General features: G+C 39.5%; 4 protein-coding genes across 16 annotated transcripts in view; 2 read left to right on the forward strand and 2 right to left on the reverse strand.

The window, feature by feature from the left end:
* The window catches only part of LOC143027196 (pancreatic triacylglycerol lipase-like), a 95,471-nt gene extending 95,363 nt beyond the window's left edge, over positions 1-108 (reverse strand). For all 3 annotated transcript variants that reach the window (XM_076188378.1, XM_076188386.1, XM_076188370.1), the window contains exon 1: positions 1-108. This exon is cut by the window's left edge and continues 157 nt beyond it. The gene's annotated coding sequence lies outside the window, so the exon portion shown is untranslated.
* Positions 109-30,482: 30,374 nt separating this feature from the next.
* Positions 30,483-59,289, forward strand: mRpS35 (mitochondrial ribosomal protein S35). 2 transcript variants are annotated; one of them, XM_076188407.1, is made up of 7 exons: positions 30,483-30,654; positions 43,235-43,325; positions 44,446-44,660; positions 44,824-44,963; positions 54,672-54,851; positions 57,028-57,199; positions 57,474-57,505. In XM_076188407.1, the coding sequence occupies exons 1-7, from the start codon at positions 30,537-30,539 to the stop codon at positions 57,488-57,490; spliced, it is 933 nt and encodes a 310-aa protein (XP_076044522.1). In that variant the 5' UTR covers positions 30,483-30,536; the 3' UTR covers positions 57,491-57,505. The 2 variants fall into 2 exon arrangements, with proteins under 2 accessions (XP_076044522.1, XP_076044513.1); XM_076188398.1 differs by lacking the exon at positions 57,474-57,505 and adding an exon at positions 59,044-59,289 and having other exon boundaries at positions 30,484-30,654.
* Positions 59,290-88,202: 28,913 nt separating this feature from the next.
* c12.1 (spliceosome-associated protein CWC15) lies at positions 88,203-134,781 on the forward strand. Of its 3 annotated transcripts, XM_076188554.1 has the most exons (3): positions 88,332-88,458; positions 93,903-94,049; positions 131,954-134,781. In XM_076188554.1, exon 3 carries the CDS (start codon positions 132,038-132,040, stop codon positions 132,731-132,733), a length of 696 nt encoding a protein of 231 aa, XP_076044669.1. In that variant the 5' UTR covers positions 88,332-88,458; positions 93,903-94,049; positions 131,954-132,037; the 3' UTR covers positions 132,734-134,781. The 3 variants fall into 3 exon arrangements, with proteins under 3 accessions (XP_076044670.1, XP_076044668.1, XP_076044669.1); XM_076188555.1 differs by lacking the exons at positions 88,332-88,458; positions 93,903-94,049 and adding an exon at positions 88,203-88,318; XM_076188553.1 differs by lacking the exon at positions 93,903-94,049 and having other exon boundaries at positions 88,327-88,458.
* Positions 134,782-152,736: 17,955 nt separating this feature from the next.
* The window catches only part of Chi (LIM domain-binding protein 2 Chi), a 499,269-nt gene continuing 392,005 nt past the window's right edge, over positions 152,737-260,000 (reverse strand). For 3 of the 8 annotated variants that reach the window (XM_076188430.1, XM_076188478.1, XM_076188458.1), the window contains 2 exons: positions 220,957-221,084; positions 183,247-185,650 (listed from right to left, as the gene is read on the reverse strand). In XM_076188430.1, coding sequence (XP_076044545.1) covers positions 185,330-185,650; positions 220,957-221,084 — 449 coding nt within the window. In that variant the 3' untranslated portion in view covers positions 183,247-185,329. Of the gene's footprint in view, positions 152,887-183,246; positions 185,660-220,950; positions 221,085-260,000 lie in introns of those variants that run through there. The other 5 variants (XM_076188421.1, XM_076188468.1, XM_076188449.1 and 2 more) reach the window with 3 other exon arrangements.

Below are 260,000 nucleotides of genomic sequence, written 5' to 3' on the forward strand. Positions count from 1 at the left end.
CTTTTCCAGTGTCCATTATTCACACAATTTGCCAATCAACAACTCTTCCCCAGTTTGTTTACATCCTTTTCCCGGCACTGCTTCAACCTGACTGAGAGCGACAACGGCCCCAACGGGTTTCCAACCCACTTGGGAGCACACGTTCGTAACGGTAAGATACCTCCGAGTTAGTGTGTTCGTACGTGCATGTTCATGATTATGTTTGTTGCTGCATCGGTTAACCCACTGAGAACGATTAGGGTTATTCAACTGTTACTCTGTCTGCCGTTAAAAGGGAAAAATATTTCTGTAAGAATTTATCCGATAGGTACACCGATGCGAAGAAGGTATTCAGGACAACATGAAACACATAATATCTTTATTCTTCTGGTTCCCGGCAGGCTGTTTTATTCAGCTGAGGAAAATCCTTCCGCTGGCTACTTCGTACACCTTTCACAGCACGAAGGTATTATGTCAATTTCACTCAGATTAGTGACAGACGACTTTATTTACTTCAGAGGACGTGTTTAGACGGAAGCCGTTTAGAAGCGTTCATTAACCCCGTTCCTACTGGTGCGGGAGGACAGAGACAAAAGAATTCATTCATTCACACCTGTGTGCACACGCGCGCGCGCATACCGGTGTGAATCAACATAAGATTGGATGAAGTGTTGGACTCGTGATCGACATCTATAAACCTTCGGATGAGAGCTTTTATATGGCCCAATCTTAGTAATGCTGTAATCTTACACACACACACACACACACACACACACACACACACGACTCGATGGCGTAGTGGTAGTGATCGCGAATCCCGCCCAGGGCTGAAATTATTTCAGTATCGCTGCGCTGCGAGTCGTTAACCCAAATCTCGTGGGCGGGAAGTTGGGTTTGTGTGCGTGTAAGGTCACGGCATTACCCATAGATCGGTCATATATGAGCTCTGAGCTCTCTTCCGGGAGGATAGTAGCTGTCGATGACAAGTCCAACACGTGATCCAAGACCATGATGAATTGCACAATTCCTTGTCCATCAGGGTTGGAGCGCCGGTTCACAGAGAAGCAATGCTGACATTTTCAGCCCATGGAGAGACTCGAACTCGGATCGCTGAATTGCCGGTCGTGAACCTCTGTGTGTGTGTGTGTGTGTATAACTAGTTGTATTTTACGGGAAGGGGAGCTATGCTCGTAGTATCCCGTCTTCATATCTCGTTTTATCTAGACTGTTTTTAAATTCGTGTATCGTTTTTGCACACACCACATTTTCATCTAACTTGTTCCAAACGTCTATTACCCTGTGGGGAAAGCTGTTCTTTTTTCAGGTCTCTTCTATAATTGTCTTTCTTTATTTTCATTCCGTGTCCTCTTGTATCTCTACTATCCCATTTTATTATATCCTCTCTATCAATAGTTTCTATGCCTTTCATGATTCTATAAACAGTTATCGAGTCTTCTCTCTCTCTTCTTTGCTCTAATGTCTGTAGCTCAAGTTTAGCTAGTCTCTCCTCATATGATAGTTCTGAGAGTGTTGGTGCCAATTTCGTTGTTGCTCTTTGTATTCTTTCAAGTTTTGTTATATATATATATATATATATATATATATATATATATATATATATATATATATATATATATATTGCATACTCCAATCTTGGTCTTATCAAAGTGATTAGTATTTTCTTCACCATTCCTTCGCCCAGGTATGTAAATGCCACTTTGTTATTAAATTAGAAGTTTCTCAAAAAAAAAATTATATGTTTCTCAGGGGACATATTATTCATAATAATAACTCCCAGGTCCTTCTCATTTTCTACTTTTTTAATTTCTTCCTCTCCCAATTTATATGATCCCACTATTCGTTTTTTGCTTCTTCCAAATTCCATTATACTACACTTCTTGATATTGAATTCTATCTCCCACTTCCTACTTCATTCCCATACTTTATTGAGATCACTCTGTAGCGACTCACAATCTTCTACAGTGTTCACTTTTTCAACAATTTTGCATCGTCCACAAAGAAGCTCATATAACTTTCATTTTCTTTAACCATATCATTAATATATATAGCAAACATTATTGGGGCTAGAACTGTTCCTTGTGGAACTCCACTAATCACTTCATCCCAATTAGGATGTTTATATATACTCTCATTTTTCTTTCATGCAAGAAGTCTTCCATCCACTTCAGCAGTTTGCTCTGTATTCCTCCTGCAGTTTCTAATTTCTTTAGCAATTTCTTATGTGGCACCTTATCAAAAGCTTTTTTTAGGTCTAGAAATGCACAATCAGCCCATCCATCTCTTTCTGGTATTACATCTATTATCCTTGAATAGAAACACATCAAGTTGCTGACGTATGATTATCCTTGTCTAAATCCAAACTGCCTTGGATTTAGTACGCTGTTGTTGTTGTTTTTTCCAAATCCCTTACCCAACTAATTTTGATCATTCTTTCACAGATTTTTGCTACCGTACTTGTGAGAGAGACCGGTTTATAGTTAGTAGGGTCTTCCTTTTTTTTTTTTTTTTCCTTTATATATTGGTACTATATTTGCTCTTTTCCAATCTTTTGGAACTTTTACTTCTTTCAATGAACTGTTTATTATTATTATTTTGTCTGTTAGTTCGTTCCTGCATTCTCTCAAAATCCAGTTTGCCATTTCATCTGGTTCATACGATATTTTGACATCGAGATTACTCAAGTGATTCATTATTTCTTTCCTTGTTACTTCTATTTCATAGGGGGGACTTTCTCCTCCCACTCGACATCTCTAAACGGTATGTTCTCCCTCATAAACACTGATTTAAAATGCTTGTTCATAATTTCTGCCATTTCTATTTCCTCTGTGTATTCAACTCCTCCTTTTTGTAGTTTCTCTAATTCTTGTTTGTTTTCAGTTTGTTGTTTACAAATCTATAAAATAGTTTTGGTTGATCTTTACATTTTTCTATGACATCTTTTTCGTATTTTCTCATATTGATTTCTATAACTAGTATATATTTTCCATTTTTCAGGTCTTTTGTCTTTCTTCCATTTCATCCAAGCTTTATCCCTTTTGTCTTTTAACTCCCTACATATTTTGTTGTACCAACACTTTACATATCATTTCCCTTGTTTTTGTCTTGGAACATACTTTTCCACTTCTCTATAAATTTTTGTCAAACTATTCCATTTCTCTTCTATTGCTCTTTACTCCTTGTATATTCTTTCCTAGGCTTTTTTTTTTTTTTTTTTAAGAATTCTCTTATTTTATCTATTCTTTTTTCCATACATCAATCTTTCCTTTCTGTATTGTTCGTTTTTCATGTATTTCCTCATTCAGTTCCAGTTCAATCAATATGTGGTCACTTTTACTTATTGGTGTCTTATATTCAATCTTGTCCACTATTTCGGGTTCTGATGTGATTGTTAGGCCCAGTCTCGATGGTTCTTCCTCATTTCTATACCTAGTATTCTCTTGTATCCATTGCGTCATTGTATGTTCTATAATCATATCAAGTAGTACATTTCCCCATAGGTCGTCTCCACTCTTCGCCGTCATTTATTCCCAGCAGATTTCTTTACAATTAAAGTCATCCATTATAACTATTCTTCCTCCATCTTCCATTATCTTATTTAGTGTTATCCTTGTGTCTTCTAACATATTTTTGTGTTCTCTCTCTTCCCATGAAGCCATTTTAGGTTGCGCATAACTTACTACAAACTTCTTGCTCTTCCCATCCTTGTCCTCCACTTCCATTATAATCATCTCTACTGTATTCTTTCCATATGTGACATTCCTCACATTTATATCCTTCTTAGTCAGGAACGTAACTCCACCCCATTGTTTTATCTCTCTGTTTCTAATACAATAATTATATGCACCATGTCCTACACTGTTGGTGGTAGTGGGCCTTTCAATTTTGTCTCTACAATTCCCATTATGTCCGGTTCCTTTTCGTTCAGGTAATCATTCAGTTCATTCAAGCCTGTTATTAGGTCATCTGTATTTATGTAAGACACTTTTAAATTTCTGCTACTTCCATCGTGTTTTCTGTTTCCCTTCCGTTTTTCTCTGCTATGAACCATTTCCTCACTTTCATATCCATTACTCTCCAAAAGAATTCCTCTTTATCTGACTCTGTTCTGTTCTCGTTTTTTCCTTAGAATCTAGTCTTTTTGTTTTCTCATCCTCTCTTTCCGCTTTATTCGTCTCTCTTTTTATCCATACTTGTTTATACTGATCACTTCTTCCTAGTTTCCCTGTTTTTGCTAAGATATTCTCTGCTGTCATCTGTGACCTGAACTTAACCTTAATTGGTCTGGTCTTATATGTATTGTATTTCCCTAGTCTATATATTTCCTCAATTTCTTTCCCTGTTTCTGGTTCATCTTCTTGAACTACTTCTAATATCTTATTTACTTTTTCCTTCTCTTCCTTTACTCTTGTAGTCCTATTTGGATTATGCTTCTCTTCCATCCCTAATATGATTATACATTTCTTTTTATCCGCTAAGTCTCTTACTATATTCTCCTTCTCCCTCATCACTTTAATAACTGTGTCCTTAGTTTGTTCTTTCATCTGTTTTTTCACTTTATCTCTAAATTCAATTTTATTGTTCTCGTGTACTTTTTTTCCAACCACTTACCCCTTTTACTATTGACTCTTTATTCTCTTTATTATTTCTCTTCAGTTCCTCATTGTCATTCATTACTTCTCTTAACTGTCTTTTTAATTCTTCTATTTCTTTAGTTAGGTTTTCATTCTCCTTCTTTAGTTCTTCCAGTTTATCAGCTCTTTGTGTAACTAGTGTTAATTGGGTAAACCTAACCTCCCATGCTTCGTTCATTTTTTTTTTTTTTTTTTAAGTTTCTTCTCTAGATTTACTAGTTGGGGGAGGTTGTTATCTCCTTCCTCATTAAATCCATAAAAGCAGTTATCTTCTCTTTCCATTGAGCTGCTATTATCTATATTTCTGCTTTTGATACCTCTGCTCCCCTGTTCTACCCTGTTTGTGTGCTCTTCACACCTTTTGTTGACACCCCTCCTGACGTCCGGGGCCCGTTCGTCCCCTTCCTTATTTCCTTCCATTTTCCTCAATAATGTCTCCCCTTCTCCTTTTTCTTCGTCTGCCCACTACACCACAAGCTTTCTCCTTCCCTACTAATACAATACAGGTACTCCCTCGTCGCTGTAATTCACGAAAATTATGTTTCTTTCCGGAGTTCCAATCTTCGCTGTTAGTCCGACGTGTGTGTGTGTGTGTGTGTGTGTGTGTGTGTGTGTGTGTGTGTGTGTGTGTGTGTGTGTGTGTGTGTGTGTGTGTGTGTGTGTGTGTGTGTTTGTGTGTGTGTGTGTGTGTGTGTGCATTTACCTAGTTTTACCTAGTTGTATTTTACGGGAAGGGGAGCTATGCTCGTAGTATCCCGTCTTCATATCTCGTTGTATCTAGACTGTTTTTAAATTCATGTATCGTTTTTGCACACACCACATTTTCATCTAACTTATTCCAAACGTCTGTTACCCTGTGGGGAAAGCTGTTCTTTTTCAGGTCTCTTCTACAACTGTTTTTCTTTATTTTCTTTACGTGTCCTCTTGTATCTTTACCATCCCATTTTATTAGATCCTCTCTATCAATAGTTTCTATTCCTCTCATGATTCAATAAATAGTTATCAAGTCTCCTCTCTCTCTTCTTTGCTCTAATGTCTGTAGCTCAAGTTTTGCTAGTCTCTCCTCATATGATAGTTCTGAGAGTGTTGGTGCCAATTTTGTAACTGCTCTTTGTATTCTTTCAAGTTTTGTTATACATTTTTTTGTACTTGGTGACCACATCGTTGCTGCATATTCCAATCTTGGTCTTATCAGGGTGATTAGTATTTTCTTCACCATTTCTTCATCCAGGCATGTAAATGCCACTTTGGTTGTTCTTATTAAATTATAAGTTACTCCAAAAATCTTATTTATATGTTTCTCAGGTGACATATTATTCATAACTGACTCCCAGGTCCTTCTCATTTTCTACTTTTTTTATTCCTTCTTCTCCCAATTTATATGATCCTGTTATTCTGTTTTTGTTTTTCCAAATTCCATTATACTACACTTTTTAGTGTTGAACTACATCTCCCACTTCCTACTCCATTCCCATACTTTATTTAGATCACTCTGTAGTGACTCACAATCTTCTTCCGTGTTCACTTTTTTTAATAGTTTGCATCATCTGCATAGAAGCTCATATAACTTTCAATTTCTTCATCCATATCATTAATATATATAGCAAACATTATTGGGGCTAGAACTGTTCCTTGTGGAACAACCCTTATTACGTCATCCCATTTTGAGTGTTTGTCTCTTATCACTACTCTCATTTTTCTTTCTTGCAAGAAGTCTTCCATCCATTTAAGCAGTTTGCCCTGTATTCCTCCTTCAGTTTCTAGTTTCTTAAGCAACTTCTTATGTGGTACTTTGTCAAAAGCTTTTTTTAGGTGTAGAAATGCACAATCAGCCCATCCATCTCTTTCTGGTATTATATCTATTAGCCTTGAATAGAAACATATTAAATTAGTGACGCATGATCGTCCTTGTCTGAATCCAAATTGCCTTGGATTTAGCACGCTGTTTGTTTGTTTTGTTTTTCTAAATATTTTACCCATTTACTTTTGATAATTCTTTCACAAATTTTTGCTATTGTACTTATTAGAGAGACTGGTCTATAGTTGTTAGGGTCTTCTTTATTTCCCCCTTTATATATAGGTACTATATTTGCTTTTTTTTCAATCTTTTGGAACTTTTCCTTCTTTCAAGGAACTGTTTATTATACTATGTATTTTGTCTGCCAGTTCATTTCTGCATTCTTTCAAAATCCAGTTTGCTATTTCATCTGGTCCATGCGATTTTCTAACATGAAGATTACTCAAGTGTTTCATTATTTCATTCTTTGTTACTTCTTTTTCTTTCATAGAGGGGACTTTCTCTTTCCATTCGATCTCTTCCATCGTGTATATTCTCCCTTGTAAACACTGATTTAAAATGCTTGTTCATAATTTCCGTCATTTCTATTTCTTCTGTGTATTCAACTCCTCCTTGTCTTAATTTCTCCAAGTCTTGTTTGTTTTTCAGTTTGTTGTTTACAAATCTGTAAAATAATTTTGGTAGAACTTTACATTTTTCTATTACATCTTTTTCATATTTTCTCTTTTCCTCTCTGCACACTTGTACATATTCATTTCTATAACAAGTATATCTATACCTAGTGTTCTCTTGAATCCATTGTGTCATTGTGTGGTCAATAATCATCTCAAGTAGAACATTTCCCCATGAGTCTTCTCCACCCTTTACGGTCATCTCTTCCCAGCAGATTTCTTTGCAATTAAAGTCGCCCATCATAACTATTCTTCCTCCATCTTCCATTATCTTGTTTAATGTTATTCTTGTGTCTTCTAACATACTTTTATGTTCACTCTCTTCCCACGAGGCTGTTTTTGGGGGCACGTAGTTTATTACAAACTTTCTGCTCTTCTTATCTCTGTCTTCTACTTCTATCATAATCATCTCTACTGTATTCTTTCCATATGTGACACACCTCACGTTTATATCCTTCTTAGTCAGGAACATAACTCCACCCCCTTGTTTTATCTTTCTGTTTCTAATCCAATAATTATATGCATTGTGTCCTATGCTGTTGGGTGGTAGTGGACCTTTTAATTTTGTCTCTACAATTCCCATTATGTCCGGTTCTTTTTCCTTCAGATACTCGTTCAGTTCATTCAGTCCTGTTATTAATCCATCTATATTTGTGTAGGACACTCTTAATTTTCTGTTATTTCCATTGTATTCTCTGTTTCTTTTTTGTTTCTCTCTGTTATGGTCCATTTCCTCAATTTCATATTCACTACTCTCCAATAGAATTCTTCTTTTTCTGACTCCGTTTTGGTCTCGTTTTTTTCCTTAGCTTCTTGTCTTTTCCTTTTTTCTTCCTCCCTTTCCTCTTTATTCATTTCTCTTTTTATTCATACCTTTTTATATTGTTCACTTGCTGCTAGCTTCCCTGTTTTTGCTAAGATGTTCTCTGCTGTTGTTTGTGATCTGAATTTAATCTTAATTGGTCTGGTCTTATCTGTACTATATTTTCCAAGCCTAAACATCTCTTCGATTTGCTTCATTATTTCAGGTTCATCTTCCTGAACTAATTCTAGTAAACTGCTTACTTTTTCTTTTTCCTCACTGATTCTTGAAGTTCTATCTAGATTATGTTTCTCTTCCATTCCTAATATAATTATACATTTCTTTTTATCTGCTAAGCCTCTTACTATATTCTCCTTCTGTCTCATCACTTTGATAACTGAGTCTTCAGTTTGTTCTTTCATTTGCTGTTTAATTACATCAGTAAATGAAATTTACTGTATGTGTATTTACTTAGTTGTATTTACCTAGTTGTATTTTACGGGAAGGGGAGCTATGCTCGTAGGGTCCCGTCTTCATATCTCATTTTATCTAAACTATTTTTAAATTCATGTATTGTTTTTGCACACACCACTTTCTCATCTAACTTGTTCCAACTGTCTATTACTCTGTGAGGAAAGCTGTTCTATTTCAAGTCTCTTCTATAGCTGTCTTTATTTATTTTCTTTCCGTGTCCTCTTGTATTTCTGTCATCCCATTTTATCAGATTCTCTCTGTCAGTAATTTCTATGCCTTTCATGATTCTGTAAATAGCTATCAAATCTCATCTCTCTCTTCTTTGCTCTAGTGTCTGTAGTTCAAGTTTTTCTAGTCTCTCTTCATATGATAGTTTTGAGAGTGTTGGTGCCAGTTTTGTAATTGCTCTTTGTATTCTTTCAAGTTTTTTTTTATACATTTTTTTTGTACTTGGTGACCATATCGTTGCTGCATATTCCAATCTTGATCTTATCAGGGTGATTAGGATTTTCTTCACCATTTCTTCATCCAGGTATGTAAATGCAACTTTGATTGTTCTTATTAAATTATAAGTTTCTCCAAAAATCTTATTTATATGTTTCTCAGGTGACATATTATTCATAACAATGACTCCCAGGTCCTTCTCATTTTCTACTTTTCTTATTCCTTCTTCTCCCAATTTATATGCTCCTGTTATTCTGTTTTTGCTTTTTCCAAATTCCATTATACTACACTTTTTTGTATTGAACTCCATCTCCCACTTCCTACTCCATTCCTGTACTATATTTAGATCTCTCTGTAGTGATTCACAATCTTCTTCAGTTTTCACTCTTTTCAGTAGTTTTGCATCATCTGCAAAGAAGCTAATATAGCTTTCTATTCCTTTATCCATATCATTAATATATATAGCAAACATTATTGGGGCTAGAACTGTTCCCTGCGGAACACCGCTTATTACTTCATCCCATTTTGAGTGCTGGTTTCTTATCACTACTCTCATTTTTCTTTCTTGCAAAAAGTCTTCCATCCAATTTAGTAGTTTTCCCTGTATTCCTCCTTCAGTTTCTAATTTCTTAAGCAACTTCTTATGTGGTACTTTGTCAAAAGATTTCTTTAGGTCTAGAAATGCACAGTCCGCCCATCCATCTCCTTCTTGTATTATATCTATTAGCCTTGAATAGAAACATAATTGGTGACGCATGATCGTCCTTGTCTGAATCCAAATTGCCTTGGATTTAACACTTTGTTTTTTTTCTAAATATTTTACCCATCTACTTTTGATAATTCTTTCACAAATTTTTGCTATTGTACTTGTTAGAGAGACTGGTCTATAGTTGGTAGGTTCTTCTTTATTTCCTCCTTTATATATAGGTACTATATTTGCTTTTTTCCAATCTTCTGGAACTTTTCCTTCTTTCAAGGAACTGTTTAGTATGCTATGTATTTTGTCTGCCAGTTCATTCCTGCATTCTTTCAGAATCCAGTTTGCTATATCATCTGGTCCATGCGATTTTCTGACATCAAGATTACTCAAGTGTGTCAATATTTCATTCTTTGTTACTTCTATTTCTTCCATAGGGGGAACTTTCTCTTTCCATTCAATCTCTTCAGGTTGTATGTTCTCCCTTGTAAACACTGATTTAAAATGTTTGTTCATAATTTTCGCCATTTCTATTTCCTCAGTGTATTCAACTCCCTCTTGTCTTAATTTCTCCAAGTCTTGTTTGTTTTTCAGTTTGTTGTTTACAAATCTGTAGAATAGTTTTGGTTGATCTTTACACTTTTCTATGACATCTTTTTCATATTTTCTCTTTTCCTCTCTGCACGTTTGTACATATTCATTTCTATAACCGGTATATATTTTCCATTTTTCAGGTCTTCTGTCTTTTTTCCATCTGGTCCAGGCTTTGTCTCTTTTGTCTTTTAACTCCCTACAACTTTTGTTGTACCAGCATTTTACATATTCTTTTTCTTGTTTTTGTCTTGGGACATACTTTTCCACTCCTTTTTTGTAAATTTTTGTCAAAATATTCCATTTCTCTTCCACTGTTGTTTCTTCTTTGTATATTTCTTCCCAGTTTTCTTGTTGAAAGAATTCTCTTATTTTATCAAAGTTTGTTTTTTCATACATCATTCTTCCTTTTCTATATTCCTCATTTCTTTTCCTATATTTTTCTTCATTAAGTTCCAGTTCAATCAATATGTGGTCACTTTTACTTATTGGTGTTTTATATTCAATCTTGTCCACTATTCTAGGTTCAGATGTAATTATTAAGTCTAGTCTCGATGGTTCTTCTTCATTTCTATACCTAGTGTTCTCCTGTATCCATTGTGTCATTGTATGGTCAGTAATCATCTCAAGTAGAGCGTTTCCCCATGAGTCGTCTCCACCCTTTACTGTCATTTCTTCCCAGCAGATTTCTTTGCAAATAAAGTCGCCCATTATAACTACTCTTCCTCCATCTTCCATTATTTTATTTAATGTTATATTTGTGTCCTCTAACATACTTTTATGTTCACTCTCCTCCCATGAGGCTGTTTTCGGAGGCACATAATTTATCACAAATTTTCTGCTCTTCTTATCTCTGTCTTCCACTTCTATCATAATCATCTCTACTGTATTCTTTCCATATATGACACCCTTCACGTTTATATCCTTTTTAGTCAAGAACATAACTCCACCCCCTTGCTTTTTCTCTCTGTTTTTAATCCAATAATTATATGCATCATGTCCTACACTGTTGGGTGGTAGTGGGCCTTTTAATTTTGTTTCTACAATTCCCATTATGTCCGGTTCTTTTTCTTTCAAATAATCATTCAGCTCATTCAATCCTGTTATTAATCCATCTATATTTGTGTAAGACACTCTTAGTTTTCTGTCACTTCCATTGTGTTCTCTGTTTCCCTTTTGTTTTTCTCTTGTATGTCGAACTGCCTTAGTTTCATATTCACTACTCTCCAATAGAATCTCTCTTTCTCTGACTCCGTTCTGCTCTCGTTTTTTTTTTTCTTAGCTTCAAGTCTTTTCTGCTTTTCTTCCTCTCTTTCCTCTTTATTCATTTCCCTTTTTATCCATACCTTTTTATATTGTTCACTTGTTGCTAGTTTCCCTGTTTTTGCTAAGATATTCTCTGCCGTCGTTTGTGACCTGAATTTAATCTTAATTGGTCTGGTCTTATCTGTACTATACTTTCCGAGCCTGAATTTTTCCTCAATTTCCTTCATAATTTCTGGTTCATCTTCCTGAACTAGTTTTAGTAAACTGCTTACTTTTTCATTTTCCTCATTGGTTCTTGAGGTGCTATCTGGGTTATGTTTCTCTTCCATTCCTAATATAATTATACATTTCTTTTTATCAGCTAAGTCTCTTACTATATTCTCCTTCTGTCTCATCACTTTAATAACTGAGTCTTCAGATTGTTCTCTCATTTGCTGTTTAATTATATCAGTAAATGCAACTTTACTGTTTTCTTTTATCGACTTCCATCCCTCTCTGTTTTCTTTACTATTCCTCTTCAATTCCTCATTCCCCACCTTTACTTCTTTTAACTGTCTTTTTAGGTTTTCTATTCCATCAGTTAAGTTTTTGTTCGCCTTCTCTAGTTCTTCCAATTTTTCAACTCTTTGTAGAATGTTGTTAACTTGACCGAACCTACGCTCCAAGTCCTCGATCATCTTATCGACCTTCTCTTCTAGTCTTGTCAGTCGGAAAATATTCTCATCACTTTCTACTGTATTGCTCTTCTCTATACTTCTAATATTTACATTTTTATTAGACATTTCATCGTCGCTCAGCTGATCGGGGGGCCTTTTGTTTACCTTTCGCCTGTCTGCCTGGGCCAAGTCTACTCCTTCCACATTTCCTTCTATTTCCCTCAGCAATCCCTCCCCTTCTCCTCTTTCCCTACTTTCCTACTACCCCACGAGCAATTTCCCCCACCCTGTAAATACAATAGGCACTTCTCTTTGCGTTGGGATCCACAAAACTTCAATTTTCTTCAGAACGTCTTCTAAGCCGTCCGTTCGTTGAAGTGTGTGTGTCTGTGTGTGTGTGTGTGTGTGTGTGTGTGTGTGTGTGTGTGTGTGTGTGTGTGTGTGTGTGTGTGTGTGTGTGTGTGTGTGTGTGTGTGTGTATTTACCTAGTTGTATTTACCTAATTGTATTTTACGGGAAGGGGAGCTATGCTCGTGGGGTCCCGTCTTCATATCTCATTTTATCTAAACTATTTTTAAATTCATGCATTGTTTTTGCACACACTACTTTCTCAGCTAACTTGTTCCAACTGTCTATTACTCTGTGAGGAAAGCTGTTCTTTTTCACATCTCTTCTATAGCTGTCTTTCTTTATTTTCTTTCCATGTCCTCTTGTATTTCTATCATTCCATTTTATTAGATCCTCTCTATCAATAATTTCTATGCCTTTCATGATTCTGTAAATAGCTATCAAATCTCCTCTCTTCTTTGCTCTAGTGTCTGTAGCTCAAGTTTTGCTAGTCTCTCTTCATATGATAGTTCTGAGAGTGTTGGTGCCAATTTTGTAATTGCTCTTTATATTCTTTCAAGTTTTTTTTTATACATTTTTTTTGTACTTGGTGACCACATCGTTGCTGCATATTCCAATCTTGGTCTTATCAGAGTGATTAGTATTTTCTTCACCATTTCTTCATCCAGGCATGTAAATGCCACTTTGATTGTTCTTATTAAATTATAAGTTACACCAAAAATCTTATTTATATGTTTCTCAGGTGACATATTATTCATAACAATGACTCCCATGTCCTTCTCATTTTCTATTTTTTTTTATTCTTTCCTCTCCCAATTTATATGATCCTGTTATTCTGTTTTTGTTTTTCCAAATTCCATTATACTACACTTTTTAGTGTTGAACTCCATATCCCACTTCCTACTCCATTCCCATACTTTATTTAGATCACTCTGTAGTGACTCACAATCTTCTTCCGTGTTCACTTTTTTTAATAGTTTTGCATCATCTGCATAGAAGTTCATATAACATATCATTAATGTATATAGCAAACATTATTGGGGCCAAAACTGTTCCTTGTGGAACACCACTTATTACTTCATCCCAATTTGAGTTTTTGTCTCTTATCACTACTCTCATTTTTCTTTCTTGCAAAAAGTCTTCCATCTATTTAAGCAGTTTGCCCTGTATTCCTCCTTCAGTTTCTAGTTTCTTAAGCAACTTCTTATGTGGTACTTTGTCAAAAGCTTTTTGTAGGTGTAGAAATGCACAATCAGCCCATCCATCTCTTTCTGGTATTATATCTATTAGCCTTGAATTAAATTGGTGACGCATGATCGTTCTTGTCTGAATCCAAATTATCTTGGATTTAGCCAATGGTTTTTTTTTTTTTTTAATATTTTACCCATATAGTTTTGATAATTCTTTAACAAATTTTTGCTATTGTACTTGTTAGGACTTGTCTATAGTTGGTAGGGTCTTCTTTATTTCCCCCTTTATATATAGGTACTATATTTGCTTTTTTCCAATCTTTTGGAACTTTTCCTTCTTTCAAGGAACTGTTCATTATGATATGTATTTTGTCTGCCAGTTCATTTCTGCATTCTTTCAGAATCCAGTTTGCTATTTCATCTGGTCCATGCGATTTTCTAACATCAAGGTTACTCAAGTGTTTCATTATTTCATTTTTTGTTACTTCTATTTCTTTCATAGGGGGGACTTTCTCTTTCCATTCGATCTCTTCCGGTGTTATATTCTCCCTTGTAAACACTGATTTAAAATGCTTGTTCATAATTTCCGCCATTTCTATTTCCTCTGTGTATTCAACTCCTTGTCTTAATTTCTCCACATCTTGTTTGTTTTTCAGTTTGTTGTTTACAAATCTGTGAAATAAATTTGGTTGAATTTTACATTTTTCTATTACATCTTTTTCATATTTTCTCTTTTCCTCTCTGCACACTTGTACATATTCATTTCTATAACAGGTATATATTTTCCATTTTTCAGGTCTTTTGTCTTTTTTCCATCTGGTTCAAGCTTTATCTCTTTTGTCTTTTAACTCCCTACAACTTTTGTTGTACCAGCCCTTTACATATTCTTTTTCTTGTTTTTGTCTTGGGACATACTTTTCCACTCCTTTTTTTTTATATATATAAATTTTTGTCAAAATATTCCATTTCTCTTCCACTGTTGTTTCTTCTTTGTATATTCCTTCCCAGATTTCTTTTTGAAAGAATTCTCTTATTCTATCAAAGTTCATTTTTTCATATATCATTCTTCCTTTTCTATATTGTTCATTTCTTCTTCATGTATTTCTCCTCATTTAGTTCCAGTTCTATCAATATGTGGTCACTTTTACTTATTGGTGTTTTATATTCAATCTTTTCCACTATTCTGGGATCAGATGTGATTATTAGGTCTAGTCTCGATGGTTCTTCTTCATTTCTATACCTAGTGTTCTCCTGTATCCACTGTGTCATTGTATGTTCAATAATCATCTCGAGTAGAACATTTCCCCATGAGCCGTCTCCACCCTTTACTGTCATCTCTTCCCAGCAGACTTCTTTGCAATTAAAGTCGCCCATCATAACTATTCTTCCTCCATCTTCCATTATCTTATTTAATGTTATCCATGTGTCTTCTAACATACTTTTATGTTCACTCTCTTCCCACGAGGCTGTTTTTGGAGGCACATAATTCATCACAAATTTTCTGCTCTTCTTATCTCTGTCTTCCACTTCGATCATAATCATCTCTACTGTATTCTTTCCATATGTGACACACTTCACGTTTATCTCTTTCTTAGTCAGGAACATAACTCTACCCCCTTGTTTTATCTCTCTGTTTCTAATCCAATAATTATATGCATCATGTCCTACACTGTTGGGTGGTAGTGGACCTTTTAATTTCGTTTCTACAATTCCCATTATGTCCGGTTCTTTTTCCTTCAGATAATCATTCAGTTCATTCAATCCTGTTATCAATCCATCTGTATTTGTGTAAGACACTCTTAGTTTTCTGCCACTTCCATTGTATTCTCTGTTTCCCTTTTGTTTTTTCTCTAGTATGTCGTATTTCCTTACTTTCATATTCACTACTCTCCAATAGAATTTCTCTTTTTCTGACTTTGTTCTCTTCTCGTTTTTTTTTTCTTAACTTTATGTCTTTTCATTTTTTCCTCCTCTCTTTCCTCTTTATTCATTTCTCTTTTTATCCATACCTTTATATATTGTTCACTTGTTGCTAGTTTCCCTGTTTTTGCTAAGATATTCTCTGCCGTCGTTTGTGACCTGAATTTAATCTTAATTGGTCTGGTCTTATCTGTACTATACTTTCCGAGGCTATACATCTCTTCAATTTGTTTAATGATTTCAGGTTCATCTTCCTGAACTTTTTCTTTTTCCTCGTTGATTCTTGTTGTTCTATTTAGGTTATGTTTCTCTTCCATTCCCAATATAATTATACATTTCTTTTTATCTGCTAAGTCTCTTACTATATTCTCCTTCTGTCTCATCACTTTAATAACTGAGTCTTCAGTTTGTTTTTTCATTTGCTGTTTAATTATGTCAGTAAATGCAACTTTACTGTTTTCTTGGATTTTTTTCCAACCCTGTGCTTCTTTTCCTATGGCCTCTTTATTGTCTTTATTATTCCTTTTTAATTCTTCATTCTCATCTTTTACTTCTTTTAACTGTCTTTTTAATTCTTCTATTTCTTATTTCTTTAGTTAAGTTTTTGTTCACCTTCTCTAGTTCTTTCAATTTTTCAACTCTGCGCAATCTTTGCTATGTTACCGAACCTATTCTCCCAATGTTCGGTCATTTGTTCAAGTTTTTCCTCTAGTCTTGCTAATCGAGGCCGATTGGTATCCGCCCCCCCCCCCACTCATTAAATCCCTGGAAATTATTATCCTCACCTTCCGTTGTGCTGCTCTTATCTATATTTCTAATCTTAAACATTTTTGTTAATCCCTTCACCAAAATCATCGGTCTTTCTCTTGTTTACAAGACGCCTGGCCTCCTAGACCAACTCCTCCCCTTCCTCATTTCCTTCCATTTCCCTCAGTAATCCCTCCCCTTCTCCTTTTTCCTCATTTTCCCACTACACCACGAGCTTTCCCCTTCCCTTTTTCTTCAGAACTCCAATCTTCGCCATCCATCCGACGAAAGTGTGTGTGTGTGTGTGTGTGTGTGTGTGTGTGTGTGTGTGTGTGTGTGTGTGTGTGTGTGTGTGTGTGTGTGTGTGTGTGTGTGTGTTTACCTAACTTGTATATGGGAAAGGAGCAACACTCATTGGAGCCCGTCTCCTACACTCCAATCTATCATAAATATCCTCGGATTCATGTACAGTCCCAACTTAATCTATATCCTTGATTTTCAATTATCAATACTCAAGCGTTCCAGCTTGAGCTATATCACCTTCTAAGCTATTCTAAGTATTTGTGCATTTATACAGAAAACTGAATCTCTTCACATCTTATAGACATGTAGTTTTCGTTAATTTGTTATCTTCTGTCAATGTAGTCTATGCCCTTTAGTGACCTGAATACTGTGACCATATCACCTCTTTCTTTTCGATCTTTCAAGATTGGCAGACCCAGTGCTCTCAGTCTCTCCTCATGTGTTATATCTTCCAGGCTGGGGATCAGATAGGTTGCTGCCCTTTGTACCAGGGTTTCTATATATATATCTTTTTATCTCATCATCCATATAGTGAAAACCCATTTTAATAATCTGCAGCAGTCCGTACGTCTCTCCCACAATCCTGCTGATATGTCCGTCAGATGACAGGCTGTCTTTTATCAACACTCCCAAATCTTTTCCTTTATATATATATATATATATATATATATATATATATATATATATATATATATATATATATATATATATATATATATATATATATATATATATTCTGTCGAAAACGACAGCAAATTAATTAGAAATTAAGTTCTTTCGTAAGCTTCTAGCTTTCGGAAAGTAGATTTCTGAGAAAAAGAGAGGGGAAGAAGCAAATTTCCAATTGACATTGGGAACTTATATTAACACAGAAGTCTATGTTATACACAAAATAAATTAAAATAAACAAAACACAGTAAAATAAATCCAAGTCGTTTCGCAGATCGTTCTGCATCTTCAGTTGGAATGAAGGGAAATATGTCAATGGTGGGTATAAAAAGGAATAAAGACAAAACTTGGAGAGATCACTAATGACTCCCCTGCTAGCCTGGCGCTATTTGGTTGATTCCTCACCCGAGCCGATCGTCTAAGGCATGACATTATAACATTTTGTCCTCTGCGGGGTGCTTGTTTTGAACCTCTGTGGGTTGTCTGTGTGTGGGTGTTCTCCGATCCGGCGGCTCTATTTTTGTGAACAAATGTCTCCTACGTGTAGGTTTCATGCTGGGGAGGAGGGAGAAATCATTCGTTTGTAAATTAATAATGGGTTGTAAATCTCTTATAATTACAGCCTCCAAGATAGTCAGACGTTGAAGGTCCTTCTCCTCTGCGACGATTTCTGTATTATGTATCATGGTTTCCCTGTCGAGATGGCGTCTGTAGTGGGTCCAAAGGTGTTGTTTAGGTCCTCCTTGTTGTAGGTGAAGGGTGATTCTTCTGGACAGGGTGGTAGTTGTCCTTCCCACGTAGGTAGATAGGGGCGTACAGTCCTCCTCTGGGCAAGTGAATTTGTACACTACGTAGGATTGACGTATTCCATGAGGTTTTGGGGCGGTGTGCTTTCTCAGAATTAGAGAAGATGTTTTCTTGTTCCTGTAATAAATGATGACTGATATTTTGTCACGTTCTTTCGTGGGGGTCAAATTTCTTTTAATAATGTTTTTTATTATTTTCTCATCATCTTTATATTTATTGGACATGTGGGACTTATAGAATATGCGGTGTGTAGTTCCTTCATGTTCTGTGGCAGTGTGATGAGGTTCTTGGTACCAGGTGTCAATAACTCTTCTGAGTGTAGATTGGACTTCATTGTTGGAGTATCCATTATTGATTAGAAGTTGGTGGACTCTATCTCCTTCTGGGTATCTAACCAAGAAGAACAATGACTAAGAGCTCCTCTAAATATATATATATATATATATATATATATATATATATATATATATATATATATTTTTTTTTTTTTTTTTTTTTTTTTTTTTTTTCAGAAACCACCGGGAAATTGAAAAAGCAGATACCGAACGTTTTCGTCCATTTAGACATTTTCAAAGGTACAAAAAGCAATACAGAAAGAAACAATAAATACATAAAAAGACAAGGATACTCGGCAAGTGTCCAGTGGATTATTTGTCCACCAAAGGGATTATGGTCATAATATTGACTGGGGAAATTCTAAAATAATTACTTCTTGTAATAATATTATAGAAAGAAATATTATTGAATATTGTGTTATAAAAAGAAATTTTGTAAATAACATGAACTTGAGTTTGGGTTTATTTAAATTGGACAATTTTATTATTGACAAAATTGTGTGTGATAAAATGTAACATGGGACCTCTCCGAGTATCCTTGTCTTCTAATGTATTTGTTGTTTCTTTCTGTATTGCTTTTTTGTACCTTTGAAAATGTCAAAATAGACGAAAACGTTCGGTATCTGTTTTTTCAATTTCCCGGTGGTTTCTGCAAAAATAGTTTATCACGTGTGTTTTGTGATTTCTTTGCATATATATATATATATATATATATATATATATATATATATATATATATATATAAGATTGAAGGTGAAAGAAGTAGACGAGGAGTAATGGGAAAATTTCACGCCTTAACGTTTCGACCCGCAGGGTCTTGATCACAAAGCTAACAACTCAAACGTAACAGGATATTTTATACACGGACGGGTCATCTTATGGGACGCTTCGGAGAGCTTGTTATTTTATTTGCGTATTCTTTTATTATTAATAAGCTTGTGGCTTTTGCTAAACATATAAAGCCTTCTCTATGGTTAATGTTGTTATTAGTGTTGATATATGCTGCCTCAATTGTCTTCCTTAGTTTCTTGGATGATCCTTTATTTAATACGGTTGTGTTGTTCCAGTCTGGAAGGTGACCATGTTTATTACAAAGGATTACAAAGGCGGGGCATGCCGACAGGAGACCTTTTGATCCATATCTAGGTCGGATAAAAAAAAAATCATAATAATAATAAAATAATAAATAAAAATTATAATGATGTATATTAACAAATAAAATACATAAATAAATGCATAGGTATATTTAAAATAATAAACAAACAGGTAGATAGTAAATAATAATAAATTGACATATAACTAATAATAAATGAAAATCAGACAGACAAATTATAACAAAACAAAAACAAATAATATAACATAAATTATAATCATTACAGCATCTTACTTAGGTGTTTATCTAAATGATTCTTAAAGCTTCGAACTGAACTACATTGCACTACCTGTGCAGGAAGTTTATTCCATTCATTAACTACACGGTTGACAAAGTTGTTTCTACCTACTTCCAAATTGAATCTATTTCCGGACAGTTTGAGACCATTGTTTCTTGTCTGATTCTCATTCAATGTGAAAATTTTGTCACTTTTGATGTTGTCAATTCCCTTTAAAATCTTAAAGACCTGTATCAAGTCACCTCTGAGTCTACGCTTTTTTAGGGAAAACAGATTCATGTGCTTTAGTCGATTTTCGTATGATTTATTTTTGATATTTGGAATCAGTTTTGTGGCTCGCCGTTGTACTTTTTCCAGTCTGTCAATGTCTTTAATGAGATTCGGTGACCATACGGAAACAGCATATTCCAAATGTGGACGAACTAACGATTTATATAGCTTGTTAATGAGTGATGGACTTTTGAAATCAAAAGATCGCGCAATCAGTCCCAAAATTTTATTTGCTTTCTCAGAGGCTGAAATACACTGCTTGGATGATTTGAGGTCGTTACTGATAATTACGCCGAGATCTTTTTCACTATCCACTTGTGTTAACGAATTTCCAAATAACTTGTAATCGTACTTACTGTTATTTTTACCTATGTGCATTACCTTGCATTTACCTGTGTTAAATTTCATTAGCCACTTTTCAGACCATTGCTGTAATTGATCTAAATCTTCTTGAATATCTAATTGGTTTGAGTGATAATTTGCCACTCCGCACAGTTTTGTATCATCAGCAAATTTGGAAACAGTAGATTTTAGTCCATGGTCTATATCATTTATATATACTATGAATAGAAATGGCCCAAGAACGGAACCCTGAGGAACTCCACTTGCAACACTTTTCCATCCAGAAGTTTTTTCCATTTAAAACAACTCTCTGTTTTCGACCATTCAACCAATTACTGGTCCAACCTAATAGGCTACCACTTATTCCGCGTGAAGCTAATTTAGTAAGTAGTCTTTCGTGTGGGACGGTATCAAAAGCTTTTGCAAAGTCTAGATATATTAAATCTATATTGTTTCTTTTGTCATAATTCGAGATAACTGTGTTGTAGAATTCGAGTAAGTTAGTCACGCAAGAACGTTTCCGTCTGAAACCATGCTGGCTATCATTTATCAAACGGTTACTTTCTAAATGATGTTCGATAGCATCTCTGATGATAGTTTCCATTATTTTTCCTACGATTGAAGTCAAACTTATAGGCCTATAGTTATTTGGTTTCTTTTTGTCACCTTTTTTGAATATGGGAGTAACGTTAGCTAGCTTCCATTCTCTTGGGACATCTCCGGATATGATGGATTTCTTGAAAATAATTTCTAATGGAACAACAATCTCATTTTTAATTTCCTTTGAGATTCTTGGATGCCAACCGTCAGGCCCTGGTGTTTTATTAACTTTGAGTTTGTCTATACACCTTTTAATTTTTTCTTTTGTTATATTCACCGTAGTAAGTTTACCCCAGACTTTTCACAGGTTTCAGTTTGGAATTCACTTTGAGGTGTTTCGTTTACGAATACCGAGCTAAAATAATTGTTTAAGATATTACACATTCCTTCATTTGAATATTCAAGTTGACCGTCAGCAGATAATAGTGGACCAATGTGATTCCTAACAACCTTTTTATCTCTAATGTAACTATAGAATTCTTTGGGATTCTCTTTGGATTTATCAGCGATGTTCATTTCGTATTGTCGTTTTCTTTTTCTTATTGTCTTTTTTAAATCTCTCTGTATTGATACATAACTTTCATAGTCATTAGATGCACCCGAGCACTTATATTTCTTATAAGCCTGTCTCTTTTTAGCAATACTTTTTTCAGTTTCTTTGTCGAGCCACTTTGGGCGAGCCTGATTTGGGGGACGTCTGTCCTTAAAAGGAATGTAAGTTTGAATCATCTTAGTGAGCGTATTTTGAAATATTTCCCACATCTGATCTACAGGCCTTTCGTTTAATTTTGCCTCCCAATCTGTAAGTTGAAGCTCCTGTATTACTATGGAGTTAGATGTCCTATGGGCTTTTACGTCATTTTTATGTTCATTTATCCTTTTATTAAGTCCGCGACCAGATTCACCAAAATATGAAGAGGGACAGCTTTTACACGGGATTTTATAAACAACGCTGTTTTCGTTAGTGGGATTATTGTCGCTACGTGTTACCAATTCCTACTTTGCTACCTGACGTCCTGGCTATTTTGATGCCCGCTTTTAGGAGAAAAGTGTCTAGGTATGAATTAACATTAGAGTTTGGTACTGTGATATATCTGGTTTCATTATTACATTTATTATCATTCTTATTTTTATCTTTACTTTTGTTAATTATTTCTTTGGCTTTCTTTTTCAACCTACATAAGAGACCTTTTGGATATTTGAGTTTGATGAAGGTCTCAGTAATATGTTGTAATTCAGGATCTAGAAATTCTTTAGTGCATATACGAAATGCTCTGAGGAAGAAACCCATTATAATACCTGTTTTAGTTCTGCCATCATGTCCTGAGTAGAAGTGTATATAGTCTTCTCTATTGGTGGGTTTCCGGTATACCAAAAAGATTTCTCAATTTTTTAATTTGCCTAAATAAAGACAAAAATATTATTATCACAAGTGCAGATAAAGGAGGAGGCATAATAGTAATGAACCAACAAGACTACAATAATAAAATGTTAGATTTACTAAGTGACAGTGAAACTTACGAGAAAAAACATAATGGTTACGCAAAAAATGAAGGCGAAAATTTCACAACATAAGCGAGAAAAATATTTAAAAAATCAGAGAAAGGGAAAAAACTATTAAACTTACTTGAAGAAGCACCTATACCACCAAGAATGCACGGCCTGCCTAAGATCCACAAAACAGGAATTCCTATGCGCCCCATTACTTCAGGAATCAATAGTGCACCTCATAAGTTAGCCAAATGTTTAGCTAAACCTTTATCCAATACTTTAGGAACTATTAGTGATGCACATCTACGAAATTCTTCGGATCTAATTAACAGATTAAAAGTTTTAGATTTCAATAACGATGTCACCTCTTTGTATACTCGAGTATCAATAAAAGGCGCTCTAAATGCTGTTGAACGAGTAGTAAATAATTTGAAAAATTAAGATCTACCCGTACCCAAAAAAGATTACCTCGAATTAATTTCTCTTTGTGTAGGATTTGGCGCTTTCACTTTTAGTAATATTGAATACAGACAACATTCTGGCCTCGCCATGAGTAGTCCCCTTTCTGCAGTGTTAGCAAATTTATACATGGAAATACTCGAAACAGAAGAATACATGACTATAATGGGTAGGAATAGTAAATGGTTTAGGTATGTTGATGACATACTCGTAATTGTACCTAAGGATACAGACATTAACAACAAACTCAGGAGATTAAACAGTGTAAATGAAAATATACAATTTACTGCAGAAAATGAAAATAACGGAAAATTACCTTTCTTAGACACAATTATCCATATAATAGATAGAAATGTGAAATTTTCAGTATACCGGAAACCCACCAATAGAGAAGACTATATACACTTCTACTCAGGACATGATGGCAGAACTAAAACAGGTATTATAATGGGTTTCTTCCTCAGAGCATTTCGTATATGCACTAAAAAAATTCTAGATCCTGAATTACAACATATTACTGAGACCTTCATCAAACTCAAATATCCAAAAGGTCTCTTATGTAGGTTGAAAAAGAAAGCCAAAGAAATAATTAACAAAAGTAAAGATAAAAATAAGAATGATAATAAATGTAATAATGAAACCAGATATATCACAGTACCAAACTCTAATGTTAATTCATACCTAGACACTTTTCTCCTAAAAGCGGGCATCAAAATAGCCAGGACGTCAGGTAGCAAAGTAGGACATTTGGTAACACGTAGCGACAATAATCCCACTAACGAAAACAGCGTTGTTTATAAAATCCCGTGTAAAAGCTGTCCCTCTTCATATTTTGGTGAATCTGGTCGCGGACTTAATAAAAGGATAAATGAACATAAAAATGACGTAAAAGCCCATAGGACATCTAACTCCATAGTAATACATGTGGATAAACATGGTCACCTTCCAGACTGGAACAACACAACCGTATTAAATAAAGGATCATCCAAGAAACTAAGGAAGACAATTGAGGCAGCATATATCAACACTAATAACAACATTAACCATAGAAAAGGCTTTATATGTTTAGCAAAAGCCACAAGCTTATTGATAATAAAAGAATACGCAAATAAAATAACAAGCTCTCCGAAGCGTCCCATAAGATGACCCGCCCGTGTATAAAATATCCTGTTACGTTTGAGTTGTTAGCTTTGTGATCAAGACCCTGCGGGTCGAAACGTTAAGGCGTGAGATTTTCCCATTACTCCTCGTCTACTTCTTTCACCTTCAATCTTATATATATATATATGTAAATATATATATATATATATATATATATATATATGTATGTATATATGTATATAATGGATTCACTTTCCAGGAAACAGTTCAGATATGGCCTTTTTGCAACTATTGCCCATTTCCAGTACTTTTTTCTTTTATTGAAATTAATTTCCTGTTCTTGCCTCTGTAAGAAAATGGTGTCCATCTAGAACTTTTTGTAATAGCCTACATTCCTCATTTTTCACTCTTCGCATGACATGTTGGTATAGCTCGTTGTATTTTCCATCAAGTCGTTGATACTTGTATAGACAAGAAACCTTATTTGTGCGAGCACTGAATCTTGTGGAACTCCGCCGGTCACCGCTGTCCATCTTGACTATCCTTTACTATCTTCCCATCAAAAATATTTCATTCATTCGAGTAGTTTGCCTTTCAGTCCTCTAATATGCTCCAATTTCCGCATAAGACGAAATTGCCTTCTCTAGATCAAGGTACGTGCGTGTGTGTGCGTATTTATCATACCTGGCTACAAATTCACATATGGTTCGAACTTGCCTTACATATTGTTCTCCAATTATCATTCCTCTATTTAAAATTGTGTATTGTTCAGCTTCCAATATGGAAAAACGTGTTTCTTCACATCTTTCATTCATTTAGTCTTTTTGATTTCATGACCTACGTGATATAGCTGGTGGCGTAATCGGAAGTGTACTGGTCTTGCAATAATTTAGATATGAGTTCGAATCCCGCACTCCTCTCCGGTTCCCAGCAGTGACTGCTGAGTGCCCCAACAGTCAAAGGGCATAATAGAGCAACGGTGACTCCTTCGGCCGTAGCTACTCAGCGCCTCATGGTGTGTGATGCTCCTCACCTTCTTCACTTCAACCCTTCCCATTCCTAATCAAGACATTTCTTTTGTCATTTTAGTCTACCCACTTTAGTGAACTGAGCATTGTAATCAAGTCACTTCTGTCTCTTCGATCTTTCAATGCCGGCAGATCCAAAGATCTCTCTTCATATGAGCACTGCAATCGTTTCTTTCTTTTCGATTTTTCAATGTTGGTAGATCCAGTGTTTTTAGTTTCTCCTCGTATGTCTTATCTATCAGTCTGGGAACCAGATTGTTTACTACACTTTGCATCCTCTTTACATACATACATATACCAAGGCTTTTTCCTGCTTACAAGGGAGGTAGCCAAAAAGGAAAAGGCATAAAATCATTCCCACCCATTCCATCCCTGAATACACTCCACACCCCTCCACCCTCCCTCTTATCTTAGCACCTCCTGGATGACGGGTCATCCCTGCACCTTGTCCACTGCCCTGGGTCAGAAGCAGTGTCGCAAGACACAGCACATCCGCAGCAAGGCCGCTTCATTAAATCGGCGACCCCCCTCTCCCCCCGCCCATTCCACCTCATGCATCACAGCATCATCCATATACAACCATTCTCCATTCACCCCTGTCTTCTGTCCTCTCCCGTCCTTCCTCAACAGACATTCCCCTCTTCCCCAAAGCCCCCTTCACCCCATCCATCCACCTCATCCTAGGACGCCCCCTCATGTTCACTCCCTCCACATCTGCCTTCCATACCTCTTTTACTAGTCTTTCTTCACTCATTCTTTCCATGTGTCCAAACCATCCTAATACTCTTTCATCAACCCTATCTCCCAACTCCCTTTCCACCCCCGTTCTTCTCCTCACCTCCTCATTTCTCACTCTATCTAGCCTAGTAACCCACATCATACTTCTCAGACACCTCATTTCAAACACATTCAAACTCCTTCTCTCTTCCTCTCTTATGTTCCATGTTTCTGCCCCATACAGTTCTGTTGGCACAATCACTCCTTCATACAGTCTCCTCTTAGCATCCATTCCCAAATGTCTATTCCTCATTACACTTTTTAATCCAGCAAGGCATTTACTCGCTTCTCTCAATCTACATTCTACCTCCACCTTTTCCTGCCACATTTGCACCCATGTATCTAAAACTATCCACTTCATCCAGTCGCTCTCCCTTAATGCTCACTTCCAGTCTACTGCCACTTTCACCCCTTGTACATCTCATCACCTTACTTTTACCCACATTTATCTTTAGCTTTCTTCTATCACATACTCTCCCAAACTCTGTCACCAACTTCCTCAGTCCCTCCTCCGATCCTGCCACAAGCGCAGTGTCGTCAGCAAACAACAGCTGGCTCACCTCCCACTTTTCTCCATTTTCTTTAACCATCTCCAATCCCTGACCCACTACCATTGCATTTACCTCTCGCACTACCCCATCCATGTATAAGTTGAACAGCCAGGGCGACATACTTTGCTTATATTTTTCAGTCTGTAGAGGGACCACGCATTAGGGTTTCTATGATTTTTTCTAAGTTATTCCAGAGGTTGATGCATCTGTATGGAACTTTTGAGATGCTTTAGACGTGCAAGTGGCCTTTTCCAGTTTGTTCCCATGCCGTCGTGACTTTTTTGTTTCAAGGCAAGAGTTCTTTCTGTCATTTTTTTCTGTCCCTTGAAATGACCTGAGCACTACCAATAAGTTGCATGTATCTCTGATTCAGGTACGTTAGCAATGATGTGATAAGATTTGGTGGATGACCTGGTAATGTTAGCCAACGAAAACATAGATTCCAGTACCTCAAACCATTTACAAACTGAGGTTTCATCAAACGTTGGCGGTTTCACTGACCGCCGCTTTCACTGCCGAATCAAGATCCGACTTCTCAACATTGGCCTTGGTGATCGCTGCCGGACGGAATCTGTATGCCGGTTGGCTAAATCATGTCGCGCTGCTGGCTGGCTGGTTGGCTGCGTCACTGCAGCTGCCGTTTGGCTGAATCACGTTGAACTCCAGGGTCACCTGAATAAGGGCAATAAAATACGGAGACGTGCTGTTTGTTGTATTTACAACCGAAGCCCAAACACTTCGTGAGTGTTAACAGTGCACTGTCTCGGGTAGGAATTACAAGAAATGGCCAGAATTTACACTGGTTACTTATGCTGACTTGGTCGTTCGAATCCGGTGACGCAAATTCCTGGACAGTGGAAGAAGGTGGTTGATGAGGTGGTGTGGGTAACACGTACCTTAAGTGATTGATGAAGGGAGGGGGGAGATAGCTGCAGTTGGGGAACCGAAGTCCAGGCGATTTGTATCACATCTCGGGACCACTCGCCTTCCCTCCAAGGCAAGCGTGAGAGTAGATAAAAGAGGGGGGAGGGGTATGATGGGACAACTCATTAAGTGAACCGTCCTAGGCTAATGAAACCCAGAACTCCTATTGTGAGTTTTAATGAATTGAATAATCAAACACTAGAAATATGCTACTTGACATTAAATAAGGGTTATAACAGTTGGATTCACACATACATCCTATCTATCCTATCTCCCTGCGCGCCTATCTAGGGGTCCTATCTAGTAAATACTCTTTGTTACTTGCTATTATCCTTAGAGGGTCTCTGCTGGGTTAGGGGATGACTTCCATGGGGTACTGTTCCTCGTTCTGGCAGGATGCTTTTGCTATTGAAGGATATCGGTGTTGTTGATCACGGCGGGAACCCGGGTCATCCTTTGTGATTAGCCTCGTGGCGGGGGAGCGGGTTTGATCACGTAGGGGGCTTCTTGTATTCGCTATCCACTTCCTTTCATGTCAGTGTCCCGAGGTAAGGGGTACAGGTACGTACGTGACCCCTTGATACACGAATGATTTGATCACTGGAGGCTGGATGCCTCTAGACACTATTCACATCCCCATGATGGTCGGGATGTCACACACAGCGCTCCTCCTGATAAGTTTCGGAAGGGGATTTGTCCCGGAAACACTCGTCATATGTCTACAGTGCGTAAGCGCTCACTTAAGGATGAAAATCCTTAATAGCCACATGAGGGAGGAAAGGACACGATTGGACTTCCGAGAACGAGCGGTCCGACCTCCTTTGATGAACTCGATGCTTAGACTGCCTTGTGTCCTGCGGCAGGTCAGGTCAAAATGCCCGCTAGCCGGCTTCCGACGTTGCCAATAGTTCTACGTCTCCGACCCTAGTTGTGAAGGGTACTACGAATAATGTTCATGTGGGAGGTGACACAGTTCCAATTGTTCCATGAGGTAGACACTGTTCACGAGCGGGTTAGATACAATCCTAATTATTCAAATTGCCTAGCTTAAAACAAATATGTGGCAGGGGGTGTGTTTGGGCGCTTTGTTTGGGCGCGAAAACCGTTGAGCTTGGCTATGGGAACACGAATCTAAAGGGGGGGGGTGTTTCTAGATAATTAGAAGTCTCTCCCTTCGTTAAGGCACTGAAATTGATTGTCAAAAATGGCACGACAGTTGAAGAGGATAAAGAGGAGGAGAAAGGACAGGATGTAGCTACTAGAAGTCTTAAGGACTCTGGTAATTCCCCCGAGTATAGGGAATGAAGGGCCGAAACGGTGAGAAATCAGACGAGAAAATGGGAAGGGGAGACAGCGAGCCGGGTGTCACAATTTAAAAAATTGTGACATCCGGTTCAAAGGCCCACATACAAACAAATTATGAAATATCAAAGTTCAAATAATAATACACAAAATACCAACACATAAAGCACATCAAGTAATATACAAAACATCAAAATGTTAAACACACACAAAACAAGATCCAAAATACCACAATAGAGAGTACAAAAAATTTACCTAGGACAAGTGAATTTCCATAATACTAATGAATGACACTACAAAAAACCCATATTAATTTCTCATTCCGAATGATAATGCTCATTGACTGATATCTATATTGTCATGTTTTGCCTGTTGGTGATATATGGTGATAAAGAAATATCATCATGTGAGTATATAGAAAATATTGGAGGGGTCTTTATCCCAGTTCCTTTACATAAAATTATCGAAACAAAGAAATGTGTTTTCCCATGATTATGTATTTGTTTTCTGTACGTAGATTCATTTCTCGGCTCCATATCTCCTTCTATTAGCTAGAATTTAAGCACCATATGATAACTTTTCCTTGTGGGGTACCTGTATTTCAAGGCTCATTAAATGTCCAGTACCTGGGTTTGTATTTGAAGCGTGGCTGAAGTGTCTTCTCTTCTCACTATGGTCACGTACTGGGTCACTGCGTTTTTCATTGCTCTGTTTAGTCAAATACTACTCCAGGATCTTTTAATTTCTACTTCTTATTCCTCCTGTGGGATAGGATTCACTCTAAAGGTGCAGAGAACGGTGCCAGATCATTTACACGTGGAAAAAACTGAAGGGCCACCTCCCCAACATTGAAGTGACACTCAGCCAAGAAAGGACGACAGGGAGATCTTGCCATCTTGAAGGAATCGTCAGCAGAAACAGGAGCACCACAACACTCCGAGCAAACCCCTTCACCAAAGCGGCGCCCCCCACCCCCCCACCCCAAGCTCTTCAATGGTCTCCCCAACTACCTAAAGAACGCCACATCCTGCACAGTGGGAGCATTCAAGAGACGGCTGGATGCCTTCCCACAAGAAATAGAGGACACACCTCTCATCCTATAGTAACACGTGGCCCCACTACAACAAGCTGGTACATCTTATACCAGCAAAACGGCTAGGGAGGATGCAGAGGCAGTTCCTGTGGCTGAGGCGAGATCTTCACAAGGTGAGGTATAGAGAGCGTGACTGAAAGGCTGACACCGTCCGTGCAACCCGGTACCACCCAATATCCGGACAGGCGTGCTTAATCTCGCCCATCTCCGTGGGTCTGAAGCAATGCAGCAAGGCACAGCACATCCAAAGGAAGGCCACTTCATTTAATCGGCGACCCCACCCTCCTCTCTCTCTCTTCGCCCCCTCATGCAGAAACATTGAAGACGGGGAGAAATCCCTTCGGGCTGCGTCAAAATATCACACACATAACCATTTCCTACCCACCCCCATTCCCTTCCATGCATCACAGTTCCATCCATACATAGCCATTTTCCACTCACCGCTACCTTCTGCCCTATCCCTAGCTCAACAGACATCACCCTCATGCTCAACACCCCTTTCACACCATCCATTCATCTCATCCTTGCCCCCCCCTCATGTTCACTCTATCCACCTCTGCCTTCTACACTTCTCTTACTAATATTTCTTCACTCATTCTTCCCATGTATCCAAACCTAGAATTACAGTAATTAGAAAACAAAGTCTAAATAACGTGTCTATGAAAATATGACATTGAAATAAGAAGTGAAAGGATATTAAGGCCCAATATAGAAGGATACATATTCTTGTAGGATGACTGAAAATAAATACCAAGAAAGATTGGAAAAAATAATTGAATTGGGAGCCGTAAAAAAAAGGCTATACTGAGATCATCTGGACAGACGACGACATCGAGTGCAGTGTGTGGGGATGTAAACATGGCAAGATTAAATACGCGCCGGATCATTCGTGAATTGAATAATTTTTATGAAGTGGCCACTGGTGTGAGATGCCATAGTTCTGCATCTGGTTTGCAATTTGCAGAAGATACTAAAGGTTAGCCAAAATTTAGGTTCTATTTCGGAATCACGATAACCAATTTTTCACTTAAACCACTTTTTAGTTTAGTAACTAGTTTAATTAATTTAAATTTTCAGTTTGCAATCGGGCACAGATATAAATAGTATAATTTTTAGTTTGCAATCGGGCACAGATATAAATACAATGTATAAAATTGCGAGGCCGAGGATGACAAAAAACATTTGTTTGAAACTTATTTCCATTGTGTTCATTACGCATTTGCATTGAAGATTGTTTTCTGTGGAGTGGTTACCTTGTAACTTTACTTGCTTACTTACTTGGTTTACTTGTTGAATTTACTTGAAGTTCCGAGGTCCGTCCTCACAGCCGTAGACGTAGTGATTTACCGCTGCTGCCAGTCCTGCTGTCCCTCCTCACAAGGTCCAGTTGGTTTGTTATGGTGTTGGAGGACAACCTTATGATGGCGGTCTAACCTGGCACTGAGGGCACGTCTGGCACCATCCATAGAAATCTGTCCGTCCAGCACATGCTTGAAGCTGTCCACCGGGTAGGTGGTTCTCTCTCTCGCTTCTTTTGGAAGAGCGTTGAAAATTTTTGGCCCCTCGTGCCCTAGGCTGGATGCCAGTGAGGTCTTAACCCTCTCTGAAGCTCTTGGTGGGAGCGTTTGTCTCTCACACTTACGTCCATGCCTTACACTAGCTAGGTCAAGCACCACCAGAGGCGCCACCATCGATGACGAGCACAATAACGCGTCATATTAAGCGCACACCATTCAAACGGCCAAATTTATATACTGCGGGAAATTTCATTCATAAAAATGTTATGTGAGTGTAATTACTACGATCATAGTAAATTTCAAACAATCACATCATCAGTTACATGTCAGTACATAAAAACAAGATAAACATGGCAGACTGCATTCAGCAGTAAATCGAAAATTTGTTTATGTTTCAGTGTGAAAAATGAGCTAAAAAATCCAGTGTATTGGCAACAGACCAAAATGAATTTTATACTAGTCTCGCGGATTATTATAATACCAAAACAAAGGCATGGTGTTACGGAAGAGCTGAGAAATCGGTGGTACTAATTAGTTGTTTTTTTCTATCGGGTCGGATTATCGGATAACAACAACGTCAAACGCATTGCGACATTTCAACCACTGATGTAGACGTGTACTGGTACTCTAACCTACTGTAAGGTAGTATAATCCAGTTATATCTTGCTATCGAACATTGTGTGAGTAAATGTACTTGCTGATATGTCATTCCTGGGGCTGTATAGTGAGAAGTTAAAGTTTGGCATAAAGGATGCAAACTTCCTGAAAGATTGCAATTGGCTAAACATCAGCCATGTGAACAATGGTACTGCCCATGAGATGTTTAAGTTCTTAAAGAAACACAGACTTCCTTGGAAAGCTGTTTACTGTGCACTCAGCCATCAAATGCCAAGTCAGAATGAAGTAAGTGAGGTTAACCTCAGGCAATCATTCCACAGGGTGTCTGAGCAGAGAAGAAGGAAGCGTGGTGAGGTCCGGACAAAGTTTTTATCAAAATTGTATTGCCCACCCCAGAAATCTGCATCTGCAGCTCTGGCTACAACTGAGGCTGTGCATAGTGCAAGTAGCTCTGATGCAGATCAGATTCCTCAAATAACTGCAGATTTCAATAGTGTGGCAGAGAAGGAAGCATTAGGGAAATTAGCTGTAGAGTGTAGGGAACTGAGCAACCTTAAACTGAAGCTAGAGTGTGAGAACATAGACCTGTCTCATAAGCTGAATGAATGCAGGCAAGAGGTAATAGCTCTAAGGCAACTACACCCTAGTAGAGCAAGACAGGCCTTGAAAAGAAAAGATTCATCAGCAGCATCGCGGAAAGGAAAGTATACTGTGATGAAGAAACTCAAGAAAAATGCTCAAATGCACAATTTTATATAAAACTTTAGCCTATGGTTGCATTATTTGACCTATTTTCTTTAAAGCGTGTAATTTCCATGTAATTTGACCAAAGAGAAGTTACGTTTTTATCCTCTGCAAAATTACCGACCATAGCTACAAATACTGTCCAGCCCGCCATCTTATCTATGATCACTGGTGGTATGGATCAAACTGCACTCTATTAAGTTTCTTACTATTATTAGTGTAATAGACATATAGTTGAATTATTTGAACTATTTTTTTTTAAATGTGTGATTTTCATGTAATTTGATCTAAGAGAAGTTACGTTTTCATCCTCTGTAATATTACGGACCACAGCTACGATTTGTCCAGCCCACCATCTTTGATCACTGGTGGTATGGACCAACTACACTCTATTAAGTTTCTCACTATTGTGTTATTGTGTAGATCAGATCTTTGTGGTAAGACAAATATGTGAGAAAGCTATAGGAAAGGGGAAGGATGTTTTTTGGGCTTTTATGGATCTGGAAAAGGCTTATGATAGGGTAGACAGAAAGGCACTGTGTGAGGTTATGCAGATATATGAGATAGGAGGAAAGCTTCTAGGAGCTGTCAAGAGTTTTTATGAGAGTAGTAGAGCTTGTGTCAGGATTAGAAATGGAGAGAGTGAGTGGTTCGAGGTAAAGGTGGGACTTCATCAAGGATGTGTTATGTCGCCCTGGCTGTTCAACTTATACATGGACGGGGTAGTGCGAGAGGTAAATGCAAGGGTAGTGGGTCAGGGATTGGAGATGGTTAAAGAAAATGGTGAAAAGTGGGAGGTGAGCCAGCTGTTGTTTGCTGACGACACTGTGCTTGTGGCAGGATCAGAGGAAGAACTGAGGAAGTTGGTGACAGAGTTTGGGAGAGTATGTGATAGAAGAAAGCTAAAGATAAATGTGGGTAAAAGTAAGGTGATGAGATGTACAAGGGGTGAAAGTGGCAGTAGACTGGAAGTGAGCATTAAGGGAGAGCGACTGGAGGAAGTGGATAGTTTTAGATACTTGGGTGCAAATGTGGCAGGAAAAGGTGGAGTGAAGGTGGAGGTAGAATGTAGATTGAGAGAAGCGAGTAAATGCCTTGGTGGATTGAAGAGTGTAAAGAGGAATAGACATTTGGGAATGGATGCTAAGAGGAGACTGTATGAAGGAGTGATTGTGCCAACAGCACTGTATGGGGCAGAAACATGGAACATAAGAGAAGAAGAGAGAAGGAGTTTGAATGTGTTTGAAATGAGATGTCTGAGAAGTATGATGTGGGTTACTAGGCTAGATAGAGTGAGAAATGAGGAGGTGAGGAGAAGAACGGGGGTGGAAAGGGAGTTGGGAGATAGGGTTGATGAAAGAATATTAGGATGGTTTGGACACATGGAAAGAATGAGTGAAGAAAGACTAGTAAAAGAGGTATGGAAGGCAGATGTGGAGGGAGTGAACATAAGGGGACGTCCTAGGATGAGATGGGGAAGAGGGGAATGTCTGTTGAGGAAGGACAGGAGAGGACAGAAGACAGGGGTGAACAGAGAATGGTTGTATATGGATGATGTTGTGATGCATGAGGTTGGGGATGAGGTTGTATGTGTGAGCAAAATTTTACACAGCCCGAAGGGATTTCTCACCGTCTTCTCCTTTTATGCATTGGGGGGACGGAGAGGGAGGGTCGCCGATTTAATGAAGCGGCCTTGCTGTGGACGTGCTGTGTCTGGCAACACTGCTTCTGACCCAGGGCAGTGGACAAGGTGCAGGGATGACCCGTCATCCAGGAGGTGCTAAGATAAGAGGGAGGGTGGAGGGGTGTGGAGTGTATTCAGGGATGGAATGGGTGGGAATGATTTTATGCCTTTTCCTTTTTTGGCTACCTCCCTTGTAAGGGGGAAAAAGCCTTGGTATATGTATGTATGTATGTGTTATTAGTGTAATAGATTGCATATAGTTCAATTATTTCAACTATTTTCTTTAAAATGTGTGATTTTCTTGTAATTTGACGGTATTTGTAGCTGTGGTTGGTAATTTTGCAGAAGATAAAAACGTAACTTCTCTTTGATCAAATTAAATGAGAATCACACATTTTAAAGAAAATAGTTTAAAAAATGCAACCATATGCTAATTTTTTACAGTATTTGTAGCTGTGGTCGGTCATTTTGCAGAGGCTAAAACATAACTTCTCTTTGATCAAATTACATGAAAATCACACATTTAAAAGAAAATACTTCAAATAATTGAACTATATGCAATCTATTACACTAATAACACAATAGTAAGAAACTCAATAGAGTGAAGTTTGATCCATACCACTAGTGATCATAGATGGCGAGCTGGATGAATTGTAGCTGTTGTCCGTAATTTTGCTGAGGATAAAAACGTAATTTCTCTTTGATCAAATTACATGAAAATCACACATTTTAAAGAAAATAGGTCAAATAATGCAACTGTATGCTAATTTTTTATATAAAATCGTGCATTTCAGCAAAAACCATCCTTGTTCGGGTTTGGTCGGCTATTAGCAAGTCGGACAGTATTCGTAGCTGTGGTCAGTAATTTTGCAGAGGATAAAAATAACTTCTCTTTGATCAAATTACATGGAAATCACACATTATAAAGAAAATAGGTCAAATAATGCAACCATATGCTAATTTTTTATATAAAATTGTGCATTTCAGCAAAAACTGTTCTTGTTCGGGTTTGGTCGGCTAGTAGCGAGTTGGACGGTATTCGTAGTTGTGGTTGGTAATTTTGCAGAAGATAAAAACGTAACTTCTCTTTGGTCAAATTACATGGAAATCACACATTGTAAAGAAAATAGATCAAATAATGTAACCATATGCTAATTTTTTATATAAAATCATGCATTTCAGCAAAAACCTTTCCTGTTCGGGTTTGGTCGGTTATTAGCGAGTCGGACGGTATTCGTAGCTGTGGTTGGTAATTTTGCCGAGGATAAAACGTAACTTCTCTTTGATCAAATTACATGGAAATCATACATTGTAAAGAAAATAGGTTAAATAATGCAACCATATGCTAATTTTTTATATAAAATTGTCCATTTGAGTAAAAACAGTCATTGTTTGGGTTTGGTCGGCGATAAGTGAGACCGCACGTTTTGGCCCGATTTCCTGGGACAAAATAGGCCCGATTTAATACCCTTCAAAATGCAATATCTCGGGAACTAGGACAGCTAGATTGATAATTAAAATTTCATTGTACTCATAGCGACTTTCTGCATCCTATGAGAACTACTTCAGCTCAAATATAAGGAATTCCATCTTCATGTTGACCTAGCTACTTACACTGTAGTATGGCTTGATTGTTGAGGGCATGGGGTCAGGAACAAGGCCCTCCAGGATTTTCCATGTGTAGATGACCCTATACCTTTCTCTCCTTTGTTGGGAGTAGAGACCCAGTGTTTTCAAGTGATCCCAATAATTGAGATCCTTCATCCCTCTAATATGCCTGGTGTAATTTTGTTGGACAGCCTCAAACCTCTGGACGTCTCCTTGTTTATGTGGAGACCAAAGTTGGCTACAGTAGTACATGATAGGTTGGATTAGTGCCTTCCAAAGGGTTAGCATTACCTCTGTCTCTCTTGAGGAGAAAGTCTGTAATACCCAGCTGGCCATCCCCTGTGCCCTTTTCACGGTCTCCATGATGTGGTGCTGGAAAGTGGCATCATCCCCTAGATATATACCCAGACATTTTACATGTGCTTTGGGTGTGATTGTCATTCCTCTTTCTGTGTACAGTTCGGTATTGTCTTTAATTTCTTGGTACCATATCTCATGGCCTCAAACTTCTTCGTTGCACTGCATATTACAATCATTAGCCCAAGCATAGACCATATCAAGGTCGTCTTGTAGATGGCATACATCTTCACTCTCCAGCACTGCGCAACTGATGTGGGTGTCGTCGGCAAAAGACAGGAGGGTTAAGTCCACTCTCATATTTATGTCATTCATATGGATTAAGAATAGGAGGGGGCCAAGGACAGAGCCTTTGGTGCTCTACTTAATACTTTGGTTTTGCTGGACTTTTGGCCATCAACTGTGACTGTTAGGGTACGGTCTGTCAGGAAGTTGTGAAGCCATATTCCTAGCTTGCCTGTGATTCCTAGGTCCCTTGCTTTGTGAAGTAGGACTCCATGGTCTACCTTGTCGAAAGCTTTGGCAAAGTCTAGAAATACTACATCAGCATTCTTCTCCTCTGACAGGTTCCTTAGCAGCCAGTCGTAATGTGGCAATAGGTTTGAGAGACAGGACTGACCTTTTCTAAAACCATGCTGGCTTTTTTTATAAGGTTATTCTCTTCAAAGTATGCAAACAATTTTTCCCGTATGCATTTCTCAATTACTTTGATTATGTGGGACGTGAGGGCAACTGGATGATAATTCTTCGGCAAAGTCCTGTCTCCTCCTTTATATATTGGACTTATTATGGCTTGTTTCAGTAGTGCAGGGATCATACCTTTGTCCAGGGAAGAATGCCACAACATAAGGATTGGGACTGCTAAGACCTCACTGCATTTTAGAAGTAGGATCGCTGGAATACCGTCCTTTATTGCCTTTATTGCCTTTATGATGTCCTCAACTGTGACTTGAAGGTAGGTAAGTTGGTTTGGTTGATTGTCTCTTCATTGAAAAATGTCGCAGGGTCATGGATTTCTGCTTGCATCTTTGGTATGCTAAACACACTGTTGTACTGGTGCACCAGCATCTGGCAGGTTTCTTGGGGGTCATCTGTTGTAGTTCCTTGGTCGGTTACTAGGGGTCCAATCTGTGATTTGGTCTTCCAAGAATTTTTTGCAGTAACTGTAGAAGAATTTGGGATTGTGCTTTATATTTTCTATAGCTTGGTTCTCCTCAGTTCTCTGGTTCTCATGTGAGTGTTTAATTTTTTGTGCAAAGTCAGCTATTTTTGTAATGATTGAAAGCTTTTGGGTGTCATTGTTGCTTTTTCTTATGCCGGCCATACACTATCATGTACACCTGACAGGTACGCCTGAAAAGTTACGCCTGTCAGGTATGCCATGGATTCTCGAGAAGATGAGTTGTACTTTCTCTCCTTATTATCTCAGGTGACCTGACAACTGATCAAATTTTCATCAGTTGTCAGGTCGCCTGAATGGCACACAGCCAACCCTGAAACCTCATCTAGGTTCTGGTTCGGCAACCACCGTGATACCTATCCAAAGTCCTTCTCATACTCCTACATTCCCTTCCCGCACTGAGGGCTCTCAAGCATTCCAAGGGAATCAATTCAAGCCCTGTCTGTCTCCATTCCTGGGAACGGAACTAGGTGCCCTTCACAGTTTAGGGGAATGTATAAGGGTCTGGTCAACGTAGGTCTTAGCACACAATTTTTTTTTTTTTTTTTTCCTTACGGAGGTTTCCCAGGCTAGATAACTACTTCCTTCCCTCCTAAGTCCGAGTCTCCTTGGGTAAGGAGTACCGAAGAGTTTGTATTCTTCGGAACAAATGTACTGCGAAAATTAATTTTTCCCTGATACAAACCTGAGGTACTCCTTACCTCTAATGGCCCTCCTCAGCCACCCCTCTAATAGTTCCTTCTACCTGGCCTGTCAAACCTCGTGATTATTTTCATACCTGGCTCAGACAATGGTGCTTTAGCGGCCTATGCTTGTGGGGGAAGGGAGGGTCCCCCCTTGCCCCAGGAGGGCCCCTTACCGAGGATAATGGTTGCCCAGACCCACGGAGTGAGGTGTTTTTCAAACAACACACAGTGTTAGTGGTAGAAACTTTGGCTTACGCGAAGTAATCCTTGGGTAAGGAGTACCTCAGGTTTGTATCAGGGAAAAATTTATTTTCCTGCGAAAATTACATTTTTCCCGCCATACACTATCAGGTATACCTGACAGGCGTGACTGTTCAGGCATACCTGTCAGGTGTACATGATAGTGTATGGCCGGCCTTAGTTTATTGTTGAGGTTGGTACGTTTTCTCATAAGGATTTTTCTGTTGTGTGGGATAGTGCATCTGTTTTCTTTTCTCTTATTTTTTCTTGGCACATAGATAGTACACATCTCCAGCAATGCCCTCATCAGTATGTTTAACTTGGTATTAGGATCAGGTTCCTGTAGTACCAGGTTCCAGTCTACTTTCTTAAGCTTCCACTGCATTTGCACCCAGTCTGCCTTTTCACTGAAAAAGTTGAAGCTGGCAAAAGGAGACATTTCTGGTGGAGTCATGCATTCCTGAGGTGTCCTCTTCCTCCTGTATGTTGTTTACTAACATTATGTCGTGGTCAGAGGTGATTGTTTTCTCCATCCTGTAGTTGCTGACTGAATCATCATTATTGGTAAAGTAGAGGTCAGGAATGTTACTTTGTCTTGTTGGCTTCATTATTTGTTGGTTAAGAAACAATTTGTCAGCAGTCTCAAGAAGGAGTTTGGCTTGGGGTTGGTCTTGGAGAGTGCCCCTGCAGGTTCTACCTTCTGGCCAACATATAAAGGGGAAGTTGAAATCACCACACATTATAATATCTGTCATAGTGAGTGGAGTAGACTCCAGTACTTCGTTTAATCCATTCATTGCATTTGTAACGTTAAGTGATTAGAAGCAGTACATACAAGTTTCACATTAAGCATCCATTCAATATCTGGAATTTCACCAAAATATATATTCTACAATTTGGTTCTATTCCAGTATCACGCAAACACATATTTCGCTTTTCTTTTTTCCATTTGAAATATCTTTATTTTGTATGAAATGTTAAGGTTATGTCAGGAGCTATTGGACAATGTAAGTTTCATGTTAAATATCCATGTTCGCATGGGTAAATTTTTAGTTGTGCACACCTATGTGATATAGCAATAGAAAATTAATTATTAATTTTGTAAATTATAATACATCAAAGTAATGTGCAATTTTCTTGGTGGAAATTAATAACAAAAGTTGCTAAAACCAATTTACTAACGAATGAAGTCGTGGGGATTGAATGATACGCCATATTTGTTTTGATAGATGCCAAGGTCGAAGAAATGGAAGGATGATAAATTCATTGTATTCTAACCTAACCTAACCTATATTTAGTCATTTGGTACCTCAAATTCTAAAGTTCACTCAGTTCATCATCACGGATGCTGATGGCCTGATTATTTTCGTAGCTTGGGCAATTAACAGACAGTGGCAGAACCCTGTGTTCTCTCATAAAGTCCAAAGAAACCCTATTATCTTTATAATAGCACTTATTAACATCACCTGGAGTTGGAGAACACTCGGTCCACAACATGAAAGCCATCGTCTAACTGACAGTGACTGGACTGGATAGACAACTGCATGGCATCTGTACCGTATCCTAGCAGCTTCATTCGTTAATAGATTTGCTTGTAGCAGGGTGTTTTGTTATTTATTTCTGCCAAAAAATTGCATACCAAAATCATGTATTATAATTTACAAAATTTATATTCAATTTTCTAATGCTATATCGCGTAGGTGTGCACAACTAAAATAACACACTTGTGTGATTATAGAATTTTACCTACATTTCTCTGTCATAGCTACTACAATGAGAATTTTTTTTTATATATACAGTATAGTTTTTTCTATATATATAATTTTTTTTATATATATAGTTCCACTTTACAAGGGAAAAGGGGACAAGTGTCAGTGTAGTAGTTTCAGAGGGATTAGCTTGTTAAGTGTAGTTGGGAAGGCTTATGGGAGGATCTTGATTGAGAGGATTAAGAGAGGGAGTAATTGGTGAGGAACAGTGTGGATTTAGGACGGGTAGAGGTTGTGTAGATCAAATTTTTGTGGTAAGACAGATATGTGAGAAAGCTATAGGAAAGGGGAAGGATGTTTTTCTGGGCTTTTATGGATCTGGAAAAGGCTTATGACAGGGTAGACAGGAAGGCACTGTGGGAGGTTTTGCTGATATACGGGATAGGAGGAAAGCTTCTAGGAGCTGTCAAGAGTTTTTACGAGAGTAGTAGTCTAGCATGTGTCAGGATTAGAAATGGAGAGAGTGAGTGGTTCAAGGTAAAGGTGGGACCGCATCAAGGATGCATTATGTCTCCCTGGCTGTTCAACTTATACATGGATGGGGTAGTGCGAGAGGTAAATGCAAGGGTGGTGGGTCAGGGATTGGAGATGGTTAAAGAAAATGGAGAAAAGTGAGAGGTGAGCCAGCTGTTGTTTGCTGACGACACTGCGCTTGTGGCAGGATCAGGGGAGGGATTGAGGAAGTTGGTGACAGAGTTTGGTAGTGTGTGAAAGAAGAAAGCTGAAGATAAATCTGGGTAAAAGTAAGGTGATGAGATGTACAAGGGGTGAAAGTGGCAACAGACTGGAAGTGAGCATTAACCACTTCCATACGGTGACGCCTACTTAGGCGTCATGGGGAGCAAGTGGGTACGCGATGATGCCGACGTCGGCGTCTTGATTATATTTATTGTAGTCGTACCTACGTAACCTCCATTCTCTCTAAACTGGCTTCATCATATTTTCTATGGTTATCAAAATTCACGGGTGAAAGAGAAGGAACGATTGAGCACTGACTTTATTTTTTATAATGCGATTATTATGACGCAACATCGCACGTCGGGCAGCTAATGCTACCAGACGTGCGATGTGCCCCAGAGTAAAGAGGTTAAGGGAGAGCGACTGGAGGAAGTGGATAGTTTTAGATACTTGTGTGCAAACGTGGCAGGAAAAGGTGGAGTGGAGGTGGAGGTAGAATGTAGATTGAGAGAAGCGAGCAAATGCCTTGGTGGATTAAAAAGTGTAATGAGGAATAGACATTTGGGAATGGATGCTAAGAGGAGACTGTATGAAGGGGTGATTGTGCCAACAGAACTGTATGGGGCAGAAACATGGAACATAGGAGAGGAAGAGAGAAAGAGTTGAATGTATTTGAGATGAGGTGTCTGAGAAGTATGATAGGGGTTACTAGGCTGGATAGAGTGAGAAATGAGGTGAGGAGGAGAACAGGGGTGGAAAGGGAGTTGGGAAATAGGGTTGATGAAAGAATATTAGGATGGTTTGGACACATGGAAAGAATGAGTGAAGAAAGACTAGTAAAAGAGGTATGGAAGGCAGATGTGGAGGGAGTGAACATGAGGGGGCGTCCTAGGATGAGGTGGATGGATGGGGTGAAGGGGGCTTTACGGAAGAGGGGAATGTCTGTTGAGGAAGGATGGGAGAGGACAGAAGACAGGGGTGAATGGAGAATGGTTGCATGTGAATGATGTGATGCATGGTGGTGGAATGGGTGGAGGGATGGGGGGTGAGGTAGTATATGTGAGCAAAATTTGACGCAGCCCGAAGGGATTTCTCCCCGTCTTCTCCTTTTCTGCATTGGGGGGGGGGGGGGATGGAGAGGGGGGTCACCGATTTAATGAAGTGGCCTTGCTGTGGATGTGCTGTGCCTTGCGACACTGCCTCTGACCCAGGGCAGTGGACAGGGTGCAGGGATGACCCGTCATCTAGGAGGTGCTAAGATAAGAGGGAGGGTGGAGGGGAGTGGAATGTATTTAGGGATGGAATGAGTGGGAATAATTTTATGCCTTTTTCTTTTTGACTACCTCCCTTGTAAGGGGGAAAAATTCTTGGTATATGTATGTATGATTTTTTTAATGGTTTAATTACCATAGCCTCTTTTAAGTGTATTAGGTAAATATTAAATAGTCTTGAGGCACATTTCATATCCCATAATTTTATTTGATTGTCATTTAATCATTTGATGTTTATGTGATGCATTTTTCACATTGATAAAGAAGAACCCACAGAATGCCAACAATTTTATTTGGTATTATTTCTACAACAGTCTACTATATACCTTGTCATTTTTGTATTCAAGATCAACTCACCATGTCATTTACATAAATTTTTCTTAGATGAAAATCTTCCATAAATTAATAGTTTTTGTGAAAATTTTTCTTTGGTCACAGGATGTATTCCCAAATATCTTAAACATAATGTAGTCCATGTACGCTCTGTACACTCACAGCACATGATCCAGTGATGCCTCTGTTGTATTCCCTCATTTTAGGCCTGTTTTGGGCAGAAGTTCCTTCAAATTCACAGCTTTACTTCTATAGAACAGGCTTGATGTATCAATCCAAACAGTTAGAAATTATATGTCATTCTAAGTATCTTGTAGGAAATTTCTCGTAGATGCTTACTTGTATAGCAGTCATAGCAATTATACACATTTAGTATTCTAGTCCAATCAACTTTTATTGTTTGAGTTATCCCTAGTATAAAATATATTCTTACCTGTGACTTAATATATATTATTTATATTTGTTAATTAATTAATTTGTACTGAATATTGGCTTGAGTTGCTTGTAGAATTATTTTATACTGAAATAAATCAAATCAAATCAAATCACTCCCCTTTTGTCACCCAGAATGGTTATCCTCATAAATGATGGTGGAGATGTGAAGAAGGCATGTCATATGTTATTTTAGAAGTTAGATAGTAGCACTATTATTATTTACCTGTGACAATATTGTATTGAGAAGAATTTTCATATTGCATCTTTTTCACCTTGAAATTTGAGAGTACTCAGTACATTAGTTTAGTGTACCTAATGAAAGTGTGAACAATCATTTTTGAAGATAGAAGTTTTGAAATATGTGTTTGTTCTTTCAAGGATCGTACTTATTGCCATTACTTGTGAAAATAAATTTGGGACAAAAAAATCTTTGCAGATGAACAATTCCGTACACTGGATTTTGGTGCACAGAAGAGGCGAACACAATCTGTAAAGAAGAAGGTGACCAACAAAATTCTTCCCCCAAGGTGAGAAATTTGTAACATAGGTATATTATTCTACGGTATAATACATAAGTATAGTATACTACAATATTGTATTACCATAAATTTTGGCTTACAAGTCAAATTTCTAGATATAAAAAGAAAAATCTACAAAACTTGATCAATTTGTAGAACATGAATAAGATATAAAACTACAACAGAATGGCCAACCAGAGGAACAGTACTTGTAACATTTGTTGTACACCCTTTAACATAATTCAAGCATGCTGCCATAAATAGTGTCAACTATATTCATAAATAGATAAGATGAGAGTATCACTGCCACACACAGAACACATCATCCAGCTGCTATGACAAATTATGGCAAAGACCCTATGAGAACATTACACATTCAAGTGGCTTCCTCTATCCCTCCCTCCTTCCTTACACATGGCACTTTCTGATGTATGTTAATCTAACCATAGAAATTAACCCAACCTACTCGTATGAATGACACCTAATGAAAAAGCAAATGGGCAAAAATACTCAGAAGATATAGAGAAAGAGAATACTTTGGAAGATACCATTACCTCTTCCTGGATAAAGTAGTTAACAAAATAGTAACTACTATCCAGAAGACAAGTAAGAAACACATTGCCAGGGCTTAAAAAAAAATCCAACTACACAGGAGATGGCCTCCTTAAAGAAAAAGAGGAATACCCTGTAATTTAGGAAAAGAAATACAATTTGACAGGATGAGAATGAACATCTAAAGTAATTAAATAGAAACATCACTTATCTATTAAACAACAAACAAACAAAAAAATGACCTGCCAAATATAAAGAAATACTGCTAATAGCATAGCAAAATCTGAAGAGCTGTAAAAAAAAAAAATATATATATATATATATATATATATATATATATATATATATATATATATACATCTCAAAATTAACATCCCATCCACCCACCCTCCTGTGAAACAGTAGGTGTAACTCAGGATAAGGTACCATCACCAAAACAGTAATACAAGCACAAGGATAGGTTTGGGGTGGGTGAAGGGTGGCTGTGTACTTCAACTGAGCCACCCTTTCCTTTATAAGGGAGAAAGGGCATTTTGGTATATGTATGCATGTATTAATTGTTGGGCTTGTATTGCAGCTACAAAAGACAAAAAATTGATCAGAACTGGGGGAATGTCTGGCCTACAGCAAGAACCTTTCAACCTGCCACAGTCCCACTTCCAGTGCGCCAAGGCTACCCAGCAAAGAACCAGGCTGTTCCAGACAAATGGGGCAATGCAGAACTCATGAAAATTCCCAATTTTTTGCATTTGACACCACCAGTCATTGAACAACAGTGCAAAGCCTTAAAAAGTATGTTATTTTGCATAGCATTCTTGATGAAATTATGAAACTTACAGTATATATTTCAGATGAGATATGTGTTATATTATTGTGCATATTTCAAATATTTGTTCTATAAAAATTCCAGGTTTGTCCTATCCTTGTAAGTGAAAATGAACACTTAAAATTTCAGAGTTTTGTACTCCGTGGCCTGAGGGTTTAGAAACCAAAGAAGATGAAGAGCAGCATTTCCCACTTACTGTGATTACTTCCACATACCTTCATTCCTCACCCACCATTAGAGATCCAAGAGCGCGTATTGTAACATTTAAGGTAGTGATAACACTAGATTCAGAGTCTGGCATGTGTTGTTGTTGTTCCCTAGAGTGTCTGTCCAAGCAGTCCCGTCTCCCCAAGGAATGCCACAGCCGAAACGGAGTTTTCCCACAAATCTTTTATGGAGTTATGTTGTGTTGTTTGCATGCATGATTGTGTATAATGCAGTCTTCCATAATGTGTTGAATAGTATGGGGTGAAGTGTTATATCCTGGGCAGTTGTCTGCAATGCTGTCATCCAGTCTCTTCTGGTAGCTTAGAAGGGCTGGGTAGAGGCCGCATCACAGTCTGGCCAGGTGGACTCTGTCCTTTCGTGGGAGAGAGGATTCAGAGGGATGGATATCAGGGGGTCTGGCATGCAGCAATGTGTTGTCTTTTAGTGTGTTCATGGAGCAGTGAGCGATGTGATTATGAATATGCTTCCAGAGGCTGGTATTTGCTGGTTTTGGAGGAAGAGAAGATAGTATTTTTGTGTGATATAGATATTTGGGTGTTTTATTTTATATTTCTTGGTGGGTGCTCTGCTATGTAGTGTAGTGAGTGTGCTGTGTTTGTGGTGGCTGTAGCAAGTGTTTGTGTGCCTCTCATGTCAAGGTGATCTTTGACTTTGAGAACTTTTGTTTCATAGTATAGGTGGTCTGTAGGTGTTGTATATGTGCAGCCTTTAATTGTTTTTCATGCTTTGTTTTGTATGGTCTGAAGGGTGTTGAGGTGTGTCTCATTGAGATTAGGTGCCCATGCTGGACTTGCATAATATCCCTGAGTGTATGCATTGTTTGTATATTGTAGTATTAGTTTCTTTTGTCCAAATGTTGTTCCAGTGATTGATTAAGTGCATTGAGTCTAGGTGTGCATTTATTTTTTATGTTTGTGATGTGTTGTATATTACACCAAAAAATTTTGGAATGAGTTTGTGTAGTATTAGAGTGTTATTGATATAGAGTTGAGGAATGTATTTGTGTTCTTTTGTCCAGTTGGTGAGAAGTGTCGCTGTAGATTTGGCTAGGGCTATTTTGAGTCTGTAATGAACCATGTGTTGAGTGTATCAAGGTATGGCTGTATTATTTCTATGGCTTTGTCTGTGTTACAATATATACATATGACTGTTATGTCATCTGTGTAGGAAGAGATTTGTATTTCTGAGATGTCTGGTGTGGGTATATCATGCATGCATAGATTAAAGAGTGTAGGGGATAGAACAGAGCCCTGTGGTACTCCATTCTTAATGTTTCTGATGTGCGATGATTGGCCATTATATGACACATAAGCATTTCTACCTGCCAGATAATTGGCCAGCCATCTTTTGTTGTTATTGTGCATGTCTGTGTTATATATTTTGTTTGTTAGTTTAAAGCGGGGGATAGCATCAAAAGCTTTACTAATGTCTAATATTATAAGAAGTGTTCTGTGATGGGGCCTATCTGAATTGATGTCATCAAAAAAATTTTGCATGAGGTTTATCAGAAGAGAGTTTGTGGAGTGTAATGGCATAAAACCATGTTGTGATTCAGCAAGGGGAATATGTGGTGTGATGAGTTGTTGTTGTTGTTGTCGTTCCCTAGACTGTCTGTCCGAGCAGTCCCGTCTCCCCAAGGAAGGCCACAGCCGAAACTGGGTTTTCCCACAAATCCTTTATAGAGTGTATGTTGTGTTGTTTGCGTGCATGATTGTGTATAATGCAGTCTTCCATTATGTGTTGTATGGTATGGGGTGAAGTGTTACATCCTGGGCAGCTGTTCACAACACGGTCGTCCAGCCTCTTCTGGTAGCTTAGAAGTGCTGGGTGGTGACCGCATCGCAGTCTGGCCAAGTGGACTCTGTCCTTTCGTGGGAGAGAGGATTCAGAAGGGTGGATATCAGGGGGTCTGGCATGCAGCAGTGTGTTGTCTTTCAGTGTGTTAATATTGAAGTGGTTAATGGAGCGGTGAGTGATATGATTATGAATATGTTTCCGGAGGCTGGTATTTGGTGGTTGTGGAGGAAGAGAAGAGAGTATCTGTGCGTAATAAAGGTCTTTGGGTGTTGTTTTAATGTTTCTTGGTGTGTGTGGGTGTTCTGCTATGTAGTGTAGCGGGTGTGATGTGTTTGTGGTGGCTGCAGCAAGTGTTTGTGTGCCTCTCATGTCGAGGTGGTCCTTGACTTTGAGGACTTTTGTTTCATGGTGTAAATGGTCTGTAGGTGTTGTATTTGTGCAGCCTGTAATTGTTTTTAGGGCTTTGTTTTGTATGATTTGAAGGGTGTTGTGGTGTGTCTCACTGAGATTAGGAGCCCATGCAGGACTCGCATAATTCATCACTGAGCGTATGCATTGTTTGTATATTGTTATATTAGTTTCTTTGTTTTGTCCAAATGTTGTTCCAGTGATTGACTTAAGTGCGTGAAGTCTAGGTGTGCATTTGTTTTTTATGTTTGTGAGGTGTTGTTTGAAAGACATGGATGTATCGTATGTTACACCAAGAATTTTCGGTGTGTTTGTGTGTGGTATTAGAGTGTTGTTGATGTAGAGATGAGGTATGTATTTGTGTTCTTTTGTCTAGTTGGTGAGAAGTGTTGCTGTAGATTTGGTTGGAGCTATTTTGAGTCTGTTTGTGATGAACCATGTGTTGAGTGTGTCAAGGTAAGGCTGGATTATTTCTGCAGCTTTGTCTGTGTTACGATGTGTTACGATGTGTGCATGTGATTGTTATGTCATCTGCGTAGGAAGAGATTTGTATTTCTGAGGTGTCTGGTGTGGGTAAGTCATGCATGTATAGATTAAATAATGTGGGGGATAGAACTGAGCCCTGTGGTACTCCGTTCTTAATGTTTCTGATGTGCGATGATTGGCCATTATATGACACATGAGCATTCCTGCCTGCCAGATTTTTGGCCAGCCATCTTTTGGTGTTATTGTGCATGTCTGTGTTATATATTTTATTTGTTAGGTTGTGGCGGGGGATAGCATCAAAAGCTTTACTAATGTCCAATGTTATAAGAAGTGTTCTGTGGTGGGGCCTATCTGAATTGATGCCATCTAAAATTCTTTGTGTGAGGTTTGTCAGAAGAGTGTTTGTGGAGTGTAGTGGCCTAAAACCGTGTTGTGAGTCAGCAAGGGGAATATATGGTGTGACAAGTTTAAGTATTAGGCGTTCAATGACTTTAGAGGGGGTGCAGAGAAGTGTGATTGGGCGGTGCGATGTTGGGATTGTTGGGTCTTTGTTCGGTTTTGGAATGGTGATTATTTTACCATGCTTCCAGATGTCGGGTATAGTGTTGTGTGAATAGCTGTAGTTTGCAATGTTTGTGAGTGCGTGTATACCTTGTGGTCCAATGTGTTTTAGGTGGATGTTGCTTATGTTATCTGGGCCACAGGCAGATGAGTGCTTGAGATTATGCATTATGAGTTTTGTCTGACTGTCTATGAAGGGTGTATAGTCTGAGTCTGTGGGGAAGTCTTTCTTACGTCGAATGGTGCGTCGGTCGTCAGGGTGAGATGTAAGATGGCTCGTCTGTGCAAAATGACGTATGAGTGCGTTTGCTTGTTGTCTGTTTGAGGGTAGATTATCTGTTGTTGTGATTATTGCTGCGTGAGAGCGTGTAGTGTTAGTGTTGGATAGTGTGATGCTGTTGAGTGTTTTGTACAATTTGCTGGTGTTTGTTTTGTGATCAAGTGTATTGATAAAGTTTTGCCAATTTTTTTGTTTTTTGTTCATGTATTTTATTGGCAATCACAGTGTTTAGTGTTTGTATTTGGTCAGCTATGTTTTGAGGGATAGGTGTGGGGGTATCGTGTTTAAGTGTGTCACGTTGTCTGATGAGGCCTTGAATTTCTGGTGTGAAGTCGGGGTTGTGTGATTTTCTGTTGCCTCTAGGGATGTATCTCTTGTCTGCGTTTTGTATGATTGTATTAAAAGCGTGCACAGCATTGTTTATGTTTGTGATTGGTGTACTGTTAAGTGTTTCAAAATGTTGTTCTGTCTCTTCAGTAAAAGCTTCCCAGTTAGCTCTCTTGTAATTGGTGTAAGTGTGTCTGTGGCCAGCTGGGGTGCATCTTGTTTTGGTGGTGATGATGATTGGAAGGTGGTCAGAGCCAAGGGCTCCGACCACTCTCCATGATGTTGTTGGGGTTAGGCAGGGGGAGCAAAAGGTGATATCAGGAGAGGAGGGAGTGTAGAGGGCTTGGTATGGGATATGTGTATGATTATGCGTGTCGTTCATGATAGTCAATGAGTCGAATTGAGTCTGTATATCAAGCCCTCTGTCTGTGTCAGGGTTGTCGACATACCAGGCAGACGACTTGGCGTTGAAGTCACCACCCATGATCAGGTTGGGGATTGAGGTTAGTTGGCTAAGTTGAGGTCTGAAGGTGTTTGGAACTGTGGGGGATGATTGGGGGGGAATGTACATGTTAACTATTGTCAGTGTTGAATTGTTGCCTGTGCGGATTCGAATGGATTGGGTTTCTGTTGTGTTATCTGTGGTAGGGAAGAGAATTTTGGTTGTGGCACTTGTGTCCACAAAACAGATGGAGTGGTGGATCAGGGTGATGAGTCCACCGCCATTGCCGTCAGTCCGGTCTTGTCTGATGGTGGTGTAATTATGAAATGATGGTGTTTTGTGTGAGTGTCTTAGTTTTGTTTCTTGTAAAATTGCAATGTGTATGTGTATGTGTATGTTGTGTTGTAATATGTTGATGTTGTGTGTTTTGTATGTGTTGTATGTTGCCGTTTGGGGTTGAGGTTGGGGTGGTAGTGGGGAAGGTGTAGGATCTGGGTCAGAGGGGGGGAAAGGAGAGATCGGGGACAAAGGAAGGGGAGTACTAATTGGGGGTAAGGGCAAAGGGAAATTGGGAGTGGGTAAGGGTGTTGGCTGTGGTTGGGGAGGTGGGAGTGGGGTTACTGGAGGGCAGGTAGAACATGTCCAAGTGTTTGTGTATTGGTTTGTGTCAGCAAGTGTTGTACAAGTGAGGTGGTGTGATGAGTTGAACGTCTACGTTGGAGCTGCAACGTCTACATCGTGGGACCACCCCCCAACCCCAAGAGTTGGGGGCCAATCAGCAGCAACCACCCCTGGCCATCAGCTCTACGCAGATGGCACCGATCCCCAAGGAGGAGCTACGCCTACCTGGGGGAGTACCACAATCCTGGTGTGATGAGTTGAAGTATGAGGCGTTCAATGACTTTGGAGGGGGTGCAGAGAAGTGTGATTGGTCGGTGTGATGCTGGGATTGTTAGGTCTTTATTGGGTTTTGGGATTGTGATTATTTTCCCATGCTTCCAGATGTCAGGTATAGTGTTGTGTGAACAGCTGTAGTGTGCAATGTTTGTGAGTGCACATGTACTTTGTGGTCCAATGTGTTTTAGGTGGATATTACTTATGTTGTCAGGGCCACAGGCGGATGAGTGCTTGAGGTTATGTATTATGTGTTTTGTCTGACTGTCTATGAAGGCTGTTTAGTCGAATGGTGCGTCACTCGTCAGGGTGAGAAGTGAGATGGGATTGTTTTATGAGTGTGTTGGCTTGTTGTCTGAGGGTAAATTATCTGTTGTTGTGGTTATTGCTGCATGAGAGCATATTGTGTTACTGTTGGACAGTACAATATTGTTGAGTGTTTTGTACAATTTGCTGGTGTTTGTTTTGTGATCAAGTGTATTGACAAACTTTTGCCAATTTTATGTTTTTTGTTCATGTATTTTATTGATAATCTTTGTGTTTTGTGTTTGTATTTGGTCGATAGGGTAGACAGAAAGGCACTGGGAGGTTATGCAGATATATGGGATAGGAGGAAAGCTTCTAGGAGCTGTCAAGAGTTTTTATGAGAGTAGTATAGCTTGTGTCAGGATTAGAAATGGAGAGAGTGAGTGGTTCGAGAGAAGCGAGTAAATGCCTTGGTGGATTGAAAAGTGTAATGAGGAATAGACATTTGGGAATGGATACTAAGAGGAGACTGTATGAAGGAGTGAATGTGCCAACAGCACTGTATGGGGCAGAAACATGGAACATAAGAAAGGAAGAGAGAAGGAGTTTGAATGTGTTTGAGATGAGGTGTCTGAGAAGTATGATGTGGGTTACTAGGCTAGATAGAGTGAGAAATGAGAAGGTGAGGAGGAGAACAGGGGTGGAAAGGGAGTTGGGAGATAGGGTTGATGAAAGAGTATTAGGATGGTTTGGACACATGGAAAGAATGAGTGAAGAAAGACTAGTAAAAGAGGTATGGAAGGCAGATGTGGAGGGAGTGAACATGTGGGGACGTCATAGGATGAGATGGATGGATGGGGTGAAGGGGGCTTTGGGGAAGAGGGGAATGTCTGTTGAGGAAGGACGGGAGAGGACAGAAGACAGGGGTGAATGGAGAATGGTTGTATATGGATGATGTTGTGATGCATGAGGTGGAATGGGTGGGGGGATGGGGGGGTGAGGTAGTATGTGTGAGCAAAAATTGACGCAGCCGGAAGGGATTTCTCCCCGTCTTCTCCTTTTATGCATGGGGGGACGGAGAGTGGGGGTTGCCGATTTAATGAAGCGGCCTTGCTGTGGATGTGCTGTGTCTGGCGACACTGCCTCTGACCCAGGGCAGTGGACAAGGTGCAGGGATGACCCATCATCCAGGAGGTGCTAAGATAAGAGGGAGGGTGGAGGGGTGTGGAGTGTATTCAGGGATGGAATGGATGGGAATGATTTTAGGCCTTTTCCTTTTTGACTACCTCCCTTGTAAGGGGGAAAAGCCTTGGTATATGTATGTATGTATTTGGTCTGCTATGTTTTGGGGGGTAGGTGTGGGGGTATTGTGTGTAAGTTTATCTCATCTGATGAGGTCTTGGATTTCTGGTGTGAGGTTGTGGTTGTGTGATTGTCTTTTGCCTCTAGGATTTATTTCTTGTCTGCATTTTGTATGTATTAAGAGTGTGCACAGTTTGTGATTTGTGTACTGTTCTGTGTCTCGAAATGTTATTCTGTCTCTTCAGTAAAAGCATCCTAGTTTGCTCTCTTGTAATTGGTATTGTGTCTGTGGCCAACTGGGGTGCTTCATGTTTTGGTGATGATTGGAAGGTGGTCGGATCCAAAGGTTCTGACCATTTTCCATAAAATTGTTGGGGTTAGGCAGGGGGAGCAGAAGGTGATATTAGGAGAGGAGGGGGTGTAGAGGGCTTGGTGTGGGAAATGTTTATGATTGTGTGTTGTTCATGATGGTCAGTGAGTCAAGTTGAGTCTGCATATCAAACCCCCTGTCAGTGTCTGGGTTGTTGACACACCAGGCCGACAACTTGGCGTTGAAGTCGCCACCCATGATAAGGTTTGGGATTGTGGCTAGTTGATTGAGTTGAGGCCTGAAGTTGTTTGGAACTGTGGGAGATGATTGGGAGGGAATGTATATATTAACTATCATCAGTGTTGATTTGTTGCCTGTACAGATTAGGATAGATTGGATTTCTGAAGTGTTATCTGTGGTAGGGAGGAGGATTTTGGTTGTGGCGCTTGTGTCCACAAAACAGATGGATTGGTGGACCAGGGTGATGAGTCCACCGCCATTGCCGTTGGCCCGGTCTTGTCTAATGGTGGTGAAGTTGTGAAATGTTGGTGTTTTGTGTGAGTGTTTTCGTTTTGTTTCTTGTATGACGGCAATGTGTATGTTGTGTTATTTAAGGAAGTGTTTGAGTTTGTGTTTTTTTTTGTGTTGATGCCGTCAATGTTGTGTTGTAATATGTTGATGTTGTGTGTTCTGTATATGTTGTATGTTGCCTTCTGGGTTTGGGGTGTTGGGGTATAAGATCTGGGTTATAGGGAAGGAAAGGTGTGATTGGGGACAAAGGAGGGGGAGGACTGATTGAGGACAAGGGAAGGGGGAGACTGGGTGTGTGCAAGGGTGCAGGCTGTGGTTGGGAAGATGGGAGGGAGGTTATAGGAGGGCAGGTAGAACATGTCCAAGTGTTTGTGTATTCATTTGTGTTTGTAAGTGTCACACAAGGGAAGTGGGCCTAGTTTTTGCATATGTTGCATTGAATTGAGCCCTTTGTCTGTCTGCTCGAAGTGATGGGTTTGGAGCATGTTGGGCATGTGTATGTTGTGGTGGGCCCAGGATTGCTCTCTACATCTCCGGCTAATAGTAGAAGAAGAGGGGTGAGCACTGGAAAAGCACTCCTCAGTGCAGAAAAAATGTAACAGTGCATGTTGTAAAATGATTGTGGTACTCACGCAGGCAACTGGAACCCCTCCTGGGGATAGGTGCTACCTGTGTAGAGTGGTGGCTGGGGATGTTTGCCGCTGTTTGGCCCCCAACTCTTGGGGTTGGGGGTGGTCCCAGGATTCTGGCACATGTTGTTTTGGAGCCTGTAATATCAGTGAACAGTGACACTGATCACTCATTGCACATCTCACATCAACAACAGAACATGAAAAAAAAACATGCCAGCAGCATATTGCTCCAACCTGCCACACAAAACATCCACACAGAAACACATTTACCCCCAAATAATTAATCAAGCTCTTTAAGAAAGACCACCAAATTTAGCACTACAACACCCCACAGAGAAAACCATACTAAACCAAACAAGAATCACACTAGCATGAATGGACTGTAGATACCATCCATTATAAAACAATAACAACACAGAAAAGGCCTGGCTACAGATTCAAACTGTCCCAGAAGTAACTACCACACAAAAGACACCTTACACTACTGTGGCCCACACTAACAATCCCCAGACAACAATATAGCATACCTTTTCTGGGTGATTTATGGTCCTCACCAGAGGCTGTTGCCAGGTTCTTGGAGGCCATGGGTCTTCTGCAAGGGCAACAGATTGATTGATTTATCCCTCTCAGGCTCCAACCAGAGATCATCCACCCTAGATATGCTATGGTCTGGTCTCTATTTGTATAATTGTAATGTGCAAGGGGAAAAAAAACCACTTATGAGATCCCATATTTTTGTTTCCATTAATCAAACTTAACATAAATTCATTTGTTTAATGAGTGAAGTATTTTCTATGTAATTGACTGATTAATTTCTGCCTCAATCTTCACAAAGTGGAAAACCCACAACCCCACAGTGGCTGGCACTAGTCCTTGTGCCCTCCCATAGATCTCTCTGGGAAGATACTTTGGGTTGTTGTCCGTCTTGTATTAGTGTAAGACTTCCCATCTTACCAGCAGAAATTAGTAGAGGAATCAAAACAGTTGCTGGCTTTTAGCTCTTTGTATGTGAAAAAAATGGGAGAAATATAGTTATTAAAGTTAATAGAGATCTTGGGCCCAGCCCAGAGACCAAGTATCGGCCCCTTGGGGTTGCATCTCCTGATGAAGGTGAGGAGTATGACGGGTTTTGAAAATGGGTAGCTTCTCTGTCCATCTTGCATGACCACCACATGCAAGTACCTTTCATTGATTCCTTCCAATTATAAAATCTTGGGAAGTCCCACATAGGTTTCAAGAGGTGAATGTGTGAGGAGATTGCTACCAAAGGTGAACGAGTTGATAAAACATGTAGCACATGTTAAACAAAGATGGAATAAGAGATGAAACCAGTTTGATACAGTGAGTTGAAAGGAAATACAAAATCTCAAGCTTATCTGTGTGTTGCTTGTAGGCAGAATTAGTGGTACACAAGATCTTAAATACCAAAGTATTCAATCTGTCACCCCTTTCCATGATACCTCATTGTTTGCATAGTGTACCTGAGTTGATATTGATTAGCATTAGATTTTATTTAGCCCATATTTTCCACAGGTAAAATTATCCAGTCTTGATTTAAATGATCATGGTGTGGACAAGCTGCTCAGGCTTGTAGGGGACAGATATGATCCAGAAACGGACATGCTAACCCTTGTTACTGATCGCTGCCCACTTAGTCGACAGAACTATGATTATAGTCGATACCTCCTCAGTGTTCTGTATTCAGAAGCCAAGGTAAGTGAAGTTATATTTTGTTCAATATACATATGTACAAACTAAACAAACAGTAACAAACACCACAACAAAAATAATCTCAGTCCAAATACAAAGAAGACAACTTACAACCTTACAAATATTTATATGACACTTTCCACCACATTATCCCCCTGGGGTTACATCCCTCAACTCAAGCCTCTCATCTATCTTATATAAGGGAGGTAACCAGCCAGCCATCCTTAACCCTTCCAATATTTATTTGTTTTCCGTTTTATCTTAGCTCCTACTGGATAAAGGACCATCTCAGTCCCCCATCCATTGCTTGGAATAGAAGCAATGCAGCAAGACACAACATTTACACAGCAGAGCCCAGCAACCAAGCTGTGGAGGTGCTGTGTCTAATTACATTAAACTAGAAGGAAAAACATAACCTTTATAAAAGATAAGATTCATAAACTACTACATAGAACAGAGGGACAAGGAGGGAGAGTTGCCATGAAAGTGAAGCACCCTTGCTGTGTTGTGCTTCATTTCTTCTGACCTGGGCACTGGGCAGGAGACAGGGATGACTCTTGGTCCACAAGGAACTAAGATGAAATGGAAACAAATGTGTGGTGATTGAATGGGATTGGAAAGGTGGGGGTGGTATATACTGTAGGTAAACAAAAAAAATCAAACTAATCCCTCTGAATTTACTACATTTAGACTTATCTCCCCTTACACAGTAAGACATGTACACTTCTTCCTTCTCTAAAACACACAATAGATAACCTTATCAACCACTCCACTGTTACTATTTCATCCTTTGTCAGAAACTCCACAAGACATCCATCCAAGCCAGGTGCCTTTACAACTCTCAGTTCTTTTAGACTGCATATGCACAGCACCTCCTCTTTTGTGTCACACTTCTCATTCCTCTTACCCATTCTAGTCATTTCTCTGGGATCCACCACCTCCATCATAGGCTCCTAGTCCTCCACATTTAGTAATTCCCTGTAGTGAGATACTTGGGTGCAAATGTGGCAGGGAAAGGTGGAGTGAAAGTGGAGGTAGAATGTAGATTGAGAGAAGCAAGTAAATGCCTTGGTGGATTAAAGAGTGTAATGAGGAATAGATATTTGGGAATGGATGCTAAGAGGAGACTGTATGAAGGAGTGATTGTGCCAACAGCACTGTATGGGGCAGAAACATGGAACATAAGAGAAGAAGAGAGGAGGAGTTTGAATGTGTTTGAGATGAGGTGTCTGAGAAGTATGATGGGGGTTACTAGGCTAGATAGTGTGAGAAATGAGGAGGTGAGGAGGAGAACGGGGGTGGAAAGGGAGCTGGGAGATAGGGTTGATGAAAGAATATTAGGATGGTTTGGACACATGGAAAGAATGAGTGAAGAAAGACTAGTAAAAGAGGTGTGGAAGGCAAATGTGGAGGGAGTGAACATGAGGGGGCGTCCTAGGATGAGGTGGATGGATGGGGTGAAGGGGGCTTTGGGGAAGAGGGGAATGTCTGTTGAGGAAGGACGAGAGAGGACAGAAGACAGGGGTGAATGGAGAATGGTTGTATATGGATGATGTTGTGATAGCATGAGGTGGAATGGGCGGGTGGATGGGGGGTGAGGTAGTATGTGTGAGCAAAATTTGACACAGCCCGAAGGGATTTCTCCCCGTCCTCTCATTTTATGCAATGGGGGGGACGGAGAGGGGGGGTCGCCGATTTAATGAAGCGGCCTTGCTGTGGATGTGCTGTGTCTTGCGACACTGCTTCTGACCCAGGGCAGTGGACAAGGTGCAGGGATGACCCGTCATTCAGGAGGTGCTAAGATAAGAGGGAGGGTGGAGGGGTGTGGAGTGTATTCAGGGATGGAATGGGTGGGAATGATTTTATGCCTTTTTCTTTTTGACTACCCCCCTTGTAAGGGGGAAAAAGCCTTGGTATATGTATGTATGTATGCCTCTCCCTCTCATCATCAACCCTGCCATTAACAGCTACTCATCTACTTCCTCTCCTCTCTTTCTTCTTGGCTCCTCTCTTTGCTTAGTTTTCACTTCCTTGTTAAAATCAAAAGATGGGTATTGATGTCATAGTACTGTAAACTGTTTCTATCAGTTGTCATTTATGAGAGCTTTTATTGGAGCCATATTTTGTTTTAATTATCCAAATTTTTCAATGTAAGTGATATTGTTTTTTGTCTCTCCAGAAAATTGAACCATGGGAGCATGAGAAATCTCTAGAAGATCAAGAGAAGTACACATGGGAAGGGAGTCCATCTGAACAAAACCTGAATACCATCATAGAAGCCTCAAAAGAATCTGTGCCTCCACAGTATATCAACGAGTATTCTGATGTTGTTACTGCTATACATAATGAAGGTTTGTGGCTCTACATTTGCTGACAACAAATTTTCTGTTTTTATATAAAGATAGGTTTTGCTGTCAAACAACTTTTCACCAGAACATGTAATCTGTTTTTTAATTTGCCAGATATTCCTGCATTAGAAGTGTAGAACCTAGCTTAATCATCTACTTTCTAGTAGCTTGTCTACAAAATCTCCAATTATTCCAACATCCTCATCCATGTTACTTGTCCAGTTTTGTTGACATTATTTCTGCATTATCATCTGCTTCACAAATTATTTAACACCAGATCCAGAAGCATTCTAAAGCATTCTCATATGCAAATGACCTGATGATAACTGAGCATCTGTCTATATAGACCATTGGCTTCTTCCCCCCTATAAGAGAGGTAAGCCAAGTCAAAGGCACACATGCACCCACACCCATCCACCACCCTTGTTTCCCTCTTATTGTGGCTCCTTGTGGATGAAGGGTCATGCCTGTCTCCTGATTGGTTCAGAAGCAATGCAGCAAGACACAGCACATCCATTGTAGGGCTGCTTCACTTACACAGTGACACCCCCCCCCCCTTCCTGGTCCCATCATGCAGAAAATAGAGAAGATCCCTTGAGGATGCATCAAAATATCATCCATGCACAACCATCCTCTACTCACCCCTATCCCCTGCCATCTCCTTTCCTAGCTCAACAGATATTCCTCAACTGCAAAATAGATGCCAAGAACAAATATGTATATCTTGGGGCTGCCAAATTTCTTGTATCAGCTACCTAGAAGTAATTTATTGGTTAAAATAATTTGACATATTAGTCCTGGAGTAGTGTGCTGGTAAAATTGGCCTTTTTGAAGCTATGTTATTTTTGTGCTATGTTTGGCCGTTGCATAACGGACGTATTCATTGGGGGGACGGAGAGGGGGGGTCGCCGATTAATGAAGCGGCCTTGCTGTGGATGTACTGTGTCTTGCGACACTGCTTCTGACCCAGGGCAGTGGACAGGGTGCAGGGATGACCCGTCATTCAGGAGGTGCTAAGATAAGAGGGAGGGTGGAGGGGTGTGGAGTGTATTCAGGGATGGAATGGGTGGGAATGATTTTATGCCTTTTTCTTTTTGACTACCCCCCTTGTAAGGGGGAAAAAGCCTTGGTATATGTATGTATGTATGTTTGGCCATATTCTGAGCAAGACCATCTTCTCCAGTAATTTGGAGATGGTGGAGGAAAGAAGAGAGATATGTTTGTAAGATGTTGGTTGTTGTGGTGATGCATTTGATCTCAAAAATAGGTTTATGTGTACTCCATTTCAAGGGTGGGTATTTTGGTAGTACATACATATATACATACACCAATGGCTTTTCCCCCATACAAGGGAAGTAGCCAAAAACAAAGGCATAAAATCCACTCCCACCCATTCCATCCCCACGTACTCCACTTCCATTCACCCCCCTCCCTCCCTCTTACCTTGGCTCCTCTTGGATAACAGGTCATCCCTGCAAATTGCCCACTCCCCTGGGTCAGGAGCAATGTAGTAAGACACAGCACATCCACAGCAAGGCCGCTTCATTTAATCAGTGACCTACTTTCTGTAGCCCCAACAGGGGGGGGACAATCCAAAAATTGTCATCACTCATTATATAGTGTTTGGGTCCAAGTATCTCAGATAGTAGTTAGATATTTTGTCAGAGTCCAGTACACATGAGTTCTTTAGGCTTTTGATAGACCTCTGTATCCTCTAGAAAATTAGGAATTGACTTCAGTGCCATGATTACTAGTCATGTTCTCCGTTCTCATTTTGGAGAGTTGTTTATGTATTGTATTTTTGTTTGAGCAATTGTATTCTCATAAGTGATAATTCTATTTGGCAGGTGAAGATGACACCACTCTCAAGAAATATGAAGAAGCTGTTTTAAAAATTTTGTGCCTTCCCTCAAATGTGCACATGTGAAGCATTCCCAGTTGGGATAAGAGTCTTAGCAAATGAATAGGAATATAAAATGCCATGTATGTATATTGTACTTTTAAGATTAAGATGGCATATTTAAAGATGGTGAAAGAATATTACAATTGTAAATATAGTAATTGTGTTTTTAATAAATGTTGTTAATACTTGAGTATTATATTCACTAGAAAATAGGTATTGAAAGAAACATGAGTAATGGTTGGAGAATATAACAAAAGGGAGGATAGTGGAGTTTAACAGATATAGGAATGCAAACTGTAATGAGACTGGGACAGAAGGTACCTCAGTATTTTAACAAGAACAAGAAACTCTAAGAGGCAGATGAATGAAGTGGAAAAGCCAGAGGCAAAAAAAAAAAAAAAGTAGAATTAATGCTAAGAATGAAAAAAATTTAGCAAAGAAAGTTATAGTGCAATGAATACTTCCAAAAGACTGGTAAACAAATAAAGTTTTACATACACATACCAAGGCTTTTTCCCCCTTACAAGGGAGGTAGCCAAAAAGGAAAAGGCATAAAATCATTCCCACCCATTCCATCCCCGAATACAGTCCACACCCCTCCACCCTCCCTCTCATCTTAGCACCTCCCAGATGACGGGTCATCCCTGCACCTTGTCCACTGCCCTGGGTCAGAAGCAGTGTCGCAAGACACAGCACATCCACAGCAAGGCCGCTTCATTAAATCGGCGACCCCCCCTCTCCATCCCCCCATGCATGAAAGGAGAAGACAGGGAGAAATCCCTTCAGGCTGCATCAAATTTTGCTCACACATACTACCTCAACCCCCATCCCCCCGCCCATTCCACCTCATGCATCATTTCATCCATATACTATTCTCCATTCACCCCTGCCTTCTGTCCTCTCCCATCCTTCCTCAACAGACATTCCCCTCTTCCCCAAAGCCCCCTTCACCCCATCCATCCACCTCATCCTAGGATGTCCCCTCATGTTCACTCCCTCCACATCTGCCTTCCATACCTCTTTTACTAGTCTTCACTCATTCTTTCCATGTGTCCAAACCATCCTAATATTCTTTCATCAACCCTATCTCCCAACTCCCTTTCCACCCCTGTCCTCCTCACCTCCTCATTTCTCACTCTAGCCTAGTAACCCCTGTCATACTTCTCAGACACCTCATCTCAAATACATTCAAACTCCTCTCTTATGTTCCATGTTTCTGCCCCATACAGTGCTGTTAGCACAATCACTCCTTCATACAGTCTCCTCTTAGCATCCATTCCCAAATGTCTATTCCTCATTACACTTTTTGATCCACCAAGGCATTTACTCGCTTCTCAATCTAACATTCTACCTCCACCTCCACTCTGCCTTTTCCTGCCACATTTGCACCCAAGTATCTAAAACTATCCACTTCCTCCAGTCGCTCTCCCTTAATGCTCACTTCCAGTCTGCTGCCACTTTCACCCCTTGAACATCTCATCACCTTTTATCCACATTTATCTTCAGCTTTCTTCTATCACACACTCCCAAACTCTGTCACCAACTTCCTCAATCCCTCCTCCGATCCTGCCACTAGCGCAGTGTCGTCCGCAAACAACAGCTGGCTCACCTCCCACTTTTCTCCATTTTCTTTAACCATCTCCAATCCCTGACCCACCACCCTTGCATTTACCTCTCGCACTACCCCATCCATGTAAAAGTTGAACAGCCAGGGCGACATAACGCATCCCTGACGAAGTCCCACCTTTACCTCAAACCACTCCCTCTCTCCATTTCTAATCCTGACACAAGCTCTACTCTCATAAAAACTCTTGACAGCTAGAAGCTTTCCTCCTATCCCGAATATCCGCAAAACCTCCCACAGTGCCTTTCTGTCTACCCTGTCTTGAGCCTTTCCCAGGTCCATATAAGCCCAAAAAACATCCTTCCCCTCTCCTATAGCTTTCTCACATATCTGTCGTACAACAAAAATCTGATCTACACAACCTCTACCCGTCCTAAATCCACACTGTTCCTCACCAATTACTCCCTCTGTTCCAGTCTGGGGTATTGGCTGCATGTTATTGTGGCAAAGTCATGCAGTTGATACTTTAGGGTCTATATGGGGTGCCCCTATGGACCAGAACCACACATCATTTTGTCTGTGATAGAGGAAAACTCTGTTCATAGAGAAATGACACTTTTATACAATGACTGTCCCTCCGTTATGCTGTCCCCCAACCCCTTGTTGCTGTCCTGTACAATTTCTCTGAATATTCATTTCTTTTTTTTGCCTACTTACCCTGTGGTGGGGGAAAAGAATACTGCCACCAAGTATTTCCACTTGGATCATAAGAGGCGAGAAAAAAGGGACGGGGATTGGGACCAGGCATCCTTCTCCCTGTAGCCCCACAAGGGACATTCCTAAAAAAAGCAAAGGCATAAGAGGGTCTAGGAGTTTTCCGACCAGCACCCTAAGGTTTGGGTCTTTTAATGTGCGTGGATGTGATACAGATGAGAGTAAAAGGAAAGAGATAGGTAGTATGTTTGTGAGAAGAAAGATGGATGTGTTGGCTTTGAGTGAAACTAAGTTGAGTGTAAGTGGGAGGTTATCAGGAGTGAAGAGAAGGCAAGGGAGGGAAGGGGTGGCTATACTAGTAAGTGAAGAGATAGGTAAATGTGTAGTGGAGTGGAAGGAGGTTTCCTCAAGGATAATGTGGATGAAGGTGAAACTGGGAAAGGAGATGTGGGTTTTTGTAAGTGCATATGGGCATGGCAGTGAGAAGAGTGTAGAAGAAAGGGAGGCCTTTTGGATAGATTTAAATGAGTGCATAGAGGGATTAGGGAGAAAAGTCAATGTAATAGTACTGGGAGACCTTAATGCTAGGGTAGGAAATGATCCAATTGAGTGGTTGGGAAATGTGGAGTTCCAGGAAAGAATCGTAGTGGAGAGTTGATGGTGGAGATGTGTCTAGAAAGAGAGTTGATGATAGCAAATAGTGTTTCGGAAGAAAGTCAAGCATAAGTACACATGGGAGAGGGTGGTGGATGGAAGGGTGGTAGATAGAGTGTTAATGGACTATGTAGTGGTAGATAGGAGTATGATAGGAAGAGTTAAGGATGTACATGTGCTAAGGGGAGAGGGTGGGGGAATATCAGATCATTTTTTGGTGGAAAGTAAGTTGAGAATGGAGGATAGATGGAGAAAGAGGAAAGAGACAAAAGTAGGGAGGTGCTTAGAGTGAACTCTCTGAATGAAAAGGAGGAGTACAGGAAGAAGCTGAAGGAGGAGTGAAGGATAGAGTAGAGGTAGGTGTGGAGGAGGAATGGGGATGGTTCAAGGAGGGAGTCACAAAGTGTGCAAAGATGGTGTGTGGAACAAGAAGGACAGGAGGAAATAGAAGAAGGGTAGTGAATGGTGGGATGAGGAAACAAAGAAGGTTGTAGAAGAGAAGAAGCAGGCATTCACAGATTGGTTACAAAATAGGACGAGGGAGTCATATGAGAGGTACAAAAAAAAGAAAAGAGAAGTAAAGAAAAAGGTAAAGGAGGCAAAGAGGAGAGCAGATGTGAAATGGGGTAAGTGTATGACAGAAAATTTTGAGATGTTTTGGAAAGAAATTAAGATAGAAAGAGGAGGCGAATCAAGTAGAGAAGAAAAGGTAAAAGGTGCAGATGGAGAGATGATAATGGAAGAGAAGGCAGTAAGGGGAAAATGGGCAGAATATTTTAGGGTGTTACTAAATGTGAAGGAGGATAGAGAGGGAAAGATAGCTGTAGTGGTAAATGCTAAGAAAATGACCATGATAAGTGAGGAGAAATAAGGAAGGATGAAGTGAAGGCAGTTGTTAAGATGATGAAAGCCATGCAGAGTGTCTGAAAAAAAGGAGGTACAGTGATGGTGGACTGGCTGGTGAAGTTGTTTAATGTTTGTCTAAGAGGGTAGTGCCAGAGGATTGGAGGAGTGCCTGTATATTTCCACTTTACAAGGGAAAAGGGGATAAGTGTGAGTAGTAGTTTCAGAGGGATCAATTTGTTAAGTGTAGTTGGGAAGGCTTATGGGAGGATCTTGATTGAGAGGATTAACAGAGGAATAAAGTTTTGGAAGTTATAAAAAAAAAGTGACTGAAAAGTAAAGACACGGGAACTTTTAAAGGAAATTGATGGCAAAAATTAAATGAGAATGTAAAAAGTGAACATCATCTGCATTCATGCATGAACTATTCTAGACCACATGCAAGGTTGAGGCCAGCCCTGCAATTGGCAAAAAAAAAAAAAAAAGATAGAAAAGGAAGTTTTTCTGGAAGTACTCAACTAATTTTAGATACTTGGGTGCAAAGGTGGAGTGAAAGTGGAGGTAGAATGTAGATTGAGAGAAGCGAGTAAATGCCTTGGTGGATTAAAGAGTGTAATGAGGAATAGACATTTGGGAATGGATGCTAAGAGGAGACTGTATGAAGGAGTGATTGTGCCAACAGCACTGTATGGGGCAGAAACATGGAACATAAGAGAGAAGGAGTTTGAATGTGTTTGAGATGAGGTGTCTGAGAAGTATGATGGGGGTTACTAGGCTAGATAGTGTGAGAAATGAGGAGGTGAGGAGGAGAACAGGGGTGGAAAAGGAGCTGGGAGATAGGGTTGATGAAAGAATATTAGGATGGTTTGGACACATGGAAAGAATAAGTGAAGAAAGACTAGTAAAAGAGGTGTGGAAGGCAGATGTGGAGGGAGTGAACATGAGGGGACGTCCTAGGATGAGGTGGATGGATGGGGTGAAGGGGGCTTTGGGGAAGAGGGGAATGTCTGTTGAGGAAGGATGGGAGAGGACAGAAGACGGGTGAATGGAGAATGGTTGTATATGGATGATGTGATTGCATGAGGTGGAATGGGGGGTGAGGTAGTATGTGTGAGCAAAATTTGACGCAGCCCGAAGGGATTTCTCCCCGTCCTCTCCTTTTATGCAATGGGGGGACGGAGAGGGGGGGGTCGCCGATTTAATGAAGCGGCCTTGCTGTGGATGTGCTGTTTCTTGCGACACTGCTTCTGATCCAGGGTAGTGGACAAGGTGCTGGGATGACCCGTCTTTCAGGAGGGAGGGTGGAGGGGTGTGGAGTGTATTCAGGGATGGAATGGGTGGGAATGATTTTATGCCTATTTCTTTTTGGCTATCCCCCTTGTAAGGGGGAAAAAGCCTTGGTATATGTATGTAAATACTCAACTAGAGTGGGAGGACATGGTTTTAAGATGACAGGATGACCTTATAGAATAGGATACACTACAATAAAACTAAAAGTATCCTATACTAATGTAGAAGGTTACTATCAATCTTGTTGGAGATAAATGACTACTCGGTAAATGAATCTGATATTTTGTGCTTGGTAGAGAGCAAGCTCCCAAAAAATTATCATCTATAGCTGGGAATAATAGGTATGCAATCTGCAGAAAGAAAAAGAGAGAGAAAATAAAATGGATGATGAACATTGTGAAATATGTTAAGAAATATCAGGTAGTTCATATCTTTAAATATATATGAGAGGATCAGCAAATCCATTGGCCCTGGTCTCTATTGTAAAAAACCTGCATCCTCCAGGAAATTAGCCCATGAGCAGGATTGTAAGTTCAAAATGAGGTATAGTGTTGTCAGGAAATTGTGAATGTAGGGCAGAGTAATATGAAGTTTTCTGTGTTGGGGAACCTCAGCAATCTGAGATGACTACAGCAGCGGGTTTGGTACGATTGGTCTAACGACGATTGGTCCAAAGCCAATTGGTCTAATAGACCAATTCGTCTAAAACCGATTCGTCCAATATACTATTTGGTCTAATGACGATTAGTCTAAAATTGATGTAAAGACAATGATAGAAATACAAGAATTTAAATCAGAGACTTATTTAAGACACACATAAAAATATACTTTAAAGACAATGATAGAGACTTTTATTTAGGACACACATAAAAATATACTTTAAATTTTTTTAGTTTGTGCCAGCGCTCGTAGAAACTCTAACCTATCGTAATTGTCCTTCTCGCTAAAAACAGACAAGATTCTCTCTTCACGTTCAATATCTTTTCTCTTGAGTTTAGCGTTAGATTCTCCTCTAATAATGCATTCAATCTGTTCTTCCACATTTTTTGTTCCTTTTGTAGTTCGGTAATTAGCTAATATTCCAACATGTGCAGAGCCTACTAGTATCTCCAGCCGTCGATGCCATGCTTCCACTTTGTTCTGTGTCCTTGGAACACCAAGTTCCATCCTGTCATGTACGGACCATAATGAAAGGGGAAAAAGAGAAGGAGACCGCATTTCCTGACCTCGCAATACTCTACGAATTTTGCCCACAACATAATTTTCGTCGAAGTAATTAACAACCTGAATGCCCTCCTCTGGAATTGTGTCCTTGAGTTCCAGCCATGCAGCCTCGATATCACTAGCAGGTAAGAAGGCTAGTGCTGCCATCTGCCGGATTTTCAACGAAAAGTTTTCATCAGTGCCATACAAGGTTTTTAAACCAGATGAAATTATTTTTCTATAGATGCTCTGTCCTAAATGGAAAAAACAACCCTTGTTAGTTGTTCCAGGCATTTCGGATTTAACTGCATTTATAACACTAATTTCGAAGTCAGTGATTATCATCTGAGGAGAAAGGTAAATTTCGTTTTCCGCAGCATAATCTTGTAGATCACGGAATAACTGAATATAACATTCCGCGTTTTTTCGTGACATAAGTACATACACTAATGGCAACACTCGACTTCTGTCATGTGGTCCAATGGGAGCATGAATTGTATACATTTGCTTGAAAACCGTAGGAACGGTTTTAAATGTCCCGTCCATTATCCAAAATTGAGCATTTTCAAGTTTTTTCATATTAAAACAAGTAGTAAATATCAGTATTTTGTCGTCTCCAACACTTGATTCTTTTATTAGAAATGGCTCACCAGACAGTGTTTGTTGGTACTCAATTGGAATCGATATTTCATCCAAATCAGTTGGCTCTACTGGTCCCTCTTTACGCATTCTGCTTACTATTTTCTTGAGAGCCCCTTTCTTCCCAATATACGGTACAATAGAAGAATCAACTGAACTACACACGTCTTGAATTATTTGGCATGGTTTGTCACTGGTTTCAATAGCTCTTTGTTTTATTTTATTACGGCACTTCACTACATCGATTCGACTGGCTTCCGCAGATCCACAAGTATGATCACTTTGTTTTGTTACAATGTGACAATTATCTTCACAGTGAGTTACGGCAGATCCTTTACATGATCTTGTTTCGCATCGCCAGTAAAATGTTTCTTTACCACTTGTCTTTTGAACCCTTTTTGAGCGCAATGTAAACAGATAACCATCTGCAGCAAGCTTTTCCTTTCCTCTTTCGGATAGCACAATTTCACACACAGGAAACTCCATGCTAAGGGCTTAGGAGAATACTCCAAAATGCAAATACTCTAAAACAAAGTAAGAAAGAACTTCGACACAAACTATCTCTTAGTTAAATCGGTAGTTAGAATAAAGAAATTTTGCACAAACTATCCTTTAGGTGAAGCGGTAGTTAGCTATGGTAATTAGACGAATCGTATATTTGGTTTTAGACCAATTCGCTTTGGACCAGTCTTAGTTAAATCGGTAGTTAGAATAAAGAAATTTTGCACAAACTATCCTTTAGGTGAAGCGGTTGGTTTTAGACTAATCGTGTTGTTGGACCAATCGTACTATTGGACGAGATGGTTTTAGACCAATTGGAATTAGACCAATCGTCCGGGACCGACAGCAGCATCTAGATGAAAAAGGTCTATTGCTGGCTAGATAAATGTCAGTTTGCTCAATCATGGGTTTAATAATTAGGACATAATCTGTCATGAGAAGGGATAGCTAAAGAACCCAAGATCAATGCTGTCTTAAAGATGCCTACACCGACAGATATGTCTAGCTTGAAAGCATCCTTGGGGTTACTATAGTTTTACGTCGCTTCTTGCTAACTCAATTTTCTATTATTTTTTAACAAGTGTACCACCTGACAAAGAAGAAACTTCCTTAGAAATGGAGAGAATCCTCGTGAAAGGATTTTGAATGTCACAAGGAATTGCTGTCATCATATGACATCTTGGTTCATTATAATCCAAAAATGTCCATTGACATACCATGCGATAACTCAAATGTTGGAATTGGTGCCATCTTATTTCACCATCTTCCAGGTGGAAGCAGACTTCCAATTTGCAACCTGTCCATGATTCTTACTAAAATATAAGGAAATTAGAGCCAGAATCAGAAGAAAGCACTGGCCTGATGAAATTTTGTAGGTTGTGGTACTCTATATTTAGAATTGGTGGTGAAAGAAACTTGAGCAGAGTTCTTGGCTTTAATTCTGCAAGTTCGGATATAATTACAAAATACACAGCAAGACCCTAGGAAGGCTCGGAGGATTACCAAACACATATTATTTACATATGTACAGTTGCCATATCATAGTAAAGATTAACAAGGTTTCATTGCGTTGATTGAGATGTCAGCCAATAATGTGCAGGTGTTGACCCAAGATGCAGCTGGGCCCTTTGTCTAGTAGAGCTCTTGACCTGAGACACCAACAATCTATTGTTGTCAAGAAGGGGTTGGTGAGCTTAGTTACCAAACAATGAAAGTCCCTAGGGAAACGCTAGTCTCATCGTTGAAATCACATCTTGTAGCATATTGTGCATGCACGCTAGTCATCAAAGTGTTGCATACATTGAATATAACAATTTTACCAATGTAATGAGGAATAGACATTTTGGAATGGATGCTAAGAGGAGACTATCCGAACCAGTGATTGTGCCAACAGCACTGTATGGGGCAGAAACATGTAACATAAGAGAGGAAGAGAGAAGAGTTTGAATGTGTTTGAGATGAGGTGTCTGAGAAGTATGATGGGGTGGAAAGGGGGTTGGGAGATAGGGTTGATGAAAGAGTATTAGGATGGTTTGGACACATGGAAAGAATGAGTGAAGAAAGACTAGTAAAAGAGGTGTGGAAGGCAGATGTGGAGGGAGTGAACATGAGGGGACGTCCTAGGATGAGGTGGATGGATGGGGTGAAGGGGGCTTTGGGGAAGAGGGGAATGTCTGTTGAGGAAGGATGGGAGAGGACAGAAGACAGGGGTGAATGGAGAATGGTTGTATATGGATGATGTGATGCATGAGGTGGAATGGGCGGGGGGATAGGGGGTGAGGTAGTATGTGTGAGCAAAATTTGATGCAGCCCGAAGGGATTTCTCCCCATCTCCTCTATGCATGGGGGAGGGAGAGGGGGGGTTGCCAATTTAATGAAGCGGCCTTGCTGTGGATGTGCTGTGTTTTGCGACACTGCTTCTGACCCAGGGTAGTGGACAAGGTGCAGGGATGACCCGTCATCCATGAGGTGCTAAGATAAGAGGGAGGGTGGTGGGGTGTGGAGTGTATTCAGGGATGGAATGGGTGGGAATGATTTTATGCCTTTTCCTTTTTGGCTACCTCCCTTGTAAGGGGGAAAAAGCCTTGCTATATGTATGTATGTACCAATATGTCTATGGACGAAGATTTATTTTGGTTACAGATCACAGGCCATAAATTGCTATGTTTGGACCAGGAAAAACAAGCCTGGTATTGGCTGCCACCAGACTGGTACAATGGAGTCTCTAAGGTTGGTAGAATAATTGTAATTACTTAATTCAGCTAAAACATCAACAAATACTTTTCTGTATTTAAAGAGTATGCTTCCAAGAGGTGTTTGTTTATGTTTTAATAAGGAAGGCATTTTTTAAGATGGCCACCACCCTAACGGCCCCGTCATACCACGCGTCAAATCTTGGGGAGTTCACCCCGGCGGTCTCCGCAACACACTCAAATTGAGGCGCGCGAGGCACTTGGCGCGCGCCACTTTCTTCTGAACAGCGGTAGGTTGGTGAGGCGCGACAGAAGACCCACCAAACCGACTCACTCTTGTCACAGAAGTCTTCGTTTCAATGGCATCGTGAAGACGTTATTCAATTAATAGAACTGTACGAGGATAACGTGTTCCTGTGGCGTGTGAAACATCACCTATACTAAGCTGTGACAGCTATAGGCCACGTCACACTACGCATCTTTTGAGTCAAGGTGGCCTGGCGCGGGGGTGAAAGGCGCGCGCATTTTAAGCGCCTGTGTTCAAACGGTGAATCATTGCCGTGAGTGAGTGACGCGTGCAGCTCAGTTCATCAAAACTGTCACAACTTTGTACAAGTAATGTTTCACTTGCCACAGGTACATGTTGAGGCCCCGTCACACTGCGCGTCAAATCTTGGAGAATTCACCTCCAGCGGTCCCCGCAACACATTCAAAATGAGGCGCGCGGAGTACTAGTTTCGCACCCCTGCCCTCCCAGCAGTGGTGGATTGATGAGGCACGACAGAAGACCCACCAAACCACCTTACTCATCATGTCACAGAAGTCGCTGCTCTACTGGCGTCGTGAGGACGTTATTCAACGGTTGGAACTGTACAAGGATAAGGTGTGCCTGTGCAAGAGAAACATGACCTGTACAAAGCCAGAAATGCCCGGGATGAACTGAGTAGCGTGGGTCATTCACCCACGGTAATGAATCACCGTTTGAACACAGGACGGGTAAAAGACGCGCACCTTTCACCTCCGCGCCAAACCACCCTGACTCAAAAGACGCGTTATGTCACGTGGCTTTAAGTCATTTTTGTAGAGTTCTATTAGTTGAATAACGTCTTCATGACGCCAGTGGAGCTGAAACTTCTGTGACAAGAGGAGTGAGGCGGTTTGGTGGGTCTTCTGACGCGCCTCACCATCCTTTTAAGTTAGTTAAGTTTATTCAATAAAATACAATTCATACATACATATATACAAAATTTTTACAAAATTGCTTGTTGAAAAGGGAGAGCGTGAAGCAAAGCTTGTGGGGATTTGCTCTCCCTATGAAATAATTATTTTTATTTAGTTTATTTATTTTTTTTACATGTTAGTATGATACATATATATACACACACACACACACACACACACATATATATATATATATATATATATATATATATATATATATATATATATATATATACACATACATATACATATATACAGTACATCTATATATTTTTTTGCAATGAGATGCGACGCGACGCCCGTCTCCGACCTCACGTAGGAATCGGGGTCACGTGCGAGCAACGCATCTTGTGGGGGTCAGGTGAGAGGTGAGAGGTCAGGTCGATTGTTGACGGGACGGTAATTGCTTACTGCACGGATCCGGGTCACCGTCACCTGCAGGAACAAAGAAAAGAAAGAAGAAAAAAAAAAGAGAGCGGCAGACTTGGGCGGTACATGACAGTTTCTCCATGAATACAATCATGAAATGAACCTGAAATGTTCAATATACTAATACTTATAGATTAATGACTTTTTTAAATATCGTTTGAATGTTGATAAACATTTTGTCTTAGGTAATTCCTTTTCAAGTTTATTCCATGTGTTAACACCTATAATAGATAAGCATTGGCCTTTTTTGGTTGTTCTGTATTGAGTTTTAAAGAAGTCGTTTGTATGTCTAGTCGCATAGCGAGTTTCGTAAGTTGAGTAAAATTTCAATATATTTTTATTCATTTGTTTATTGTAGATTTGGTGCATAACAATGGCAGTTTTGTATTTTATTAAGTCCATGAATTTCAATAGATTTAGTTTTTTAAATAAATCATTTGTATGTTCTAAACGACCTACATTGCAGATTATACGCAGTGCCTTTTTTTTTTGTGAGGTGATTATGCGTTGAAGATTAGTTTGATGAGTATTACCCCAAATTTCTGAACAGTAGTTTAGGTATGGTAGTAGCAGAGGATATTTCTCATTTTATGCATTATTCCTAAAGGTTTAGACATCTTATTTATCACGTGATTTATATGATGTTTCCAATTAAGTTGATCGTCTAAATACACGCCTAGGAATTTACTGACGGACGCTTTTTCAATAATTTCGTTGTTTATTTTGATCGCCTTAGTGCTTTCATTATTTTTGTAGAAAAGCAGGTAGTTTTTGATACATTTAAGGATAGTTTATTGGCTGAAAACCAGTTAGATAGCTGATATAATCCTTCATTAATTGTCTTGATCAGTTTGTCGGAATTTATATCGGAGCATAGAATGGTGGTATCGTCGGCGAATAGAATAAATTTCATAAGGTTGGATACATTTGTAATGTCATTAATGTATAGTAAGAATAGTTTGGGTCCTAGAAATGAACCTTGAGGTACTCCGCATGTAACTGGTAGAATATGTGATCTTTCTTCCTCAATGGCTACATATTGTTTCCTGTTTTTTAGATAACTTTTTAACCAATTATAATTAACCTTACCTCTTAGCCCATAGTATTTGGCCTTTCGAATTAGGATTTCATGATTTACTGTGTCAAATGCCTTTTTTAGATCAATAAATATGCCGGCTGTCTTTTTCTTTTGTTCTATATTGTTAGTTATCTCTTCAGTTAATTCCATTACTGCTGTTGACGTTGAAATATTTCGTTGAAATCTATATTGGCTATGGTAAATGACGTCATTTTTTTTTTTTTTCTAATGAGTCAAGGCGAATTGTGAATAACTTCTCAAGAATTTTGGAAAACTGTGGTAATAGTGAAATTGGTCTATAGTTATTATAGCTTGATTTGTCGGCTGATTTGAATATCGGTATTACTTTTGCTATTTTCATTGCATCTGGAAATATTCCTTGTTCAAATGATTTATTGCATATTGTCAGAAAATGATTTTTGATGATAGGCATAATTTGTTTTACGAGGTTCATATTGATTCCTGTGCAATCGAGTGATTTCTTGTTCTGTATTGATTTTACTGTGTTCATAAGTTCGTTTTCCGTGACGGGTTTTAAGAACATAGTGTTATTTATTCGGTGTTTCAAAAAGGTCTCATAAGTTTGATGTGTTATCTTTATTTCGCGAGGTTAGGCCCTACATGGGAGAAAAATTAATTAAATTCGTTTGCCACTTTTTTTTTCCCGTTTTTAATAATGTCTATGAATTCATCGGTGTGTAACGTAATATTAGATATTACGTCATATGTGTAATTATGTTATAGAATTGTGTTCCTTTGTATTACATAACTATGTTCATATTTCTTGTCTATGTATGTATTGTAACAATGTTAAGCAGTAACGCCCGTCCACTATATGTAATCTTGCCTACGTGCGGAGAGAGGTGCGCACTCTTGTAGAACAAACAGACAAGCGAAATCCTGAATAGTTCGGAGCGCACAGATTTGACAGTTACTAAATAAGTAGATTGTTCAAGCGAGTCGAGGGTCCTAAAACTACCCATGTTGACGTGTGTTAACTTACCCTCCTCCCCTCCTTTCGCTCTCCCGAACACTCACCCGGAAGTATTCCGCTTCCGGTCCAATGGTATATAAGCGGTGGAAATCGCTCACTCCTCGTCATTTTCTCGCATATCTTATCTCTTGATAAAAACTGGAAGTTTAGACTCGTGAGACGATTGGTGTGAAGTGATCACCCTTTTTGCCTACATTACGTGTCTGATATACATTGCATTACTTTACTTATATTTGTACTTATTACTTATTTTGATGCATGTTCCTGATCTCTTTGTACTTAGATAGTACCATATTGTATACGTATCTTGTGTTTCTTATTTGAACGATAAATTTCCATATTCTTATAATCATGTAACGGTCCCATTGACCCTACTGCCCATTCTCTTTTGTGTTGATTGCCTGTAAATATTTTCCATATTAATAATTTCGTTTACTAGTTTTATCGCTAGTTTAATATTCCTTTCCTGGAATCTTCTTTGTTACCTTTACTTCTAGTCTTACGAATTATCTAGGCCCTGACCAGATAGTTCAGTCCTACAGTGGCTTCTAGAAGTGAGCTGGTTCTTAAGCACTTAGACGTTATACGTAACGTCTCTTCACATACCAGCCGGCCCGTAACAAAGTGGCGACCCTTGCCAAGGATATTGGATCAGGTATTTAACACATTCTTATAGAGATGGATGATATAATTAAAGAATTCGTTCAAAATCCCAAGGTAAGTTTCTTAAAGAAACAAACTAAAGACACTTTGATAGAAATAGGCAAGCACTTTGGAGTAGACATTGATACAAGTTTGCGAAAGAAAAAAATACTTCAGGAACTCGTTGAAAATCTGATCGAAGATGAGATCTTATCTCCAGAAGAGATTACAGCTATACAAATTCCTTCAAATAGGTTAGAAATAGAGGCACGACTAACCGAACTTAAGATTAAGGAGATTGAATTAAAGGTCAGGAGAGTAGAAATTGAGGAGGAAGCTAAACTGAAACAAATGCAAATTGAGGCAGAATTTAAAGCTAAAGAGGAGGAAACTAAACTAAAACAAATGCAAATTGAGGCAGAATTTAAAGCTAAAGAGGAGGAAACTAAACTGAAACAAATGCAAATTGAGGCAGAATTTAAAGCTAGAGAAGAGGAAGCTAAAGTGAAACAAGTAGCTAAAGAGGAGGAAACTAAACTGAAACAAATGCAAATTGAGGCAGAATTTAGAGCTAGAGAAGAGGAAGCTAAAGTGAAACAAATAGAAAGAGAGGACGAAACTAAAATCAAATTGGCAGAATTTAAAGCTAGAGAAGAGGAAGCTAAAGTGAAACAAGTAGAGTTAGAATTAAAGAAGACAGAAGTAGAAGCTAGGATTGTTGATAGACAACCCGTAGTTCAGGAAGGTCATATAGATATTTCCAAGTATGTAAAACTTTTACCCAAATTTTCAGAAGGAGAGCCAGAAATTTTCTTTCTTCAGTGGGAAAAATTGGCGCAACAGTTACAAATCCCTAAAGAAAATTGGTCATTAATCATTCAAACACAATTTAAGGGTAAGGCTCAGCAAATTTATACTTCTCTTTCAGAAGCAGAAAGCGAGTATGATAATATGAAAGCTTGTATTTTAAAAGCTTATGAACTAATACCAGAGGCCTATAGACAGAAATTCCGTAATTATAGGAAGACACCTCAGTTAACATACGTAGAATATGCGGCTCAACAAGAGAGGTTATTCAATAGGTGGTGTTTGGCTAGTGAAACGGACACCTTAGATAGACTTAAACAGTTGATTTTGTTGGAGCAGTTTAAGAATACCTTAGTGACAGATCTTAGGATTTTTATAGATGATCATGTTCCCGAAACTTTAACTAAAGCTGCTGTATTGGCTGATGAGTTCACACTAAATCATAAACCTAAGTCAAGACAAATGGAATCCCAAAAGTCAAAGTCATATATTCCAGATTCAACAAAATACTCTGATCCTTGGTCCCCAAAGAAAAACTTTGAAAATCAGTCTAGCCCATCACATTTCAGTTACAGGTCTGATTTCAATCAATATCCTCCAAACCAACCTTGGCAAAGAATGGAAAGGTTTAAGACTAATCCCCCTGTAACTTGTTCATATTGTAAACAGGTTGGCCATCACATTTCTAATTGCAGAAAGAGACTGACACCCTCATTCTCCAATAAGACACCAACTCTTGTAAGTAATATAAAATCAGATGATTCAAAATCCTCTATTCAGGATGAACTACCAAAGAAGCCGGTATTGTCAAGTAATGTAGTAATGTAGATCCTTGTTTCAAACCATTTGTATCTTCAGGAACTATATCTCATAGTAGTAGTTCACAACAATATCCTATTTCCATACTCCGAGACACAGGAGCAAAGCAAAGTCTGATTTTAAATTCTGTCTTGCAGAATCTGGGTGAGTCATATACAGGTTATGATATATTGATAGAAGGAGTTGGAGGAATTGTAAAATGTCCATTACATAATGTTTTCTTGCGGTCTGATTTAACAACCGGAATGGTTAAAGTAGCAGTAGTAGACTCTCTTCCCATAGTAGGAATATCCTTATTGTTGGCCAATGACATCGCTGGAAGCAAAGTCATTTCTCCCTTAATAACAAATAACCCTAAGACCTCAGTAGAACCTTCAGATAACTTACAGTTGTTTCCCGCTTGTGCTGTAACCAGATCTCAGTACAAGAAATCTGAAGAGGAGACCTATAATTTAGAATCCCTATTCTCCCAAACTGACCCATCTTCTTCTTCACCAGTTTCTCTATCTAGAGCAGAATTAATCAAAGAACAGAAGTCAGATCATTCTCTTAAAAATTTGTACGAGATTGTTTCTTCTCCAGAAGAAGTTGAAAATATGTCACGAGGTTTCTATATAGAAAACGGAGTCCTAATGCGAAAATGGAGAGCATCCACCGCAACCGCTGACCAGCCATGGCAAGTAAGGAATCAAATAGTCCTCCCTCTTGGTTTCAGGAATAATGTTCTAAGATTGGCTCATGATACTCCCTTAGCAGGTCACTTAGGGGTAAGAAAGACCTTGTTCAACATAACCCAACATTTCCATTGGCCCACGGTTGTCAAAGATGTTGCCCAATATTGTAAAACATGTCATACATGTCAACTTGTAGGTAAGCCCAACCAGAAAATTGTAGAAGCTCCACTCCATCCCATTCCTGTAATGGAAGAGCCATTTAAAAAAGTTCTTATTGACTGTGTAGGACCTTTACCTCCTTCAAGTAAAGGAAATCAGTACATTCTCACAATCATGTGTATGAGCACTCGTTTTCCAGAAGCAATTCCTTTGAAAAATATTAAAGCTCAAAACATAATCAGAGAAATGTTGAAATATTTCACTATGGTAGGATTTCCTAAGAACATTCAGAGTGATCAAGGAAGTAATTTTCTTTCCAACAAGTTTAGAGAAACTCTTGTAACACTAGGTATAAATCATGTAACTTCCTCCGCCTATCATCCTCAATCACAAGGTGCTCTAGAGCGCTTTCACCAAACGCTCAAGACAATGTTAAGAATCTTCTGTGCTGAGAACACTCGAAATTGGGAAGACGGACTCCCCTTTTTGTTGTTCGCCACCCGAACAACAATTCAAGAAAGCCTTGGATTCAGCCCGTCAGAATTAGTCTTCGGTCATGAAGTCCGTGGTCCCCTAAAGATACTTCATGAACAATGGATGAAAGAAGAACCACCTGTTCCTTCTTTGAAATATGTGTCCCAGGTCACGTAACAGGTCACGTAACAGCCGGCCCGTAACAGGTGTTATTATTTTTGGGCCTAGTTAAGTTGTTTATTACTTCCCATGTCTTTTTTATATTACCTTTATAATTTTCCAGCAGTGTGTCATAGTATTTTATCGGCTGAAAGAAACCTGCACAGCGAAGCTATAGCGATAATCCCATACCACACTCCTGGTCATATGACCATTTCCCGAAGGTTGAGTGTGGTTTGAATTTTCCGCCAAAATCATCGGAAATTTAAAATTCCCGGCTCTGTGCAGGCATGCGCATTGTCGACCCCACCTCCCCCTCCCTATCCCCTCCCTTCTTACCCGGCTAGCTCGAGCCGGGCGTCGCGTCACTTAGATCGCGGAAACGGGACGGAGTGGTTAACTCGCTGCCCACATGGGAGCAGGCGGTCCCGTTTCCTGCTGGTTAATCGTCTGTTAGTTTTATCGCTTTCCGCTTGGCTGCTGGTTTGTCCCATTCTTCGACTTTGATTTTATACGAGCACAATCCGTCCCCGTCTTCGAGCCGTCCCTGGTAAACAACCCGGGTCCTCTCGGAGGACAGGGGACGTGTCTTATGGTACGGAGTGTGGCGCCCCCCAGGGTCATCAGGCCTCTCGGCAGCCCCATACCTCTGACCATCATCGGTCCTCTATTGCCTCACGGTTTGTATCAGGCCCTAGGCGTAGACTTTGACCATATACGATCGCAATACGTCCCCGTCTTCAGGCCGTCCGTGGTAAGAACCCGGGCCTCTCGGAAGACAGGGGGACGTGTCTTATGGTACGGAGGGTGGCGCCCCCCAGGGTCATCAGGCCTCTCGGCAGCGCCATACCTCCGACCATCATCGGTCCTCTATTGCCTCACGGTTTGTTTCAGGCCCTAGGCGTAGACTTTGACCATATACGATCGCAATACGTCCGTCTCCAGGCCGTCCGTGGTAAGAACCCGGGCCTCTTTGAAGACGGGGGGACGTGTCTTATGGTACGGAGTGTGGCGCCCCCCAGGGTCATCGGGCCTCTCGGCAGCGCCATACCTCCGACCATCATCGGTCCTCTATTGCCTCACGGTTTGTTTCAGGCCCTAGGCGTAGACTTTGACCATATACGATCGCAATACGTCCCCGTCTCCAGGCCGTCCGTGGTAAGAACCCGGGCCTCTTTGAAGACGGGGGGACGTGTCTTATGGTACGGAGTGTGGCGCCCCCCAGGGTCATCAGGCCTCTCGGCAGCGCCATACCTCCGACCATCATCGGTCCTCTATTGCCTCACGGTTTGTATCAGGCCCTAGGCGTAGACTTTGACCATATACGATCGCAATACGTCCCCGTCTCCAGGCCGTCCGTGGTAAGAACCCGGGCCTCTTTGAAGACAGGGGGACGTGTCTTATGGTACGGAGTGTGGCGCCCCCCAGGGTCATCAGGCCTCTCGGCAGCCCCAAACCTCCGGTCATCAATGGTCCTCTAACAGCCTCATAGCTTGCTTCGTCAGGCCCTAGGCGTAGACTTTGACCTTATACGATCGTAATCCGTTCCCCATACGTCTTCGGGTCGTCCGCGGTAAGAACCCGGGCCTCTCGGAAGACAGGGGGACGTGTCCTATGATACGGAGGGTGACGCCCCGAGGGTCATCAGGCCTCGGCAGCCCCATACCTTCGACCAATAATGGTCCTTTAACGCCTTATAACTTTCTTTGTCAGGCCCTAGGCGTAGACTTTGACCTTTTCCACTCGTACTCCGTTCCCCATACGTCCTCAAGTCGTCCGTGGTAAGAACCCGGGCCTCTTGGAGGACAAGGGGACGTGTCTTATGATACGGAGGGTGGCTCCCCGAGGATCATCAGGCCTCGGCAGCCCCATACCTCCGAGCTTCAATGGTCTTCTAACGCCTCACGGCACCACCCTCCTTCCAGGTTTCTTAAGCAAAAAACCGCCCAGCCCTTCTCATGAGCCACAGCCAACCTCTTATCAACTTCACTTGGCTTGAGTTTAAAGATGACTTCCCTGATGTTCCACCCCCAAGTAAAATACAAAAGAACTTTAGACTTAGGGAGTCTAGTGTTAGTTAAAATGAGTATAAATTAGTTCAAAGAAACTACAATCATTTAGTGTAATGAGAAGAGGAAAATGTTTTAAATAGTACAGTTTCAGTTGGCGCAAAGTGCTAGGTATTACATAAATAAAATGCCTTGACCTTAAAAAAAAAAAAAAAACGCAGGTCGAAATGGACATGACTTCTATTCAACTTAAGCTAATATATAGTCATGATGGTCAAGAATTTTACCATGTTGAAATTAATTTCAACGCTCACTGTAACTCAGATCGAAATGACCATGACTTTTCCTATTCAACTTAAGCTAATCTACAGTCATGATGGTCGAGAATTTTACCATGTTAAAATTAATTTCGACGCGCACTGTGACTCAGGTCGAAATGGACATGACTTTTCCTATTCAACTTAAGCTAATCTATAGTCATGATGGTCAAGAACTTTACCATGTTAAAATTAATTTCAACGCTCACTGTGACTCAGGTCGAAATGACCATGACTTTTCCTATTCAACTTGAGCTAATCTACAGTCATGATGGTCGAGAATTTTCCCATGTTAAAATTAATTTCGACGCTCACCGTGACTCAGGTGGAAATGGACATGACTTTTCCTATTCAACTTGAGCTAATCTACAGTCATGATGGTCGAGAATTTTACCATGTTAAAATTGATTTCGACGCTCACTGTGACTTAGGTCGAAATGACCATGACTTTAACTATTCAACTTAAGCTAATCTGTAGTCATGATGGTCAAGAATTTTACCATGTTAAATTAATTCAACGCCCACTATGACTCAGGTCGACATGAACATGACTTTTCCTATTCAACTTAATTTAATCTACAGTCATGATGGTCGAGAATTTTACCATGTTAAAATTAATTTCGACGCTCACTGTGACTTAGGTCGAAATGAACATGACTTTTCCTATTCAACTTAAGCTAATCTGTAGTCATGATGGTCAAGAATTTTACCATGTTAAACTAATTCAACGCCCACTGTGACTCAGGTCAACATGAACATGACTTTTCCTATTCAACTTAATTTAATCTACAGTCATGATGGTCGAGAATTTTACCATGTTAAAATTAATTTCGACGCTCACTGTGACTTAGGTCGAAATGAACATGACTTTTCCTATTCAACTTAAGCTAATCTGTAGTCATGATGGTCAAGAATTTTACCATGTTAAACTAATTCAACGCCCACTGTGACTCAGGTCAACATGAACATGACTTTTCCTATTCAACTTAATTTAATCTACAGTCATGATGGTCGAGAATTTTACCATGTTAAAATTAATTTCGACGCTCACTGTGACTTAGGTCGAAATGAACATGACTTTTCCTATTCAACTTAATTTAATCTACAGTCATGATGGTCCAGAATTTTACCATGTCAAAATTTATTTCAACGCTCACTGTGACTCAGTGATGTCACGGTATGATAAGATGACGTCATTATGTGATAAATTGACGTCACCATGTAGTCATATGACGTCAATTTGTGTCCCTGTGACGTCACGAGACGATCCTATGGCGCCATGATCAATCCGGTGACGTCACAGTATAATCACATGATGTCACTAGGTATTAAACATATAGAAGTCCGCTTGTGGGTGATGAGACGTCACAAATTGCCATAGCACACTATTCGATGAAGACGCTCGCCACGGGCTTCGAGGACTTCCCGCGGGAAGACTTTGGGTGAGTTGGATACATACCGAGGGTCCAGGCCCGTCTTCGTGGGAGACGCTCAGGGAACGTCTTCACCCAGGACGAAGCCTCTTGACTAACGCCCACGGACGAGGTCGCTCGGAAACGAACTTGGCCTCGCATACTCCCTTTCGGTTTCTCGCTTACCCCGAGGATCTTCACGAAACTAGTGAGAGTGGTAGGCGTACGTTGGACGGAAGCAAGCGTCTCCACACTCATGTTCCTAGACGGCTAGTTGATGCATTTGCCCACCGGGGAGGGTGCATCGGCCGACATCTCAGTGGCTCTGAGTGTGTTGGCGGACGTGGAGTTCGGGGTGGACTGGGACGGGTCTGCCCTTGCTCCCACACAGAGACTTTATTGGCTCGGGATTGAGTGGGACACAGTCAGCGTCCTTCGGGTGCTCCCCTGCGCCAAAAGAGCGTGCTTCTCTCACACGTCCTCCCTCCTTCGTTGGCGGGGGGGGGGGGGGGTTGCCTCAACTTCGCGACCCCGGCCCTTCCACTGAGCCGCTTGGGGCGCCGACGGCTGGTACGGGAGGTCGACAGGAGCATACTGCTTCTCCCGCGTGACCTGCCCGGGCCGATACCCTCAGCACTCCACAGGTTGTTGCGTACCTGGCTTCGGTCGGGGGCCCTACGCCGGTCGCTCTATCCAGGTTTCAAGAGATCTACGTAGTGTAGCAACTACGCCCACAAGTGTTCGAGTCGTTCTCCCTCCGCTACGGCACCCCAGAGGTGGACCTGTTTGCCTCCCCAAACACGACCCAGCTCCCCCTTTACCTCACCTGCATCCAAAGGACACGCACAGGAGGCCCAGACGCCTTCACGGAGGACTGGAACAGCTGGAGGTACGTATTCATTTTCCTCCTCCAGCGACACTAGTCCTCCTGAAGGTGATGCAGACCCTCAGATCCTTCAAGGGTCAGGTCCTCCTGATAGCTCCCTACTGGCCAACCCAGCCGTGGTTCGGGGAGCTAATGAGATGGGGCCCTTCTCCCCTTCTACTGGGGTCAGCCTGCCTAGCCAACAGCCTTACCGCGCCTCTCCAAGCGTCACTCCAACTTGATAATTGGAGTTTCTACGGGGAGCTCTCAGCCAACTCTTCTCTACAGAGGCAGCAGACAAGATGCTCAGAGCTCACCTTCCGTCCTCAGTGCGGCAGTGTGGGTCCTGCTAACGGAGATTCCGGAACTGCCTTCGGAGACGCACGATGGTGACCATCTCCGCCAGTATGGTCACGGACTTCCTGACTTGGCTGGCTACCTCCACCAACAGGCCACCGGCGACTATCTTGCCTCACTATACAGCCCTCACTGATCCGCTACGCTTTGGCATGAACATCCGAGTGCCACAGAGGGCGTGAACCCTCCTAATGAAGGGGATCAGCGCCTCGAGAGAGCCGAGACATCAACCGGTCCTGGCCTGGTCCTTGCATCGTGTTCTGCAGTACCTGGCGTTCGAAAGGGCCATTATGGAGGAAGAACACTTCCCTCGACGCGTCGCCTTTCTGCTCGCCTTGACTACGGACTACAGGGCTTCACAGCTGGCGGCAATCACCCGCCACCCGTCCGTCTCCAAACTGGAGGAAGACAGCTCGGCCCTAACCCTCTCTCCATCACCAACATTCCTGGCCAGGAACGGCCGAGCGGACGACATGATCGGCCCTCTCAGAATACAATCCTTCCGGGAGGGAGGACGCCCACATCCACTGCGCCCGGTCCGTGCGTTCGAAGACTACGTGGACCACACGGAAGAGATTTCTGAGGATCATCTCTTCTACAACTCGAAATTTAGGATTCCCCTAACCCCGAGGTCCCGGGCGCACCTGCCCTTCCGCTTTTTGGGAGAGAGCCGACCCGGGCCATGCCCCGCACGCCCACAGTATCAGGGACTTTGTGGCATCGCTGGAGTTTCATGCATAGCTTCGCTGTGCAGGTTTCTTTCAGCCGATAATATTTCTTTGTCGCGGCTCGTGCCGCTTAAATTCTTCTTATCGGCTTAAGAAACCTGCACAGATTTAGGGTCCCTCCCTCCTCCCACAGGCGAAGCCTTCATTTCTCATTGAAGTGACGCGACGCCCGGCTCGAGCTAGCCGGGTAAGAAGGGAGGGGATAGGGAGGGGGAGGTGGGGTCGACAATGCGCATGCCTGCACAGAGCCGGGAATTTTAAATTTCCGATGATTTTGGCGGAAAATTCAAACCACACTCAACCTTCGGGAAATGGCCATATGCCCAGGAGTGTGGTATGGGATTATCGCTATAGCTTCGCTGTGCAGGTTTCTTAAGCCGATAAGAAGAATTTAAGCGGCACGAGCCGCGACAAAGAAATATTTTTTCGCAGTTGCGTAAAGTTGTTGTAAGTTTGTTTTTGTACGCTTTGTATTTGTTTTTGTCTGTCAGGAACTTGCTATTAATAGATTTCTTGTAAAGTTGGTTTTTCCTTCGACACGCGTTCTTAAGACCATTTGTAAACCATGGTTTTGAGTTTACTTTATATGGTTTTATTTCTACTCTTTCCGGGCAGCATTTGTTTACATTACTCATGATAATGCTTACAAATTCATTATATGATTGGCATTTTCTGACTCGTAATTTTCTTCTTTTAAGCATTGATTTAATTTTGCAATACTTTTTTCCGTCTATTTTACGTTTTAGTGCAATTCTGGGTTTTGTTATGCAGTGCATTTCTTTTGGATTGATAGTGAATACTGGTAAATGGTCACTTATGTCACTTGTCACAACTTTGGGTTGTGACACACGGCCTACTATTTCTTCTCATTTTCTTACGCCTCCTCTAAAACCACAGTTATCAAATACTTTTGCTCAAGGGCCTAGCCGACGCAAGCTCCACAGTTTTTTGTCTCCTTTCAGCCCTTTTCGACTATCAATTCCCTCTCCTCCTTGGAAACACCGGAACTCTTAAAAGGCCTTTAGCAACTACTTCTTGATATTTTCCCTTCTCCTTATCCTCATTAACTATTGTGCAAATTTGGCAATCAATTACAGTGCCTTAACGAATTTGAGAGAGACTTCTAATTGCTCAGGAAAACCCTCCCCCCTCCCTTTAGTTCCAGGGTCTACATATGCCTGCGAGCAAAAACACGAATGTTTAATATTAAGTGTGGGATTCCACAACCTCTCAAGTTTACTGTTCCTTCTTGCAGTTGTAAGTTGTTACTTTATGAATAGAATTAGTGTATTACATCCAAGAGTTACCGTTCGAATTGGTTCTAACAGTTCAGACCCCCCCCTGCGCGCTTGCCATTTATTGTTTAGGCTAGTTTTAATTAGACTAGTTAGGATCATATCTTCCACTCTCGTGAGTAGTGACTACCCTCAAGGAACAATTAGAACTGTTTCAACTTCCACATAAACATTGCACGGCGTCCCCTACGGAACTATTGAGTTGACATTGCGAAAAACGGCAACGGTGTATGCCATGCAGTATGGGAGGCAGTTGAGAGGTCAGTGCTTGACCGGCAGTGCGGCTTGGGTTCACACTGAGTGAAGTAGGACACACGTGTCCTCGGAAGGTCCAAATGTGCATCATTCTCTCGTAGAGTGGTCACTGCGAATTCCACTCATTAATACGAACTGTTTAATCACCGTCAATCATACACGGCTGATTAATTATAAGTGACTAGTGCCCTGAGAACTCGTGAATATCAGTGCTACGACATTCAGCGCCACCGTGACCAGGAACATGTCGGTGAAGAGTGTCGCCTTCAATGATTGCCCGACCTAATCGTTCTGCCGTATCGCCACTAGAAGGTGCATAAACGCCCCCTTTCGGGACATCCTGCCCGGAAAGGAACTGGCATAATTACAGAAAGACGCCTGCGTAACCGTTCCCAACTCCCGCCGTGAAGTGCTACCTCACGAGGTCAGTCAGTTCCCGCCGAGCTCAACCACAAAGGCATCCGCACCCCAGACGCATACTGCCGGAACGAGGGACCCGCGCCTATTGGAAGACATCCCCGCAAACAGCAGAAGATGCTAAGAGAAGTAAAGAAAATGTCGACCTAGTGGTAAAGTAGTAGTTAGATGTCATAGGCTTAGAGCAGGGGATTAGTTAGGATACATAAGTGAAATTAGGTTATCTGTTAAAATATCCTACTAAGTATTGGTGTATGGTTACTGTGTTTGATTGTAGAAATAATTTTAATAATTAAATTTCACAATAGGATGATCTGTTTGATTAGCCTAGGACGGTCTACTTAATGAGTTGTCATATACACGCGCGCCGAGAAGGGAGTGCGCGTGGTCCCGGTCGGTGACTCAAATCTCCTGGACTTTGGCTTCCCACTGCGGCTATCCTTCCCCCTTCATCTCTCACTCAAGGTATGTATGTCCCACGCCCCCACAACCACCACCTTCTCCTTCCACTATCCAGGGATTTGTGACATCATTAAGATACCACTATGAATCTCGGAGTTTACAATATTGGTGAAAATGTTATCTATCATTGTTTCACTTGTATTTGTTATTCGGGTTGGTTTATTTATCAAAGGATATATACCTAAAGAGAAAATCATATCTGTAAAGTGTCTTGTTTGTTCGTGAGTCTCGTACTTAAGTAAATATATGTTGAAGTCACCACAGAGATATAGGTTTTTATTTCTAGATGGAGTTATGATTTCTTCAAGCATATTTGTGAACTCATTGATGTTTGTGCCTGGCTTTCTGTAAATGTTATGACTTTTTTTTTTTTTTTTACTGAAAATCTCAACAGCTACGCAATCAGATAGGTTTTCATGCGAATTAGTGGATTGATTTATTAGTTTGCATGATTTTTTTTTTTTTTTTTTTTTATGAAGATAGACTCCACCGCCTTTTTGGATTAGGGAGTATAGTCTTGTAGGAAAATTACTAGACATCCTGGGTCAATCCATGTTTCGCTTATCACTATAACGTCAAAGCTTTTATTGAGTAACTTGAGATAACAGTCAATTTTCTGATAATTAATTAGCGTTTAGGCTCTTTGCATAAATGTGAATTAGTGTGAAACCAATATCACGAAATACTGTGTCAAATTGTGTATCACTATAGTAATCGCTGTCTTTTGTTAGTTTTGAGTAGAAATTTAATTCGGGGTCAATTTGGGTATTATTGTGATTAAATATCGAAAATTCCTTTTCTGATATTTTGTCTATTTCTTTATACTTCTTAATGGCGGTATATACATCCAGGTTTTTTGATGCGAGATTTGGCGCGGAAAACAAAAAATTAATTTCTGTGTTTGAGATGGCATGATAGGGAAATGTTTTTGAGCAGTCTGTGCAGAACCAGTTTTTGAAAATATTGGGGTTATTTTTGGCAGTATTTACGGGTATATTAGCACACATGAAATGATGTAAATGTTTGCATAATGTACATTTGAGGTGATTGGTAGGGACAAGGGTATGGCATGAAGAACAGTTTTTTGTTATTTTTGTTTTTGTGTTAGTTGTAGTGTTCATGGTTATGTTTGTGTTAGAAGATTAAGGAATGTGAACTATTGAAATTCAACTAATTGTTCAAGATTACTTACTTGATGTACTTTTTCATCCTTGCACTTGATATACACCTTGCAGTCTCTTGTCCATGTCGAGATGATCTTCCCTTGTTTCCTCATGTCGCGTGCTGGTTTGGCAATCTCTCCGTTTCGTTTCGTCAGGTGTTCATTCATGTAGATGCCCGTCCCCTTCAATTTCTTGGCGTTTTTCAGCATGTTCACCTTCGACTTTCTTGATACGAATCTCACGATTACATTTTGGGTACCGTCCTGTTTTCTTTTTCCCAGTGTATGGCAAGCTGATATCTCTGTGTCTCTGATCTGTATTCCCTTGTTACTTAGAGAATGGATCACGTGGCATCTTTTCAATCTCTAAGACCATGTGAGCATGAGCAATACATCGAAAACATTCTTGATCCCTTTTTGTTCGATAGCGAGTAGGAATATATAATTTGACATAGTAATATTTTTACATGTGTTTGTTGACGAATAAAGTCCTTTTTATAGATTTCATTATAATTAATGCTAATGATTACAATAGTAATTTAAAGATATTAGAGCTGGATGATGAATCAATTTCTAAGTACTGTACATCCAAAATTTTAGAAGGATAGCTTTTCACTCTGACAACGCCACTGTTGGAAAGAGAGTGGAGCTCGCCTCAATTTGAGTGTGTTGCGGAGACCGCCGGGGTGAGTTTGTATACCCGTTGCACTGAGAACTGGCCGTTAGGGCGGAGCACTGGGAGTTCCCCTGTGGTGCCACATCTAATTATTTCATAATTTTATTTTATTTTATAATTCTATTTTATGATTTTATTATGTTGCCACATATGATTATATCATAATTTTTTTCACCACTGAGGTAAAAATCAAAGCAATGTTTTCTATACAAAGGTTTCGTTTCTTCGAGTGTAGACATGGCATATGGAAAAGAGAGAGCGACGTTGCCGCTACATCTAATCTCTGGCCCCGCCCCCCTCACACTGCATTCAGAAAACATTGCATCCACACGCACGTTCTCGCCATGGATGCCCATGTGTGGCAACACCGGGAAATCTCCTAGCCCCGCCTTATCGGTCATTTCTCCTTGCGCTGACTATAGTAATATTTGGTTCGGAACAACGGCAGGATAAATGAAAATCAACAAAAACTATCTAATCTCTTTCTTTTGGTAAATAGCCACAAGGTGCGACACTATAAGTGTCACATGAGAAATATAGGTGAAGCTCGGACTAAGGCCACTGCTTAGTGGAGCTTGTGGTTGTAGCTGGACGAGGAGATGTTGTTGTGTGTGCTGGTAGTACTGTTCTGGTCATCTCGGCGAAACGCCGACCTTTTAAAGGAGGCTGGTGGGAACGTGAGGAGCTTTGCAAGTTCCTGGTTGGCTGGCCGCTGGCTGGTCGGGACGTCCTTGCGACTTACGCTTGCCAACTATGTGTGTGATGGGTCGTGGGATGCGTCACGTCACTACAAGCTCCCCACGATTTGATGCCTAGTGTGACGGGGCCTTTTTCCTACAAGTTAAATTCTATGACGCAAAGCGAAGTGAGGAAAATGAAGGTACGCAAAAGGCAAGGTGTTTATGGACTGATAGTCGAGTTGTGCAAGAAAGTGAATGAAAGCCAATATTTATTTTTGTCAAAGCTAAACAGATGGCATTGAATAAAATTTTGATACATTGATATGTTTTCTTACCTCATTTCAAAATCCAAGGTGGAGATGGAGTCTCGAATTTCTTTGCCATCATTTATGAAGCTAAATACATTGAAACACCAGAGATTAGGCTTGTCGTCTTCTTCAGGCTGCAGCACCAGATTTTGTTGGCTCCTTCATCAGTCTCAACTCGTGTCCCTGTTGAGATCCATGTGGATGTAGTTTGGTTTTCATGTCGAACCTTGTCAAGTATTCAATTAAGTACAGTATCCCTCGCATTTCTGTCTTTATACGACTGATGCTTGACTTGCCACAGTCACGTGTTATCCTTATAATTTTCTACTAATTCAGTTACGTCTTCACCAGAGCTGGGCGCATTCCTCGGTGCGTTCCGCTTTAGTTTGGCCGCGGTTAGCGCTCCCAAACAAAGTTTAAGAGACAGGTTCATACCGAAATAAAAGTCCGGTAGGCCACATACTGTACCAAAGTAAAATTTCGTAGGCCTCATCCAAAAGGTAGGCCACATACTTGTACGTACCGGCACCTATATTGCTTTAGTTTGGGGGCGATAACTGCGGCCAAACTAAAGCAGAACATACCAAGGAACGCGCCCAGCTCTGGTCTTCACGACACCAGAAGAGCTGTAACTTTAGTAAAATGAATGGAGCGGTTTGGTGGGTCTTCTGCCACGCGCCAAAATATCCATCTGCTGGGAGGTCAGTGGCGCGAGTTAGGGCGCTGCGTTCCTCAATTTGATTGTGTTGCGAGAACCGCTAGGGTCAGTTCCACATGATTTGATGCCTAGTGTGACGGGTCCTTTACTGATAGTTAACTATCGCCCATCAATGAAATCATTGTCGCTCCCTGAAGAAGCTGTTGAGCCGAAATCCGGATTGGAAATTATGAACGCCTGCGGACAAGTTCTGGAGTATAGACCCTTCACTTCGGGGAATAGAAACCATCTGCAAGAAAAAAATCAGCGCAGAGAGTAACACCACCTCCAATAATATTTTATATATATATATAAGAATTAAATTAGAAAAATATCTAAATTTCCAACAAAAACCGATCTCACGAAAACAGGTGGACCACGATTCATAGCTTTCATTTGCACCTTACATTACTGTGTTATGTTTCAACGAAAGCAGGAGTTGCCACCCGGCCATCACAAAATAACAACTTATATTTTATATGGTTTCTTTACCCTTGTGGGCATCAAGTGAGGATTAATAAAGGTATTTTTATTTCTTTCATAACAAGACGCTATTTTCTCTACAAGATTGTACTGTAAACTGGCGTCATTTTATCTCAGATTCGAGTTTGCCCTTGTTTATGTTTACCAACGTTTCAGGATGGCAGCGAAAACCGATTAGTGGTAAGTGTTTAAGCTTTAATTAGTTTTGCTTTATATAGGTTATTATCCAGTTCGTTTTTTAAGACGACAAGTGCCCAGTAACTTCATATTCTTATGAAATTAATGGTCACAGAAACGTGCCTATTGAAGTGTAAAAAATAGATTACTGTGACTAATCACTAGTCTATTATCTATATAGGCATAATTTAACTTTGTTTCTCCTGTAAAATTAAATGTGAATAACAATAAGATTAGTATGCTGTAATTTAGTCTTGTATATAAAGTACAATGTAAAGATTGATAATTCATTGAAGTCGTAATTGAGAAGGCAAATATTAACCTAAAAAAAACGTTGTGGAACTCGGTGATAGCCTACGGCTACGTAACTTATTTTATTATTATAATTATTATTATTATTATTTTTTTTTATCATCGGAGTTCGGACTTCGTGACGTGTATATACTTCTTAGGTGGGCTTTGTTAACTTGGTATTTCATTTTGCCACAATTCACTATCTTATCACAACTTATAGTCATTCACAATTTAAAGTTCATCATAATAATATCATGTAGGAATGCTTATTGATTGTTCAGTTTCTTTAGTATTTCATTTCAGCATAATATTAACAATTAGTGTTGGAATGCAATTCTTGCAGCTTGCAGAGTAATTTGTATATTTAAATATTAATACAAATCTAACAACTTTTCTTAGTAACATTTCTTGCAGAAATTAATGTTAAGGCTGGGGCGGCTATCCCCCCCCCCCTTAATGGGAAAATTGACGAAAATTTTGAAATAACGGAATTTTTGCGTTTCCATGCCACGCTCCAGTGCCACAAGCCATCTAGCGGTGCCTTACGGAACTTACAGCCAAAACAAAGATGACGACCGAGAGAAAATTCATTGGGAGTGTCAAATACTTTGCATCAAAATATCTCTGCAGAATTTGAATCAAACTGGTTCAAATTCTCCAAAATCATACTTTATACTATTTTGAATAGTTTGAGAGCATAAATCTTTGGTTTCAATTGATTGGTGCCGTTTGGGCACGGTTTAGTATCACCGCTGTGAGCAGGTGAGATGAAACTTCACAAATTCCCATTTTTCTGAGTCTATTGGGCAGGTCTCACTAATTACCGACCAAAACAACCAAACCCAACCAAGGACAGTTTTTGCTTAAATGCACAATATTATACAAAAAATTAGCATATGGTTACATTATTTGAACTGTTTTCTTTAAAATGTGTGATTTTCATGTAATTTGATCTAAGAGAAATTTATGTTTTTATATTCTGCAAAATTACCGACCACAGCTATGAATACCGTCCAGCCCGCCATCTATGATCACTGGTGTTATGGATCAAACTACACTATTAACCACTTCACTCCGGGCTTAAATCTCGCGGGCAGCAGCCAATGCCAGCCGTACGACGTGTCGTAATACTCGCATCATAAAATATAGCTTATATCGATCGTTCTCTCTTTCACCCGCAAATTTTGAAAACCACAGAGAATGGAATTCAGGGCACATTTGGGAGAATGTAAAAACACAGGGGCGACTACAATAAATATAATCAAGACGCCGATATGGCAGCGTCGCGAATCCACTTGCTCCTCATGACGCCTACGTAGGTGGCACCGTATGGAAGGGGTTAAGTTTCTTACTATTATGTTATTAGTGTAATAGATTGCATATAGTTGAATTATTTGAACTAATTTCTTTAAAATGTGTGATTTTCATGTAATTTGACCAAAGAGAAATTATGTTTTTAGCTTCTGCAAAATGACCGACCACAGCTATGAATACCATAAAAAATTAGCACATGGTTGCATTATTTGAACTATTTTCTCTTTGATCAAATTACATGAAAATCACACAATTTAAAGAAAATTGTTCAAATAATGCAACCATATGCTAATTTTTTTACATAAAATTGTGCATTTGAGCAAAAACCATCCTTGGTCAGGTTTGGTTGGTAAATTTGTAGCTGTGGTCGGTAATTTTGCAGAGGGTAAAAACAACTTCTCTTTGAAACAGCTGCCCAGGATGTAACACTTCACCCCATACCATACAACACATAATGGAAGACTGCATTATACACAATCATGCACGCAAACAACACAACATACACTCTATAAATGATTTGTGGGAAAACCCAGTTTCGGCTGTGGCATTCCTTGGGGAGACGGGACTGCTCGGACAGACAGACTAGGGAACGACAACAACAACTTCTCTTTGATCAAATTACATGAAAATCACACATTTTAAAGAAAATAGTTCAAATAATGCAACCATATGCTAATTTTTTATAGTATTCGTAGCTGTGGTTGGTCATTTTGCAGAAGCTAAAAACATAATTTCTCTTTGATCAAATTACATGAAAATCACCCATTTTAAAGAAAATAGTGCAAATAATTCAACTATATGCAATCTATTACACTAATAACATAATAGTAAGAAACTTAATAGAATGTAGTTTGATCCATACCACCAGTGATCATAGATAGTGGGCTGGATGGTATTCGTAGCTGTGGTTGGTAAATTAATCACACATTTTAAAGAAAATAGTTCAAATAATTGAACTATATGCAATCTATTACACTAATAATATAATAGTAAAAAACTTAATAGAGTGTAGTTTGATCATTGATGGCAGGCTGGACGGTATTCGTACCCATAGTCGGTAATTTTGCAGAGGATAAAAATATAACTTCTCTTTGATCAAATTACATGAAAATCACACATTTTAAAGCAAATAGGTCAAGTAATGCAACCATATGCTGGCTGGATGGTATTCGTAGCTGTGGTCGGTAATTTTGCAGAGGATAAAAATGTAACTTCTCTTTGATCAAATTACATGAAAATCACACGTTTTAAAGAAAATAGATCAAGTAATGCAACCATATTCTAATTTTTTATATAAAATTGTGCATTTGAGCAAAAACTGTCCTTGGTTGGGTTTGGTCAGTAATTAGCGAGACGGACAGTATTCGTAGCTGTGGTCAATATTATTGCAGAGGATAAAAACGTAACTTCTCTTTAATCAAATTACATGAAAATCACACATTTTTAAAGAAAATAGGTAAAGTAATGCAACCATATGCTAATTTTTAATATAAAATTGTGCATTTAAACAAAAACCATCCTCATTCAGGTTTGGTCGGTTTGGGTTGGTTTTGGTCGGTAATTAGTGAGACTGTATTGGAATGTTATTGAAACAATAGATGCTTGTGATGCATTATATCTTTTGATATATATATATATATATATATATGTATAAATGTATTTAAGGGTTTAAATGTATTTAGTTGGTTTTAGAAATGCAGTAAACCCCTGAAAGACCATGCTGGGAAAGATCTTACACTATATTCAAAAGCTCAAGTAAATACTATGATGAAAGTGTAAAATATTTATAGGGTTTTGAGCAGTAATTGGTCCTATCATTTCTTTATTTTTATCATAATAGAATTTAACTCAAACTGCATATATTAAACGTAACATTGGAAACTAATGTCAGTAGTGCTGTTTAATTTTCATTATTTTAAAATTTGTACATGAATCACCTGAGGGTGCCATGTTTGTCTTACTTCAAATTTTAAGTCAGTAATAATTTTTATTAAATGGCTTTTTTTATATTTTATTTGTTTTCTATAAGGAGTCTATAATTTTAAGATTAAAACACTGTCAAACATGCATTATTTTTCCCCATATAAAATATTTTATTTAACAAGTTTATCATTCTCATAAATGTCAATGTTTCCAAATGTCAAGAAATTTTCAAGATGGTTTTGTCGTGGTTACACTCGTGCATCTGATAAAATCATTGAGCATTGGCATATATATATATATATTTTTTTCTTCTTCTTGGAATGGGCGGGGGGATGGGGGGTGAGGTAGTATGTGTGAGCAAAATTTGACGCAGCCCGAAGGGATTTCTCCCCGTCTTCTCCTTTTATGCATGGGGGGACGGAGAGGGGGGGTCGCCGATTTAATGAAGTGGCCTTGCTGTGGATGTGCTGTGTCTTGCGACACTTAATGAAGTGCTTATTGATTGACCACTTTATCATTATCAATGTGGACAGTGGACAAGGTGCAGGGATGACCCGTCATCCAGGAGGTGCTAAGATAAGAGGGAGGGTGGAGGTGGTGTGGAGTGTATTCAGGGATGGAATGGGTGGGAATGATTTTATGCCTTTTCCTTTTTGGCTACCTCCCTTGTATGGGGGAAAAAGCCTTGGTATATGTATGTTCTTCTTTTTCTTTCTTTCTTGAAAGAATGAGTGAAGATTAGCAAAAGAGGTGTGGAAGGCAGAGGTGGATGGAGTGAACTCGAGGGGTCAACCAAGGATGAGATGGATTGATGGAGTGAAAGGGACAGTAAATAAGAGAGGAATGTCTGTTGATCAAGGTAGGGAGAATGCAGGATAGGGGTGAGTGGGGAATGGCTCTGTATAGATGATAGTGTAATGTACGGGGGTTAGGGAGTGGTTATGTGGGAATGATATTTTGGTGCAGTCCAAAAGGATTTCTCCCTATCATCTCTTTTTATGCATGAGAGGATGGAGAGGGGGTCATCAATGGGACCTTTCACAGTGAGCGATTTGATACCAGACACCGCCAGATTTTGTAAATCTTGCCGGAAAATAAATACTTTTTTGGGCAAGTTTTATAAGCTTACAGAGGTGTATTGTTGTACATTATTGTGTCTGAGATCTAAGTCAATTAATTTCATGATTGCAAACGGCATATAGCATTGTTTGAGCCTCTATTTATAATTACAGATTATATTCGTAAAACAGCCTATTATTGTATCAACCCAAGCAATTTGTCATTTTCTACCGACTTCAATGGACGTATACTGATATATACTTTCATTTGAATGCACCAAGCAATAGGCAAATCCATGTAATGTATCGAAAATATAATTTTGCATCAAAGACTTAATTTTTTCGGTATGGTTAACATTTGTCTTTCTTTTACTTTTCTTGAATCTGACGTGCAGTCTGCCACGGCACACGTAAAATTAGTTATATTTGTTTGAAAATAGCTCCCAGCAGATCTAAGAGGCTATTCTTTACATAAAACATCGTTCACTTCGTACGTCCGCCACCACTGTTGTTATTTTTTATCTCACTGATTATCTTCATATACAGGACGTGACAGTGATATCCATTATTTTTCAACACTCTCAGATAAAATGCACAAACCAAAATCAACATCCTCTTATTTTTGCTGCTCATACTTACTTCAGTAAAAATAATTACCTATTTTTAGTTTTACCTTATAATTAAATTAACAAAGCCTTATCACACACCAGTAAGTAAAAATCATAACATTAAGTCATATTTTTAATTTTAAATACATTTATGCAGCAATTTATGTCATATCTTTTTTTAAATATCAGTTTCCAAATTAGCTAAGTCACCCCTTTGCCTCGTGAAATCTGAGACAATTTAAAATTCTAGCACTAATAGGAATCTATGAGCCTGACTGCGAAAGGTCCCATTGAGTGAAGCAGCCTTGCTGTGGGTGTGCTGTGTCTTGCTGTATTGCTTCTGACCCAGGGCAATGGGCAGGAATCAGGGATGACTCATCATCCATGAGGAGCTAAGGTGAGAGAGAGGAAAGGGTGGTGGTGGGGGGGGGAGTGGAATGGGTGGGAAAGGAATGAGTGGTAGAGGGTATATGCCATTTGACTTGGCTACCTCCCTGGTAAGTAGAGGTGTATGTATATATATTAGGGGTTTGCTTTTTTTTTTTTTTTCTCTCTCTCTCTCTCTCTCTCTCTCTCTCTCTCTCTCTCTCTCTCTCTCTCTCTCTCTCTCTCTCTCTCTTCGATGCCATTACTGATTCCTTTTCACTTTCAGTTGCCGATGCCAATTCCACTTTATATAATTACAGTATATCAGTTTTTTATATAAAGTAATTAAACAATGATTTTTACTCGCTTTATAATCTATGTAAATTTATACATGCCTTTTGTCGAGCTGTTGGATACTAATGATTGAATGAACTTAATGAAGTGCTTATTGATTGACCACTTTATCATTATCAATGTATGATTGTATTATTTTCAATCGGTTGAAAAAGAGGTTAGAAATTACCTATTTCATAGATATTGATGTAACTACTAACTTTAGTAACTTGAATCATTTAATGCATGGTTTTAACCCCTTCCATACGGTGCCGCACACGTAGGCGTCATGGACTTAGATCTCGGTGGCAGCAACCAATGCCAGCCGTACGACGTGTCGTAATAATACTCGCATCATAAAATATAGTCACCGCTTATTTCGATCGTTCTCTCTTCACCCGTGAATTTTGATAACCATAGAAAATGCGATTACAAAAGAATTAGAAAGAATGTCATTATGGAGGGGCGACTACAATAAATATAATCAAGACGCCGATATGGCAGTCTCGCGAATACACTCGCTCCCCATGACGCCTACGTGTGCGGCACCGTATGGAAGGGGTTAATAAAACACATGTACGGAGTGTAAAATTTTAGGGATGTGCTGATTAATCAGCATCTGCAAGAATTGGCACTTTTTTGGTGAATTGGTATGGACAAGAATCAGTTTTATATATATATACAGTCGCCGCAAAATAAATCTATACACTTAAGGACGTTTGGACCATAAAACTCAAAAGTACAACTAACATGCGCTTTATTTCCATTTAAGAGTTACATTTAGTATTTTGTCATGTTCCCCTTGTTCTTGAGTACCATCTGGATCCTTTTGGGCATTGAAGAAGCGAGTTTGGTGAAGTAGGCGCTGTCCATAGTGACCCAGATCTTCTTCAGCACCTCCTTCAGGTCTGGAATACTGGTGGGTCGCGATTTCTCCAATTCGTTTTTCATCAGATTCCAGGCATTTTCTATTGGGTTCAAGTCTGGGGAATTGCCTGGCCACTCCATAACACTGATATTGTTGTCATTAAGGAACTTTATCACTTCCTTAGACCTATGGGCAGGGGCACCGTCATACATGAAATGATCACACTCATGGATGTCCCAAAATTCGAGCATGTGATCCCTCAAAACATTGATATAATTGCTCCCTTTCATGGTCACATTCTTGGGGAGGAAATATAGTCCACCCCTGCCCTTGTTACCACTAAAGGCACCCCACACCATCACACTGTCTGGGTGTTTCACTGTTTTAACTGTGTACCGCGGGTCGAATCTGGACACATCACTGGGGCGACGAACGATCTTGGAGCTGCCCCTGATCAGCCTGAAGGTACTTTCATCACTGAACATCACCTTCTGCCACTGCTCTGATGTCCAGTCCTTGTATTTCTTACAGAAATCAATCCGTTTCTTCTTCATGGCCTCTGTGAGCAGGGGCTTCTTGGCAGCACGTCGGGCTGTTACAGCAATGTTTTTAAGGAGAGCAGGATGTTTTTGCTTCAGACTAACAGCTGTTATACATGGATCTGACATCACTTCTCGTTTTAGGATCTTGTCAGTGCGAGTAGATGTCTTCTTTGGGGCTCCAGAGCCTGGCTTTCTTGGTGGTACCGTACCAGGAGGGTGTGTGGCGGCTGCTTTCTTCAGGCTGTAAATGACCATTCTTGTCACCTGCAGGTCTGCGGCAACACGTATCACAGACATTCCCTGCTCTAACAGAGCTAGGGCGCTGGCGTTTTCTTGCATTGAAAGCTTAGAACGACCCATTTTGATCACCAGAAGGAGAGTTAGAGGGCACCAAAGTCAGTGAAAAAATGAACAAAAGGGCACTAAAGAGCAGCATGCATAGACTCCTCTCTCATCTAGCACTGGCAGCGCACTGAAGCATGATGTGTTGGCGAACAGTGTAAAAAGGGGCACTCTACACACCATCGTCATCAGGTACTCCGCCCACTTTTTATTATGGTGGGAAATCAAGTGAAATCTATTCATAAAATCCCGTGTATAGATTTGTTTTTGCGGCAACTGTATAATAGAATTCTGCATTGGCATCAGCAATATTTTGCCGATGCCCATGCTATTAAAATAACAGCACAAGTCAGAGTAACTGTCAGAGCAAATTATATTGATTCTTAATTTTATTTTTACATTTCTTATATGAAATTAAACTAAAAATAATATATATACAGTAGAAGCCCGATTTAACAAACTAATTCAGCCAAGGTCCAGTCCGTTAAATTGAGCGAGTGAGCGTAGGTGTAACAGTGTTGCCAGAGCGGATTATAAAAATGATACGTACCTAAAAATTCCCTAGTGTACACACACACACATACAGTATATATATTATTGTAAGTGAATTATAGGCAGCACAATCGTGAATTGCAAACGAACAGCAACGTGCAGTAATTTGTTGCAAAATGTGTGTATTTACCTAGTTGTATTTACCTAGTTGTATTTTACGGGAAGGGGAGCTATGCTCGTGGGGTCCCGTCTTCATATCTCATTTTATCTAAACTATTTTTAAATTCATGTATTGTTTTTGCACACACCACTTTCTCATCTAACTTGTTCCAACTGTCTATTGCTCTGTGAGGAAAGCTGTTCTTTTTAAAATCTCTTCTATAGCTGTCTTTTTTTATTTTCTTTCCGTGTCCTCTTGTATTTCTGTCATCCCATTTTATCAGATTCTCTCTATCAGTAATTTCTATGCCTTTCATGATTCTGTAAATAGCTATCAAATCTCCTCTCTCTCTTCTTTGCTCTAGTGTCTGTAGTTTAAGTTTTTGTAGTCTCTCTTCATATGATAGTTTTGAGAGTGTTGGTGCCAATTTTGTAATTGCTCTTTGTATTCTTTCAAGTTTTTTTATACATTTTTTTGTACTTGGTGACCATATCGTTGCTGCATATTCCAATCTTGGTCTTATCAGGGTGATTAGGATTTTCCTCACCATTTCTTCATCCAGGTATGTAAATGCCACTTTGATTGTTCTTATTAAATTATAAGTTTCTCCAAAAATCTTATTTATATGTTTCTCAGGTGACATATTATTCATAACAATGACTCCCAGGTCCTTCTCATTTTCTACTTTTTTTATTCCTTCTTCTCCCAATTTATATGCTCCTGTTATTCTGTTTTTGCTTTTTCCAAATTCCATTATACTACACTTTTTTGTATTGAACTCCATCTCCCACTTCCTACTCCATTCCTGTACTTTATTTAGATCTCTCTGTAGTGATTCACAATCTTCTTCAGTTTCCACTCTTTTCAGTAGTTTTGCATCATCTGCAAAGAAGCTCATATAGCTTTCAATTCCTTCATCCATATCATTAATATATATAGCAAACATTATTGGGGCCAGAACTGTTCCCTGCGGAACACCGCTTATTACTTCATCCCATTTTGAGTGCTGGTTTCTTATCACTACTCTCATTTTTCTTAAATGTGTGTGTGTATTTACCTAGTTGTATTTACCTAGTTGTATTTTACGGGAAGGGGAGCTATGCTCGTGGGGTCCCGTCTTCATATCTCATTTTATCTAAACTATTTTTAAATTCATGTATTGATTTTGCACACACCACTTTCTCATCTAACTTGTTCCAACTGTCTATTGCTCTGTGAGGAAAGCTGTTCTTTTTAAAATCTCTTCTATAGCTGTCTTTTTTTATTTTCTTTCCGTGTCCTCTTGTATTTCTGTCATCCCATTTTATCAGATTCTCTCTATCAGTAATTTCTATGCCTTTCATGATTCTGTAAATAGCTATCAAATCTCCTCTCTCTCTTCTTTGCTCTAGTGTCTGTAGTTTAAGTTTTTGTAGTCTCTCTTCATATGATAGTTTTGAGAGTGTTGGTGCCAGTTTTGTAATTGCTCTTTGTATTCTTTCAAGTTTTTTTATACATTTTTTTGTACTTGGTGACCATATCGTTGCTGCATATTCCAATCTTGGTCTTATCAGGGTGATTAGGATTTTCCTCACCATTTCTTCATCCAGGTATGTAAATGCCACTTTGATTGTTCTTATTAAATTATAAGTTTCTCCAAAAATCTTATTTATATGTTTCTCAGGTGACATATTATTCATAACAATGACTCCCAGGTCCTTCTCATTTTCTACTTTTTTTATTCCTTCTTTTCCCAAATTATATGATCCTGTTATTCTGTTTTTGCTTTTTCCAAATTCCATTATACTACACTTTTTTGTATTGAACTCCATCTCCCACTTCCTACTCCATTCTTGTACTTTATTTAGATCTAGATCTCTCTGTAGTGATTCACAATCTTCTTCAGTTTTCACTCTTTTCAGTAATTTTGCATCATCTGCAAAGAAGCTCATATAGCTTTCAATTCCTTCATCCATATCATTAATATATATAGCAAACATTATTGGGGCCAGAACTGTTCCCTGCGGGACACCGCTTATTACTTCATTCCATTTTGAGTGCTGATCTCTTATCACTACTCTCATTTTTCTTTCTTGCAAAAAGTCTTCCATCCAATTTAGCAATTTACCTTGTATTCCTCCTTCATATTCTAATTTCTTAAGCAACTTCTTATGTGGTACTTTGTCAAAAGCTTTTTTTAGGTCTAGAAATGCACAATCAGCCCATCCATCTCTTTCTTGTATTATATCTATTAGCCTTGAATAGAAACATAATAAATTGGTGACGCATGATCGTCCTTGTCTGAATCCAAATTGCCTTGGATTTAGTACGTTGTTTTTTTCCAAGTATTTTACCCATCTACTTTTGATAATTCTTTCACATATTTTTGCTATTGTACTTGTTAGAGAGACTGGTCTATAGTTGGTAGGTTCTTCTTTATTTCCTCCTTTATATATAGGTACTATATTTGCTTTTTTCCAATCTTCTGGAACTTTTCCTTCTTTTAAGGAACTGCTTATTATGCTATGTATTTTGTCTGCCAGTTCATTCCTGCATTCTTTCAGAATCCAGTTTGCTATTTCATCTGGCCCATGCGATTTTCTGACATCAAAATTACCCAAGTGTGTCAATATTTCATTCTTTGTTACTTCTATTTCTTCCATAGGGGGGACTTTTTCCTTCCACTCAATCTCTTCAGGTTGTATATTTTCCCTTGTAAACACTGATTTAAAATGTTTGTTCATAATTTCTGCCATTTCCATTTCCTCAGTGTATTCAACTCCTCCTTGTCTTAATTTCTCTAAGTCTTGTTTGTTTTTCAGTTTATTGTTTACAAATCTGTAGAATAGTTTTGGTTGATCTTTACACTTTTCTATAACATCTTTTTCATATTTTCTTTTTTCCTCTCTGCACTTTTGTACATATTCATTTCTATAACCAGTATATATTTTCCATTTTTCAGGTCTTCTGTCTTTTTTCCATCTGTTCCAGGCTTTGTCTCTTTTGTCCTTTAACTCCCTACAACTTTTGTTGTACCAGCATTTTACATATTCTTTTTCTTGTTTTTGTCTTGGGACATACTTTTCCACTCCTTTTTTGTAAATTTTTGTCAAAATATTCCATTTCTCTTCCACTGTTGTTTCTTCTTTGTATATTTCTTCCCAGTTTTCTTGTTGGAAGAATTCTCTTATTTTATCAAAGTTTGTTTTTTCATACATCATTCTTCCTTTTCTATATTGTTCATTTCTTTTCATATATTTTTCTTCATTAAGTTCCAGTTCAATCAATATGTGGTCACTTTTACCTATTGGTGTTTTATATTCAATCTTGTCCACTATTCTAGGTTCAGATGTAATTATTAAGTCTAGCCTCGATGGTTCTTCTTCATTTCTATACCTAGTGTTCTCTTGTATCCATTGTGTCATTGGATGGTCAGTAATCATCTCAAGTAGAGCATTTCCCCATGAGTCATCACCACTCTTTACTGTCATTTCTTCCCAGCAGATTTCTTTGCAATTAAAGTCGCCCATCATAACTATTCTTCCTCCGTCTTCCATTATTTTAGTTAATGCTATCTTTGTGTCCTCTAACATACTTTTATGTTCACTCTCCTCCCATGAGGCTGTTTTCGGAGGCACATAATTGATCACAAATTTTCTGCTCTTCTTATCTCGGTCTTCCACTTCTATCATAATCATCTCTACTGTATTCTTTCCATATATGACACCTTTCACGTTTATATCCTTCTTAGTCAGGAACATAACTCCACCCCCTTGTTTTTTCTCTCTGTTTCTAATCCAATAATTGTATGTATCATGTCCTACACTGTTGGGTGGTAGTGGGCCTTTTAATTTTGTTTCTACAATTCCCATTATGTCCGGTTCTTTTTCTTTCAAATAATCATTCAGTTCATTCAATCCTGTTATCAATCCATCTATATTTGTGTAAGACACTCTTAGTTTTCTGCCACTTCCATTGTATTCTCTGTTTCCCTTATGTTTTTCTTTAGTATGTCGAACTGCTTTATTTTCATGTTCACTACTCTCCAATAGAATCTCTCTTTCTCTGACTCCGTTCTTTCCTCGTTTTTTGCCTTAGCTTCAATTCTTTTCTGCTTTTCTGCCTCTCTTTCCTCCTTATTCATTTCTCTTTTTATCCATACCTTTTTATATTGATCATTTGTTGCTAGTTTCCCTGTCTTGGATAGAATTTTCTCTGCTGTTGTTTGTGACCTGAATTTAATCTTAATTGGTCTGGTCTTATCTGTACTATATTTTCCGAGTCTGAATTTTTCCTCAATTTCCTTTATAATTTCTGGTTCATCTTCCTGGACTAATTTTAATAAACTGCTTACTCTTTCATTTTCCTCCTTGATTCTTGCAGTTCTATCTGGGTTATGTTTCTCTTCCATTCCTAATATAATTATACATTTCTTTTTGTCAGCTAATTCTCTTACTATATTCTCCTTCTGTCTCATCACTTTAATAACTGAGTCTTCATTATGTTCTTTCAATTGCTGTTTGACTATGTCAGTGAATGAAACCTTATTCCCTTCTTGAGTTATTCTCCAATTTTTAGCTTCTGTAGCTAGTTTCTCTCTGTTTTCATTACTATTCTTCTTCAATTTCTCATTCTCCTCCTTTACATTTCCTAACTGTCTTTTTAGGTCCTCTATTTCTTCAGTTAAGTTTCTGTTAGCCTTCTCTAGTTGTTCCAACCTTTCAATTCTTTGAAAAATGGAGTCTACGTTACCTAACTTACGCTCCAAGTCCTCGATCACCTTATCAACTCTCTCCTCTAGTCTTATCAGTCGGGGGGGGGGGGGGGGGTTGTGTCCCCCCCACCCTCTTTAAATCCCTGGAACATATTCTCGTCACTTTCTTCTGTATTGCTCCTCTCTATACTTCTAATCTTTACATTTTTATTAGACATTTGATCCTCGCTAAGTCTTTTGTTTACCTTCCGCTTGTCTGGCTGGTCAAAGTCTACTCCCTCCTCATTTCCTTCCATTTCCCTCAGTAATCCCTCCCCTTTTCCTCTTTCCCTACGTTCCCACTACTCCACGAGCAATTTCCCCCCCACCCTGCAAAAACACTAGGCACTTCTCTTTGCGTTGGGATCCACAGACTTCACTTTTCTTCAGAACGTCTTCTAAGCCGTCCATTCGTTGAAGTGTGTGTATTTACCTAGTTGTATTTACCTAGTTGTATTTTACGGGAAGGGGAGCTATGCTCGTGGGGTCCCGTCTTCATATCTCATTTTATCTAAACTATTTTTAAATTCATGTATTGTTTTTGCACACACCACTTTCTCATCTAACTTGTTCCAACTGTCTATTGCTCTGTGAGGAAAGCTGTTCTTTTTAAAATCTCTTCTATAGCTGTCTTTTTTTATTTTCTTTCCGTGTCCTCTTGTATTTCTGTCATCCCATTTTATCAGATTCTCTCTATCAGTAATTTCTATGCCTTTCATGATTCTGTAAATAGCTATCAAATCTCCTCTCTCTCTTCTTTGCTCTAGTGTCTGTAGTTTAAGTTTTTGTAGTCTCTCTTCATATGATAGTTTTGAGAGTGTTGGTGCCAGTTTTGTAATTGCTCTTTGTATCCTTTCAAGTTTTTTTATACATTTTTTTTGTACTTGGTGACCATATCGTTGCTGCATATTCCAATCTTGGTCTTATCAGGGTGATTAGGATTTTCCTCACCATTTCTTCATCCAGGTATGTAAATGCCACTTTGATTGTTCTTATTAAATTATAAGTTTCTCCAAAAATCTTATTTATATGTTTCTCAGGTGACATATTATTCATAACAATGACTCCCAGGTCCTTCTCATTTTCTACTTTTTTTATTCCTTCTTCTCCCAAATTATATGATCCTGTTATTCTGTTTTTGCTTTTTCCAAATTCCATTATACTACACTTTTTTGTATTGAACTCCATCTCCCACTTCCTACTCCATTCTTGTACTTTATTTAGATCCCTCTGTAGTGATTCACAATCTTCTTCAGTTTTCACTCTTTTCAGTAGTTTTGCATCATCTGCAAAGAAGCTCATATAGCTTTCAATTCCTTCATCCATATCATTAATATATATAGCAAACATTATTGGGGCCAGAACTGTTCCCTGCGGGACACCGCTTATTACTTCATTCCATTTTGAGTGCTGATCTCTTATCACTACTCTCATTTTTCTTTCTTGCAAAAAGTCTTCCATCCAATTTAGCAATTTACCTTGTATTCCTCCTTCATATTCTAATTTCTTAAGCAACTTCTTATGTGGTACTTTGTCAAAAGCTTTTTTTAGGTCTAGAAATGCACAATCAGCCCATCCATCTCTTTCTTGTATTATATCTATTAGCCTTGAATAGAAACATATTAAATTGGTGACGCATGACCGTCCTTGTCTGAATCCAAATTGCCTTGGATTTAGTACGTTGTTTTTTTCCAAGTATTTTACCCATCTACTTTTGATAATTCTTTCACAAATTTTTGCTATTGTACTTGTTAGAGAGACTGGTCTATAATTGGTAGGTTCTTCTTTATTTCCTCCTTTATATATAGGTACTATATTTGCTTTTTTCCAATCTTCTGGAACTTTTCCTTCTTTTAAGGAACTGCTTATTATGCTATGTATTTTGTCTGCCAGTTCATTCCTGCATTCTTTCAGAATCCAGTTTGCTATTTCATCTGGCCCATGCGATTTTCTGACATCAAAATTACCCAAGTGTGTCAATATTTCATTCTTTGTTACTTCTATTTCTTCCATAGGGGGGACTTTTTCTTTCCACTCAATCTCTTCAGGTTGTATATTTTCCCTTGTAAACACTGATTTAAAATGTTTGTTCATAATTTCTGCCATTTCCATTTCCTCAGTGTATTCAACTCCTCCTTGTCTCAATTTCTCCAAGTCTTGTTTGTTTTTCAGTTTATTGTTTACAAATCTGTAGAATAGTTTTGGTTGATCTTTACACTTTTCTATAACATCTTTTTCATATTTTCTTTTTTTCTCTCTGCACTTTTGTACATATTCATTTCTATAACCAGTATATATTTTCCATTTTTCAGGTCTTCTGTCTTTTTTCCATCTGGTCCAGGCTTTGTCTCTTTTGTCTTTTAACTCCCTACAACTTTTGTTGTACCAGCATTTTACATATTCTTTTTCTTGTTTTTGTCTTGGGACATACTTTTCCACTCCTTTTTTGTAAATTTTTGTCAAAATATTCCATTTCTCTTCCACTGATGTTTCTTCTTTGTATATTTCTTCCCAGTTTTCTTGTTGGAAGAATTCTCTTATTTTATCAAAGTTTGTTTTTTCATACATCATTCTTCCTTTTCTATATTGTTCATTTCTTTTCATATATTTTTCTTCATTAAGTTCCAGTTCAATCAATATGTGGTCACTTTTACCTATTGGTGTTTTATATTCAATCTTGTCCACTATTCTAGGTTCAGATGTAATTATTAAGTCTAGCCTCGATGGTTCTTCTTCATTTCTATACCTAGTGTTCTCTTGTATCCATTGTGTCATTGAATGGTCAGTAATCATCTCAAGTAGAGCATTTCCCCATGAGTCATCACCACTCTTTGCTGTCATTTCTTCCCAGCAGATTTCTTTGCAATTAAAGTCGCCCATCATAACTATTCTTCCTCCGTCTTCCATTATTTTAGTTAATGCTATCTTTGTGTCCTCTAACATACTTTTATATTCACTCTCCTCCCATGAGGCTGTTTTCGGAGGCACATAATTGATCACAAATTTTCTGCTCTTCTTATCTCTGTCTTCCACTTCTATCATAATCATCTCTACTGTATTCTTTCCATATATGACACCTTTCACGTTTATATCCTTCTTAGTCAGGAACATAACTCCACCCCCTTGTTTTTTCTCTCTGTTTCTAATCCAATAATTGTATGCATCATGTCCTACACTGTTGGGTGGTAGTGGGCCTTTTAATTTTGTTTCTACAATTCCCATTATGTCCGGTTCTTTTTCCTTCAAATAATCATTCAGCTCATTCAATCCTGTTATTAATCCATCTATATTTGTGTAAGACACTCTTAGTTTTCTGCCACTTCCATTGTGTTCTCTGTTTCCCTTATGTTTTTCTTTTGTATGTCGAACTTCCTTAGTTTCATGTTCACTACTCTCCAATAGAATCTCTCTTTCTCTGACTCCGTTCTGTTCTCGTTTTTTGTCTTAGCTTCCAGTCTTTTCTGCTTTTCTTCCTCTCTTTCCTCTTTATTCATTTCTCTTTTTATCCATATCTTTTTGTGTTGTTCACTTGTTGCTAGTTTCCCTGTTTTGGATAAGATATTCTCTGCCGTTGTTTGTGACTTGAATTTAATCTTAATTGGTCTGGTCTTGTCTGTGCTATACTTTCCGAGTCTAAATTTCTCTTCGATTTGTTTCATAATTCCTGGTTCATCTTCCTGAACTGATTCTAGTAATTGGCTTACTTTTTCATTTTCCTCTTTGATTCTTGTGGTTCTATCTGTGTTGTGTTTCTCTTCCATTCCTAATATAATTATACATTTCTTCTTGTCTGCTAAATCCCTTACTATATTCTCCTTTTGTCTCATCACTTTAATAACTGAGTCTTCAGTATGTTCTTTCAATTGCTGTTTGACTATGTCAGTGAATGAAATCTTATTTCCTTCTTGGGTTTGCTTCCAATTTTTACTTTCTTTAGCTATTGTTTCTCTGTTTTCTTTACTATTCTTCTTCAATTCCTCATTCTCCCCCTTTACCTCTCTTAACTGTCTTTTTAGTTCTTCTATTTCATCAGTTAAGTTTTTATTCGCCTTTTCCAGTTCTTCCAATCTTTCAACCCTTTTTAAAATGGTGTTCATATGACCTAACCTACTCTCCAAGTCCTCGATCACCTTGTCAACCTTCATCTCTAGTCTTGTCAGTCGGGGGGGGTTTGAGTCCCCCCCACTCTCTTTAAATCCCTTGAAAATATTCTCATCACTTTCTGCTATATTGCTCCTATCTATACCTCTAATCTTCACATTCCTATTAGACATGTTATCATCCAACTCGTCTTGGGGTCTTTTGTCTACCCGGCGGCCCGTCAGGGCCATTTCCTCCACCTCCTCATTACCTTCCATTTCCCCAGTAATCCCTCCCCCTCTCCTCTTTCCTTACTTTCCCACTACCTCACGAGCAATTCCCCCCCCCCTGCAAATACAAAAAGGCACTTCTCTTTGCGTTGGTATCCACAATCTGCACTTTTCTTCAGAGCGTTCGTCAAGCCGTCCGTTCGTTGAAAGTGTGTGTGTGTGTGTGTGTGTCATGTAACAATGATATGAGCTGTCTGTGAATTTCGGGGAATATTAGTCATAGCTTCGTGTTTGGTTCTATGTACATAATTCTAGCGATTAGGACTGGGCAGTTGGTTTTTGGATAGTGAGCGTTATTGTTGTGTTGTTGCAGAAAACGTAGTTCGTTGTTATACAAGTGTTTTTCATGGTGATTACTCTCGCGTTTTGATTTTGCATTTTCCCATCAACTTACTGTTTCATTATTTTGTTTTCCTATTACAGGTAGTCGTCGACTTACGACTGATCGACTTTACGACCACGAGATAGTGCAATAATATTTAACATTTAATAGAGTAATAGAATTGCTATGTTATGCCTGGCAGTGCAGTATAATTACTTTGCACGCCGCGAGACGCGAGTACGATAGTTTTGGCAGGTTACCGGCAGCGTCAGCTTCCCTCTCATTCAGGAGCATGTGGTATTTCTGACTTCATTCATGACAAGGATTATATCTTTAAATTTTTTGTGCTTCAAACCCCCATGAACATATCTAAAAGAAAATTATCTTTCGATATTTCCAAGCCTGCCAAGAAACAAAGAAAGGTTATTGATCTTGACACGAAAATGAATGTGATAAAACATTATGAAGGAGGGAAGAAAGTTAATGTGAACTTCAGTTATCACATTCTACAGTGTCGATAATTTTAAAAGACAAAGAGAGGATCTCAATTTTGCCTTGGATTTTATATTTTAACCACTTCACTCCGGACTTAAATCTCGCGGGCAGCAGCCAATGCCAGCCGTACGACGTGTCGTAATAATACTCGCATCATAAAATATAGTCACCGCTTATATCGATCGTTCTCTCTTTCACCCGCGAATTTTGAAAACCACAGAGAATGGGATTCAGGGCACATTTGGGAGAATGTAAAAACACAGGGGCGACTACAATAAATATAATCAAGACGCCGATATGGCAGCGTCGCGAATCCACTTGCTCCTCATGACGCCTACGTGTGCGGCACCGTATGGAAGGGGTTAATATGTTTTGCAATTAATAAAATGTAACAGTAAAATTTTTCATGCCTAGTCTGTTGTCGATAACAATATGTTCGGTACAGCATTTTGTATTTTTATGTTTTGCAATATTTTCGGTACAGTACGTAAACGAAAAGAATGTTTTGATTTTTTTTTTTTTTTTCCTAATTTTGCCTTGCATTATGTATTTTTATGTTTTGAAATTAATAAAATGTAACAGTAAACTTTGTTTAAGCATAGTCTGTTGTCGATAACAATATTTTCGGTACAGCACGTAAACGAAAAGAATGTGTTTTGAAATAATTTTTTTCCTAATTTTGCCTTGCATTTAGTATTTTTAATGTTTTGCAATTGATAAGATGTAAACTATACAGTACAATGATTTTAATTTAACCAACAAGAAAGTATTTGTAGGTTAAAGATGACAGGACTTTATTCAGTGCGTAGGCCTAGGCTACGTTTCCTAACGACAATTATAAAAAGAATATTGAATATTAAACAAAGCTCAAAGATGATAACATTTTATTCAGTATGCATACGTTTCCTAAAGAAAGTCTGATGATAGAATAATAAAAATGTTAAAAAATACAGTATTAAATATCATAGGTCAAAGATGATAGGATTTTATTCAGTATGCTACGTTTCTCAAAGAAAATCAGATAAAATTATAAAAAAGGTTTAAAAAATACTATACAACATAGTTCAAAGATGCTAAGATTATTTCAGTATGCTAAATATAATATAGAATATACATGTATACAGTAACAAAAATAATATTTAAAGGGTAATGTAAACTGTATATGAATAAAGTCTGACTTGCGTCCAGATCGACTTACGACCTGTTTGTCGGAACCGAACTCAGTCGTAAGTCGACGACTACCTGTATACCGTATATTTCTGCTACAATTATACTTTATACATATACTGAATTATATATTATTGGAGAAAAGTGGGAGGTGAGCCAGCTGTTGTTTGCGGACGACACTGCGCTTGTGGCAGGGTCAGAGGAGGGATTGAGGAAGCTGGTGGCAGAGTTTGGGAGAGTATGTGATAGAAGAAAGTTAAAGATAAATGTGGGTAAAAGTAAGGTGATGAGATGTACAAGGGGTGAAAGTGGCAGTAGACTGGAAGTGAACATTAAGGGAGAGCGACTGGAGGAAGTGGATAGTTTTAGATACATGGGTGCAAGTGTAGCAGGAAAAGGTGGAGTGAAAGTGGAGGTAGAATGTAGATTGAGAGAAGCGAGTAAATGCCTTGGTGGTTTAAAGAGTGTAATGAGGAATAGACATTTGGGAATGGATGCAAAGAGGAGACTGTATGAAGGAGTGATTGTGCCAACAGCACTGTATGGGGCAGAAACGTGGAACATAAGAGAAGAAGAGAGAAGGAGTTTGAATGTGTTTGAGATGAGGTGTCTGAGAAGTATGGTGGGAGTTACTAGGCTGGATAGAGTGAGAAATGAGGAGGTGAGGAGGAGAACAGGGGTGAAAAAGGATTTGGGAGATAGGGTTGATGAAAGAATATTAGGATGGTTTGGACACATGGAAAGAATGAGTGAAGAAAGACTAGTAAAAGAGGTATGGAAGGCAGATGTGGAGGGAGTGAACATGAGGGGACGTCCTAGGATGAGGTGGATGGATGGGATGAAGGGGGCTTTGGGGAAGAGGGGAATGTCTGTTGAGGAAGGAAGGGAGAGGACGGAAGACAGAGGTGAGTGGAGAATGGTTGTATATGGATGATGTTGTGACTGCATGAGGAGGAATGGGCTGGGGTGGCGGGGGGGGGGGGTAGTATGTGTGAGTAAATTTTGACGCAGCCCGAAGGGATTTCTCCCCGTCCTCGCCTTATATGCAAAGGGGGACGGAGAGGGGGGGTCGCCGATTAAATGAAGCGGCCTTGCTGTGGATGTACTGTGTCTTGCGACACTGCTTCTGACCCAGGGCGGTGGGCAGGGTGCAGGGATGACCCGTCATCCAGGAGGTGCTCAGATGAGAGGAAGGGTGGGAGGGGTGTGGAGTGTATTTAGGGATGAAATGGGTGGGAGTGTTTTTATGCCTTTCCCTTTTTGGCTACCTCCCTTGGAAGGGGGAAAAAGCCTTGGTATATGTATGTATTTATATACCTTCAAAGTACTAAATTATAAATTTTTCCTTGACTCCACCACCACAATCTGGTAACATTGGACTCTGAGACACGCATGTGGCCAGTTGACGGAAAATGCTCAACTTAGCTCATTGTTCCCGCTAAATTGAGCTATTTCCATAGACGCGCGTCTGACCAACTAGCGGAAAATGGTCAACTTAGCGGACCATTTCCGCTAAGTTGAGCATTTTCGTTATTGCTATTTGCAGTTTACTAATTTGAGCTTCCACTAAATTGAGATTCGTTAAATCGGGCTTCTACTGTATATGTATATATATATATATATATATTATATATATATATATATATATATATATATATATATATATTGAAATGACAAATTTTCTACAACAGAAATTAAGCAAGAAAGAAAAACAGGATGCATATGATAGTTTGTGGGTAGAATGGACAAAAAAATTAATATAGCTGTAATATAGGCCAAAAACATTATCATTAGCTGATGACAAACTGTTGTTTCAAGAACTGTCTAGTTTCTGCAATCAGGACCTTTTGATAATATGTGATTTCAATTTTACTGACATTGATTGGATGACACTTGAACATGGCCATATAGGTAGTCGATTTTCTTGTAAAAGAGCCCACAAGACATGGAAACTTACTTGATCTATTGATCACTAGCCATGAAAGCATGATAACTGATGTAGAAGTTGGTGAAACTATTGTAAATAGCGATCACAACTTAGATTCAAACTGCAAAAAAAAAAATTAGAGGATGTACTTGTGTAGTTGGGAAGGCTTATGGGAGGATCTTGATTGAGAGGATTAGGAGAGGAACTGAGGGAGTGATTGGTGAGGAACAGTGTGGATTTAGGACGGGTAGAGGTTGTGTAGATCAAATTTTTGTGGTAAGACAGATATGTGAGAAAGCTATAGGAAAAGGAAAGGATGTTTTTTTGGCTTTTATGGATTTGGAAAACGCTTAAGACAGGGTAGACAGGAAGGCACTGTAGGAGGTTTTGCAAATATACGGGGTAGGAGGAAAGCTTCTAGGAGTTGTCAAGAGTTTTTACGAGAGTAATAGAGCATATGTCAGCATTAGAAATGGAGAGAGTGGGTGGTTCGAAGTAAAGGTGGGACTTCGTCAGGGATGCGTTATGTTGAGTATTAAGGGAGAGCGACTGGAGGAAGTGGATAGTTTTAGAAACTTGGGTGCAAATGTGGCAGGAAAAGGTGGAGTGAAGGTGGAGGTAGAATTTAGATTGAGAGAAGTGAGTAAATGACTTGGTGGATTAAAAAGTGTAATGAGGAATAGACATTTGGGGATGGATGCTAAGAGGAGACTGTATGAAGGAGTGATTGTGCCAACAGCATTGTATGGGGCAGAAACATGGAACATAAGAGAGAAAGAGTTTGAGATGAGGTGTCTGAGAAGTATGATGGGGGTTACTAGGCTAGATAGAGTGAGAAATGAGGAGGTGAGGAGGAGAACAGGGGTGGAAAGGAAGTTGGGAAATAGGGTTGATGAAAGAATATTACGATGGTTTGGACACATGGAAAGAATAAGTGAAGAAAGACTAATAAAAGAGGTATGGAAGGCAGATGTGGAGGGAGTGAACATGAAGGGATGTCCTAGGAGGTGATGTATGGTTGGGGCAAAGGGGGCTTTGGGGATGAGGGGAATGTCTGTTGAGGAAGGATGGGAGAGGACAGAAGACAGGGGTGAATGGAGAAAGGTTTTATATGGATGAGGTTGTAATGCATGAGATGGAATGGGTGGGGGGATGGGGGGTGAGATAGTATGTGTGAGCAAAATTTGATGCAGCCCGAAGGGATTTCTCCCCGTCTTCTCCTTTTATATATGGGGAGACGGAGAGGGGGGTTGCCAATTTAATGAAGCAGCCTTACTGTGGATGTGCTGTGCCTTGCGACACTACCTCTGACCCAGGGCAGTGGACAAGGTGCAGGGATGACCCGTCATCCAGGAGGTGCTAAGATAAGAGGGAGGGTGGAGGGGAGTGGATTGTATTTAGGGATGGAATGGGTGGGAATGATTTTATGCCTTTTTTCTTTTTGGCTACCTCCCTTGTATGGGGGAAAATGCCTATGATATATGTATGTACTTGTGTATCTAAAATACCCGATATTAGTAAAGCTCAGTTCATAGAACTACGTCAGGAGCTTCAGCTTACAGATTGGGAGACAAAATTAAGCGAAAGACCTGCAGATCAGATGTGGGAAATATTTCAAAATATGCATACTAAGATGATTCATAATTACATCCTGTTTAATGACAGAAGCCCCCAAATCAGGCTCACCCAAAATGGCTCAACAAAAAAATTGAAAAAAGTACTGCTAAAAAGAAACAGGTTTATAAGAAATACAAGTGCTCGGGTGCACCTAATGACTATCAAAGTTATGTAATGATACATAGAGATATAAAAAATACAGAAAAAAAAGACATTAAGAAATGAATATCGCTGATAAATTTAAAGAGAATCCCAAAGAATTCTATAGTTACATTAGAGATAAAAAGGTTATTAGGAATCACATTGGCCCACTATTATCTGCTGACGGTCAACTTGGGTATTCAAACGAAGGAATGTGTAATATTTTAAACAACTGTTTTAGGACGGTATTCATAAACAAAACACCTCAAAGTGAACTCCAATCTGAAACCTGTGAAAAATCTAGAGAGAAGTTACTACGGTAAATACAACCAAAGAAAAAATTAAAAGGTGTATAGAGAAACTCAAAATTAATAAAACACCAGGGCCTGTTGGTTGGCATCCAAGAATTTTGAAGGAAATGAAAAATGAGGTTGTTGATCCATTAGAAATTAATTTCAAATAATCCATCATATCCAGAGATGACCTAAGAGAATGGAAGCTAGTTAATGTTACTCCCATATTAAAAAAATGACAAATTATGGAAGCTATCATCAGAGATGCTATCGAACATCATTTAGAAAGTAACTGTTTGATAAATGATAGCCAGCATGGATTTAGACAGAAACGTTCTTGCATGACTAACTCGAATTCTACAACACAGTCATCTCAAATTATGACAAAAACAATATAGATTTAATATATCTAGACTTAGCAAAAGCTCTTGATACTGTCCCCCATGAAAAGCTACTTACTAGATTAGCTTCACATGGAGTAAGTGGTAGCCTATTAAATTGGTTGAATGATTGAAAACAGAGTTGTTTTAACCCCTTCCATATGGTGATGCCCACGTAGGCGTCATGAGGAGCAAGTGGGTACACAAGGCTGCCATATAGACGTCTTGATTATATTTATTGTAGTTGTACCTGCGTGACCCCCATACTCTGTAAACTGGCTTCATCATATTTTCTATGGTTATCAAAATTCACAGGTGAAAGAGAATGAGCATTACAGGGGTTACTTTATTTTTTATAATGTGAGTATTATGACGCAACATTGCACGTCTGGCAGCTAATGCTGCCCGCCAGATTTTGGCCCGGAGTGAAGGGGTTAAATGGCAAAAATTCTTGATGGAAAATTTTTATGAGCAGAGTTCCTCAGGGTTCCATTCTTGGGCCACTTCTATTCATAGTACAGTCAACTCCCCGTTAATGCGAGGGTTACATTCCTGAAGATGTCATGTTAATGGAAATCATGTTAACAGAACATAATTTCTCCATAAGACATAACGGTAATAGTGGGGATTACGTTCCTAGGCAACGGGAAAGTCCATCTATTTTGGGATTTTATTACTAAAAATCCTAAACAAACACACTATTGATAAATTTGAAGGTTACAGAAACAATAGAAACACACATTCTTACCATATTGGTATTTATTGTGCGGTAAAATAAAAAGAATTATGCATGTAAACATTATGACGCATCATTACCATCACTGTCGCTTGCCATGCTCCCATCCCCAACCTCACTCCCCTCTCCTTCCTCACTCCCCTCTCCTTCCTCACCCAGCTCTGCCTCCTCACTCTGCTCTCCCTCTCCCTCCTCGCCTCGCCCTGCCTCCTCTTCCTTGACTGTCTTTTTTTGAAAATGGTGGTGTTTCGTCTGCGTCGTCTTTTTCTTCATTTGATCGGACGTCACTTTGTATCAGTTCAGCTCTGACATAACTTTTCTGGCCACTGTTGCACTTCTGTTAATATTTGGATCTTGGACTTCCAAGATATCCAGTCCTTCTCATATAAACAAGTGCTTTTAAAGATCACTTTTGGTCAAGACTCTCTCGGGCTCTGGGGTTTCTAATATAGGCCGAGATGCAGCTGCCTCCAACTCTGCATTCTGTATCGTCTCCATCTCTTACAGTTCTTCGTTAGTCAGCTCCACGGTGTGCAATTCTAGCAGTTCATCAATGTCCTTCTGCTCAAGTTGGTCAAACCCAGTTTCCCTGGCCTTGTCAAGACTTTCCTTGTTAGCTTTTGAGACATTTTCTTGAATGTCAAAGCCAACGAAATCATACACCAACTGAGGACATAGATGTTTCCAAACCCCGTTTAGGCATTTCCTTGGCACTTTCTCCCAAGATTCTTTAATGAAGTGGAGAGCATCTTTGATGGTAAACAGCTTCCAATATTCCTTCACGGTCATCTTGTCTTTTTGTGTCCTCTAAACCATGTCAGTCGGGGTCGATCGTAGATAATACGACTTGAAGGTTTTAATAATTCCTTGGTCACATGGCTGCAGAATGGGAGTGGTGTTGGGCGGCAAGAAAGCGAGCTGGATGTTGTTGGAGAGATTTTGTATTGATGGGGGATGGCTGGGAGCATTATCCAAGATCAGGAGAATCTTGAATGGAATCTCTTTCTTCTTGCAGTAAAGTTCTAACTCTTTTTCCAATTTCCCAAAGTAGTCCTTGAATATGCTCCCCGTCATCCATCCTTTTTTGTTGGATTACCAGTAGCAGGGTAGGAAGGTCTTGACGTAGCCCTGTGAAGACACAAGAACAAATAAAATTAGTTTAGTGTGCCGTGAATTGTGAGTTGGTGACACAATTTTCTTTTTTGTTTTGGTGCACAAAAAAAAGAAACGAGTGTTTACAATCTCGGTAAAAAATTTCAAAGCTTTCATGACTAATAATCAACATCCATACATACACCTGTCTCATCTATATTAAAAATCTGCTTGGAAGTGTAGCCACCTTCCTTGATGATGGTCTTGAGGGTAGCCAGATACGTTTTGGCTGCTTCCACATCGGCAGATGTAGCTTCCCCAGTCATTTTGAGATTGTGGAAGCCATATCGTTTCTTGAGCCTGGAGAACCACCCAGAACTGGCATTGAAGGTCTTGGCTTTGTCTTTGTCCTCCTCATTCTCGTCTTGCACATCCTGGTAGAGACTTAAAGCTTTAGCTTGTATGATGGCCATGCTGATAGGGGCATTATGCTTGTTTTGGTTTTGGATCCATTGTGCCAATAACTTCTCCATCCTCTCCATCTCCATGGATCTTGCTCGGTAACATTGTGAAGAGAAGGCTGATGTACCAGCAACAGAACTGGCTCTGATCTTGTCAGCATTCACCCTGATGGTCTGCAAAGTGCTTTCATTCAGTCTGGTAGCATGAACAATAACCTGAAGTTCTTTCACCCCGATCATAATGATCCAACACTTATAACTTCTTTTCTATGGTCACAAGTTTTCTTGACATCTTTGTTGCACTCTCCTTTGGGGTACCAGTACGCTTGGTTGCCATAGTACAACCACTCCTCGTTTAACGACGACAATTCGGACCAGCGTTGCTGTCGTTAACCGAATTGGTCGTTAAGCGAAAGTGTACAGACGCTCCTCAACTTACGTTTTAGTTACGTTCCGAACGGCCGAACGTAAGTTGAAAATGAACGTAAGTTGTTACTGTACTATACATCCGTAAATTCTATTACCGTATCTTATAAAACACCCCTAAATCATTAATTATACACATAACATTGTAAAATAATAACATTAATTTCAAATAAATTAAATTCAAGCAACATAAATTGAGATGGTGGAGGAGGAGGAGGCAAGGCATGTTCAGTTTGTCGCTTGTGCAATGTAAACAATGGACGCAGCGTCATGCGCAAGTATCGTTTGAACTATGGAGAGCGCACTAAACTAAAAAATTCACTTTTTTTTTTACAGTCAGTTCAAACGTAAAACGAATTAATGTAAGTAGAGGAGCGTCTGTATACATATACGTACATGTACTGTAAGTACAATGTCCAGCAATACATGTATCTTTATTTTTGTGTATTTTCTCTCTTTTATACAGTACATTAAAGCTTTATTTACTGTTTTGGTAGTACAGAAAACCCTCAAATAACGCGGTGGTTAGGTTCCTGAAATTACCGTGTATGACCAAATCCGCGTATGCTGACATTCTATATTAAATACCGGGGTATTTTTTTAGTTTTGACGATGGGCGCAATATAGCAATAGAAAATTAATTATTAATTTTGTAAATTAAAATGTATCAACGTAATATGCAATCTTGTGGGTGGAAATGAAAATAAAAAATACCTTGCTACAAGCAAATATGCTAATGAATGAAGTCGGTAGCATAGGATCGGGACGCTATCTTGTCGTCTGTCAATTGACGGCCTCGGTACTTCCGACAGTACCTCGCCAGGTACATTTTCTTGAAGGAATGTTATGAAGCAGAGATACATGCATTCCTTCAAGCTGCAAGAACTTTGTATACCCCACAAGCTGAGAGAGTGGTTGAAAAGCCCGCCAACGTCTCCCACGATGATGACAACGAGGATGAGTCGGATGACATTTAATTTGCAGGTAATGATTTATTAACCACTTCGGTACGGGACTTAAATCTCACGGGCAGCAGCCAATGCCAGCCGTATGACGTGTCGTAATAATACTCGCATCATAAAATATAGTCACCGCTTATATCGATCGTTCTCTCTTTCACCCACGAATTTTGAAAACCACAGAGAATGGGATTCAGGGCGCATTTGGGAGAATGTAAAAACACAGGGGCGACTACAATAAATATAATCAAGATGCCGATATGGCAGCGTCACGAATCCACTTGCTCCTCATGACGCCTACGTGTGCGGCACCGTATGGAAGGGGTTAAACACAGGTTAGGTTAGTTTAGGTTAGATGAATTTATCATCCTTTCGTTTCTTCGACGTCGGTATCTATCATAACAAACATGGCGTACCATTCATCCTACACGAGTTCGTTACTTACGAAATCTGTTTTAGCACCTTTTTTGTTTTTTTATTTCTGCTCACAAAATTGCATATTACGTTGATACATTATAATTTACAAAATTAAAAATTAATTTTCTATTGCTATATTGTGCCCATGGTCGAAACTAATACCGGTATATACTGTACCCCAGGTAGTTTTTGCAGGTTGCAGGATGGTAATGTAGACCTAAGCTTCAGAACACTTTACCTCACAGCTAATATCCACCGTACAAGTTCATTTATAATGTCATACAAATTTGCCTCAGCCAACTTATCGTACACGACATCGTAACTTCGGGAGATTTACGTTAAACGAATATTGGTCTGTCATAAAGCCCATCGTTACTCCATGTTGTCGTTAAACAAGGAGTGGTTGTACACGAATTTATGTAACACAAAACTTTGATAGAATTGTTTATGAGTTCCACACGCTGTGAGGGCTGGCTTCACACTGAGGACAAAAGGCAGAGAGCGGAAGCATGGGAGTCAGAGCATCTCTTCTGCATTCTGGCGGCGAGATATTCAACTACAGTAGGCGGGAAATTCAACTCGCATAACATCGGACATTTTGTGTTATCAGAATATATACAGGTCGTAAGTCGATCTGGACGCAAGTCGGTCTATATATATATATATATATTAGTGATGTACCGAAGCTTCGGTATCGGTAAATATCGGTTTATTTTCAAGCTATCGGTATCGGTAAAATAGAAGGTATCGGTATATCGGTATTGAAAAATGAATACCGATACCGATACCTTGAGAGAAAATTTAAGTTAGATTACTTTCATTCATGAAACAAATAAATAATTATATAAATATATAAAGTAAAGGGTGTCTTTCACGCCATGTGGTTGTGAATCATTTGCGTCTTATGTAAGAAGAGAAGAGAGCTAGCTGATGGCTATTATCCTATTACCCTTTTCGATCTCATTCTTAATATTTATTTATTGTAATTATTTATTTATATTTAATATTTGAACTTGCATTTTCCAGATAGTCAATATTGTGATAAATTTATTAAATTACAATTAGAATTGCCAGAATTAGCAATAATGCCTAAGTCAAAGCAAAGTGTTATATGGAATCTAGTGACAGTATGCAAAGATGGTTCTTCAAAAGTATCCTGTAATTTCTGTAATACAATATTAAGCAGAGGAGGAATAAACAGGCAAACCCAAACAACAACAAATATTAGAAAGCATCTTCAACATAAACATCCTGATGAGTTTGGAAATGCCGAATTGGAGCAGAAAAAAGCAGCTGAATCAAACCCAACACTTGCCTCATTCTTAAATGTTCCACCTACCAAAAAGCTAAAAATTTCAACTTCAACTTCTAGTCAAAGTCAAACAGGCTGTTCAAGTGCAAAACAGGTATCTCAACAGCCAACTCTTGAAGCTACTCTCCAGTACAAAAAGATTTGTGACATCAACAGTGCTCCAGCAAAAGAGGTACACAAATATATTGCTGAAATGATCACAATAGATTGTCAAACTATATCTATTGTAGAAGATCTGGGATTTGCTAGGCTCCTTAATCACTTAAAACCAAACTATAAGATCCCAAGCAGGAAATACATCTCTAACACAACTATCCCAGAGCTTTATGAAAAAGTGCACAATAAAGTACAAGGCATTGTGAGCAATGCGCAAAATATCGGTATCGGTAACCCATTAAATTCCTGTATCGGTATCGGTAAAATGCTAAAAAAAAATATCGGTATCGGTAAAAATTTTGGTTCTGGCACATCACTAATATATATACATATATTTATATAAAGTATATATTACCCTTTATATATATATATATATATATATATATATATATTGTATATTTAGCATACTGAAATAATCTTAGCATCTTTGAACTATGTTGTATAGTATTTTTAACCTTTTTATAATTTCATCTGATTTTCTTTGGGAAACGTAGCCTAGGCCTAAGCATATTGAATAAAATCCTATCATCTTTGACCTATGATATTTAATACTGTATTTGTTAACCTTTGTATTATTTTACCATCAGACTTTCTTTAGGAAACGTATGCATACTGAATAAAATCTTATTATCTTTGAGCTACGTTGTTTAATATTAATTAACTTTTTATAATTTTCATTAGGAAATGTAGCCTAGGCCTACACATACTGAATAAAGTCCTGTCATCTTTGACCTACAAATCCTTTTTTGTTGGTTACATTAAAATCATTGTAAAGCAAAATTAGGAAAAAATATTTCGAAACACATTCTTTTCGTTTACGTACTGTACCGAAAATATTGTTATCGACAACAGACTAGGCATAAACAAAGTTTACTGTTACATTTTATTAATCGCAAAACATAAAAATACAAAATGCTGTGCCGAACATTTTGTCATCGACAACAGACTAGGCATAAAAAAATACTGTTACATTTTATTAATTGCAAAACATAAAAATACAAAATGTAAGGCAAAATTAGGATTTTTTTTATTTCAACAAAACACATTCTTTTCGTTTAAGTACTGTACCGAACATATTGTTATCGACAACAAACTAGCCTAGGCATAAAAAGTTTGTTATATTTTATTAATTGCAAAACATACAAAATGCAATGCAAAATTAGGAAACATTTTACTTCAAACAAACAAAATGAAAGAATATTTAGCTGGCTGGGATGCTGACGCTGCCGGCAGCCTGCGAAAACTATCGTACTCGCGTCTCGCAGCGTGCGGAGTAATTGTTCTGCGCTGCCAGACATAACATTGCAATTCTATTACTCTATTAAATGTTAAATATTATTGCACTATCTCGTGGTCGTAAAGTCGATCAGTCGTAAGTCGACAACTACCTGTACAGGTAAACGTCGACTTACGATGGCCGCGACTTACGATTGTTCGACTTTACGATGACGACGACGATATGATAATTTAACCCCTTCCATACGGTGCCGCACACGTAAGCGTCATGAGGAGCAAGTGGATTCGCGATATCGGCGTCTTGATTATATTTATTGTAGTCGCCCCTGTGTTTTTACATTCTCTCAAATGATTCATTCTCTGTGGTTTTCAAAATTCGCGGGTGAAAGAGAGAACGATCGATATAAGCGGTGACTATATTTTATGATGCGAGTATTATTACGTCACGTCGTACGGCTGGCATTGGCTGCTGCCCGCGAGATTTAAGTTTCGTACTGAAAATACATATTATAGTGTTTGAATATGGTAAAAAGGATAAAAATAATTAAATAAACTACTGTACATGTTTAATAGGCTATATTCAGTATCTCTGGTGGTTAATATACAGGTAGGCTAGGTACAGTGACCACGGAACATAGTGGGGATCGACTTACGATGAGATCGTCTTACGATGGCTCTATCGAAACCTAATGCCATCGTAAGTCGACGTTTACCTGTATTGATAAATTTTAAGTCGTCTAAGATCGAAATCGTGTTAACAGAACTCATTTTAACGGGGAATTGACTGTATATATAGATGATATAGACCACGGACTAAAATCTATTGTCTCCAAATTTGCTGATATTCCAAAATTGTGCAGAATGGCAAATCAATTGGATATTCAAGAAGATTTAGATAAATTACAGCAATGGTCTGAAAAGTGGCTAATGAAATTTAACACAAGTAAATGCAAGGTTATGCATGTAGGTAAAATAACAGTAAGTGCAATTACAAGTTATTTGGATATTCGTTAACAAAAGTGGATAGTGAGAAGGATGTCGGGGTAATTATCAGTAATGATCTCAAATCATCTAAGCAGTGTATTTCTAAAGGGATTGACAACATTAAAAGTGAAAATTTTTACACTGAATGAGAATCCGACAAGAAATGATGGTCTCAAACTATCAAGAAATAGATTTAATTTGGAAGTGGGTAGACTGTGTAGTTAACAAGTGGAATAAACTCCCTGCAGAGGTAGTGCAATGTAGTTCAGTTGAAAGCTTTAAGATTTATTTAGTTAAACATCTAAGCAAGATGCTGTAATGCTGGCCATTTGATTTATATTGTTTGTTATTTGTCTATTATTTGCTTGATTTTCATTTATTATTATCTATTATTATTTACTATTTACCTGTTTGTTTAATATTTAACTATACCTATTCATCTATTTATTTTATTTATTGTTATTTATATTATTGTATTTTTTATTTTATTTGTATCATTATATTTTTTCACATCCGACCTAGTTATTAACCGAAAGGTCTCCTGTCAGCATGCTCTGCCTTTGTAATCCTTTATAATCTTTGGGTTTAAATTGCTGAACATCCGTGGACTTGGTTGATTTTACCTGCTTACAAGTACAAAAAATGGGTGGAAGGATTTACTCCCATTTACTCCGCAGCAGTTTATAGCCAAACTAATTGTTTATAAAAAAAAAAAAAATTATGTATTTTGACAAGGGAATATATAACAATATATCTTTATGCATTTTGGCTTAATAGTTCTCTGTTATTCAAAAATACAATTTTTGTAAGTAGACTTTAGAGGCTTAAAAATTGTTTAAAACATCAGGCATCTTTATAAATAGTATTACATGTATTTTATTAGTGTTTTTAAAGTTTATATTGTTTGTTTTTTCTAATAGGAAGTTGTTCATCAGCAGCAACATAATAAAAAGTATTATTTAAATTTTTTGTTTTATGCATTTATGTAATGTAGTAATTATGCACTATTGGCTAATAGAATAAAACCACTAATTAATTATGCTTAGTGATGCTGGTTTAAAAATATTTGTAAACAAGAACTTTTCATGGAAACAAGTACATAATAAAAAGTAGATACATAATAAAATAGCCAATAAGTAGCCCAAGATTATGAAGCAAGTAAAAATCATAGTTCAATTACTTTATATTAAAACTGATACACCATAATTATATAAAGTGGAATTGGCATTGGCAACTAAGAGTGAATTAGCATCAGTATCAGCAATTAATGGTAAATAGGCATTGGTATCGGCAAAAATATGAAATCGGCACACCCCTATAAAATTTATTAATACATGCATACATATACCAAGGCTTTTTCCCCCTTACTAGGGAGGTAGCCAAAAAGGAAAAGGCATAAAATCATTCCCACCCATTCCATCCCTGAAAACACTCCACACCCCTCCACCCTCCCTCCCATCTTAGCACCTCCTAGATGACGGGTCATCCCTGCACCCTGTCCACTGCCCTGGGTCAGAAGCAGTGTCGCAAGACACAGCACATCCACAGCAAGACCGCTTCATTAAATCGGCGACCCCCCCTCTCCGTCCCCCCATATAAAGGAGAGGACAGGGAGAAATCCCTTCGGGCTGTGTCAAAATTTTGCTCACACACACTACCTCACCCCGTCTTCTGTCCTCTCCCGTCCTTCCTCAACAGACATTCCCCTCTTCCCCAAAGCCCCCTTCACCCCATCCATCCATCTCATCCTAGGACGTCCCCTCATGTTCACTCCCTCCACATCTGCCTTCCATACCTCCTTTACTAGTCTTTCTTCACTCATTCTTTCCATGTGTCCAAACCATCCTAATACTCTTTCATCAACCCTATCTCCCAACTCCCTTTCCACCCCTGTTCTCCTCCTCACCTCCTCATTTCTCACTCTAGCCTAGTAACCCCCATCATACTTCTCAGACACTTCATCTCAAACACATTCAAGCTCCTTCTCTCTTCCTCTCTTATGTTCCATGTTTCTGCTCCATACAGTGCTGTTGGCACAATCACTCCTTCATACAGTCTCCTCTTAGCATACATTCCCAAAAGTCTATTCCTCATTACACTTTTTAATCCACCAAGGCATTTACTCGCTTCTCTCAATCTACATTCTACCTCCACCTTTACTCCACCTTTTCCTGCCACATTTGCACCCAAGTATCTAAAACTATCCACTTCCTCCAGTTGCTCTCCCTTAACCACTTCACTACGGGACTTAAATCTCGCGGGCAGCAGCCAATGCCAGCCGTACGACGTGTCGTAATAATACTCGCATCATAAAATATAGTCACGGCTTATATCAATCGTTCTCTCTTTCACCCATGAATTTTGAAAACCACAGAGAATGGGATTTAGAGCAGATTAGGGAGAATGTAAAAACACAGGGGCGACTACAATAAATATAATCAAGACGCCGATATGGCAGCGTCGCGAATCCACTTGCTCCTCATGACGCCTACGTGTGCAGCATCGTATGGAAGGGGTTAATGCTCACTTCCAGATTACTGCCACTTTCACCCCTTGTACATCTCATCACCTTACTTTTACCCACATTTATCTTCAGCTTTCTTCTATCACACACTCTCCCAAACTCTGTCACCAACTTCCTCAATCCCTCCTCCGATCCTGCCACAAGTGCAGTGTCGTCCGCAAACAACAGCTGGCTCACCTCCCACTTTTCTCCATTTTCTTTAACCATCTCCAATCCCTGACCCACTACCCTTGCATTTAGCTCTCGCACTACCCCATCCATGCATAAGTTGAACAGCCAGGGTGACATAACGCATCCTTGACGAAGTCCCACCTTTACCACCACTCACTCTCTCCATTTCTAATCTGACACAAGCTCTACTACTCTCATAAAAACTCTTGACAGCTCCGAGAAGCTTTCCTCCTATCCCGTATATCCGCATAACCTCCCACAGTGCCTTTCTGTCTACCCTGTCATAAGCCTTTTCCAGATCCATAAAGGCCCAAAAAACATCCTTCCCCTTTCCTATAGCCTTCTCACATATCTGTCTTACCACAAAAATTTGATCTACACAACCTCTACCTGTCCTAAATCCACACTGTTCCTCACCAATTACTCCTTCTGTTCCTCTCCTAATCCTCTCAATCAAGATCCTCCCATAAGCCTTCCAAACTACACTTAACAAGCTTATCCCTCTGAAACTACTACATTCACACTTGTCCCCCATTCCCTTGTAAAGTGGAACTATACAGGCACTCCTCCAGTCCTCCGGCACTACCTTCTCTCCAGCAAACATTAAATAACCTCACCAACCAGTCCACCATCACTGTACCTCCTTTTTTAAGACATTCTGCATGGCATCCATCCAGACCAGGTGCCTTACCTGCTTTCATCATCTTAACTGCTGCCTTCACTTCATCCTTCCTTATTTCTCCTCCATTTTCCTCACTCATCACGGTCATTTTCTTAGCATTTCCCACTGCAGCTATCTTTCCCTCCCTATCCTCCTTCACATTTAGCAACTCCCTAAAATATTCTGCCCATCTTCCCCTTACTGCCTTCTCCTCCATTATCATCTCTCTATCTGTACCTTTTATCTTTTCTTCTCTACTTGATTCGCCTCCTCTTCCTCTCTTAATTTCTTTCCAAAACATCTTTTTATTACTTTCAAAATTTTCTGTCATACTCTTACCCCATTTTACATCTGCTCTCCTCTTTGCCTCCTTTACCTTTTTCTTTACTTCTCTTTTCTTTTCTTTGTACATCTCATATGACTCCCTCATCCTATTTTGTAACCAATCTGTGTAAGCTCGCTTCTTCTCTTCTACAACCTTCTTCATTTCCTCATCCCACCATTCACTACCCTTCCTTCTATTTCCTCCTGTTCTTGTTCCACACACCATCTTTGCACACTTTGTGACTCCCTCCTTGAACCATCCCCATTCCTCATCCACACCTACCTCTACTCTATCCTTCACTCCCTCCCACTCCTCCTTCAGCTTCTTCTTGTACTCCTTCTCCTCTTCATTTAAAGAGTTCACTCTAAGCATCTCCCTACCTTTTGCCCCTTTCCTCTTTCTCCATCTGTCCTCCACTCTCAACTTACCTTCCACCAGAAAATGATCTGATATTCCCCCACCCTCTCCCCTTAGCACATGTACATCCTTAACTCTTCCTATCATAATCCTATTTACCACTACATAGTCCATTAAAGCTCTATCTACCACCCTTCCCTCCACCACCCTCTCCCATGTGTACTTATGCTTGACTTTCTTCCGAAACATTGTATTTGCTATCATCAACTCTCTAGACACATTTCCACCATCAACTCTCCACTATGATTTTTTCCTGGAACTCCACATTTCCCAACCACTCCATCAATTGGATCCTTTCCTACCCTAGCATTAAGGTCTCCCAGTACTATTACATTTACACTTCTCCCTAAACCCTCTATGCACTCATTTAAATCTATCCAAAAGGCCTCCCTTTCTTCTACACTCTTCTCACTGCCAGGCCCATATGCACTTACAAAAACCCACATCTCCTTTCCCAGTTTCCTTCATCCACATTATCCTTGAGGAAACCTCCTTCCACTCCACTACATGTTTACCTATCTCTTCACTTACTAGAATAGCCACCCCTTCCCTCCCTCACCCTCTATTCACTCCTGATAACCTCCCACTTACACTCCCAAACTTACACTACCCTTCCCTTTCAGCTTAGTTTCACCCAAAGCCAACACATCCATCTTTCTTCTCACAAACATACTACCTATCTCTTCCCTTTTACTCTCATCTGTACCACATCCATGCACATTAAAAGACCCAAACCTTAGGGTGCTGGTCGGAGAACTCCCAGACCCTCTTATGCCTTTGCTTTTACTTTTAGGAATGTCTCCTGTGGGGCTACAAGGAGAAGGATGCCTAGTCCCAATCCCCGTCCCTTTCTTCTTGCCTCTTACGATCCAAGCGGGAATACTTGGTGGCAGTATTCTTTTCCCCCACCACAGGGAATTCCCCCACCACAGAAAAAGAATACTCAGAGAAATGGTACAGGACAGCAACAAGGGGTTGGGGGACAGCATAACGGAGGGACAGTCATAGTATAAAAGTGTCATCATTTCTCTATGAACAGAGTTTTCCTCTATCATAGACAAAATGATGTGTGGCTCTGGTCCGTAGGGGCGCCCCATATAGACCCTAAAGTATCGACTGCATGCTACTTTTCCACAATAGTAAAACCTAAACCTAAAACAGTCTAGTAATATTTGACCCATGGAATGCAGGATTTCTCTCTCTCTCTCCCCCCAACAGCTGTGTCTGGGCATAAAATCCAAAAGAGAAACAAAAACTTGATTTTTTTTTTTTTTTTTTTTTTTTTTCTTTTGTGACATGCGGACTCACCGGAGTACTGCCACATTCCATGGGTTAATAGTCAAAGTTAAACATTTGTCAATTGCAATTGAAGTTCAGCAGGCAGCATTAATTTCTCCCCTGTTTCTGAAGTCAAGCAGTTATGGTGTGGGGTGTATACATTACCACCAATGCTGAAGAGGCGTTTACTTTCCACTGAAGATGGTGGAAAGCACAGCATTTTGTTGGCAACTTTTCCAAGTTCAGGATATGAGTTGTCTCTGCACCAATTCAAGGAATATGAGTCACATGGTTCTAGTGAGAGGGAGCAAAACTTATCAACTTTGCTTTGTAGTGTCAGAACAGATGAAGATAATCTTAATTTTTTTCTTTGAAGTTTCATTTTGTCCAAATTTGACCCATGTGATTGTGAATTTGACAGCAAATCATCTAAGCATGAGTGAGAGTCATAGCTGTCATTGTCAAAAAGCATAAAGATGTATTGTTATGTATTCACTTATCAAAATACATAAAAATATTTATACACAATTTGTTTGGCTAGAAGTTGCTGTGGAGTAAGTGGGAGTAAATCCGCCCGCCGATTTTTCGCACATATAAGCAGGTAAAATTGATCTAGTCCGTGGACACCCAGATGATTTACTCCCATATTACTCTCACTTAATTTCTGTTATAGAAACTTTGCTGTTTAAAAATATATATATATATATACAGTATATATATATATATATATATATAAAAAATGCAAAAATAAAATTAAAAATTAATATAATTTGCTCTGACATTTACTCCGACTTGTGCTGCTATTTTAAAAGTTTCTGTGATTATACATCCTTGTGTCTGCAGATTTTATCACCTCTGCATAAAATTTTCAAAATGTGTTTTATGGCACTAGATGGCAATGTAGGTTTACCACCACTGCAGTATATTCCTAGCCACCTCATTCCCTACAGTTGTGATGCTATTTGAAAATGAAATAAAGCAATGATTATTTGGTAGTGGTATCTCAAATAGCACATGCTGCATGGCCCAGTGCAACCACCAGAACAATGAAATAGGTGAATTACTGAATTGGCATCAGTAAAATGATAGACGAGATAAACACCATATGAGGACGGAGCCTTTATTTGTACGACGTTTCCCTTATTACAGCTTTTTCAGTAAAATAATACCAATATCAATTCTTGCTGCTGCCAATTAATTGGCAAACTCCTAATATATATACACATATGCACCCTTGGTATATAGATTTATATATATATATATATATACAGTATTGTGAAACACGTAGTTTAGCCTCAAATAGTTTGAGGGAGAGGTATTTGAAATTTCAGATCCAATTTCTACCCACTGCACTAAACTGGAAGCTGTAAATCAATTCCAAAATCATGCAAACATGGATATTCAACATGAAATTTAATATACTATTATTACTATATAACCTAACCTAACATAACCATTCCATATAGAAAATAGATCTTTAAAATAAAAAAATAAAAAAGAAGAATGTGTTTGCCTGATACTGGAATAGAACCAAGCTCTCTCTCTCTCTGCATTGTGTGCCCTCACAAAGAAGGTAGACAAGGAGGACAAAGATATTTCCCCAATCAACTCTTAACCCCTTCCATACGGTGCCGCACATGTAGGCGTCATGGGGAGCGAGTGTATTCACGAGGCTGCCATATCGGCGTCTTGATTATATTCGTTGTAGTCGCCCCTCCATAATGACATTCTTTCTAATTCTTTTGTAATCGCATTTTCTATGGTTATCAAAATTCACAGGTGAAGAGAGAACGATCGATATAAGCGGTGACTATATTTTATGATGCGAGTATTATTACGACACGTCGTACGGCTGGCATTGGCTGCCGCCACCGAAATCTAAGTCCATGACGCCTACGTGTGCGGCACCGTATGGAAGGGGTTAACATGCAGTCAACTCTCAACATTTGTGGATCACTTACAGATTTAATTATTCAAGGAGATGTGAATATGACCAGATTAGATTATTTGATTATGCAAATAGGCTGCTAATATTAAATTATGGTATTTCTGCTTAGGTCTACCTATGGTCTATTGCTTTTTGTATTCTAGATCAACTCACCATGTCAGTTAGCAGCATTTCTTAAAAAAAGACATATCATATATTAACCCTAGATTGGTGGAGCGGGGCCAATTGGATACACACTTTTCGCGCTTAAATTTTCGCGGGCTTTTTTGTCCACAATAATGCCTATGTGGTAACTTTTATTGTTTGAGTTATCAGTAATTATTATATTTTTTCTTTTAAGGGTGTTTTTACCCCATCTGGATACATAATATAGCCCCTATAAGGTAGTGTGTATCCGATTGGTCCAGTTCCTACCGGATATGCTACGCTTGTGGACGTCAGATGGGAAAAGTCAAATCATTATATATCTTCACATGGTAGCTTAGAAACAAAAATTTTGTATTGTATAGGTAGAAAAAAATACTATAATTGTATACACAACTCTATAATAGAGAAGGAATTGTCATTATATAGTTTTTTCAATTTCATTTTAGGTTGTCGAAACCAAAAATGAAACGTACTATATACTACACTGAAGATGAGTTAGCACAGCATGTAAACTCTCATGAGTTTCAACATGGTTGTGATAATACGTCGGTGACAATAAATGAAAGTAATAATATAACCATCGTGACTAAATGAGGGTTCTAGGACAGAGGGCCAAGGTGGCACAGTGCTCGCAATATCACCTATTTATATTTTTTGCGTCGCCAGAGACATTTATTGAATGCTTAGAAGGTCCTCATAGGGATTTGAGTGCTGTCATTACATCCTGTCTTCCCCTCCCCCTCTAAATTCCACATCCGGTTACCTCCTCTCCCTCAGTGCATAGGCCTACGCACCAATCCCCCCCTCCCCCTCTCACACTCCACTTCCGTCTCTATGTAAGTGCAATTTCATACAAAGAATATATGTTTCACATAGAAACACAATTTCATAAAAGAAAAATAAGTACATGCATTATTTTTACACATTACACATAAAAATTCATTTCCAAAATCACCCATATTCATTTAGTCATGACGAAGTTTTTTTTGTACAATTGAGGTTTTAAAGGTTTTGTATGAGATGAATGGACATATGTAGGTCATTGTTATAATGTTTTTTTTACCAAGTTCCTCTTATATTAGGCTCAGGAACACGTAATCTCAATCCTTTGATTTTCTGTCAAAGTTTTTTTCAATTGTTCATAGTTGTCATTTTTTATTTTGGAATTACGTTAATTTTGTATTAGCAGGACTCTACGAACCCTATATTTATATTATAGTAACTTTAAATGGACAAAAAACACACGCATATATTTTATTTTAATTTTTTATTCTGTGTATCTTTTTGGATACAGTGGTCACGGGAATCGCCAGCGCGCGCCACCTCCACCAATCTAGGGTTAATAATAACAACACTGTTTAGTGTATAAAATGGTATCTGACGCTCCTTAACTCTCCACCATCTCCCCATCTCAAACGCAGTTCAATCCCCTTGTCACCTAAGTTCCATGTAACTGCCTCTTCCCTAGCAAGGAGATATTGTGTATTCTCCTTGTAGAAATCCACATGCATGGACATTTTCATGATTCAGTATTTCATGAAGTATAAAATTTATATATATATATATATATATATATATATATATATATATATTATTATTATTATTATTTTTTTTTTTTTTTTTTTTTTTTTTTTTTTTTTTTTAACTACATTTGTACATACATTTTTACACATTTTCTTGATCTGAAATTGGCTGGATATTTTTCTCATTCTAATTATCCTTCTTTCATATTTTAATTTCATTCTAGTTAGATGCTTCTAGTTAGAGTAACCTCTTCAGTATGAGTCAAATACTTGTGTGCACATTAGGCAGCCAGATATATGATTATGCATCACAAAACACGCATTAAGAAATATAAAATTATAGCTGTAATAATTATTCTTTCACCCAGAATGTTTATAATCACAGAAAATGCAATCAAGCTGGTTCACACAATATGGGGGTTACTCAACTACAACTACAATACTAGCTCCTTGTATGCTCACTTGAGAGCCTCATGATGCCTACATAGGTGTCATCATATTTTAAGGGTTAAAATAGGTTAGGTTGCATACCCAAGTGTTAAGTTTGGTTGGTTGCCGATTTACCCACCCTGTACTGCCCACATGTTTCAGCACCATTACCATTTTCCCTCATTCATACTCTGACCACCATGGTCTTCTCACATTGTGTTTGCATTTACCTAATTGTAGTATACAGGAAAGAAGCAACAGTCATTGGGTCCTGTTTCCTACTCTCCAATTTATCATATGCCAACTTGGTATATCTGTATGTGTGCACAAGTGCATTTCAGGATATTGCTTTTATGGTTCTGTCAATGTTGGTTGTCACCATGGGGGTAAAAGATGTGTGTTAGAGGTAGTTTAATGGAATAGACTTCATAACCATGTACTGAGTGGTGAAACTATCAGTTGTTTTAAGAGAGGGTTAGACAACTTTCTGGATGGGGATGATACCATATGTTCAATAAGTAATGAGAAAATGTCAGGCGAGACATTAAATATATTTTAATCAAAATACTACTTCATGGTGAAGTACACATACATATATTCTATAAAATGATTAACTGGCAACTTTCTGTATTTGTAGGCCCGAGTGCAGCAGTGAATGTGGTGGAACCAGTCTGATTCAGTTTGCCAATCTGTGAACACTTGTCAAGATGCAAGGAAACATAGAGCAACATTACGCCATCAGATTTTGTGTTAAGCTTAACTACTTCACTCCAGGCCAAAATCTCGCGGGCAGCATTAGCTGCCAGACGTACGATGTTGCGTCATAATACTCGCATTATAAAAAATAAAGTCACCGCTGTATCGATCATTCTCTCTCACCTGTGAATTTTGATAACCATAGAAAATGTGATGAAGCCAGTTTACAGAGTATGGGGGTCACGCAGGCACAACTACAATAAATATAATCAAGACGCCAATATGGCAGCGTCGCGTATCCACTTGCTCCTCATGACGCCTACGTATGTGGCACCATATGGAAGGGGTTAAGAAAACCAAACAAGAAGCTTATGGAATGTTAAAGGAGGCCTATGGGGATGAACAGATGAGCCAAGCAAGTTTCTATCCATGGTTTAACAGATTTTCTGAAGGAAATGAACAGGTTGAGCATGAACCCAGATCTGGAGCACTGAAAAGTGTATGCAACATTGAAGAAGTGCAAAGGTTAGTGATGCAAGACTGTTGAATATCTGTGAGGATGATATCTGAAAATGTTGGTATTAGTATTGGCACAGTAGAGACAGTTCTGACCGAAGATCTGAAGCTCCACAAAGTCTGTGCCAAGTTCGTGCCTAAGATCCTCTCTGATGACCAGAGGCAGTTTCGTGTGGAATGTTGCACTGACATTCTCGAAATGATAGAGGCTGATTCAGGTTTCCTGAATAAGGTAGTGACTTGCGACGAGAGTTGGGTGTTCACCTACGACCCTGAGAGCAAATGTCAGAGTGCTCAGTGGAAGCACGCAACTTCCCCCAGACCCAAAAAGGCAAAGATGAGCAGGTCACAAGAGAAAGCCATGGTCATTCCTTTCTTTGACTCTCAGGGGCTTCTTCATGTTGAATAGGTTCCTCAGGGTCAAACCATCAATAAGGAATATTACCTTACTGTTCTGAAAAGGTTCAGGAAGAATATGAGAAAGAAAAGGCCTCAGCAGTGAAGGAGTGGTCAGTGGTGGTTCCACCAGGACAATGCCCCATGCCACAAGTCAACGCTGGTGACCACCTGGATGTCCGACAGGGGAATGAAAGTGGTACAGGAAGTCCTCATTATACGGTACATATGCGTGTCTGAAAACCTTACCGCAAATTGAAATTACCGTATACCGAACCCATTATAACATGTAATAATAGGATATGGCAGATGTACCTTCTCCCTGCTCTTTCCTCTCCAAAGTATCTAGCAGATACCATATCTGTGAATTTTTCTTACTGTAAATAGAATCGAGGGTAGTAATTACCAAATACCGTAACTGTGAATTTACCGGATAAAGAATTACCATATAAGGAGGACTCACTGTACAACACCCACCCTACATCCCAGACCTAGCCCCTTGCGATTTCTTTCTGTTCCCACGCATGAAAGACAGCCTCAGGGGAACCAGATTCCAGTCAACAGAGGAGCTGAAAGAGGAGTTGGAAAGTTACCTGAAGGGACTACTGAAAAAGGACTTTGGGGAGGTCTTCCAGGATTGGGAGAGGTGCATGCGTGTGTAGATGTGAGAGGCAATTATTTGGAAGGAGACAAAGTTTTGTAACCTTAAGTAAATAAATAGTGTCTCTCCTGACATTTTCTCATTACTTATTGATCGTAGTGGTAGGTGGTGATAGACATGGAACTGCCTAGTGTAGGCTTTATGGTTTCTTGCAGTTTCCTCCTTTCATATGTTCTTATAAAATCTTCACTTTCTTCTTTTCTTATTCTGGAATATATGGGGGTCAACTAGAGATTGTATTATTGTTGAAGAAGGCATTTTTTGACAGTTCTTTTTGTTGCAGGTGCATGTCAGCGAGCAGGAGTGGGAACTGGACCAGTGATAACAGGAGCAGCAGCAGCAGTGCCAATTTGACAGAAGGAGCAAAATGACAACAGCAGCACGTCCAACATTTGAACCCGCCAAGGGTGGGATGGGGCGTGGTGAACGAGATTTAGCTGCCCTGTCTAAGCAGTATTCATCTCGAGATTTGCCATCACACAACAAATTGAAGTACCGCGAGTATGGTCAGAACAGTGTTGATGAGGTACGCAACAGGGAATTCCGACGTGAGTTGGAGGACCGTGAGCGTGCTGCACGAGAAAAGAGGAGTGGAGGTAGTAGTAGTAGCAGCAGTGGATCCAGAGATGTTTCTTCTTCTTCATCATCATCATCCTCTAAAAAGCCCCGGCTAGACCAGATTACTCCTGCAAACCTAGATGCTGATGATCCTCAAGATGAAGATGATGATGACTCTGATAATGATGATTCAGAAGATGAAGCTGCCCTTTTTGCTGAGTTGGAGAAGATTCGTAAAGAGCGGGCTGCAGAAGAAGCACGGAAAGAGCAGGAGCGACAGGAACAGGAGGACCGGATACGTATGGAAAATATAATCAGTGGAAATCCTCTCCTCAATCTAAGTGGTAACATAAAGTCAGATTTGAAAGTTAAGCGACGTTGGGATGATGATGTAGTGTTCAAAAATTGTGCAGCATCAGAACCTGAAAAGAATGAAAAGAATTTTATCAACGACTCTTTGAGATCTGACTTCCATAAGCGTTTCATGGAGAAATATATAAAGTAGTGTACTTTTGATAACATTACTCAATTGGAAATTTTGGGTTTTTCCAATATAATTAAAGTTTCGTATATAATTCATCAGTGCATTCTAAGATGTACAAATTTCGTTAAATTAATTTTCTTGGACCTTGCTTTGCAACCACCACTTATTTTTACTATTGTATGAATGCTTATCAGGGTTTTCTTATAAAGTTTCTTATTGTTGTACAAACTCACTTAAATAGAATTGTTTTGCAAACAGCAGTAGTTACTCCTTTACCATTCATTTTAACAGATATACCAAAAGGTTTTTCCCGATATATTGAAGGGGTGGCCAAGTGTACACCCACCCATCCAAAAACTCACTCATTTTCCCATTGATCTTAACACATCAAGAATGAAGGGTCATCTGTCCCATTCCATATTTCTTGTGTCAGAGGCAATGTATCAAGACAACACTTCCACACCAGGGCCTGACACTCAGAGCTGATATACCCCCCCCCCCCCACTGCTGCATCATGTGGCAAACTCCTCCCACCCTTATCCACTTAAGAAATATATGGAGACAAGAAGATCCTTTCACACCATGTAATTCCCTTGTCCATTTATTACCACTCTCCATTGACTCCCAATTTTTTTCTCACTTCCTTGCTTAACAGACATTCCTCTTGTATCCAATGCTCCCTTCACCCCATCCATCCCCCTCATTCTTGATCTTCCCCACAAGTTCCCTCTGTCCACTTCTGCTTTTCCCCACTTTTTTGTTAGTCTTTTTTCATTCATTCTTTCTATGCCCAAACCATCCTAGCATTCTTTGGTAAATTTTGTCTACTAGCTCTCTTTCCACTCTTGCTCTGCTTCACCTCCAACACTTAAGCTCACATACTGTATGCTCAGGGTTTCCATTATTACCATCTTCAAATTCCAAGTCTCAGTTCCATACAGTGCCAAGGGCATAATCACTCATTATACACTGTATTTTTCACCTACTAAGAGTCGAGGCTTTTCATTTGTCTATCTATATACCAAGAGCTTTTTCTCCCATATAATGGAGGTAGGTAAGTCAGAGGTACGGATCTATTCCGACCCATTTCACTCCCCTCCACCACCCTTTCCACCCCTCCCATCTCAGCTTCTCATGGATGACAGGTCATCCCTGACCTGTTCATTTGTACCATGTAATGATAATTGCTGCTTTGAATTTCACTGATCCACAATCCCACAGTAGCACTGGTCCTTGGTCCCTCAGAGATCTGTATGGGAAGAAATTTGAATTGTTGCTTGTGTTGCATTAGTGTGGGATCTGTCACCAGTTTACAGTAGTTGGAAGAGGTTAGTAGCTTTTCTTATGTGAAAAGTTGGAGATGATAGAGACCATATGCCCATCCCAGAGACTGTGTCAGCCCCTCAAGAATGCACCCCACCCCCAGATGGAAGTGAGGGTGTGGGTAGGTTGTGAATTACAGTTGTTGTCTTGCATTTAACAGACTGGCAACCCCAAAGTTGCTGAGAGATCTGTATGAGATTGTGAGGACTGTTGCCAGCTACTGTGGGGCTGCAGCTTTTCCACTTTGTGGAACTAGAGGCAAAAATTGATTGTGATCAACCAAGGTTATGAAAATTTTTAACATAATGGCATTTTACTTACAACTATTTGTTATACTCTATAACATACTATTGTTTCAAATATTTTGAATGGAATTGTATTTTTTTTTTTTTTTTTTTTCATTCTTTCTTAATTGGAGGCTAATCTCTGCTCAAAAAAGAATGTTGATCACATGTCTCGGCTTCCTTTCTGGTACTGGTCTTGTATCTCTTCTTTACCACCTCTAAACTCCCATCTCAGCATGATTACATTGTCCCCAAGTGGTGGTTGTTGAGAGGGAAATACAATATAAGGTGAGCATTTCTTGTAAGAAAAAAAAAAAGAACATCCTTTAGGTTTGTTAAAGGGTTTTCAATTAACAAGTGGGGCTAACTATTGTTTAACATTAATTTTAATAATTTCATCAGTATTTTGGAATAAATGGTATACATTTTTATAGATGAATGTTAATAAATGTGTAGCATTAATTTTTGGTCTTGTATTGCCCTGTCCATCAGAGAAAATTTGCCTTGCTTGCTCTTTTCCTCCTTCATCACCCACTCTACTGCTACTCTCCTTTGAATTAATGTATTCATTTATTTAATTTGATTTTTTTTTTTTTTTTTTGGTGGGGGGTCCTCTTTCAAATATACAGTTTAGTAGTTAAGGTCTTAAAAGGATATTGAAAATAAAAGCCTGAATGTGATGGCAAAGTAGAATATATAAAGAAAAACATTCTTAGTTTATGTCAAGTGCCAGATTATAGTCTATCATTTGCTTGGAAGAAGTACTCTGATGGAGAGCTGGACTAAGAAACTATTTTCTAAACTTCAGCAGTGGAAAGAGAGAAATTACCACATGAATTAAATCTTGATCAAGAGATGTACAGAAAAAAAATCAATGCATCTGATATAATTGCGAAGAGGGTGGATTCCACATTTAACAAGCTATAAGGATTACACATTTGACAAGTGAGTAGTAGTTACCACAACAATAATAAGAGATTTGTCTTTAGTTATATATCTACATACCAAGGGCTTTTTTCCCCATATAAGGTAGGTAACCAAGTCAAAGGTACACGCCCACTCCCACCAATTCTCCACCCTTCTTTCCTATCTTGGCTCCTTGTGGAGAAAAGCAAGCAAATGTCTTGGGAGGGGAGGGGGGGAGAGTGTCATGAGAAATGTGCTTCTGGGAATGGATGCTAAGAGAAGATAATTTAAGAGAGGCAGAAAGTAGAATTTTAAATGTGCTTGAGATGAAGTCTGAGAAGTATGGTAGAGATTACAAGGTTGGATAGAGTGAGAAATAAGGAGAACAAGGTCAGGAAGGGAGCTACCAGATAAGGCTGGTGATAGATTATTGGAATGGTTAGGGCACATGGAAATAATGAGTGAAAAAATTATTAGCTAAAAAGGTGTGGAAAGCAGAGATGGATGGAGTAAACTTGAGGGTATGCCCAAGGATGAGATGAATGGATGGGATGAAAGGGGCTTCGAGCAAGAAGGAAATGTCTATTGAGGAAGGAAGGGAGAAGGCGGTGGATAGGGGTGAGTGGAGGATGGCTGTGCGTGGATGATATTTTGACACAGCCCAATGGGGATTTCTCCCTGTCCTCTATTTTCTGCATGAGGAGACAGAGAGGTGGGGTTGCTGTGTAAGTGAAGTAGATATGCTGTTGTGCTGGATTGGGTCTGATCTAGACAAGAGACAGGAATGACCCTTCATCTATGAGGAGCTGTATTTGTTCTGACACTTTTATCCTTATGGACAATCTCGCACTACTATTTCATGACCTCTTACATTTCATGTGTTGGTCTAGTTTGATTAGCGAACCATTGTATACATTGATGTAGGTACAGTCATGGATGCGTGTGTGGGGTTTTATTGCTTTATGGTAATTGGTTGGGTCTTGTTCCCAGATGCTTTGCCATACAATTAGCATTATGGATCAGGGTACTGGATAGTAGTCTGTTACTGGCAATGAAGTGGAGGCATTGAAAGGGAATAATGCCACCTCGTGATGTGCTTTGTCAGCTTGTTAACCTGAGGTAGTACAAAGGATTACAAAGGCGGAGCATGCCGACAGGAGACCTTTTGATCCATATCTAGGTTGGATGCGAAAAAAAATCATATTAATAATAAAAACTATAATAAAATAATAAATAAAAACTATAACAATGTAAATAACAAATAAAATACATAAATAAATGCATAGGTATAGTTAAATAATAAACAAACAGGTAAATAGTAAATAATAATAAATTGACATATAACTAATAATAAATGAAAATCAGACAGACAAATGACAACAAAACAAAGTACCCTACAAAAGGATATATATTGGAAGCAGGTGAAGATTTTGATGATCTAAGAATGGATTTTGTGGACCATTGGGTGGTGGGACTTCAAGGGTGAAATTGCTTGTAGGATACTTTGCAAGTCTGAGGTGATTATATAGGATTTAGGGAGGAGTGGTGGCTAATACACCGGGCAGCAAGGGCAATGAAGCTTGATATGATGGGAGGGAGGGAGAGATCCAGGTTTGGTGTCAGTTGGGAACTGTCAGTGAACAGCTGTTGAATGAGTGAATAGGTGGGGGGAGAGATTCCTGTTGGGTGACTTCAGTTGCCCTTAGATCTTTTGTAGGGTGGCTGAAGTGTGTGTGTGTGTGTGTGGGGGGGGGTATTGGAGGAAGAAGCCAGAAGGCATGGGTGGATGTTGTTATGGGAAGGACTTTCTCAGCTATTTCCAGTGTGGATAATAGGTCTCCCATTCACTTGTCACATGGATGGGCACTTGTGGGTATTTGTTAAATTCTTGATGGGTTGTAGAAGTTTTGATGTAGGACATTGGTTGCTCCTGATGCAGTAGAGATATCTTGGTGATATCAGGGATTGCTTGGTGCCCAGAGAGGGCACTTTCTGCATTCAAGTGTTTTGGTGGAGTCATCAGAACTAGTACCACGAGATGGCACTGTACGCTGCTTTAGAATGTGAATTACCAAATAACAAACATTTTTGTCAAAAAGTCCCTCATAAAAACACTTGGGATAAGATATTTTTTAAACATGGTTCTTGTGAAAATGAATAACCTTAAACAAAAAATGCAAATTTATACCAGAGCATGGTGATTACCCTGTATGACTGCTCTATGTTTATATGTTGCAATAAAGCCTTTAAAATGAAGACTATTCCATTTTATTTTCATGTTTAATTACAAAAATTTTGTTATTTGTTATTTTTTCCAATAAAGTGTGTGACTGAGGCAAGGATGCATTATAGCTATAATTATTATTATTTTTTTCTTTATGTGGAGTGCAGTGAAGAAATAAATGTTTTATCATTGGTTTCCAATGTCAGCCTGTTAGTTGTCAGTAAACTGCCATAATTCAGATTCATAAATGACATACGGGAACATCTGGAAATCTTGCTGGGTCACATGAAGAATTGTCACCCCAGAACGCCCACATAAACAATCGTCACCCCAGGAGATCCCACTTGAAGAATTGTCACCCCAGTACGCCAAATCAACAGTGGAATAAAGATTAGGTTAGGCTGAATGAGGGTTATGCTTACTGTCATCAACTTGTACAACCGAAGAATCGTAAATCCAGAATGGTAGTGAAACAACCAGATACCCATCAAAGTCTGTGGTGACAATTCTTCATGTGATCCCATTTAATTCTGAACTATGAGTTCCGTTTCCCCTACTAGGATTTTTTTATCTTTGCTCGGATCCGATTTGCTCCTAAACTTAATTTATTGGTTTAATAATGCTTAGAGCAAACCTTACATAACTTACTTGTAAGGCAGTTCATATACTTAATTCTTTGATGGTGAATCTGCCTTTTTGTTAGCCATCAAGAACGCTTTGAATCGCATGTCGAAAACGTAACCAAATCAGTTAAAGGAGCAGTTAGTCCCCAAAATTCATACCTTCAAGTTCTCTTCATACATTAGCAGGACAACACTGTAGCTCCGCACTGACTCTTGTTCCAAGGACGATTCCCACTAATTTTCTATTTATCTTACACAGAAACTAAAAGTTTCAACAAGCGTACTTCAATGGTTTCTGAACCTGTTAAATTTCCAACACTCAAATTTTCTTACCTTCCTATTATGATGCTTCCTCTTGTTCAACTTTTCAGTGTCTCTTGAGGTGAAACTCCTCTTCGGAACCGTTACCCTTGGTCAAGTTTATCATTTCACTTAAAATCTAATTCAAATTATTTAGATTATTTTATATTTCTGCTTAAAGTTTTATTATCAATTAAATTACCACAGTTGGTTAAATAGACAAATGTTGGTAGTTCGATTTGATTAGATTTATTTCAGTATAAAATAATTTTACAAGCAAATTGGGCCAAAAAACAAAACAAATGAAATAACCAATGTAAAGAATATACACTGAGTCATAGGTGCATACACATACAAAGATATACCAAGGGCTTTTTTTTTTTTCCTTACAAGGGAGGTAGCCAAAAAAAAAGACATAAATACCATTCCCACCCATTCCATCCCTATTACACTCCACTCCCCTCAACCCTCTACTCTCCCTCTTGGCACCTCCTGGATGACGGGTCATCCCTGCATCTTGTCCACTGCCCTGGGTCAGAAGCAGTGTCGCAAGACACAGCACTTCCACAGCAAGGCTGCTTCATTAAAATGGCGACCCCCCTCTCCGTCCCCCCATGCAGAAATGGAGAAGACTGGGAGAAATCCCTTCGAGCTGCGTCAAATTGTTCTCACATACTACCTAACCCCCATCCCCCCACCCATTCCACCTCATGCATCACCACATCATCCACACACAACCTTTTTCCATTCACCCCTGTCTTCTGTCCTCTCCCGTCCTTCCTCAACAGACATTCCCTTCTTCCCCAAAGCCCCTTTTACCTCATCCATCCATCTTATCCTAGGTTGCCCTCACATGTTCACTCCCTCCACATCTACCTTCCATACCTCTTTCACTAGTCTTTCTTCACTCATTCTTTCCTTGTGTCCAAACCACCCTATCTCCCAACTTCCTTATCACCCCTGTTCTCCTCCTCACCTCCTCATTTCTCACTCTATCTACTAGTAACCCCAATCATACTTCTCAGACACCTCATCTCAAACACATTCAAACTCCTCTCTTTCTTATGTTCCATGTTTCTGCCCCATGCAGTGCTGTTGGCACAATCACTCCACACAATCTCCTATTAGCATCCATTCCCAATTGTCTATTTCTCTTTACACTTTTTAATCCACCAAGGCATTTACTCGCTTCTCTCAATCTACATTCTACTTCCACCCCCATTCCTCCCTTTCCTGCCACATTCGCACTCAAGTATCTAAAACTATCCAGTTCCTCCAGTCTCTCTCACGTAATGCTCACTTCCAGCCTACTGTCACTCTCTCCCCTCGTACATCTCATCACCTTACTTTTACCTCCCACCCCTTGTACATCTCATCACCTTACTTGTAACCACAGTCAGGTAAGAATATAATAATAGACAAGGGGTGAAATGTTTTTTGTACAGAAATGAAAAAAAAACAAGAAACTGCTGGTGTCTGCACTTCAAAGCCATTCTGATTATGTTTGTAGCTTATGGTACAGTGGACTATCCAAAAGATATGTGTAAGCTGCAGGTGGCTCAAAATAAAATTGTACGATATAGACTTGCCGGTAATATTTGAGAAGTGCACAAGTAGCGATGCATTACTAATATATATACTGTATGTATATATATATATATGTGTGTGTGTGTATGTATATATATATTCATTCTGTGTAGGATGTACGATAGTTTAGGCAGCCTAGTGCTGCCCATATGTACTGTATGCACTATGCATTGCATAGTCCATACATTAGCAAGCAAGTAAGGGGAGTGCGCCGAAGCACGGCAATAAAGCACAAACTTTACATGATATTGTTTCATTCAACATCTACCATGGTGCAGTAATCACAGGATAGGACGTATGCCCTACAACCTCCAGGATGCCCTTGCCATGCTGCCCCACCTACACGCCCGCTTGACCACCCAGGGCCACCACCACCTGCGGGTTCAGACAATTGGCGGAAGCCATTCAGTCCTTGGCTTCATTGTTCGCCGAAGGCCATGGCTCATCAGCCACCAAGGTCCCGCCCTCCGCAACTAAGGAGAAATGTGAGGTGGGAATGGAGCCGGCATTATTCAGGACCTGGAGGAGATCCATGGGGTGCTGGTTATCCCTCTGTAGATTCAACCCACACGACGCAGTGTCCCATGTGAGGCTATACTGTACTCCGGCTTTACAACGCACGCTGGTACAAGAATGGGACTCCCTCACCCCGGATGCAGCTCTGGATACTATTGAGCAAATAGTGTTACACAAGTACAATCAGGCAGTGCTCTGGTCTGATTTCTTTAATGCATCACAGGAACCCAGTGAGTGTTAATGATTATTTCACGAAATGTTCACAAAAGGCTACAAACTGCGAGTTCAAATGACCCCAGTGCAACCACTCCCTAGCAGAATACATGTTATTGCCCAAATTGATAGTGGGGTTTAGGGATGATGCGCTCTGACGCCACGTTTTTCAACAATGTGACGATATCACGTGTGTCGAGACATAAGAACAAGGTCCGGTTCATTCGAAGCGTTGCAGAAAGATCAGCTAAGCTGTGCTGGCAGGAACCAGCTTGTGCGGCTGACAGCAGTGAGTGTTCAGACCTACAAGACAAAATGGCAGCAGCCGCGGGCAGACCCTCCGGCACCCCCCACCCAGAGGCGCGCACCTGTGGAAACTGTGGCGCACGTCAGTGACGTCACATGCACTCTGCCAATATGATGGGTGCCAGAAGCGTGGTCACTTTCAAAGGTGCTGCAGGAGCACCCCCCCCTCTTCTGAGCCCAGACCAAGAGTGATATCACCGGTGTCAGAGGCTATCAGGTGTGCCGTCAACCCAGTGTCAGTTATCATCTACGGGGCCACACCTCAGGCGATCACTGGACGCGGTGGTGGACACAGGGCCAGCACTCCTATCAGGGGTGGGGTTGCAACCTGCAAATCTATAAGCATGTGCTATCCTGCAAGACGTGGCTGACCTCCCATTGCAGTGCATGGGCATCGCAAAGTGCAGCATTGCCCTAGGGGGTCATACCACAGACCAAGACATCTACTTTGGGCAATCAGCCAAGGACCTCTTCCTATCTCTTGATGCCTGCAAGGAGCTACATCTGGTACCTGGGAGCTTCCCACATGTTTCCCCCAAAGCAGCACATGCCCAACCCACACCAGGGACAGGCCCACTCACCCAGCCACTGCCCAGACCATCCACAGTGTCTCTACTCCCGCTCAAGGAGTGGCTACTATAGCACTTTTCAGCACCTCAAGAGTACCGCTGCCGGTGATGTACGGGCCACCACATCGAATCCACCTGGCCCCCGTAGCCAACCCTTACACGAGTCACACGCCGACATCTATGCTGAAGCACTGGAAAGCAGAGGCAACTCGACGAAGATGTGAGGTGCAGGGTCATTGAGCCTGTTCCGGCTGGACTGCCCACCGAATGGTGCACCCGGATGGCAGTGGCCAACCCCGCAGCACTGTTGACTTTCAAAGGGTCAGCACAATCCCGCACCCTTCGACATGGTTTCCAACATTCCCAAGCACTCCTAGAAGTTGGTAGCGGATACACACTGGGTATACCACCAGGTGGAGCTCCACCCGGACAGCCACAACCTCACCATGTTCATCACACCATGGGGTAGGTACAGATATCGCCCCACCCCCATGGGCCACTGCTCTGCTGGTGATGCATACACAAAGCGGTTTGACAATGCCATACAAGGGATAGTAAGGAAGCACAAATGCATGGATACACCCTGTTGGGAGATAGGGTGGATGAAAGAGTATTGGGATGGTTTGGACATAAGGAAAGAATGAGTGAAGAAAGACCAGTATAGAAGGTAGATGTGGAGGGAGTGAACATGCCTTTTGACTTCCGCATTAAACCGGAGCGCTAAATGCCCTTTTTACCTGGTACTTTGGGTGGTACATTGGGTGATTCTTTGGGGATCTTATGTACCTATTTATCGTGTTATCAAATTTATTATACTTTTCATACCACTATTGTTGTTTCTGATTTATGCATGTGCATTTACTTTATAGAATATATATATATATATATATGTAGTAAACATAATTGTGTTTGCTTGTCTACTTCACAGCTATGCAAACTTCCTGGTACATGGGGGTAGATCTGGTGTTTCTTTTGGGGGACCCGATGTACCTATTTATCATGTTAGTATCAAATATATCATGGCTTATATATAGGCCAGTCATTTTATGGATATACCCACCACAAATTGCAATAGTAATAAAACTTGGCATTTTTGCTTCTTTTGACCCATGTAATAACATAGTAAAAATCAAGGAAATTCGAGGCATTGGAACACATTCATTTCGAGCAACCACTTTTTGAAAGTTATGCACGAAAATACGGTAATAGAAATGGCATAATATTTTTGTTATAATAGTGCTTTTGTTATTTCTTTCACATTTCTCAAAAGATGTCAAAAATTTGATTATTGAATAAATAAATTGAGATAATTAACGTCTAATAGCCTTTTGTTATTTTTTTTTCAGGTTAATCAGTAGCATGGGCGATTGCGTTTTCTGCAGCGAGTCTCTCGGCAACGGCGAACAAACCACGAAATTAGATGCCAAGGGGTGTGATGGAATAAGCAAGGCAAATGACCTATGGCAGGCTGATATCAGTGTCGCACCTGGACAAGTTGTATACACCAAATGCAGGAAGGACTTCTGCTCCCAACTGTCTATTGAGCGAGACATCAGAAAACGGGGATACGACTGTACTGGTGGTTTCAGCGGCACTGCGTGCGCGTCGATCTGCCAGTTCTGCGTTTAACTACAGCGAACACTGTTTGTTCTGTGGAACACCAGACAAGTACCAGGGCAGACAAAAAACGCATAAACTTGTACCAGTCCGAACAATGGACTTCCAGAGGAAGGTTACAGAGAGTTGTGTTGAACGCAATGATGCATGGTCAGAGACAGTAAAGGCTCGAGTAGAATTCGTCCAGGACTTGCATGCCGCTAACACAGTCTATCATAATATATGTAGCATACACTTCAGAACTGGGAAGCAGATTCCACGCCAGTTCCTTACAGTGCCAAGCAAGCGACCTAAGTATGGTAGACCGGCTGATGACACACGGAATGATGCATTCATAAAAGTCGTAGGGTACCTCAAAGCCAATGACGAGGAACAGACAACGATACCGGATCTCATAGAGAAAATGGGGGAATTTCTTCTTGGAACTGATTGCACACCTTATGGATTCACCTACATGAAGGAATGTATCCAAAAGCACTTTGGTCAGGATATCACCATCGCAGAAATAAATGGCAAAGAGAATGTTGTGACCTTTCGCCACAGGGCCTCTGCGATCATTCACGAATTCCATCAAAGGCCAAAGGAGACATCATCTGAAGCTGAGAAGATGAGACTGATTAAGACGGCAGCAAAACTGATCAAAAGTGATATGAAATCCGTACAACAGTCGATAGATATGTACCCATGTACAACTGAAATGTCCTCAACAGAAGAAGCCATGTCGTTCCTACCTGAATCACTAAAACTCCTTCTTCAAACACTGTGGGCCGAGATGCTGATAGAAAAGTCGGTTCTCTAGGGCAAGCTATCATGCAGGCAATTCGGCCCCAAGTGCTGCTGGCACCCTTACAGATAGGACTGGGTGTACAGATGCACCATCATTTTGCATCAAAGTTCTTGATCGACACCCTTCATGCCCATGGATATTGCAGTTCTTATCGTGAGATACAAAGGTATGAACGGAGTGCAGCAGTTGTACAAGGGACAGACATACCAAACTACCGGCCAGAGCAGGTCATCCAATATATGGCGGACAATGTCGATCACAACATCCGTACAACAGATGGCCTCAACACATTCCACGGGATGGGAATGATTGCGTCTGTCACTCCAGGTACCCAGACGTCAACAAGAGTGCCACGTGTGCCTGTGACACTGAAGGATGTTGTAGCTGTGGGCCGAATAAACATCCGACATCTGACATCACCTTGCGATGGGCTAGATATTCTGAGGTATGAGGTTCTACAAGATGAGATGGAAAAGGACAGATCTACCAACCTTGACCTCCTCTGGAAGCTGTCCCTCACATTGCGCTCACCACGACCAGCATGGTCTGGCATGATGCAAGCCGTGCACACTGGTGTACATCCAGGGAACAGCAGTGATCCAACTTGCATCTATTCAACATTGACATTTCTATCTGAGCACGCCAAACAGTACAACGCAAAGGTCATTATCACATTTGACCAACCACTTTGGTGGGGGGCGCTTACCATCATTGAAAGTCAATCGGAGGGCAGTGACTTGCGTAAGATTGTACTGCACATGAGGGGCTTCCACACGTTGATGAGCTTCTTGGGGAGTATTGGAAATATCATGTCAGGATCTGGACTGCGCTCTGTTCTGGAACTGGTGTATGCCGAGAACACTGTAACACACATGCTGTCTGGCAAGGCATATGACCGAGGTATCTGTGGGCATCTCTTGGTTGATGCAGCACTGAACACTCTCCTTGCAGAAAGAATACTTGGTACGCTAGTGCCTACTTGTTCGCAGGCTAAGGATGATGGTCCTCAGGGCACTGTAGGAGATGACGAACCAAGTGAAGACGAGATAATCCAAAGCATAGATGATGCACAGCCATGGATCCACATGATACCGAGTCAGGGTCGCAAAGTGTGGGAGCTGGACCAATTGACCTGTGTGAGCTGCGAGACCTGTATGATTCATTGATGAAGGGTGAGTGTTCCACTGAAGATATCCTTTCAGCTCCGGTTCTGGACTCTGTTCGTGACATCTTGAATGTTGCCCGACAATCGATGAAGGATCTGCATACTGCACAGCTATGGCTGCAATACATGGACATGATTGACATACTGAGGACATTCCTGAGGTCGGAACGCATTGGTGACTGGCGTCTGCACGTGCATGCTTTGCACGACATGTTGCCCTACCTGGCAGCTGCAGGCCACAATCTCTACACCAAATCTATTTACGCCTACCTGCAGCGACTGTCACAACTGTCTATTCAGCATCCCGAGGTCCACCAGAATGGATATCACGTAGTGCGGCGCTCAGATCGGTACTGGGCCAGCTTGTCCGCAGATCTTCTGATCGAGCAAGTGCTCATGAGAAGTGTGAAAACCACAGGGGGACTGACAAGGGGTCATGGCATGAGCAAGTCGCAAAGGATCACATGGCTGCTGTCCACCCCCATATGTGCAGAGGTCAACATGGCCTTGCAAGACTACACATCAGTGCAGTATGGGACCAGTGACCAGCACAAAGAACAAAGAGCAGCTCGACAAGCACGGGACACAGATGACACGCACAAACTCATTGGCTACCTGTCATCAAAGGATCCCTTTGGAAACGATCCAACTCTGCAAAGCATTGACACTGGCATCACAGCTGGAGATTCGGTCAATGCTGACCAAGCAGCGTCAGTGGGCAGGAAGATCTTAGATGGAATGGTTGGCAAAAAGGTTCTTGATCACACGTTCAAGAAAAAAAATCAAGTTGTGACTTTAGACACACGTTCATTAGTGAAAAGTGGCAAAGAATCTGTTCTGATAGATCCACAACTGTTGTTCCAACGTCTGAGTACGGCAGGATCACACTGTGATGACCTCACTGATGTCTTCAAGTACGAACTATGCAGTTACCCACCAGCACTGTTTCAGACCATTGATATCCTGCTTGAGGCCGACAAGCCAGCACTAGCCGAGGCCATTTGGAAACAACTCCCCCTTGCCGTTCGCAACACAGTGCTGCCACAGAATGTGCAATATGTTTTGGATGGTGGGGCACTGCTACACAGAATTCCTTGGAATTTTGGCGAGACCTATGAAGGAATCTCCAGTCACTACATACGATATGTTGGAGACAGGTATGGTAACGCTGTCATAGTGTTTGATGGATATGTGAGTACACCCTCCACCAAAGATGTAGTGCACAGCAGGCGCGTTCGATCTCACAGTAGTCCCCTTGTCAACTTCACAAAGGACATGGTATGTACTATGAAGAAAGATGACTTCCTTGCCAACCAAACAAATAAACAAAGCTTCATCAATCTACTGAGTGATGACCTTCAACGGCAGCACAACGATGTTCTTCATGCCAGGGCAGATGCAGATGTCCTCATAGTGGAGACAGCCATTGCATGTGCAAACACCAAGGACACCGTGGTAGTTGGCGATGACACCGATCTTCTTGTTCTCCTATGTAGTCGTGCAGGGCCCACATCACACAACCTGTTCTTCCGACCTGAGCCTAAGCTGACGTCAAGGAGGCAAGCAAGATGTTGGAATATCGAGCAAGTACAAAAGACACTTGGACGCCATGTGTGTGACAAGCTTCTTGTGGCACATGGACTCCTGGGTTGTGATACCACGTCAAGACTGTACTCAATTGGCAAATCAGCAGCTTTGAAGAAGCTGAACTCCAGTGCGTATTTCTCTGGGCTTTTGGCAACGTTCAACACTCCTGGAGCGTCGAAAGAGGATGTCATGACAGCTGGAGAGAATGCCCTGGTTTGCTTGTACAATGGCCAGCCCGGGGAAACACTGGACATACTGAGGCTTCAACGCTTCTGCACTGTCAGAGTTGAGCCTCGTACCCTGCCCCCTACATCAGCATCTGTAAAGCAACATTGCCTACGGGTGTATGTTCAGGTTCAGCAGTGGCAAGGAGTTGGCATGGATGCCAATCGTTGGGGATGGGCTATCCGTGACGAGAGAATGGTTCCCGATATGACCGAGATGAAGCCTGCTCCAGATTACCTGCTAGATGCCATCCACTGTGGCTGCAATACAGACTGCAGCACCCGACGATGCAGCTGTCGCAAGTACAACCTGGAATGCTCTTCCGCCTGCAGTGAATGCAAAGGACTTCACTGTTCTAATGTGACCTTGCCAGAACCAGAAAGTGATCCAGAAGAAGAATGCGCTCTTGCTGGTCCTGAAGATGAATAAACATTTGTCAATGTGGTCTGGTACATGGAGATGTCTTGGCAATATGATTAGACTTAACTCTCAGTTCATTCAACTCTTGATCCTTGGCCATGGTCATCTTAATTTAGCTAAGGTGAATGCCGGTGTCGTAATGTAACATGTATACAGTTGTTTGTCTAGAATATACACTGAAAATTTTATGCAGATTTTCTCTTAAAACCTCTTAAACGATTGCAAAATTTGGAAATGTTCCAATGCTTCGATTTTCCTTGATTTTTAGTATGTCATTCTCCACTAAATTTGACATTGAAAAATGCATGTTTCATTACTATTGCAATTTGTGGTGGGTTCGACCCAAAAATGGCGTAGAATGACTGGCCTAATACTTTTTTGCTGTTTCTGATTAATGAATATGTATTGACTTGATAAAATTTCAACATATGAATATATAGTAAACAAAATTATATAAGAAGTACAGGAGATCTGTATATTTCAACTGTCTGTAGTCCTCTTCTGCTGAAGCGGACTACAAATAGTGGTCAAAATATACAGATTCCTGTACTTCTGATATTATTTCTCCAATAGTGGGTTTAAAGTGTATATTTACAAATGTATTATAACATTACAGTTTCCCAAAATCAATTATATCATGGCTTGTACACTTTTGCTGCTGTTTCTGATTGATAGATATGTATTGACTATAAATTTTCAATGTATGAATATATAGTAAATAGAATTGTGATCGATCACAAATTTGCTAGTACTAAATCAGAGACTGGCTCCTTCTGTAAAAACAGCTTTTATCACACTAGTACTATACTATTAAATTTCAATTTAAGAGTTTATTCAACAAAATATTACACATTACATTTGCATGTTGAAGATGCACACATATATATAAACATTAATTTGTTGAAAAAGAGAGAGTGGAAACAAATGTTCTCCCTTAATTATAGTTTATATATATTTAAGTATTTACAATAGTTTTTCACAGAAAAGTCAATTTTATCACAAAGATGGTAATAGGTCTATGCAGATTTTATTTATCCAGTAGGAGCAGCCAATATTTACAATTTATATAGATATAAGGTGTAGATATACAATTTGGGTAGTGTTCACAAGAAGCTACACATTACTATAGGCCAGTATCACTAACAAGCACTATAGCCAAAATTTGTGAGAAAATCATCAACAATAGATGGTTAAAACATCTGGAAGGCAACAACATAATAAACCCAAGACAATTTGGGTTCAGACAAGGAAGATCATGCACCACCCCAGATTTAAGAAAAATTAAAAAAAAAAATTGTTTTATTGCATAAATACATAGTAGGGATCTTGCTCTAGATGCTGGTAAAGTGTTTTTATCGTACCAACATTTTTAAAGGGTTTAAAGGGCCTACCCTCCCTCCCCCCGGCAGCCAAATGCTGCGCACGACCATTGTTTACATACGTGTTGACCATATTTTACTCTATTTTTTTGCGTTTGATGCACTCAAAGTTTTCTCTTACGTCCAGCATGCACGTGAGTATGTGGTGTGAGGAAGTTCAGCCTGCACGACTGGCAGTGGCCTGAGCCTTACAAAGTATAGGACATGTACACGTTAGCTTGCCGCGTTCACTAATTTGCCGTGTGAAATTCGCATATATTTTTCAGTGAAGAGATATTTGAATATATTAGCCATGCCTAAGCTATCCAAACAAAAGGCACACTTGCAGAAGATAAGAACGTCTACATTAGCAACTCAAGGGGAGAAAGAAAGAACCCCAGCATCAACTTTGTTATCACCACCTCCGCCACCACCACTAGTACTCCCTCCAGCAGCTCTCTCCCTGCCATCTACATCCACATCCTCAGCACCTGATCCTCTGTCCTCTACACCTATATCAGACACGTTGTCTCTACGCAAACAACTGTTTGCTAACAAGTGGCTACAAGGATGCCTCCTTGTTGCAACACCTTGGGTTTAGAGTCTCAAACCTCACAGTGATGTCCCTGATGCAGCAAGAGCCTGTTCCAACACCAGAAAGGAAACCCAAGAAAAGAAAGAGAGCTGAATCCCAGCAATCAGACTACCTTGCTGGGTCATTCTAGACCAAGAACTCAAACTTTACGACAAAGAGTGAGGTGGCAGCTTATGAGACCCTCACTTTGAGTGAATAATATCCTACACTGTAGGAGGGTACAAAGTGCCTGAGTTACTTGAAAGATGCAAAATCATCATGAAAATACAATGGAACCTGTTTTCAATGGGTCTTAGGAGGTCCAATGTAAAATTTAGTCAAACTAAGAAAAAAAAAAACCCTTTAACACTCGTTTCTGAAAAATGTAAGTTTTTGATACACAAAGTCTATCTCCTCCCTCAATTTTCAACCGATTTTTGCATATGAGGTCTCTATTAATAGCTAGATAAATGACAAAAAATGAAATAGAGAGTTTTTTTGCATATGTTCAATAGAAATTTTTTAATAACGTGTCAAAGTCAAAATTTTGCTTTTTTTTCGATAATTTTTTTATATTTTTTTCCTCGGCGTTAAACAAAGATATTAAAAAAAAATTCTATTTTGTTTTTTTATATATGTAGAAGATTCTTTTGCTGTAAAATGGAAGACATCGAATAAAAATTATAAGAGGAGATAGGATTAATCAGCAAGATCCTTCAGAAAAAAATATTTTGGGCGGGAGGTCCCCTTAATATGGTTCTACTCAAGACTAATAGGCATAGTGCAAGAAAGAAATGGATGGGCAGATTGTGCCTTCCTAGACTTGCAAAAAGCTTTTGACAAAGTACCACACAGAAAATTACTAAAAAAAAACTGGAACACATAGGAGGAATACAAGGGAACCTACTAAAATGAATGGAGGACTTCCTGACTGGTAGAAAGATGAGAGTAGTGCTCAGAGAAAAATATTCAGATTGGAAAGAAGTGATCAGTGGAGTACTGCAAGGATCTGTATTGGCACCAATAATGTTTGCTATTCATGTGAATGACATGAATGGGGATGTGAAATGTTATATGAGCTTCTTTGCAGGCAATGCCAAACTGTTAAGGAAAGTAGAAGCTGATAAGGACTGTGAAGCACTGCAGGAAGACCTAAATAAGGTATGTAACTGGAGTCAGAAATGGGAAGTGGACTTTAATACTAAGAAGCATAGCATAATGGAGTTTGGAAAAAAAGCAAAAACAGAATATCAGGAAAATATACAACTGGAACCAAGGAGGTAAAGAAGGCAGGATCCGAAAAAGATTTGGGGGTAATTATCACAAACAACTTGTCCTATGATAAACAGATTAACAAAAATGTCGGAGAGGCTTACAACTTGCTAAGATCAATAAAAGTAGCATTTGCATACTTGGACGAAGACATGATAAAAAAAATATTGGTTATATTGATAGAGTATGCAGCGACATTGTGGTCACCCAGTACCAAAAAGAATATAAAGAAAATAGAAAGAATCCAGAGAGCAGCAACAAAAATGACACCTGCACTTGCAAACCTATCATATGAGGAGAGATTGGCTAAACTGGAGTTACCGACGCTGGAGCAAAGAAGAGAGAGAGGTGACCTACTGACCATCTACAGAATCATGAAAGGCATAGAGATACTCGATAGAGAGGACTTACTAAACTGGGACAAGAGAAACACAAGAGGACATGGAAAGAAAATAAAAAAAAAACATAGCTATAGAAGAGAACTGAAGAAAAACAGTTTTCCACATAGAGTAGTGGACACTTGGAACAAACTGGATAATGAAATAGTATGTGCAAAAGCCATTCATGAGTTTAAAAGTAAACTAGACACTGTGAGATACAAAGGCGAGACACCACGAGCATAGCTCCCCTTCCCGCAAAATAAAACTAGGTAAATACTTGATTTGCTTCTACTCAAGACTAATAGACATAATACAAGAGAGAGATGGGTGGGCAGACTGTGCCTTTCTGGACCTACAAAAGGCATTTGATAAGGTACCACACAAAAAACTAATAAAGAAGATTGAGTCAATAGGTGGCATCAGAGGAAAATTATTAGAATGGATGAAAGATTTCCTGATTGAGAAGAAAATGAGAGTAGTAATTAGAGATAAATTCTCAAACTGGAAAGAAGTGATAAGCAGTGTCCCGCAAGGATCAGTACTGGCCCCGATCATGTTTGTCTTATACATTAATGACATGGATGAAGGTGTAGTGTTATATGAATTTCTTTGCAGATGATGCAAAGATACTAAAGAAGGTAAAAACGGAAGAAGACTGCAACTCTTTGCAAAAAGATTTGGACAAAATCTGGAATTGGACTCAAAAGTGGGAAGTAAAATTCAATATAAAGAAATGTAGTGTAATGGAATTTGGAAAGAGTAAAAACAGAATATCGAAAGATTAAAAAATTAGTGAAGAGGTGAAAAAAGTCAACTCGGAGAAAGATCTCGGAGTGATGATCAGCAAGGACATGACACCGGATAAGCATATTGATAAAATATTCAGAGAAACCTATAATTTATTGAGGTCAGTTAAAGTGGCATTTGCTTATTTGGACGAGGAAATGATAAAAAAAAATTCTAACTACACTAATAAGACCAAAACTTGAGTACCCAGCAACACTATAGACACCCAGTATTAAAAAGAATATAAAAAAATTAGAAAGAATACAAAGAGCAACAACAAAACCAGCACCAACTCTTTCCGAACTGACATATGAGCAAAGACTGTCTAAACTAGAATGACCAACTTTGGAACAAAGAAGGGAAAGAGGAGACTTGCTGACTATCTATGGAATAATGAAAGGAATGGAAGTCTTTGAAAAGAATGACTTGTTAATATGGGATAATGGTAAAACAAGAGGACATGAAAAGAAGCTAAAAAAGGATAGTTACAGAAGAGATCTGAAAAGGAACAGCTTCCCACACAGAGTGATAGATACTTGGAACAAATTAGACAACGAAACAGTGTGTGCAAACACTATTTAAGATTTTAAGAAAAAACTTGATGCTGAAAGATACAAAGACGGGTCACCATGAGCCTCTCTTCCTGTAGAGGTTCTGAAGTTGTTCCATTGCCCCTTGGGGAGAGAGAAGAAGCCCTATATCATGTTGGCTAAATTATAAGGCCTCATATATCAGATTATATAAAATCTGTCTGTAAAATTCCAGAATCTCTCAAACACTGAAATTTAACATTAAATTTATATTGTCCAGTAGCTCTTAACCTTACCTAACCTATTACATGAAAAAAAAATTAAATGCAAAAGTGAAAGATTTGGAAAATATGTTTGCATGATTCAGGAACACTACCCATGTATCCCGCAACCACCACATGTGATATGTGCACTGCCTCCAAATTACAGTTTCCCCGGCCACATGCATAAATATACCAAGGGCTTTTCCCCCCTTACAAGTGAGGTAGCCAAAATATAAGAATAGATAGAAATATTTCATTACATACCACAATACAATATTCAATGTTAGGAGATACGTGGTGTGTAATGCTTAACATCTGTTGAGCAAATCAGCTACGGGTGTTTTGATTACCTCGGTCCCCTGCAAAAATTTAGATTATGTTATTCATAGACATTTAATGGAGCACTTTGATATGCAATAAGTAACTGAAAATCAGCACAAGTTTCGGCTTAAATGCTTATGGGAGACTATTACTAGAGATAATTTGTTACATATCCCAGTTACTCAACAACCCTAAAATTAGACAAATGGATGCCATAGTTTTGTACCAGCCAAGCCCTTTGAGAAAGTCTTTCACCAACAATGATTAGCTAAATTGAATTACTAGGGCATTTGAGAACTATTTCTTCACTGAATTAAGGATTTCTTGACATCTTGAGAATAGTGTGGTGTTCTCAAGATTGGCCAATCCTTAGTTCTTCCTGTAACTTCTGGGGTTCCCCAGGGCACTGTCTTGGGACCTCTTCTCTTCCTTTCTTACATTTAGGATCTACATCACTTTCCTCAACTACTAGACTCTTTGTGGACAAAGTACATGAACAGATAGGAAACTGAAATTATTGACTTCAAGATGACCTTTGCCCTTGAAGACTGGGAAGCCAATGGCAAATGGCACTTAGACCTGACAAATGTCACCACATCAGATTCACCTATACTAATCAACCCATCTAATTTACATATACACTTCACAATACAGATCTAGATAGTTCCCAACCACAAATACCACATTTCAATAGACAAGTAGTCCACACATGTGAGCAATGTCAGGGCCACAGCCAATAGGACCCTGGTATTCTTGCACAGGAACCTCAGGAGGTGCAATGCAGACATCAAAATTCTTGATTTTAAGACGCTCGCTTGGCCACACTTAGTATTGGAACACCATTTGGTATCTACACACTAACAAAGATGTATACAAGCAAGTCCACACAAAATAAAGCCACAAGATGGATCAGACATCATTACAGACACACTGTCAGTCATTAGGTTTTTAACCTAATGACTGACAGTGTGTCTGTAATGATGTCTGATCCATCTTGTGGCTTTATTTTGTGTGGACTTGCTTGTATACATCTTTATACATTAAACTTGAACCACTTGAAACAAGGTGAATACAGACAACTATGTATAAAATTACACAGTTTAGTTGATATAAACAAAGAAAATTACACCCAACAAATACACTAGAGGCAGTCACAACCTAAACTACCACATATACCAAACAAGCACAAAAATATTTAAGTGATCATTCTTACCCAGCATCATCCAAGAATGGAATCACCTCCCATCTTGTATAGTCAATAGCCCCACTCTCTATACTTTTAGAAATGTGGTCATACATGACTACCTCCCTCTCCTCAATCCTAATCCCAATTCTGACCCTAATTCTGATCTCACCCTTAACCCTTATCCTAACCCCATTCCTAGACCAAATCCTGTCCCTAACCCGTAATTCCATTGTTCAGTGCCTGCAAATTATGCCATCCATGAGCATTCCTCTGTGGGTTCCCATAAAGAAAGAAAATTTATATTTGCTAGAACTTAGCACAAGTTATACCACCCTACATCAAGATGGGAATGAAATGATAAACACAACCATAACTTAAACTATCAAATACAAAAACAACAAACTATGATTCACCTATACTAATCAACCCATTAGTAGAAAAGGTGGTAGAAAAATGTGGGTTGGAGTGGGAACACTATATTCCTGACATTTCGATTACAAGGCTTCTTCAGAAGAAGACTTGTAGTTGAAATGTCAGGAATATAGTGTTTTCACTCCAACCCGCATTTTTCTATCACCTTGTCCACTCATCTGTCTTACCTTCATAGCATATATATATATATATATATATATATATATATATATATATATATATATATATGGGAAGGGAGATATAGGTTTTTGTAAGTGTGTATGGGCCTGGTAGTGAGAAGAGCGTAGAGGAAAGGGAGGCATTTTGGATGGATTTCAATGAATGCATAGAGGGATTAGGGAGAAATGTCAGTGTAGTTGTATTGGGAGACCTTAGTGCTAGGGTAGGAAATGAACAGATAGACGGAGTGATTGGGAAGTACAGGTAAACGTCGACTTACGATGGCATTAGGTTTCGATAGAGCCATCGTAAGACGATTTCATCGTAAGTCGATCCCCAATTTGTGTATCACTGTTCCGTGGTCACTGTACCTAGCCTACCTGTATATTAACCACCAGAGATACTGAATATAGCCTATTAAACATGTACAGTAGTTTATTTAATTATTTTTATCCTTTTTACCATATTCAAACACTATAATATGTATTTTCAGTACGGAGCTTAAATCTCGCGGGCAGCAGCCAATGCCAGCCGTACGACGTGACGTAATAATACTCGCATCATAAAATATAGTCACCGCTTATATCGATCGTTCTCTCTTTCACCCGCGAATTTTGAAGACCACAGAGAATGGGATTTAGGACACATTTGAGAGAATGTAAAAACACAGGGGGGACTACAATAAATATAATCAAGACGCCGATATGGCAGCGTCGCGAATCCACTTGCTCCTCATGACGCCTACGTGTGCGGCACCGTATGGAAGGGGTTAAATTATCATATCGTCGTCGTCGTCGTCGTCATCGTAAAGTCGAACAATCGTAAGTCGCGGCCATCGTAAGTCGACGTTTACCTGTATGGAGTTCCAGGAAAAAATGGTAGAGATGTATCTCGAAAGGAAGTTGATGATAGCAAATACAGTTTAGGAAGAAAATCAAGCATAAGTACACATGGAAGAGGGTGGTGGATGGAAGGGTGGCAGATAGAGTGTTAATGGACTATTGTAAGAGGCCGGTAGTTGTACGAATGGAAATTAGGTTGAGAAATACATGGGTATTGAAATGCTGAGTCAACGCCTACTGTTTGATAACATTGAAGGCACCGTTCTGTCAGTATAAACACGGCCGACAGAGGTGACTGTTTTATAATCGCTGATGTAATCAATTCAATGTTAGCGGCAGACCATTTGCGCAATGACGTCACGCTCATGCTCTTGCTTTTGCTTATGCAGCAATATTTCTGGAAGGACTGTAACAGCCTCTCGGATTGGAGGTAAATGGGTATAAAAACAAATATTATTGGCCTAAAGGGAAAAAGACACGCCCTTAAGGTGTGTCACTTGTTTTGAGAAGTAAAAGACTATTGGACGAATAAAAAGTGACGTCTGAACGAAGGTGGTCTGGCGTGGAGGAAAGGATCTCGGACGAGTTGAGAGAGGGAGATCCTGAGTGTAACCAAGACAGTGTAATTATAGTAGAAGAAAACTAATCCAATTTCCTTAACCTCAGGACTGGTTAAAGTACATGACAATTACTAGGCATGGGGCCTACTGGTTAAGAAGAACTTGAAAAGTTATTGGAATTGACGTAACCAAGACAAGGGGCCTTGTGAGTGAAATTTACGAGACTACTAAAAGTGTAACGGTCGAGGACCGACAGTGGTGGTGACAGTGGTGACAAAGGAGGTGAAACTATATAGTGGTTACCAGGAGTATAGTAGGAAGAGTTAAGGATGTACATGTTCTAAGGGGAGAGAGTGGGGGAATATCAGATAATTTTCTGGTGGAAGGTAAGTTGAGAGTGGAGAAAGAGGAAAAGGGCAGAAGGTAGGGAGGTACTGAAAGTGAACTGCTTAAATGAGAAAGAAAAGAGGAAGGAGTACAAGAAGCTGAGAGAGGAGTGGGGAGTGAGTGAAGGATAGAGTAGAGCCAGGCGTGGAGGAGGAATGGGGATGGTTCAAGGAGGGAGTCATAAGGTGTGCAAATATGGCATGTGGAACAAGGAGGACATGAGGAAATAGAAGGAAGGGTAGTAAGTGGTGGGATGAGGAAGTGAAGAAGGATGTAGAAAAGAAGAAGTAGGCTTTCTTAGATTGGTTACAAATAAGGATGATGGAATCATATGAGAGGTACACAGTAAAGAGAAGAGAAGTAAAGCAAGCATAAGATAAAGGAGGCAAAGAGGAGAGCCGATGTAAAATGGGGTAAGAGTATGACAAAATTTTGAAAGTACAGACGCTCCTCAACTTACGTTTTAGTTACGTTCCGAACGGCCGAACGTAAGTTGTTACTGTACTATACATCCATAAATTCTATTACCGTATCTTATAAAACACCCCTAAATCATTAATTATACACATAACATTGTAAAATAATAACATTAATTTCAAATAAATTAAATTCAAGCAACATAAATTGAGATGGTGGAGGAGGAGGGGGAGGAGGAGGAGGAGGCAAGGCATGTTCAGTTTGTCGTTTGTGCAATGTAAACAATGGACGCAGCGTCATGCGCAAGTATCGTTTGAACTACGGAGAGCGCGCTAAACTAAAAAATTCACTCAATTTTTTTATTTTACAATTTTTTTTTACAGTCGGTTCAAACGTAAAATAAAAAAAAAACGTAAAACGAATGAACGTAAGTAGAGGAGTGTCTGTAATGAAATAATGTTTTGGAAAGAAATTAAAAGAGGAAGGGGAGGTGAATCAAGTAGAGAAGAAAAGGTAAAAGGTGCAGATGTAGAGATGATAATGGAAGAGAAGGTAGTTAGAGGAAGGTGGGCAGAGTATTTTAGGGAGTTGCTAAATGTGAAGGAGGAATGGGAGGGAAAGGTAATTGCAGTGAGAAGCGCTAAGAAAATTACCATGATGAGTGAGGAAAATGGAGGAGAAATAAGGAAAGATGAAATGAAAGCAGCTGTTAAGATGATGAGAGCAGATAAGGCACCTTTGGTTTATGGATGCCATGCAAAATGTCTGAAAAAAGGAGGTACAGTTATGGTGGATTGACTGGTGAGGTTATTTAATGTTTGTTTAAGAGACAGTAGAGTGCTGGAGGAGTGCCTGTATAGTTACACTTTACAAGAGAAAGGGGGGACAAGTGTGAGTGTTGTAGTTTGAAAGGAATTAGTTTGTTAAGTGTAGTTGGGAAGGTTTATGGGAAAGTGTTTATTGAGAGGATTACAAGAGGAACAGAGGGAGTAATTGGTGAGGAACAGTGTGGGTTTAGAACAGGTAGGTGTTGTGTAAATCAGATTTTTGTGATAAGACAGATATATGAGAAAGCTATAGGAAAAGGTAAGGATGTTTTTTGGGCTTTTATGGATCTGGAAAAGGCTTATGACAGGGTAGACAGGAAGGCACTGTGGGAGGTTCTGCAGATATATGGGATAAGGAGAAAGCTGTTAAGAGCAGTAAAAAGTTTTTACAAGAGTAGTAGAGCTTGTGTTAGGATTAGAAATGGAGAGAGTGAGTGGTTTGAGGTAAAGGTGGGACTTCGTCAGGGATGTATTATGTTGTCCTGGCTGTTCAATTTATACATGGATGGGGTGGTGCGAGAGGTGAGTGCAAAGATAGTGGGTTAGAGATTGGAGATGGTTAAAGAAAATGGAGAAAAGTGGGAGTTAAACTAGTTGTTGTTTGCTGACAACACTGTGCTTGTAGCAAGATCAGAGGAGGGATTGAGGAAGTTAGTGACTGAGTTTGGGAAAGTGTGTGAAAGAAGGAAGTTGAAGATAAATGTGGGTAAAAGTAAGGTGATGAGATATACAAGGGGAGGGAGTGGCAGCAGGCTGGAAGTAAGTATTATGGGAGAGAGATTGGAGGAAGTGGATAGTTTTAGATACTTGGGTGTGAATGTGGCAGGAAAGGGAGGAGTGGGGGGTGGAGGTAGAATGTAGATTGAGAGAAGCGAGTTAATGCCTTGGTGGATTAAAAAGTGTAATGAGAAATAGACATTTGGGAATGGATGCTAAGAGGAGATTGTATTTACCTAGTTGTATTGGCTGCTTGTTATTGTGGCAAAGTAGCATGTGGTTGATACTTTAGGGTCTATATGGGGTGCCCCTACGGACCAGAGCCACACATCATTTTGTCTATGATAGAGGAAAACTCTGTTCATAGAGAAATGATGACACTTTTATACTACGACTGTCCCTCCGTTATGCTGTCCCCCAACCCCTTGTTGCTGTCCTGTACCATTTCTCTGAGTATTCTTTTTCTGTGGTGGGGGAATTCCCTGTGATGGGGGAAAAGAATACTGCCACCAAGTATTTCCATTTGGATCGTAAGAGGCGAGAAGAAAGGGACGGGGATTGGGACTAGGCATCCTTCTCCTTGTAGCCCCACAGGGGACATTCCTAAAAGAAAAAGTAAAAGCATAAGAGGGTCTGGGAGTTTTCAGAACAGCACCCTAAGGTTTGGGTCTATTAATGTGCGTGTGTGGTACAGATGAGAGTAAAAGGGAAGAGATAGGTAGTATGTTTGTGAGAAGATGGATGTGTTGGCTTTGAGTGAAACTAAGTTGAAAGGGAAGGGTGAGTGTAAGTTTGGGAGTGTAAGTGGGAGGTTATCAGGAGTGAAGAGAGGGTGAGGGAGGGAAGGGCTGGCTATTCTAGTAAGTGAAGAGATAGGTAAATGTGTAGTGGAGTGGAAGGAGGTTTCCTCAAGGATAATGTGGATGAAGGTGAAACTGGAAAAGGAGATGTGGGTCTTTGTAAGTGCATATGGGCCTGGCAGTGGGAAGAGTGTAGAAGAAAGGGAGGCCTTTTGGATAGATTTAAATGAGTGCATAGAGGATTTAGGGAGAAATGTCAATGTAATAGTACTGGGAGACCTTAATGCTAGGGTAGGAAATTGTCCAATTGATGGAGTGGTTGGGAAATGTGGAGTTCCAGGAAAGAATCATAGTGGAGAGTTCATGGTGGAGATGTGTCTAGAAAGAGAGTTCATGATAGCAAATACAGTGTTTCGGAAGAAAGTCGAGCATAAGTACACATGGGAGAGGGTGGTGGAGGGAAGGGTGGTAGATAGAGCGTTAATGGATTATGTAGTGGTAAATAGGATTATGGTAGGAAGAGTTTAGGATGTACATGTGCTAAGGGGAATATCAGATAATTTTTTGGTGGAAGGTAAGTTGAGAGTGGAGGATAGATGGAGAAAGAGGAAAGGGACAAAAGGTAGGGAGGTGCTTAGAGTGAACTCTTTGAATGAAAAGGAGAAGGAGTACGAAAAGAAGCTGAGAGAGGAGTGGGAGGCAGTGAAGGATAGAGTAGAGCTAGGTGTGGAGGAGGAATGGGGATGGTTCAAGGAGGGAGTCATAAAGTGTGAAAGGATGGTGTGTGGAACAAGAAGGACAGGAGGAAATAGAAGGAAGGGTAGTGAATGGTGGGATGAGAAAACAAAGAAGGTTGTAGAAGAGAAGAAGCGAGCTTTCACAGATTGGTTACAAAATAGGATGAGGGAGTCATATGAGAGGTACAAAGAAAAGAAAAGAGAAGTAAAGCAAAAGGTAAAGGAAGCAAAGAGGAGAGCAGATGTGAAATGGGGTAAGAGTATGACAGAAAATTTTGAAAGTAATAAAAAGATGTCTTGGAAAGAAATAAAGAGAGGAAGAGGAGGCAAATCAAGTAGAGAAGAAAAGGTAAAAGGTGCAGATGGTGAGATGATAATGGAAGAGAAGACAGTAAGGGGAAGATGGGCTGAATATTTTAGGGAGTTGCTAAATGTGAAGGAGAATAGGGAGGGAAATGTAGCTGCAGTGGGAAATGCTAAGAAAATGACCATGACGAGTGAGGAGAATGGAGGAGAAATAAGGAAGGATGAGGTGAAGGCAGTTGTTAAGATGATGAAAGCAGGTGAGGCACCTGGTCTGGATGGATGCCATGCAGAATATCTGAAAAAGGGAGGTACAGTGATGGTGGACTGGCTGGTGAGGTTATTTAATGTTTGCTGGAGAGAGAGTAGAGTGCCATAGGACTGGAGGAGTGCCTGTATAGTTCCTCTTTACAAGGGAAAAGGGGACAAGTGTGAATGTAGTAGTTTCAGAGGGATTAGCTTGTTAAGTGTAGTTGGGAAGGCTTATGGGAGGATCTTGATTGAGAGGATTAAGAGAGGAACAGGAGTAATTGGTGAGGAACAGTGTGGATTTAGGACAGGTAGAGGTTGTGTAGATCAGATCTTTGTGGTAAGACAGATATATGAGAAAGCTATAGGAAAGGGGAAGGATGTTTTTTGGGCTTTTATGGATCTGGAAAAGGCTTATGATAGGGTAGACAGAAAGGCACTGTGGGAGGTTATGCAGATATATGGGATAGGAGGAAAGCTTCTGGGAGCTGTCAAGAGTTTTTATGATAGTAGAGCTTGTGTCAGGATTAGAAATGGAGAGAGTGAGTGGTTCGAGATAAAGGTGGGACTTCATCAAGGATGCGTTTTGTCGCCCTGGCTGTTCAACTTATACATGGATGGGGTAGTGTGAGAGGTAAATGCAAGGGTGGTGGGGTCAGGGATTGGAGATGGTTAAAGAAAATGGAGAAAAATGGGAGGTGAGCCAGCTGTTGTTTGCAGATGACACTGCGCTTGTGGCAGGATCGGAGGAGGGATTGAGGAAGTTGGTGACAGAGTTTGGGAGAGTATGTGATAGAAGAAAGCTAAAGATAAACGTGGGTAAAAGTTAGGTGATGAGATGTACAAGGGGTGAAAGTGGCAGCAGACTGGAAGTGAGCATTAAGGGAGAGCGACTGGAGGAAGTGGATAGTTTTAGATACTTGGGTGCAAATGTGGCAGGAAAAGGTGGAGTGAAGGTGGAGGTAGAATGTAGATTGAGAGAAGCGAGTAAATGCCTTGGTGGATTGAAGAGTGTAATGAGGAATAGACATTTGGGAATGGATGCTAAGAGGAGACTGTATGAAGGAGTGATTGTGCCAACAGCACTGTATGGGGCAGAAACATGGAACATAAGGGAAGAAGAGAGAAAGAGTTTGAATGTGTTTGAGATGAGGTGTCTTAGAAGTATGATGGGGGTTACTAGGCTAGATAGAGTGAGAAATGAGGAGGTGAGGAGGAGAACAGGGGTGGAAAGGGAGTTGGGAGATAGGGTTGATGAAAGAGTATTAGGATGGTTTGGACACATGGAAAGAATGAGTGAAGAAAGACTAGTAAAAGAGGTATGGAAGGCAGATGTGGAGGGAGTGAACATGAGGGGAAATGGAGAGGGGGGTCGCCGATTTAATGAAGCGGCCTTGCTGTGGATGTGCTGTGTCTTGCGACACTCTTTCTGATCCAGGGCAGTGGACAAGGTGTAGGGATGACCAGTCATCCAGGAGGTGCTAAGAGAAGAGGGAGGGTGGAGGGGTGTGGAGTGTATTTAGGGATGGAATGGGTGGAAATGGTTTTATGCCTTTTCCTTTTTGGCTACCTCCCTTGTAAGCTTGTAAGGGGGAAAAAGCCTTGGTATATGTATGTATGTATTTTGCGGGAAGGGAAGCTATGCTCGTGGTGTCTCGCCTTTGTATCTCGCAGTGTCTAGTTTGCTTTTAAACTCATGAATGGTTTTTGCGCATACTATTTCATTATCCAGTTTGTTCCAAGTGTCCACTACTCTATGTGGAAAACTGTTTTTCTTCAGCTCTCTTCTATAGCTATGTTTTTTATTTTCTTTCCATGTCCTCTTGTGTTTCTCTTGTCCCAGTTTAGTAAGTCCTCTCTATCAAGTATCTCTGTGCCTTTCATGATTCTGTAGATGGTCAGTAGGTCACCTCTCTCTCTTCTTTGCTCCAGCATCAGTAACTCCAGGTGCCATTTTTGTTGCTGCTCTCTGGATTCTTTCTATTTTCTTTATATTCATTTTGGTACTGGGTGACCACAATGTCGCCGCATACTAGTCTAGGCCTTATCAGTGTAACCAATATTTTTTTTATCATGTCTTCATCCAAGTATACAAATGCCACTTTTATTGATCTTAGCAAGTTGTAAGTCTCCCCGACAATTTTGTTAATCTGTTTATCATAGGACAAGTTGTTTGTGATAATTACCCCCAAATCTTTTTCGGATCCTACCTTCTTTACTTCCTTGGTTCCAATTGTAAATTTTCCTGATATTCTGCTTATGTTTTTTTCCAAACTCCATTATGCTAAACGTCTTAGTATTAAAGTCCACTTCCCATTTCTGACTCCAGTTCCATACCTTGTTCAGGTCTTCCTGCAGTGCTTCACAGAAACATGGAACATAAGAGAGGAAGAGAGAAGGAGTTTGAATGTGTTTGAGATGAAATGCCTGAGAAGTATGATAGGGGTTACTAGGTTGGATAGAGTGAAAAATGAGGAGGAGAATGGGGTAGGAAAGGGAGTCGGGAGATAGGTTTGATGAAAGAGTATTGGGATGGTTTGGACACATGGAAAGAATAAATGAAGAAAGATTAATAAAAGAGGTGTGGAAGGCAGAGGTGGAAGGAGTGAACATGAGGGGGCACCCTAGGATGAGATGGATGGATGGGGTAAAAGGGGAATGTCTGTTGAGGAAGGACAGGAGTGGACAGAAGATAAGGGTGAATGGAGAATGGTTGTGTATGGATGATACTCTGATGCATGAGGGGGAGTGGGTGGGGGATTGGGGGTGAGGGAGTATGTATGAAAAATAAATTGATGCAGCCTGAAGGGATTTCTCCCCATCTTCTCCTTTTCTGCATGAAGGGATGGAAGGGGGGGGGGGGGGTTGCTGAATTAATGAAGTGGCCTTGCTGTGGATGTGCTGTGTTTTGTGACACTGCTTCTGACCCAGAGCAGTGGACAAGATGCAGGGATGGCCTGTCATCCAGGAGGTGCCAAGATAAGAGGGAGGGTGAGAGGAGTGGAATATGTAGGGGATGGAATGGGTGGGAGTGGTTTCTATGCCTTGTCTTTTGGCTACCTCCTGTGTAAGGGGGAAAAAAGCTTTTGGCATATGTATGTATATATATGTATATATATATATATATATATATATATATATATATATATATAAAAAAGTACAAAAAATCCAGGTTCATGCATTGTTAGGACTGGTTATGAGAAAGATGAATTGTTTGATGTAACAACAGGAGTGAAACAAGTAAGTGTGCTGTCCCCATTATTATTCATAGCATACAGTATATGGATAGCATTATTAAAAAGTATAAAAAGAGAATAGGAGATCAAGGAGAAGGTGATGGAGATATACTATTGTATGCAGATGACATTGCCTGCTCGAGTAATGACAGATTACAGTTAGAAAGAGCTCTAAATTGTTGGAAAAGAAGATTTAATGAGGTGGGGCTAAACATTGATATTCAAAAGACCGAAATATTAACCATCACAAAAGAAATGATGACACTGCAGAAATAATGATTGAAAATGAATATGTTAAAGAACCACAGTGTGTTAGGTATCTGGGAAGCATGTTTACAAAAGATGGATGCAAGAATAGAGAAGAGATAACTGAAAGAATATCAAAGTACAGTAGAGGTGTCTGTGCCTCGTATCCTATCCTAAAAGATAAATGTGTTCCTACAGAGGCAAAGAAAACTATTTTTGAATCAGTTTTGGTACTTATTTTAATGTATGCTGCTGTATGCTGGACAACATTAAGAGACTGGAGCAGAATTCAGTCGGCAGAAATGAAAATGTTAAGGGCTATGGTAAATAAAACCAAATGAGATTGAATTAGAAATGATGAAATAAGAGAAATGATTGGAGTAACATCAATTAGAAGCAAAATAGAAAAGGCACAACTAAGGTGGCTTGGGCACGTGGAGAGAATGGATGAAGAGAGAATTGCAAAGAAAAGATGGAACTGGAGACCAGAAGGTAGAAGATCTAGAGGTAGACCGAAGAAAAGATGGAAAGATGGAGTTGAAGAAATCCTAGAGGCAAATGGATTAGGAAACAGAGGATTTGAGGGAAGAAGAAAGCTTTGAGAGGACAATCTGGAGAAGTGTGCTGGCCCAACTGACAGGCTGAAAGCCTACCTGGGAGCAGAAGTAAGAAGTAATATATATATATATATATATATATATATATTACAAACATGGCATTAGAATGTAAAAGAATATATGATAAGTATCCAAGAAAATGACAGGAAAACATAAACTAGCTGTCTGTATACCAAGGGCTTTTCCCCCCTTATATGGGAGGTAGCCAAATAAAAAGGCACACAACTACTCCCACCCATTCCATTCCCATCCACCATCCTTTCCCTCCTCTTATCTTAGCTCCTTGTTGATGAAGGGTCATCACTGTCTCCCACCCACTGTCCTAGGTCATAAGCAATGCAGCAAGATGTACATCCACAGCAACACTGCTTTAATTTATCAGCAACCCTCCCTTCTCTGTCTCCTCATGTGGAAAATAGAGATGTGGGAGAAATATCTTTGGTCTATGTCAAAATATCCACACACAACCACTCCCTAGCCTACTCCCCTCCCTTCCTTGCATCACAGCATCATCTCTACACACCCATTCTCCACTTACCCCTATCTCCTACCTTCTCCTTTCCTTGTTCAATGGACATCCCTCTCCTGCTCAATGCTCCTTTCACCCCATCCATCCATCTCATCCTCAGGAGTCCCCTCAAGTTCATCTATCAACCTCTGCCTTCCACACCTCTTTTACTAATATTTCTTCACTCATTCTCTCTGTGTCCTAACCATCCCAATACTCTTTCATTGGCCCTATCTCCCATCTCCTTTTCCAACCCCCACTCTCCTCACCTTGTTTCTCACTCTGTCTAACCATGTAACCCCTACCAAGCTTCTGACATTTCATCTCAAACACATTTAAACTTTTCTCTGCCTTTATTCAATTCCAAGTCTCTGCTACATACAGTCATCAGCACAATCATCCATTCATATCACCTCTTTGCATATATTCCCAGATGCCTATTTCTCATGATACTTTTTAATTTCCTAAGAGATTTACTTGCTTCTCAATCTACAGTTTACCTCCACCCCTACTCCTCCCTTTCCTGCCACATGCAACCCCAAATAACTAAAACTATCCACTTCCTCCAGCTTGCTGCCAGCCTCTCCCCTTGTACATCTCATCACCTTGCTTTTATCCACATTTATGTTCAACTTTCTCCTCTCACATAACTTCCCAAAGTCCGTCACTAAACTCCACCAGTAAATTCATGTGTAGACATTAGTAGTGTATCAGAAGTTACAAAGGAAGAAGTAGCATTTGCTTTAAGAAAAGTAAAAACAAGGAAAAGCACTAGGGGAAGATGACATATCGATAAATCTGGAAGCTGCTTGGAAAGAACTTCATTGCAAATTGGCTCAGTTATATACCCAGTGTTTGTGTTAGGAAAGCATGTTTGAATCATGGCTATAGCAAATTTACTTCATAAGAAAGGAGACCAGAAATACTTTGTCAACTACTGACTGATTAGCTTGTCATCAAAAGTATTCTCGGAGATCCTTATGAACAGACTAAGCAAAGTTTTAGATGGAGACCAGCAAAGAGAACAGGCAGGTTTTAGAAGTGGATACTCAATTGTAGACCATTTGTAGATGATGAATCAGTTAATCAAGAAAAATGACAGAGTACAGCATACATCTTTGTTTAGCTTTTGTAGATTGTGAGAAGGCCTTCAACTAGGTTGAACAAATACCAATACTTACTATGCTATCAGGGTGCAGATGAACACATTGTAAGGATTCTAAAAAACATATGTGCATAAGGTAGTGCTGTAATTTGACTACATAAAGATACAGAAAAGAGAGTATGGCAGGGTGATATAATTTTGCCTGAACTATTTACAGCTTGCCATGAAGATATTTTCAGAAAGTGGACTTGGGAAGAGAAAGGTTTGAAAATTAATAATGAATATTTTAATCACCTAAGACTTGCAGATGACATTATTCTCATTTCAGAAAGAACAGAAGACTTGCAAGATATCTGAACAAAGAAAATCTCAGAGCAGGTTTGATGATGAATAGGAGTAAAATTAAAGTACTATTCAATATGAAAAATAAGAAGTAAAAGTATTGTAATGATAACAAGAGTGTTTAAGTTGAAGAGTATAATTTAAGCCAGATGGTAAAAGTGACTAAATATCATTATGAAATAAAAAGGAGTATCACAAAATAATTGTTGGTTGTAAAATGTTTGGATATAAGATCATGAGAGGCTTTCTACCTCTGTATTTGAAATCCAATGTTTACAATTGGTGTATAATCCCAGCTCTGATCCACGGATGTTAGAATTGGAAACTGACAAAGGCGTTGGAGACAGAGCTAAGGAGTGCACAGAGGAGAATGGAGAGAGCAATGGTGGGAATAATGATGAGAGACAGAAAAAGAGCAGACTGGAGTGAAAGATATGGTGGAGACAGTAAAAGAGAGGAAGTGGAATTGGGCAGGTAAGTTAGCAGGAGAAAATTATGGGCAATAAAGCAGGTGTGTTACTGAGTGGACATTAAAAGATGGAAGACATGTAAGAGTGAGACTAGATAGAAGGTGGAGGGATGAGATAGAGAAGTTTGTAGGAGTGACATGAGAGAGGTTGGCAAATCGTGGAAGTCATGGATTGGTATGAGAGAGGACTTTGTTCAGCAGTGGACTTGAAATGGCTGATTGAGGGATTGTCTCAATTCATAATTTCCTCTTGGCAATACAATACCTTAACGTAACTACAAATTATTACACCAAGATCATCTTCCCTTTGGTTAACATTTGCTGAAACTTGTATTTACTTGTATGCATAATATTATCAAATGGTTTTGGATATGATTAATTAGGATTTCATTTAAATGGAATTCTGAATCATAAATGTTTTGAAATATTTCCATCACCTGATAAAGAGGTGGAACTTGTCAATGGCCAGTAAATGAACATTCAGGAAATCTGACATTATAGCTGTGATTTTGTATATGGAGTACCCATCACAAATATATATATATATATATATATATATATATATATATATATATATTGTGTGTGTATTTACCCAGTTTTACTTAGTTGTATTATATGGGAAGGGAGCTATGCTCGTGGTGACCCGTCTTTGTATCTCTCAGCATCAAGTTTTTTTGTGTATTTACCTATTTACCTAGTATTTTATGGGAAGGGGATCTACGCTCGTAGTGTCCCACCTTTTTATCTCACAGTGTCTAGTTTGCTCTTAAATTCATGAATGGTTTTTGCACACGCTATTTTTTCATCCAATTTGTTCCAAGTGTTCACCACTCTGTGTGGAAAAATGTTCTTCTTCAGATTTCTTCTATAACTGTGTTTTTTGAGTTTTTTTCCATGTCCTCTTGTGTTTCTCTTATCCCAATTTAACAAGTCCTCTCTATTGAGTATTTCTATGCCCTTCATGATTCTATAGATGGTCAGTAGGTCACCTCTCTCTCTCTTCTTTGCTCCAAAGTCGGTAACTCCAATTTAACCAGTCTCTCCTCACATGACAAGTTTGAAAGTGCTGGAGCCATTTTTGTGGTTGCTCTCTGGATTCTTTAAATTTTCTTTATATTCTTTTTGGTACTGGGTGACCACAATGTGCCTTATCAGTGTGACTAATATTTTTTTTAATAATTTCTTCATCCAAATATGCAAATGCCACTTTTATTGACCTTAGCAAGTTATAGGATTCTCCGACAATTTTGTTTATTTGCTTATCAGAGCACAAGTCATTTGAGATAATTACTCCCAGATCTTTTTCAGACCCCACTTTCTTTACCACCTTAGTTCCAATTTTATATTGTCCTGATATTCTATTTTTACTTTTTCCAAACTCCATTATGCTACACTTCTTAATGTTGAAGTCCACTTCCCATTTCTAACTCCACTTCCAAACCTTATTCAGGTCTTCCTGTAGTGATTCATAATCCATTTCGGTTTTTACTTTCCTTAACAATTCAGTGTTGTCTGCAAAGAAGCTCATGTAACATTCCACATCATCATTCATGTCATTCACATAAATAGCAAACATTACTGGAGCCAATACAGATGCTTCCACCATGTATATTTTTCTCTGAGTACTGCTCTCATCTTTCTACCATTCAGGAAGTCCTCCATCCAGCTTAGTAGGTTGCCTTGTATTCCTCCAATATTTTCCAATTTTTTAAAATAATTTTTGTGTGGTACCTTGTCAAAAGCTTTTTGTAAGTCCAAGAAAGCCCATCCAGTCCTTTCTTGTAATATATCTATTAGTCTTGAGTAAAAAACAGATTAAATTTGTGGTACATGATCTTTCCTGTCTGAACCCAAATTGTCTTGGGTTTATTATATTATTTTCTTCCAGGTGTTTTACCCATCTATTCTTGATCATTTTCTCACAAATTTTGGCTATACTGCTTGTTAGTGACATCGGTCTATAGTTAATTGATTCTTCCTTTTTTCCTCCTTTATATATTGGTACAATGTTAGCATTTTTCCAGTCTTTTGGTATTTCTCCTTCTTTAAGTGAGCAACTTATTTTTATATATTTTGTCCATTAGTTTTTCTTTGCATTCTTTTAGAATCCAATTTGCAATTCCATCCAGGCTGCACAATTTCCTAACATCAAGGTTTGTTAAATGTTCCATTGTTTCTTTTTGTGTTATTATTTCCCTTATGGGGGAGATCGCACTTCACTTTCTTCGTCCCAATACTGTGCCCTCTCTCCAGTGAAAACCGACTTGAAGTGATTGTTCATGACTTTGGCCATTTCCCTGACAGATGCAGAAACCCACAGTTTTTTAGGCTATTGGGTTGCCTCCCCACCTGGCCAGAGCTTTGGGAACCAATGGAGCAAGCCCACAGTGGGTTCCAGGAATTGAACTTATGACCACATGCTCATGAAGTCATGATGGTATTCAGTGTATGATGATGATATGGTTTAACATCACAAACTACCCCCTACCGGAAGGCTAGGACAGTGCCCCACAAGTCATGATGCCTTAACCTGCTCAGCCAGCGAGTCAGTGCATAGGAGTACAGTATTAAAGTTTGGATCAGTATCTTGAAGTTCAAATGCATTGTTGCTGAAGCCCACAACAGTTCTTTAAGTTGCATAAACTCCCTTTCTTGTGCAAGCTTTAACCTCTTCCAAACAATGATGCCCACAATTAAAGAAGGAAAAGTACCATTGGACTGGAAAAAAGCAAACATTGTACCAATTTATAAGGGAGGTGATAAGGAAGATCCATCTAACTACAGACCGGTCTCACTAACAAGCACAATAGCAAAAATTTGTGAAAGAGTGATCAAAAACAGATGGGTTAAGTACCTGGAAGAAAAATCTATACTGAACCCAAATCAATTTGGATTTAGACAAGGGAGATCCTGTACAACAAATCTGATTTGCTTTTACTCAAGATTAGTAGACATAATAGAAGAAAGAGATGGATGGGCAGACTGTGCTTTTCTGGACCTGCAAAAGGCATTCGATAAGGTACCTCATAGGAAACTAATAAATAAGATAGAGTCAAAAGGTGGCATCAGAGGAAAATTATTGGAATGGATGAAAGATTGGGAGGAAAATGAGTTGTAATTAGAGAAAAATTCTCCAACTGGGAAGAAGTAAAAAGCGGGGTCCCGCAAGGATCAGTACTGGCCCCGATCATGTTCGCTGTATACATTAATGACATGAATGAAGGCATGGAGTGCTATATAATTTTTTTTGCAGATGATGCAAAATTACTTAAGAAGGTAAAAACGGAAGAGGACTGCAACTCATTGCAACAAGATCTGGACACAATATGGAATTGGACTCAAAAATGGGAAGTAAAATTCAATATTAAGAAATGCAGCATAATGGAATTTGGAAAGAGCAAAAATAGAATATCAAAAGCTTACAGAATTGGGGAAGAAAAAATGAATAAAACAAACTATGAAAAAGATCTTGGAGTGATGATTGGAAAGGACATGAAACCAGATAAGCATATAAACAAGATGTTCGGAGAAACCTACAACTTATTGAGAGCAATCAAAGTGGCATTTACCTATATGGACGAAGAAATGATAAGGAAAATACTTACTACACTAATAAGACCAAAACTCGAATACGCAGCATCACTTTGGACACCCAGTACCAAAAAGAATATTAACCCATTCAACTCCGATGACAAGATGTCTTGTCATTTGGTCAAATAAAACAAAAAATCATAAAACACCAAAATGTTTGATCAAACACCAGAAAAATATGATGTCAGTCCTCGCTTCGCTGCGAGCGAAGCGAGGATTGACGTCATATTTTTCTGGTGTTTGATCAAACATTTTGGTGTTTTATGATTTGTTTTATTTGACCAAATGACAAGACATCTTGTCATCGGAGTTGAATGGGTTAAGAAACTAGAAAGATTACAAAGAGCGACAACAAAACTAGCACCGACACTCGCCGAACTAACATATGAGCAAAGACTATCCAAATTGAACCTACCAACTCTGGAACAAAGAAGAGAAAGAGGAGATTTGCTAACTATCTACAGAATAATGAAAGGAATGGAAGTTTTAGACAGGAACGACCTATTAATGTGGGACAACGGTAGAACAAGAGGACACGGAAAAAAATTGAAAAAGGATAGTTATAGAAAAAACCTGAAAAGGAACAGTTTCCCACACAGAGCGATAAATACATGGAACAAATTAGACAACAAAACAGTATGTGCTAACACTATACAAGATTTTAAGATAAAACTTGATGCGGAGAGATACAAAGACGGGTCACCATGAGCATAGCTCTCCTCCCGTATATTACAACTAGGTAAATACATAGGTGTCTTGAAGTGTGAGTGGGTATACGAGGATGCTAGTGTTGGCGTCTTGATTATATTTATTTTGTAGTTGTAGCTGAGTGACCCCTGAATTCTGTGAACTGGCTTGATCACATTTTCTGTGTTTATTATTACTCAGTGAAAGAGAATGAGTAATACAGCAGTGACTTTATATTTTATAATGTGAGTATTGTGATGCATCAATCATCATACCTCAGGCATCCGATGCTGCACACAAGAATTTGACTCATATTGAAGAGGTTAAGAGGTGATGAGAACATAGAAAAATTATATGTCTAAAAGATTTGAAGAAATAGTTTTCCATACAGATGCACAAATTCTTGGGATATCTTAGGTGATATAGCCCCAGCTGGAAAAAATGCAATAAATTTTGTAGCCAAAATATACAAAGGATGACTGTGTAATCTATTTGGATATGTGTATAATTTTCACATAAAGGACAGTGATACAAATAATCTAGACTACAAGAAAAAAAGTGGTCTACCAATAATCCTTGCAACTAGAAAACTCTAGCCATCCACGACCCATATTTATCCAACTCCTACTGTCGAAGGGTGAGGTGGGGGTACAGAAAAAAGCCCACCCAAAAGAAAAAGGGAAGAAAAAAATAATTATGTATCCCTTACACTTGTTAGATTTTTACTTGTTTACTTGTTAAATGTTTTTCTTTAATGAAGTTTACAGAAGTAAAAAACAAAAGAAAAATTATGTAATTAAACATAAATTTTCTCTTGGTTTTCTATAAACTTCATTAAAGAAAAATATTAAATGTGTATATGGGTCAGATTAAATTCTCTTATGAATAATATATATAATTATCAACATTGTATATTTTGTGGTGGGGGGCACTTCCCTGTCGTGGGGGCAAAAGAATACTGCCACCAAGTATTTCCACTTTGATCATAAGAAGCGAGAAAAAAGGGACGGGGATTGGGACCAGGCATCCCTCTCCCTGTAGCCCCATAGGGGACATTCCTAAAAAAAGTAAAGGCATAAGAGGGTCTTGGAGTTTTCCAACCAGCACCCTAAGATTTGGGTCTTTTAATGTGCGTGGATGTGGTACAGATGAAAGTAAAAGGGAAGAGATAGTATGTTTGTGAGAAGAAAGATGGATGTGTTGGCTTTGAGTGAAACTAAGTTGAGAAGGAAGGGTGAGTGTAAGTGGGAGGTTATCAGGAGTGAAGAGAGGGCAAGGGAGAGAAGGGGTGGCTAAACTAGTAAGTGAAGAAATAGGTAAATGTGTAGTGGAGTGGAAGGAGGTTTCCTCAAGGATAATGTGGATGAAGGTGAAACTGGGAAAGGAGATGTGGGTTTTTGTAAGTGCATATGGGCCTGGTAGTGAGAAGAGTGTAGAAGAAAGGGAGGCTTTTTGGATAGATTTAAATGAGTGCATAGAGGGATTAGGGAGAAATATCAATGTAGTGGTGTTGGGAGACCTTAATGCTAGGGTAGGAAATGAACCAATTGACGGAGTGGTTGGGAAATATGGAGTTCCAGGAAAGAATCGTAGTGGAGAGTTGATGGTGGAGATGTGTCTAGAAAGAGAGTTGATGATAGCAAATACAGTGTTTCGGAAGAAAGTCAAGCATAAGTACACATGGGAGAGGGTGGTGGATGGAAGGGTGGTAGATAGAGTGTTAATGGACTATGTAGTGGTAGATAGGAGTATAATAGGAAGAGTTAAAGATGTACATGTTCTAAGGGGAGAGAGTGGAGGAATATCAGATAATTTTTTGGTGGAAGGTAAGTTGAGAGTGGAGGATAGATGGAGAAAGAGGAAAAGGACAAAAGGTAGGGAGGTGCTTAGAGTGAACTCTTTAAATGAAAAGGAAAAGGAGAAGGAGTACGAAATGAAGCTGAGAGAGGAGTGGGAGGGAGTGAAGGATAGAGTATAGCTAGGAGTGGAGGAAGAATGGGGATGGTTCGGGGGGGGAGTCACAAAGTGTGCAAAGATGGTGTGTGGAACAAGAAGGACAGGAGGAAATAGAAGGAAGGGTAGTGCATGGTGGGATGAGGAAACAAAGAAGGTTGTAGAAGAGAAGAAGTGAGCTTTCACAGATTGGTTACAAAATAGGACGAGGGAGTCATATGAGAGGTACAAAGAAAAGAAAAGAGAAGTAAAGCAAAAGGTAAAGGAGGCAAAGAGGAGAGCAGATGTGAAATGGGGTAAGAGTATGACAGAAAATTTTGAAACTAATAAAAAGATGTTTTGGAAAGAAATTAAGAGAGGAAAAGGAGGCGAATCAAGTAGAGAAGAAAAGGTAGAAGGTGCAGATGGAGAGATGATAATGGAAGAGAAGGCAGTAAGGGGAAGATGGGCAGAATATTTTAGGGAGTTGCTAAATGTGAAGGAGGATAGGGAGGGAAAGATAGTTGCAGTGGGAAATGCTAAGAAAATGACCATGATGAGTGAGGAAAATGGAGGAGAAATAAGGAAGGATGAAGTGAAGGCAGTGATGAAAGCAGGTAAGGCACCTGGTCTGGATGGATGCCATGCAGAATGTCTAAAAAAAGGAGGTACAGTGATGGTGGACTGGCTGGTGAGGTTATTTAATGTTTGCTGGAGAGAGGATAGAGTGCCGGAGGACTGGAGGAATGCCTGTATAGTTCCACTTTACAAGGGAAAAGGGGACAAGTGTGAGTGTAGTAGTTTCAGAGGGATTAGCTTGTTAAGTGTAGTTGGGAAGACTTATGGGAGGATCTTGATTGAGAGGATTAGGAGAGGAACAGAGGGAGTAATTGTGTAGATCAGATCTTTGTGGTAAGACAGATATATGAGAAAACTATAGGAAAGGGGAAGGATGTTTTTTGGACTTTTATGGATCTGGAAAAGGCTTATGACAAGGTAGACAGGAAGGCACTGTGGGAGGTTTTGCGGATATATGGGATAGGAAAAAAGCTTCTAGGAGCTGTCAAGAGTTTTTACGAGAGTAGTAGAGCATGTGTCAGGATTAGAAATAGAGAGAGTGGTTTGAGGTAAAGGTGGGACTTCGTCAGGGATGCATTATGTCACCCTGGCTATTCGCTTGTACATGGATGGGGTGGTGTGAGAGGTAAATGCAAGGGTGGTGGGTCAGGGATTGGAGATGGTTAAAGAAAATGGAGAAAAGTGGGAGGTGAGCCAGCTGTTGTTTGCGGACGACACTGCACTTGTGGCAGGATCGGAGGAGGGATTGAGGAAGTTGGTGACAGTTTGAGAGAGTGTGTGAAAGAAGAAAGCTGAAGATAATTTTGGGTAAAAGTAAGGTGATGAGATGTACAAGGGGTGAAAGCGGCAGCTGACTGGAAGTGAGCATTAAGGGAGCGACTGGAGGAAGTGGATAGTTTTAGATACTTGGGTGCAAATGTGGCAGGAAAAGGTGGAGTGGAGGTGGAGGTAGAATGTAGATTGAGAGAAGCGAGTAAAAGCCTTGGTGGATTAAAAAGTGTAATAAGGAATAGACATTTGGGAATGGATGCTAAGAGGAGACTGTATGAACGAGTGATTGTGCCAACAGCACTGTATGGGGCAGAAACATGGAACATAAGAGAGGAAGAGAGGAGTTTGAATGTGTTTGAGATGAGGTGTCTGAGAAATATGATGGGGTTAGAGGGAGAAATAAGGTGAGGAGAACAGGGGTGGAAAGGGAGTTGGGAGATAGGGTTGATGAAAGAGTATTAGGATGGTTTGGACACATGGAAAGAATGAGTGAAGAAAGACTAGAAAAAGAGGTATGGAAGGCGGATGTGGAGGGAGTGAGCATGAGGGGACGTCCTAGGATGAGATGGATGGATGGGGTGAAGGGGGCTTTGGGGAAGAGGGGAATGTCTGTTGAGGAAGGACGGGAGAGGACAGAAGACAGGGGTGAATGGAGAATGGTTGTATATGGATGATGTTGTGATGCATGAGGTGGAATGGGTGGGGGGATGGGGGGTGAGGTAGTATGTGTGAGCAAAATTTGACGCAGCCTGAAGGGATTTCTCCCCATCTTCTCCTTTTATGCATGGGGGAATGGAGAGGGGGGGGGGATCACCGCTTTAATGAAGCAGCCTTGCTATGGATGTGCTGTGACTTGTGACACTGCCTCTGACCCAGGGCAGTGGACAAGGTGCAGGGATGACCCGTCATCCAGGAGGTGCTAAGATGGGAGGAAGGGTGGAGGGGAGTGGAGTGTATTTAGGGATGGAATGGGTGGGAATGATTTTATGCCTTTTTCTTTTTGGCTACCTCCCTTGGAAGGGGGAAAAAGCCTTGGTATATGTATGTACTGTATGTATATATATTTTGTTTTGAACTTTGCTTTATTGCACATACATGTGGCTAGCTTTTTTCTCTCTCTCTCTCTGATGGTTTCTTGTTCTATGCTAATTGAAGGCTCTTCACTGCTCACCATGAATCCAGGTAAAAAAACAGTCATGGAAAAAAGTCACAGGGAAATTAAATAGGACACTGTTTCTGCATCTTACTGCAACAGAAAAGGGTGGTGTTAAATATTGGAGCAGGGAGGGGGGGGGGATTTTCACCATGTAAAATAATTTGTGGAGATTTCTTTTGTAACCTCTTTAATACAAATCAAATTCTCATGGGCAGCATCATCTGCCTGATGTACAATGGTTCAGGTGCAGTCCCCCACTTGCCCACAGCCCCAACAACAGACAGGGCTGTTAGCACATCAATTTGCAGACCACTCCCTCACTGCCCAACTCCCCCTCCTAGTCAGGCAGGAACTGTACCTGATTAGTGTAGAGAGGATGTGGCCCACACTCCCATGGCACAAGTTGCCTTGAAGGATTATCGCTTCACACTTGAGGAGTTCTGTTGGGCTTATATGAAGAGTAAGGATAATCCTCTAGGTAGTGATGGTATTCCTTATTCCTTGAAGAAACTGGGGCCAACTGGGGAACTGACAGCACTGACACTCATCAATGTTTCTTGGGAGGCGGAGTGACTCCCTGAGGACTGGAAAAAGGAAGATTTGGTGCCATTTCTCAAGGACCCACACAGCTACAGGGCCATCTTCCTGCATTTGAAAGACCACTGAACGGATGGTCCCCAATTGCCTCCTGTGGTGGATAGGATCCTTCCATCACAATATGTATGACTTTATAAAGGGTGTGGCAGCAACCTGTTGTATGGTCACCTTTCTTGGCCTGGTCAGTAGTCACCATGCCACTGTGGTGTTTCTTGGATTTGGAAAAAGTATTCAAGTCAGTGAATGCTCTTGCCATTCTTGCGTCCTTGACTACCAAGGAGGTCCAAGGCAGACTCCTACCCAGGGTTTCAGAATACTTCATGGACAGTATGGTGAACTTCCAGTGATGCCTATCATCCTCAATCCTCATACGTCTATAGGAAGGAAAGTGAGACCCTACAGGTGTGCCTTTTTATTCCTAACCTCTTCAAACAATGTGCTTGTGGAGAAACTGATACTCCTCAAGCTCAGGGAAGATGTTTTCCTCCTGCCATGTGAATGATTTCTTACTGGTGGTCACTTGGGGCTGCTGCCTCCTTTAAAGGATTCACTGGGTATATTATCACTTCTAGGAATGCAAAAGGTCTCAACAGCCAAAACCAGAGCAATGAGTCTGAGGACATGGATACAATACCCCCTACTTATTCTCCAAGGCAATGTACTCATTAGGGTTCCTATCTATCAATGCTTGAACATCTGGATTGACCCCAGGCTCTTCTCTTTGGAGGCCAGGTACTTCTGTGAAGTCACAGACGAGACTAAATCTCAGGCTGTTGTTAGACAAAGTTAGGTTATGTTTGCTGAGGTTAGGCTAGTTTAGGTTAGTTGAGGCTGGTAGGTTAGATTAGCTGAGATTAGGGTAGGTAAGGTTAGGTTAGGCTGGATAAGATTGGGTTAGATTAGCTGAGATCACACCACAGCCACCATTAATGTGTACAGTCACATAGATGTTAAAAACTCAGGTCTACCTCTATACCATTTTGCAGCAATAAGGGTAATTAAATACAAGATTACTATGGAAATAATCTGTTAAACCACAACAGCAGTAGAACCTCCATTTGGGAGAATTGTCACCTATACACTGATCATCCTCACTTCTCGTGGGGATCCACTTGGTCAGAATGTTGACCTTCGTAGTCTTAGCACAGAGTTGCCAATGTTTGGCAGCAACATTCATAACATTTCAGTGAGACATGTACAAGGATGTGATTTCTATTCCTGGGTGAATTTTGTATATTGTCCATTGTGGGTGACACATGTATGATCTAATTGGTGAGATTGTCACTGGTGACATTATCATGGGACCAACATCAGGTGATCGTTAGTAAACAGTTGGTGACACCATGTCATATAATGGGTAGCTAATGGATAAAGGACAGTTTTAGATACCTAAAATGGGTGGCTACTAATATAAGGTTAGGAGGTTAGGTTATCTGGAGTTTGGTTAGGTTAGGTCTGGTAAGCTAAGGTAAGCAGAGTTTAGGTTAAGTTAGGTTGTTTGATTAGCTGAAGTTAGGGTATCTCAGTTAAGGTAAGCAGAGTTTAGGTTAGGTTAGCTAATGTTAGATTGGGTTAACCGAGGTTGATATATTTTTAGCTAAGTCGAGGTTAAGTTTAGTTAGGGTAGTGGAGGTTGTTCCCCTGTCCACATTTTTGTCACATTAGCTTGTTTGCTTTGTTTTGCAAGGCACTATATCCCCTCTTCCAAACCCATGCCTAAGCCTTTGCAGTCAGCCAAGTGAATGATGAAGATCCAACATAACTGACATACAGAGACCCACAAAGTTGCATTTCACATATGCTTCACTAACCTAACCAAACCTATCTTACCCTCAGCTTCCTTGCCAATGTCATTACTGATAGAACTGGGTAATGGCTAGTTACTGGCTGTGAAGTGGAGCTATCATATGGGATGGATACTGCCTTGTCTGATTTTTCATTGCTGGGAATACCTACATGAGATGGCACCCATCAAGATACAAGTCTGAAATGGGTAGAGATTTGGATGATCCATGAATAGATTTTGTGGACCAGTGGGTGATGAGATTTTAGGGGTGGAGATTACTTGTACAGCACTGCATGAATCTGAAGCACTTGTATAAGATGCTGGGGGTTGGGGAGGACTGTTGATAATATACACGACAGTGAGGACGACAGAGTTCAGCAGTGAAGATTGAGGCAATGTAAGTGGGGATCCAGATCTCATTTCACTTGGGGAGATTGTAGAATAACCCAATCCATGGTTTGAGTGGGAGCCATCAATGTATATGTTGATATTTGCTGAATGGGTAGATAGGTGGGAGTTGACATTCTTATTGGATGACTGCAGTAGCATTTGATCTTTTGTTGGAAAAGGTGAGTTTGTACAGGAGGTTCTTACACTATTTTATTCTAGTGGAAGAATTGTGGGTGAAGGGAGATGATGAATGAGTATATGGATGAGGGTTCTGGTGGACTGGAAGGAGTAGGGGGTTGTATATGAGTATTTTGTTCTTCAGATGGATTGAGAGAGGGGATGGGTTTCAGGTTTCTGGTGAAAGGGATGTAGAGATTTGTGCCCAGGGTCCTTGTATGGGTTGTCTCTCTTGGTGCAATTGTTTGAATGGAACTATTGGTGGGCAGGGGTATTTATCACACTAGTGCTTCTGTGTATGTGACCTATTCTAATTCTCCTGGAATGTACTATTTTTCTAGCTTCTCTCAGAAACTGGTGTGTTCAAGTCTGACATAGAGGTCCTTTTCATACTGGTATACTGTGCATTTCGAGATTAATTTGACTGGATATGAGCAATGTACATACGTACATATACCTAGGCTTTTTCCCCCTTACAAGGGAAGTAGTCAAAAAGGAAAAGGCATAAAATCATTCCCACTCATTCCATCCCTGAATACTTCCACACCCCTCCACCCTCCCTCTTATCTTAGCACCTCCTGGATGACGGGTCATCCCTGCACCTTGTCCACTGCCCTGGTTCAAAAGCAGTGTTGCAAGACACAGCAAGGCCGCTTCATTAAATCAGCGACCCCCCATGCAGAAAAGATGGGGAGAAATCCCTTCGGGTTGCGTCAAATTTTGCTCACACATACCACCTCACCCCCCATGCATCACATCATCATCCATATACAACCATTCTCCATTCACCCGTCTTCTGTCCTCTCCCGTCCTTCCTCAACCCAAAGCCCCCTTCACCCTATCCATCCACCTCATCCTAGGACATCCCCTCATGTTCACTCCCTCCACACCTCTTTTACTAGTCTTTCTTCACTCATTCTTTCCATGTGTCCAAACCATCCTAATATTCTTTCATCAACCCTATCTCCCAACTCCCTTTCCACCCCTGTTCTCCTCCTCACCTCCTCATTTCTCACTCTATCTAGCCTAGTAACCCCCATCATACTTCTCAGACACCTCATCTCAAACGCATTCAAACTCCTTCTCTCTTCCTCTCTTATGTTTCATGTTTCTGCCCCATACAGTGCTGTTGGCACAATCACTCCTTCGTACAGTCTCCTCTTAGCATCTATTCCCAAATGTCTATTCCTCATTACACTCTTTAATCCACCAAGGCATTTACTTGCTTCTCGCAATCTACATTCTACCTCCACCTTTTCCTGCCACATTTGCACCCAAGTATCGAAAACTATCCACTTCCTCCAGTTGTTCTCCCTTAATGCTCACTTCCAGTCTACTGCCACTTTCACCCCTTGTACATCTCATATTCTTACTTTTACCCACATTTATCTTTAGCTTTCTTCTATCCCATACTCTCCCAAACTCTGCCACCAACTTCCTCAATCCCTCCTCCAATCCTGCTACAAGCGCAGTGTCGTCCGCAAACAACAGCTGGCTCACCTCCCACTTTTCTCCATTTTCTTTCACCATCTCCAATCCCTGACCCACTACCCTTGCATTTACCTCTCGCACTACCCCATCCATGTATAAGTTATGAGCAATGTACTGTGACTAAATAATGTACACATAAGCCTTCTAAGCAGTGATATCATTGTAAAATGTCTTCAAGTACTGGCAGTTGAATCAACAACATGGATATAGTATTTCTCTAGTTATCTTAAATGCCTTACAATCAGGTAGGCTGGAAGCTGTGGTTGATTGAAGGTCACTATTATGTGTACTACAGTATGGTTTTCTTCTCCATTCACTTTTATTACTTTTGTCTCATTACTCTTCTCATTTCTTCTGTGTAGTAGTGTAGAGGTGGAATCTAGGCTACTCCCACACTACTGTTAAAAGTTCTATGTGGTGTTGCTTGAATTGCGGTTTCTGCCAAGGTTGCTAGGGATTTGATTTTGCCATATTGAACTGTTGATTCTAGTTTTATTGTTACGGTTTCTCATTATGGCTACATATGAGGAATCATTCATTGGTCTTCAAATTCATTGTGTACAATTGTGGGGCATTCTATTATTGATTAGTTGTTGGTAGACTTCTGCACCAAGAAGCTAGGGTAGTCCAAGTCAGAATCTATTTAATTTTGGGGAGTTAGTGATGATTAGCAAGACTATGTAGGCTAAGAAATGCAATATATCTTAGTGGGATATGTGTAGTAGATATTGACTATTGATTGGGTGTGTTGATAATGCCAACAGTGGTAAGTATTGTCCTCTGTGGAGGGAGTGGGTAGTTGCTCTGGTGTTACCAGTAATTTTTTTCTTTGACGGGAGGCTCTTTGTATTGTTCATTGGCAAGTGTTACAGGGTTGGGTCCGAGTGCAACTGAGGGAAACTTTGGTTTTAGTAAGGCTGTTACTCCCCTATTGTTGTTATTATCATTCATGTCACATTGAGAACACGTGCTGGGAGATGGCACCCCAGCCTGGTTAGGCTCAAGGAAGCTATGTTTAGGTCACCTTTCCTAGACCCTTCTCCTTGTAGGGTGAGCTGAGCAGATCCTGAATAGGACTGCTCAGTTGTCATTGTTCCCTAGACTGTCTGGCCAACCAGTCCTGTCTCTCTGAGGAAAACCACAACTGAAAGAGGGTTTTTCTTCAAATCCTTTCAGTATATTGTTGTGGGCATGCATGGTTGTGTACAGTGCAGTCTTCTATGTGTCGTATAGTATGGGGTTACACATTACATCCTGGGCAGTTATTTCTAAGGCAGTCATCCAGTCTCTTCCAGTAGCTTAGAAGGGCTGGATGGTGACTGCATTGTATTCTGGCTAGGTACACTCTGTCCTTTTGGTGGAGAAAGGAAAGATTCGGAGGGATAGATATCACAGGGTCTAGCATGCAGCAGTGTATTGTCTTTCAGCATACACTCAGTGATGAATTATGCAAGCCCTGCACGGGCCCCTAATCTCACTAAGACACACCACAACACACTTCAGACCATACAAAACAAAACCCTAATGACAATTATAGGCTGCACAAATACAACACCTTGACATGAAAGGCACACAACCACTTGCCACAGCCTCCACAAACACAGCACACCCACTACACAACATAGTAAAACACCCATACATGCCAAGAAACATCAAAACAACACACAAATACTCTCCTCTCTTCCTACACAACCATCAGACACCAGCCTCCAGAAGTATATCCATAATCATATCACTCACTGTTTCATCAACAAACTGAAAGGATTGCTCAGTTGTGTAGGCTGCTGAATTAACTGTGCTACACATCCTCGCACAGGAAGACCATTGGGTCTTCATCACCTGTCATGTAGCTTGTGATCAAGGGGTTTCAGTGATCACCACTTCCTGCCCCAACTAACATGTACCATCACTGAAGGACTTACAGTTACACATGCATACATATACCAAAGGCTTTTTCCCCCTTACAAGGATGGTTTGGACACATGGAAAGAATGAGTGAAGAAAGACTAGTAAAAGAGGTATGGAAGGCAGATGTGGAGGGAGTGAACATGAGGGGTTGTCCTAGGATGAGGTGGATGGATGGGGTGAAGGGGGCTTTGGGGAAGAGGGGAATGTCTGTTGAGGAAGGACAGGAGAGGACAGAAGATAGGGGTGAATGGAGAATGGTTGTATATGGATGATGTTGTGATTGCATGAGGTGGAATGGGCGGGGGATGGGGGGTGAGGTAGTATGTGTGAGCAAAATTTGACGCAGCCCAAAGGGATTTCTCCCCGTCCTCTCCTTTTATGCAAAGGGGGACGGAGAGGGGGGGTCGCCGATTTAATGAAGCGGCCTTGCTGTTGATGTGCTGTGTCTTGCAACACTGCTTCTGACCCAGAGCAGTGGACAAGGTACAGGGATGACCCGTCATTCAGGAGGTGCTGAGATAGGAGGGAGGGTGGAGGGGTGTGGAGTGTGTTCAGGGATGGAATGGGTGGAAATGATTTTATGCCTTTCCCTTTTTGGCTACCTCCCTTGTAAGGGGGAAAAAGCCTTGGTATATGTATGTACAAGGGAGTAGGAAAAATGAAATTATTGGTGGGAAAGATGGAGACTGAACATACTGGCACCATCATTTCCTCACTCCTGGTGTTATCCAGGAGCACCGCTTGGAGGTGGCAAGTATTGGTTGGTTTACCATCCCATTTTTGAATACCATTTTGAGATCTTGCTTCTCTCTTCTTTGGTAGAAAATAGGATGGAGAGGGCTCCAAGACCTTGAAACAGGATTCTTAGCTGGTAGGGAAAGTCCAATTGTAAGTGAGGGAAGTAATGCAATGACCAGGGAAGAGGTTAGGGGTGTACAGTTACATACCCTGCTCACAAATTTGTCTCTCTCTATCTGAGATAGAAATAGGATGGGAGACCTAAACAGAGAAAACATACCAATTGCAATTGTAACTTCAGCTAGTTTGGATGTGCTATGGGGCCAGATTTTACTGTAGTCTTGGCAATGTATTATTATTTTCTGCAACACTGCCTTTAGATCATAAAAACAAAAGCAAATTAATTTTAGTCATTTCATAACATGACTTATAAAGGAGTACAATAAAAATAGTGAATAGATTAAAAATATTTATTATCAATACCACACATGCTCAAAAACAGGGAAGAACAGATGTCTTCTTGAGAATACTCAAACCAGCAACCAATCAAAACCAGCACATTCAAAAACCACCAATCAGAGGTTATCTTACATACACCAGTCATAATGCAACATTCTCTTTTTACAGACACACAGTGAGATTTGTACACTTTACACGGAGACATAAAGCAACAGTCATCCTCTGGTCCAACAAAACCCTTGAAACAATATGTTTTTCGCAGTTGAGATAGACCATGTAGATGCGTTGAACCTCAAAGCTCCGAATGACCTTGCTAGGGTCAGACATTACCCTTATCTGTGCCAAAAGATATAAAACAACCAAAACACTGAAGAAAAATGTGTACGAAAATATTCAATTTGACTACAGCAACACTAATGAATGCACTGTTTCTCCAAACATATTCAGGGCCTCTGCCTACCCTGCACCACAGAGACAACCCCCCACTGGCTGCTACAGAGCCAATCAACTGTCAACTTGACATGTGGAATGGAAAAAAAATCAAACAGCCAGCAGTGCTTTGGCCATAGTCCATCCAAATGCACCCATTGCTGTTGCTCCACTGGCATTAAAGCAAACACTAAGGAACATCATTGTCAACACACTTTTATGCCCAGGAGTGTATTGTAGCTAAAACACAAGAAAACTTATCAGATTCTTTAGTTGGCTCCAGACTGCCTACTTTAATAATTACCAATAAAACATGGATCATAAGGACTGATTACGGCAGAGTAAGTAGTGCTGTTCATATAATCTTTGTTAAAATCAGTTAACAAATATATTTCAAGTAGTGGCATTTAATACTTTCTTTTTGGGGGCACTGAAATCTATTCTTAATTATATAAGTTCAGGGCAGCAGTCGGAGAAAGATGATGGACTAGAACCTTTTACGATCCTTTGAAAATAAGAAGCAGATTCTACTCCACGTTGGTTCTAGTACAGAAAAGTCAGCTCCCCTACAGAAAGCAATTTGAAAGCTACTATAATGATTTTTAAAAAGGTAATGAAACACAATTATTAAGATCTGCAAAAATAGGTGTCACCAGACCAGTAATAGTAATACTGAAGAAGGGGTAGAAGTATGTTAGAAAGAAAGGAAAAAGGACTTCAGCAATATAATCACTATTACATTGGTGCTATTCAAATAACTTTTGAAAGAAAACCACAATTTCATGGATAATCTGTTTTTAACAAAATAGGAAAAATACAAATGGATTTTTATCATGTAAAGTAATAAATTATACATTAAAAGTGAAAAATATATATATATATTAATTATTCTGGTTCACTGCTCCCCTACATCTACCACCTTCATAATTGTCTAATCATCACTGTATCCATAGCTTTCTAATTAAAAGTACCACTGTTCATATCTTGAGAAAACCAGGAGCCATTCAAAACCCAGTAGAAAATTCCTGAATAGTGTTATAGTGTGATCCATTGAACCATAAGAACAATAATAATCATAATTCTATAAACATCCACACACACAGCATCCACACAAACATACATGAGCAGGTTTACTCTTGCACACAAATGCATCCACTCGCAGGGTTGTCTACAATGATGAGAAAATCTATGTTGGGTATAAATACTTTACAAGATTCCATTTTCTTGTGTCTGTCCATTATGACAAGTGAGGGCCATAGTCTTGTGCCCAAGTCTAGCATCAGATGCTAAACACAATTCAAACCTGTTCCCTTAATTCTGATCTGTATTTTTTCTTTAATTTTCTTGCATTTTTAAAGCATCCTATCATCATTTCCTGCAGCCATATTAAAAAGGGTGCATGTTGGAAAACACCACCATTAGATCCTTTTATCTAAGCAGACCAAATATACAGACACAGGTAAGTTGCTGGCACCAAATTGCTGTAGCAGCTAATACTACACAGAATCTTTGCAGTTTGAACCTGTACTGATCCACTGGAAAGCTGCAGGTGAAGGTGAAGGCTGACTTGGGCAACAGTACTTTGCTGCACTACAGCACATGTCCAGTACACTATTGCACCAAAGCTCATTTTTGCTATGGTAACATATGCTTACTGGCTTATGGCTGGGGACTTTTTGTCTGCATCCTGGCCTGCAGGTCTTGATGGATCTTGAGGCCATGGACCACTCATTGGAGAATTGTTGAATGTTGTAGGTCCACTTGGACCCCCTGGAGGCCCACCAGGAGCACTGCCAGGACCACCTGGGCCAGGACCTGGTCCACCAGGCCCAGCCCCATGTGGTCCCCCAGCTCCCCCATCCTCTAAGGGTGTGCCATCATACTGCGAGTTCTCCAACCGTGTGATGAGCCGCTCGTCTTCATCCCCAAACTCGCCACCCATAAGGGACGGTTCGCCCACGACCATCACGTCCTGCAACGTCAACACGAGCACATGCGCATTGAAACACCCATAAACAAATACAGTGCATAATTATTGACATATATCATCAATGTATCATTGCCATATTCATCAACAAACAAAACTGGAGAGACAGACAGAGAGAGAGAGAGAGACTAAAAGATAGTTTAATATACTATACATTCCTTTATGAGGCATATGTACAATTAGTTATGCAATGCAAAGTACAGTACATTATGATCCACTGCATTCACACAGGGTATTAATATACACTGTAATAGAATACAGGCGGGTCCCAGACCTAAAAGCCAACCGGGAACATGAGGTCTGCTCATTGTGCATTCTTGTTTGAGTGAAGAACTTGTGAGAAAAATGGGTTGGGGATCAAGGCCTCTGTGCTACCTCCCAAAAACCACAAAAATTGACTTCATATTTTTAATTTGGAAGACAATGTGAAGACAACTTATGGTTCTTCCAGAATGGTAGGTCAAACAGAAAGAATTAGAAGTAAATTTAGAGGTGGAATGGATTATTATGGTGGCTGCACACTTACCATTAGAAAAGTATAATGTATACTAACAAGAAAGTGAATTGTCATTTTGTTTAAATTAACATGACATAAATGAGTGTGATAAAAAGGAATAATATACACCCATCCCTTCATGTAATGGACAAATGAGGGGAAACACCAGTCTGATAAATACAACACTATATTTTTACTGTAATTCATTATCAGAATTACTAAGTACTTTAAAGATGGGTTCTTCATATACTGTGATTGTATAGTTTATTCAGTCACTGTACTTTGTCCACAGCCTCTAAATTCTGTTAAATGGGGGGTCAGTTAAGCCAAGGGCTGTGCACACATACACAAACAAAAGGTCCTTTCTCCTTTGCAAGGGGTGTGGCCCATTCAAGGTACAGAATCACCCTTAACCTATCTTATAACCATCTAACATTCATTTGTTGTCCATTTTTTCTCAGCCTCCTTGTGGATGAATGGCCATCCCTATCAACCCTCCCCCCACCCATTGCTCAGGTTAGAAGCAATGCAGCAAGATAGCACATCCACAGCGGGACTTAACAGGTAGAATTGGTTTACCCCCACCATTTCATTACTTGGAAACCCTCCTCTTTCATCCATCCCAGAATTTAGAGAACAGACAAGAAAAAATTATTTCAGTCTATGTCAATTGATCCATTCACAACCATTCTCTACTCCCACCTATCACTTGTCTTCTCCCTTCTTTGTTCAACAAACCTTCCTCATGTGCCAAAGGCCTTAGCCCCACCCATACTATTCTCAGTCTTCCCCACCCCTCAAGTTCACTACATCTACCTCTGCCTTACACTCAATTTGCTAGTCTTTCTTCACTCATTTTTTCCATATGCCAAAACCATTCCAGTATTCTTTGATTAACCCTATCTGCCGGTACCACTCTCCACCTCACCTCTATATTTATCAATCTATCCATCTTCATAACTCTCACTATACTTCTTAAACACTTCATCTCCCAGTTAAGCTCCTTTAAATTCCTAGTCTCTGCCCCATACAGCATCATAGGCACACCCACCCCTATGTTTGTCTTTTGTTTGCATTCATCTCCAGATACCTATTTCTCATAACACTTTTCATTCCTCTAAGACATTTACTTGCTTCCTTTACTCTACAAATTACCTCTATCCCACTCCATTCCCTGGTACATGTGCCCCTAAATAGCTCTTCACTTCCTTTAGCCTTCTCCTTTTAGAATCACCTTCAACTTGCTGCCTTAATATGCATCATTACCATACTCTCACTCATGTTTAGTTTTAGCTTTCTCCTATTACACACCTTCCTAAACTCCACTACTGTATGCCTCAGACCCTCTTTCTGTCCCTGCCACATGCAGTGTCATCTCCAAACAACAACTGGATCACCTCCCACTTTCTTCTACTCTCACCATCTCTAATCCCTAACCCATCATCCTAGCATTTACTTCCTAAACCACCCTATCACAATAAACTACCATGTTGACATTACATAACCCTGACACAGCTCCACTTTTACCTTAAATCATTCACCCTCTTCATTTTCAACCCTCATACAAGCTGTACAACTTTGATATTTATTCTGCTTTCAACAAGCTTCCCACATCCTATACATCTTCAACACTCCCTAACCTTCTCCACATTTAACAAATCCTTAAAACATCCTACCCATCTCCCCCTTACTGCCTTCATTTCCATTAACACCTGTCCATCTGTGCCCTTCCTTTTTTCTTCTCTACCTGACTCACCCCTCTTTTTAACTTCTTCAAAAACATATTTTTTCTTTTAAAAAAAATGGTCACACTCCTACCCCATTTTACATATGCCTTCCTCTTTGCCTCCTTCACCTTATATTTTGCTTTATCTCTCTTCTTTCTGTACCTCTTACATGCTTCCCTAGTTCTATTTTGCAACCAACCCTCATAAGCTTGCTTTTTCTCTTCTACCACTACCTTTACCTTTTCATCCCAACTCTGCTGCTGCTCCTTCTATTCCCAGTTCCTCTACCTCAACCCACATATCATCTTTGTGTGCTTATCACTTCCTCCTTGAAATATACCCATTATTCTACTCCTGTTTCCAATCTATCTCTTACCACCTCCCACACTTCTCTCAGCTTCTCCTGGTATTCTCTCTTTTTATCATTTACATTTTCAGCTCTTCTCTCCCTCCCTTTTCCTCCACTCAATTTCCCTTCAGTTCATGATCTGACAATGCCCTGCTCTCTCCCCTGAAAACATGAACACCCAGAACTTCTGATCCTTCTTTTGGGTACCACTTCATAGTCCAATAATGCCTTCTGAACCCTCTTCCCCATCCACCAACTTTTCCTATGTATACTTGTACCTATCTTCTAAAACATTGTTTGCTATCATCAACTCTCTTAGTTTTTGACACCTTGATCCTTCCTGCAACTACTGGCTCACCTACCACCAAGATCCCCAACCTGTACATTTACATTCCTCCCAAAAATTTCTATAAACTTATTTAGATCACTCCCAAAGGCCTCCCTCTCCTCTTCACTTTTCTCACTACCAGAACTGTATGCTTATAAAAGCCCACATCTCCCATTTCAATTTCACCTTTACCCACATTATCCTCAAAGACTCCCTCCACCCCATTATGCACTTTCCAATCTCAGAACTTCCCTCTTTTGCCCACTCATCACTCCTGACACTCCCCATCACACTCCCAAACTGAAACTCCCCTTCCTTTAAATTTAGTCTCACTCAACACTAACAAATCTATCTTCTTACATACATATTCCTACATATTCCCACTCTCTTCCCTTATACTTTCCTCTGTACCATATCCATGTACATTAAATGACCCAATTACAAGTTCTGGTTGGACTCCTCCCAGACCTTATGCCCTGAATTTTTGTAGGAGGAAAATAGTGGAGAATTCCTAGTATCCAAAATTTGCCCAATTTAAGGGGGCCCACCCCTTTGAATTTTTCACGAATATTTTTTAAATTTCACTTTTCAGTTTTATTCACTCACCCTGTCATTGCTACCCGAAACTACTTGGTGATTTTTTTCCTAAAAATTAAATTCTTTCCCCCTAGACACCATTTTTAAATGACCCAGGCATCATAGCATGATGCGTGCACTAGAAAATGAGGTATCATTCAATGCTTATAACTACATAGAACTATCATTAAAATAATTTTTTCTTTATATAAATTTCGACATCAAAGAGGTTGTTACGCTGCATTCCTGCAATATTTCTCTTATATTCATCTTGCAAGATGAACTGCAAACGCAAGCTTGCAATAGAAGATATTCAGCCTCAAGAAGAGTAAAGGGAGAAAGAAAAGACATCAAGACTCTTCAAACACCGAGGAGAAACTAGCAGAGATGAAGGGGAGAGTGTGTTATCGCTGCCCAGCTTATCACCTATGAGTGATTAATACTTTCTTTAGAAAGGGGGACCAAATGCCTCATCATTCTCCACTAAGTCAACAATGTATACACAATCATATGTGAAAATTTCATTCCAATCAGATGAGTACACATGAGACAAGGAAAAAAAAAAAAAAAATAGAAGCCGATATCTCGAAATGTTCTTTTTTAGACTTCAAATAATCTCACAAAATTGGTAAAAACTCTGATCAACTTATGTTAGATTTTATAATTTTTTACTTCAACAAAAATAGATTTTTTTGTAGGAATAAGATTTTTTAATTTGTATAAAAAAAGGAGGGGGGGGGAGAGATTTAGGACCCCTTAAAAAAAAAAAATCAATTTTTTTCCTTCAAAGCCGAAAAAAAAAATTGAAAAACTAATCCATACAAAATGTAGATATATGAACAAAGTTTCTATGACAAAATCTTCAAAGCAAGTGAAAAATTAATTTTGTGAGGTAAAAAAAAATGTAGCTGCTACCATTCACCCAAATTTAATTAAACTTACCAAATGGCATCCCTTTACACCAACAAACAACATATTAAAATTTCAAAGCAATTGGATGAACAAAAAGCAAGATACAAGCCCAAGGAGTTTTCGTAGGTGGCCCCCCTTAAATGCCTTTTATGACATGCATGAGAACCTGTGCTTCTAGCAGGATCAAAGGAGGGATTGAGGAAGTCAGTAACGGAGTTTGGGAAGGTGTGTGAAAGAAGGAAGTTGAAGATAAATGTGGGTACAAGGGGAGAAAGTGGCAGAAGACTGGAAGTGAGTATTAAGGAAGAGAGACAGGAGGAAGTGGATAGTTTTAGATACTTGGGTGCAATTGTGGAAGGAAAGGGTGGAGTGGAGGTAGAATATAGATTGAGAGAAGCAAGTAAATGCCTTGGTGGATTAAAAAGTATAATGAGAAATAGACATTTGGGAATGGAGGCTAGGAGGAGATTGTATGAAGGAGTGATTGTGCTAACAGCACTGAATGGGGTAGAAACATGGAACATAAGAGAGGAAGAGGAGGAGTTTGAATGTGTTTGAGATAAGGTGTCTGAGAAGTATGATAGGGGCTACTAGGCTGGATAGAGTGAAATTGAGGAGGTCAGGAGGAGAACGGGGGTGGAAAGGGAGTTGGGAGATAGGGTAGATGAAAGAGTATTGGGATGGTTTGGACACATGGAAAGAATGAGCGAAGATTAGTAAAAGAGGTGTGGAAGGCAGAGGTGGAAGGAGTGAACATGAGGGGCGACCTACGATGAGATGGATGGATGGGGTAAAAGGGGCTTTGGGGAAGAGGGGAATGTCTGCTAAGGAAGGACAGGAGAGGACAGAAGACAGGGGTGAATGGAGAATGGTTGTATATGGATGATGATGTGATCCATGAGGTGGAATGGGTGGGGGATGGGGGGTGAGGGAGTATGTGTGAGAAAAATTTGATGCAGCCCAAAGGGATTTCTCCCCGTCTTCTCCTTTTCTGCATGAGGGGACGGAGAGGCAATTTAATGAAGCGGCCTTGCTGTGGATGTGATGTGTCTTACGACACTGCTTCTTAGTCAACGCAGTGGACAAGATGCAGGGATGACCCGTCATTAAGGAGGTGCTAAGAAAAGAGGGAGGGAAGAGGGTGGGGGGGAGTGGAGTGTGATTGGGATGGAATGGGTGGGAGTGGTTTTTATGCCTTAGTCTTTTGGCTACCTCCCTTCTAAGGGGGAAAAAAGCCCTTGGTATATTTATGTATGAGAACATAGTGACAGAATTCTTTTCCCCCAACTAAAGGGGGATCAAGAAGTGGTATATTCATAGAAGTGATAAAAGAAGAGGTTCAAGGGAACTGGAAAAAGGAGGAACAGTATAGTTATTAAATGTTGCCTCAAGTTTCATTAAGTGGAAAACCCTGAGCCCCACAGTGGCCTACAATGGTCCTCGGGCCCTCCCACAGATCTCTCTGCAAAGATACAACACTTACAGACCATCTACGTAATGAAACAAAAGTCCTCAAAGTCAAGGATCACCTTGACATGAGAGGCACACAAACATGGCACATCCATGAAACCATGTGGCAGAACACCCACACACACCATGAAACATCAAAACAACACCCAAATATCTACATCACATGCAAATACTCCTTTCTCTTCCTCCACAACCACCAGCTACCTACATCCAGAAGCAAATCCATTATCATAAAGCTCATGGCTTCATCAACAGACTGAAAGACAACACACAACAACATACCAGACTCCATAACATCCATCCCTCTGAATCCTCTCTCCCTTGAGGAGACAGAGTCCACCTGGCCAGACTGCAGTGCAGCCACCATCTAGCCCTTCTAAGTTACCAGAGGCCGATGGATGAAACCATTGCGGACATTTGTCCAGGATGTAACACTTTGCCCCATGCTAATCAATACATTATGGAAGACTGCCTTGCACACAATTACACATGCCAACAACACAAAATATACTTTATAAGGGATTTATGGGAAAACCCTGTTCCAGACATGGTGTTCCACAGTGAGGCAGGACTGCTCAGCCTGACAGTCTTGAACATCATCATCATACCCCTTGTAAGGGAGGCAGCCAAATCAAAGGCATGCACCCACTCCCATCCATTACACCCCAGAACAAAAATCTTTTAAATATAAGCAACACTGATAAAAAAGTAAAATAAAGCAATAAAATATATTGGTTCATGACAGACTACCAACTTGCTGACAACTGAATCATCATTATTGTTTTGCTAACCTCAGCTGAATACGAATGACAATGGCACTTGAATTTCCTTTAAAAGATTAATTAATTTTGGAAATATATTAATATGTTTAAGTTCAACATTTCTTATGGTAAATAATATTGCAGTAACATAACCAGAAAGCCATGACACTGCTTATAGTAACTTTGATTTTTGAAAATAACTTTGATGCACAGATCATAATCATGGGAACTTTTGTCATACTAAAGTTTATGGAAATAAAATTCCTTTATTAGCAAAAGAAAAATAAATAAAATCAATAAATGAAGTCCATCATATCTACAATATGTAGCAAATATTTGTCACCATTAAGTATCCTAAGTATAAACAGTATTCCAGTGATACCTAGCATGACCTAATGAAAGCATGGTATATAGTAGTATTATGGTATTATTAAAGTGCCTACCAAAAACAATGCAGCTTTGTGACCAGTGGCTTATGAAATGAGAAAGGCATTATTCAGGAACTTAATTTCCTATCAATATCTAAATTTCCCCCCATTGCCAGGGAGGTAGCCAAAGTCAAAAGGCATACATCCATCTCTACCCATTCTACTCCCATCCACCACCTTTTCCTCACTCTCATCTTAGTTCCTCATGGATGATGGGTCATCCCTGTATCCTGCCCACTGCCCTGGGTCAGAAGCAATGCAGCAGGACACAGCACATACACAGTAAGGCTGCTTCACCTAATTGGCAACCCCCCCCCCCTCCATCCCCTTGTGCAGAAAAATAGATGACTGGAAGAAATCCCTTTGGGCTGTGTCAAAATATCGTTCACAGGATAGTTATAGAAGAGATCTGATAAGAAAAATATATAGTTTTCCACAAACACAGAGTGGTGGATGTCTGGAACAAACTGGACAGAACAATAGTGTGTGCAAAAACCATACAAGAATTTAAGAACAAACTAGATGCTGAGAGATAAAAAGACTGGTCACTAAGAGCATAGTTCCCCTTCCCATAATATAACTATGTAAATACTAGGTAAATATATAATCACTCCCTCGCATCACAATATCATCTATATGTACCCATTCTCCACTTGCCCCTATCTCCCGCCTTTTCCATTCCCTGCTCAACACCCCTTTCTCCCCATCCATCCATCCATCTCCTCTTCAGTTGCCCCCTCATATTCACTTCATCCACCTCTGCCATCTACATTCTTTCCATGTGTCCAAACCATCCCAATCCTCTTTCAACCCTATCTCCCATCTCCTTTTTCACCCCCATCTCTCCCCCTCATAGTTTTTCACTCTATCCAACCTTGAAACCTCTACCATATTTCTCAGACATTTCATCTCATACATACATACATATACCAAGGCTTTTTCCCCCTTCCAAGGGAGGTAGCCAAAAAGGGAAAGGCATAAAAACACTCCCACCCATTTCATCCCTAAATACACTCCACACCCCTCCCACCCTTCCTCTCATCTGAGCACCTCCTGGATGACGGGTCATCCCTGCACCCTGCCCACCGCCCTGGGTCAGAAGCAGTGTCGCAAGACACAGTACATCCACAGCAAGGCCGCTTCATTTAATCGGCGACCCCCCCTCTCCGTCCCCCTTTGCATATAAGGAGAGGACGGGGAGAAATCCCTTCGGGCTGCGTCAAAATTTACTCACACATACTACCCCACCCCCCCCCACCCCCCCGCCCATTCCTCCTCATGCAGTCACAACATCATCCATATACAACCATTCTCCACTCACCTCTGTCTTCCGTCCTCTCCCTTCCTTCCTCAACAGACATTCCCCTCTTCCCCAAAGCCCCCTTCACCCCATCCATCCACCTCATCCTAGGACGTCCCCTCATGTTCACTCCCTCCACATCTGCCTTCCATACCTCTTTTACTAGTCTTTCTTCACTCATTCTTTCCATGTGTCCAAACCATCCTAATATTCTTTCATCAACCCTATCTCCCAAATCCTTTTTCACCCCTGTTCTCCTCCTCACCTCCTCATTTCTCACTCTATCCAGCCTAGTAACCCCCACCATACTTCTCAGACACCTCATCTCAAACACATTCAAACTCCTTCTCTCTTCTTCTCTTATGTTCCACGTTTCTGCCCCATACAATGCTGTTGGCACAATCACTCCTTCATACAGTCTCCTCTTCGCATCCATTCCCAAATGTCTATTTCTCATTACACTCTTTAAACCACCAAGGCATTTACTCGCTTCTCTCAATCTACATTCTACCTCCACCTTCACTCCACCTTTTCCTGCTACACTTGCACCCAAGTATCTAAAACTATCCACTTCCTCCAGTCGCTCTCCCTTAATGTTCACTTCCAGTCTACTGCCACTTTCACCCCTTGTACATCTCATCACCTTACTTTTACCCACATTTATCTTTAGCTTTCTTCTATCACATACTCTCCCAAACTCTGCCACCAGCTTCCTCAATCCCTCCTCTGACCCTGCCACAAGCGCAGTGTCGTCTGCAAACAACAGCTGGCTCACCTCCCACTTTTCTCCATTTTCTTTAACCATCTCCAATCCCTGACTCACTACCCTAGCATTCACCTCTCGCACCACCCCATCCATGTATAAGTTGAACAGCCAGGGCGACATAACACATCCTTGACGAAGTCCCACCTTTACTTCAAACCACTCACTCTCTCCATTTCCAATCCTAACACATGCTCTACTACTCACATAAAAACTCTTGACAGCTCCCAAAAGCTTTCCTCCTATCCCATAAATCTGCATAACCTCCCACAGTGCCTTTCTGTCTACCCTATCATAAGCCTTTTCCAGATCCATAAAAGCCCAAAAAACATCCTTCCCCTTTCCTATAGCTTTCTCACATATCTGTCTTACCACAAAGATCTGATCTACACAACCTCTACCCGTCCTAAATCCACACTGTTCCTCACCAATTACTCCTGTTCCTCTCCTAATCCTCTCAATTAAGATTCTCCCATAAGCCTTCCCTACTACACTCAACAGGCTAATCCCTCTGAAATTACTACATTCACACTTGTCCCCTTTTCCCTTGTAAAGAGGAACTATACAGGCACTACTCCAGTCCTCCGGTACTCTACCCTCTCTCCAGCAAACATTAAATAATCTCACCAACCAGTCCACCATCACTGAACCTCCCTTTTTCAGACATTCTGCATGACATCCATCCAGACCAGGTGCCTTACCTGCTTTCATCATCTTTACAACTGCCTTCACCTCATCCTTCCTTATTTCTCCTCCATTCTCCTCACTCATCACTCTCATTTTCTTCGTATTTCCCACTGCAGCTATCTTTCCCTCCCTATCCTCCTTCACATTCAGCAACTCCCTAAAATATTCTGCCCATCTTCCCCTCACTGCCATCTCTTCCATTATCAACTCTCCATCTGTACCTTTTACCTTTTCTTCCCTACTTGATTCACCTCCTCTTCCTCTCTTAATTTCTTTCCAAAACATCTTTTTATTACTTTCAAAATTTTCTGTCATACTCCTACCCCATTTCACATCTGCTCTCCTCTTTGCCTCCTTTACCTTTTGCTTTACTTCTCTTTTCTTTTCTTTGTACGTCTCATATGACTCCCCTGTCCTCTTTTGTAACCAATCTGTGAATGCTCGCTTCTTCTCTTCTACAACCTTCTTTGTACACATTTAAACTTTTCCTCTCTGCCTCACTTAAATTCCATGTCTCTGCCCCAAACAGTGGTCGGCACAATCATCCTTTCACATAATCTCCTCTTTGCATCCATTACCAAATTTCTCATTACACTTTTTAATACCCCAAGGCACTTATTTGCTTCTCTCAATCTACAATTTACCTCCACCTCCACTCTTCCCTTTCTAGCCACCTTACTTTTACCCATATTTACCTTCAACTTTCTATTATATACTTTCCCAAACTCCATCACTAACTCCCTTAATCCTCTCTCTGACCCTGCCATAAGCACAATGTTGTCAGCAAACAATAACTAGCTCATCTCTAACTTTTCTCCATTTTCTGTAACCATCTCCAATCCCCTGTAACCACTTGCTCTCTCCATTTTTAATTCTAACACAGGCTCTACTACTCTTGTAAAAACTCTTGATTGCCCTTAACAATTTTCTCCTGATCACAAATATGGAGAAATGTGGGAGGTGAGCCAGCTGTTGTTTGCAGACGACACTGCAATTGTGGCAGGATTGGAGGAGGGATTGAGAAAGTTGGTGACAGAGTTTGGGAGAGTATGTGATAGAAGAAAGCTAAAGATAAATGTGGGTAAAAGTAAGGTGATGAGATGTACAAGGGGTGAAAGTGGCAGTAGACTGAAAGTGAGCATCAAGGGAGAGCAACTGGAGGAAGTGGATAGTTTTAGATACTTGGGTGCAAATGTGGCAGGAAAAGGTGGAGTGAAAGTGGAGGTAGAATGTAGATTGAGAGAAGCGAGTAAAAGCCTTGGTGGATTAAAGAGTGTAATGAGGAATAGACATTTGGGAATGGATGCTAAGAGGAGACTGTATGAAGGAGTGATTATGCCAACAGCACTGTATGGGGCAGAAACATGGAACATAAGAGAGGAAGAGAGAAGGAGTTTGAATATGTTTGAGATGAGGTGTCTGAGAAGTATGATGGGGGTTACTAGGCTAGATAGAGTGAGAAATGAGGTGAGGAGGAGAACAGGGGTGGAAAGGAAGTTGGGAGATAGGGTTGATGAAAGAGTATTGGGATGGTTTGGACACATGGAAAGAATGAGTGAAGAAAGACTAGTAAAAGAGGTATGGAAGGCAGATGTGGAGGGAGTGAACATGAGGGGACGTCCTAGGATGAGGTGGATGGATGGGGTGAAGGGGGCTTTGGGGAAGAGGGGAATGTCTGTTGAGGAAGGACGGGAGAGGACAGAAGACAGGGGTGAATGAAGAATGGTTGTATATGGATGATGTTGTGATGCATGAGGTGGAAGGGGGGGGGGGGATGGGGGGGTGAGGTAATATGTGTGAGCAAAATTTGATGCAGCCCGAAGGGATTTCTCCCCGTCTTCTCCTTTTATGCAATGGGGGGACGGAGAGGGGGGGTCGCCGATTTAATGAAGCGGCCTTGCTGTGGATGTGCTGTGTATGGCGTCACTGGTTCTGACCTAGGGCACTGGACAAGGTGCAGGGATGACCCGTCATCCAGGAGGTGCTAAGATGAGAGGGAGGGTGGAGGGGTGTGGAGAGTATTCAGGGATGGAATGGGTGAGAATGATTTTATGCCTTTTCCTTTTTGGCTACCTCCCTTGTATGGGGGAAAAAGCCTTGGTATATGTATATGTATGTACATATATCTGCAAAAAAACCCACAGTGAGTCCACCATGTCATATGCCTTTTCCAAATCCATGAAGGCCAAAAAAAAACTCTGACACATAAATTATATAAAATCACCATAATTTTCAGATTGGGAGCTTGCTTCAGCATGATACTTGAATCAATTCTTGCAAGTTAGAATTCAATGTGTTCTTTGAATAAGTGGTGATGCAAATTTCAAGATCTTGCTAAATGGGACCCGCCTGTACAATACAGAATACGCTGCATGTGCACACACTGAAACCTTCACTGAGAATTAAAATATAATGATGGCAGTTAATATTAGGCAAGTGTTATGAGCAATAATTCATCAAAATGCACAAAAAGTATGAGAACATGCACAAAAGCAAGTTTTGAGCAGTATGAATGGTACAAACTACAGGGAATAGTAATTGCTATTATTCAATTGATGTGGTATCGAGTGGATTTGAAAGAAAAGCTGATGGGAAAGGAAACCTGGGCAAAAACAATTCCATTAAAGACATGCTTATGAGAGAGGTCAAAGAATATTGGAAGGCTATAAGGAAAAAATTAAGGGATGGAAAGCAAAGGTGCATGTAAAAGTGAGAAACCAATACAACATTGGATGAAATGACTAATGACATTCTAGCCCTAATGCACAACACTAAAGTAAGTGGAAGTCGTCAATCAATTAATCAACAGTTGCTTTAAGTGTTTCTGACTAGAAAGACCAAAAATGAGCACGTGGTGGGCCTGCAATGCACACATCAGAGAACCCTCTCTTTGCCATACACTTCAAAACCAATAGATCGTCTTGCCTCCACCTGGAAATGCAGCCTCAAGGAACTAACAATTAAGTCTCTTGTCAAGGCCCTGGCTCTTGTTATCATTGACTGTATTTCCACTTTTTCACATATGGGGAGCTGACAACTGATGATTGTTCCTCTCCTACTACTACTATATACTAGCGACACACATGTCTCACACTAACATGTTCAAACAACAATTCAATGTTTCTTCCCAGAGATCTATGCAAGGACCTGAGGAATGCTGCCAGCCATTGAAGACTGAGGGTTTCCAGTTGGCAAAACCTGGAAAACCATTACTATAAAATTCAATCAATCCATTGCTCTGGTTCTCTTTTGCACATGACTCACAGCTCTCAAGTAGGTACCCATGGCCATCAGTTCAGCCCACAAGTCACTCAGTAAAGAGATCATATCATTGTCTGTAGGGAGTGAGTGAGAGAGAGCATATTAGGAGTTCTATGTCTTCTGTGTGATGGTTGTATCTTGGGCATTTGATGTCTGCTGATGGGCTGATTCTGTGAGGAGGACCTGAATGTACAGTAGTTATGCCATTGTTACTCTTGTCTGTCTTTAGTTGTGACCTCACTTCAGGGTTAACTTCTGTGGGAGTTTGGTGGATTATGGAATCTGGTGTAATGCATCTCAAATGCAAAAGAGCAGACTGTAACTATGGCACTGTATGGAGTGAAATCAGAAGGAAAGTGAGGAGCTTATGCCAGGAGGCACAGAGCCACAGCCAAAAAGTCATCTTTGCCCTGTTATGCGCCTCAACCATTGGGACAGGTAATGGTAACTGCTGTGAATCATTGAGAAGTGTGGGATTTTAACCCACAACAAAGTGAATGTCAGACCACCACACGTCTAATTAGGCCATCAGCACACCATCTGAAGGAGGCAAAAAGGAATACTCTAAAAGTGTTTGAACAGTAAAAGAATCGTAGTGGGTGTTACAAGGATTGACAGAGAAATAAGGAAGGTGAAGCAGAGATTTGGGGTGGCAGAGAAGGTGGATGAAAGGTACTGAGATAGTATGGGCACATGGAGAGAATAAGTGATGAGTAGTAAAAGGTGTGTAGAAAGCAGAAGGGGTTGGAGGGATCTTGAGGGGAAGACTAAAAATGAGGTGGAGGGATGGGGTGAAGAGTATTCTGGATGTAAGGGTAAAGTCTGCCAAGCAACAAAGATAGTGCAAAACATATGAATGGTGGTTTTAAATGGGTGAGGAAATTATTCTTGGAGGCACCATATAATAAGTCAGTATAAATAAACCAGCTCTGGTTATTAGACCCTGCCATAGAGGTACTGCATCTTGCTGTACTGCCTCTGATTCAAGCAATCTGGCAGGGGACAGGGATGACCCTTCATTCAAGAGATGCTACAATGAGAAGAACAATGCCGATTTATTGTTAATATTAATAATCTGTTGTTTGCAGACAACACTGCACTTGTGGCAGGATTGGAGGGATTGAGGAAGTTAGTGACAGAGTTTGGGAAAGTGTGAGAGATGGAAGCTGAAGATAGATGTGGGTAAATGTAAGGTGATGAGATGTACAAGGGGTGAAAGTGGCAGCAGACTGGAAGTGAGCATTAAGGGTGAGAGACTGGAGGAAGTGAATAGTTTTAGATACTTGGGTGCAAATGTGGCAGGAAAAGGTGGAGTGGAGGTGGAGGTAGAATGTAAATTGAGAGAAGCGAGTAAATGCCTTGGTGGATTAAAAAGTGTAATGAGGAATAGACATTTGGGAATGGATGCGAAGAGGAGACTGTATGAAGGAGTGATTGTGCCAACAGCACTGTATGGGGCAGAAACATGGAACATAAAGAGGCAAGAGAAAAGGTGTTTGAATGTGTTTGAGATGAGGTGTCTGAGAAGTATGATGGGGGTTACTAGGCTAGATAGAGAGAGAAATGAGGAGGTGAGGAGGAGAACAGGGGGGAAAGGGAGTTGGGAGATAGGGTTGATGAAAGAGTATTAGGATGGTTTGGACACATGGAAAGAATGAGTGAAGAAAGACTAGTAAAAGAGGTATGGAAGGCAGATGTGGAGGGAGTGAACATGAGGGGAGGCCCTAGGATGAGATGGATGGATGGGGTGAAGGGGGCTTTGGGGAAGAGGGGAATATCTGTTGAGGAAGGACGGGAGAGGACAGAAGACAGGGGTGAATGGAGAATGGTTGTATATGGATGATGTGATACATGAGGTGGAATGGGTGGGGGATGGGAGGTGAGGTAGTATGTGTGAGCAAAATTTGACACAGCCCGAAGGGATTTCTCCCCGTCTTCTCCTTTTATGCATGGGGGGACGGAGAGGGGAGGTGGGTCGCCGATTTAATGAAGCGGCCTTGCTGTGGATGTGCTGTGACTTGCGACACTGCCTCTGACCAAGGGCAGTGGACAAGGTGCAGGGATGACCCATCATCCAGGAGGTGCTAAGGTAAAAGGGAGGGTGAAAGAAAGTGGAGTGTATTTAGGGATGGAATGGGCGGAAATGATTTTATGCCTTTTTCTTTTTGGCCACCTCCTTTGAAAGGGGGAAAAAGCCTTGGTATATGTATGTATTAATAATCTGGCAACTGAGGATGAAATGGTTGCTGAGAAAGAAGACAGAAGATAGGGGCAAGTGGAGAATAGTTGTATATGGATGATGCTGTGATGCATGGAAGGAAGTGGGTGGAGGATAGGGGGTTAGGGAGTGGTTACATGTGAATGATATTTTGAAGCAGCACAAAGGGATTTTTCTATATCTTCTCTTTTTCTGCACAAGGGGGCGAAGAGGGGGAGTCACTGAATAAAGCACCCATACTGTGGATGTGCAGTCTTGCTTCTAACCCATGGGAATGGGTGAGATACAAGGATGACCAGTCATCCAGGGGGAGCCAGGAAAAGAGGGGTGGTGAGTGGGAATTGAGTGGATTGTGATGAAATGGGTGGGAGTGGAATTATGCCTTTTGACTTCGGCTACCTCCCTTGTGAGTGGGGAAAACCCCTTGGGATATGTGTATTTACCTAGTTGTATTATACGGGAAGGAAGCTATGCTTGTGGTAACCCATCTTTGTATCTCTCAGCATCAAGTTTTTTCTTAAAATCTTGAGTAGTGTTTGCACACACTGTTTCTTTGTCTAATTTGTGTGTGTGTGTATTTACCTAGTTGTATTTTACGGGAAGGGGAGCTATGCTCGTGGTGTCCCGTCTTCATATCTCATTTTATCTAAACTATTTTAATTCATGTATTGTTTTTGCACACACCACTTTCTCATTTAACTTGTTCCAACTGTCTATTACTCTGTGAGGAAAGCTGTTCTTTTTCAAATCTCTTCTATAGCTGTCTTTTTTAATTTTCTTTCCGTGGCCTCTTGTATTTCTGTCATCCCATTTTATCAGATTCTCTCTATCAGTAATTTCTATGCCTTTCATGATTCTGTAAATAGCTATCAAATCTCCTCTCTCTCTTCTTTGCTCTGGTGTCTGTAGTTCAAGTTTTGCTAGTCTCTCTTCATATGATAGTTTTGAGAGTGTAGGTGCCAATTTTGTAATTGCTCTTTGTATTCTTTCAAGTTTTTTTTATACATTTTTTTGTACTTGGTGACCATATTGTTGCTGCATATTCCAATCTTGGTCTTATCAGGTGATTAGAATTTTCTTCACCATTTCTTCATCCAGGTATGTAAATGCAACTTTGATTGTTCTTATTAGATTATAAGTTTCTCCAAAAACCTTATTTATATGTTTCTCAGGTGACATATTATTCATAACAATGACTCCCAGGTCCTTCTCATTTTCTACTTTTTTTATTCCTTCTTCTCCCAATTTATATGATCCTGTTATTCTGTTTTTGCTTTTTCCAAATTCCATTATACTACACTTTTTTGTATTGAACTCCATCTCCCACTTCCTACTCCATTCCTGTACTTTATTTAGATCTCTCTGTAGTGATTCACAATCTTCTTCTGTTTTCATTCTTTTCAGTAGTTTTGCATCATCTGCAAAGAAGCTCATATAGCTTTCAATTCCTTCGTCCATATCATTAATATATATAGCAAACATTATTGGGGCCAGAACTGTTCCCTGCGGGACACCGCTTATTACTTCATCCCATTTTGAGTGTTGGTCTCTTATCACTACTCTCATTTTTCTTTCTTGCAAAAAGTCTTCCATCCAATTTAGCAGTTTGCCCTGTATTCCTCCTTCAGTTTCTAATTTCTTAAGCAACTTCTTATGTGGTACTTTGTCAAAAGCTTTTTTTAGGTCTAGAAATGCACAATCAGCCCATCCATCTCTTTCTTGTATTATATCTATTAGCCTTGAATAGAAACATATTAAATTGGTGACGCATGATCGTCCTTGTCTGAATCCAAATTGCCTTGGATTTAGCACTTTTTTTTCTAAATATTTTACCCATCTACTTTTGATAATTCTTTCACAAATTTTTGCTATTGTACTTGTTAGAGAGACTGGTCTATAGTTGGTAGGTTCTTTATTTCCTCCTTTATATATAGGTACTATATTTGCTTTTTTCCAATCTTCTGGAACTTTTCCTTCTTTCAAGGAACTGTTTATTATGCTATGTATTTTGTCTGCCAGTTCATTCCTGCATTCTTTCAAAATCCAGTTTGCTATTTCATCTGGTCCATGCGATTTTCTGACATCAAGATTACTAATATTTCATTCATTCTTTGTTACTTCTATTTCTTTTATAGGGGGGGACTTTCTCTTTCCATTCGTTCTCTTCAGGTTGTATGTTCTCCCTTGTAAACACTGATCTAAAATGTTTGTTCATAATTTCTGCCATTTCCATTTCCTCTGTGTATTCAACTCCCCCTTGTCTTAATTTCTCCAAGTCTTGTTTGTTTTTCAGTTTATTGTTTACAAATCTGTAGAATAGTTTTGGTTGATCTTTACACTTTTCTATGACATCTTTTTCATATTTTCTCTTTTCCTCTCTGCACGTTTGTACATATTCATTTCTATAACAAGTATATATTTTCCATTTTTCAGGTCTTCTGTCTTTTTTCCATCTGGTCCAAGCTTTGTCTCTTTTGTCTTTTAACTCCCTACAACTTTTGTTGTACCAGCATTTTACATATTCTTTTTCTTGTTTTTGTCTTGGGACATACTTTTCCACTCCTTTTTTGTATATAATTTTTTTTTTTTTTTTCAAAATATTCCATTTCTCTTCCACTGTTGTTTCTTCTTTGTATATTTCTTCCCAGTTTTCTTTTTGAAAGAATTCTCTTATTTTATCAAAGTTTGTTTTTTCATACATCATTCTTCCTTTTCTATATTGTTCATTTCTTTTCATATATTTTTCTTCATTAAGTTCCAGTTCAATCAATATGTGGTCACTTTTACTTATTGGTGTTTTATATTCAATCTTGTCCACTATTCTAGGTTCAGATGTAATTATTAGGTCTAGTCTCGATGGTTCTTCCTCATTTCTATACCTAGTGTTCTCCTGTATCCATTGTGTCATTGTATGGTCAGTAATCATCTCAAGTAGAGTGTTTCCCCATGAGTCGTCTCCACCCTTTACTGTCATCTCTTCCCAGCAGATTTCTTTGCAATTAAAGTCGCCCATCATAACTATTCTTCCTCCATCTTCCATTATCTTATTTAATGCTATCTTTGTGTCCTCTAACATACTTTTATGTTCACTCTCTTCCCACGAGGCTGTTTTCGGAGGCACATAATTTATCACAAACTTTCTGTTCTTCTTATCTCTGTCTTCTTCTTCCATCATAATCATCTCTACTGTATTCTTTCCATATGTGACACACCTCACGTTTATATCCTTCTTAGTCAGGAACATAACTCCACCCCCTTGCTTTGTCTCTCTGTTTCTAATCCAATAATTATATGCATCATGTCCTACACTGTTGGGTGGTAGTGGACCTTTTAATTTTGTTTCTACAATTCCCATTATGTCCAGTTCTTTTTCCTTCAAATAATCATTCAGCTCATTCAATCCTGTTATTAATCCATCTATATTTGTGTAAGACACTCTTAGTTTTCTGCCACTTCCATTGTGTTCTCTGTTTCCCTTTTGTTTTTCTCTTGTATGTCGAATTTCCTTAGTTTCATATTTACTACTCTCCAACAGAATCTCTCTTTTTCTGACTCCGTTCTGTTCTCGTTTTTTTCCTTAGCTTGAAGTCTTTTCTGTTTTTCTTCCTCTCTTTCCTCTTTATTCATTTCCCTTTTTATCCATACCTTTTTATATTGTTCACTTGTTGCTAGTTTCCCTGTTTTGGATAAGATATTCTCTGCCGTCGTTTGTGACCTGAATTTAATCTTAATTGGTCTGGTCTTATCTGTACTATACTTTCCGAGTCTAAATTTCTCTTCGATTTGCTTCATAATTTCCGGTTCATCTTCCTGAACTGATTCTAGTAATCGGATTACTTTTTCATTTTCCTCCTTGATTCTTGTGGTTCTATCTGGGTTGTGTTTCTCTTCCATTCCTAATATAATTATACATTTCTTTTTATCTGCTAATTCTCTTACTATATTCTCCTTTTGTCTCATCACTTTAATAACCGAGTCTTCAGTATGTTCTTTCATTTGCTGTTTAATTATGTCAGTGAATGAAACTTTATTGTCTTCTTGGATTGTCTTCCATCTCTTAGCTTCTTTAGCTATGGCCTCTTTGTTTTCTTTATTATTCCTCTTTAATTCTTCATTCTCCACTTTCACTTCTCTTAACTGTCTTTTTAGGTCTTCTATTTCATCAGTTAAGTTTTTGTTCGCCTTCTCTAGTTCTTCCAATTTTTCAACTCTCTCGGCAATTTTTGACATTTTGCCAAACCTAACCTCCCAGTGCTCAGTCATTTTTTCAAGTTTTTCCTCCAGTTTTGCCAGTCGGGGGAGGTTGGTATCTGCCGCCCCCTCATTAAATCCTTGGAAATTATTATCCTCACCTTCCATTGAACTGCTCTTATCTATGTTTCTGATCTTTACAATTTTGTTAGTCCCATCATCGAAATCCAAGTCGTCCGTTCGGCGTTTGTTTACCAGCCGTCTGGACTCCTGGACTAAGTCCTCCCCTTCCTCATTTCCTTCCATTTCCCTCAATATCCCTTCCCTATCACTTCCCCACTATTCCACGAGCACTCCCCTTCCCTATAAATACAAAAAGGCACTTCTCTGGATGTTGAGATCCACGTAGTTTGTCCTTTTTCTTTGGAACACCAGTTCTCGCCGTCCATTCGGTGAGAGGGTATGTGTGTATTTACCTAGTTGTATTTTACGGGAAGGGGAGCTATGCTCGTGGGGTCCCGTCTTCATTTCTCATTTTATCTAAACAATTTTTAAATTCATGTATTGTTTTTGCACACACCACTTTCTCATCTAACTTGTTCCAACTGTCTATTACTCTGTGAGGAAAGCTGTTCTTTTTCAAATCTCTTCTATAGCTGTCTTTTTTTATTTTCTTTCCGTGTCCTCTTGTATTTCTGTCATCCCATTTTATCAGATTCTCTCTATCAGTAATTTCTATGCCTTTCATGATTCTGTAAATAGCTATCAAATCTCCTCTCTCTCTTCTTTGCTCTAGTGTCTGTAGTTCAAATTTTTGTAGTCTCTCTTCATATGATAGTTTTGAGAGTGTTGGTGCCAGTTTTGTAATTGCTCTTTGTATTCTTTCAAGTTTTTTATACATTTTTTTGTACTTGGTGACCATATCGTTGCTGCATATTCCAATCTTGGTCTTATCAGGGTGATTAGGATTTTCCTCACCATTTCTTCATCCAGGTATGTAAATGCCACTTTGATTGTTCTTATTAAATTATAAGTTTCTCCAAAAATCTTATTTATATGTTTCTCAGGTGACATATTATTCATAACAATGACTCCCAGGTCCTTCTCATTTTCTACTTTTTTTATTCCTTCTTCTCCCAAATTATATGATCCTGTTATTCTGTTTTTGCTTTTTCCAAATTCCATTATACTACACTTTTTTGTATTGAACTCCATCTCCCACTTCCTACTCCATTCCTGTACTTTATTTAGATCTCTCTGTAGTGATTCACAATCTTCTTCAGTTTTCACTCTTTTCAGTAGTTTTGCATCGTCTGCAAAGAAGCTCATATAGCTTTCAATTCCTTCATCCATATCATTAATATATATAGCAAACATTATTGGGGCCAGAACTGTTCCCTGCGGGACACCGCTTATTACTTCATTCCATTTTGAGTGCTGGTTTCTTATCACTACTCTCATTTTTCTTTTTTGCAAAAAGTCTTCCATCCAATTTAGTAATTTACCTTGTATTCCTCCTTCAGATTCTAGTTTCTTAAGCAACTTCTTATGTGGTACTTTGTCAAAAGCTTTTTTTAGGTCTAGAAATGCACAATCAGCCCATCCATCTCTTTCTTGTATTATATCTATTAGCCTTGAATAGAAACATATTAAATTGGTGACGCATGATCGTCCTTGTCTGAATCCAAATTGCCTTGGATTTAGCACTTTTTTTTCTAAATATTTTACCCATCTACTTTTGATAATTCTTTCACAAATTTTTGCTATTGTACTTGTTAGAGAGACTGGTCTATAGTTGGTAGGTTCTTCTTTATTTCCTCCTTTATATATAGGTACTATATTTGCTTTTTTCCAATCTTCTGGAACTTTTCCTTCTTTCAAGGAACTGTTTATTATGCTATGTATTTTGTCTGCCAGTTCATTCCTGCATTCTTTCAAAATCCAGTTTGCTATTTCATCTGGTCCATGCGATTTTCTGACATCAAGATTACTCAATTATTTCAATATTTCATTCATTCTTTGTTACTTCTATTTCTTTCATAGGGGGGACTTTCTCTTTCCATTCGTTCTCTTCAGGTTGTATGTTCTCCCTTGTAAACACGGATTTAAAATGTTTGTTCATAATTTCCGCCATTTCCATTTCCTCTGTGTATTCAACTCCCCCTTGTCTTAATTTCTCCAAGTCTTGTTTGTTTTTCAGTTTATTGTTTACAAATCTGTAGAATAGGTTTGGTTGATCTTTACACTTTTCTATGACATCTTTTTCGTATTTTCTGTTTTCGTCTCTGCACGTTTGTACATATTCATTTCTATAACAAGTATATATTTTCCATTTTTCAGGTCTGTCTTTTTTCCATCTGGTCCAGGCTTTGTCTCTTTTGTCTTTAAACTCCCTACAACTTTTGTTGTACCAGCATTTTACATATTCTTTTTCTTGTTTTTGTCTTGGGACATACTTTTCCACTCCTTTTTTGTAAATTTTTGTCAAAATATTCCATTTCTCTTCCACTGATGTTTCTTCTTTGTAAATTTCTTCCCAGTTTTCTTGTTGAAAGAATTCTCTTATTTTATCAAAGTTTGTTTTTTCATACATCATTCTTCCTTTTCTATATTGTTCATTTCTTTTGATATATTTTTCTTCATTAAGTTCCAGTTCAATCAATATGTGGTCACTTTTACCTATTGGTGTTTTATATTCAATCTTGTCCACTATTCTAGGTTCAGATGTAATTAATAAGTCTAGTCTCGATGGTTCTTCTTCATTTCTATACCTAGTGTTCTCCTGTATCCATTGTGTCATTGTGTGGTCAATAATCATCTCAAGTAGAGCGTTTCCCCATGAGTCGTCTCCACCCTTTACTGTCATTTCTTCCCAGCAGATTTCTTTGCAATTAAAGTCGCCCATCATAACTATTCTTCCTCCATCTTCCATTATTTTATTTAATGTTATCTTTGTGTCCTCTAACATACTTTTATGTTCACTCTCCTCCCATGAGGCTGTTTTTGGAGGCACATAATTTATCACAAATTTTCTGCTCTTCTTATCTATGTCTTCCACTTCTATCATAATCATCTCTACTGTATTCTTTCCATATATGACACCTTTCACATTTATATCCTTCTTAGTCAGGAACATAACTCCACCCCCTTGCTTTTTCTCTCTGTTTCTAATCCAATAATTGTATGCATCATGTCCTACACTGTTGGGTGGTAGTGGGCCTTTTAATTTTGTTTCTACAATTCCCATTATGTCCGGTTCTTTTTCCTTCAAATAATCATTCAGCTCATTCAATCCTGTTATTAATCCATCTATATTTGTGTAAGACACTCTTAGTTTTCTGCCACTTCCATTGTGTTCTCTGTTTCCCTTATATTTTTCTTTTGTATGTCGAACTTCCTTAGTTTCATGTTCACTACTCTCCAATAGAATCTCTCTTTCTCTGACTCCGTTCTGTTCTCGTTTTTTGCCTTAGCTTCCAGTCTTTTCTGTTTTTCTTCCTCTCTTTCCTCTTTATTCATTTCCCTTTTTATCCATACCTTTTTATATTGTTCACTTGTTGCTAGTTTCCCTGTTTTGGATAAGATATTCTCTGCCGTCGTTTGTGACTTGAATTTAATCTTAATTGGTCTGGTCTTGTCTGTGCTATACTTTCCGAGTCTAAATTTCTCTTCGATTTGTTTCATAATTTCTGGTTCATCTTCCTGAACTGATTCTAGTAATTGGCTTACTTTTTCATTTTCCTCTTTGATTCTTGTGGTTCTATCTGGGTTGTGTTTCTCTTCCATTCCTAATATAATTATACATTTCTTCTTGTCTGCTAAATCTCTTACTATATTCTCCTTTTGTCTCATCACTTTAATAACTGAGTCTTCAGTATGTTCTTTCAATTGCTGTTTGACTATGTCAGTGAATGAAACCTTATTTCCTTCTTGGGTTGTTTTCCAATTCTTAGCTTCTTTAGCTATTGTCTTTCTGTTTTCTTTACTATTCTTCTTCAATTCCTCATTCTCCACCTTTACATCTCTTAACTGTCTTTTTAGGTCTTCTATTTCATCAGTTAAGTTTTTATTCGCCTTTTCTAGTTCTTCCAATCTTTCAACCCTTTGTAAAATGGTGTTCATATGACCTAACCTACTCTCCAAGTCCTCGATCACCTTATCAACCTTCTCCTCTAGTCTTGTCAGTCGGGGGGGGTTTGTGTCCCCCCCACCCTCTTTAAATCCCTTGAAAATATTCTCATCACTTTCTACTGTATTGTTCCTATCTATACTTCTAATCTTTACATTCTTATTAGACATTTCGTCGTCTTCCAGTTGGTCTTGCGGTCGTTTGTTTACTTTTCGGCGGTCTGCTTGGGCCAAGTCCTCTACTTCCTCATTTCCTTCCATTTCCCCAGCAATCCCTCCCCTTCTCCTCTTTCCTTACTTTCCCACTACCCCACGAGCAATTTCCCCCCCACCCTGTAAATACAAAAAGGCACTTCTCTTTGCGTTGGGATCCACAATCGGCACTTTTCTTCAGAACGTTCTTCAAGCCGTCCGTTCGTTGAAAGTGTGTGTGTGTGTGTATATATATATATATATATATATATATAATTTTTTAAGGAATGAGTGCAAGGTGGGTATATACTTGGATTCTACCACTTATCACAATTTTGGAAAACAGGCGAGATAAGTGAAAATGAGGTCCTGATGGGTGAACTTAACTGAGAGGTTTAAATATGAAGAATGAGAAGCTGATAGAAATAAAGTATCATGGTATAATACTCATTTAAATATAATAATGGCCCATATGATACAGTGAAAAGAGAACCAACAAGATGTGGATAGACACACACATACAAGCTAAATTGTTTTTACAGCTGACTAAAGTCTGATTTTTTAAGAATTGACATCTTGACATGGGTGGTTTATTTTAGTGGCTACAAGAGGAGGAGGAGGAGAAGAAAAATCTGAGATACTGCCACAACCTCCTAAACTAGTATACAGAGCACAATGTTATCATAGGTGGTCATCACAACTAAAGAAGGTTAAGAGAAAAACTAAATGACAAGACATATGAGGAAAGACTGATAAAACTATGACTTCCCACTCTGAAAAAGCAGAGAAAGGCAACAAGATATTGATATTCAGATCAGAGGAAGGTATAGAAAAAATGGACAGGATTTGCTGGTTTGGGATGAAAGATCAAAAAGAGGTAGTAAAACTCTGAAAGACCCAACTTGTTTCAAAGATACTATGAAAGACCGCTTTCCACACAGAAGTGAAGACTTAAAGAACAAGTTGCACAAAATATAATCCATATCAACACCATAAAAAATTTAAAGCACAGTTTAATTCAGGGTGGAGGCAAAGAAAAAGGAACCTATGAGTACAGCTCCAACTACTGCAATTGGGTAAAAGCAGGCATTCCTGTTAGGTCATTGTCACCTAAAGGTCCAATCACATTATTTTCTATGTTTATGAACAGTGTGCCGCTGAATGTAATGCCATGTCCACAAGGTCGAGCACTGTCCGCCGGGCACGAGGGCTTTGTTTGACAACAGGCAATTTCAGCGGGCAAACCATCAAACTGTCCGTTCCCGGTGCCAATTGTGGGCAGTGGATGGAGGGCTAACATCGCTGCAAAATGCAGGCGAGGTGCAAGCAAAGTTAGCAAACCCGCTCAGTACAGACCGAAGTTACCTTTACCACCATGTCCGCACCTAGTATTAGTGTATTGGTCTCAACAAGACGTGCTATTGGTGTTATGCTTTTTCTCATATTTGTCTCTTGCCTTTGTATATATGGCTCCACTTTCAAAAGGAGAACAGAAAAGCTGCTTATGTTCATTCTCATGTAATTGCAAAACAATTGTTCATTTTCATTCTGCCTGCAATTCACGTAGGATTGTCACTGAGCTTCCCATTAAATCACGTCTTTGTAACCACTCCCAGCATCAGACATGTCTCCATGATTTCTTGTTTTTCTTTTTAATGCAGGCGGGAACCATGGTTATCGTACCGCGCTGAACCACTCCCTCCCAATCTCTGCTTGCAGCCAACTAACCTCCGACCACCATCGTCGGCCGTGTGGACACTTCGCAGGCAGTCTGCGGACTTTGCCCGGTAAGGGCAAAGTCTGCCAGGCACAGCTCGACCGTGTGGACGCGGCATAAGCACTGTCCAAGCTGGAAACTAAAGAATCTAAAGAAGATAAGAATCTGCACATTCAACATGAGACTCTTAGAAAATTACAAGCTGTAGAGTTTGTTGAATGAAGTGAAGAACATCACTTTAAATATTATGGAACAGAGCTCCAATGGAAGAAAATCTCGTGCAGCTACAAGACAATCACCACTATTCTAATATAGGTAAAGATAAGGAAATATCCAGTGGAGTAGGATTCTTGATTTATTAAGAGATTGCTGGGAATTGAAACTCAGTAGTATATTAGATAGGTAGCTTGCAATGTGATTTGGCAAAGCAAAGGATACACTCTAAAAATTGAGTTTCATGCACTAACTTCAGAGATCAGATGACAAAATTGAGTCCTTTGATGATGTACATCAGGTAGTAAATCAAGAAATAATTAAACTATATGTTGGTTGTCAGTGACTTCAATGTTAAAGCAGGGAAGAACATGGTAAGTAAATCAATCATTAGGAAGTATGGAGTAGGTCGGAGAGATGACAGCTGCGATACCAGCCAATTTTGTAGAGAACTACATGAAACATAGAAACCAACACTGACCAATGTACCTCCTGTATGCGCAAAATCTATAAACTACACGTGTCCACCAAGTGTGACACATGCTAATCATGAGCCACCTCAAAGGTACCACCCTTGACAACACAAACCAGTATACAAAGATTTCTTGTTGCAGCCACCACACATCCCATATCCAAAAACATATTCTAAACATATTACAAATAAACATAAAGGGTATTGCAAATACTTTGAGCCACTTCAGTTCCTACACAAACACAACATACATAGAACTAATACAGGAAACTAGAATAATGCCACAATCCACATTACCCACTTTCACTGAATACACAAAAAACAAAAGCACTATCTTCTCCAAATGGACCAAACACTTGGAAGAAAATAAAGTAGTAAACCCTAAACAATTTGGTTTTAGAAGTGGAAGATCATGTACCACAAACTTAATATGCTTTTACTCGAGATTAATTGAGATAATACAAGAAAGAGATGGCTGGACAGATTGGCCTTCTTGGACTTGCAGAAGGCATTTGACAAAGTACCACATAAAAAATTAATTAGAAAAATTGAAATAATAGGAGGAATACAAGGTAAGCTACTGGAATGGATGAAGATTTCTAAATTGGGAGAAAAATGAGAGTGGTACTTAGAGACAAAAATTCAAACTGGGAAGATGTGAAGAGTGGCGTCCCCCAAGGCTCTGTATTAGCTCCTTTAATGTTTGCCATATACATAAATAATATGGATGAGGGAGTAAATTGTTACATGAACTTAAACTGGGAAGATGTGAGGAGTGGCATTCCACAAGGCTCTGTATTGGCTCCTTTAATGTTTGCCATATACTGTATATAAATGATATGGATGGGGGAGTAAATTGTTACATGAACTTTTTGCTGATGATGTCAAATTACTCAAGAGAGTAAGAACAGAAGATTGTAGATCGCTACAAGAGGACCTAGACAAAATATGGTAATGGAGTCAAAGATGTGATATGAACTTCAACATTAAGAAATGCAGCATAATGGAATTTGGAAAAAGCAAAAATAGAGTATCAGGTCAATATAAAATTGGAAACAAGGAAGTCAAAAAAGTCGATTCAGAAAGGGACCTGAGAGTGATTATCCCAAGTGACTTGACACCTGATAAACATGTCAATAAATTATTTGGAGAGACTTTTAACTTATTAAGCTCAATGAAAGTGGCCTTCGACTACATGGATGAAGAAATGTCAAAGAAAATAGTGGTTACACTAATAAGACCTAAACTATTGTATGCTGCAACACTATGAGCACCTAGCACAAAAAAGAACATAAACAAATTAGAAAGAATCCAAAGAGCAGCAACAAAAATGGCACCTACACTATCAAATTTGACATACGAACAAAGATTGGAGAAATTACATCTATCAACACTGGAACAAAGAAGAGAAAGTGGTGATTTGTTGACCATTTACAGAATTATGAATGGGATGGAAATTCTCAATTGAGATGACTTATCAAACTGGGACAGAAGAGAAACAAGTGGACACGAAAAGAAGCTAAAGAAGGACAGTTACAGAAGAGACCTGAAAAAGAATAGCTTTCCACATAGAGTGACTGATGTCTGGAACTAACTAAATGGAGAAACAGTGAGTGCCAAAACTAATAACAATTTTAAGAATAAACTGGATGCGGGGAGATACGAAAACGGGTCACTACAAGCATAGCTCTCATCCCGTAAAATACAACTAGGTAAATACATCAGCCCCCAAGGACTGAACTCAAATTATGAACCACATACTGACAAGTGATATGAATAACCACCCAATTTTATAAAATGCATAAAAAGCAAAACAGAGGAAACAAATACTACTCCTCTATTATCTTCAAATGTATTTTCTTCACTTTTTCACAAATATAAAGTGACCAGTGACTGCTTCCCTCCTACTATTGGCTGGTAACATAAAAACAGTTCAACACTAATATAACACAGACAACAGCCTAAAGTTTCTTCCCAGAGCAATCTATGAAAATGCCCAAGGACTGTTGCCTACCAGTATGTGGCTGCAGGTTTCAAGCTTGAGACACAAAAACAACAACTGTTATTACCATCAAGTGAGCCAAAGAGCCTGGAATGGTAATAGTAACATCATCCAGAGCCTCCTGTTGTCTTGGCCTCACCTGATCTAAAGCATCACATCTTGGAGATTGCTGCTACCCCTAACATGAGATGTATCAGCTCATCCAGAAGTACCAGAATCTTACCATCACTGGAAATGGAGATGTTCAAAATGCTGACCTGAAAGGTGCACCTCACCGAGATGACCATCAGTCACCAACAGAGAAACTCTGGCACTTCCAAAAACAAACAATAGATCCTCAACTCCAAGTAAACACAAAACCACAACCAATAATTTTTTTACCCCTGATCTCTTGCAGAAAACCCATGGCTCCAAAGTGACTAAAAACACTTACTAGGTTGGCTTATAAATCAATAACTCCATACCAAATGAAGGAATATCAGATGGTGCAAGATGTATGCAAGGTGATAAGTAAAAGAGGGGAGGTAAGAGTAGAAAAATGGCTGTGTTTTAGGGAGAAAGAGATAATGTGCAAGGATGGTATGCGAGATGAGGAGTATGGGAGGGAATAGAAGAAAGGGTAGTGAATGGTGGGATGACATGATAAAGGCAGTGGTAGCAGGGAAGAAGTGAGCATATGTGGATTGCTTGCAAGGTAGACCTAGGGAAACATATGAGAGGTAAGAGAAGAAAGGAGAAGCAAAACATATGATAAGGGAGGCAAAGAGAAAAGATGTAAAATGGAGTAGGAATACAATTAAAAATTTAAAATAAAAAGATATCTTAGAAGGAAAATTAAGAAAGTGAGGGGGTGAGTTAGGTACAGAGCAAAAGATAAAAGGTGCACATGGACAGATGGTAATAAAAGTAAAGGCAGTAAGGAGAAGACGGTTAGAGTATTTCAGAGAGTTCCCAAATGTGGAGGTGGTCATGAAGGGATTGATTGTGGCAGTGGAATGAACTAGGAAGATGACTATGATGGGAGAGTAAAATAACATAGATATAGGAAAAGACATTACAAAGAGCACTGGAAATGATGAAAATTGGTGAGGCACTTGAGTGGGATGGGTGTCATGTGGAGTGACTGACAAAGGGAGGAACAGTTATAGTGGTTTGGCTAGTGAGGTTGTTTAATGTGAGCCTAAGAGAGGGCAGTATGCCAAAGGATAGGAGGAGTGCGAGTATAGTCCTGTTTTACAAAGAAAATGAGGATAAATATGAATGTAGTAGTTTTTAGATGGATCAGTTTGAATGTCATTGGAAAAGCATATGGGAGGGGGTAAATTGAGAGGATTAGGAGAGGAACAGGAGTACCTGTTGAGGAACAGTTTATGTTTAGGAAAGGTTGAAGGAGCATGGATCACATTTTTGTGGTAATGCAGATTTGCAAGAAGCTTCTGGCAAGAAGGTGTTTTGGGTCTTTATGGACTTTGAGGAAGCTTGTGATTATGTAGACATGAAGGTGGTGTGAGAGGTACTGCTGATATATGGGATATAGGGAAAGCTTTTAAAGGTAGTCAAAAATTTTTATGTGAGTAATAGAGCTTTAGTTAGGGTTAGGAATGGTGAGAGTAGTAGTCTTCAGTGAAGGTGGGGCTTCGCTAGGGTTGTGTAATGTCATTATGGTTGTTTAATGTGTATATGGATGGGTGGTATGAAAGGTATATGTATTCCAGTTCAACCAGTTTTTGTTCATATGTTAGGTTTGCAAGTGTTGGGACCAACTTTGTCATTGCTCTTTGTATTCTTTCTAATTTTCTTATATTCTTTTTTGTACTGGGTGACCATATCAGCGCTGCATATTCCAGTTTTGGCCTTATCAGTGTTTGTAATATTTTCTTGATCATTTCTTTATCCAGGTATTTGAAGGCCACTTTTATTGATCTCCAACTATTTTATTCATATGTTTATCTGGCAACATGTCTTTGGTGATGATTACTCATAGGTCCCTTTCAGAATTTACTTTCTTTACTTCTTTTCCATCAATTTTATACTGTCCTGTTATTCTCTACTTGCTTTTTCCAAATTCAATCATACTGCAATTCTTGATGCTGAATTCTACCTCCCATCTCTTGCTCTACTCTGAGACTTTGTTCAGATCCCTCTGCAGTGAGTCACAGTCTATTTCGAAGTTTATTCTCTTTAATAATTTTGCATCATCCGCAAAACAGTTCATGTAACTTTCAATGCCTTCGTCCATGTCATTTACATATATAGCAAACATTATCGGAGCTAGTACTGATCCCTGTGGGATGCCACTACTCATTTCTTCCCATTTTGAATATTTGTCTGAGCACCACTCTCATTTTTCTTCCATGTAGGAAATCCTCCATCCAATTCAATAGTTTTCCATGTATGCCTCCAATTCTTTCCAGCTTATATAGTAATTTTCTGAGTGGTACTTAAACAAATGCCTTTTGTAGGTCCAGTAATGCACAGTCTGCCCAGCCATCCCTTTCTTGCAATATATCTATCAATCTTGAATAGAAACAAATTAGATTAGTGGTACATGATCTTCCTTGTCTGAATCCAAATTGCCTCAGGTTCAGTATATTTTTCTCCTCCAGATATTTTGTCCATCTATGATGATTCTCTCGCAAATTTTAACTATTGTACTTGTTAGGGCACTATATTGGCATTTTTCCAGTCTCCTGGTTGTTTTCCTTCTTTGAGTGAGCATTCAATTATTTTGTATATTTTTTCTGTTAGTTCGTCTATACATTCCTTCAGTATCCAGTTTGTGAAGGTGATGGACAGATGGATGGTTCAAGACTGGAGGGAAGTGGAAGGTGGGCCAGTTATTGTTTAGTGATGACACTGCTTGTGGCTGGGTAGAGTCTAAGGCAGTTTGTGAAGGTATGCAATAAGAGGAAGTTGAAAGTAAATGTGGGTAAAAGCAAGGTGATGAGATGTACATGAGTATATAAAAGGGAAGTCTTATAGGAGAGAGGTTAGACAAAGTGAACAGTTTTAAGTATCTACGGTCACCTATAGCAGGAAATGGAGGAGTGGGGATGGAGGCAAACTGTAAAGGAAGCAAGTAAATGTCTTGGGAGGAATCAAAAGTGTCATAAGAAATAGGTATCTAGGGATGGATGTGAAGTGATTTTATGAAGGGGTAATTATACCTACAGCACTGTATGGGATAAATACTTGGAAATAAAGTGAGGCAGAATGGTGGAATTTTCATGTGTTTGAGATGAAGTGTTAGGGAACTGTGGTGGGAGTATAAAGGGAGCTGATATGGTAGATGAAAGAATACTAGGATGGTTTGGGCACGTGGAAAGAATGAAGACTAGCAGAGATGGATGGAGTAAACTTGCAGGGAAGACCAAGAACAAGATGAAATGATGGAGTGAAGGAGTGAAGAGAGCTTATTAGAATGTCCTTTTTATTATTTTCATAATACCATGTCAAATTCCTACCCCATTTTACACATGCCCTCTCCTCTGCCTCCCTCACATTGCATTTTGCTCATCTCCTCTAGTACCTCTCATATGCTTCCCTACTTATACTTAATAACCAATCCTCATGTCCTTTCTTCTTCAACCAATACCTTCACCTCTTCATCTCACCAATTACTACCTCTCCTCCTCTTCCCTCCCATTTTCCTTATCCTATGTACCATCTTCACACAATCTGTCACTTCCTACTTGAAATATACACATTATTCTTCTATTCTCCCTTTAGTACTCACCACATCCCATACTTCTCTCAGCTTCTCCTGGTATTCTTTCATTTTATCCCTCTCATTGAATTTGTTTACTCTCAGCAATTTTCTACCCCCCTCCCTTCTCCTTCTTCTCCACTCCACTTTTCCTCCATTCTCAATTTCTCTTCTTCCACTCTCTCACTCTCACCTGAAAACATGAATATTCAAAATCTCTTCCAATCCTCCCTTTGGATACCACTATAGAGTCCATTAATGCCCTATCAATAGCCTATCCCTCCACCTCCATTTCCCTTTGACTGTCTTCTTAAATATGGTATCTGCTATCATCAACTCCCTAAACACATCTTTAATATCATCTCTCCACTATAATCCTTACCCAGCACCCTAAACCTCCCTATCACTCCATCTACTGGTTCACCTCCCACTCTAACATTGAGATTTCCAGCACCACTATATTTCCATTCCTCTCAAAAGTCTACATTCATTTATATTAATTCAAAAAGCCTCTTTCCTCACTACCTGGACTGATTGTACTTACAAAAACCCACACTTCCCATTCCAATATCACCCTTGCCTGCATTATCTTTGAAGACACTTCCCTCCACTCCACCATGCACTTTCCTATTTTATCACTTACAAGCAGAACCCACTCATCACTCCTGACACTTCCCACCATACTCCCAAACTCAAGATTCCAATCCCCTTCAATTTAGTTTTACAACACTAAATACATTTATATTCTTTCTCACAAAGAAATTTCTTCCCTTTTATTTTCATTTGTACCATAACTACAGACATCTAATGGCACATTTATTTCAGTTCTGGTTTGAGTCTCCCTACTGGACTCACCTATGTCATCTGAGAAATGCTAGGGTGTGGCAGTGTAGAATGAGGTGTTCAGTGTCTCCTGTGTGATGACTGCATCTGGGGTTATTTATTTCTGTGGCTAAACCTATTAGTGTTGGTACTATTGAGTGCTAGATGATAATCTTAACATATTGAGCACAGAACTATCAATCTATGTACCAAAGGCTTCTTCCTACTTAAAAGTAGGGTTACACTAGTCAATAGAATGCTTGAAGTCCAATCTTTGCATTTGTCCATTCTATAACATGTGGTTAGATGAGAGTCCAACCTGTTTAGAGATGTTCCCATAAACATGTAAAAGGAGCTACACCATACCTGACCCTTTATCCAGAATGATGAACTCTCATTGGTAGAACCTACACAATGCCAGTTTCTCAAACAAACTTTGAACACCTCGCAATCTCTAAAAATATATAATGATCTTTGCATCTCTCTTATAGCATACACGCATAAATAAGACCAAAACTTGAGTACGCAGCATCACTTTGGACACCCAGTTCCAAAAAGAATATTAAGAAACTAGAAAGATTACAAAGAGCGACAACCAAACTAGCACCGACTCTCGCCGAACTAACATATGAGCAAAGACTATACAAACTGAACCTACCAACACTGGGACAAAGAAGAGAAAGAGGAGATTTGCTGACTATCTACAGAATAATGAAAGGAATGGAAGTTTTAGACAGGAACGTCCTGTTAGTGTGGGACAATGGTAAAACGAGAAGACACGGAAAAAAACTGAAAAAAGATATAGAAAAAACTTGAAAAGAAACAGTTTCCCACACAGAGCGATTCATACATGGAACAAATTAGACAACAAAACAGTATGTGCAAACACTATACAAAATTTTAAGATAAAACTTGATGCGGAGAGATACAAAGACGGATCACCATGAGCATAGCTCCCCTCCCGTATATTACAACTAGGTAAATACATACTAGGTAGAAGACATTTGTCATCAGGATGCCTTACATACCAAAATGCCTCTTATGGATATATCTTCCCTATTAGAGCATGGATAACTTCTGTATTTCACTCCATCATGGTGACAAGTGTTGATACCAAGCAAATGGTATGAGTTTTAGTGTACAAAAATCTACCAATGTTTATATTAAAGTGGTAGTTAAACATCTGTTTGATTATTACTACAATTTACATTCCATACGATTTCTTTTCTATTTCAAGATCATTTTATACTATTGATTAATTTCTCTTATTACTGAGCAAGTTGTATATTTTTATCCAATATGTCATTAATATGAATACTGTTGACATATATCTTCAATTTTATTTTTCTTCCTTGGATCTCTTCCAAGGTATGGACTACAATATTGGGTTGGGCATCCCTAGGCTTGGATTCCAACCCAAATTCTCTAGCCTTGGACAAAATCCATCTGAGTCATAGGAATCCAATCCATCTGTTGACTAATGTAACTGTACCTTGAGAGGGAGGTAGCCAACCAAGACATGCATCTACTTCCACCCATCCCATTCCCATCCGTCACCCTTTTATCTTAGCTTCTTGTGGATGAAGGGTCACATCTGACCCACATACTACCTGGGTCAAAAGCAATACAACACATCTACAGTAGGGCCCCTCAGCTTCATTTACATTCATTAACATGTTGACCCTCTCTCTTCATCCCCTGATGCTAATGTCTGGAGGAATTTGAAAGAGTAGGGAGTTTGGTGGTCAGTCTTGGGGTGCTTGTTTTGTGATCCTACAGTGAAGCATCTAGGATCTTGTTGGAAGTTCTGGGTCTTCCAACTTTTCTCCAACTTCTCCCAGATAGCAGTGCTCCTTCAAACAAGTCACTATTTGATAGTACCATACAAACAATACCTTTTACAAATCTAGGTATGAACTTGGGCATTGCTCTCACATACCTCAAAGTAATTTATGAGAAACCCAGGACAACAGTGAGTAGAAATGGAAGATGATTTCAGTAGAGCAAAAAGTGACAGGTAATAGAGGTTATTCAAATGAAATATGAGAAACCTACATTTTTGACAAGGAAACACTGAGGAAGATGATTCAAAAAGAAATAATGGGATAAAAACTATACAAGTCATTTTGGAAAGAAAAGAAAATAATAAGTAAATAAATAAATAAACAAAAACAGCATTTACAAACCTATACAAGGTTGTGATAAGCTACAACCCAGTGCCTTAGCCTAAGACTTAAATATGCATCAACAGTTCAGAATTTATATATAAAGACAGAGACAGGTAAACTCATGACAGAAGCTGGTTTGTCAAGGATGAGGAGAGTAAGTGATAATGTGAGAAAAAGGGAGTATGCATTCACTTAGTAACATATAGCTTTTACTGCAAGCCAAGCCTGCACTGCCCAGGCTTAATTCGTTAGTTAGTTAAGTGTCCAAAGCCTCAAAATGGCTCAAATCTACAAAAAGATAAATGTTAAAAACTCAATGCCAAAAGCCTGAAAATGAAGAATTTTAATACGGAAATAAAACTAAGGAAAAAAAGGAAGAGTTTGCCCATAGGACATACCGACACCTGAGAGGCTAAGCTGAAATTGGGTCCTGGGGATCTTTTCTTGCTGCCACCTGTCGAGTTGGAGTTGGCATTCTGACCTGACTGTGACCCTTTCCGTTTGCGTCGTTTGTTAGGTGCTCGTTGGGATTCTGTGGAAAGTAAATTAATTATGTAATGGCAGTTTTCATTGAAGCTATGGTCTCAAGCAAAGTTAAATATAACACTCCTCAAGGAAGAGATCCAATCTAAAAATGGAATAAAGCAAGTACTTTTTAAAGCATTTGTAATGAACTCTATGTAAACCATGTGCCTCTTCTTATGGGGTATTGACTTCATGTAGTCAATATTTTAGAAACTTCAGAGACACCCCTATGGACAAGAGTCATGCAGTATGATTTGATGACTGGAGACTAATATTCACTCAAAATAGAATGTTGAATACTTTTTAACCTCTACCATCCCTCCTTTCTTACTACATATATGACTACTCCACCTCTTTGGCATAATTTGTCCCCAAGGATATGTGCTGATTATGAAAAAATTCAGACTAGACTTCCATCTTTATGTAATTACAATTTTCTGTATTCTAAATTATTTTGTCTATTAATGTTGCTACAACCAAGTTGAGGAAATTCAAAAACTATAACAAATTCCCACCCCTTAACCCTGATTAAAGCTATGTGGTACAGGGGTGTTCTCACAAAAGAGCATTGATATCAATACTAATGCTGTACCTACAAAGCCTTATTATTAACAACTGTTCAAATACTAAATACTCAGCAATGTGATACATGCTGTAAACACTTATAAAGCTTTTTGTCTGCTTTGGTTACTTCAGTAATATTTTTGTCATCATTAACCTTCAAATAAATAATCTAAACACTCAAACTAATACGGTTTTTGGGCTAAGAAATACAAATTAGCACTTTTGCATACTTCTGTTGTACTACAGCAGAAATGTCAACTTGAGAGAGAGAGAGTGTATTACTTAGTTGTATTTTACGGGGAGGGGAGCTATGCTTGTGGGGCCCCGTCTTCATATCTTGTTTTATCTAGACTGTTTTTAAATTCGAGTATCGTTTTTGCTCACCACATTTTCATATGACTTGTTCCAAACATCTATTACCCTGTGGGGAAAGCTGTTCTTCTTCAGGTCTCTTCTATAACTGTCTTTCTTGATTTTCTTTCTATGTTCTTTTGTATCTCTACTATCCCATTTTATTAATCCTATCTATAGTTAGTAGGGTCTTCCTTGTTTCCCCCTTTATATATTGGTACTATATTTCCTCTTTTCCAATCTTCTGGAACTTTTCCTTCTTTCAATGAACTGTTTATTAGACTATGTATTTTGTCTGTTAGTTCATTTCTGCATTCTCTCAAAATCTGGTTTGCCATTTCATCTGGTTCATGCGATTTTCTGACATTGAGATTACTCAAGTGTTTCATTATTTCATTCCTTGATACTTCGATCTCTTTCATAGGGGGAACTTTCTCCTCCCATTTATCTCTAGGTTGTATGTTCTCCCTTGTACATACATACATATACCAAGGCTTTCTTCCCCCTTACCAGGGGGGTAGCCAAAAAGGACAAGGCACAAAAACATTCCCACCCATTTCATCCCCGAAAACACTCCACACCCCATCTTAGCACCTCCTAGATGACGGGTCATCCCTGCACCCTGTCCACTGCCCTGGGTCAGAAGCAGTGTCGCAGGACACAGCACATCCACAGCAAGGCCGCTTCATTAAATCGGCGACCCCCCCCTCTCTGTCCCCCCATATAAAGGAGAGGACGGGGAGAAATCCCTTCGGGCTCCGTCAAAACTTTTTGCTCACACACACTACCTCACCCCCATTCCCCCGTCCAATCAACCTCATGCATCACAACATTTTCCATATACAACCATTCTCCATTCACCCCTGTCTTCTGTCCTCTCCCGTCCTTCCTCAACAGACATTCCCCTCTTCCCCAAAGCCCCCTTCACCCCATCCATCCATCTCATCCTAGGACGTCCCCTCATGTTCACTCCCTCCACATCTGCCTTCCATACCTCCTTTACTAGTCTTTCTTCACTCATTCTTTCCATATGTCCAAACCATCCTAATACTCTTTCATCCACCCTATCTCCCAGCTCCCTTTCCACCTCTGTTCTCCTCCTCACTTCCTCATTTCTCACTCTATCTAGCCTAGTAACCCCCATCATACTTCTCAGACACTTCATCTCAAACACATTCAAGTTCCTACTCTCTTCCTCTCTCATGTTCCATGTTTCTGCTCCATACAGTGCTGTTGGCACAATCACTCCTTCATACAGTCTCCCTTGTAAACATCAATTTAAAATGCTTATTCATAATTTCTGCCATTTCTATTTCCTCTGTGTATTCAACTTTAACTTGTTGTAGTTTCTCTAATTCTTGTTTGTTTTTCAGTTTGTTGTTTAAAAATTTGTAAAATAGTTTTGGTTGATCTTTACATTTTTCTATGACATTTTTTTCGTATTTTCTCTTTTCTTCTCTGCACACTTGTACATATTCATTTCTATAACTAGTATATATATTTTCCATTTTTCAGGTCTTTTGTCTTTTTTCCATTTTATCCAAGCTTTATCCCTTTTGCCTTTTAACTCCATACATCTTTTATTATACCAACACTTTACATATTCTTTTTCTTGCTTTTGTCTTGGAACATAGTTTTCCACTTGTTCTTTATAAATTTTTGTCAAAATATTCCATTTCTCTTCTACTGTTGTTCCCTCTTTTTGTATTCTTTCCCAGTCAGCTTTTTGAAAGAATTCTTTTTATCAAAATTTTTTTCATACATCAATCTTCCCTTCCTACATTATTATTTTTTTTTTTCATGTACTTTTCCTCATTTAGTTACAGTTCAATCAATATGTGGTCACTTTTACTTATTGGTGTCCATTATTTCAGGTTCTGATGTGATTATTAGATCCAGTCTCGATGGTTCTTCCTCATTTCTATACCTAGTATTCTCTTGTATCCATTGCATCATTGTATGTTCTATAATCATATCAAGTAGTACATTTCCCCATAGGTCATCTCCACCTTTCACTGTCATCTCTTCCCAGCAGATTTCTTTACAATTAAAGTCACCCATTATAACTATTCTTTCTCCATCTTCCATTATCTTATCTAGTGTTATCCTTGTGTCTTCTAACATATTTTTGTGTTCTCTCTCTTCCCACAAAGTTGTTTTAGGAGGCACATAATTTACTACAAACTTCCTGCTCTTCCAATCCTTGTCCTCCACTTCCATCATAATCATCTCTACTCTATTCTTTCCATATGTGACAATATGTGACATTCCTCACCTCTATATCCTTCTTAGTCAGGAACATAACTCCACCTCCTTGTTTTACCGGTTTCTAATCCAATAATCATATGCACCATGTCCTACACTGTTGGGTGGTAGTGGACCTTTAAATTTTGTCTCTACAATTCCCATTATGTCTGGTTCTTTTTCCTTCAGGTAATCATTCAGTTCGTTCAAGCCTGTTATTAAGCCATCTATATTTGTGTAACACACTTTTAATTTTCTGCTACTTCCATTGTGTTTTGTTTTTCTCTGCTATGAACCATTTCCTCACTTTCATATCCACTACTCTCCAATAGAATTTCTCTTTTTCTGACTGTTCTTTTCTCGTTTATTTCCTTAGCTTATAATCTTTTTGTTTTCTCCTCCTCTCTTTCCTCTTTATTCATTTATCTTTTTCTCCATACCTATTTATATTGATCACTGTCTGCTAGTTTCCCTGTTTTTGTAAATCTCTAATGTTGTTTGTGACCTGAATTTAACCTTAATTGGTCTGGTCTGGTCTTATCTGTATTGTCTTTCCCTAGTCTATATATTTCTTCTATTTCTTTCCCTGTTTCTGGTTCATCTTCTTGAACTACTTCTAATATCTTATTTACTTTTTCCTTTTCTTCCTTTATTCGTAGTCCTATTTAAATTATACTTCTCTTCCATCCCTAATATAATTATACATTTCTTTTTATCCGCAAAGTCTCTTTACTATATTCTCCTTCTCCCTCATCACTTTGATAACTGTGTCCTTAGTTTGTTCTTTCATCTGCTGTTCCATTATACCTCTAAATTCTATTTTTATTGTTCTCTTGTACTTTTTTCCAACCACTTACCTCTTTTGCTATGAACTCTTTATTCTCTTTATTACTCCATTTCAATTCCTCATTCTCATCCTTTACTCATCCTTAACTGTTTTTTTTCTTCTTCTATTTCTTTAGTTAGGTTTTGATTCTCCTTCTTTAGTTCTTCAATTTTATCAACTCTTTGAGTAATCAACTTTAATTTAACCTAACTTCCCAATTTTCATTCATTTCTATTAGTGTCTCCTCTAAATTTACTAGTCGGGGGAGGTTGTCATTTCCTCCTTAATTAAATCCATGGAAATAGTTATCTTCACCTTCCATTGCACTGCTCTTATCTATATTTCTAATTTTTACATTTTTACTAATCTCTTCGACTTCACCACTGTTGTCTGGCCGTCTTTTGTTGACATGCCATCTGACTTCCTGGACCCAATCTTCCCCTTCTTCATTTCCTTCCATTTTCCTCAGTAATCCCTCCCCTTCCCCTTTTTCTTCACCTTCCCACTACACCACAAGCTTTCCCTTTCCCTAATAATACTTCCTTGTCATTGTGATCCTCGAAATTTGTTGATATCACCAGAGTCCAAACTTCGTTGTGTATTTACCTAGTTGTATTATACGGGAAGGGAGCTATGCTCGTGGTGACCCATCTTTGTATCTTTCAGCATCAAGTTTATTCTTAAAATCATGAATAGTATTTGCACACACTGTTTTTTCATCTAAGTTATTCCATATATCCAGCACTCTGTGTGGGAAGCTATTCTTTTTCCTATCTCTTCTATAGTTGTCCTTTTTTGAGTTTCTTTTCATGACCTCTTGTTTTTCCATTGTCATTTTTTAGTAAATATTTTCTGTCAAGGATTTCCATTCCTTTCATGATTCTATACTGTATATAGTCAGTAGATCACCTCTTTCTCTTCTTTGCTCTAGTGCTCCAGAGTTCTAGCACAAACCCAGCAAGAAGTATGCCTTCCCCAACCTCCACCTCAAGGTCCATACTTGGTCTTATGAAGAGACTCAGAAACCTGCTCCTTTCCTTCAGACCTATCTTCAAACACATCCACCCACAAAGACAGTACAATATCTATTGTCACATAGCAGCCAAAACCTTGAAATATAATGAAAACTACCAAATAATGCACAGCAGGAAGGGCACAACCAAAAAGGCAGTTATTTTCAGCCATTCCAGATCACTAAGTCTAGCATGTAGATGGACTGATGGAAAGACTGATCTCAAAGAACCATAACAAAACTGCCAATCTCCCCTAACCAATATGGTTTCATGGAGGGCCACTCCACCAGAACATCTCATACAAATATCACTTAATGGCTATTGAATGGATTTAACAAGAGAACCCAACCAGAAAAAAATATTTTGACATAAATGTGGCATTTGAAGTCTAGATACACATATTAAAAAAGAGTATATACATATATATGCACAAAATCATTTAGGCAAATAACCACAATGACAAGAAATGACTTCCTTCGCAACTGGAAGAGTGCAAACCCCAAAACGCCCATGTACCTGATACCATAATACTGTAAAATGAAGTCCTCCTCACCTGCACTATTTAACCTTTCCACATGTGATCTCCCCACATCAAATACAGAGCACCCTGAAATGTTCACCTATGCAGATCTATATCAAAAGGCTTCTACCCCTTTACATGGTAGATGGCTAGCCAAGACATGCACCCACCCACCCATCAATCATCCTCTTATTGTCTTAGCTCCTTGTGGATAAAGGGTCATCCCTGTCCCCTGGCCACTGCCTGCGGCAGAAGTAATGAAGCAAGACACAGCAGCACATCCACAGCTGGGCCCCTTCCACTGCTTCATTTACATTGTGAGCCTCCCTCCTCATCCCCTTGTGCAGAAATTGAGAAGACAGGTAGAAAGTCCTTCTGGTCATGTCAATTTATTTTTCATTTACAACCATAAGGTGATCAAATAATAATATCCCAGCCCAGTAACTACAAATCAACTGTTAAAATGACCAAGACAAAACAATGGAAACATCCTTCAGAAATTATCTGTGTATCTACTCACCCCAGACAACCATGAATTAAAGAAGCATCCAACACTGAAACTGATGGAAGATGTAAACTTCTAGAATGGATGAAAAGCTTCCTCAAGGGGAGATGCATGAAGGCAGTAGTGAAGGATAAGATGTCATGATGTAAGGTAGTAACTAGCAGAGCTCCACAAGGATCAGTACTAGTTCCTCTATGTTCTTTATCTATGCATCTGACATGATAGAAGGTATAACAAGCTATACAAATATGTTTGCGGATGATGCAAAGATGTAAATGTCAAGAGATGAGGACAATAGGGTGTTGTAAAAAGATGCATTTATCTGGAGCATCAATGACTTACTCTATGGGAAGAGAAGAAATTATGAAGGTATATAAGGAGAAAAATTTAAGAGTGTGAATAAAAAATCCTGGAAAGCATATCAGTAAAAATGTGGGAGAGACATACATGTCTACTGAGAAACATACAGGTGTCCTTTCAATATATGGATGAAAAAATGAAGATCATAGGGAACTTGATCCATCCAAAACAGGGCTATGCAGTAATGGTATGGTCTCCACACAAGTGAAAGTTATAATTAAGATAAAGAGAAAACAAAAAGCAGCAACTAAGACAGTTTCCCAGCATTTGAGGTAAATTGTACCAAGAAGCTGGAAGCACTAGACATGCAAACCTTAAAGGATTGAAGAGAAAGAGAGGACCTGATGATGATATTCATAGAATAGATAGTGACGGAGAGGGTGCCCTCCAATCTTGGAGTGGAGGGCATAAAAAATTGATGGTCACAACCTAAAAAAGACCACTTGTCTGAAAGATGTGACAAAATAATCTCCCATACCGATGTGTAAACTGGAATACCAAGGGCATTACTTCTTAACCTGTACCAACTTCAGTAACCCCTATTTTTAGGTCTAGGAAGTCTAACATCCCCCTCATATCTGGTTATAAAGACTACAGCTGCCACATTACTGCAAGGAGCAGGATTCTCTAGCACCCCATAAGATTTATTTTGGCACCACAGTTAAAAACATTGGCTACTGGGAAGATATTACATGGGTTGGAAGCATACATGATTTCAAAGCAAGATATGATAACTGAAGACCGAGACAGGGCCTTATAAGCATATCTCACAACATACTACAACTAGATAAATAAATACACTATATATCAAGAGCTTTTCCACTTTATAAGGGAGGTAGCAAAGTCAAAGGCATGTACCTACTCCTTCCCATTCCACTCCCATCCACCACCCTTTCCCCTCTCTCATCTTAGCTCCTCATGGATGATTGGTCATTCCTGTAATCATGTCCACTGCCAAGAGTCAGAAGTAATGTAGCAAGACACAGCACATCCACAGTTAGGCCACTTCACTAAATCAGTGACATCCTTCATCCCTCTCCATGTGCTTATGCAGAAAAGAAGAAGACTGGGAGCAATCCCTTTGGGCTGCATCAAAATGTCATTCACATATAAGTACCCCCTAACCTCCCATCCCCTGCCCCTCCCTTCCTTACATAACAGTATCATATATACACACTGATAGCTAAGCAAACACTCTAAGTTTGACCCTCAAACTACATACAATTTGACTCCTCCAGATATTAACCCAACTGAGAAATACCTCTCAAGATAAACAAGAACAACATTGGCACCACGGCATTCATGCCACCACCTTGTACTGAAACTGTAACTACACAGAATTGGCCTGGCCAGATTCAAATTACAATTGATAAAATCATCATACAGAACACAAAGAATGCTTCATCCTAAACCATGGAGTACATTTTGAATGTATTATACTTCTCATCATTAAAGGAAGAAGTGACAATTGCAGTGTTCAGATTAAAACTTTCCCCCCATCACACTCCCAAACTCAAAATTGCCCCTCCCCCCTTTCAACTTAATTTCATCTAGTGCTAACACATCCATCTTCCTTCTAAAAACAAACTGCACATCTCTTCCTTTTTTCTCTCAAGTATACAACAGCCACACACATTTAATGACCCAATTATTTGGGTTCTGGTTGGGACCCAGACCCTGTTATACCTGGACTTTTCATAGGAGGAACATGCAGTATAAGATCCCTAATCCCATCACTTCATCTCACTAGTTGCCTTTTACAGCACACACAAGTTATATGGTAATGGAATTATTTTCCCTCCACCACAGGGGAATCAAGAGGAGGTTGATTCACAGAGGTGGTGAAGGTTTAAGGGAACAGCATAGAGAAGGGACAGCTGGAATACAAACTTATCATCCTTCCTCTTTGAATGGAAATATATAACTCTTAACCCATGCAGTCCGACAGGCCTTAAACAGGACTGTGTCGCAAAAGTCCGACAGTCCTTAAATGAGACAGCTACTTTGACCACTAATAAAAACTGCGCTAGCATTGGTATCGCTGCCATATTTGGTCATGAGGTAGGCCTATGGTGGCACTGTTGACCGGCAACAAGCAGACTGGTCCTCGGCTCCAGCCAGCCAGTGTTCCGCCAACTTCTGTGAGACATGTGTGCGTCAAGTGTCACGGCGAGAATTATTTAAGTATTTACCTATTTGTGTAACTATTATTTACAACTATGGCTCCTGGTGCTAAGAAGAAGCTAAAGTTTAGTGATAAATGTGATAGCCAAGGTGGGAGGAGACGCACAGTGCACAGGTTAGATGTAGACCCCGCCCCCGCTATTGTGACTACATCACCCACGCCTTGTACATCATCCAGGCGTGGTGCAACCACAGCTGCAGCATCTGGTGGTGACTGGAAACATGCCAGGGTGTCAAAAACGGCACTAACAACCCCTGTTGTTAGTGCACGTGGCCGGCCAAAGCAGGGTTCCGTGACACAAAGCCTCTCCACCCATGCGCGACCACCACCATTTATTTGGGACCACCTCCACCACAACCACCACCCGGTCTACATCTGCAGCTGCTTCTGTGCCCTCTGACCGTTCTATTGTTACTACAGGAGTTCCTACGCCTCATTCTTTTTATACGCTGCACCCGTGCCAGAGAGGCGGAGAGTTGCTGCTACCACAATTTTCTCCAACTATCGGTTATTTATCTGAGACAACTATGGTGAGTAGAGCAATAAAAACTTGTAGGATGATGCATTATCATGTCTACTAATAGAATTTTTTCCAGAGTAATTTGTAAGAGTTTATTTTTTTATGATAAATGCGGTACTAGGGGGTTGTGAATTTTGAGGCCTTTGGCCCAGGCGGGTTAAACACTCTGGTCCACAATGGCACCCAAAAACAGTGCCTGCATGCTACCATGCAGTCAAAACCCAAGTACAGTAACTGCTTGTGCAGAGGTTAGCATACATGAAAATATTGTTCTTTGAGAGATTCCATTGTACATTCTTTTTGTTCCTGAAATTTGGTTATTTTGGGTTGCTCTGCACTATCTACCTATTGTGAAGCTGGGTATTTCTTTTCATTGTTGTGAATATCCATCTTTATCATCTTTTTTTTTATATAATTATGACTAAGGACATTTTCAAATGCCTTGTTTGTCTACAGATACCATAACTATTCTTTAAGGAGTTTTCTTGTTGAATCCCTCCAGTACTTTTTGGGTGATGTTTGTGAGCAGTGTGCTTGTACAGTGGCCATCTCTTAATCCATAATGGTTAGGGTGAGTAGTTGAGTTGCAATTCTTTCATCTAATAATCTTTCTATTAGCTTAAATATGATGGATAGTAACAAGATTGCTCTGTAGGCTACAGTTTTTATGTACCGTAGTTTAATTTCAATATAGGTATTATTATTATCATTCCCCCCCCAAAAAATAGCTGGAATTCTAGTATGCAACAGGGAGTGATTGAAGAGAGCAGTTATGGCTTTTATTGCACTTGGACTGGTGTGTTAGATGAAGGCCCAGAGCTTAGATGGGCCTTCACCTTGGGAATTTTTCAATTCATTTATTGGCCCTTCTTGATCTTCATTGGTGAAGAGGAGGCATCTATGTCTGGCTTGATTTTTTTTTCCTATTGTCCAATTTCTGGAGTACTGTCTTTGAAATTTATTTTCGAAAAGTATTTGTTGAAGTTTTTTGCATTGTTTTGGTGATTGTATTCATTCTTGGGTAGCTCCAACAACTTCGAGAGAGGGGTGTGTGTGGGATCTAATTTTGAGATTTTGATGATTTTTAAGGCTTTTCATAAATTTTTGTTACCTGCTTTTCCATATACTGCATTTGTCTGGTTTTTACAGCTTTCTTTCTGCTTGTTCTTTATTTGGTGCCTTTCTTTAACTAATGTAGTTGTTCTTTATCTTGTTCTGTTAGATCTTTTTTTCATTTTAGTTTATTTCTCCTTTTTCCATGGTGGCTATATCATGCATGTACTTTTGGTTGTATTTTTTTTTTCTGGAGTTTCTCATAATGTGTCTTTGGCTATCTCACTGATCACTACTATTTCATCCACTGGATAGGAACTGGTCTATGTCAAAGTTCTCCACTTTTTCCTCTATATCCCCTTTGTATTTTTGCTAATTTGCTTCAGTGTAGCTCATGCATATACTCTAGTATGCAGGTTGTACTTTCCATTCCAGTTCTATAGTAACCTCAATTTGGAATTGGTTTAATGGGAAGTTTTCCATGCTGTTTGTGTTTCTTGGATTGGGTGAACAAACTGTTATGTCCAGGGTAGTTGCTATATGTTGAGGAGTTTGCCTAGTGGAGTGGATGATGGATTTTATTTGGTTTCTTTAATTATATAGCAGTGAAGAAGTGAAAATGGAAGAAGGAATGGCCAGGAGAATGAATATAAGAACTACAATTTGGAGGAGAGAAGTGGCATACATTCCTCCATAACCAATGAACAAGACCACAAAAAATTAAAAAGAAACATAGCCAAACAACTGGAAAAAGGTTAAAAAGGCCAGAAGATAGCTCAAATTGGCATCTTTTATTGTGAATATGCAATATGGGAGGAATGGGAGACAGATAGAAATGAGGAATCCTGGTGTAATATACTGATCATAGCAATAACACAATCCAATGGGTTATGAAACCAACAGGCTGTAGAGGCAAAGATACACCAGGAAGACTGGATTTTATTTTAACTAAAGAATCTTAGTACATACATACATATACCAGGGCTTTTCCCCCTTACAAGGGAGGTAGCCAAAAAACAAAGGCATAAAAACCATTCCCACCCATTCCATCTCTAAATACACTCCACTCCTCTCCACCCTCTACCTTCCCTTCTATCTTGCCGCCTCCTGGATGACAGGTCATCCCTGCATCCTGTCCACTGCCCTGGGTCAGAGGCAGTGTCACAAGACACAGCACATCCACAGCAAGGCTGCTTCATTAAATCAGCAACCCCCCTCTCCATCTCCCCATGCAGAGAAGGAGAAGATGGGGAGAAATCCCTTGGGGCTGTGTCAAGTTTTTCTCACACATACTACCTCACCCCCCCATCCCCCACCCATTCCACCTTATGCAACACAACATCCATATACAGTGAGACCTCTCATTAACGGACATTAATTAGCTGTGTTTACGGTGTTTTCGGTGTTTTTAGTGCTGTTGTTTAGTGCGTGCAATCACTATGCAACCCAAAAAAACACTCCAAAACACCGAAAACACAACGAAAAACCACAAACACAGCTAATTAATGTCCGTTAATAAGAGGTCTCACTGTACAACCATTCTCCATTCACCCCTGTCTTCTGTCCTCTCCCATCCTTCCTCAACAGACATTCCGCTCTTCCCCAAAGCCCCTTAAACCCCATCCATCCATCTCATCCTAGGTTATCCCCTCATTTTCACTCCTTTCACATCTGCCTTCCATACCTTTTTCACTAGTCTTTCTTCACTCATTCTTTCCATCTGTCCAAACCATCCCAATACTCTTTCATCCATCCTATCTCCCAACTCCCTTACCACACCCATTCTCCTCCTCACTTCCTCTTTTCTCACTCTATCCAGCCTAGTAACCCCTATCATACTTCTCAGACACCTCATCTCAAACACAAACACCTTCTCTCTTCTTCTCTTATGTTCCATGTTTCTGCCCCATACAGTGCTGTTGGCACACTCACTCCTTCATATAACCTCCTCTTAGCATCTACTCACAAATGTCTATTTTTCATTACACTTTTTAATCCACCAAGGCATTTACTTGCTTCTCTCAAACTACTCTCTACCTCCACCTTCACAGCCACATTTGCACCCAAGTATCTAAAACTAACCACTTCCTCCAGTCTCTCTCCCTTAATACTCATTTCCAGTCTGCTGCCACTTGCACCCCTTATACATCTCACCTTACTTTTACCCACATTTATCTTCAACTTCCTTTCACACACTCTCCCAAACTCTGTCATTAACTTCCTCAATCACTCCTCTGATCCTACTACAAGCACAATGTCGCCTGCAAACAACAGCTGGCTCACCTCCCACTTTTCTCCATTTTCTTTAAACATCTCCAATCCCTGACCCACCACCCTTGCATTTACCTCTCGCACCACCCCATTCATGTATAAGTTGAACTGCCAGGGTGACATAACACAACCCTGACGAAGTCCTACCTTTACCTCAAACCACTCACTCTTTCCATTTCTAATCCTGACACATGCTCTACTACTCTCGTAAAAACTCTTGACAGCTCCTAAAAGCTTTCCTCCTATCCCATATATCCACAAAACCTCCCACAGTGCCTTCCTGTCTACCCTGTCATAAGCCTTTTCCAGATCCATAAAGACCAAAAAATATCCTTACCTTTTCCTATAGCTTTCTCACATACTGTATCTGTCTTACCACAAAAATCTGATCTACGCAACCTCTACCTGTCCTAAATCCACACTGTTCCTCACCAATTACTCCCTCAGTTCCTCCCCTAATCCTCTCAATCAAGCTCCTTCCATAAGGCTATGATGGAAGTTGGGAAGACAGAAATAGGAGAAAAAGTATACAAATCAAATTATGCACAGGAAAACCTTGTTGAACTGAAAAAATATCTCAAATAGACTGGAGTTCAATGAAACTGGAAGAACTGGGATTTCTTCACAAAAATTTACAACACAGGAATGGAAAAGTATGTGTATACAGAAGATGAGTGGGAGACAATGTATGTATATATATATATATATATATATATATATATGTATATATATGTACATATATACATAGGGAATCTTTAGTTTACGATGATCTAAACTTCTGCAGTTTTCAGGTTACAACAATGGCAGTGTTTGTACATTCCCCTTTGATGATGCTAATACTTTTTCTTATAATTCAAATTTCTATATGGCAAGCACAGATGAGGAATACATCTTCATGTGATGATAGACTGGGGAAGTGCAAATTTGGATTAATATATTTATATATATAAAATTGGGGGGGGGGGGGTTACCCTTCATTAGGGCTCCAAAGCATCAGTCTTCTGATGGCAGTGCAATGAAGAAAAGAGTAATCACAATGGAAGGTTCGTTCTTACTTAAGCTGGTTTTGACATTTGCCAAAAATCTGTATACAACATTGTGTTGGAATGCAATTCCATCATGACTTGAGGAACCCCTGCATTTACCTAATTGTATTTTATGGGAAGGGAAGCTATGCTCATGGTGTCCCGTCTTCACATCTCATTTTATCTGGTCTGTTTTCAAATTCATGTATTGTTTTTGCACATACCACCTTTTCGTCTAACTTGCTCCAAATGTCTATTATCCTGTGGGGAAAGCTATTCTTTTTCAGGTCTCTTCTATAATTGTCTTTCTTCATTTTCTTTCCATGTCCTCTTGTATCTCTACTATCCCATTTTATTAGATCCTCTCTATCAATAATTTCCATGCCTTTCATGATTCTATGAATAGTTATCAAGTCTCTCTTCTTTGTTCCAATGTCTGTAGTTCAAGTTTTGCCAGCCTCTCCTCATATGATAGTTCTGAGAGTGTTGGTGGCAATTTTGTAATTGCTCTTTGTATTCTTTCAAGTTTTGTTATACATTTTTTTGTACTTGGTGACCATGTCGTCACTGCATACTCCAATTTTGGTCTCATCAAAGTGACTAGTATTTTCTTCACTATTTCTTTGTCCAGGTATGTAAATGCCACTTTGATTGTTCTAATTAAAATATAAGTTTCTCCAAAAATGTTGTTTTTATGTTTCTCAGGGGACAAACTATTTATAATAATGACTCCTAGGTCCTTCTCATTTTCTACTTTTTTAATTTCTTCCTCTCCCAATGTATATGATCCCATTATTATTTTTTTGCTTCTTCCAAATTCCATTATACTACACTTCTTAATGTTGAATTCGATCTCCCACTTCCTACTCCATTCTCATACTTTACTGAGATCACTCTGCAACAACTCACAATCTTCTTCGGTGCTCACTTTTTTCAACATTTTTGCATCATCTGTGAAGAAGTTTATATGACTTTCAATTCCTTCATCCATATCATTAATATATATAACAAACATTATTGGGGCCAAAAATGTTCCTTGTGGAACTCCACTAATCACCTCATCCCAATTGAATTGAAATGTTTGTCTCTTATAACCAATCTCATTTTCCTTTCATGCGGGAAGTCTTCTATCCACTTAAGTAGTTTGCCCTGTATTCCTCCTGAAGTTTCTAATTTCTTAAGCAATTTCTTATGTAGCACCTTATCAAAAGCTTTTTTCAGGTCTAGAAAGGCACGATCAGCCCATCCTTCTCCTTCTTGTATTGTATCTATTAGTCTTGAATATAAACACATCAAGTTTATGACACACGATCTTCCTTGTCTGAATCCAAACTGTTTGAATTCATAAATTTTAGCTATCGTACTTGTAAGAGCGACCGGTCTATAGTTTGTAGGATCTTCTTCGTTTCCCCCCTTATATATTGGTACAATATTTGCTCTTTTCCAATCTTCTGAAATTTTTCCTTCCTTCAATGAACTACTTATTAGACTATGTATTTGTCTGTTAATTCGTTCCTGTATTCTCTCAAAATCCAGTTTGTCATTTCATCTGGATCATGCAATTTTCTAACATTAAGATTACTTAAGTGATTCATTATTTCATTCTTTGTTACTTTTATCTCTTTCATAGGGGGGGACTTTCCCCTCCCTCTTGACATCTCTAAGTTGTATGTGCTCTCTTGTAAACACCGATTTAAAATATTTGTTCATAATTTCTGCCATTTCTATTTCCTCTGTGTATTCTATTCCTCCTTGTCATAGTTTCACTAATTCTTGTTTGTTTTTAAGTTTGTTGTTTACAAATCTATAAAATAGTTTTGGTTGATCTTTACATTTTTTATGACATCCTTTTCATGTTTTCTCTTTTTTTCTCTGTGCATTTGTACATATTCATTTCTATAATCAGTATATATTTTTCAGGTTTTTTGTCTTTCCTCCAGGTTATCCAAGCTTTATTCCTTTTATCTTTTAACTCTCTAATCTGTTGTACCAACATTCTACATATCCATTTTCTTGTTTTTGTCTTGGAACATACTTTTCCACTCCTTATAAAGTTTTGTCAAAATTTTCCATTTCTCTTGTACTGTTGTTTCTTTTTGTATATCCTTTCCCAGTCTGCTTTTTGATTCTTTTTTCTCATTTTATATATTTTTTTCCATACATCATTCTTCCCTTTCTATATTATTCGTTTTTTTCCATGTATTTTTCTTCATTTAGTTCCAGTTCTACTAATATGTGGTCACTTTTACTCAGTGGTGTCTTATATTCAATCTTGTCCACTATTTCAGGTTCTGATATTATTAGGTCTAGACTCGATGGCCCTTCATTTCTATACCTAGTATTCTCTTGTATCCACTGTGTCACTGTATGTTCTATAATCATATCAAGAAGTACCGGTACATTTCCCCATAGGTTGTCTCCACCCTTCACCCTCATTTCTTCCCATCAGATTTCTTTACAATTAGTCACCCATCATAACTATTCTTCCTCCATCTTCCATTAACTTATTTAGTGTTATCCTTGTGTCTTTTAACATATCCTTGTGTTCTCTCTATTCCCACGAAACCGTTTTAGGAGGCACATAATTTATCACAACTTCCTGCTCTTCTTGTCCCTCTCCTCTACTTTCATCATAATCATCTCTATTCTATTCTTTCTATATGTAACATTTCTCACATTTATATCATTAGTCAGGAACATAACTCTACCACCTTGTTTTACTTCTCTGTTTCTAATCCAATATTTATATACACCATGTCCTACACTGTTGGGTGGTAATGGGCCTTTCAATTTTGTCTCCACAATTCCCATTATGTCAGGTTTTTTTCCATCAGGTAATCATTCAGTTCATTCAAGCCTGTTATTATGCCATCTATATTTGTGAAGGACACTTAATTTTCTAATACCTCCATCCTGTATACATGTATATATATGTATACACACACATACATGATTTTAAGAATAAAATGGATGTGGAGAGATGTGAAAATGGGTCACTACGAGCATAGCTCTTGTTCCATAAAATACAACTAGGTAAATACATATATATATATATATATATATATATATGTATATATATATATATATATATATATATATATATACATATATTATATATATATATATAATTATATATATATAGATATATATATATATATATATATATATACATATATATATACATAGGTGGCATCAGAGGAAAATTATTGGAATGGATGGAAGACTTCCTGATTGGGAGAAAAATGAGAGTAGTAATTAGAGACAAATACTTGAATTGGGAAGAAATGATAAGTGGTGTCCTGCAAGGTTCGGTACTGGCTCCAATCATGTTTACCATATATATAAATGACATGGATGAAGGAGTGGAGTGTTATATGAATTTCTTCGCAGATGATGCAAAAATAGTAAAGAAAGTAAGAACAGAGGAGGATTGTGAATTATTACAGTTAGACCTGGATAGAATCTGGAAATGGACTCAAAAGTGGGAAGTGAACTCCAATACAATATCAAGAAGTGTAGTGTAATGGAGTTTGGAAAAAGTAAAAATAAAATATAAAGAAATTATTAAATTGGTGAAGAAGTAAAAAAAGTGAGCTCTGAAAGAGACCTTGCAGTAATAATCAGCAAAGACATGACACTGGACAAACATATCAATAAAATAGTCAGAGAAACCTTCAACCTATTAAGGTCAATGAAAGTGGCATTTGACTACTTGGATGAGGAAAGGATTAAAAAAGTATTAGTTACACTAATAAGACCAAAACTGGAATATGCAGCAACACTATGGACACCCAGTACTAAAAGGAATATAAAGAAATTAGAAAGAATAAAAGAATGACAAAGTTGGCACCAACTTTCTCCAAATTAACATACAAACAAAGATTGTCCAAATTGGTATTACCAACTCTGGAACAAAGAAGAGAAAGAGGAGATCTGCGGACTATTTATACTATTTATAGAAACATGAAAGGAATGGAAATCCTAGATTGGAATGATTTATCAAAATGGGTCAAAGGAAAAATAAGAGGACATGAAAAGAAACTCAAAAAGGATAACTATTGAAGAGATCTGAAAAAAAGCTTCCCACATAGAGTACTGGATACCTGGAATAATTTAGATAAAGAAACAGTGTGTGCAAACACTATTCAAGATTTTAAGAAAAAATTTGATGCTGAAAGATACAAAGATGGATCACCACAAGCATAGCTCCCTTCCTGTATAATACAACTAGGTAAAATACACACACACACACAATTTGCAGAGAGACGGTGATTATTGGAACTCCAGAAAAAAACAATATTTTTGTAAATTTCAACAAGGGAGTACCTGTGTTGTATTAATAGGGAAAGGGAAAGCTCATGGTGTAGTGGGCAGGTGAAGAAAAAGGAGAAGAGGAGGGATTAATGAGGAAAAATGAAAAAAAAAAAAAAAAAAAAAAAAAAAAAAAAAATGATGGAGACGAATGGGCTTCCCCCTGGATATCAGAAGGAATGTAAACAAATGGGCTACAGATGACGCAGGTGAAGATGAAAATATCAGTAAAGGCTTTAAAATTAGAAATATAGATAAGAACAACACAACAGAAGGTGGAGATAATCATTTCCATGGATTTAATGAGGGAGGGGATGACAACCTCCAACAATTAGCAAGTCTAGAGATAAAAGTAGAGAACATGAACAAACAGTGGGAGGTTAGGTTCAGCCAACGTACACAGATTACACAAAGAGTTGATAAATTGGAAGAACTAAAGAACTAAAACCTAAATAAATAGAAGAATTAAAAAGACAGTAAAAAGAAGTAAAAGATGAAAATGAGGAATTAAAGAATAATAATAAAGAGAATAAAGAGTCCATAGCAAAAGAGGTAAGTGGTTGGAAAAAAGTCCAAGAGAACAACAAAATTGAATTTAGAGATATAGCAACACAACAGATGAAAGAACAAACTAAGGACACAGTTATTAAAGTGATGAGGGAGAAGGAGAATAAAGTAAGAGACTTAGTGGATAAAAAGAAATGTATAATTATATTAGGGATGGAAGAGAAGCATAATCCAAATAGGACTACAAGAGTAAAAGAGAAGGAAAAGGTAAACAAGATATTAATAGTTCAAGAGTATGAACAAGAAACAGGGAAAGAAATTGAAGAAATATATAGAATAGGGAAATACAATACAGATAAGACCAGACCAATTGAGGTTATTCAGGTCACAAATGACAGCAGAGAATATCTTAGCAAAAACAGGGAAACTAGCAAAAAGTAATCAGTACAAACAGGTATGGATAAAAAAAAGAGATGAATACAGAGGAAAGAGAGGATGAGAAAACAAAAAGACTAGAAGCTAAGGAAAAAAAAAACGAGAAATGAACAGTCAGAAAATGAGAAATTCTATTGGCGAGTAGTGGATATGAAAATGAGGAATGGTTCATAGCAGAGAAAAACAGAAAACACAATGGAAGTAGCAGAAAATTAAAAGTGTGTTACACAAATATAGATGGCTTAATAACAGGCTTGAACGAACTGAATGATTACCTGAAGGAAAAAGAACCAGACATAATGGGAACTGTAGAGACAAAATTGAAAGGTCCACTACCACCCAACAGTGTAGGACATGGTGCATATAATTATTGGATTAGAAACTGGTAAAACAAGGGGGTGGAGTTATGTTCCTGACTAAGAAGGATATAAAGGTGAGGAATGTCACATATGGAAAGAATAGAGTAGAAATGATTATGATGGAAGTGGAGGACAGGGATGGAAAGAGCAGGAAGTTTGTGGTAAATTAAATGGCTTCATGGGAAGAGAGAGAACACAAAACTATGTTAGAAAACACAAGGTTAACACTAAATAAGTTAATGGAAGATGGAGGAAGAATAGTGATAATGGGTGACTTAAATTGTAAAGAAATCTGCTGGGAAGAGAGGACAGTGAAGGGTGGAGACAACCTATGGGGAAATGTACTATTTGATATGATTATAGAATGATGCAATGGATACAAAAGAATACTAGGTATAGAAATAAGGAAGAACCATCGAGACTGGACCTAATAATCACATCAGAACCTGAAATAGTGGACAAGATTAAATACAAGACACCAATAAGTAAAAGTGACCACATATTGGTTGAAGTAGAACTAAATGAGGAAAAATACAAGGAAAAAAATGAATATAGAAAGGGAAGATTGATGTATGATAAAATAAGACAATTCTTTCAAAAAGCAGATTGGGAAAGGATACACAAGGAGGAAACAACAGTAGAAGAGAAATGGAATATTTTGACAAAAATTTATAAAGAACGAGTGGAAAAGTATGTTCCAAGACAAAAAAGTATAAGTATAGTGTTGGTACAACAAAAGAAGTAGGGAGTTAAAAGACAAAAGGGATAAAGCTTGGAAAAAATGGAAAAAAGAAAAGACCTGAAAAATGGAAAATATATTCTAGATATAGAAATCAATATGTACAAGCGTGCAGAGAGGAAAAGAGAAAATACGAAAAAGATGTCATAGAAAAATGTAAAGATCAACTAAAACTATTTTACAGATTTGTAAAAAACAAACAAGAATTTGAGAAACTACAAGGAAAAGTTGAAAACACCGAGGAAATAGAAATGGCAGAAATTATAAACAAGCATTTTAAATTGGTGTTTACGAGGGAGAACATACAACTTAGAGATATCGAGTGGGAGGAGAAAGTCCCCCCTATGAAAGAGATAGAAGTAACAAGGAAAGAAATAATGAATCACTTGAGTAATCTCGATGTCAGAAAATTGCATGGACCAGATGAAATGGCAAACTGGATTTTGAGAGAATGCAGGAATGAACTAACAGACAAAATACATAGTCTAATAAGTAGTTCATTGAAAGAAGGAAAAGTTCCAGAAGATTGGAAAAGAGCAAATATAGTACCAATATATAAAGGGGGAAACAAGGAAGACCCTACTAACTACAGACCAGTCTCTCTTACAAATATGATAGCTAAAATTTATGAAAGAATTACTAAAATTAGATGGGTATGGCATTTGGGGGAAAAAAAAAAAAAAAAAAAAATGTACTAAATCCAAGGCAATTTGAATTTGGACAAGGACGATCATGCGCCACAAATTTAATGTGTTTAGGGCAAACTGCTGAAGTGGATGGAAGACTTCTTGCATGAAAGAAAATGGAGAGTGGTGATAAGAGACACTCTAATTGGGATGAAGTTATTAGTGGAGTTCCATAAGGAACAGTTCTGGCCCTAATAATGTTTGCTATATAAGTTAATGATATGGATAAAGGAATTGAAAGTTACATGAGCTTCTTTGTGGACAATGCAAAATTGTTGAAAAAGTGAACACTGTAGAAGAATGTGAGTCACTGCAGAGTGATTTCAATAAAGTATGGGAATGGAGTAGGAAGTGGGAGATGGAATTTAATATTAAGCAGTATAGTATAACGGAATTTGGAAGAAGCAAAAAAAAATATTAGGATCATATAATTTGGGAGAGGTAGAAATTAAAAAAGTAGAAAATGAGAAGGATCTGGGAGTCATCATTATGAATAATATATCCCCTGAGAAATATATAAAAATATTTGGAGAAACTTATAATTTAACAAGATCAATCAAAGTGGCATTTACATACCTGGATGAAGAAATGGTGAAGAAAATACTAGTCACTTTGATAAGACCAAAACTGGAGTATGCAGTGACAACGTGGTCACCAAGTACAAAAAAAAATGTATAACAAAACTTGAAAGAATACAAAGAGCAATTACGAAGTTGGCACCAACACTCTCAGAACTATCATATGAGGAGAGGCTGGCAAAACTTGTGCTACAGACATTGGAGCAAAGAAGAGCGGAGACTTGATCATTATTTATAGAATCATCAAAGGCATGGAAATTATTGATAGAGAGGATCTAATAAAATGGGATAGTAGAGATACAAGAGGACATGGAAAGAAAATGAAGAAAGACAATTATAGAAGAGACCTGAAAAAGAACAGCTTTCCCCACAGGATAATAGACGTTTGGAACAGGTTAGATGAGAATGTGGTGTGTGCAAATATGATATATGAATTTAAAAATATGGAGACGGGACACCACGAGTATAGCTCCCCTTCCCGTAAAATGCAACTAGGTAAATACATTAAGGGATGCAGGACAGAAAGAAGGTTCCCCCAAAATGAAAGAAATAATGGTGACACAGAAAGAAATAAGGGACCAAATAAAGAAACTTTACATCAGAAAGTCATATGGGCCAGACTGAATAGCAAACTGGATATTAAAGAATGTATAGATGAACTCATAGATAAAATACACAAGATAATTGACTTCTCACTCAAAGAAGGAAAAGTACCACAAGATTGGAAAAATGCAAATACTGTACCAATATATAAGGGAGGAGATAAAGAAAATCCAACAAACTATAGACCGGTATCCCTTACAAGCACAATTGCAAAAATATCCGAGTTATCAAAACTGAATGGACTAAACTCTTGGAAGAGAAGAACATACTAAACCCCAACTAATTTGGATTCAGAAGTGAAAGATCATGTACTACAAACTTAATACACTTTTACTCAAGATTAATAGAAATAATACAAGAAAGAGATGGTTGGGCAGACTGTGCCTTCTTGGAATTATAAAAGGCTTTTGACAAAGTGTCACACAAAAAGCTACTAAGAAAAATTGAAACAATAGGTGGAATACGAGGAAAATTATTGGAATGGATGAAAGACTTCTTGAACGTTAGAAAAATGAGAGTGGTACTTAGAGAAAAGAGCTCAAATTGGGTTAATATGATAAGCAGTCCCCTAAGGCTCTGTATTGGCTCTGATAATGTTTGCTGTTTATATAAACGACATGGATGAAGGCATAGAATATTATATGAACTTCTTTGCAGATGATGCAAAACTATTGAAGAGAGTAAGTACAGAAGAAGATTGCAAATCTTTTCAAGAAGACCTGGACCAAGTCTGGAAATGGAGTATAAAAAACGATGTGAATTTCAATATTAAGAAATGTAGTATAATGGAATTTGGAAAAAGCAAAAATAGAATATTGGGTCAATACAAAATTGATACAAAGGAAGTTACAAATGTAAACTCAGAAAGAGACCTAGGAGTAATTATCTCAAATGATATGACACCAGACAAACATGTAAACAAAATAGTTGGTGAAACTTACAATTTAACAAGATCAATGAAAGTGGCCTTTGACCCCATGGATGAGGAAATGGTAACGAGGATACTAGTTATGCTGGTAAGACCAAAATTAGAATATGCAGCATCACTATAAACACCTTGTAAAAAAAAACTAGAAAGAATTCAAAGAGCAATGACAAAGATGGCACCAACACTTAGCAAGTTGACATACAAACAAAAATTGGACAAACTAAACTTATCAACTCTAGAACAAAGAAGAAAGAAGCGAATTAATAACCATCTACAGAGTTATGAAAGCGATGGAAATCCTTGATAGGGATGACCTACTTAAATGGGACAGAAGACATACAAGAGGAGATGAGAAGAAACTTAAGAAAGACAGTTACAGAAGAGATCTGAAAAAGAACAGCTTTCCACACAGAGTAATAGATACATGGAACAAAATGAAAGAAAAAACAGTGAGTGTTAAAACTATACGCGATTTTAAGAAAGAACTGGTTATGGAAAGATACAACTGTGGGTCACTATGAGCACAGCTCTTCTCCCACAAAATACAACTAGGGAAATATATATATAAATATATATATATATATATATATATATATATACACACACACACACACACATATATATATATATATTAAACTTACAACCTGTTATTGGAAAATAATATAAACAGAAGATTCTGTATATATACATACATCAGGGAAAAATAATTTTGTAGCACATAGGTAAAATTAAACTTATAACCCACTATCGGAAAATATATAAGAAATGGAAGATTTTGTATATTTTGACCACTGAGAATGGTCAAGATATACAGAATCTTCTATTTATCTATTTTCTGATAGTGGGTAGTTTAATTTTACCAATGTGCTACAACAATATTTTTATATATCAAGGTCTTTTCCCCTTATGAGGGAGGTAGCAGAGTTAAAAGGAAAATACCCTCTCCCACCCATTCCACTCCCATCCTTCACCCTTTCTTCCCTCTCAGAACCTTATATGTGCCGTTACGAGAGGTAACGGGGCTTTTTTATATGTCCGTGTATCCCCATGTTTACATATCTTTTTGTCGTAAGGCTCGTTTCCCCTCGGAAGAGGTTTCCAAGTTTGTTTTTCGTCATGTTTAATTTAAGTATGCTGCGAGCAGAAGCTTCGTCTGCTTAAGAATACTATCATTGTAAGTTGTCTGCAAGCTGTGCTGCAAGATAGCATCTCATTATTTGTACGATGTTCACTTAAAGAATTAGACTTAAGAAGGTGTGTAAGAACCGGTTACTGTGGGTCACCTCTAGGCGCCAGTCTTGGTCCGATCTAGAAAGATGTACACACCCCACGCCTAAACAAACCATGTAAGTCTTAAAACTCTTTGTATTTGAGGTTTAGAGTATTCTAGTGCAGCCTTTGTGATACCCTCTTCTTGGGTAGCCTTTAGCCTATAGTAATTGTAGTACTTTTTACAGTTTTTCATCAAAATCAACGTATTATCGAACGATGGATCAGATCTGCATTAAATACGCATCAAATATCCCCGTGATTCTATAACCTTCAGTCCCAAGTCTGTCTACGTCACGGACGCTATGATGTTGAATACCTATTTCATCTCCGGAGTCCCAGTCGATTCCGGCACAATGAAAAAATGGTTCGATAGAAACGAACAGATGAAGAAAGCATAGGAATGAGGTGTCGGCCAGACCACGCCCTGCACGCCGTTGCCACGTCTAGATTCCCCTCGTCGTCACCACATGAACTTGATGTGTCGCCTTCCTGGCATAAGTGCATGTGTGTGCTTGGGTGTAGTGTAGCGCAAGCCAAAGTGTAGTGATCGTATCGGCGCGCGAGTGTGATGTGGCAGTCTTAGTGATCGTATCGGCGCGCGAGTGTGATGTGGCAGTCTTAGTGATCGTATCGGCGCGCGAGTGTGATGTGGCAACAACGTATGGTTGCCAAGCCCCAACAGTGTTTACATAACACCTCGTCGCAGAGCATGTGTTTTTCCTTTGAAGGCAAGCTACCTTGCCTAAATCCTGTCATATGTTAATATAAGCATGCGACTAATGTGCATTTTTAGATTGAACCAAATGTAGGGTTTAATCTGTTGTTGTCTACCTCAATAGTCGTATAGTTAGGAGTGTGGTAACGTACTCCGTGGTTTTCGATTAAGTTCGAGTTTTCCTTGTCTTCTTTATCATATTACTGTCTTGTCTCTCACTGTTTCTCTCACTTGGCAATATGTCTTCCAACCACAGTATAGATGAAGGACCCGTCTCTGGTAGGGTCAGAGTCCTCACGGCTGAAGGGCAAGAGGCTTTTCAGAGAGCGTCTGATCAGCATGAAGAGAGGGTAAAGGCGAGTAGAGAAGGAGTACAAGCCTTATTGGAAGAACCGAATCATGGTCCTTGGTTGTATGAGGCCCACGCTGTGTACCAGGATACTGTAAAAAGGTACCTGGAATTCTTAATGCGTGAACGTACTCCAGAAAGTCTGGCTCGTGCTGAATCAGTGAAGCACGAAGACAGGGATTTTCAGGCATCTTTTCGTCAGGTAATCAGTAACTATGCTTCCTCTTCCTCAGTTGAAGTCACGGAAGAGGAACACCACACTGAACCGTTTTTACAAGATGACCCGAAGTCCAGTCAAGTTCCTTTATCCCTCGTCGACCACTCTGAGCGTTGTATGCCCCCTTCCATGAAGGGCAGTTCAAGAAGGTCGGTTAGGTCAGGTCGTTCCAGTAGCACCAGTGTTAGTGTTGCAAGGAAGCAACGAGCCAAGGTGGAGACCGCTCGGATCAGAGTTAAGTTTGCCGAACAGGAGGGTCAGCTTATGAAAGAGCAGGCTGAAATGCAGGCCAAGTTCAAACTTATGACACAGCAAAAGGAGTTGGAAGAAGCCGAAGCCGAACTTAGGCACTTAGGACCCGACGATGATTGGGAAACATGCAGTGACTGGGACCAATTAAAAGGTACAGTCGCTACCCGCACCCAACTATATGTGGAGCAACAGGGTGGTATAGTCGATGTTTCCGCTAGTCAGAAGGATCTGGTAGGCTTGAATCCTGAAAGCCCTGTTTTCAAGCCCTGTTCTGATTTCAGAGTTAACTCACAGCCTGCTAACAATGTTCCATTCAGTTTTGAACCTCGTATCGAAAAGGTAAAGGTGAGGTCTCTGCAACCTGCGCAGCAACCTGTTGCTAACCATGTTTCTTATGTGTCACCACCTGTAGTAAAACCTCCTCGTAGTGCATCTCCTAGATTGGGGACAACCTCCAATTCTGCCGATTTGAGCAAGTTCTTCTTGCGGAAGGATTTACTTCTTAGCAGGCTGTCTACGTTTGATGATACTGCGGAAGACTATGCTGTTTGGAAAGAGAGTTTCAAGGAGGTCGTGCAAGAGTTAGGCACCTCATGTAAGGAGGAAATAGACCTGTTAGTTAAGTACCTAGGTCCTGAGTCTAAAGAATGGGCCCGTACAACCAGAAACTCAAATGCCAAGAATCCAAACCTGGCGTGCAGTAGAATTTGGGAGCGCTTGGATGACAGGTTTGCTGCCCCTTCGATCATTGAGACTTCAATTAAAAAGAAGCTCGCCAACTTCTCTAGGATTTCACCTAGAGACACCTTAAGGTTATACGACCTGTGTGACATTCTGTATCAGATAGAAGCCTTGAAGGCTAACCCTGTATACAGTACACTGTTTGCATATTATGACGCCTCGTCAGGCATCAATCCCATTGTCGCAAAACTTCCACCCTGTATACAGAAAGCGTGGACTGGCAGAGCCATGAACTACAAGACTGCTCACGGTGTGCCGTACCCACCTTTCTCCTTCTTCATTGAGTTTGTGAAGGAGATGGCAAGGGTCGAGAATGATCCATGTTTCTCTTATCAAAGCCTTGGAGCCGATGGTTTTGTGAAACCAGAGAAGCCACCTCCCTCTAAGTTTCCTCAAGTACGTGTGAAGAAGACTGACACCATGTTGTCCAGTGGCAGTAAGTCGACCATGGGCGCTGACAGGTCTGTTGGCGCCGCTAGTCCTACCGAGCAAAGAAAGGCAGAAAAGGGAGATTTTTGCGTCTACCATGATGCCTACGTACACCATTTGGATTTCTGCAGGGCTTTTCGCACCATGTCAGTGAGCGAGAGGAAGGTTTTCTTAAACGATAAAGGAGTGTGCAACAGATGTTGCAAAGGTAACCATCCTCCTTCCAGCTGCAAAGAGAGAACTTTCTGCAAACTCTGTAAGGCCCATACTCATGTGACTGCCTTACATCACGATGAACCCAGGTCGAAGAGGAGTTCGACTCAAGCGGTTACACAGCATGGAAGGGAGGTTGCTCAAGATAAAACACCTCGCTCCCCTGTAGTCAATCAAGTGCCGCTTCCAAATGTTCTTACCCCCATAGTAAAGACTCAGGGAGGGGAGGATGCTGCGGTCAATTCCAAATGTACCTTGATATGCAGTAACCCCACTTCCACGAGTAAGTCCTGCGCCAAGACCTTCTTGGTAAAGGTCTATCCTGAAAGTAAGCCAGAGCTCGGAGTGTGGTGTTATGCCATCCTAGACGATCAGTGCAATTGCTCTTTAGCAAGGTCTGAGTTTTTCGATTTGTTTGACAAGCTGAGCAAACGGGTTTCATATCGTCTAGCTACCTGTGCAGGTGTAACAGGCGCTTCTGGGCGCACCACCAAAAATTACACCATCGTGTCTTGGCATAACTCACAAGAGGTACATATCCCTCAGTTAGTGGAATGCGACAGCATTCCCAATGTAAGAGAAGAGATACCCACCCCCGCCATAGCTCGTGGTTATCCCCATCTGTCCGATCTGGCCGAATGTATTCCACCTCTGGTTCCTGAAGCTGAGATTCTACTCATCATTGGTCGAGATGTGCCTTCAGCTCATTACATTTTTGACCAGAGAATTGGACCTGTCAATGCCCCTCTAGCTCAACAGACCAGTCTGGGTTGGGCAATCATTGGGGAAGTGTGTCTCCATGGCACTTGTAGGCCTCCTGTCATTAGCAGTTTCAAAACATCCTTTGTACATGATAGACGTCCCTCTATAGTCGCACCATGTGGTAACCAGATTCATGTTTCTGAAGTAAAGGATGATTTGTTCAAGGTAACCAAAGATGATGACAAGGCCGCCCTGTCGATTGAAGACAGGAAGTTCTTGGATGTTATGAACTCAGAGTTCCGCAAGGATCAAAGTGGTCATTGGGTCGCGCCACTGCCTTTCCGTCCCAATGTTGTACCCACCAGTAATAATAGAGACTTTGTGTGGCACCGCACACTGTCTCTCCATCGTAGCCTCAGCACAAAGCCGGAAAAACGTCAGCATATGATGGCCTTCATGCAAAAGATGTTAGATCGTGGGCATGCTGAGGTTGCACCACCATTGAAGTCTGATCAGAAGTGCTGGTATCTTCCATTGTTTGGGGTGTACCACCCTAAGAAACCTGACAAGATCAGGGTTGTGTTCGACTCTTCTGCCAAATCCAGAGAGTTCTCCCTAAATGATATGCTGATGTCAGGTCCTGATATGACAAACAGTATTCTCGGGATTCTTCTACGTTTCCGTCAGGAAGCTGTAGCAGTGGCAGCTGATGTAGAACAGATGTTCTACAATTTCAAAGTGAAGACTGAGCAAAGAGATTATCTCAGATTCTTCTGGTACAAGAATAATGACCCTGATGAAAGGTTGATTGAGTATAGAATGACTGTTCACGTTTTTGGGAACACGCCATCTCCCGCCATTGCCACCTATGGCTTGCGTAAGTCTGTAGAAGATGCCTCTCCTGAAGTTCGCTATTTCATAGAGAACAATTTCTACGTGGATGATGGGTTAGCATCTCTGCCAGATGCGGAGACTGCTTACAAGTTAATCCAAGACTCTAAGTCAGCACTTCAAGAAGGAGGACGCCTGCGCTTGCACAAGATCACTTCCAACAGTAAGGAAGTGCTGGAAAAGTTTGCCACCAGTGAGCTGGCTGATAACCTTCAGGAGCTGAACCTAACTTCTGACTCTATGCCTATGCAGTCTAGCCTGGGCCTCTTATGGGACATCCAAAGAGACGTTTTCGTCTATAAGTTCATGGATTCAGACAAGCCTTCGACAAAAAGAGGGATACTGTCTGTTGTAAATAGTCTGTTTGACCCCATGGGATTCTTAGCCCCAGTAATAATAGTGGGAAAACTACTCCTAAGAGAGATAACCAATCTAAAGTGTGGTTGGGATGAACCCATACCAGCTAAGATCCATACCAAATGGTCCAGATGGCTAACGTCCTTAAGGGACCTCAAGGATATAAGCATCAATCGTCAGTTTGCTAGTATTTCTTTGTCTCAAGCTCACAGGATAGAGCTTCATACCTTTTCAGATGCTTCCAGAGTAGCAGTAGGAGCTGTATCATATCTTAAGGTTTTCAGTGATACCAAAAGCTACCAGGTGTGTTTTGTGAGGGGACAAGCTAAAGTAGCTCCCAACCATGGTCATACTATTCCCAGGTTAGAGTTGTGTGCTGCAGTGATGGCAGTTAATCTCAGCAATTCCATCTCGGATTGCTTGGACAAACCCTTAGACGCAAGGCATTTCTATTCTGACAGCATGATTGTCTTGGGCTATATTCATAATGAAAGGCGTAGATTTCAGGTCTACGTGAGTAACAGAGTAGACCACATTAGGTCGTCCACCGAACCTAACCAATGGCATTATGTACCTACAGATTGTAATCCAGCAGACCTGGCTACCCGTGGTCTTGAAATAACCAACCTAAATCAGAGTGATTGGTTGTCAGGTCCCTCAAGCTTATTTGAGGATGTTGTATCCACCAGTGGAAGTTTTCCTCTTGTAAGCCCTGAGACAGATAAAGAAGTAAAGGTATCAGACTACACAATTGAGTCTGAACCCCTTGTTAGTGCAAACAAAAGCAATGTAGAGCCTGCAATTGCGTCATTAGCTCAGAGGTTCTCTAATTTCTCCTGTTGGAGGAGACTTGTAAGAGCGGTAGCTCTCCTTAAGCATATAGCCCGTTCTTTCAAACAAGGTAACAAGTGTTGTTCAGGTTGGCATATATGCAACAAACATAAGTCACCCGATCAACTAGAAGATGCAGCTGATTTCATTGTTCAGACATACCAAAAGGATTATTTCTCGTCTGCCATGACTAAATTGCAAGGTGAAGTTTGTTTACCTCCTTCCAGTCCCATTGCATCTCTGTCTCCTTATTTAGACCAGAAGGGCCTACTTCGTGTAGGAGGCAGGTTGAGTCAAGGCAGTGATGTACTTGGTATGCTTGCAAGGCCTATTATTATTCCAAAGGAATCCCACTTAGGCTTGTTGTTGATCCGTCACTACCATGAGACAGTGCACCACCAAGGGAGAGTGATTACAGAAGGAGCCGTCCGTACAGGTGGTTTCTGGATTTTGGGAGGGAAACGTACCATTTCTAAGGTCATTTCCAAATGCGTCACCTGTAAAAGGGTAAGAGGTAAGGTGTGTGTTCAGAAGATGGGAGACTTACCCGTCGATAGACTTACTCCCAATCCGCCATTTTCCTATGTAGGAGTTGACCTTTTTGGCCCCTGGCATATAAAAACTCGGCGCACTAGAAGTTCCTTCCTCGAAAGTAAAAGATGGGGCGTTCTGTTCACCTGTCTTGTTTCCAGAGCTATCCACATAGAGACTGTAGAAGAATTGAGTACTTCTTCCTTCATTAATGCCTTAAAGAGATTCATTTGTATTCGTGGCCCAGTTAAGATGATGCGTTCTGACAGAGGCACGAACTTTGTAGGTGCTGTCAAAGCACTGAACTTGCTTGCCATTACCGATGAAGGTGGTGATGTCAATAGTTTCTTGTCAAGTCAAGGTTGCACTTGGTTGTTTAACCCTCCTCATGCTTCTCACATGGGTGGAGCATGGGAGCGTATGGTGGGGATAGTCCGCAACATCATGAATGTGATACTGACTAACCATCACCCCAAGGCATTAACACATGAGGTGTTAGTAACCTTCTTTGCAGAAGTATGTAAGATCGTGAATTCCAGACCTTTAGTTCCTGTTTCCTCGGACCCTAGTAGTCCTTTCATTTTGTCTCCGTCCATCCTTCTCACTCAGAAAACTGATATTCCTGTAACTCTTCCTGAAGAGATAGATATTAAGGCAGTATACAAATCTCAATGGAAGCATGTCCATCACCTTGCTGAGGAATTCTGGAAGAGATGGAAGAAAGAGTATCTTTCCTCTTTACAACCCAGAAGAAAGTGGGTCAATTCCTCTCCAAATGTAAAGGTGGATGATGTAGTGTTGGTAAAAAATCAAGAGTGTCCCCAAGGACAGTGGCCCTTGGGTATTGTAAACAAAGTATTCCCTGGCAAGGATGATTTAGTCAGGAAGGTCCAAGTAAGAGTTGTGGTAAACAACAAAGCCCATGAATATGTAAGACCCATTTCTGAGCTTGTGTTGCTAGGTCAATAGTTTTGGTAATTTTTCCCCCTAGAAAATTAGGAAGGGAGTGTGCCGTTACGAGAGGTAACGGGGCTTTTTTATATGTCCGTGTATCCCCATGTTTACATATCTTTTGTCGTAAGGCTCGTTTCCCCTCGGAAGAGGTTTCCAAGTTTGTTTTTCGTCATGTTTAATTTAAGTATGCTGCGAGCAGAAGCTTCGTCTGCTTAAGAATACTATCATTGTAAGTTGTCTGCAAGCTGTGCTGCAAGATAGCATCTCATTATTTGTACGATGTTCACTTAAAGAATTAGACTTAAGAAGGTGTGTAAGAACCGGTTACTGTGGGTCACCTCTAGGCGCCAGTCTTGGTCCGATCTAGAAAGATGTACACACCCCACGCCTAAGCAAACCATGTAAGTCTTAAAACTCTTTGTATTTGAGGTTTAGAGTATTCTAGTGCATCCTTTGTGATACCCTCTTCTTGGGTAGCCTTTAGCCTATAGTAATTATAGTACTTTTTACAGTTTTTCATCAAAATCAACGTATTATCGAACGATGGATCAGATCTGCATTAAATACGCATCAAATATCCCCGTGATTCTATAACCTTCAGTCCCAAGTCTGTCTACGTCACGGACGCTATGATGTTGAATACCTATTTCATCTCCGGAGTCCCAGTCGATTCCGGCATATTATATATGAAAATATATACAATAATAAGGTAAGGAACCTACATCAGGAGGTACATGGCTGTGGCCCTATGTACTATGACTTTTGGGACAATTAACAGTCATTGCTGGGAATTAGAGGAGCATGGGATTCGAACACAAAACTAAATGAATGCAAGACAAGCATACTTCCGAATATGTACCAACACATTTGAATATATAAGAATAAAAAGAGTACAGGAAAACAACTTTTGAGGATGTAACAAATGTATGGAACAGCCAAAGTTGTCCTTCAGATTTGTGTGGGTTAAGCTGAAACACAGAAAAGAAATATTCAAGTTGAAAACTCAAAGGGTAGAATATGATGTAGGAATGAAAGCAGAAATAATGACAACTTCCAACCAGTATCTAATAAGGCAGTGGAATCTAAGGGAGCAATGGGTGAAGATAGGAAAGAAGTTATAAACAGCATATCTGTGGAAGTAATTGAAGTGTTTAAATTTTAGAAACTGAAAATGAGAAAGGCTTCTCTGCCAGATGGGATCTCATATTGGATATTGAAAAAGTTGAGAAAAAGTAGTGGATAGAACACATTAAATAAATGCTCAATTGTATGTTCTATGAAAGATAGGAAGATGCTACTGGACTGGAAATCACACAGTATGTACCAACATTCATATGAGTTGGTCAGCCTGATGCCCCTGATTTCTCTTGCAGAAGACCAGCATCCTTCAGGTAATTGGGAACAGCCTCCAGGTGTGCCCATAGGTCATCCAGGGAAGAAATATTGTATTGTTGTCTAGGGATTGTTAATGTGGGCCATTGTAATGTGATGTGTTGCATGTTCTGTGTGCGATGGTTGCATCTGGGGTAGTTTTGTTTCTGTATCCAGGCCTATTCTTTGTTGGTCCTGTTATAATGGTGTCCTGAGTGTAGGCATGCCAATGTGATTCTTATCTGGTGAGGCAGGGGTTTTCCTGTGGGGCTTACATCTGGGGTGGGGGATTTAGAGTATTGTATTTGGCAGCAGTCTGTCTTGAAGGGCTTGTTTAGTGATCTGGATGTATATATGCTTTTGTGTGGATATTTTGTGTGGTATAGGTGTGTAGTATGCTGCAGGGTTATTCTTTTTTGTTGCATTCTGTTGGTGGTGATTGCAAATTGAAGTGTGAATGGTGTGTAGTGTTCAGGGTTCTGGCATAGAATGTGTTCCTGTCAAAGGGGTAAATTAGGAGATACTACTAAATTATAGACCAGTATCCTTGATCAACACAATAGTCAAAATGTGTGAAAAAATGGTAATATATATATATATATATATATATATATATATATATATATATATATATATATACAATGAAATGCTTAGAAATTCTGGATGATGATCTATTCAGATTTTAAAAAATGTCTTGTGTGACCAAGATTTTGTTTGATAGGTTGTGTTCCATGAGGGTGTGTTAAGGATTGTAGTCTACCAGTGTCTATATCCTTATGGATAATCTTGCACCATGAAAGAGAGCAGTAAGTAGATTGTGTACAAGCAAACACGTTCATAGAAATGACATGAAGGAGTAGTGTGTTATATGAAGTTCTTTAAAAGAACACAAAGGAAGAACAAACAACAGCAGGCCTACTGGCCCTAATGAGGCTGTTTGTTTTTACTATACTAAACTATAGTTAAGAAAACAGGGTAACTAAGCGATAGAAGATGAACTAATACTACTGCTACCACTATCCTATCCAATTACAATTAAATGCCAGGCTGCCAGATCTTTTATTGCAAGGGATAATATTTTATTTGCAGATTAGAGTCTAAGTAATTATCTAGGCAATTTTTAAATGTTGTAATTGTGTTGCTTTCAATGACAGTGGAAGGTAACGAATTCCACACATTAACAATCCAATTAAAGAAGAAATGCTTACTTTCATTTGAAGAAAATCTTTTACCAATTACTTTAAAATTGTGATGTCTGCTTGTATTTGATTGGTCTAATAAGAAGTAATCTTTGACATTGATGTTGTCAAAGCCTTTGAACATTTTAAAAACCTTGATTACATCTCCTTACATTTTCCTTTTTGAAAGTGAGAATAAATTTACACTTTTAGAGTCTTTCTTCATATCGCAGATTTCTCAGCCTTGATATCATTTTGGTCATTCTCCGTTGCACTCTTTCTAGTTTATTAATATCTTTCTAGTAGTATGGGGACCAAAATTGTACACAGTATTTGAGATGGGGATGGACCAAGGAATTATAAAGGTTTAGCAATATTTTTTCTGATTTATTTTCAAAGACTCTTCTGATAAAGCCAACCAATTTATTTGCTGTTTTAACAACTTTTGAGCAATGTTGACTTAGCTTCAAGTCATTTCATATTAAAACTCCAGATCTTTTTCTTTAGTTACTGAATCCAGTATTATGCCATTCATCTGGTATTGGTGATCAATGTTACTTCCAATGTGCATGACTTTACATTTGTTAACGTTAAATTTAATTTGCCACTTGCTTGCCCAGCTTTACGATCTGTCTAGATTGGATCGCAGAGTTTCTTTCTCTTTGGTGGTTGTTACTTTACCAGTGATTTTTGTGTCATCACCAAATTTTGATACTTTGCAGAGGAGGCTGTCGTCTAGATAATTTACATATATCAAGAACAAAACGGATCCCAAACCTGATCATTGTAGTACGCCACTTTTGCAGATGATGCAAAAATACTAAAGAAAGTAGAACAGAGGATGATTGTGAATCATTACAGTTAGACCTGGACAAAATTTGGAAATGGACTCAAAAGTGGGATGTGAACTTCAATATCGAGAAGTGTAGTATAATGGAGTTTGGAAAAAATAAAAATAGAATATCAAGAAATTATAAAATTGGTGAAGTCAAAAAAGTGAACTCAGAAAGAGACCTTGGAGTAATAATCAGCAAAGACATGACACTGGACAAACATACCAATAAAATAGTCAGAGAAACCTTCAACCTTTTAAGGTCAATGAAAGTGGCAGTTGACTACTTGGATGAGGAAATTATTTAAACAATATTAATTACACTAATACGACCAAAACTGGAGTACACAGCAACACTATGGACACCCAGTGCTAAAAAAGAATTTAAAGAAATTAGAAAGAATACAAGGAGCAACAACTAAGTTGGCACCAACTCTCTCCAAATTAACATATGAACAAATATTGTCCAAATTGGAATTACCAACTCTGGAACAAATAAGAGAAAGAGATCTGTTGATTAGTTATAGAATCATGAAAGGAATGAAAATCCTAGATAGGAATGATTTATTAAAATGGGACAATGGAAAAATAAGAGGACACGAAAAGAAACTCAAAAAGGATAACTATAGAAGAGACCTGAAAAAAAAAGCTTCCCACATAGAGTACTGGATACCTGGAATAATTTAGATAAAGAAACAGTGTGTGCAAACACTATTCAAGATTTTAGGAAAAAAAATTGATGCTGAAACATACAAAGACAGGTCACCATGAGCATAGCTCCCTTCCTGTATAATACTAGGTAAATACACTGAGATCAGATCACTAAACAAACCCTTCAAAGACAGTCTGCCAAACCCAACACTTCAACAACAACCCCCAGACATAGGCCCCTCAGGAAAAAATCTTCTCACCAGATAAGAACTACGTTGGCATGACTGTTCGGGACACCATCCAGCATTAAAACCACATGAATGTAGAATAGGCCTGGCCACAGATGTAACCACCATACAGAGAACATAGAACATCTCATACTACTGTGCACCACACCAACAATCCCTTAATAATAACACAAAGTATCTTCCCTGAGTGACTTGTGGTCCTGCTCAGAGGCTGCTGCCAGTTACCTGAAGGACACTGGTCTTCTGCAAGAGAGACCAAGGGCAATGGACTGACACTCATAGTTGATGCTGGAATTAATATTACTTGTGGACTGATGGAAGAATCACAATATAATCACTGTCACTTTAAAGGCCACCCATCTGACAATTGCTGGTTAAAATAAAATGTACATGATACATCAGTCAAGTTTATAGGGTAAATCTAGGCTGGCTTGTTCCTTCAATCTGGGGACTACCCATCATCTGGTATTAGCAAAACTGTGAAGTATGTCACTGGTTATGAGAATAAAGGGGGTTGTTAGTCACCAAATGATGAAATGGTGGGGTTAAATCAGCTCTGGCTGTCAGGCCCTGCTGCAGAAGTGTTGTGCTTTGTTGCATTTCCCCTGACCCGAGTTGTGTGGTGGTTGGGGGGGGGGGGATTGCAGGAATGATCCTTCATCCATGAAGTGATGAGATGGGAGGGATTCAATGGTTTTTCAATGTGCTTGAAATGGGTGTGCACTCTAACTCAGCCGACCCAAGGACGGGACAAGGGTCTATTGTGTAACATTTACCATTCAGAAATTTCAAAATTTCACAAATGTAAAATAAAATGGGCAATAATTTACGTGTATACTAAAAATATATATACAATTTTCAAAATAAAATAGAGGGAAATAGAATGGGCTGCCAACCAAAACAGTGTGCACTTAAAATAGTACACAATTATAAATTAAGCTAAAGGGGTTGCATTCAGTTTGATGGACTCAGGAGATGGGACATTGCAAGAAAAGACTCCACCCTGTAAAATACAACTAGATGTGTATGCTATATATTTCTACAAGCATTTCCCATGAAACTTACACATTCTAAGAATGTCACATTTCAGTTAACAACTACTTCATACACTATCATGGACACCCCCATATAGTGTAATATAGATCATCTGTCAGCAGTAATCCAAATACCCCCATTGAGCATTATAAGCAATTACTAGAATCATAAGAATACTACAGATTATCAAGTAACACATGCAAGTCTAAAGCAAATTTAGTGCATATCCTGGCACTGTAGTGCCCACACATTTCAAATAGGCATGCATGAGTTAGTCAGCCTTTAGACTGGCCGATTTCCTTGGATGCATTAGTTCCACTAAACACCATGCAACTGTTCATCATCTGCAACAACAGCCCACCAGGTCTTCTGTATCCCAATTATTGTTCTGTTGCTATAACATTTTGTGTAAAGAAATTCATTATTATAGCTTCCATATCTTTAAAGTTACCCATTAGCCCATTCAATACTATGGTATACTGTATGGATTTTGGTGTGGGAAGACCAGACAAAATCATTCAGTTGTGGAGTACACCTTGGTCTGACCATGTCTCCAAGTCCGATCCCCAGCAAAATAAAATTGTCAACTATTTGCCAAAACATACACATGCTGATTTCCTAGTACCACTCTCATGGGATAACTTGGTAAAATAACTTATGTGCACTTGGAAATCTGCATTATTTCAGATTAGAATATGACAGAACTGTCCTGGAAATGTATGTTCAAACTGAGTTGTGAAACATGATACTACTACTAATACAAAATCTGTCCTCTGATACACAAATGGTAACCAGAAAATCTCTTCAGTGTGCCAAGGAGGTTAATGGGCTTTTATAACTGGAAAAACAGAAAAGGAGGAAGCAAGTACAATGAAAAAGCTCTATACGGATGAGAGGGATGAGGAAAAGAAATTGTAAAACCCTTTTCTCTTTGTCCTCAGGTTAGTAATTTTCAAAATATAAAATTCCAAATTTCTGGTTAGGCATCTTTTACCATCCAAAATTGATCAATTTAAACATTATGGTAAATTTAAGTGTGCCCTAAAAATTATAATTCAGCCCTCACTAATGGGTGTCCCACCCCTGCAATTATTTTACTGCAAGGTATTCTTGAAAAATAATGCTTCCCAAGTGTCAAACATGTGAACCATGAAAACTACCTTGTTCTTGAGAAAAGGGAAAACAAGAAAATGTGTCAGTGAAGCAAAGGTAAAAATGAGAATGTAAAAGAAGAGAGAGTTTAGTTAGAAAGAGACAGTCCAGAGACTGAGAAAGTGACAATAAGATGCAATTACCACCTAGAAGACAGCAAAAACCTCATCCTACACTGCTCTACTTTAGCCTTACCCAGACAACATTATAACTTCCAAGAGTGACTTGTGGGCCAATCCAGTGGTTACTGTTAGTTACCCAAGAGCTACAGGTCTAATGCAAGAGAGACCTGGTGCAATAATGTGACTGAGAAAGTGGTATCAAATGAAAGATCCAGATAAAGAAGAAGAAATGGAATAAAGTCTACGTGGCATACACTGATGCAGATGGAATGGTATCAATTAGATTACTGGTCAAAGATTAGGAAAAAGATCTTGAAATAATATGTTTTCTGAGACCAAGCTTAATAGAAATATTAATGTTCAAGAGGGTGGATAAAAATACAAGATCTGATTGAGAAAATAATATTGAAAGATCTAGTGAAGAAAAAATTGAATGGAAGTATGGAAGTGGCATACATTGATGTAGAGAATGATAAAGCTATGTTACAGACCAATGATTGTTACAATGAGAGAAATCTAGACATAACGTGTTCTGTCATGACCTTGCTTGATTGAAATATTGATGTTCACTTGGGTTACGGAAACTACAACTCATGGGGTAGAAGGGAAAAACTGTGAGGAAAATTAATGATGTATATATACCTAAGGACATTTCCCCCTTCCTAGGGGTGATGGCATACAAGTTAAAACCCATAAAAGCAAAAAGATAGTACTGGGAGAAAATATGGCAAAGGTAATGAATATGAGAACAAATCAATCAATCCATTGTCCTTGGTTATCTTGCAAAGACCAGCCTTCAGGTAACAGGCAACAGCCTCTGGGGTGAACATAAGTCACTCAGAAAAAATATATTGTGTTGATGTCTAGGGATTGTCAGTGTGAGAATTTTTTTTTAGAAGGAAGTAAAAAAACTTTCCAATGGTATTATTCCACCAAAGACAAGAGCATGGAGTGAAACAGAACACAAAGAGCTAGTGCTGAATACAGACATGTAGCTATAGAAAATGAGAACACTACACTAATCCATTCCTTGGTAATGCGAAGATTTTGCAAAAAGTGATGGGTGAAGACAATTGTAAACTTCTACAGGAGAAGCTAGATAATATTTATGAATGGAGCTGCAAATGGAACATGAAATCTTATGGAAAAATAAAAGCAGCAAAATTTAAGAAATGGGTAAATACAAGAAACTCTCGTGGAGATTCACAATGATAAATGAAAAAATAACTAAAGCAAAAGAGGAAAATAATCTGGGAATCCTGACTGTAGATAATTTGTCATCTAAAAACAAAATGAT

The sequence above is a fragment of the Oratosquilla oratoria genome, chromosome 1, assembly GCF_046742065.1.
Source record: "Oratosquilla oratoria isolate Oo_2021 chromosome 1, ASM4674206v1, whole genome shotgun sequence".
Lineage (NCBI taxonomy): Eukaryota > Metazoa > Arthropoda > Malacostraca > Stomatopoda > Squillidae > Oratosquilla > Oratosquilla oratoria.

Coding starts and splice junctions, on each gene's coding strand:
- c12.1 (XM_076188555.1), top strand. CDS start 132,038: ATGACAACAGCAGCACGTCCAACATTTGAACCCGCCAAGGGTGGGATG.
- mRpS35 (XM_076188398.1), top strand. CDS start 30,537: ATGGCAAGATTAAATACGCGCCGGATCATTCGTGAATTGAATAATTTT. Junction 43,326..44,445: donor AACAAAATTCTTCCCCCAAG/GTGAGAAATTTG, acceptor CTTGTATTGCAG/CTACAAAAGACAAAAAATTG. Junction 57,200..59,043: donor TACTGCTATACATAATGAAG/GTTTGTGGCTCT, acceptor TCTATTTGGCAG/GTGAAGATGACACCACTCTC.